The 249,742-nt window shown below is 42.9% G+C and overlaps 3 protein-coding genes and 1 non-coding gene across 4 annotated transcripts; 1 reads left to right on the plus strand and 3 right to left on the minus strand.

The window, feature by feature from the left end:
- Positions 1 to 3,227: 3,227 nt before the first annotated feature.
- LOC118685121 (protein eva-1 homolog C-like) lies at positions 3,228 to 207,919 on the minus strand. Its single transcript, XM_036380534.2, has 8 exons — positions 207,820 to 207,919; positions 151,485 to 151,699; positions 141,126 to 141,249; positions 123,880 to 124,032; positions 109,625 to 109,768; positions 15,725 to 15,889; positions 11,790 to 11,981; positions 3,228 to 4,685 (listed from the first exon to the last, which is right to left on the minus strand). The coding sequence occupies exons 1-8, from the start codon at positions 207,917 to 207,919 to the stop codon at positions 4,315 to 4,317; spliced, it is 1,464 nt and encodes a 487-aa protein (XP_036236427.1). The 3' UTR covers positions 3,228 to 4,314.
- Positions 83,836 to 83,907, minus strand: TRNAC-GCA (transfer RNA cysteine (anticodon GCA)). The gene has a single exon. It is a non-coding gene; the product is annotated as a tRNA-Cys (tRNA).
- Positions 207,920 to 221,633: 13,714 nt separating the features above from the next.
- On the plus strand, positions 221,634 to 226,462 carry MRPL19 (mitochondrial ribosomal protein L19). Its single transcript, XM_036380355.2, has 6 exons — positions 221,634 to 221,711; positions 221,923 to 222,034; positions 223,651 to 223,769; positions 224,312 to 224,446; positions 225,193 to 225,374; positions 226,127 to 226,462. Exons 1-6 carry the CDS (start codon positions 221,654 to 221,656, stop codon positions 226,340 to 226,342), a joined length of 822 nt encoding a protein of 273 aa, XP_036236248.1. The 5' UTR covers positions 221,634 to 221,653; the 3' UTR covers positions 226,343 to 226,462.
- Positions 226,463 to 226,870: 408 nt separating this feature from the next.
- Positions 226,871 to 244,087, minus strand: GCFC2 (GC-rich sequence DNA-binding factor 2). The gene is given in 19 exon segments (XM_036380354.2): positions 226,871 to 227,937; positions 228,263 to 228,387; positions 228,729 to 228,875; positions 229,545 to 229,611; positions 229,789 to 229,865; positions 231,017 to 231,138; positions 231,449 to 231,599; positions 232,007 to 232,206; positions 232,941 to 233,021; positions 233,024 to 233,052; positions 234,270 to 234,348; positions 235,623 to 235,746; positions 236,224 to 236,410; positions 238,137 to 238,252; positions 239,164 to 239,243; positions 240,191 to 240,418; positions 240,917 to 241,078; positions 242,477 to 242,584; positions 243,715 to 244,087. Coding segments are annotated over 19 exon segments (2,565 nt in total). The 5' UTR covers positions 244,082 to 244,087; the 3' UTR covers positions 226,871 to 227,822.
- Between the last annotated feature and the right edge of the window lie 5,655 nt (positions 244,088 to 249,742).

Below are 249,742 nucleotides of genomic sequence, written 5' to 3' on the forward strand. Positions count from 1 at the left end.
TGAGTGTACAAGCAAAGGCAAGCAACAATGGGAGTTATTTTTTTGGGGTATCTAAGGACAGTAGAAATTCAGATCAGATTATTAAAACTTCACTGTGAAAAAACCTCCACAATGATTCTGAGCAGAAGGATTTCTGGGCCAGTCTTAGATGATTAATTGCTTGTGACACCTCCAGAAACTTGAGATGCTCCATGCAGCACAAAAGGAAATTCAGATTCCCTGCAGCACCACAGGCATATGCTGTACATCCTGGCAGCACCATGGCTCAGGGAGCTCATTTTATTTGTGTAGCCCCTGGGGTGCTGGGAAGAATGGCAGGCAAGGGGTTAAGTAGTGGCACCATGGTTTCTGGAGGGGAAAGCCATGCCTCATTAACCAGCTGGAATTCATTGAGGGTATGAACACCAGGGTGGACATGGGAAAGGCAGCAAACACCACATTACTGTGATTTTCAGGGTACATTGAACACAGGTCCTCATAGGAGGTCAGTGCCCATGGCCGGATGGTGGCAGAGAAGTCAGGAGCCATGGGAAGAGAGTGGGACACAAGGGTGGGGGTCTGGCTGGAGCAACCTTCACTCTGCCACCTCTCCATGCACAGCCATGGCTTCTGTAACCATTTGCCCCACCAGACAGGAGGACAATGAACGTGCAGTTGAGGCTCTGAAAACCTGACTCATCTCTTCCATGTGTTCCCATCTTCTCCCAGGAGTGCAACCCTCAGATTTCTAGCCCATCATACTCATTCACTAAGCTAACATGGTACAACTGCATGGCTCTGTGGTTACTAATCCAAGTATCCTGCAGCTCCAAAGGGTTGTGAAAGAGTTCAGCACAAGCACTTCACTGCTCAAGGCTCACCTGCCCCAAGCCTTGGGTCCAGCAGACAGCATGTGGACAGCAGGTGCAATGCTGCTCCTTTAAATATAATGTCATGTGTTTCTCACTACGATCAAGTCCAGGATTGCTCTGTTATCCCCATTATAAAATTCTACAGTTAAACTGAGGCACAAAAACAAGATCCACATGGAAAATGAATTCAGCATCTCTTTACCCAAAATGTAAATTAGGAACTTCATTCAGAAAAGAGGAAAAATTTATTTCAACTCCTTTATCTGTCCTGGTGAATTTGAAGAGTGTTATTCTGGAAATAATATTTTATTTTAATGTAAAAAATTAATTAAGCATGCAAGGAGGAGAGCAGAGCTATGCATAACCTCCTACAAGAGGGATTCACAGTAGGCTTGTAGAAAAGCAATTGTTCTCTGTTCCCTGGCTCTATGAGTGATTTAATGTTCACATGGCACATTGAGCACAACAATGAAGGTGGAAACCAAACAAGTCCAAACCTCCGTGTGCTTAAGAAATTCTTTTGCAGGGTAAGAAATACAGATTTGACCCCACCCCCAGTGAATCCAGCTCTTCCATATTCCAGGAGACTGATTTTGCTCCATTGCTGGAGCTAAAGACAAACCATCAAACTCTTGCCCCATGAATTTTGGCTGTTTTGTTCCCCAGACAAACTATTGAGAACTTCTGATAGAAACTGAGAAATAGTTACCCAATGACTTAAAGTCTTTTCCATAGCTCCAAGGATTGCAGTTTTTCTTTTTTTTTTAGTCAAAGTTTTCTTAGAAGTGCAAGTCCCTGACACAAAATAGGAGCTAGAAAGTATGTGAAGGTATTGCTCATGGAGTGAAGACAGTGAGACTACTTGTATTACATTTTTTTACCTAGGGCAAGGCTATGATGGGTTTGTCTGCTCAACCCTGCTCCTTTTTATTTCAAACTTCATCTGGAAGATTTACAGCAGCACTAGCAATGCTAAGGGAAGACTGTTCATCCATTTGCAACTCAAGTTTGGCTGTGATTTACATTTGAAGCAGATATTTTAATCCCACAGTTGCATATCAGGTATACTTAGATTTACCACAGTTGTTCTTTCCTCTGGTCAAACAAAAAGTCATTTGGGAAAATCATACACATAAATCCATTAATTTATAACATTTTCAAAATCAGTTTTGCGAGCTATGTCCCAGGACAGAGCATTCTAAATCTGAAAACATGCTGTCCTTGAATCACCAGGGTTGAGGAACTGTGTCATTGTAGGGGAAAACACACGGCCAACAGAACTGACCCCGTTGACCTCACCCTGTCTTTGCTCCTCAACAGCCTCATCAGAATGTGTTCAATATTCCAGCTAAAGCACCTGGCTTGGGACCTGCCTCCTGCTTTATTTCTACATATTAGATGCAAAAATCATATTCCATTCCAACACTGAGCCTTTTCATTCAAATCTTCACAGGACCAGACCAAATAATCACTCCACAGGGCTCAAATTGCCTTCCCAGGTGAAGCCACCTCTGACCAGCCAGCCTGACCTCAGACAGTGCCAGTGCCACCAGCTGCAGGTACTCAGCTTTGCTCTCACCCTGCAAGAGCCACGAGGAGTATTTAGGGTACTCCCAACCACTTTTCCTCATTAAGGGAAAAGCCCCAGTGATCCCAAAGAGTGCCAGGAAGGCCCCAGGTGCCAGGGGTTTGTCCCACCATGCAGCTGTTTGGCACAGCACACCATCCCTCATAACATCCTGTCATCTTGTGGGCAGGTCCACCCATTTCCACCTCTCCTTAAAGCTTGGGAAAAGCTCTGGGTAGTTAGAGCTTTTGATCTTTATTTTCCTTGCAAACCCTTAAGATTCTGGAACTAATATTTCCATGCCTAAATGACAGAGGAGCAGACCCCACAGCCATGCAGGCTACAGCAGAGCCATGCAGATGTGAGAAACACCAAGTTCTTCAGCTGAGGTGATGTGAACTGCTGCTTGGGGAGTGAAGAGGGTGGTGACATCCCATTAAAAACTCCAGGGTAAGACTGAAGAAGCACTAAAACATTTAAAACATTGCACCTTTTCTTCCACACTTTTTTTTTTCCAGTTCATTTAACATTTGCTTCTGGCCCAGGTATGATGTGAGTGTGGGGACAGACTCAAAGCATCATGATATCACGTTGAGGTGACCCCTTGAGTACACAACACGTTGCTCAGCTCTCCTGCCCATGTGCACCACACAAGTTGACAGATGGGCCGCAGCTGAAAAAAAAGGTGCTGCCAGTTCCCCGCATGCAGAAAACATCAGCCTTGATTGCTTGCAGAGGTGTGCCACTCTTCCAGAGTTCTCCCTCAAGCAACACCTATGCCAAAAGTGAGGATGCAAATTCAATTGTATTGAAGGAAACCAGAGTTTATTTAGCATTTATTACCCATTTTGTTGTCAGACATGGCTTCTTCTGCGTTGGTTTTCCTCTGGTAAACACAGAATTTTTTTAAATTTTATTTTTTTAATAAAATATATAAAACATTGTGCATTGCTATCCATAGGAAAACTGTAGTTTAACAACAACAACAACAACAACAAAAAGAATAAGGCACATTCCTGTGCAGCATCTTCAAATATATATATATATATATTTAAAACAAAAAGAAAACCTTTTTCAACCTCTTTGAGGTTGTTAACTTCTTACTAGTGACTGACACATCTCTTATATTACCAGAATTTCACTGTTGGAGATGGGTTGGGTTGTGTTTGACAGGGGCCAGCAGGGAGAGCAGACTCAAAAAAATAATAGGATTTTATCCCTGAGGTGTCAGTAAAAAAATTAACTGTTCCCATTGAAAAGGAAGATGAAAAGACAGCCATAAATAACTGAACACGCTATGGCAAACATCCAAGCACCGAGATGATTTCACGATGGAAGAATCCCCCTCCCTCCCATCCCCCAGTACTTAACAAGTCCTATTTGCTGTTGGGTTGTAATTAGGTTAATCTCATGGCTTCTGAAGTCACAAGACAATCGGTCAGGATGCACCTCCCCCAAATCATCTTTCCAGAGTTGTCATTTTGTTCACAATTCTCCCGCAGTCCTCAGGAAAGGGAAACCAAAAAATCCTAAATGAAGACCAGATCCTGGAGAGCCTCCTTGTCCAGCCAAGAAAGGAGCACTCACACCAGGATGTGCCCAATGCCACATCCCACACGGGAGAGCTGCCATAGTCTCCTCCCTGCCTGCTGCTCGGAAATGAAGTTGGCAAGTTGGCACTCACTTCTTTGAAACCAGAAAGTGTCCAGGAAGAGGGGTGATACCAACATGTCAGGGAGAGATCTGGGGAATCATCACGGCTGTCCATCCACGCACTCCAGGTGGCACACCTGATGGGGAAAGGGGAGATGCCTGTGTTGTATTGTCCCCTCCCTCTCCTCCCCGAGGTGTGGGGCAGCCCCGGGGAGCAGGGCAGGAGCACGGAGCCCCCATGGCTCAGTAGTAGCGGTTGAGGCTCCTGGTGCCGGGAATGTCGGGCTGCCCGTTCATCCAGATCTCGCGGATGATGCGCTCCCGCTCCTCCAGCCGCTGCGCCCGCTCCAGCTCCTCCGCCGAGGTGAACACGTTCATGTTCAAAGTCCTCTCGAACCTGCGGTGCCTGCGGGCGGACAGGTCCGACGTGGTGTCCGAGTCGTCGTCACTGTCGCTGCTGTCGCTGTCGCTCTCCCGCTCCCGGGGAGGTTTTTTGGAGGAGGAGCGCTTGCAGTCCGTCCGGCAGGACACCCGGAGCACCAGGGCCAGCAGGGTCAGCACGAGTCCAATGCACACTCCGGACACGAAATACAGCGCAGCCCGCTCGGGGTTTTCTGCAGGGAGAAGGGAAATGATGGAGGAAAAGAACCCTTTAAAGAGCAGAACACACGCGGCCCCTCCGTGCACACACCACAACACTTTCTGGAGGGGCCGAGTTTCCAATGGCTGCTTTTACTTCCATGCCCTCCTCTCTCCTCCCCCCAGGGCAATCAGGAATTTAAACCCTGGATTTGCTGCCAAGGCATTTGCCCACATGGAGAATGTGGGTTTGCTGCAGTTGTGTTTTGGAGTTGTCTGGAAAGGAAGGGAGCAGCCCCCAGAATTAAATCTGATTCCCACAGGGTTGCTGCACAGCCAGCTGCCGGTAAGTGCATCTTACTGTCGCATCCTCTGCCTGCACACCAGGCATAAGGATGATTGCAAAACTTTATGTGCCCTGTGCTGTGGCCCAGCTGAAATGGAAGGCTTGGCAGCATGGCAAAAATGCACATTATTTATTCATAGACTTCATTTGCTTATCTAAGGCAAGAGTGCTGGCTCCCTGCCCAGACCACCAAAATATCTACCTGTGCTCCACAGGCAGAACTGGAGTCAGTGCACCAACAGGATGAGTCCTGCACAACCACATTTCTGAGGTGATATAATGAGACTCCAAAGGATCCACAATGCCTTTCAAACTAGGTCATCTTGTTTATGTACCACCTCCTTAATTTTTTTTTAGCTTTTTTTTTGGTTCATGGGACTACTTAGATGTGTAATTATGATAAATGGTGTTACTGCCATTCCCCTGGGCTGAATCATCCTGGTTTATTGGTGCACTAAATGAGTAAAGGTGAACTGAGCAGAAGTGTCAAGGCCAGCTCTACTCTGCAGTGTCTGCTGAGTCTCTTGAGCTCAAGGATGGAGTCAGTTCCTCAGATGAGTTTTACTCCCTTGAATCCAGAGATGGATCTGTAACATCTTCTGCCAGCTGAGACCCTGACATTTGACCCCAAAAGATCTCTGTAGCTAAAAGGCTTCACTTCTCTGCACTGTGCTTTTAGAAGTGCCCTTTCCAGCCAATCTCCTAAAACAAAGTTTGTCAAAGGTGAACTGGAAACTATTTGGAGATGTTCAAAACTCGAGGGAAAGACCCTGCTCTAATTTCAAAGCTGGCTCTAAGTTAGAAGTTAGCCATGCTCTGACCAGGGGATTGGACCTGGTGACCTGCAGAGGCCTCTTCCAATCTAAATTATTCTTTGACTACATGGTCAGAGCCCAAACACTGGCTTGTGCTGTTCTAAGCAGCCTGTAGTTCCGGGCCTGTAGGTGCTCATGGAGCAGTTAAAGAGATTAAATGCCTTTGTGCTCTTCACTTCTCTTCCAAATGAATCTCAGAGGTGACTGATGAGCCAAAGTGGAAGAAGATGTCAAGACAGTCTGAAAATTGGCTAATAAATCATTAGACTGATCCAAGAGTGGTTGGTGTGGATGACATGGGGAAAAAATCAGGCTGAAGACAGGACAAAGAAAGATAAGGAAAGTGCAGCAGATAAGTCAAAAAAAAAAGAAAAGGGTGGACCAACCTCCTGCAAACTTAGCTGTAATGCAAAGAACAAGCAGGACACTGAACTGAATGTGCCAGTGGGCCCATGACAGAGGGTTAGAACTGATGGCCTTCAGGTCTTCGGATGGTCTGTAAGGTCTCTTCCAACCAAATATTCTACAAAATGCAGCAGTAGTTGGAAGGTCAAGTAAGACCAAAGCCACAGGCTTTAAACTAAGATATTTTGACAAAAGCAAGACAGCAAAATTCCAAAGGTAAAAAAGATACTAGAGCAGGCATGGAGAATGTGCCAATGGCCCTTGCAGCAGCCTGGCTGAGTGGAATCCTGCCTCCATTGGAAGCAATGGCTACTCTGAATGCAAGGGTCAAGACTCAAATTAAAACTGCAGCCTCCTTTGTGCAGTAGGAGGAAAAAGCAAAAGATGCTGCTGTCCATCCAGTCCTATGTAAACAGTAAAGAAAAAACAAACAGGAAAAGCAGAGTCCCTACCTGATAACACTTTTACCTCTATGTGCAATTTAACTGAGGACAGTAATCACCCAGCTCCCCTTGCGGGCAGCCCTAAGAAGGGCTCTGGGACCACCTGGATCATGGGAGTGTGAGCAAATGAGCAGAACTGGGGTGTTTGTCCTGGAAGGCACTGGGTGCAGTCTGCCTTGGCTCTGCCTGGCTGAGAGGATGCCATGAGCACTTCCCTGAGCACCAGTCCTGCACACACATGGGCTTGATTTGGTTGCATTAGTTCCACTGCTCACTCCTTTAGAGCAACTCATTAAAAAAACATAGATTGGAGCCTGAGACACAGACACATGTGGATTCTCTGCCCCCAATTTTGCCCTTGTCTTGCCTTTCCTTTCTCCTCCACACTCCTTTTTTCATGCTACTGTATCCAGTACATGAGCAATTTTACCTCCATTGCTCCTTATGCAACCATTTTTCTTCCCCTGCCTGTGCTCGTCCGTTCAGCCCTTCACGCAGTGCAAGAGCTGTAATCGAACTTTTGGGCTCCAGTGGCATTTATGAGCTCCTACAGCTACTCTGTCAACATCTGAGACACTGAGTGGACTTTCTCACAGAGATGTAACCCTGTGTTCAGCTGCAGTCTTGACATTTATCGTACATACAATCCACTTGCACAGCAGCATCTCTTTTTTTTCTTTCACAGCAGAAAGAGCAACTTAAGCTAAAAACCACAGGCTCTGCTTTTTCTCACTTAAAGTAGCCAAGTCAGCAATAGCCTAGCTTTGGGGGTTTGATGGCTGATTGGTGATTTTGAGAGCCTAACCCACTACATGTTCTACTTGTAAAGACCAAAACCAGGCACCTTCTTCAGCAAATGGATGCTCAGCAGATTCCAAAAGATTGAAGGTGGCCCAGATTCATCACATCAACAGCGAAGCTTCTCAAAACACTCATTATACTGGGAAAAAAGTTCTTTTAATGTGTATTGGCATGAGTATCAGGAGTTAGCACAATTTTGATATGCATTCTTGTGTGCTTATGTGTGTTTACACTCATTAAAACATAGATTTTGACCACTGAAGCTTTTTCTTCCAATGCTGTAGATGACATCTCCCAGCTTCTAGCAGAACCCAGTTTCTGCCAATCTCTTTGGCTGGGGCTACATTTTTCCTTCCTTGTATTTCTCTCTCTGGAGTGGAAGGATTGATAAAAATGTCACTGATTTAACCCTAAAATTAGTCCATGCAGACAAAAGATATATGCTCTACATAACCCTCTACACAAAAGCCACTATTTTCTAGGTACTCAAACTGGACAAAAAATTAAAAACACATTTTATTTTATTTTTCCAACCAAACCAGCAGCAATTATGGAGCTTGTTTCCTGAGGTCTAGCAATCTGCTGGGAGCATCAGCCCAGACTGCCATTAATTCCCCAGGAAATGCCCCAGGCCAAGGCTGTTATTGCTATTATAATAAATTGTTTCAATAAATAAAAAACAATCTAGGCATTAACACTGCTGGCTTCCTGTAATGGCTTCATGCATTCTGTGGGGAGGAAAATTTCAGAGGGCCCCCAGTAAAAGGTTCAGCACTAAGCATGGCCAGACAAACAGTAGGAGCAATATCTTCTAGGGAATTTGCAGTCAGCCCCACAGGCTGCTGAAATCCCCTGACAGAACAGAGGAAGCTCTCCAGGAGCCCCTTATTAATAAGGCTCAGGCCAACCAGTCTAAAATTTGGAATTATCTCCCCTGGGCTGTATTTTGGAAGGCCCTTGTTAATAACTTGGCAGCAAAGCTTTGCTTATGAAAGAAGAATAAAACAGGAATTTGTGGAGGTCTCCCTCCAACTGCTTCATCCTAAATGTAGTGTCAAAAACTGGATAAGTCTCCTGTCCAAAAGGAGGCACTGGAAGAGCTCTGATACATTTTGAATGTTTAATATTTATATAATCATGAGGGACATTTCTGGTCTGGATAGTCTGTGACTGCAAGGGCAGTTCCAGCTGTCACTGAGACTGGTGAAGACTTTCCAAACATTCAGGAACAGGACCACAACAAATTACAGGTCTGAGGTTTGTAGGCAGAGATAGCCTCTAATTAAAAACCTAATTTTATAAAGAAAATCAGCTTTCAAATAAAGAGTGTCTCTGAGTCTTTTGCAAGACTAAGCTCTAAATAATATTTATCTGTTGGATCAGCTACTAATTTCATTCCTCATTGACATTATTCACACTTTCTCCCTGTTTCTGAAGAAATAGGTTCTGGAATTTGTGATGAGACTGACACCTAACCGGCTCTGATACTTAACCATGACAGCTGCAAATCAGGACTCTTTTGCTTCCTGCTGTGATTTTTACTATTCAGCTGTCCATAGGAAGATTCCCAGCTCTTATGTGGGAATATCAGTCCAAAAGATGGTGGAAATGAGCACAGAGGCTTTTGCTAATACTGGCACTTCTCTGTGCACTGTAAGATTCTGCATGTGTGAGTGACTGAGTCTGCACACTCTTCACCTGCAGCTGCCCACCCAAAAACTGCCATTTTGTGCACAAAATTTGAACACTGTTGAGCACAGAAGGGATTCCACTATTTGTGGATGCTCTCCCCACGCTAAAAAACACCCTGCTGCCAGGAGAGAGGAAAGGCAATAGAGAGGATCATCCTTTCAAGCCTGCACTTCACCCATGAAATAGCAAAAACCCACAGCTTCATTTCCCTGCAGTGGATCTGAGAGTACCCACCACCCTCTGCCCCAAGAGAAAAAACACTTTTTTATATTGCCCCTGCCTATTTACAATTTTCTTTTGCAAACTCCTATTCTGAGACAGCTCATCAGCACAGGAAAGCCCTGAATGCAGCACTTTCAGTCTGCAGAGAGCACCTGAGGGATGTTGTCAGTGTCATGGAACAGAGCAGCTCTTGCACTGCTGTTTCTCTTTGGCACCAGACTGTGGTCAGGAGCAGTGGGAAGATGTGTGACCCAGAACCAGCCCTCCCTGGCTGCTCAATACCTTGACTTTCCTGAGCCACTATAATGGATCTTCTATGGACATCAGCTGTGGCTTGAGCTGCCTTCAGGGCCCCAAACTCAGGGAGGCACAAAAAAAAAAAATTCAACTGCTTTGCTGTTCAAAAAATGCATTATGAAGAAGGATGGCTTAGCAGTGCTCTAGTTTTATGTAAATTATATTTGTGTCTTGTGACACAGTTTGTCTTTGAAGTCATAAGCTAAAACATCTCCATACTCACATATAACAAAATAAATCATGACAAATCCATCATTTCAACTAAAAGCAGAGGCTAAATTACATGCAGCAGATAAAGATGGTTTAGGACATCTGCTGTATCAATCCACGGGTCAGTCATCAAATATTTTTATAATAAATAACAAACTGGACATATATGTCACTGAGACTGAAACCCATCTAACAGCCATGGTGAGGAACATGGGAACCAGCTGATCCTTAAGGGCTCTTCCAACTAAAACATTCTATGGTTCCATGATACATATTGGAAAACATAAGTCCTGAACTCAGCATATGAAACCAAAGTCTTGAGATCTGAGTTTACCTATTTGACATCCAGTGGACGTGAACACCACGCAAGGAAACCATGCGAAGACAGGGCAGACAAATCCCAGAGCAACAGGACAGTTAAAGCTGTTTGTGCTGCAGTAAAATCTGGAGGCTCCTGCCAAGGCTGACACCTTGTGACAGGGATGAATCAACACTTTGTGCCCCAGAACCAACATAGAGTCAAAGAGCTCTGCTATGGTCAGTGGAAGCAAAGTCCATGGAGCATTGTCAGCAGCCCTGAATCACAGTTCCAAATATCCTGGACCATTAATCCTACAGCTTTCTCTGCCCATTACTGTTCAGATGGGGAACACAATATTAACAGCATTTTGTTTTATAGTAGGGATGGGAAGGTAGGTATTCTCATGTTAAAACTGGTAGCTGTAGGTAAGGGGGAAGAAGTGGATAGACAGAAGACTCCTTTAAAGCCTGTTTGTTAACTTTTCCTTGGAGATACCCATGCAAGAAAACAAATCTATCCTACTCAGCTATCTTCTGTGAAGAACTCTACTAATTCCATTTAATCTGCCTGACTCTGAGGGCTGTCATGAAAAAATGCATCCTGATGACAGCACTGGATGTGTAGAAGAGCAGAAATTTGTATGACCTTTCATGGTCCTTTTAGAAGAATCCTTTACTAAATAATATGCAGAAACACTCTTATTAATCTACTCAGTGGTTCCAAAGTGCAAAGCCCAAGTTAGCTGCTTCAAATCCAAATACTTGGATTAGCAGCATGGGGGCATCTCAGCAAGAGCAAGAGCATGGCAGCAAGAATGCACACTGTTTAATGAATTAGCAAGACTGAATGAGCTGGCAGACATGAAAAAGCAGCTCACAAATTCTGGAGATTTAGTTAATATGGCCTTGAACACTTCCAGGAATGGGGCAGCCACAACCTCTCTGGGCCACCTGTGCCAGTGTCTCACCATCCTCACAGTAAAGAATTTCTTTCTAATATCTAATCTAAACCCATTCTCTTTCAGTTTAAAGGCATTCCCCCTGGTTCTGTCACTTTTCATTCACCTTTTAACGTGAATTTTTTTAGAAGACTGCTCCCCCGTTACTTGAAAGATACACGTGGGTGGAAGATAAACTGTGATCCAAGGAAATCTCACTCTAAAGTAGATTTAAATGTACAATTAAGTAGACTCTCAAGTTACTTCATCTTCACACTTCTACTGAAGATAAGCCAAATTCTCTTAAGCAGTGTAAAGATTTGAGTGCTGCTTATTTTCCAAATTACAGGACAACAAACTTGCCTCCCTAATGAGCCAGGCTTTGATCTCCAGGAAAATGAAGCATTAGGAATAATACCACATGTAAGATTACATTGTGTTTAACTGCAGATGAGAGCAGAGCCAGTGGAAAGCAGTGCACAATAAACTCAGTTATACACTGCCTGCTAGAGCTGCCCCGGTCAGCCTTCCAAGGGAGAATTCGCTGAGAGAAGAATGAAATACACAAACAGTTCAGAGAGGCAGATTTATCCCCGGGTACCTGTGAAAGGAGGGTCTACAAAAAGCTTGCAGGAGCTCAGGGAGGTGTGAGGCACCAGGCAAACAGTACCTGTGATGAAGGCATAGGCTGCCAGGATGTTGCTGAGCAGGGCCATCTCTGTGCTGACGCCCACGGGCTCCATGCTGCTGCTGCTGCTGCTGCTGCTGCTGAGCCCCGGAGGTTCTGTCTCATCCACAGGGAGCAGGAGTGGAGTGTTGTCTACAGGGTAGAAAGTGGCTGACCTCCCCTTCTTCTTCTCTGCTTTGACACAGAAAGGGAATGAGGAATGAGGAATGTAGAACGTGACCCAGCCCGACCTCGCTTTATCCCCAGGTCAGCATCTGTGTTCAGAAATTTGGAGCTGCTCGACAGGGAGCCACCCAAATTTGCCCCTTTTTGGGGGGTAACTAAACCTTCTCAAGCAGCTTCAGCTGAGCACATACCTCCTCTGCATCCAGGCATCTTCATCTCTCCCCCATCTCCTGCTCTTTCATGTCACCGCTTAAACACACCCACCTATGCTACAGCAAATATATAATCAGGTTTCTTTTCTCTTATGTAAATCAAAGGAGCTTTTATCAACAGTGGGTTCAGCTAAGCTTGTAAGGATGACTGGAAAACACAGGCAGGGCCCACAACCCTCTGCTGCTGTGGTGCTGTAGTGATCCATCCACAGCTGGCAAACAGACGTGCTTTCTCTCCAACCTTGGTGGGGAAGGGCAGACCTGAGTTTATGACTTCCTTCAGAAGCCTGCTCGTATTGTGTTTCACCCAGACACCATTTCCGCTCTGGAGAGGTGAGTGAACATGGGTTAATGATTTGATTTTATTTGTTGAGGACTAGAGCTAAGGAGGCAGTTCATTCCAGGAGGCTCAAAGAGACCCTTTCAGACCTTATCAGCTCGCTGTTGAGGGCTCCCCACACCTTGATCTGCAGGAAGACACCCCCACTACTCACAGAAGAGTAATTGTTTTCAACACAGGAAAAAGTCAATGCACAGGATCCAGTTCCATCATCCATGTGAGTTTTTAACTGTAGCTATTATAGATTTCCAGGCTCCCTTCTCTGGGTGTCTAGCTCTGGCCAAAAGCAAGCACCACTCTGTAAAATCACAGACTTGCACCTGGCTTCTGCTTATCTGCAGGTATTAAATTCAGGACACTGCCAGCTCCATCTCCAATGATGCCATCAGTGCCATGCAGCAAAGGCATTCTGTCAGGAGTGGTGATGTGAGATGGTCTCTGTTCCTTGGCTGCTTGATCCATCTCCTTTCCCTGCAAACCCAGCAGAGTGAGACATCACCTTCAGCTTCCTGCTGTGGGTGCCAGGAAGCAGCTCAGCCCAAGGAAGCAGTAACAGAAAGTGAGGGGTGTCAAAGAGAACAGGTAATACTGGATGGAGAGGGACTGAGGGCAGGAATGTGTGTGCAGTGATGCCAACTCCTGATCTGCCTGGAGGAGAACCAGCGGGGATGGATGTCCAGGTGTCACTGTGAGGGATCAGCCCCAAGGAATGTGGGCACAGCTGCACCTCTGCCACTGCATAGCTGCATGGCCTTGGGAAAGCCAAATGTTCAAGGTTACCACGGTGTTAATGACTGGACTCCAAGCAAAATGTTTAAACATGAGTGCTTGGGTGTCATATCCCAAAGAGTAAGATATCCCAAAAGCCTCTTGCTTTAGGAGAATAGAGGTTACTGCAGACCCCTTGTGCAAAATGGACACAGAAGGTCCAAGGGCACATTTGGCAGGAAATCAATAGCAACATTTCACAATATTTTTTAGTTCAGAATTTTTTAAAATTCACATTAACATGCCCTCTAATATATCCTTTATCCTCCCTGTCTGGTAAATCTGCCTGTACAAGTGTTCGAATTTTTCCCTACTGCTGTTCCAAGGAAATCCAGAGATGCATGGTAAATATTTAACTTCCAAAAACTGAACCTAAAACTTGGATATTTCAGAGCATCTCAAGTAGCACCATGGATCTAAACTAAGGCAAGAGAATCCTGCTATTAGTTGATGGATAGCAGAGAGTCATTCAGCTCTCCCCACAGCAAACACTTGAAGCTCAATGTATTTGCTCATACAAAAACATCTAAGACACCCCAGGGTCAGGAGGACATCCATGCAGAGTTGGCAGGTATGAGAAGGGATGGAGGGGAAATGCCCACCCTTCTAGAAGCCAGATGAACACCCCAGGTGATCACAAATGACACATTTGTATGGGGGTAACTGAATCCTGCCCGAGATGTCTCTGACTGAGGTCTGGCTCTGAGCTAGTTAATGTAAGATCCCTTCACAATTGAGGAAAATGAAGGGCACCACCAGGAAATAATCTCATCCATATTTCCTATGTCAGAGGGACACCACTCTGTTGGGTGTGGAGCAGCCCTTGTAAACCATGTGCCACAGCAGTGTCTTCAGGAGGCAGAGTAAGGGATAACTCCTCTCGAGATGTGAGGTATAAGAAGAATCCCTTTTTTTTTTTTTTTCTCCTAACTTGTCAAATGAACAGATGCAATCAAACATGTTTTTAAATTAATAGTGGCCTGCATACCCTAAACTCCAGCAAAGAGCACCACAAAACCACAGAACTGCACAGAACTGGTTTTATCATTGGCAGGATTGTACAAGCACAGACACAGAAGGCAGAAAATGACTGGACTTATGCAGGAAGGAAAAAACAAACGCACACAATTTCTCAAGGGCCATGTGTTACTACACTATGGGGTTCCCTGGTCTGCCATTCCTTTAAGGATCATGCTAAAAGATATTCCCTTTCCTCCCTGCTGGCTTTGGAGACTTTTCAATGCCTAATCAGCTCACTACTACTGGTTTTCTCCTTACCACCCTTTCTTAGCTGTTGCCAGTTACCTGAATGATTTCTCTGTGAGTTTACACCAAAGCTGAACAAAATTCTTTCAGCCAGCAGTAAATTTGCCCAACACCACAGTATAAGCACAGGAGAGGTTATTCATGATACCAGGGCTGACGTTAGCAAATAGTTTTAACAAAAGAAATAAAACAGGAAGGGAGATTACAGAAATTTTCAAGTATTTTGTTATTTTTGAAACATTCTTCTAGGCTTTAATTTCAAAATGACATCTTTGTTTAAAAGTGGTGCATATTTTGAAAGTGAATGAATAAACTATGTGAAAACTAAACAAAAGGTGTCATTAGTACAAGTTAAAATGTTTAGATGAGTGAAATGAGTTCAGGATATTTTTCCTTGCTTAAAAGAATCTCCAGGATCACAATATTTATTTGGAGCTAACTTAAAACTCTTTTCCTTGACAGTTTTTCAGTAAGACCTCCAAACTGACAAACCTGTTATTGCCAGTTCTTGTTTATTTTTGAATTGACTATCCAAGCTGTAGATTAACTTTGCCAGAAGTGTAGACAAAGACAAGCTCTGCCCATACCCACCCTCAAGCTGAATCTCTGGGAGCACAGACTGGGATTTTCAGTAGTGTCATAAACCATCTCCTGCATATTGGGAAACAACACAAAACCACAGAGGAATCCAACACGTGCTCACCTGTTCTTTTCCTTTATTCATACACCACCCCTTCCTCCTACTCACCTATCCCTAGAGATGGCTAAGATCTGACTTCATTCATATCTTTTCACTTTGCATTTTATGAAAATAGCATTGTGTTTCAAAGCTCAGTTGAAAACTTCTCTGTCCCATGAGGCAGATCTACTGTCTCTTCCCTGTTGTTTTTTTTTATTTTTCCTTTGCCACTAGACAGGTCTGGAAAGTATTTCTGTGATGAGTTTGAACAGGCATGGCCATGACTGCTATCCCAAGAAACCCAGTGTTTCTTGAACAGTTTCACTTCAGCCCATTGCTGGTCACACCTTGAAGCTGTCACAACCCTTTCTGACTGTGACATGGATGGGATTTAGGAGCAATACAGAAATCCAGAAAAGAGGAGATGGGAAGAAACAGTTAACACAACACCCTTAGGTTTGGCCAACATGACAATGGTCACAGCTACCTGGGAGAGCTGGCTCTATGTTGGAAGGAGAGACATCCGAAAGGAGCACACCGTCCTCTATAACATTGGGGTCAAACACTCTTGGCTGCAGTGGAAAATGTGACTTCTGATGCCCTTGTTGATTGGTTGGTCCTGCCTGAGTTTCATGCAGAAGCTTCTTGGGAACTGAAAGAGAGGAGCAAGAAGAGCACAGTTGTTAGAGTGAGTTATTTCAGCTGGTCAGAATAAGAATTGTCACGTCATGCTACAGGCTCAGCTGATAGTTAATTATACCACGGGCAGCCCAAACAGACACTGATTTTCCACTATGATGAATGCTCTCCAAATGCCAGCACAGAGACATTCAATGAGAGAATGCTGGAAACCATAAAGCAATTAAGATACAGTTTATTTACAATTAAGCCTTGAGACTAGGCTAAGGATCAGATTCAGATGTTCTATTTAGACACTCATCTCAGAAACTGAAACAGAGGTTAGTAAGCCAGGCTTTGGCCTCAGTTCTAGGCTTCAAAGCACTCCAGTTAGAGCTCTCTGCTCCTACCATGACAGCAGGCTGGACAGGATGCCCTATAGCAATGGGAGCTATAGCTATGCCTGAAATCCTGCCTCTCTCAGCCATCAAGCTGCTGGCTCAAGACTGAACATCAGAAGTTTTTGTCCACTTCAGATTCACAAAACCGAACTCTAGAGGACGCTGTTCATGTAAAATCATAAAGCTTAAACAATCCACCACAAAAATAAGTTCCTGCTGTAAGAAACCCTCCCCACTCTGTGAGATCCAAAATACACTGTTTCCCCTTGAGTTGTAGGTTGTAAGATGGGAAAGGCCCATTCCCACCATCCCAAGGAACATGAAGACTCAGCTAACCCCTACTGCTCTCTGTTTTGTCAGCCACAGCATGAGCAATATGCAGGTGGAATGATGCATTAATATTTGACATCTCTGGTCTCTTCTTTGGACCAAAGCATGCCCTAATAACAGGAGTGTTTTCTCCTCCTTACTGGCCAGTTCTTCAGCTGTATAACCAGGTAAAGAAATCAAAGCTGGTGTAGCTATCTCAGTGTACACCCACTGAAGGTGAATCCACACAGTGAATTCACTAATTTCCCCTGTAGGACAAAGAATGGAGCTGAACCAGTTCTCTTCCTCAGCCACAGCCAACACCTCAGGCTATTTCAGAGCAAAGTGCTTCTCCATACAAAGAGAAGAAATATGTATACAGGTCATTCTCTTCAGAAAGTAGAGGAATTGAGTGACGAAAGACAAAAATAAATTAAAATTTCCGCAGGAGAAAGATTTACTTTTCCTGTCAGTGACTATACATTAATGCCTAGCAGACAACCAAGACTTTAGGGTTCTTTAGACACAGACTGTTGAGCACTAGGCACAAGTTCAGAAGACTCACACGAGCTTCAAGAGAAGATTTCTAGGATGCCCATTTCCCCTTTCTCCAAGTCTAAGGCCACCTTCCTCTCTCATTTCAAGCAGGCTTCCCCCTCTTAGTGCCTCAGTTTCCCGAGGGCTCCACTTGGGATCATGCTATCTCTCATCTCCACCCTCACAGGGGCGTGAAGAAATACAATTAAAAATGCAAAGCACTTTGAGATGCTTGGCAGAAGCTTGAAGGAGAACTTGGAAAGAGGGCAACTCTGGATCAGAAAGGAAATTCCTGCCTGCCCCCTGCAGCTAATCAGCTGCCAGACTGGAACAGGAGATTTAATCGCATCCATTAAATTTGCCTGCATCACCCACCACATTACTGGTGGGTGAAGTGATCCAACCACTTTGTTTACATTATGTTTGACTTACTGTCTTTGCTGAGGCAAAGAAAATTGTAACTAGATTTACAGACTGACCTCCTGTATTAGGCTGCCAGGACATCAGCACTGAAGGTCTTGCATTATTTAAGAGTCATGCTAGGTCAAGAAACACACAGAAAACCCCTCAGCTTCTGAATATCAAAGAGCTGGCACAGAGGTTTCTAGTGAAACCTGAACTGGCAACAGTTGGAAGGCAGCAAAAAAACACATCCCCTGATAGGAACCAGACAGGAATGAGGGGGATACCTGTGCCAGGGAAATATCAGAAAGTCTGGAGAGGGGGTGAGTAGAACAGAGATTATCCTGCAAACCACAACCAGGGAGAACTGCAGCTCTGGGTGATGAATTTGAGGCATCCAAAAGGAGGCAGAGCGCATAGGGCTCAGCACCCTCCAAAAATAAAGAGTCCTATTGCTGTATCTCAGACTCAGGACGTGATAAGTATTTAAAAGACACAGGACATTTTCCTTTATAAACTTTTCACCCAAACTACATCCCAAAAACCTGTTGATAGGCATCCAGTGAAGAAAATGAAGCAAAAAGCTTTCATGTTTCAGACTTACTCTTCTTCATAAATATCTCTTTTACCTCTCAGCATTCACGACCATCTCCAGGGCACAAGACAGGCTGGATGAACCTGCATCTTTCATAGAAAAAGTGACACTACCCAACACTTAAACATTTGAGTGAAGCAGGGGAAAGAAACACCATCATCTCTGGGTGCTCCTAAGCACGCCCAGAGAACTGAGATATGGCTTTTCCATCTTGGCATCTGTGCCACCACCACCTGAATGCTACCTACAGGACCAGGGGAGGAGCCAGGTAAAGCAAACTACTGCAAAATCAGTCAGCAACTGGTCAACAGTATCCCAAGGAAGAGCAGAGATGGAGAAGTATTCAAGGAGAAGCATTGATAGAGAGTATTATTGTCACAGCACCTTATGGAGTAGGGCTGTGCTGTTACCTCTTTGGGGTGGCTGAGGACATAAGAACACTATCAGGTAGTCATTTGGTGCCTTACAACAGAGGTGGCTGTGAGATTCCCAAAAGCAGGCACGTGCTTAACACCTGTGACTAGCACACACTTTGGTACTTTGGAAAATTCCAAGAGGTGCTTTTCTTCACATCGGCAAGTAAATACCTCTAAAACTCTGGAAGCAACTTAGAGCAGCACAGGATGTCTACAGCACACAAACTTGGATTTTTCCACTTCAAGGGATCATTTTTCTCTGTGGACTCCATGAACATCTCGAGTACACTTTGCCAGGAAAGGCCCATCTTTGCAATGAGTACACAGAGAGATGGCACGCAGCAATTCTGCTCTTTTTCTAGTTTATATGATGCTCAGCCGATACACAGCTTTCTTTTGATTTAGAAAGACTGTGAAATGGAAAGCATTTCTCAAGTGTAAAATACCTCACAATTTCCAGTTAGCTCCTGTGTGGCAGCCAACTCCACAAGAAAGATTAAACATCTGGTTCCTTTGAAATGCCCTCCTTAAATTCTCCGGAGAGGAGTGCATCTGACACAAAGCATGGCATGAGTTGAAGAAAAGTGTCAAGGAAAGTTATTTATTATTAAAAACATCAGAAAAGAAGTACCAAGGATTTTAGTCTTATCTCAATATTAAGCACAGAAATCCTGGCAGGGAAGGGTTGGCACTTGTCCTGCTCCATGCAATCGAGCAGAGAAGTTAAAGCAACTCAGTCAGCAGAATGAGTGATGGATCAAGAGGGGAAGAAACAGCTTCAATAAAAGTGTTCACACATCTCATAGTCAGGAACCCTGCACTTAAAAATGCACATGAGAAATGAGCTTGGATCATCTGCAAGAGAGGAGATGAGTCGCTCTGGGGACCTCTAAGGACTTTCAGTCTCTCAGGGGGTAGTAGTCAGTGTTGAAATGTGGGTATTTATCCAAATTATAAAACTCTATAGCAACTTGGGCTGAGCATCTGAGAAGCACAGGCAGAGCTGTAACTTTTTAGATGGCAAGCCTTGCTCAGCCACGCACCCTGGGGTTCAACTCAAACATCACCACATAGATTCCATGCCAGCCAGGACTTGATCTGGAGACAAAGTGTCACCATCTTTGTGACACTCCATGAAGGTACCTGCAGAAGTTGGTTCTAGGTTATAAATCTGCAATTCTTTTGGATCAGCAGGTTCATTCCTCTTCCATTACGGGCTTTCAAGTCTTTACATAACCCCTCTGTGTCTGCTTTAAAAGCAATCCCAGCTCCCACTGCTCATCTGTCTGAATCAACATCATGCTAGCAATAATTTATACCAGTTCCCAACCCAAGAGCTGCCTTACCCATTTGCAATGAATTAATGGCACCCATCTCACAATAAAACATCTCCTCTGCTGCCTGGCAGCCTCCCCACACTGCAGAAACAGAGGTGAAGGAAAATCAAAGCCAGAGTGTGCTCTCATGGGCAGAGCAGATCCATCAGAGTCGGCAGGAGCAGCCAGCAGGACAGTGTGAAAAGGCACATGCTGGTGCTGCTGACAGTATCCTTATTTGTACTCGGTGGAGACGCCTTCTGCTGGAATTTTCACACAAGCAGTTTCTTGTGTGGCCAGAAAAGCCAGGGCTAATGAAAAGAAAAAGTTACTGTGTCTACAAGCAGCAACATTCTGAACTGCAGTGCTAAGAGATGGAAAAAGCCAGTCAATACCTCTCCACTGTTCATTAAGGGCAGAGAAACTCAGACTGGTTTGGGTTGGGAGGGACCTTAAAGACCATCTTATTCCAAGTCCCCTCTCCTGGGCAGGGACACCTTCACCAAGCCCAGGTTGTTCCAAGCCTCGTCCAACCTGGCCTTGGACACTTACAGGGATGGGGCAGCCACAGCAACTCTGAGCAACCTGTGCCAGTGCCTCATCACCCTCACAATCAAGAATTTCTTCCTGATACCCAGTCTAAACCTACTCTTTTTCAGTTTAAAGCCATTCCTCCTTGGCCTGCCATTACATGCCCATGTTCCTCCTCAGGTTTCTTGCAGGCCCTCTTCAGGTATGAAAAGACCATAATGAGATAATTTGCTGGGTTTCCTATGTTGATCTCTCTAGTTTTAAACACTCCAGTCCTGGGGGTTCAACCAGTTGCCACAATATATTATTTTCAGAGAAATACTGCTCTTTCTGTGTAATTATTTTCCAGGGTTGCTGAGTGTTTCAATTTAAACACATATATTACTCCCCTAATCCAAACAGTTGATGCTATAGTCCCCATATTTTATGGATGGGGAATTGGCTCAGGGACAAAGTTTTGAAAGTGTTTAAATATCAAAATTATTTGTCCAATCTCACAGAGGGAGTCTGTGCCAAAGAAAGGAAACAAGCTCAGCCTTGCACTGAAACCATTCCCTCTTTTTGCTAATTTGATCATTTGGTGTTTTCTGATGCTTGTTCTGTCCTAAACAGGCTTAAAGACTTCCACTCCCAGGAAGCAATTATCCCCTGACCTCCATCTTCACTGGATATACACATCAGTCAGCTGGAGGGGATCAATGAAAGCTCAGTGTTTAAAACGCACAGACAAGGGGCTTGTCATTTTCCAGTCCTCTGCTCTATATTCTCTTGTGCATTTGCTCTCAAAGCTCAGCATGATTAAAGCAAATCTGCAGGACCTTCAGCAAACTCTCCTGAGCATGCTTGAAGCAGAGTGCAGTTTGAACAAAAACATTACTCCCTCACCAAGGAAAATTACAACCAAGCCTTTTATCTGGGCACGTTGGGGCCAGGAACTGTTGGTGCTCAACATATTTTTAAAATAATAATAATAAAAAAATACTCCTGTGAGTAAACACCCAATATAAACTACTGCATGCTTTTAGAGGTAGCATCTCTGAAGTATTCTTTTTTGAGACTTAAGAATTCACAGAATTCAGCCTGAAATAGGATCATTCATGACTCCAAGTTGTTATAAGAAAGCAATTCCTTAGTACACATGTACATGGCTCTGTCAAACTGCAGAACTAACAGTGGGTTTTATGCAGTAAAACTTAAATTCACTAAGCAGTCAGTCAACAATACCTATTAAAATAATGGATTTTGGCTGTGCCAGACCATAAAGTATCACAGAACAGTCAGAGAGCAAGAAGGAAAAATCCCTTACAAGAGAAGGCTCTGTGCCTGGTGACAACAGTAACACCACTGTGGAGCTGGAAACACAGGGGTGGGAAGATGATAATTTGGTTAACAAAAATAAATTGAGGCACAGCCTACCCCCTTGGTTTTATCCCAAGGGCCTCAGACATGGCCAAGGAACAAGTTGAAACCTTTTCCAGCTATCCATGCTACATCTAGCTCAGGGCCTCACATGGAAAGAGGTTTTGCCTCTTCTCATGATCACATCTGTTGTGTCAGACATCCAAAGCCTACCTTCAAGTCCTGCCCGCCACCAGACATCCTGGATTTTTGGTCAGATAGGAGTACAATCACCTGATAGGAGATCATCAGGTCCTGCAGCTCTCAAATGTCTCCATGAGCCTTGGAAAAGGCTGAGCACCCTTGACATCCCCTCTGTACCTTGGCTGCAAAGGTATGTCATACCATCCCATATTTTATTTAGAGTGAAGGTACAATACCATTTAAACAGGAGGTGTAAATTGTCCCAGGAGACACCATGAGACATGAAGGGACTTTCTGCAACAGACCATAAGTCTGAAAGTTGGGATTTGATCAACAAACTGCCAAGAAAAGTGTTCACTATCATAAAAAACACCCCAAACACCAGATGAGAGATTTAACAAATGCAAGTGGTCCAAACCTCAGCTTCCATCTCCTTCAGTTATTTTGAAAAAAAGTTTTTTTCACTCAGCATGGATATGGGCTGCAATCCTGAAACTGAATGCAAAGCCTAAGAGCAAGAAGGAGTTCCTCAGCCTGCTGCAGCCGTGTTTCCACTCCATGGTGTTCCAAACCACCAATAACAAGGAAGTGACTCATGCCAATTACAGTAAGGCCACTTCCAAGCACCATGCAGAAAGCAAGGAGACTGACTGGGAAACGAGCTCTGTCACAATCAAAGCCACCTACACCTCCCCGAGCCCGCAGCCTGCACCAGGGCCCTCCCCCCAGACTCTGCCCAAAGCAGGAATCTCTCTGTTCTGCTGGTGATTTGGGAGTGGTGGGAAGTGGTACAAGCTGGGATGTCTAACACAACCCATAAAAACTTTCAGATCACTCTGCCAAGACTCCTCTTGAGACAGCCCAGATGCTTTGCCTTTTACTGTATCTCCCAGCAGCAGCCTGCTAGAGAAGTGTTGTGCAATAAGAATATAAATATAATACAGACAACCCTTTCTCTTATTTGCCCTCCACAGAAAAGGACATGCTTATCCTTTCCTCATGCAGCTGCAATCAGAGAAGCAATTTCCAAAGTGGAAGCAATTGCAGTCCAGGAACAAAGGCTGTGGAACACAAATTAACTCAATCTCACCACTGCTTCCAGTGAAATCTCTCACAGGTGAAAGGCTCAGTGATGTCAGAGGCTTTGGGAGATGAAGGAGATTTAGGAAACGCTTAACATCCAACTGAGACTCCATGGGGAAGAGACAAACAGGAGCACCACCCCTCCCAGGCTCTCCTCCTCCTGCACAGGGCAACAGATCACTTTTCTCTGACTCCTCTGACTTCTGCCTGCCCAGAAATGCAATAACGTTATTAGAAGATCCAATTCACCTAATCTGGGAACTCAACCCATGCCCTGTAGATACCTAAGGAAGAAGTCCTCCTTAAATAAGCTATGCTCCTAAGCTCCTTGTATCATCAACAGTGAATGGTGGGTGCCTTTGAAAGCCTCCAGGGAAGATTCTGTCTACTTAAATTTAGGAGCCCAATTAGGGATAGTTAATGAATCATAATGTTACCTTTGGATTTATTCTCCTGAGTATATCTGAGTTGAAATCTTACTAACTGCCTCACATCTTTTACTCAGATATTTTTCTGCTATCTTGAACTTTCCAAATCTGAACTTGAAGCTATAAAACACCTTAATTTCTATCCAGTGATGCATGTGCTCGATCTGTCCACAGGCAGTTTTCCTACTGCTTTCACAGCCATGAAAGTCGGTTGTTCTTCTTTCATCATCTGAAATGTAATAACAGAATATGAAGCATCTATTGCCAGCAACTCATAAATCTCCTGCTTGATGTGGCTTTTGGTCTCCAAAGGGCACAGGGGAAAGCATCGCATGCGCCAGTCTGCTCCCTACATGTTCTATTTGGAAAGAAAAATGGATCAAAAGGAAGAAAGCCTTGTAAGAGATACCTGCAGATACAAAGAGTTACTTTCATCTGGTAAATTTCTGCCTGCTCCCAAAGTCAGGAGAGTTCTGCATTTTCACAAGATAACGCATCTTGAGAAGGATGAGACTCAAGCTGATTCTTGTCCAAATTCCAGCATGCTCAGCTACATCCCACCATGGCATCTTGCTGGTAGTACAGCTGCATCTCATCTCCACGAGGCCCAGAAGAATCAGACTAACAAGGAAGTCAGGCTCATTCTGCCAGTCTATTTCCCCTCTTTGGGCTGCATTTGTTACATACTTTCATTGGTACTTTGCAAACCAGCCCTGGCTTTCTTAGGCATTTAGGGAATATTGTTTGTTGGTTTCTTCAGAGAGACTTATTACAAACTGGAATTTTATGCAATGCTCTGAATATATCCACTCCACTTTGGATCAGAGTTTCACCAATTTTTGGACTTGGACACACTCCTATTTCTTTTCATCATCTTCACTCATTTTAGTCAAACATTTAACGTTGCAAGACTTTAGCTGAGTTGGTCAGAGCCTGGTGCTAAAAATGCCAAGGTTGTGCCATTCACTTAAGAGCTGGACTTGGTGATCCTTGTGGGTCCCTTCCAACCCAGAGTACGGGGATTCCTCTTATAATACAGAACTGGTTTGACATTTAGGCTATAGGGCTTGGCAGAAATTCTTTTGTGCTGCTTATCTATTTTTCAGGAAATGTGTGGCACAATATGTGGCTCCCAGGAGAACACTGACAGAGCAGTGAGTATTGTGTGTTCAAGTGTGGCTGATCCAGAGTCAGGGTATTGCTCATGTGAGGAATTGCTCACCAGTAAGGGAGAGTCTCTGTACTCAGGATGCCAGCCCTTACCCAAGTGGTTCCAGCCCTGCAAGTTATCAGGAACTAGCTGAGTCACAGCAACCAATTCTGTAAAACCTGGGCCAAAAGACACTCCCTTAAATTTCAGTGAAAGGTGTACACAAATACTGTCAGGGAAAGTGGCCCTTGGAGATCTTCATGACTGTGTACCCAGAAGCAGTGTTTGGGTGAGCATTATGTATCACTGTGAGTCACTTAAATGAGAGCCAGGACAAGAATATCCAAGATAAAGTAGGGAGAAAGGGATGGAGTAAAGGGCCAGAGGTCCTGAAACCCTCTAGAGCTGATGGGAAGCCATGCCAGCCTCCATCAAGCACAGGAGAGGAGCAGCCAGGAAGCAGAACCCAGGCAGGAAAGGAAGGTACCAGGGAAAATAACATCTACAACTACATTGCACTGCCCAAATATTTTAATAAAGAAGCCTCATGCTTCAGCATTTGAGCCAACAATTAGCCTGGTATGATCCAATCGTTATATTCCAAGAATTAGGAATATAATTTGTCCTCCAAGGCTACTGACCAAGATAGATATTTAGGGGATTTTCTGTGCCTGGCTCTGTAGCAATGTCACCCACCCTATAGTCCACTGAGCACTGATGACCTCTGAGACACCAGAAGAGCAATCCAGAAAAGAAACTTAGTTCAAAGAGAAACCACAACCAGCACATGTTTGGAAGTTCCCCCATGTTTTGTCTCAGCGTCTGCTGGCAGGCACAGATTGGAGATTCTTCCATCTGTTCTCCTTGCATAAGTAAATTGTTGGTAATTACGGCAGCAAAACTATGCTGTGTACAAAAATATTTTCTTTCTATCTACGTGCTACTAACCCAAAAGTGTGTGCTAGTTCTTTATCAGTTCATCACCTTCTCCTCTCTGCAATCAAACAGCAGAGAACTAAGCAAGGGGCTAGAAGTTTCTCCCAAAAAGAGCAGTGTCTTGATAGCAGGAGATGAGGAATGTCATCAGAAAGCAGCTGGTAACCTCTGCCATTAAAGGCAGTGACTTATTCTGGTCACATGTTTGACTTAGTGTGGCAATTCTCAGGGTCCCATGAAATGCCTAAACTGGAAACCCTGCACAGGGAAAGGTTATCAATTGCATTGGAATAAAGATTAGGAGTGAATAAAACTGTGTAAGGCAGCTACAGGACTAAATGCCCTTCAATTATACACAGATGAATGCAGATCAGTATTTACTGAATGAAAACACAGCTTAGTTTGAGACCCAAAACTCAGTGTGGGGATCACTGGCTCCTCAGTGGTTCAGCACTTGGCTTATAGAAACCAGGCTACACTAACAAACTTGAAATCCAAGGATCTGTGAACAAAGTGGCAAAACTGTTTTCAATATAAATCCTTCCATTCACATGGTTATAACCTGTGAGACATCCCCCTTTGGGGCTGAGATTTCCTGAGCACAGTGGAAAGTTTGAGGAAAAACCCTATAGATGTTTTTTAATTATGAGTATTAAGCCTCTCCTGTTTTTTCAAAGTACATTTACAGGCAGAACCTCTCTGACACACAGCATCAGCTTTAAATAATCTGGCTTGGAGACTGTGAAAAGTTCTTTGCATGGTTTATGTATTTTATTTTATTTATTTTTCTGGTAGAAAAACACGTAGCATGCATCATCTTGCTTCCATGCATAGCCCAAGGGAGCAGTAAGGACTGCAAGCCCAAATCTTACTACAATTGCTACTGAGTAACTGCCAGTTTTGTGAAACAGCAAATTACAGTCACTTTCCTGACCCCACATAAAAGCAAATACACACCATGGAAAACAATGCCAGGGTTTTGTTACAGCCCAGTGAGGATGTTCCTGAGCACCTACCCCACGCTCTTATGCAACTTGCCCTGCAGCTACAGTCTGGGAGCACTGGGAAGAAACTGTGGGAATACTCAGTACTGGATTCTTGTGGCAGCTTTCCAGTACTTAATAGTGGGTTGGTTTTTTTTAAGAGAACACAAGGTTTTTTAAAGCTAAGTGTTTGTTTCTATTAGGTTTCATGATATGTTCAGCAGGGACATTTCTTGCACACCAGTCTGTTCTTTCCCACTCTCCACACATGTTATTAAGATTCATTTATATGAATATCTTAAATGATACCTGGATTCACACCACCTAATTGAAGGTATTTTACTGGGATGGGAGGGGGTTAATTTGTCTCTCCATCAGTTGTTCAGATAGGCTGACTAATCCCTCAGTTTAACCCCTTCTGGTAAATACCTGCATTAGTGCACGTAAAGCTTGGCAAGACTGAGCTGCAAGCTTGCACATTATGTATGAATATACATTCAGGACATTGCTGGGCAAAAAGCTTCTCTCATTTATTCCAAAGTTAACAGAAGTAAACAATCCTGAATCAAATCCTGCCCATCTATTAGTACAGAAATTATTCCAGGACTGCCTGGGTCTCCCTTGAGACCTCTCTAACAGGCTGACAGGTCTCTGAGGACCCTGGCTACCTGCAATACTTGATTTACCAGGTTGCCACTGCAGCCAAGCCCCACGGATCATTCTGGGAAGGTCAGCAACGCTCCTCTGCTGGTGGCCTTTGCTAAGCACTGCCCAGTTTCTGCCTGTTTGGATAGAAAGGCCCATCCACTGGCATTGCTCCCCTCTCAAAATTACTAAATTCAATCAGTTAAAACACGTAAATGGAGACACATCTTATCCTGCCATGTGTTTGAAAGTGTTTCTTATCACATATTCCAAAGGAAATGCAGGTTGCTAACTCAGCCAAGGAACTCCATACTGTGGAACCTCTATTTTTAGGCTTCCTTTTTGGGACTCTTAGAAAAAACATGACTTTAACACATACCTTTGCTGCTAGCAACTTGAACCCAGGGCAGAGCCTTTATCTGGCATGCACTCAGTTTAAGGTGCCACTTCTTTCAAGTGGAATATAATGCTCTGTACTGCAGTATTTGTTCCCTCCACTGGATATCTTGAGCCCACCAACCCTGATATCTCATCATCAGATAAAAGGATTAATCCAGCACAAAGAGGCTGTGAGCACCTTTTGAACAAGTAAACCTTTAACAAACAAATTTCCTGTAGAGGGAGATAGACAGGGATGGTTTATGAGACCCTGTAAACAGCAGAGAAACTCATAAATACAGTTCTTCAAAGTACCTCTGTCCCATGCTGGGATGACCCCACCTCATACCACAGGAGCCACTGCCCATCTCTGTAAAGGGACATGCTGCAGGATTGGCTCAGCTCACAAATTGGAGCTGCCAAAGGAAAACTAATCCCTATCAATGCAACTGCACAGGATAAAATCTACCTCACAACCTGCTTGGGTTACAGTGACAAGATGTTATTAATTGCAATTCCAATAACCATCCACATTACCTAAAATCTGAAGTAATCCACCTTAATTACCTTAACTCTAATAACTGCATGGGATCATAACAGCTAGAGGAGAAGAACAGTTGTTAACTTGTTGACTGCCAGATGCAGACTGCTGATAGGAGATATATCAAATATTATAGTATTAAAACTGACCTCAGCTTGGCAGGAGAAGGCTGTGATTCATGCCCATAACTCCTGGGCACAGGGGGAATACAACAAATAATTGAACGAGGATCAAAGCATTGGCTGTTTCAGTGGAATAAGACAGGAGATTAATCTCATTTACACTCAGGTAAACCTCCTTCCTAATTTTCTCCTAGTTCAGCAAGAACTGCAGCAAGTCCACTCTACAAGTCTGTTATATCACTGCCTTGTTTAGACCTCTGCCATTCCATTAAAATCAATGTTACAGTAGAGGGTGAGAACTGGATCACTATTCTGGCTGGTCTGGGCTTTCCACCTTTGAGTTGATTCAGACTTTTCTCTGTGATAAAATAAAGAACCTATCTTAAAAATCTGTATTTTTAAAAAAATCTTGCATCAAAGCTATTTTTTTTCACCCTTGGGCAAATAACTCATTTCCAATTACGCTCCAGGTAATGGAAAATCTAAGACAAATAGAGTTGAAAGTGAGGCTCATTGTGAAAGTGACACACTAATTACAAACACTATATGGAGAAGAAATGGCATCTTTGTGCTTGTACAGCAGCTGGTGAAAGGAACTGCCTGCCCATTTCCCAACAGCAACCCAAACTCTGGAGGCACCCAAGAATCAGTTTGCAGACAAGTTTCACAGAGCTGGAAATCGAAATCCATCTTTAGGCTGGTCTCCCTACAGCAGGATGATAAAATGAGTGAAATGGCTGGGACATTATTCAAACTCAGGCATCTAATGGGACATATAAGCAGTAACTCTGATCTCTCACTTGTTTCCCAGGCTCTTCCAAGGGGAATTATAGCAGTTTGCACTGCAGGGTCTTGCACCAAGCTTCATGCAGCTCATACCACTCTGTAAATCTGCTGTCACAGGACTGAAAGGACACTGATGAGATGAATGGTCAGATGACTCTTCAAATAATCATAAAATGGTTTGGCTTGGAAGGGACCTTTAAAGATCACCTAATGCAAACCCCTGGAATGAGCATGGACATGTACCTGACCTCGAAGACCCAGCCTCCCTGTTTCCTTGCAGGCCAAGCAGGCAGTGAAGTGGTTGGTGCTGCTTGTTATGCATGAAGACAATGTCCACTCTCAGATTTTGTATTTCCCCAGACCGTCTTCAGAGGCAGAAAATATTCTGCCTCAGTGGTATCTTGATGTCATCTGAAGATGTGTTTTCTTAGCTTCTCCTGAAAAGTCAGAGACTAAATACCCAATACCTACAATTATCTACAGTTAACACACACCTGGCTGAGGAGGAAGGGGGATGCTGTGATCTGAAAAGGACTCCACACATAGGAGTGATGTCTCTACTCACATCAGCAGACCCTGGCCCTCAAGCAAAGGGTGCCTGAAATCATCCCACAATCACAGAAGCATCAAGATTGGAAAGGACTTTCGAGATGAATTAGTCCAACCATCAACCCAGCCCCACCATAATCACCCCTAAAACATATCCACATCCAGACACCTCTTGAACACTTCCAGAGAGTGATTCCACCACCTCCCTGGGCAACTTATTCCAATGCCCAACTGTCTTTCAGTGAATTTATTTTTTTTCTAATATCTAATCCAAACCTCCCCTGGCGCAACTGAAAGTCATTTCTTCTTGTCCTTTCACTTGAGACATGGTAGAAAAGACTGGCCCTCACCTGGCTACAACCTCCTTTCAGGAAGTTGCAGGGAGCAGTGAGGTCCTCTCTGAGCTTTCACATTAAGCACCCCCAGCTCTCTCAGCCACTCCTCATAAGAAGTTTTCTAGACCCTTCACCAGCTTGATTGCCATAAACAATGAGGAAACCTGGGAAGGAAAATGTGTGTGGTCCTTCCAGCATTCTGTTTAGACCTGTGAAGATTTTGTGATAGATAAAATAAGGATCACTTTATCCTTGAAACTGTTTACAACGACACAAAGAGCATTAACTTCCACTCTTATACGTTCTAGAAGAGGTAAACTGTGGTTGCTGTGATGCAAGAAAATTAAACACACCATTCACCTGGTACAGTGTGGCCTTTGTGTCATTAAACTGTCTTCACACTCAAAACAAGGTGACTCCATCCAAAATGCGTGCTGGGAACAGCATGTGTTCCCTGCTGACTTCTAAGCCACGTCCAGACTATGCAACATAAAAGGTCATTTCTGTAACTCAGCAGGAAGTCCAGTGTCATGGATCATAGAATTATGGAATCATAAATGGCTTGGGCTGAAACAAACCCTAAAGACACCTAGTTCCAAGCCCCTGTCATGGCAGGGATGCCACCCATTAGATCAAGTTGCCAGGGCACCACCAGCCTCACCAAGGTGTCAAGAGCTGGGCTTTGGCACAATTTTGTTCATCAGTAGAGAAGTGCTCAGTGAAGTCCAGAGGTCAAACACAAAGACTAAGCAGCTGCCCAAGCCTGGGAGGTCACTGCTGCTCCTCAGGGCTCAGAGCATGTGGGGCATCACATCACAGGTCTGTGGCAGCACAACGGACAAAGGACCCAGTGATGACCTGGAGATGTGTCAGGCCAAGCAAAGAGCTGAATTTGCTGCCTGTCCACAGCAAAGAAAGCTGGAAGAGCCCTGTGGGACTGTACCCAGACACAGGGCCGTGACACTTACTCAGCTCAGGGATGTTATCAGCTGTGTGTTATCTGAATGGACAGCCCTTTAGAAACACTGAATGCTGAACTGCTCCACAGGCAAAGAACATGGCTGAAAAAATTTGGACTCGTCTGAACTGTCCCTGCACATGTTCCAGCCACATCTGTGGCAAAAATACTGATTGTGTACAGAGGTGCCTGCTCCAACAGCCCATCTGTGCTGCACCATCTGCCCTCATGGAGCAGGACACATCCCTTCCACTTGTCAGAGCTCCATGGAGAGCAGCTCTCAGCCTCCTCCAAGGATGAAGGGATTGAACTCAGCCAACCCAAGCTGAACACTCTTACCAAACCAATTTTATCAAACCACTTTGTTAGCACAGCATAGAGCTGCCACTGCCCAGAAACAGGAAGGAAATGCATTACCACATCTTTCCCTAATGTCCTCTTGTCCTGTTAAACACAAGGAACACAAAGGTTTTGTTAGAGAGTTCAGCAGGCTCGTGTGATTGCAAAAGGATTTCATACTGGACATCTCATCCATCAAGGACACCAGCAGGGTTTAAGGGAAAGATGGTGGGATAAAATCATCTCCTGGGTCAAATTCAACTCATAAATGTTGTTCCTTTTCATGCCAAAGGGAAGTCTTTGACTTTTAATCTTTCCATATCTCAGTTAAATGATGCAAATGACAGAGAACTAAAATAGATGATAGATGTGCAGCTAAACCTCCCCCATGTTCTTGGGTCCCCAAGATTTCTCTTGTAAATGCCACTACAACCACTCTGTAAACTACAGTGGAACTTATTCTTAAGCCATGCTTGTATCAATCATTTGATTTAATGAGCAAAGATTGCTTCCCATTAGTGTTTTTTTCCTGTGATAGAGCAAACTGTAGAGATAAAAGATAACATCCTTTCTCATACTCTCAGCCCACAAACATTTCCATCTAGACAAGGCTTCAGAGCCACACTTGGACACAATGAACCATGACTGCATTTTTCCAAAAATGTGATGTTATGGTCAGATATTAAAAATCCTCTTCCTTCTCAGTTTGACTGAGTTTAAATAAAAGTCCATTTGCTGATGGAGCTCCCTCAGGCAACACTTTGAGCTCTTGAAAGAAGAATGCCCTGCCTAAAGAGGGTAGATTTAGATTGGACACTAGGAAGAAATCCTTAACTGTGAGGGTGATGAAGCCCTGGCACAGATTGCCCAGAGAAGTTTTTGATGTCCTGTCCCTGGAAGTGCTCAAGACCAGGCTGGACAGGGTTTGGAGAACCTGGGATAGTGGAAGGTGTCCCTGCCTAGGGCAGGGGGTTGGAATGAGATGATCTTTAAAGTCCCTTCCAATACAAACCACTTTATGATTCTATGATGCAATGAAGTTTTTATCTCTTACAGACATGTTGTGCATTTATTTATTTTCTTGTACTTCTATTGTTATTTATCAAGTGTTTTTCAGCACAGAAGACCCTGTTTGTACTCTCAATAAAAAATTTAAAAAAAACAAAAGAGAGGAAACAGTTCCTAGAGAAATAAGTCCCGGTCAGCACTGAGCATGTGGAGCAGACATAGAGCTCTAGCAAGGTGATTACCCACAGACACAACAAACTGTATCCTCCCACTTCCAAAACAGGCAGAGATTACAAGAACTGCAGCTCTCCTGAGACAGAAGCCTTCCACCCAAGCTAAATACAGGTACAGCTTACCATGGCTGTGCTCCCAGGCCTGGCTCCAACTCTTGAGAGCACAAACTCCTCTTAGAATAAATTATTAATGGAAGTCTTGCAAAGACACCTTGACAAAAAGCTCCATAGGATGTCTTATGCTGGCTTCTGCTACTGTTGGCACATGAACACAGATGGACATAAGCCACCATGAAAAATGGACTGTCAGGAGAGGGATTAAAAGCTGGCTGTGGCATTAGTCCTGACCCAGCCTTCTTCTCTGTTCTGTTCTCCAGCATTAGCACTAATGGGAGCAAAGAGCTGTAAAAATACTGCTGATAAATGTGAGCCTTAATCAAACTAAGCACTTTAAATTATTTAATTAGGAATAATTTTATTTTTACAAATATAGGGAAAATACAAAATAGTTGAGCCCTTCTACATCCATAGGGTAGAAGTGACCACTGTGGCATTTGAACAGAGTTTGCTGAGGTTTCTGATTGCCAGTGATGCCCAGACGATTTTTGCCTTTTCTTTTCTACACCTTTTATATAACTTCTATGTATCCTCAGTATTCTTAGCATGCATACTTGTAGTTCCTTAAGTCTGATAACTTAGCATAGCCCTAGTATTTGGTGAGGCCAGGAGACCAAACATCCTAAAGGCCTTGTAGTAGGAGGCCAGAAAACCTATGCTGCCTTGGGAAACCAAAGTGCTCTCTAGAACATATCCTGTAAACGAGAGATTTGGCTCATCCAGGGGGAATTCCTCAGATGGGGGAATATCACACCATTCCTCCAGGCCTCCCATTTGGGGCATCCTTGTTAGATATGCTAATTTGCAGGGTCTATAAATTGTATACACAAGCTATTGTGTGTGTGCATTGCAGCACATCTCACCGGGCAAAGTGGTGCACCATAAGGATCCTTGTTAAAACACTGAGGTAAAAACCCCTTATCCTTTACCCCCTTATCCCTTACCTGTGTCTGGCTCTCGATTTTCTAAGACCAGGAAAAGGCATCACCAGGCCAGAGTGAGCCAGACCGCATCCTGGCCTCTTGGGAGGAATGTTTGGATACAGGAATTGCTCTTTTCCCCAGGACACAACCAGTCAGGCATCAACACACTGGGATTCAAGCACTACAGAGATGTCAGTCAAAAATATGCCAAAAAGGCACAAGATTATGTTTGAGTGATGAATTAAGTGAAATGAATGTGCTACCCTTGTTTCAGCAGTCAGCAGGAAAAATCACAATTACCAACAACTCTAAGGGAAGACTTGTTGGCTGTCATGGTTTGAATACCAAACACATAATGAATGTCCCCTCTCCCCTGGGATGGCATGGCTCTCGTAGCCAGACATGGTCCTTCCAAAGCAAGCTTGTGACAGGGAGGTGATGTGTGAAGCTGACATGGCTGAGACTGTGTGATTTCTGCTGACAACCAGTGCATATCCACCCCAGGCTACAGGACTGTCAGCTCCACAGCCTTCACTAGTCCCCATTTGTAAATCAAATGCTGAATGTTATAAACTGTTAGAGACTGGTCCTGTGTGGCTGCCTGCAACAGACTCAGAGAGTGTAGCAAAGAATACAAGCCAGTGACCCAAAAAAACTCAAGTAAATTTGATTTGTATATTAAATTAGAAGATTCATTCCAGTGCCATAGATGCACTACCACCAAATCTGACTGAATGTATCCTCTGTCAAGAAGAAAACATTTCCTTTTAAAGTCTTCAGACAGCCTTGGACCATAGCTGACAATTACCAACTGTTTCTCCTCAAAAATGAACCCAACCAAAACATCTCCCAAATACATGGTACATTGAATCTACAGGCACGTTCCCCCCAGGCACCAGGTCTTAGAGGTGCACTGGCTCATACCACAAGTGCTGTCAGCTCTCAGAGCAACCGCAAAAGATGGGGTTAGAGCTGGTACCCCACCTGTCTGGGTGCTCCCAGCTGAGAGTCTGGATACCCAGCCAAAGCCTTTGGAACACAGCACAGAGCTTTGTCATGAGTTTAGATGAAGGTTTAAACACTGGATTTCTGGTGTGAGTCAATGCTGCATCAGCACAGGCTTCAGCTGAGTGACATGCTGTTCTGCCAGGATGGAACTCCAGCACATCATACAGAGCTCAGCTGCAGGGCCTTCCCAGCACTGAGCTCCCTGGTGTGCTGGCACTGCTGCTGTAGGTCCTCCTTGCAAACTAAGGAGGCCCAGGGCATTGGTCCAAGCACAGCAAATGATCATTTGTACTCTTTAAATGTTCAAACAGTGCTCAACAGCAACTTGGTCCATGCCAGCGAGCACTCTCCCCAGTCACAGCTGGCCATCGACTGGATCATTGCCCTCAGGCAGTTGGGATACGTGTGACTGCCCTGTTTTGAAGGAAAAACATCTGGCTAGATGTCAGTCCTGCTGTGCCACTCACCCCTAGGACAAGAGAAGCTTTGCTACATTTTATTTCATAGGACAAGTGCAGTCCCTGTGCTCTGAGCAGTGCCCATCCATCACCATTCATTAACAGCTAACTCCAGGAGTTTTGGTAAGGAGTAAGACCCCCAGCACAGATGCTCATACCTTCCCATTTGCACAAGAGAGAGCACACCACAGCCTGAGCTGATTTAAATTGTCCTGAGAAATCTGGCAGGCGCTCCAGTGCTGTAGAGTGAAGCCAGCTGGAACATAAGGCTTTCCACTCCACACTCTGCACCCAGCCAAAAATCACATGTGGGTAGCGTCACCAAAAACCAAACACCTTCTCCTGTCCTGCCTCAAGTTCTGTGTGAAAACAAACGTTCGCCTTCACGGCTGGAAAACTCATATTTCAAGGTAGAGTTTTGTGCTTCAGGAAAAAACATCCCAAAGTGAAAGAGCAGCATTAGCTTTGGCACTGCTGAGGAGAAGTCCACGGAGAGTTCGACTGGCAAACAGTCAGAGGAAAGCAGAGCAAATCCTGGCCCTCTGAACAGCACACCGCGTGGGTTTGGGAAAGTCACTAGTTCAGCCTGAGGCAATTGTAAATTAGAGCTGAGTGTCACAGAGAAGCAGGGCTGGAAATGAGTTTGCTGGGCCATCTAGTCTACCCTTCTAGACCTGTAGCAGGATCCCATCTAGCTTGCTTTTAAAGACCCTCAGTGATGTGTAGACACAGTGACAACCATTCAGACTTTTTCAGAACATCTCTCTTTTCAGCTCTATAACATTTTTTTGAATATAGAGCTCGAATATATTGAGCTCCTTTGCTACACTTTATGCTCTTATACGGGGTGCAGAGGTTCAGGGACATCACACCATAACTAATATGATCCAGTGAAGCCAAATTTATTATTCCTAAAAAGACTCTATTTATAATATGTCTCTACTGTCTACACATCTCTAGCTAATGATTGGTTAATCCTAGCTGTTCACGCATCTAAATTAGAATGCTGATTGGATCATCCAATTTTTTCACGCGTCTTGCTGTGATTGTTTGGCCCACCCATGGCTCACTTTCCCAAGCTTGCTGACAAACTTGCTGAGTCCTGATGACTCTTCTTCTAGTATCTTTTTCAAGACCTCATTTCTGAATATGTCCATAATTCATTGTTTGTGAGCGTGTCTACTGTCCATTATTACAAGCAGGCTGGATTGTGCATCGGCTGAATATGGCTATTGTCTTACAAAAACTCCTCAACCTGCAAAATGCCTTCAACGCTCTTAGCCTCCCATGCAAGGTGATCAATAGGCCATCTCCACATCTCTGCCACAGCCTTTAATGTGTCTGAAAACTCCTTACCTACTCTCTTCCCAGACTTCTAATTTTAGATTAAATAACTGCAAACTGGGATTCATTTTACAAATGTACCCAAAGGCAAAAACAAGACTGATGTTCTCCCTGGAACCACATAAACACAGTTTAAGGGGGTTTCTCCTCCAAAATGTTTATAATTGACAGAAAATCAAGGGAAGATGAAGGCAAAAAGGTCAAAGTCCATGATTCCTATTTTAAAGGTAGGAACTTGGTACAGAGAGACATATGTTTAGTCTTTTTGAGAACTCCCATAGCTGCAAAGGAGTTTACAGAGGGCTTAATATCTAACCAAATTATTGCATTTGAAAATGGGGTTATTTCTGCTTCTACTGAGCTGCTAGACAAACTATTTTGAATTACAGCTTGAAGATGTGTATGAATGTTCGTGACAGATCTGGGAAACACAAACCAGATCCTCCAAGAGCCCCTCCAAAGCCCTAATCTCAAAACCATTCTTCCTTGTGGGTGAAGCAGAGATGATTAATGGCATTTTTCAAAGCTCTCCAAAGATCATATTTTTTCTACGGGAGCTTGAGACAAAATGATCATTACTTGCCTGACACTTACATGCAAGGCAAACCCTAACAATGAATACAAGTTGAAAAGATTCTGCATATAGGATTTAATGTACATGCAAATTACCTTCAGGTAGAAACATTAATAATTGTCCGAATGGTAAAATTTGGAATTTTCCAAAAAGGCCTTCTGAGTTTGTACATGCATTCCTTATTGTCCAATTTCTTCACTGAGCAATCTCCATTTGAATTCTTTTTTTTTGGACGTTAGCACACACATAAATTCCCTGATTGTTGTCATTTTATGCTTTAGCAACATTTTACATGCCCTGGACTGCCATGGTTTCAAATTCAAATAACTCACACAGGAGAGGCAAGTATAATTCCAGCATATCCACAGAATACCAGACTGTTTATGCCAATCTGGAGCAATATTAGAATTTATTAGACCCTGAATATATTGTAATAAATGTAAAGTTAATTCTAATGAACAACAACAAAATAGCAAACCAGTAACAAAAACAAAACAAAAAAACAGGGAACAGAATGCTTCTAAATAAACATAAATACTACATAGTTGATTTTGTGGTGGGGTAGGAAGTTGCATGTGAGGATGGAGTTAGACAAACAACTTGATGAAAAAATCTGGTCCTAAAAGAACCTCAGGGGAAGCAATAAATCTTGAATTGTTCAGATATGAAATATCCAAATAGAAAATCTGTTGCTGGTCATTAGCCACAGGGTGTGCTTGGGTTGATGACCTCAGCCTGCTCGTGCCCACACAACTGCGGCAGCAAACCATCAGGCAGCAGAGCAGGAGGAGAGTTAAATCCTACCCAAAGGATGGAGTTTTGCCTCACTGAAAGGGTGGTCAGGCACTGGAACAGGCTACCCATGGAGATGGCAAAATCATTCCTGGAAGTGTTAAAAAAGGTGTGCATATGGCACTCAGAGATATGGTTTAGTGGTGAACACAGTGGTGCTGGTTTAACAGATCTCAGGGGTCTTTCCCAATTTTAATGATTTTATGATTCTTGCAGTCCTTTTGCTTTAACTTGAAAAAAAAGATGAATGAAGACACAGAGATGAGTTTGTTGTGTTGATGCCTTAAGATTTTAGCCTTTATATTTTTCAAATCCTGTGCTGCATTAGTGCATAACTGTAAACTTCATATAAAGTGTTAACTACTGTCTTCCCACTTTGGTCAGACAAAGCAATTCCTCTGGGCCTGGAACCCAAGGACATCCTACAGCCTCAGGCTCCAAAAAGCATAAACAAAAGTGAATTGGGAGGAGCAAACTGGGGGAATATGACTTCATAACATGAAGCTGTAATTGGAGAATTAACCCCTGATATGCAAATAGACAAAATTTATATCTATCTGAAAAACTCATGACCATCATCCATATTGGGTGTAGCCCCTCTCAGAGGCTTCTGACTGCCCAAGGTGTATCTATTGAAGGCCTTTAATAAACACCCACTTTATTCTCTTAACTTTGTCCAGCCTCTGTTCTAGGTAGCCACTCCAAGGCATCAATGTGATTCAAGACCTGAAAAAATGCTTAATGCAGGAAAATGAAAAGAGAATGCTGTTTACTGTATCAGCATGGAGTCTGTGAAAGATCCCTTGATGTATGAAGAGAAGGAAACTGCCAGCTTCCAGTGAACATATCAGTCATAGCACAGTCCCCAAATTATGGAAACACTGCAGGTCTTAAACAGTCAGGATCACTAATCTTTACTATCACTGCCACAGGTGCCTTGTCCTTCTTATGGGTTCTCCAGACAAGGTCTAAACCCCAAGATGGGATGTGTTTATTGTACTGAGATTAGTATAAAGGTGCATGGATAAGATGTAATTCGATTTGTATGTATTACATCATGTTGGATGATCCCACGGTTTCTTCTGGCTTTTAAACTCCACAAATGAGCCCATGACCTTTATAAAGCACTGGATGTACTGGAGAAGATATTTAAATGTATGTGTAATGAGTTTCCCATTATGCTAAAGCATGCATCTTCAACTCTGCTTCTAACATCACTTAACCTCATGTTTTTCCAAACATGAACTATAGTCCTGTACTTTCAGCTTCTGCATTACTATTGCTATTTTTGTGCACACACAGATAGTGTTTCCTGTGATCTCAGCACCATCAGACTACTTTCTTTTCTGCTAGAATTGTCTGGTCCCCTCCCAGCTCTTCCCCTCATTCTCATGTAGCCAACACTCTTTCTTCTCCTGCTCCCCAGAGCTTGTTCCACCCTACTGTCCCTAAAGAATTCCCCAAATTAGACATCACCTCTTAAACTCTCTGTCTTGCTTTGGGCCAGTCCTCCAGGAACCATCCTTCTCCCAGTACACTTAGGGATGACCCCTCCTTAGCTTTTAATCCTCTCTCTTTTCCCACCCAGACCTCCCAGACAGATAATTTAGGGCATTTTGCACCAGTTGTGCTGTATCCATGTCCATGTGTAAAGTGGTAGCTGAATATGACTGTAGGGTAAGAGTTCAAAGCTCTTTAATTGTGGTTCAAACAAAAACATTTAATTTAAAACCAGACTGGGCCAAAGCTAAAGGCTGAGGTTTTCACTATGCAGAGAGAAAGGCTATATAACCATCTCAGCATTTGTCCTGTTTCCCAACATCCTATATGCTGCCTGCTGCAAATCCCTGAGCGACCCAGTCTGCCCTGCAGCTGATCCAGCTTTGAGCAGGAGGTAGGACCAGAGCCCTTCAGGGCTCCCTCCCAACCTGAATTACCATATGGCAAGTGATCCCATGATCCTATTTCATTGCCTGTTTGTGATGGAATTTTGCCTGCAGCCACTTGCAAGAATCAGGGTTTATTTTACCTGGTTTGGCTCTGGGTTTGTTTCTGTTCCAACACTGTGGATCACGTGCTTGGGGGATGAAAAATAAATTAGCAAAAAGGCAGGAAGGTCTACCTGACCAGGTATAGCATTTAAAGTAGGCAATGGACTCTTATGCATAGTTCTTTCTCCAAGATGAGCTAATAAAACCCTCTAACCTAAATAAATAAATGCATTTTGCATGTGTTTATTTCATGTTGATGCTCATTTCTCACATTCCTGACTCCTGAAGGCTACTTAAAACCCTCCTGCACTTTCATCTGCCCCATGGAGACAATGCGTAAGTCAGTGTGTCTCACCCTGCCACCTCTGAAAGCTGTCCTGAGGCCCCTCAGACCCAGAGCCCTGTTTGTTCACTGCCCTGTTGTTTCCCTTCTTGCAGAGTGAATGGTTAATGGCAATCACATGTGAGAGGGGGTGTGTAATCTCCCCCCCAGCTCAGGCCTGCCTGGGATTTATCACCCTCCACTTCCTGGCACTCGAGGCAGCCCAACATCTGGTAGTGACTAGTGCCCCATTTTGGCCTCTTTCCTTTTCTGAGAGCACTGAGAGAAGGGGCAAACCACCCCACACTGTGCTGGGACAGGGTTTGAGTCTTCCCAAAAGCAAGTGGGGAGCAACTTTCAGCAATGTGCAGCTACAAAACACGGTCTGTTTAATTCCTGTTTACGGCTTTATATGACCAGACTCTGCTTGATGTCCTGCTGACACTCAAGATGTGGTTTGCAAAGCACTCAGGAATGGCTTGTTAAGGAAAACTTATTTTTATCCTCTTCACCTTTAAAAATTTGAGGAGCTTCCCAGCCTGCTTTCACAGCATGCAGATGGCTTGGAAAATAACAACCTACATGGTAGAGGGTTAGATTAGAGTGCCCATTTTCACTGTCCAACTCAGACATCCTAATTATCATGAAATCTAAATTCAAGATGATGATGAGCAATTCAGAGAATTGCCAGAGGCTTAGGGCTTGGCTCATAACATCATTAACAGCAAAAAACAATCACTGATTCTATGCTGGAAACCTGTAACAAGCAGACCTTATAATTGCCAATCAATCAGAAGTGTGAAAAAATCAACCCTTAATCAACATCATGGAGCTGGTAAATCTTGAGGGTGGGACAGTTCCTGTTGGAGCTGCTAAGGACATTTCAGAAAGTTTTTTAATTGGCAATGATCAACATGAGGACTTAAGAGAGACCTGTCTGGGAACTTTCAGAAGTATCATCTGGAAAAAAAACAAATATCCCAATACATTTCCACCCTGCTCCATGATGTAATTACCCTGGTAGTTCATATGCTTCATTAAAGGTGCTTGTGTGACAGAGCAGGTGCTGGTTCATAGGCCCATTTCAGGACCATTACTGCACAAAGCCAGAAGAAAAGCAGTTTCATCCCTAGTCTGGAGACCTGAAATGGCCTCTCAAGGCAAGAACTGACAGACAATGCTGACAGCTCCAGTACAAGAAATGACAGCCTGGGAACAGCAGGCCAGTGACTGAGGGTACCTTTAACACACCTGAACTCCAAACAGAAACCACTCTTCTGATGAAATGTTTCTCACTGAGGTATTCTTTGTAGCTCAGGGAGAGTTATTCTCTGTTTCACATTTTGACTTTGAATGCTTCCCCAGACCACCCTCCTGACCTGACAGAAACACTTCAGAACAACAAGCCTGAAATCCAAGTAACAGAACAAGAAGCAATGGGCAGAAACTGATGCCCAGGAAGTTCCACAGGGATATGAAGAATTTCTATCCTGTGCAGTGACCAAGCACTGGAACAGGTTGCTCCTGGCTTACTGGAGATATTAGAGACCCATCAGGACATGATGACCAACCCTCTGAGGTCCCTTCCAACTTGATCCTGTGATTCTATGATATCTACAAAAGAGAGTTGCAAAGAAATCTGGTGTATAAAACAAACTAAAAACCACTCAAGGTATGTTAACAGGAGTCCAAATCATAGAATCATATAATGGTTTGGGTTGGAAGAGACCTTAAAGATCACCTAAATCCAAGCCCCCTGACATGGGGGCTGAGATGGCTCAAAGCCCCATCTAACCTTACCTCAAACACTTCCAATGATGGGGCATTCACATCTTCTCTGGACAACCAGGTCCAGTGTATCATCACCCTCATAAGAGATTTTTTTTTCTTATACCTAACCCCATCTACCCTCTTTCAGCTTAAAACCATTTTCCCTTGTCCTGTCCATGGACCTTGGAAAAAACTCTTCTCCTGTTTTTAACATTGCAAGTCCACATTGCTGGCTTACATCCAGTTTTCATCCCCACATCTTTCTCCACAGGGCTGCTCTCAATCCCTTCACCCTCTCTCTAGTCATTAATGATACTGGAGATTACGCAGGTGTGGGACCTGGAACTTGGCCTTGCTGAAGTTCATGGAGACTGCCAAGGTCCCTTTGGATGGCACCCCTTCCCTCAAGCTCATCAGCTGCATTGCTCATCTTGGTATCATCCACTGGCTGACAAAAACCAGGCACAATGTCCAACATGTCTGGTGTGGGACTGTGTGGTGACCAATGGCTTTTAGCAAGAAGAAATGCTTCTGCTAATCAGTATTTGCATCATTCAAAGTACCAAATGTTAGCTCCATTACAGAACGGATAGAAACCCGGGTTGAGACTAAGCATACAGAAATGTCAGGCTTCATTTTTGTCTTGACTTTTTAATGTTAATAATTAATGTGAACTGGTCCAATATCAGGCTTTATCCAATATCAGTCTAAGATTAAAGGTTAGTTTAAACTAGATGATGAAATCCCCTATGTCACTAACAGGTGGAGGCAATTCACCTTCCCTAGGCAATTCAACCCATCCTGCAACAGGTGCTATTGATTCTTGGCCTGATTGATTCTTTGAAGTCACCTACCCTTCTCCATCACCTAGAAAAGTAAGTGTTCACCAAAAGAGTAAAGCCAATTGAGAGTCTACTGTTACCAGTAAGAAGGGGCTTAACTTACCCTCAACTCTGTCCTGATTTTCACTCCTTCTGTGATTTTCACTCCTTCTGATTCCCTCCCTTTGCCTACTTCTAGCTATCCCCACACCCACACTTGATCTCTTCCCCTGCCCAGTCAAAAGTAGGCTGGTTTTACTTGCAAATCCAAGCAGTCACTTTTTTGCCTTTTTAATTTTCTACCATTTCAGTGAATTGAATGAGCCAATTTAGCAAACAGTGTGCAGGAGCAATCAGCCAGGTTTGTCCTGCTTTTGTGCTCAAGAGTTCGTAATTAGCACCAGTCATGGCATGAAGACATGTGTAAGCATCCTTGTACATTCAGCTGCTCACAGAATAAATTTAATGAGTCAAAAATCCAAACAACAAACTTGTCTTTCTCTTCCTCCACACCATAAATTAGATATCAATGAAAAAAAAAAAATTATTTTGAAGACAAATCCATGGCTCACAAAGTGCTAAGCCTCAATCACAAAAGAGCCTTTGTCCAAACAAATTCAGCCACATGTGAGTGGTCGTGAAACTCACCTATGTGCAAGTATTAGCATCTGGACTTAGAAACAAACCTGGCAGAAGCACAAGGGGAAGGAAACCCTGCAAATAAATGAAAATGTTATTGAACTATTCTGTGCCTTTACGTACAATGCAAGAGTTCTGCAGCCTCTATGTCTCTGCTTATAAATAAGACAGGTCAAGGCTCATTCTCTGACCCCCAGGGCAACAGGCACAGCACAGATTGTGTCCATATGGCTAAACTTTCTCCCTTACACCCTCCCACATGGTATGGCTTCATTCTTATTGCTCACAGGGAAGAGCCATGCTGGCTCCCAAACCATGTGTGGATGAAGGTTATGTCGCAGGGGGCAAAGCCAGGGCAAAGAGCACAGGAACAATTAAACCATTTGGATGATGCTTGAACCCACACCTTGGACCTGTGCAGTTTGCTGATATGGATGCAGCCAGTGAGAGCGGTCAGAAACACAGGCAAAAAGTTTGTGTCTGTATTTTTAATGAATCGTTTGATCAGAAGTGAGCTAAAGTCAGAATCTGTGATGCAAACAACATAGAAAGAAAATTAATTTTTATTCCTCTTCTAGCTAATGCACTTGTACTATAAAAAAATCCTAACAGCAAATTCCTACTGAGCACCTATATTTATATGCAGTATCATAGAACTGCAGAATCATAGAATGGTTTGGGTTGGAAGGGACCTTAAAGATCATCGCATTCCAATCCCCTTTCCATGGGCAGAGATGCCATTCACTAGACCAGGTCACTCAGGGCACCATCAAACCTGGACTTGAACAATTCCAGGGATGTGGCATTCACAACCTCTCTGGGCATCCTGTTACAGTGTCTCACTGTGATATGAGTACAGAAATTCTTCCTGACATCTAATCTAAACCTGCTCTCTTTCAGTTTAAAACCATCATCCCTTGTCCTGTCACTGTCTGCATGTATAAAAGGTCCCTCTTCTCCTTTTCATAACCCCCTTTAGGGCACTGGAAGGATGCAATGAGTTTTCCCCAAAGCTTTTACATCTCCAGGCTGAACAACTCCAGCTCTCTCAGCCTGTCTTTGTAGGGAAGGTGCTGCTCTGATACCTTTGTGTCCCTTCTCTGGACCCACTCCAACAGGTCCACCACTTTCTTGTGCTGAGGACCCCAGACCTGGATGCAGTACTCTAGGGTGGAATTCATAATAAATTCTTCCTGGCTGTTTCTCATTTATTATTGTTGGTAAGTATCTGATTCTTATGTTTTAATCTAGAAAAATGTCTTTGCAAACCAGGACTTGCCAATTCTGCAAGTAAAATCTATTTTCCAGGCAAAGGCTGGCTGCTGACTTCCAACTGTGCAGCTCTTCAGAAAGGTGTGGGAACACCAACACTCATTCTAGACAGTATTTCCCTGTCTTGGGAAAGGTGTTTTGGAGAGGGAAAAATTCATGTGCCTCTAGTAGGAAAGTCAGTGAAATGTTCTGAAAGATGCACTGTCTGCCTTGCAGCATCAAATGCTGTGTGGTCTTGAGAGCTGTGCTGCTGCTCAGAAAATGAGGAGGAAAAATGAACAGTAGCCTTCAGAGTGCCCACTGTGTGTTCTAGCATCTCATTTATGGTCTGCCTTCACCAGAGGATTAATTTACTGCTAATCTGAACCTTCCCTATTCAGAGGCTCCACATCAGCAGTGCTCTGGAAAGAACAGTGTCTCTCAGGACCTTCTCATAATCAAACTACAGAAGCACAGTGTATTCTTAAGGCAGGAATCAAACTAGCTGGAAAAGTGTTTATGTAGTTATCAAGGATTCATTTCTCACAGTGAAAGGATACATCAAGCAGGGTTTTGCAGAGGTCAGTCCTAGATCCAGTTCTAATGAAAATATTTTCATTTTCCTGAACACAGAGTACCTGGATGAATACCAGGATGCTGGAATATAGATAATGTTTATTACATTTTCAGATGATACCACACTAGGAAGGACTCCAATAAAATGAGAGGGAGAGGATTCAAACGTGATCTTGAGAGACTGGAGATACAGGCAAGTCCAAGATACCAAAATCAGCCAGGAACATTCCTCAAGGAAGATACAGGATGAAAATCAGCTTTCTGCATAGCTGTCCTGCAGATCAGAATGGTGAACAACAACCAGTGATGTCAAGTGGCTGATGGACCTCAGACCAGAAGATCTAAACCCTTTTCTTTTGCTCAGCAGTAGGAAGATCTCAGCTAGAGTCCTCTGCCTGGTCTGGTGCTCTGGAATGCAATCATGGAGCTCCATGAGAGACTCCAGAGGAAAGAGAAAGAACAATCACAAATTTTAGGCAGCACTGATACTGTCACTACAACAGCAGGAGACTGAGGAGGAACCTGGGAGACATAAAAACAGCCTTCAAAAATACAGAGGTTGCTAGATAGCAGAAAGAAAAAATCTGTTTTCTGTACTCATTTGGACATGTGACAAGTCATGGGCTAAGAAGTTACATCAGGAAAACCTTGATTACTCACTAGGAAAACACTTCTAATGGAAAGGAAAGCAAAGCATGGATGCGCATTGCCAGAAGAGTCTCCCCTGACTGAATGTCTGGCAGGAGTGGTCAGTGTCCACCCTGCTTGGTGACTAATAAGCTTCTAAGAGGAGCTCACAGTGCTCACTTAATGACTCAGGAGTGAGCACTTTCCTCTCCACATGAACCAGAAGATGCTGACAAAGCCCACCTGCATCAGCAGTCTTTAACTGTCTGCTGATCATAGACACAGTACTATTAAAATCATTATTGGTTTCCCAGTCACTTTCCCCAGATCTCCAGAGCCTTCCAGACTTAATCCAGACTAATTCAGTCAAAGTTGTTTGCTTGAACATCAAATCCCTTTACCTGGATGTGACAACTGGGTTTGGTCACCTCAGTTTCAGGTGGCAATGCCAAAGTCTGTAATAAGTCACTGGGGTGTCATGTTCCCAGCTGACCAGGAGCTCTTCCCAAACCATGATTTGGGAATAGGAGCTTCCACAATGCAGCATTTCTAAAATCATCACCTAAGTGTTGCAGAGAGACAAAGCCTGAAATAACTGAGCATTCAGGGAGTGACCAGCAGTGACCTGATTCTGGCAGCCAGTGGTGTTGTTCTAGCAGAGGATGTTGCTTGACACCTAACCCAAATAAATACATCATCCTGGCAAAACAAGCAGAAAAGAAGAGAGGCAGACAAGGTGGCCTTTTTCTGTAGACACCACAACTGACAGAGGAGAGCTCCAGAGCTGTGACCACTGGCATAAAGGATTTTGTTGGTGTTATATCAGCTCTAGCAAAGACAAAGCCCTAAGGTTGGGCTCTGCCTGCTTTTTCTTTGCCCTCATTTTATTTCTCACCCTGGGAGTACCACTGGAGGTAGGATTCGTGACACAGCAAGCAGGCTGTGGATTTCACTTCAGGGAGAAGGAAAGTGCTTAACACTAACAAAATGAGTCACAAAAAAAATACTGATTTCCTGCCCAAGCACCTCACTAAATTCCTTCACACCTAGGCTTACTTTGACATCTAAGGCTGGCATCCTCTGCACATGCCTGGAAATGCCACTGGCTCAGATACTCGCTCCTGAAGGACTCATCTTCTCCAGCAGGATCTTGTCACAGTGACAGCCCCAGCTTTGGAGCAAAGCCCAGCAGTCACAGCCACTCTCCATCAAACAAGTGCACATAAAAGCCACCTTCTGCAACACTGCCAGTGGAGCTCAGGGGACAAGGGCTGCACTTCCAAACCTCACCTCAGCCTCAGGAGGGCTTGATAATTTCCACATCCTGAAGGGAGCAGAGAGCCCTGCTGAAGGAGTTGCCTTCTCCTCCTGGGGAAGGTCAGCTCTGCACAGCCCTGAGCCCCAAAGGCACAGGGCAGAGCCTTGCTGCGAAGGTTCATCACCACATGGGTGGATTTGATTTTGGCAACTCCAGTGAGGATGGGCTGTGTCCCTGACAGCAGCCACAGTGATACACAGTGCTGCCCTTCTCTTAGTAACAAGAGCCTGGCCATCCTGGTCATCCCATGTGAGTAAATATGAGGAACTGTTCCTTGCTTCAGACATCAGCCACACAAGGCACACAACTACTCGGTCCGTCCAGTGGGCCTTGATCAGGGAGGCAGAAAAATTGCTGGCAGCATGGAATTTGGCTCCTGCAGCCTTCAAGATGGGATTGGGAGAATGGGTGTGTGGTCCCAATTGCTGGCTCATGCACACAAGCACCTAAGAGCTCATGCGGGTCAGGATTTACACCTCTCCTGGCCTCAGTCCTGCATTCAGCACCTCTGTGGGGCACTGAGGGCTGACATCAAGATTTTCAGGGACAGTGAGTGGGACCCATACATTGCCCTCACAGACAGGTACAGCCTTTTCCATTGCAATCACCACAAGAGGAAACAAGTGAAACCATGTCCATGTTCTTTCCAACCTCCTTAGTGAAGGTTTCTAGTTGGAGGAGTTCTCATAGCAAGAATCCAAAAGCATCCTGAGGAAAGAGGAACTACAGCTCCTACAGCCCCATCATGCTCTCAGGACTGTATCTTGATTTCACTGGCCCCCACTACAGCGTTTTTATGGTTTTCTTGCTTTCCTTTCTGCTCTTTTTCATGGTCCCCCTGAGTTTCAATCAAAGTTGCATTTCTCTGCTTCTTCCCCCCCCCCCCCAGCCCCTTGCATTCCTGGAAGGAAAACAAGGACAGGACGGAGCTGCCTGGCTGTAAAAAGCTGTTCTTACAATGAAAGCAGTGATTTCCAATAAAAGTTGAACAGCCTGGCTGCACTGCCTGTGCGCTGCTTCCCTGCTTTAGGGCACATCTGCAAAGATAGAGCAACCTCAGATGGGTGACATAAATAATACAGAATCATTCTTAATAATCAAGCAACGTCAGCCTTGCCAAAAAAGTAGCCAATACACCCAATCCAACGACTGCACACTTATAAATATGTTGATCTCCAGAGCCACCCTTCCCCCAGCTTATGACTGAGCCAATCCCAAGCTTGATTTTTCTTTTAGTTGGGTTGTTTATTGCCAAATTCCAAAACAAAACTAAGCAAAACACATACACACAAAAAAGTCACTTTTCAAACATGATTTACGAAGTGTCTCTAAGTAAATGCATGCATCACACATAAGAACACCCAGGGCTAGGGTTCCAGCTGCACGGGAAGAGCAGCAGCAGGAACTCTCACTGCATAATAAACTACCTGAGCAAGCCCTTTGCTTTGCCTGTGAAGGCTTGGGGACAGATCTTCAGGGAGAGGCATAACTGCAGCACTTCCTTACCTTCCTTCAAGCTGTGAAATTATGTCTTTTTTGTTTCACTCTGAAAAGCTCCTTTTATACAAGAAAGGCAACTATCAGCCTTCAGTCAGTTCACACTACACCATTCCTGCATGTCCACATAGTTTAACATCCCTAACTTTAAGCCTTTACCAGCATCTCTTCCGTCATAGAAGAGAAAGGCTGCCTAATTTTATTTTAAAGGAGGAAAAGCACATTAATCTTCAGCCCATCTTTGGTTAACAGCAGTGCTGTGTACTCTGTCCCAAAGCACTGTCCAAGATACTCTCACAGCTATTGGCAGAGCAGAGGCTCTTATATCACTCTTGTAAACTCAGTATGTCAGCCACTGAGCTGCAAAACAGGGTTTTCAGCAAGGACAGAGGTCATTTGCTGTAACTTTCATGCTCTGAGTGGCCAAATTGAGCAAAACATTATGAAGCCCATGACACACCCCGTGGTAGTTCCTGGTCCAACAAAGGTGTTGTGGCAAAGTGTTGGAGACCTGCAGCCCTTGCTCAAGAGGTCTGTGCTCTGTGCTTTACCCTGGCTCCTGCTCTCCTCCCCAGGCCTGTGGAAGTTCAGATATTTTTATCCATTTACCATGAGTGAAGGAATGTCTTTTCCAAAGTTACCTCATTCCTGAGGGCAGCTCTGCCAAGACAAACAGGTCCTAAGTGTGATTGCTCCAACTGCAGCCAGGGGAGAGAGCTCACACCACAGTAATGTGCATGCTCAAGTCCTAAGTACTTGGAATTATTAGTATTTATGGTGCATGAAATTACATTCCTCACTTCCTCACCTGGCCACACAGATAGGAGGGGGAGGCAGTTTCAGATCCTTCCTGCCCTTACGTGGCTGAGCACTTCTGAAAGCAAAGGGGCAGCCCTGAGAGCCCCAAGACAGATGAACAGTGGGATTTATCATGGGATGTTCTCTGGACTGGGGCCTTTTCAGGAATACATGCCAAAAGGAAAGCCAGAGGCCAATAGCAACTCAGTTTCTCACCTGGGGAACTCTGTTCTACCCCAGGCTTGTTTTGTTAATCACACACTCACCTCCATATGCCTTTACTCTCATCTCGTTACGGCCATCCCAAAAGCATACAGCAATTAACACCCTCCAGAGCAAAGGGACCAAGAAGTCAGTGAAAAACCCCTATGGAAAACTATTGTGCCTCAAACACCAACTAATTAATTCTCAGAAACACCGTAAATGTTTTAAAAGCAGCATAGCATTTACCTCTCACAAGTGAGAAAGCGGAACTATGGAACTTAATTGACTTGCCTGTGGCCACCAAGGCAAATCTGTGTCGAGGTAAAAAGCCAGCAAAGTTGCTTCCTCACTCTGCCCACACTGCTGTGTGATCACAGGGCTGAGAACAGGACTGCTCTGCTTCTGAGGGCTTTCAGCAAACCCCTTCAAGATGTTCAGACACAACTTTACCTGCAGATACCACATAATGATGGCAACTACTTGGAATTCTGGGCTTATGCACTCCAGCTGTGCCAAGTGGGCAGATTTAGATATTAAAAACTCCAGCTATCTACCACTTTATCTGTTTTTTAAAAAATCTAGCCGCACCCCCAGAAATATAAGAACAGCTAGCTCAGTGCACAGAGTGATAATTCTCATGTTATCCACCACTAGCAGGAGATACCTGTTCCATAGGGAATTAGTAAACAAATAGGCTTAAGATGGGGAAAATATTGATATGCAGTCCCTCCCTGCTTTATCCATTTTGGACACTGCCTCAGAATCACCAAGCAGCCTTCAGCCACAGCCTAAGAGCTGCTCTGCACTGCCCAGGTTGTTGCACTGTGAGCATTCGCTGGCTTTTCATTAACAAAAATTGTAATCCAGGTGATGATGGGCAAAGAGACAACATCCACCCCTCAGCAGGGACACGAGTTGCTCATGGTGGGCCTCGTGCACAGCATTTATCATCCTCTCAGCAGTGACAAACTCAGGAACAACAACAACAACAACAGCCAAAAGGCTTAATCCCTTTCCAGGGAGTTCTTGTCTGTAAAATCCTCCTTATGAAAGACAGATGTGAACCTGCCAGTCCAGTCAGATGCAGAAAACCCTGGTAAATGCAGGAATGAACATTCTCACACACAAAATTGGCAAGGAATAATAGGGAGATTCAAACAATGAAAGAAGTAAATCATTTCAATATGACAGGCTGGATTTGAGAACAATTTCAGGGCCGTGGACGTAGAAATCAAAGATCGTCATCTCTGGCAATCCCAAAGGAAAACAATCCTTTCCTTTCCCCAGAAAGTAAAGTTAGAAGTGAAGGTGAAGCAAATTGAGACTAAGGAAGGGAATGATCCCGATCCAGCAAGGCACATTGCAATTATCAAGGCACACACATTATTGATGATATAATTTAAAGCAGAGATCAAATTCTACAAAGCAAGGAAAAGAAAAAAAAAATAGTAAAGGAATTCTATGAGCAGCAGGAAACCTCAGCACTGACAGGGCTTTGCTGAGCATTACACAAACCATACAGCACAAACTGCACCTGAGAGAGGACCTTTCCTATTGCACAAGTGTTCAAACTCCCTGCCAGACTGTGAGTGTGATTTCGCTCTGCTTTTCATTAGCCAAGATCAAGATCCAGCATCTAATGAAAACTCTAAGTCTCTCTAACCAGCAGGAATAAGAGAGATGCCAGCTGAATTTCCTGGATTAAGACAAAACAACAGGAAAGCTTGGGAGGTCTGAGTTTTATCTTGGACTCCTGGCAGCAAAGTAGGACAGCACCACATCTGCTTCCTGCATCAAAGATAATGCCCAAGCCCACTTTTAGGGTGATGTGAACAGCACCTTCCCAAACTAAAAAAAATCACCATTGCTCAGAAATCCAGAGCACCCAGGTAAAACCAAGGAGGTGACAAGAGGCAGCTCAACCAAGCTCAGCCCATTGCTGGACATCACAATACGGGCACACCAACCCTGCGGATCACTCACTCATGGGGGGAAACCCCACTCTCAGAAATGCCTGTTTGGGGGGTGACCTGAAAAGCCCGAAAAATGCACCAGGATGGAGAACTCCAGTCCCAAAGCAATGGTATCTTCTTCCACCAAATGTCCCATTCCTGCTTACCACCACTCCAGAGATAGGAGATACAGGTTGTATTGATTCTCAGCCTCCATGTCTTGCCTTTTTTTTAAACAATTTGAAACCATGTCCCAGTTCTGCCCTCAAACAGATTATTAGTTCAATTATTTTCTTGTTTCTTTCATTCATGTTATAGTGTTCCCAAACTTTCTAACCAAAATAATAGCAATTGATTTAGAAATCTTGATTTGTAGGTGACTAAGGTCCATTCAACCTCTCTGACCTGCAAGCTAACGAGTTTTGACTTCACAATACATGTGGTAAATCTGGAGCAGATTTTAGGGAGGGATATTGTGATTAAGAAAGCAGAAATATGTATAGCATTGTTTGCTATTCTTCTACCACCTCAAAATCATTTTGGAGTTACGTAGCATTTCTACACTTGTATTCTTTGCATCAATTTTCATGTCTGGGGATGTAACACTTTTTCAGTCTTCCAGTTGATTTTCTCCCCAGAAAGATGACAAACCTTCTTTGCAAGCTGCGGGGATGTCCTCACAAGTTTCTAATCATGAGGGTTTCTGCTGTGGGTCACTGCAAGTGACAATTTGAACTATGCAAGTCCTGTCCCGATACAAGACGAGCTGCTGCTGCTTGGGACATGGCCACTGCTCAGCAGAGCACAAACACCCTGTGCCTTCCTGGGAAAAGCAAGAGGGAATGCCATTTGTGCAGCATGTGAAACATTAGGTAAAGCTGGGGGATTTACAGCTGAAGAAGAGATGGTGATTCCAGCACCATCAGCTTGGCCATCAGTGCAGTACTGACTCCTGCAATGACCCCCGCAGCTCTTCCTTAATGCTCTCTTCCTTCTTTAACCCCTATGAATTCCCTGGTGAGAAAAAAATCCAGGAATTGGCTTGCTGAAACAATAGAGGCTCTACTGCAAATTGCCTTTTTTCAGGGTTTTTTCTTTGTTTGTTTGCTTGTTGTTTGTTTTTTAATAAGGATGGTAAAAGATTGGCACAGGTTGCCCAGAAATGTGGTAGATGCCCCATCCCCAGAAACATTCAAAGTCAGGTTGGACAGGACTCTGAGTAACCTGGTCTAGCAGAAGATGTCCCTGCTTATTGCAGACAGCTTGGACATCATGACCTTTAAGTTCCCTTTCAATGCAAACTATCCTTTAATTCTATGACTCTGTTCCAAAAACAATACCTGTTCTCACCCTTCCACCCAGGGGGGTCCCACACACCTGCAGGCTGCCATAGCTAAAAGGAAAGCACAGGTACCTTCACATAATTTCTCTCTTTTCATAGTTCTTGTTCACCTGCTCCCAGTTTCCCATATTTATCACTGTAAAGTCAAGTTGCATATTTGAAAATATATATCAACTGTCTGACATTTAAAAATCTATTTACAGTACTTTTCTTCCCATTACCTTGTTTACTTTACAACTTTGATTTTATTGAAATGCCATTTTGGAATATTGATTTCACTTGAGTTGCAAATAAAAATGGGCTTTCTTGGAGAAAATTAAATATATATTTCATATGCAACAGACAGGAAAATCTCTCTGAGTCACTCTTGCATAGAGAAATAATTGGCCTATTTAAGAGGGTTGTGTAATGTTGTGTAACTCAAGAGACTGAGGGCTAAATGCTGGTGTACTGGGAAAATTGGGGGTTTAAAACCTGCTTACAGTCCAGCATCATCAGACCCATTTATTCAGTTTGTATTTCCACTTGTTACTGTCCCAACAAGGAAGATCTCTGCAGCAAAACTTGGCATTGGACTCATTCTGTTCTCTACTGCAGCTATCAGCTGCTCTGCAGCTCTCTCTATAAAGCTTTCAGTAAAAGGTGGGTGAGCAGGAATGGGGAAGGTACGTGACATTGGCTCCTTCTGTACATAAACAATTTGCCAGTAACACTTTGTCCATGAGATGTGTGAAAAATGGCACAGCTGACAGGGATATGCAAACAGAGCAGCTCATGCTGGGGCCAGGTACTCTATTTGCTGCTTAATCTCTCCTTCTAAGCAATAGAGTTAAACAAAAAAAAAAATTGTCAGAGACTAGCTTTGTCTTTACTGGGAAAATGTATTAATAGAGTATGGTTGATAGAGTTGTAAATCAAGTTAAGTAAAGCAACCCCTGCATTTGAGGAGGAAGAAAAAAGTGTCATTACAAAGGATGTGCTCATTGTAGGGCTGTGAACAGCCACTAGAGATGGATCCACCTTTCTACCAGAGGGAACTCCTAAAATCCTCTGTGATGTGGTCCAAGTGCCTTCCCACCCCAAATGGAGGTTTATTAGGAGCTAAACCTTGCATATCAATCCTTGCCCTACCACAGGGGAGAGTGTCCATGGATTCAAAGGACAGACCTTTGCAAGCCCTTCATATATTGAGCATTCCCATGCAGATTTTTGCTTAAGAAAAAAACAAACATTCATGAGAACTGTTACAGAAAGAATCAGACCTTGGAAACCTAAAGGGAAGAATTTCAGACTCAGGAGAGTCTTCTACATCAAAGAAAATGGGACAATTGGAAATGCAGAAGCAACCCAAACTTGCCACAAAGGGGTCTCGGCAACTTGCTGCAAAGCTGACAGACATCTGCATTCCCTTGTGCTCCTCCTGTGCTTAACAACAAAATAAATCAATAGCTGTACTTATCTGTGTCCTGAAAGAACAGCCACATCATGTGGCAAGTCCCCCAAGATGTCAGGACTGAAACTGGGCCCCAGAGAGCCCAAAAGGGCACAACACAGGCTGAAGAACCAGCAGTCCCTTTCATCCCCCAAGCAGAGCTCATCCATGGGGTGCCAGGCTGCGGTGACAGAATGGCTTCAGGGGAGCCAACCTGCTCCCAGGCAGCTCAGCAGAGCTCCACTCACAGCTGCAGGGGAGGCTCCCAGGGCTGGGATGGCATGTGCTAGGATAGCATACCCCTGCAGGACCTCATGGATTTACATCTGGCCCCTACAGCAGGTGGGCTGGAGCCTCCAGCCAAATCTCCAGCTCAATGTCTTATTAATGCAAATCCCTACATAACCCTCCTAACTCATTGTGGCAGGTGCCATTTGCTGCTCACAAGAGAGGCAACAGAAGCTTCTGGGTAGGAGGGTCCCCTAGATAGAAAACTTGGTGGTAATGAGTGCTGTCTGACTGTTTCAAAAGAATATATATTACCAATGGACCAAACACCAAGACGAGAAAAATTCTGAAAATTTTGATGCAGTTATTAATCTTCGAATCATTTAGGTTGGAAAAGACCTCTAAGTTCATCAAGTCCAACCATTAACCCAGCATGGCTCTGCCCACCATTAAATCAGTCCCAAAGTGACACATCTATACATTTTGAACACTTCCAGGGAGTGATTCCATCACTTCCCTAGGCAATCTGTTCCAATGCCTGACCTCACTTTTTCCCTCATATTCAACCCAAACCTTATGTGGTGCAACCTGAGGCCATTTCCTTGTTTCCTGGGAGAAGAGACTGACTCCCACCTGTCTACAGCCTCCTTTCAGGCAGGTAAAGTCACCACTTAACTTATCAACAGCTACCAGAAAGACATGCAAGACAATTTCCCTTTTACAATTCCAATAGTAAACAATGTCCAATAGCCAAAGTTGCCTTTGAAGTGACAGACAGGATGTGCACATGAATCTCAATGTATACAACAGAAGGATCAGGGAACAGGTAGCCTACACTGCAGATACTTGCTTTGACAACGCTGTCATTGCACTGCTTGCACTGCCTCCTAATCCATCTGCAGGAAACCTTCAAATACAAAAAGTTATTAAATCCAGAAACAATAAATTATCTACAAGGAAAAGGGAGAAGAAGCAGCTCCTTTAATCTCCCAATAAAGAAGCAAAGGAAATTGCATCATCCCCAGATGGGAGAGCAGTGTGGCTGGCCAGGCAGACAGAGGGATCACTGCGTTGGCATCAGTGACACTGCTTGCACAGACACAGACAGACAGACAGCTCTAGAGGAGAGGGCTGAAGGGAAGGCCTAGATCCAGCTCCCTCCTGGCCATCTAAGATTCTTGATACAATCTTTGCATCTGGTTACTCTTTCTCGTAAAGAGCACATCAATTCCCCAGCCCTAATGCACGGGGGGAGTGAACTTTGCTGCTCAGACACATTTCTGATGCGGTTCTCAAACAATGTGGGAAATAAAAGTTGTAGTTCTCTTTGAGCAAGTGTAAAACCTACCAACTACAAAGAGAAACCTAGCTGAAAAAGCTACACTTGTCTTAATTTTCAGAGGAATGTAAAAAGAAATGAGAAACAGATTTTGACTGAGGTTTGTTTTTTGTTTTAGCAGAAATTTTTTAGGGTTTTTTTTTCTGATCCATTATCTCATCGGTAGCAACACAGTTTATTTTCTGGCCTCCTTCCACAAGCTCTCTGGGTCAGATAGAGGTATTTGTTTTAAAGTAATAAATATGGTTGTTAACCAAAAAGAGGCAGATGTTTATCCCCAGAATGTTCCCTACACGTTCTCAACCCCCTTTCACCGAGATTATTTCTTGTCTAAATTAAGTGCATTTAAAAACCTGTCTGAAGCAACTACTCCAGAGGCCAAAAATTACTGTTCCTTAGTGGAGAATGATATCTTGTGGACTTCATTCCTTCTGGTCATGCCCCTCACTGTTTACACCTCCCCAGAGGAGAGTAAATGTTGACAAATTAGAGAAGCACCATTTCAGACTTGGTCTCAGAATCACAGAATGAGTTGGGCTGGAAGAGACCACAGTGATTCATCTGGTCCAACTCCCTGCTCAAGCAGGGTCAACCCAGAGCACAGGGCACAGGATTGTGTCCAGATGGGTCTGGAATACCTCCAGTGAGGGAGACTTCACACCCTCTCTGGACTCTTTCTGTTCCAATGCTTGGTTACTGCACAGAAAAGTTCTTCCTCGCATTCAGGTGGAACTTCCTGGGCATCAGCTTCTGCTTCTTGTCCTATTGCTTGTCACCACCAAGCAGAGCTTGGCTCCATCCTCTGACACTCTCTCTTCATATACTTATATGCACTTATAAGTCTTTCCTTCTTAGTGCCAGGAAAGAGGTTTTTCTATGGCTCAGCCCCTCTGAAAACTTAATGTATGGAGACCCTTACAGCATTAGCCTTGACCCAGTTGTAGAGACTGTCCAAAAAAACAAAAAAGGAAAAAAAAAAAGTGCAGAAATCTAGAAGTCAGGTTCACAGCTGACTAAATCAAGGCAGATTAATCTGCCATTGCCTGAGATCTAGTAACAGCCAGTTACTACAGAGCCACTGAAAAGCAGCAACTATTGCTTGTCTGAGCCCTTCAAAGCCCTGATATTCCATCTGCTTATGCTCCATCAGTCATCCAAACTGAGCTTTGTGCTCACTGGGGACCATCCTAAAGCTCTGACAGCTGAGGTGTTGCTGCTCACTCATACAAGATCCAGTTTAAGGCAGCAGCTCCTCATCTTGCCTAAACTGGACATTCCCAAGGATCTGATGGAAAGCTGGGTGCAAGATGAAAGCTGAAAGCTGATGATATCTAACCCCAGAGAAGCAGAATAGACATCAAAAGCACTGACAGGCAGCTCCAGATTTCAGCAGACTTCAGCATCTACCTATCAGCCTGAGTGACTCAACCAGGAAGAAATTGACTCAAAGAACCACAGAAGGGGCAAAAACATTTTAATATAGAGGCAGGCACATTTTTCAGCTAAAAGAAAAACCTCCCCCTCCATTGGGATTTGCCTTGGTAAACACAACTCAACCAAATCGCCCGGCCAGCCCCTCACCCCACATCCAGCCAACACTCAGAGCCAGTCCCCTCTGCTCACTCCTGCAGGACGCTCTGCAGCTCCCCTCCTCTGAAGTTTGCTTACATTACTGCCTCCCTTTGCTGACATTGGCAGCTTTCTCAAGCCTTTGCATAACTATTTTTTCTTGGATGTACTTAATCTATCTTATTTTTATCCCATCTGTGAGAAAGAGCGGCTGCAGCTCAAACCGATCTGCTCTGGCAGCGCCGCCAGCCCTGCAGATCCCATGGCCCCCTCGCCAGGCTGCTGCAATGATTTCTGCTTATCTGGTGCTGCTCTTGGGCACTCACCCATGTCCTGTCCCAAACGCACCAGGAATGTGCAAGTCCTCCTAAAGGCCTCTTTCAAGGTGAATTAACTGAGCCTCATGCATGCAATATTGCTGAGCGTGGACTTTCAGACTTTTCTTTTTCCATATAAAGTTTTAAATGGGTTTAGACTGCAGATTTTCCTGAGGGATCTCATGTGTTCTGCATACACAGGTCCTGCAAATGAAGTTGGATGGACTCCCTGGGAGAATCTACTACAGCTCAGGGGGTTCCCAGCAAGGATACAGGGACTACTAATGTCACATGTGCTGCTTCAGAGGGAAACAGGGCCAAGGGGAGAGACAGTAACAGCTTTACCCAGGTCAGCTGCTGGCAGTGGTGGAAATACCACTGCTAAGGATAGTACCACTTGAAAAGTAGGGGTGGTTGTGGTTGCCATGGGATTTAAGCCAAGGTAAGTCTGTGGCTGCTGTTATGCAGGAAGATGGGCTGAATGGTCTCACTAGTCCTTTTTGACCTTTTACTGAGGTACCTAAACAGCTGGGTTTGCCTACTTTGTGAGATGGTGTCCAGAAGGACGTGAGATGTACTTTGTGAGATGGTGGCCTGTGATGGGTGCTACACCCTGGACCTTGCTGGCTTGCCAAATACTGGAAAATTCTCCAGGGTGCAAGGAATCATACAACCATTTAAGCTGGAAGAGACCCTCCAGATCATCAAGTCCAGCCATTAACCCAGCACTGCCAAGCCCACCACTAAACCATATCCCTCAGAGCCACATCTACATGTCTCTTAAAAATCTCTCCAGGGATGGTCACCCCACCACTGCCCTGGGCAGCCTGATCCAATGATTGACAACTCTCTCTTTGAAGAAATTCTTCCTCATATCAAATCTAAACTGCCCTTTGTGCAACTTGATGTCTTTTCCCCTTGTCGTCTCACTTGTTTCCTGGGAGAAGAGATCAACCCCCACATGGCTCCTGTCAGGGAGTTGTAGAGAGACAAGAAAATGAGGCTGTTTCTCTCCTTCTGCCACCCAAGGTAGCACTGCATTGGTAGTAAGCTTATGGTTTGGAATCATGAGCAATATGTCATTGTCACAACGAGATCTGCAAAACCACTTCAAGCAACAGTTTGTAAATCCATTTGGGTTTCTAGGTCCAAACACTTGTAAATCCATTCCCACCAGCTGGGAATACATGGCTTAGTGACTATCTGACAAATCTCCAGTTATACAGGAAGGCATAAAGACACCATCCTTTTTTAAATCAATATTTTTAATCAAAATTTCCTGAAGTAAATGAGCAAAACAAAGATTTTTATAAAAGAACCTACCTAAGTACTTAACTCTCCATTGTCCCCACTTCTGAATAAAGGAGCAGGACACAAAATGGTCTTTTTATTAACAAGGACCGACAGGTCAAATTATACTCTTCTATCACTCCACCATCTTATTTTAAAAAATCTATATCCCACCTTGCACAACATTAGAAAATTATTTTTATTTGTACATAATTTGGTAAACTTTGACTATTTACCTCTTTACTTTTGTTTCCCCCGTTTTTCTTCACTAGCTCACTGGCCAGCATAGAAATGTACAGGGATGGGTCTTCTTTTTTTGTTTGCAGAATGCCTCGGACTTAGGGATTAATTAATTCAAAAGACCAGAGTACGTGGAGTTCTTGGGGAGAGGGATGTAATTACTGCATTTGAAGTTCTCCAGGAAGAATGTTAAAGTGGCAATTTTTTGGAGTTAATGTCTTTTCCTGCTGCTCATTCTGGCTGGAGGCATCCTCCTGTCTTTCCTGACTAGGATCCATCCATTCCTTACTGAAACACAGGAGATGCCTCCTGTGAGATTGGGTGGGGAAGAAGCTGTGGCCCACAGGTGAAGGAGGGAAACACAAAAGAACCTGGAGTGCTCATTTTCCTAAGGATTTCACTTAATCAAATCATCACCAAACTGCAAGCCATTTCTAACCACTAATTACTCACTGCCTGGAAACTATTTTGAACAAATGTAAATGTACAAAATTTGGTTGATGATAGCCTTGAAATGTAGATCCTGGGAGGCCTGTGAACTTTAACAACTGTGGAGAAACAAAACCAGAGTTTCTTTTCATAACTTTGATCCTGTTCTAGGGGCAATGCACAGGCACACGTAACGGATCTTTCCTTCCTCTCTGTTTTCTTGCCAAGGATGGTCTTTGGAAACAGCACTGGAGCTGCTCCATACCATTTATCCTCCAGAATGTATCAGATGTTTAAATAAATGCATGCTAGAACTTTTCTACAGTGCGTCCTGGTAAACTGCAGCCATGAAGAGCCTACATTCAGACTGAAGGGGCCAAAAAAAGCTCAGTTGAAGTCAAACAGAACAATTCCACCTCATCCTACAGCACCAGACTCTGCATGATGATGTAACAGATTAAACACTTAGAAGAACTAATGACGGATCACAGGTGTTACCTCACAAACACTGCAGCCTCCCTTAGCACTGACTCCTTCTCCTTCTCCTTCGAGCCTCACAAGAATGACTTGTCTGGGTATTGCACCACAGCAGTGCCACAGCTGAATCAACGAGCCAGGCATGCACCAAGGGGAAACAACCCCTCAGACACCCTCGAGTAATCCATGGTCCAGTGGAAAACAAAGGTAGAACTAATTCCCCTAAAAGCCACGGAGATTTTATTTTAAGTTTTCCCATACTGAGTTTTTAATCTGAATGTCCTTATGGCCCTCTGCAGATTGAAATCATCAGGTTGTTTTCTGTAGACCCAAGTTCAAACCCTTGTGGAGGTTCACATTTTCCATGTAGCCATTTAGTCCCTACAGTCTCCATCACAAAATTTCTGCTCAAAAGCAAGACCCAAAGCTCAGGATTTCAATGAAAGAGAGGATGGAAGCACTGATGCAGCTCCTCAGCTGCCTACCTTGTGACCAGGTCTTGAAATTATAATTGTCCAGAAATAAAGTTTATGCAGATTCAGAAGATAAGCAGGACAAAACCATGACACAGGCAAGCTGCATCCATTTATCAGTAAAGCAAAAACAAATACAGATGAAACCACAGATTTTCTTCCTGAGCTTCTGTTTGGAATCTGCTTTTTCTTCCAGGGTCAACAAAACCTCCTGTTTCAAGCTTTTGCATATATGCTTTAAGAATTAGCATGCAGTGAGATCTCACTGCAGACAGCACGTGTTTTCTCAAGCAACATATGAAACAAAAAGTCATGGGGGTTTTTTCCACCCTTTCCTCCTTATTAACACTAGCAATCACATAGAGCTTTTCAGTTCTCCAGGGTACCACAAGCAAGAAGGAATGAAACCTCTGACAGAGGGCTTTGAGGTAGCACCTCCACTTCGCAATTGGATAAGATGATCTTCCTCATGTCATAGATGTTGGACTGGGGGAGGTCACGGGCTTCCTTGCTCTTCCATCTGCACTTGGGCTCCTCCTCAGGTCCATAGTGGTCCTGTGTGGCAGATTGGGTCCCAAGAAACCACTGAGACAGGGATATAATTTAGGGTGCTTGTGTCAAGCTGTGCTTTTTTGAAATAACTGTAGGCTGTCTAGGAGACATGAAAAGTCAACATAGGAGGTTTCATGTCCGCTTCACGAGCTTGCTTCTCTTTAGTAGGTGGTTTTCCTCATGTCTTTGCCTGCATTACTGTATTTCACAAAAAATACCTACCTTCCTCCCTAGGTCAAGTTTTCTGTTGCTGGTTGCTGTAGGCTTTCCCTTCATCTCTGAGCTGATTCACACTATGTGATCTCTGCCATGAGGGGAAAAAATCAAAGGCGAAAAAAGCTCTAGTGGTCTTTATGTAGTAATGAGTTCTGTAGTAATGAACATTTCAGGTTCCAGAACTTTATCATCTATGCTATTAAACACATTTCTCACAAGGTTTGTTCTTGAGTATTAGAACAGGCTGCTGAGGGAATTGGTGGAATTTGCCAGTCCCTGAAGTATCCAAAAAGGGTGTAGATGTGGCACTAAGGGACATGGATAAGTGGTGAACACAGTAGTGTTCGGTTAATGGTTGGACTCAATGAAACTAGAGGTCTTTTCCAGCCCTGTGCTTCCATGATCTGTGATTTTAGTCCAAGCCACCAGATAAGGCTCAGGAACCTGCATATGTCAAGTGCATGAACCACTGGAGCCCTCAATGTCTTCAGGCACAGGTTCTTCAACCTTCCTAAAATTTTCCTCCAACATCCATTGTGGCCACCAGGCATCAGCACTTTGTCCTAAGCACCTGTCTCAGAGGGTGAGACAATAATTTAGTTATTCATCTCCCAACAAAAGTTTGCAACACAAACTCACTTCAGAGTTGGGAACCTATTTGTCTGATTCTGGAGTCAATACAATTTACACTTGCTTTAAGGACATTTTATATGCTCAGGAGGGGGTGAAAGTAGCTTAATGTACCTGACAATTGGTTCCACAAAATCTCTACCTATCCTGTAACAGCTATTGTCACACAAAACGGGAACAGCAAATGTTTCAGAGAACAAACCATACCAGTTCAGGGCAAATGGGTGCAGAGACTTTATCATTGTTGCAGTGCCAGGAAAATGAACAAATTTGCCCTCTGGGTTGAAGCTAAAGAACAAAATTCTTGAGCCCTGCCTAAAATCACATGGGTCTGTTTGGCTCGTCTGATGTTGTTCCATGGTGATTCACAAGCATTGCTCTGCCTTGCTGTGTGATGCTTGGCAGCCAGCTGCACAGTCAGAGCTGTGCTGAGAGCAAACAAGGGCCCTGGTGCATACTTTTTTTTTTCTTGCAAGAAAGCTCCTGCCTCAGAGACAACTCTAGAAAACTACAGGCAAGGTCTGGACAGAATCAGCAAGTATTTAGTGTTGTTGGAAAATAAAGCCAGATTGCACAGCCTGATAGCCACGTGATCCCCTTCTAACATGCATCATTTCTCTTAGTAACAGCAGGCAGTGCCTTACACACGGCTTTGCAAATAATGATTAAGGTCAAGAATACTTCCCCAGATTGTAGCCTGCCCTTTGCACCTGCAAAACCTGAGTTATGGAAAGTTGACTTGAGGCCACATTTAATAAAAGCCTTACCCGCATGTCACAATAGTGAACCTGCAGCCATCCCACACAGCAGCATGACCTGGAGCACCTATTTTAAGCATTGAGGCATTCAGCAGAGTCAGAGGAGTCAGGAGCACTGGATTTCTGAGGAGTGACTCAGAACCTGTACTGTACATGTAGGGTCCAAGGAGACAGGGGGTCTGGGAAGGGCAAATAGGTGTTCCCTTGTGTGCCCAGTGAGGAGCTGCTGAGAGCCAGCCAGCTAGAACACCAGGGATGTATCTGAACAGGCACCTGCCTCCTGGCTTGCTCCTCTCAGAAGTTGGCTGACATGGCACAGAAGCATTTCCTAAATATCAGCTGGAATTTCTCACAAGTGGTGCATGAGATATTCACCACCTGGCCTAGTACCCTCCTGAAGGACAGGTGATGCAGAGCCATGCAGGGAAGCACAGCCTGAGGGTGGAGGTCGACTAAAATATGGCCAAGGTGTACTTCTGTCTCTCTGGGAAGGGTTTGTGCTGCAGTGATGCTGTCCTTCCATGAAACTCGTGTTTTGAAGCAGTTTGTCAGGAGGCATTAGCATGCCTGGCAGGTTTGCCTAGCTTGGGCTTCTTCAAATAAGGAAATGAAGGGAACGAAGGGAATTCCCAATTTTGCATGTTTAAACAGCAAGACTGAAAGCTATTTAGGATCCTGCTGACTGTATCTCAGATCTTGCAGGCTCAGTGCTGTTCAAGCCTCCTTAGCAGGCTGAAGAGCACCCTTCTGACTTCTGAATTGCAGCAGAGGAAGAAAACACTTACAGAGCTCTCTAAGAAAAAAAGGGAGGCCTTCAAGAAAAAAAAAAGGACTGACCTCTGACAATTGATCACTCTCTGCTTCCACCTCCTTCTTGTGGGACAGAGGTAAGGGATCTTCCCTACACTTTGGGCACATCTTTACCCCTTCATTCCTGTGCACACCTGGCACCACACACTGCTGTGACATTCATGGCTCCCAGGAGAGCTTTTCGTACTTGCTCTGCCATCCAAATCCACTAAATACGCTTGAATCTAATTGTAACCATTGTATCAAGCAGAGGGAAAGAATTAAGAAACTACAGCTTACTATGCGCCAACTATTCTAAAAATCAGATCATTGTGGATAATAAACAGTGAGAAACAACAAAACAGGAGTCAGAGGAATTGGAGTCTTTAATGGTCACTGATGTAGTAAATCAGCACTGCAGTTTAACACAGACAAATGTAGTGTAAAGTAATATATCTGAGGGAAAGGACTGGACTTGAAAGCACATATTTAAATGTGACATTCATGCAGTACCCTAGCCAGGAAAATAGGCTGATTTCATTAAAGAAAAATAAATCTCTGAAGACTATACAGTCCATGGATACTTCAATAAAAAAGAAGGGGAAAAAAAAGTAGTCCAAGCATAGTTTAGGCTATGTCAGAGGAGAATCACAGTGACTAGTAAAATAAAAGGAGCGCAAGATAGATTTTATTAAGTTAGTGAAAAAAGCCTGGATGGGAAACTCCAAAAGACTGTCTTACAGGTAGTGTGAGAAGTACCAGTGAGGATTATAGGTCAGATTCAGCTGCTGTCTCCATCCTTAGCACTGGGTCTGAAGAAAACTCAAATTTTGTTAGTAAGCTCCCAGGATATATTTAAGATAGCACTTGCATATTTAAATTATGGCAACTTCAGATGTTCTCAGCTTGTCACTGCACCAGCCCCTATGGAAACAACTCCAACTTTAAGGACAGGCAAAGAGAAGAGAGCAGAGAGTAGTGGTCTTTCTATCGCCAATGGTCAGTGAAGGAGGAGAACGCTGAATTATCGTGCTCACAGAGGGAATCAGAGGCCAGATCTGTGTTCTTTTCATAACCACAGAACACTTCTGAGAACTCTCCCAGGTGCAGGTACACAGACATATTCACTCCAGTGAAAACCAGCCTCTCCGTGGTGTGGCAGGGGACAGACTGCCCTGTGCTCCTAAGGTTAAGAGCAAACTAACTCTGGCCAAGGACACTGGAGGGAAACGCCTTGTTTTTAGGAAAGCTGTGGTTCTGCATGGGTGCAAATGGCCTGTGATGCACTCAGAGACCCAGTGAACTTCTGGAAACTTCCTTCAGGAAGATGAGGTCCAAACAGCTTGAGCTGTGATTTCCACCAATGGCTTTGTGGAAATCAGGTATCTCAGAGTGAGCACCACAATGCTGTCCTTCCTCAGAAGCTAGATTTATTCTCAGCAGAGAAAGAAAACCTCTCACAGTTGCCAGATTAAGCTGATCAAGAACTAACAAGAACTGGAGGAGCAACAGGAGTGGCCTCCTCCACTCTGCCTCCAGAGAAAAATCTGGCTTTTATTACAAAATTCCAGCCTGGAGCTTCCTCCCACAGGATAGACCAAGGAGGCCCAGACTTGTATGAATTAACCAAAAATAACACTTCCAGGGAGGGAGAGGATGATTGAGGGAATTGCTGATGGGATACAGAGGCCTCTCACCTCCTTCTCACCAGTTCAAGTCCAGAGTCAGGAGGAAGGAGAAAAAGCCTCTGACTTTGAGAAGTTTGTTGCCTTTAGCTGATTTACTGGGAAGCAAGTGACTGCCACAACCACCATCATGTCAGGTAGCCCCAAGCCAGTGGACAGAAGACCAAAAACTGTCCTTCCCATTGCCACAATAATTCATTTTAAAGAGCTGTGGGTTGCATGTGGCAAGGCTCAGATTGACAGTGAGCTCCAGGCTCCACCAGCAAATACGTTTAAAAATAGTCAAAGCAAACAGGATTCTGTTTGGGGAGGGAAGGAGCCAGGCACCTTTTTGGCTGTGTTTGGCCAGCAGCAGGGATATGGCCTGGTTAATCCTGATCATCTCCACTACACATCCTCATTGCTATGGCAATGTCCCATAAACAGAGCAGGGATCAGCAGCTCCCTGGAGCAAGGAGGCAGCACTGTCCTCAGGTAGTGGCACTGCATTAGAAGAAGGAAAACAAGAAATTTGTGCAGGCGAGCTGAAGACTCACTAGAGCGTGTAAATGTTACCTAAATTTGTGCATCAGCATTTAAATACCGCGAGATCTGGAGCTGGAGCTGAGCAAGAGCAAAGCAGATGAACACAGAGTGTCTGATTCAGCCTGGGGAGATGGGGAAGCACAGGGAGCTGGGAAGCACCCACAAACTGGGCCAAGGCGACCCCAAATGCTGCTGCTGTTCCCCAGGAGAAGATGAGAGAAACTGAAGCAGATGGCAGCCAACATGCTGGTGGGCAGCACAGAATCCTCAGAGCAACCTCAGGCAGGACAGGGAGCACCACACCAAGCTCAAGCACTGAAGCAGGAAAAAGCAGCTCAGAGAAAAGGACCACCAGCACCACAAGAAGCCACCAGTGATGGGAGATCTCTCCTGGGGATCTCAGTGGCCATCATGGGTTTGTGGAGCTGCAGAGGGGTCTGGCTCAGGGAGGAGAAGTCACAGAGACCTGATGTTAAAAAGCAGGCTTGCCCTGCCCTTGCGCAAGATGAGAAAGGGGGAAGGGAAGCACATACCCACCCCACCTTCTTGCAGAGTCTTCACACCCTGTGGCCTCTTAGAACTGCAGTGGAGTGGCTGTCGAGAGAGGCTTTACTCACAGTAGTACTTTGGTGAGGTAATCTAAGACAACAGGATTAAACTGAAAGAGACAATTTATGTTGTGCAACAGGAAATATTTCCAGACAGTAAAGTCTGTTGGGCTCCAGAGCACTTTCCCAAGGTAAGCAGCAGAACAGGAATGGCCATCCCCTGGCTCATCTGTCAAGGCTACATGAACACTGTGTGGTGTGGAGAGCACGCTCACACAAGGAGAGAGACAGGGACCCTGAGTTTGCTGCTGTTACAGCATTCTGTGTAAAAATAGGGACCCAGCTTTTGCTCATGCACAGAACAGATTTCTATTGACAAAAGCAAAAGCTGAGATGTAGGGCAAGTAAGAAAGAAAAAAAAAGTCAGAAAAGTCTTGGTGGTACTTTAGACCCTTCAGTTCCCATCATGATCTCACCCTGAGTGGGTTTTCTCTTGTTTTGCTTTCTTCTTTGCAAGTGTCAGAAAAATATTAAGGGACTGGTATTAAGGGACTGATTTTTACCTGCTCTCCACTGCTGTAAATCAAAAATAACATCACTGGAATCAGCAGGGTGATCTCAGCTTAAAATGAACAGGGTTAACATTTAAATCCAAAAAAAATTAAGGATGAAATTATGTTCACCTCCCTGACACAGAGGTAAAGTTTTGGGACAGTTTAGAAAGGCACTCCCAAAAACTTCACTGGAGACTGAGGTTCATCTCTTAACAGCTGTATATATGGGTGCATTTCCAAAGGCCTTGAGGTCATATCCCCCCTTCAAGTACCCAAAGCAGCCCCTGAAGCTCAGTCAGCCCCCTAGTCACCTTGCACAGGCAATGATTCCATTCACCTCAGAGCTGACTTGCCTGTTGAACCCCTGTGAAAATGCCAGTCTGTCACCCCGTTTCCTTTCACACACAGAATACAGAGCACATCTCCAGGTAAATGCTGTTTCCTGGGCTCCTAGGAGGTGCTGAGAGCAACTCCTGCTACAGTTTCTCTCCTCCCTCTGTTACATGAGCTCATTACTCAATTTTGGCTATGTGTGTCTCTGCTAGTAAACTAACCCCTGCCAGAGCCCATTCTTCAGCCCTGAAGCCAATTGGCACAGCCTGACGCCTACATAGTATTAAACTCTCTTATACTCTGAAACAAGGTGACTACATCCAAACTGCCTTTGGAGTGTCCTGGCCCTTCCTGAACTCCAGCAACACCCAGAAGTTGTCTCAGATCAAGCCCTGTGTGTAGCACAGATCCTCAGGACCACCTCACTAGTACATGTATAAGCCTGTTGTGAGAATACTGAAAGTGAATACTTTTTGTTAAATCTTCCAGTAGCACAACACCCAGAAAGAGTCTGGGAGACTGGAAGACCCAAAAAAGGATTTCCTACTCAACTCAATTAAAAAAAAAAAAAAGCCTTTCATGGAAGAGCTGTGAAAGAAACTTTGAGCTTTTACCTAGAAACTGGCTCCAGGCAAAGCTGTCAGTAAATGTCTCCTGGGTCCCCTATTGCTTATGGCAGCAAGACAAGGGGTGCCAAGGCTGGACAGGGGGCTTGAACTTTCCCCAGCCATGTGAGGAGATATGCCTTGGCTGGGGGCAGGGGAGAGTGACTGAAGTGCTCAGAGTGAGCCCAAAGCCCCTTTCCTACATACCCATCTTGTACCTTTTTCCACCACTTTCTCATTAGGGAAGGAGGGACAGAGAGAACTCTACTGCCAAACCAGCATAAAATGAGGGAGCTGAGAAAGCAACATGAATCAAGCAGTGACTGGGAGGTAAACACACCGTACACAACGCCTGGGGATCATTTCTCCTGGGGCCAACTCCAAGGCTTTTATTGCCCCACTTACAATTAGCTGGTAAATATTGTACATAAAATTGACCTTTCTAAATGCTGCTGGGTAGCTGGAGGTGTTGGGAGCTGATCCTGCCTGTGAAGACCTGGGGTTGTGCAGCACCGACTCTATCTGCCGGTGTGCAATGCTCTGCAAGCGCTTTTCTCCCTCGCTTAATGACACACTGAGATTTACTGCCCTGTGTCAGTGAGTTCAAGAAAGCCTTTTAACTCTGGAAGCTCCGGGAACCGGCTCCAGCACATGCTTCGGGATTTATCTGTCACTTTGTTATGCCTTATTTGTCCAAGAAACAGTCAAGACTGAACGAGTCAGGAATGACAGAAATAGTACATGAAGTCACAGTTGCTCCACTTTAAAGCACAAGCATTTGTGTCGTTTTCGTACCAAATATACGTGTGTTCAGCGAGCAAATAAGGCAATGGCAGAGGAAAGGCAACACAAGCAGGATTTTACAGATGCCAGTTGAGTCGTGCCCGCTCCTCCAAGCGAGGGTAACACAGATTTCCACATGTATCAGCTATTTCTGCTCAGAAAAGCAGTCCTCGGGACTGGACACACTCACAAACCCCGTGAACGCTACCGCAAGCCAGCCCTGGGAAAACCTGTGAGCACTAAACTGAAGCTGAAAGACAAACACGTAAGAGAAAAGGCTGAGCAGCCCCTGCTCTTTGCCTCACCTCCTCTCGCTGCCTGCCCGGCTTCCGAACATCCCCGTGCCGCTCTCCCCCTCTGTTCAACAGCCCTTTTTCCGTCACTCACATCAAGCCACCAGCCCAACAGCACCAATGCCAGCCCTCACAGCTGACCTGCTCTACGGAGTGAGACGCACGGGGCTCCTGTCCCCTCCCCACCCCGCCGCAGCCCCTCGCCCACCCAAACACCCAGCGCCGGCATCCCCGGCCCCTCGCTCCCCATCTCCTGCACGGACAGCAGGAGCGGGCGAAGTTTGCGGGAGAAGGATGGGTTTGCTCTCACCGCCTCCGGTTCCCAGCAGCCTGGGACGCACCGCGAGCTGCCTGGAGAGAAGAAAGTTGCTCCAGCGTTCGGCTTCTTGGCGCTCCTGGCAGCGGGCTGGGAGCTGAGCCCGTGGCGACAGCAGGAGCAGGAATGCGGCTTGACAGGCGGGAGCGTGAGGTGTGCCCAGCGCTGTCACATCCTCCCCAAAAGCCACCGGCCAGGAGGGAGGGAGGGAGGGAGGGCGGACGCCCTGCGCGTCTGCGGGAGGGCTGGAGCGCGGAGCGAGTGTCGGGGAGGGCAGCAACAGGAAATGACACAGAAACTTCACCAGGCTCCAATCCAAACTTGGCCCCTGACATGAAAGAGAGGGGAGGCAACTGGGGGCGACTGGGGGGGAAGAGAAATTTTTCGCCCTCGTTAACGAGCGTAAAAATCTGCTGACTGGGAAAAAAAAAATCACTGTGACAAGTTTTATTAAAGCAAGGAATGAAGGGGGTAGGGGCGGGATTCCCATCAGAGTTTATTTACTTGAGCAGGAGTGGTGCGATGATGTTAGACACGAAGAGCAAAATGCCATTTTCAGCAGTTTCCTGGCTTTTCCAAGCTCTCGGATGCTCCAGCGTGTGCCTGAGGGCAGCAGGCAGGAGCGAGGTCCCCCCCGCATCCTGAGCGGCAGCTGCTGCCCCAGGAGCCGCTCCGAAATGCGGCACTGCCAGCAGCTCCCAGGACAGGGGGGCGGGCCGGGCTCCTGGGGCTGTGCCCAGCCCGGACAGGAGCACACGGCCCGGGACAGGACAAGGGACAGCCCAGGCACCCGCGAGATGCGCCAGTGGCACGACTCACAGAGGCAGAAAATCACACTGTGCGGTCAAACCTTTGCTTGGATAGATGCAAGAAACTGCCTTTACTGAATAAAACTGGATGGATACTTCAGAATCATATAAAGTCATTAGGATTTTATGTCCCATGAGCATATACCTCAAGGTATTTCATACCTCTGGTCTTTGAATTCTGAAGTCAGAAGGCTGAAAAAAAGAGTATTAGTAGGAAAAAAAATCACAGAATAATCACTCCAGTGTAGTGATTACTAATCAAGATACAGTAAAACTTTGTAATGGAAGGATGTCACCATGGAATGGAATGTTGCAATGGAGATGTTGCCAAGTCCAAGTAACAACATGCTCACCACTAAACCATATCCCCAACTGTCACACCTACACCCTACACATTTTCGGAACATTTCTGAAGATGGTGACTCCACCATGTCCCTGACCAACCTGTTCCAGTGCTTGACCAGCCTTCCAGTGAAGAAATTTTTCCTGATATCCAAGCCAATGGATTTTCTAATAGCATCATTCCTAATCTATTTGGATTATTTTCCTAATATCCACTCTAACCTTCCAGCAAGGGAAACCCTCTGAACACCTCTCTACATGGTGGGTGCAAGGGCACAGCAGCTATTGAACTTGGTTGCAGATTTAAAGTATCCTTTAAACTTAAAATGTGCCCTTCTCAGTCAGCCCAGACCTAGCCTGACTCTGGGCTCTCTGCAAATCCCACCTGGCCTTGCAGTAGGCAGTGCCATAAACTCTTTGACAGGAGCCCATGGGACTTTCTAAGGGGTCCTCATCTTCCTGATTTGGTTCCTACACACTGCTGAAAGGTGGATGAGATGCCCACACAACCAGGTCACTGTAGATTGAACAGAAGGTCAAATGTTGTTTGGAAGTAGTTGTATCACTCCTCATCCTACTGAAAGATGTCCTACCAGATATAGTAAACCACAGGGACAGTTGGAACCCAGGTCTAAGCTCAGATTTAACTCTTTCCTGGAAAGCAAATATAAACATAGCCATTCTACCTACAAATATGAAAGTGGTGAGAGATTTTTTTTCCTAAAAATTGACCTTCCTCAGGCTAAGGATGGCCTCACTGAGACATCTCCATTTACCAATCAGTTTTATAAGAATATAATATTCCCACTAAAACAAGAATATTTAAATATTCCTATTTAATAGGAATATTTCAAGGCCAGGTGAGATCACTCATTTGATCATTTCCATCACCTGGCCTGATCACCTGCATAGCTGAGGCCACAGAATGGTGTGGTGTCCCAAAGCAACACCTGACTCATTACAAAATCATGGCACATCATGCAAGGACACATCCCCCCCAAATCAGAGGCTTTCAGGGAAGGACAATCCACCCCAGATAAGTTATTTCAGTGGCTATCACCCTGTCAAGAAGAAGGGCTGCCTTTCTGATTTGCATTTGTCTCACTCTCCACCCTCAACCCTGGCCATCACTCACCAGTCTCTCCAGGAAGCTGCAGATCAGGCATGGACAGAGAAGGCTGAGCCCACCAAGGTACAGCCCATCCTCAGTTTACCCCCAGAACAGCAGGAATATTTCAAGCCTAGGTATAGCTGGGGACCCTCCAATATTTTGGTTGAAAGCAGCCAAGCCATGCAGCTCTGAGTGGAAACTGGAGCCTGCTGCTCCCTCTCCCTGCAAGCTCAGCTTTACAAAACCACAGACAAGTCATCTCATAACCTTGTCCTGAATAAATAAAAATAGCTGAGCTTTTTTAGTCTCTCACGGTAAGGCAGATTTATGGACAAACCACAAACTGTGCCTGTCACTCTTTCAAGATCCATTTCCATTGCATTAAAGTTCTTTTTCAAATGTGCCTACCAGACCTGGATGTGGTATTACCTCACCTATACTGTAAATTTTTAACAGACTTGGACTCCTATCCAGTTGCTCCATCAGATGCATCCCTCTCTTTGCTGTGCCTTTGTGAATGCAGTAGCGACCTACCAAGCTGAATTAGGGATTTATTGTTATAGTATCATTTTACTCCAAACTTCAACCTTAAACACAAAACACTTTCAGATTTGGCATTTATACAGTGTTCAACATATGCTTTGATCCAAACAAGGGCTTTGACCTGCCTAACCCTTGGTGTATTTCTTTCGCTCCTGTGAATGACTTGAGCACAATCATACGGTATCGGTTGTCACTTCCCTAATGAGAGGTTATTTTCAATTAATCAAAGAAATATAAACAGAGCCTTGTATCAAGTTTAAATAAGCTCAGAATAGTCCTGCCCTTAAAACAGATGTCTAAAGCTGTGTTTCCTTTCAGATCAGAGCTAGTGCACTGTCAAGAAGAGATCTTGCAGATCTGTTTGCTCAACCAGCTCAAAAAACCAAGTATGAGCTCAAAATCCTGACACAGTCCAGTGTGGCCCATTGAATTCAGTGAATTGGGCAGCCCATGATGCAGATTAGGGTAACCAGGCCAAAATCAGATTTGTGAGGTCTTTACAGATTAGAGAGAACAGCAGAAGGGAATTAGATAGCACCACATTATTTCAAAGTAAGGCTAGCCCTGCATCAAGCCCAGCACACCATAGCTGCTTCCCCATGGTTCTGATCATGAAGAGGTCAAATAACAAAATGAGAAGAGGAAGAGATTAGCTAAACAGGGTCAGGGCTGGTCTTTGGTCCCAGGGCCAGCAGGCACAGCCTCATGTACAGGGGGGCTAAATGCCCTTAACCTCCAAAAAAGAATGGCCCCATGCAGACTTCCTGTTGGGAACAATCTCTGGGTCATGCTACTGGTCAAGCTACGCCAGAGACTTGGCACCCCACCCTGGGATAAACAGGGACCATGATAATATTTAACACCATAAAAGTTTTCCAGTGGCAGGGCCCCGGTGCTGTTTAATTAACTTAACCAGTAAACTAAATATAGCTAATTTCAGAATGACATGACTTTTTCTTCATCCTGAAGCCTTGGGTAAATAGAGCCTTGCCCTGTGAGTCTCAGACCTTTCCACACAGATTTAACATCCTTATTTTTTGTATTTAAGACACTGGTTTTAGTCTGTAAGCTCTCCAAGGTAAGGAGCACATCTAGTCCTAAAGCTTGGTCCTTGCTTGTCATTCAAAAAAACAGTGTTTTAATCCATGGGGTGGGATGTACCTGCACTGTGCTTAGCCAGCTCAAGGGTAGATCTGAGCTAAATATCTGTAGTGACCCTCTCTAATTAATAGAGACTGGTCCTTGTGGAAGATAATTTGTTTTGTCCAAACACAGTTTAACACAGGTGAGATGAATCCCCTCTGGAGCTGACCCTCCTGCACCAGGGATTATTAGCCTAGCTAATTATTGCAATCTCTGAACCTAATTTTCTGTGTCTACCAAGGGGGTCAAAAATAAAACGTGTTTACCTGTTGGAGCAAAACATGGATTATTTCATATCTATCAAATAAATATTATAATAGTGTTGTCATGACTTTTGATGGCAGAAACAAGTCATCTTCTGTAGCCTCTAAATGAGGTAAACTCTGATTAGGCCATTAAGTTTTCATGCAGTTACCACTGGAGCCCAAGATGTACTAAAGTACATCTTCTCAGCAGGGATCCACTGTGGATTACAGGGTGTCAAGGGTGGGGGAAAGCCATCATGTATTTTATTAAGTGACTGTCCTGAGAGTAATAAATTACTTTTCAAAAGGAATTCATCTGAGAGAGCTTCCTGTGCTTGTTTTTGTTGTACATATACATATATATCATTAAATATCTCTGCACTAGGTGCCATTTTCTCTTGCTAAAAATACTCACTATAATCAGTCAGCTTTTCTGAAAGTGTGTTCTGATAATCTGAGCTCATTCACAAATAGCACCTGCAGCAACACCCAGTTGAGGTAGGGAACACATTTGAGAGTATTCACTCAGCAACTTGTTTCCTTGAAAATGAACATCACATTTACATTCTACCAAGGAATAAGAGCAGAGAAGGGAAATAGCTTGTTGCAGATGGATAGGTTTTGCCTGTTTATTTGTGAGGACGTGCAGCATGCAACTACTGAAATTCTAGCATGGAACTTATGCATTTGGCTGCTATATAGAGGGAATTTATAAGGGTTTTCTTTTACTAGTTTGTCTTTGTTTTTCTTGCTTTTATTTCTTTTTTATTTTTTCAGTCCAAATGGCATCATGGTCTCTGGTGGAAACCAGTGGGACCTGTGGCTGAAGGACCTGCACAACCCTGGATAAGGATAAAGGAGGAGAACCAATCATTTTTTATCCTTTTGGAAGATCTATAACTAAAACCACAACATGAACCACGTGCCAAAATACTGGGTTTATTAACTATACTCTCACCTGGGGAAACTATTTCTGTTGAAAGAGTACTTTAAACTGCTTACAGCAGCAGGATTAAAGTGTGGTGAATTCAAACAGAAGGAATAGTCTTATATAACTGGTTTTTTCCTTCAGTAACTTTAATTTCATTCTAGATTGTCTGAATCTCACAAGAAAAAATATAATGCATCAGAGATGTATTCTGGCTTTTGCAGTTTTCATATGTTAACATTAGATTATCTGCCATTTTATAAAAAAAAAAAAAGAATAATTTCCATACATATCTGCTCCTTCCCATGCTATTTTTGGCATTTATGAAGCCATCTACATAAACTTTAGGGGCAAATGACCTTTAAAAACTAATGAAGATCTGTAACATTTATGTAACATAACATCCTATGTATTTTACAAAAAGAGAAAAGCTGGTTTCTTCTTCTCCCCTCTCCCTGTTCCCCCTACCCTCAAACAGATAGGAATTGTTCCTCTCAAGTCTGTCTCTCTCCAGAAAAATCTGACCTACAAATGGCTTTCTCATAACTCAGCAGACTAGTTTAGTCCTCATATGGATTTATCATTAACCACATAAGCACATGTTGTCCATTTTGCCCAACCTAATGAATGTGCTATAAATAAAACTCTAAAAGCAGGTTTCACCATTCTTATCCAAGCTGTTGCTGCAACTCCTTGTAACTCCCAAACCCACTTACATTAGAAACATTAATCACATTATTATAATTCAAAGCATCAGCTCTCTACAGCTGAAACTCCCTAGCACTTGACTTTGGCTAGACCTCTAACCTCAACTTATCACTTTCAGGCGTACTCCACATTTTCTGCTCCAATCTGTCACTGATGTAGGAAAGACGTGGGAAGTTGCTTTCAGAAGGTATTTTTAACCTAGGAGTGTCTCATTAAAAAGAGAGCTTAGTATAGAAACTCTGAAACAAAACCTTTCCCACTTCACTAAGCACAGCAACCTGAAAGTACCAGAGGGGTATTTCACACTCATGTCATTTTAAAAACCAAAGCAACATAAAGAAAAAGGAAGTTCTCGTGGAAAAGAAACTGTTGAGTGTAATTCCTATCTACCCCACAAATATTTTATATGATCATAGGATTATCTGTAGAGCTTTGTATTTTCCATCTAGAATGAAGGAGGCTGAATCAAACCATCCATTATTCTGACTTGCCTGCTCATTCATTAGGAGTGTATTTGTACAGTTTGTGTTGTTTCTACTTATTTCAGCTGACAGCATGGAGATCATATTCCATCTTGACCAAAGGTTTTAAAAGGCAAGAGAAACAAAAGATTAATCTTAGGATATTATTTTTAAGCCTCATGTGCTTTAGTCTGGAAATAGAAAGACAAAGATAAAACTCCCAGAAGGACAGCCACAGCTAATGAGAGCCTGAGAGGAAATGATCACAGATTCTTAGTTCTTCTGATGGATGTCCTTCTAGCCTTATTAATCAGAACTTCATGATGCCGATAAATCACCAAAGTACGATAACAGATGAAGGTGAGTTTGGATGTAAAATGATCCATGGTGAAGGATTACAATAAAGGAGGAAAAGGAGGGGGAGCGCAATACAGTTTTATAAACTGCATCCTCAGCTTGTAAGGACTTGTAGATAATAAATATCATTCCTTTTCCACATTATCTAGGAGATTAAGAATGTTTCTTGATGTATAACTGCTGGGAAGCCTCTGTAGCACCTTCTCCAGTTACCAGGAGGTTTATATTACATCAATTGCTTTAATTTTCCATCAATTATGATTTAATTTACAAAGAGGAACTTTAAAGTACCTTTCTTCCTTTAACCTCTTTTTGAGGAAGTAGGCTCCAGAGGCTGGAAAGGAGAATGCAGAACATTGAGGGTTTTGATCTTGCAAGATTTGTCAGATCCTGCTTTGAGATTCCTGCAAGTTTTCTGGTATGACCTTATCCTGCTTGAATGATCCTATGTCACAGAGGTGTCAGCAAGGTCTCCACGCCTCCAATCACTCTAGATACAGAGTTGTTGGTTTCCATATTCAGTAAAACCCACAAAAATCAATCCACATGTGTCACAGTTTGTGGTTTTCAAGGAAAGCATTTCCCAGAGCACTTAAGAAATAAATAAATGCATTTGAGATGCTATTACTGATGAATCAGTTCCACTCCCTGCTTTCTACCAGTGTTTTTTATGCTGTAGAATACAGCCCTGGCCATCTGAAGCAAACCAAAGCGATGCTTATGTCCTGCAAATTCAAAATAAAAGGTTATTAAAATGAGGTAGCTTGCCAATTAAGGTAAAATTTGCCTTAAGCCATGAGAGCCAGAGGTATAACAGACACCTAAGAAAGAGAGGACAGAAGTGTACTGAATGCCTTTGAGGATGCTCCCAAATGAAATACAAATTTGGATGCTGCCCTGTAGCTTTTATCTGGTTTGTGTCACAACACGAAGAGATCTCCAAGCTGATGCCCCACCAAGCTTTGCTAAGCCATGCTGCAGGACAGCACTTGGTAGGGACATGAACCAGCTTGGTCCAGATGCAGTGAAATTATGGCAGGGACATCATCTGCTGAACTGCTGGACCCCGTCCAGAGGCACATCAGCTTGGAGGTTCCATGGGTGTCAGTCCTACCCTGTGTGGAGCCAGTCCAAACATGTCCATACCATACTCTATTCTGTATTCTCTAGGAATATAAACAGGGATGTAGGGAATTTAAACAGGGATACAATCGAGTTTCATGGCACTTCTCAGAGCTTCCCTGGCTGGGAAGACAGCTGAGGTGTCTCTGACACCATCTGCTCAAAACTCCCAATTCCAGGTTGCAGCAGCTCACAGAGAGATGGAAAAACTGGGAAGTCAGAGGGAGAGCTTTTGAAGTGATTAGATGTCCCTGAAGAAAATAAGGCGATTTTGTCCCTGTAATGCCTGCTTTTTACCCCCTGGAATAGTGAGGACAGCATTTCTGTTATCTCTCTTTTGCCAACATTTCTGCATGCTGCTGTTTAATGGGAAGTACTGAAAACACACATGAATGGACACTGAATTACAGAATATCACTTCAGGCTTTCTAAGCCATCACGAGCATGAACAGGAGACAAGTACATGTGAATATAAATTCTAAGCTGAGATGTGTCATTTTACCCATATAGAAAGTGGAGAAGAGAGAAAATTAAGAACAAAAGACAATGAGGAAAGAAAAGAGAGGGGGGGAAAGCCCTATATATAGGCTTTAGCATCTGAGAAAAACCAAGCAGAATACCTGGTGCCCAGTGCTGCAGTCTGAGGTCTGCTGTGTATGGATGCATAAGTCTGTGGCATGGAAATGAGTCAGAATTTCTGTCCCAGGGAACACACTCCACTGGTACAGTCTAAACTCCTCTCAGGGAGGTTATGTTGGACTTACAGATTTGATTCTTGCCACATGATTCTTGCCAGATGTCTGGTCATAGACAATTGATCACCAGCAAATTATTTTAAAATAGACTTCAACTGAGACACATCACTTCCACCTCGAGAGCACTTAATTCTTAAAATTCAAATAATTGACTGCTTGAAATCAGCAAAAGGCTATCCTTGAATTACAATTTCATGCTGCAAAGCCTCTGTTCTTGAAATACGAAGGCAGCTCAAAGAAATCAAGGGGTATCCAGGCCCTCTTTCCACTACTCTTGAATGAAGTATGGTATGGATTTCTAGACCTGGATTTAGGCCTGGAAGCACATCTGGAGGGTATCTATTCCCTGGATATGTTAGATTTGTGCTGCATTAAAGAAATCATGGCTTCCACGAACATAAATGATGAAGAAAATTCCTGGCCTGAAACTAAATATTGCTTTATATTATGTCACATTGAAACTGACTCCTGCAGAGATGATGACACCACAGCCATGAAACGTCAGCTGCAGAGCCTTGGACTGCTGTAGCAATGCTCCTGTGAAGGCAACTGATTGAAACTCCACCATCCTGAGCTAAGGCATCAACTCTTCCCATCCCACACAGTGACACCTATCAAACAGGAGTCATCTCACTGCAATATTCACCTTATCTGCTGGAGAGGAGGAACTGAGCACAAGAAAATGAGGAGTCTTTGGCCACAGAGAACAAGACAAAGAACAAACACAGCCCTTCTCAGCAATCTCACCTAACTGGAGTTGGAGATAAAACACTGCTGGAAAAAACCTTCTTCCTGGCATCGCATTTGTTAAGTTGAATGGCTAAAAAACCCTTTAAAATTGGATGTGGAGCTACTCTGGCCACAGGAACAGCCCTGTCTCCAGCAGCAGCACTGCTGCTAGGGAGCATTACATAAACCAGTTCATGTTAGGTCACAAGCAGAAGACAGGCAGAGGCAGAAACACTCCAGCAGGCATTATTTTTCCACAGCACAGCCAAAAGCAGGCAAATATTTAAGAGCAGTAAAATGCCACTGTGTTTGCAGACACCATTTATTAATAACAGGATGGATTTTCAGTCAGTTTGTACCTCAGATACCAACATCATCTTTGCTGCACTAAGTTGATGAAAGTGACATAAATTTTCAATGAACAATTATTTAAATCAAGGTGCAAAACTGACTGGGCAACCTGCAAAATTCTCCATGCTCTTGATTCCAAAGATCTGTTCCCAAATCCAAATCCATCCAGTAAATACTTAGCCATGAGTGTGTCCCATGTGCTATAGAAGAAAACAGGAGATCAAGGATCCTGTTCTTGAAAATTGAAAAGGTAGGGACAGACAGAGGAGTGATTAAATCCTTCCTTCTCTTGCATTGCATTGCTGATGCTTTCTCATTTTAATAGAGGTTATAGAAAGTGCAGATTGTGACCCAAGGGGCTCAGCAGGAGAATTTTTACTTCCTTGTGGTGGTTTGACCGGAAATGTGTTTTTAGGGATGCTGTGTTTTTGGCCAATGGATATTCAGACTTTAATATTGGCATTTAACCTGGCCATTGGGACATGGACACGCCTCTGAGAACACGGGGTTAAAAGCAGAGCTCTCCCCTGGGAGGGTTCTCTTGGGTTTCCGGCGGGAAAGAGTTCGGGTCTCTGCCCCGGCCCAGCTGCTGGCTGGGCAGGGGGAGGGGAAAGCCATGTGGCCGAGAGAGGTAGGCCTGAGCCCCGGGGTGGAAGGGTGGAAGAGAGGGAGAGGGAGACACCGGGAGCCATCGGGCAGCCCCCCTGAGAGACACAGAGAGAGAGAGAAAGAGAGAGCCGCTGCCTGGGACTGTAACCTTGAAGCTTGATAAACATGGGCCTGCGCCGGCAGCACGGCTGGGACGGAGAAGACGGGGGGGGTTCAGCCGGCCGCTTGTAGGAGCTTTTAACCCCTTTTTGGAGAATGAGAACTTTACAGAACATTGACCTTTCCTAGAAGATAGAGTGGAAGATGAGGAAGGAAATGGGCCAGTGTGAGAGAGGTCTGGGCGAGAGATAGTAGAAGAATAGAGAAGAATCCTAGTGGGAAGAGATGATGGAGTGGCTTTTGCTGGACTCTTTTTGTATAGCCATGGACAGAACCATGACATTCCTACAGGACAAGAACAGGGGTTCCTAAACCAGGATGGATCCTGAGTCCCAAACTGGAAATGATCATAGACCTGGATGTGCAAAGGGAAACTGTACTGTGGTCGCAAAAACGGTTTCAAAAATAGGAACCTTTGGGAATTGCTGATCTTAAGGAGTTTTATTTAGATGCCTATAGATGCCTATAATCATGTCATGTTAAGTTTTAATTGTTTTCAATATCTCAGAGTTGCATTTCTACCCTCAGGAAGGTGACAAATTTGAGCAAGGGGCTTACCATGTAAGGAAGCTGACAGAAATGGGAAAAAAAAAAAAAGAAAAAGAAAAAAAAAACACCTGGACAAATAAAACAAAACACATCTGACCTCGCTGAAGCCTATAAATTTTGCCCCAATTTGTTATCAGTGTGTATCAAAACTGGCCATTGCAAAGAAGCACAGTCATATTCTGTGAGAAATAACACAAATCTCTTCATTTATAATGCAGCTCTTCTTGGGTTTTAGCCATTAATCATTGGCGCATCTGCATACCCAGAACTCAGCTTTGCCAACATGTTCCACACTCTGAGCTAAGATTCCTGAATCAAATATTCCCCCTTCCTAATTTATACCATAGTAACACTTCAACCTGAAATCCCCAGTGCCTCAGAGAAGGAAGGTTTCCTTCCAACAGGCAGTAGTTGAGCTGACAGGGAATGCTGATGGTAAGCTCCCATCTCCTACTATTTTTGAGTAATGTCTGTCATGTTAGGCTAGAGAGATGGATATATCCATGGGACAGGTATGGGCACAGAGATATTTGATACAAGAAACTCATCTGGCTGAGAGCATCATGGCACAGCAAATCCCTCCTCCACTGTCTATTCCAGCTTCCTGAAGAACTCTGGAAATCTGTGCCTGTATATTTGTGATCTGCATTTAGGACATCTCCAAGACTTAGTCAAGGACCAGAAGAAGACAATGGTTAACAACTATGATCTTCTGGATCAATGGGAAACGAAAAAAGGGTCTTATCAAAATGGTGGAATGAATTCCTATAGGAACTGCAGACTACTTCAAATCCCATTCCCTTTCACTAAAGATACATGGTTCAATTCTTTTGCATCTGTTATGTGAAATAAAAGTGCAGCTACTGCTCTTAAAAAAACAATAAAAAATGTTTCTATAAATATATTACCAACCCAAGAAGGGTCAAGAATCTCCATCCTTTACTGGAAGCAGAGGAGAACATAATGACAAAGAATGAGGAAAAGGCAGAGGTATTTGCAAGGAGGTTATAGCAAGCTGGGATGAGTCTCTTCTCCCAGGTAACAAGTGATAGGACAGGAGAAAATGGCTTCAAGTTGCACCAGTGGAGGTTTAGATTGAATATTAGGAAAATTGTCTTCACTGAAAGGGTTGTCAAGCACGGGAAGAGGCTGCCCAGGGCAGCGGTGGAGTCTCCATCCCTGGAGATATTTGCAAGATGTGATGTGGCTTTGAGGGACATGGTTTAGTGGTGGGCTTGGCAGTGCTGGGTTAATGGCTGGACTTAATGACCTGAAAGGTCTTTTCCAACATTAATGTTGCTGTGATTCTAAAAGATGTAAGAGGATACACATTTCATAAAAGTCAAACTGCCTTAAAATCCTAAGAAAATAATACGCTGCACTTCAAACACTCTTCCCCAGAGGAGAGGTTATAAAAATAATAGTTGAAAGATGTATGATCATTTTGACTAATGCACTACCAGAAGATGTTCCCATGCTCATCTGGTGGGTGCAGGAAAAGAATGGAAAATAACATAGTTGGGTTCAGACCAGGTCAGGTGATCTTCCCGAAGATTGCTCCTGTCTCTTTTCTCAAGAAGCACATACCCAAGAGATTCTGTATGCAAACAGCTACTCAGAAGGGAGCATGATACAATAATAAAAACCAACAGACACATTTAGAATAGTATTAAAAATTAAAATCCCTTAGTGAAATCCAGTAGCTGCTTGCTATGTATGTGTCCAACTCACTGCAACACAATGCTTCCCTGAAACTTGAGGAATATTTTAGGAGATAAATAAGTGGATGCTCTCCATACACCACACACATTAGAAAGGGATAATTAGGCCTGTCATCCTGGGCTTGTCTGCAGCACATCAATCACAGGCAAAATCCCAGAACATCCTGACAGGGCTCAACAAATAAATAATTAATATACATTAACAACGTGTAATGGAAAAGGAGTCTTATTAATTAATCCAGTCTCATGTTTTGATCAGGCTACAAATGAGCTTGATAAAAGTAATAGCGTTGAGGCAATGGGCTTTTGAAGAGCACCAAATTTGAATTCTTGAGTAATATACTGTGCTGGTTTAAAATAAACATAGTACAGTGTAGATTAATTGGAGACCAGCTGATAGCTTTCCAAATTAAATAATAAATGGCAAATGTTCACTCAGCAAGTGAACTTTCAGGCCCCTATAGATGTTATCTTACCAGGTGCTATTTAGTGTTTTCATTGCTGACACAGAAGAAAAGGTTAGATTATTATTTAGTAAGTTTGTGGAATACAGAGGACAATAAAGCAAAACAATCCAGAGAGGAATTCAGTAAACTGAACACAAGCCAACAGTATGAATTTCAGTAAAGTCCTGAATGTAAGATTAAACAGTGGAGAACTTGCTTCTCAGGCATGAGAAAGGAGGCCAGAAGCAAATTGGAAAAAGCCTAGAAAGTGATAGAATCTAAGTGGTGTAACATAGACATCTTCAGCAGCATAATGCATGCACTAGAGATGTAATACCAAGTAGAAGAAGCAAAGAAATGCTACAACAACCCAAATTGGCATTGGTGCAACTGCTGCTGCTATTCAGAGCCTATTCTAAAGGCTGCAGGTACTGAGGAACAAAAAATAATTGAGGGAAAAGACACAAGAATGAATTAAGAAATGGGAAATCTCATTATGGAGAAAGACATGAAAAGATTTACCACTTTAATTTTACAAAGAAAAGGCTGAGAGGTTTCTTAATCACAGACTATAAGTATTCAAAGAGAGAACTGGAATTAGCTAACAAAGTTCCTTCAACCTTAAAAGATCTCATAGTGGCCAGCAGGTAGAAGTTAAATCTAGACATTCAGAACAGATATAAATCTGGTATCTTTGACAATTTTGTGGGATACTTAAAGTCAGTGGGAATCTTCAAACCAACTTCTTTTAATTTTCACTCCAGTTCAAACAGCAATTAATTTAGGGAGGTCGTATGGCCTCTTGGCCTCAGTAATTTATCAGTTAAGTGACAGGGCTTCAAATGCTTCTGTGGGAGGTTATTTTACAACATAATAAATGTCATCTTTGGGAAAAGTTTCATGGGATTCTGCATTTGTCTTTAATACACTACTAATGGAGTAACCGATTCCCTTGTTTTCTCTTCTCATCAAAGCACAATTAAAATAATGATCTTTCAGCAGATAATAACACCTTTTCTAATACTTGTAAAGAATAATCAGAGAATGAATCAAGCAATTAATTCTTAGTCCTTAGTCATCCCTCCCACTCAAGACCCAAACCAATGTTCACTTAAGCACAGGAATATGTGAGGAATGTTTCCTTCAGCCAAGCACTAGAGAAAAAGAGGGAAATTTGGCATTTTTGACCCTAAGATTGCCGTATCTGTACCCAAACCAGAAGACTATGCAGAGAAAATGGAGATTCTTGCAGGGGTAGAAATAAATGTGCTCCTGTGGTTAACACTCACTCCTTCTCTCCATCTTTACTTGCTTTTTGGCTGTGGCTTGTCCCTTTGGTTGCTCATGCTTTAACTTCCTTCATAATCTCGATCCTGCTACTCAGTGTCTAAACACCATGTCTATTTCCTTAAAACCACAAAAATCATAAAATCATAAGAATTGTTAGGGTTGGAAGAGACTCTAAAGATCCTCTCATTTCAATCCCCTGCCATGGACAGGGACATCTTTCACTAGGCAAGGTTGCTCCAAGCCCTATCCAGCCTGGCCTTGAACACTTCCAGAGATGGGGCATCCACAGCTTCTCTGGAGAACCTGTTCCAGTTCCTCACCACGCACACAATAAAGAGTTGTTTTTCTAATATCTGCCTAAAAAGAAGCACCTAAGGGGGCACCTGGAGTTGAACCAGGGACCTCTTGATCTGCAGTCAAATGCTCTACCACTGAGCTATACCCCCTTCCTGGGAAGTACTGCTTTGTAAATGAAACCCATTAGGACATTCTCTGCCCCAGGGACTTCATAATATGAATATGAGCCAGCCTTGCAGAACTGGTCCAGCACAGACAACCTCACTGCATTTCTTCCTGAGCCTTGTATAAGACACACACAGGGGTGTAGGACTTCTGGGGTAGCTCAGCAATGTCTTATGAACAAATAAAAACTGAAGCTTACAGCTTGTGCTGGACAGTACCAGGCAATGAATTGCAAAATTATGGGAAAATTGCTCTGCGTTCCCTTTAACTCCTTCCCTGCACTTCTTTCCAGATATGCAACAGGCTTACCTGTCCAGCTCCTTTGCCCAGATGTGCACAGCAAGGCCAGCTGCATTGCCCATCCCTTTTCTCAGCCAGCACCATGCCCTTGTCCCCTCAGCAGGGTAGCTGAACACCCACAATCAGAAGTAACAGTGGCCTGATGACTCCAGGGACTGAATCCCCATCTCAAAGCAATGGTGATAATTCCCAAAGGACAGTCCTGAAGTTCAGCTTTCACTGAGTAATTCCCAGGTCTCTGGAAACAGGCTGGAGAACAGTAAATTTAGTAAGGAAACAGAGATCCTATAGGTCCCTATTGCATCACCAGCCCTCTGTCTGAAATATTTATTAGTATCAAGATTCTTGCTGGAATCACAATATGTGTTCAAACACCAGGGCAGTGAAACAGCATGTCCATGGGGTCAGCCAGGAGGCTCTGGTTTGGAGAATCCAATGCAAGAAAAGTCAGACAAACACTAAATAAATAAATAAATGGGAGAGGCTGAAGCCTAATAGAAACTAAGAGAATTTGTTTGCTCTAAATGGTGGACCACATGGACTGAGATTTCTGTAGAAAGCACCTACAGACAGGTACATTCACTGGGACTTTGGGTAAGGTCTCCAGACTGAACTTTTTGGCACCATTTGCTGTGATTTTGATTCATCCAAAGTTTGCCACATCAAAAATTATTAGTATGAGGGCTTTGGAAAGGATGATCTCTCCAAGATGAGCACCATCCCACAATGAGCTACCATAGCCAACCCTCCTTCCAAGCCATAAACAGGGATCTTAAACAAAAGCAGTCTAACATTGTTCCCTTCTGTTCCCCTGAGGTATCTTCCACCAAGTCTTGGCATTTATTCATTGCTATGTGTTTCTGGTGCCTCCAGCCTGTTTTCAGTCTGCTTTATAATCCTCATCTCCAGTCAATTTAAATTAAATTTTCAGCTCAGTCTTCATGAAACAATACATTAATTGCCTCAGTACACGAATAGACATCTTATTTACACAGATTAAATGACCATATTTTTTTCATCTACTTGGCCTGCAGTTGGATCTTGGCCTAAGTGATTAAGTTTTGTCTGGATTTCCTTCCTACAAATCAATGTGTGTGTCATCCATGTTCCTTTTCAATGGTGAAGTCAACATGTGTAGAGGGGCAGCATACTTCCTACATGCTACTAAAGGAATCAAACTAATAACTAAGTGTGCTCTGAGTCACACAGAAAATTCAATAAACTCTTCTTCACCAGGGATGAGGTTTGCTTTAACTGCTTACAGATTTACTTTGTTTAGTCTTTTCTCCAGTATTCTATGACAACAAAATTCACCCCCTCTTTTTTCCATCATTTACATTCCATTTTGGCAACTCTCTTGAGGGTTCACTAATATACATATGGCTCCATGTGAATGCATGGCACAGCAAATTCTTCTTCCTTCCTTATTTAGACTCCTTCACTAGACATGGAAGCCAAATTTATCGGATAGTTACTAACTCTTTTAGTGACTGCTGCTCATTTGTAAAGATCAATACAACATATTCTCCTCTGTCCTCTGGTTCTCATTTGATTCTTCTGGTTTTCAGAGACAACTTTGTGAGCCAGCTCCTTGACTAATTGCATGACAAACACAGCAGGCAGATTTGGTTTCCGAAGTTTCATTTCTAAGATTTTCCTGTTTCCCATATCCCTAAAAATTTGCCCCTTTCCTGATGCATTCAGTTAATGTTAGTCTCAGGAGATAGCACAGAGATTCAGTAAATCCAGCACTACTGACTTCAAGTTCTTATTCTGTGGGGCCTCCTAATGCTGTTAGACAGTTTGAGGTCTAAAATGGGATGAAAGGAGACAAGGCGAGGTAAATATGTCACTTCCACTCACGGCACTCTATGGATGTTCCCCAACTTGGTGAAAGTCAGCTAACCCATTAGAAGTCCAGTAAGGTATATTGGCATGTGAAAAAGTTTCTGTCTGTAGTGCCTACAGACACCCTTTGCACAGATCAGAACTCCTTTTCCCCCATGGACATGGGGTCACCCCAGTACAAGAACAAGATTCTGTATCAGCTTCATGTCTAAACTCTTTATTTCTTTGTGTCATTCCACTAAACATAAATACAAATTTCCATCACCGGTCATGAAATAGCTGTTTCAACAGAGTTCTGGAAGTTTGAAGACACACACACCCCAAAAAACAACCAAACATCTGAGCAGCAAAACTATGTAAATTGGACAAAATGAAGAGTCCTCTACGTGGGCCCTGCTCTTTCAAAGCACAAACATTTCCAAAAACTAATGCAGAAAGAAGCTTGTTCCAGCTGCTGTGTGACTCAGACTGGCATAAGGAACTGGCCAGGACAGTTCTGGGACAGCAAAGTGGGGAGAAAATAAAGGCCAAGTACTGCCTCGGTTCAGAAGATGTGAAACTTTCAAGTAACTGAACACCAGACTGTTGAACATCCCTGGCTCCCACCAGTTCCAACATTCTGCAGCACACACAGGCCAGTGAAGCACAAGCAGTGGCCTATCAAAGTCAGGACTGTGTCTATAATGTTTCCATCTGAAGCGTCTAATACTTCCACCTCATCACTTACACGGGTTCTGAACAGAGATGTGAACAAAGCTGAAGACACAGTGAAGATCTCCAAAATGGCCAGTTCTTTAGGAGCTTCAGGCCTGGGCTGTGGGTCATAAGGAAGGATCTCCGGGAGACACAGTTGTGGAGTACAGCAATGATTGTTTGATGAGATCAGAAAAGCAAGGCAAAAAAGATCAAAATGGACTAAATAAGTCTCTTGGTATCAGCATCTGTGACTCGCTTGCTATCAGCATTGTGACATTGCATTAGTTTCTCCTGTTGTCTTGCCTAAGACTTATTGAAATGAGAGCAGCACATCTCAGACAATTTGTTGAAATCACTTCAAGTCTCTGAGTGATGTTAATAATTAGTGACCAAGGGTAGAGTGCAGTGAGGTGAATGGCAGATGAATGGCATATAACAGCATCCACCTTCATGGAGAACTTTTATCTGAGCACTTCCACTGATTCTGAATATATCTCATCACATCCTACTCTTTATCTTACTTACCTTCATCACTCTTCTGCAAAGTATCCTCATATTTTATTTTTTAAATGCAGAGATGAACAAATGAGGGAGTAATTGACCTGTCTAAGGTCACCCAGGCCTGTCCAGGCTTCCCCGACTGGTTCAGACAGAGACTTCACTTGCACTTTTGAAACTGCAGACAAATCTTATGGGTACTTGGTCCTTAAGGATGTGCTCGGAGCTCTGTTGCTCCCTCCCCTCACGACACCAGCACTGCAAAATCTGTCATGAGCTGGCAGAACAGTTAAGGGTATAAGTACCAGTGTCAGACCTTGGGAAGGTTCTTCAGGTTTGGTGCATGTGCTCTAGGAGCTGCCAAATTTAGAGAGACTCAAGAAGATTTTTGTAGAAGTATTCACCGAGACAGCCTGTCTCCACTTGTCTATCAATAATGCTCAAGTGTCAACACTTCCAGGCTTGGATCTGAAGATGCCCTCACCTGCTATAGGTTTGCTAATGGCCATTATCTGGTTCATAAATGGGGAAAGTCAGGCACAAAACAATAAAACAATTCTTCTGCAGTAACTCAGATCAGAGCTGGAATATTAAAAAAAAAAAAGAAAAAATAAAAATTGAAATCCTGGCTCAAGTATCCTGTATTATCTACAGAGTGATTGAACTGCTCCTCTCAGAGTTTTCTCTGTCATTCCTTTTCCATCACTCCCACTTCTCTCCCATTGCCAACCACATCTCTCATTGCCAGTTTCCTTCCTGGAGTCTTTTCCAACATTCTTACCCCAGTAATGATCCCTTCCTCCCAGTTCTGCTTCTTTGCTGCAGGTCTTTCCAAACACCATTGCATCAGGCCTTCTCCCTGAGACCAGAGTCACCTCTCTGGAGGGGAATGTGCAGCTGTTGGTGGCTGGAAAGCAGCCATAGGGCCCCCACTCCCCCCCAGCTATGCTGCAGGAGGATGCTGAGTGATGGTGTCAGCAAAGAGCAGTAAGAGGCCTTGGCTGCCTGTTCAATACCTGAAAGCAGCCCCTACTCACTGGAAAATGGATCTGAAGGGGGAAGGTTGCTTCCCCTGGCCTCAACCAAAGAATATTTCATCCAGCGTGAAGGAGATGTTGACAGAAGGGTCTGTGTCATCACAGATGAGGTATTTTGGCTGGTAGAGATGTGCCTCCAACAGTCACCTCCACTCCAGCAAGAGGCAGGACACTATCAGAAGCTCCTGCTTGCCCACAGCCAGAGGTGAATGCACAGTGTTCCAGTCTGCTCATAAAAAGGGCTGTCAGGGAGGGCAGAGGGAGGGCACAAGCAGGACAGCCAGCTCCTCTGGAGCTGTTATGTGTAAGGAGTCAGGGTTAGACATGGCTTTAATTAGGGCATTGCTGCTTTGATTTGAGAACACAGGGTTTTGAAAGCATACAGGTTTCATGTTAAGTTCTTTTTGAACTCAGGAGAAAGGGTTGGACTTGCTATTTGTGAGCATCTCACTGATCTACTCCTTGGGTCTATCAATCCATGGTGTCTTCCTCCAGTGCGTGTCTCCCAAGATATACTTCATCAGTTCAACCCAACTACACACAATTTGCTCTCAGAACACACAATGGCCAAATAAAGGGACTAGTATGGCGTGCAGCCACAACAAGGGGTTTGAGCAGAGCACAGGTATACTCTCCAGGCCTGCCTTCCCAAGCAATGTGTCTCCAAGTGATGAAATGCAATGATATCAAATATCATGACAGAAAGCGCAAATATATAAAACATGAGGGTGCCTCTTAAAAATAAATGTTGCTCCGTGATCTTTTTCCCAGGAGAAGGAAGTTTCCAGAGTGCTGGCTCTCTGCGTGTGGTATCACATATTGCATGGCCTGTTCCCTATAAGCTCTCAACATATGCTACGAATCTGCCTCTGCACTACAAGTATTCTAAATCAGATGCTTATGCCTTCTTCTGATCTTTTGCAGTCACACGTACATACACTGGATTTTGCCACAGGCTATCCATCATTCCTCCCTTCCCAGCATCTGAAATGCATGACTCGCAATTTGGTTTTATGTGTGTTTTACTGTAGTTTCCATATAATCACACAGGAAACTTTAATTCTCACCTTATGAGCCCAAGTCTGCAGTTCTAATCCTTGTCTCTCACAAGTATCATGACTGAATGTCTGATTTCCAACAGTCTGTATTTCCCACAAATGAAGGAAAAATCAAATTCAATTGCAATCAGAGCCTTGCTTCTCACAATCAGTTGTTTACCCACATCATTTTTCACCTTCTATCCCAAAGTAACATCTAAAGCCCTTGGGCATTGCCACCTTCTGCCTCTGAGTTTTCTCATTTCAGTTGTGGGCTAAGCACAGTGGTGCTGCATGAGGTGGACATTTTCCATCACCACAGGACAGACAGCTCTGCTAAGGCATCCATCACCCTCTAATGACCCAGATTTCCTGCAGGCATCAAGGGGAAGCTGCCTCATCCACTGCAGACCTGTCATGTCTCAAGACTGTGACTTGCCCGCCCCTCATTCCTCCCTCTCCTTCCTTTCTACTCATTCATCAGGAATTCACCATGCCCATCCCAGACTGGAAGTGGCAGGCACAGCTGGTTGGCATCATCCACCTTTCAGCTGCCTCTTTTAAAGGTCATAAAAAGGAAAAGGGGCTGTAGGTCACCCCAGCCCCCAGCTTACCCCAACCCCTTACCAGCTGCACAAACCCTCCTGCCTCAAGGGCTGACATAATTTGGCACAGCACTCACCAGAGCAGTGCTGTCTGTACAAGTGCATGTCCAATACCTCACCAAGGAATCCTGATCCCAGAAGGGCTCACCCACCACCCTCTGACATCATGCTGTATGTGTCTCATCCCCTGCAATGACACACTTCTGTTTATGGTCAGGGAATGTCACTCTTCCAGGAGGGCATACCCCAGGCAGAGGGAGATTTCTAGCGCAAATTTGTTCTTGTTGGTTGGGTGAAAGAAGATGGAGGACTTTTTAGCTCTCTGGAAAGGGGCTAAGTGAGAAGGGTTGACAGAGAAGTGGTCTGGTAAGATGCCTGCCCTGTGCATGAAGCAGATGGCACAGACACATCAGAGAAGCCCTATAAACAACCAGTTAAGCTTCAGTCACAAGCCCTTTCATCTGCTTCAAATATAGGCTCTACCACCTTCCAGCTGGGGCTGGAAAACATCAGGTCTGCTCTGCCTGCAGGGCTTTGTGAGTTTGTATGTTCTGAACTCCTGCCAGGAGTAACTTTGGTGCTGGAGGGATCAATGTTGGGCCCTGTGCAATGCATCCATAATGCAGTGACTTATGCATGGAGGAGGGAAGCTGGGGAAATTCCCTCCCACTATAAACTATTTCTTGGCTCTTTGCATTAGTTGTCAGCCCTTGGGAGTATATTTTCCTCTGTTCCCATTTTTCTGTGGTCTGCATTATCATTTGCTAAATATTAGCGTGTGCTATTTATCATGAGGTCCACAACCCCTGTCCACTCCAGGGAGTTTGCAACTAAGTCACAGCAATAAATTTTCTGATATTCTATGGGCTTTACAGTGCTAAGAGGCACACAGCTGAAATCATTATCTCAGAGCCTTCATCCTCTAATCTTCCAGCGAAACACTCATCACCAAAGGCAGGGAGGATGCACACGAACACAGGTTGTTTATACTCACAGCAGATTCAGACTCAGGCTCCAAGTCCGGTTACTAATAATGATGATTACTGCAGCTCCTCTGGTTTTATGACGTGTTTGAAAGGCTCAGGGAAACCACATTATCTGGAACTCTCTTTCAACAGCATGTTAGGTTCACAGGATCTGCTGGGCTAGCAAAGGAAAGGGTGTGTTTATGGACTGGGAATCTGTTATAATAATATCATGGTAACCAAAATGAGCACCATGGTCTACAAGTCTACAATTACTGCTATGTTTATTGCAGAACAGAGTCACCCAAGACCTGACTCAAAACCTGTTGACTCCACTGGAAGTACTTTGCAGCAGGTCCTAGGAGCCACTTGGACAAGACATCATCTCTTACTGACTTTTTCTGCCCACTGTGTTTAGGGAGTTTGAACTTTCTCCCTGCAAGAGCTGTTATCTAAGAAGGGATTCAAACTTTGACTAGAAAGGTTACTTCAATATCTCCATATTTCTGATCCCAAAGCCCCTTTCAGAGTCATTTTTGGTTAATGACTAGAAATGTTCCAGCTTCTCTTGGCAATAGGATCTGATCCTAAGAACCTTCAAAGAAAACCAGAGTTCAGACTGAACTGGTAATATTTAATAAAGATTTGGAGGGGTAATTAAAGAAATAAATTAAATGCTACTAGAAGGTACATGTCCAAAAGAAACACTGGTCTGAGAAGTCTGTATTTTTCAAAGTTATCAAATTAGCCCAGTTTAGTTTCCACTGCCTGTCTAAATAATGATGGATGTTGTCTAATCTCTTTTCCTTCCAAGGAGGCTGAGGAATCATGGACAAGGTCATTAGTGTGAGAGAAGAGGCATTCTCCGTCTCTGAATATCCCAAACAGAGGTGCATGGAACAGCTGCTCCTTTCTCAGAGAGGGAGAACAGCAAAAGGAGAAGAGGAAACTTGAGCAGCCAAGTGGCCGTGTCCTGTGGACAGAAGGAACAACTAGCATTAGCTGGTTTTGCTTTGCCAACCTTATGGCAACAAAAATGAGAGAAAGAACTGGACAAAAATATTTGATAACAGCCTAAGAACAAAAAATGGGGCAGCATCCTCTGCAGTGGCAGGGCACAGCCCTCACCTCTGCTCCTCTCTTGCTCTCTAACTATGATGGGAGCCAAGTTCAGGGTTCACTGGTCATTCCTTGGCCAATGCCAGACTCACTCTCCAGCTCACAGGGCAGTCTCAATATTTCCCCCATATTTTTTGCAGCTCCATAGCCTTTTCTGACAGTAAAGCTGTGTTGATCTGTAGCAGGGATGTTTTTTAGCATGCCAGGATAATGAATGTCATAGCCTGTTATCCCAGAAAGACTGAAGAATAAACAAAGAGGGACAGGAAGAATAAAGATGAATAAAACTCCTTGATCTGAACTTTAAATCCAGGAGATATATATATATATATATATATATATATATATATATATATATATATATATATATATATATATATATATATATATATATAAAAACTAAAGGGTTCAAGCACTGGCTTGGAATTGTACACATATTGTAACTCATAAAATTTCCAGAGGAATTTTGGTCTGTTCTCTGCCATGGAATGGTGCAGGGGACAGCACAGCTTTTCACTGCAGCTAGTTTGCATATAGAGATTTCCTCTGTTCAGACATGAGCTATGCCTTGCCACTTGCCCTTAGGGCCAGGGAACATTTTAATTGTACAATTGTAGCCCATGGGGATTCTCTCCAAAACACAGTTAAATCTCCAATCTGGCTGCCCAGTATCAGGGATGCCTGGCAGGTGATAGCTGCCTCCTTGATGTATTCAGACTCATTCCCTGCCCCCTCTGTTGCTTGGGAGACACCAAGTGCACAGGAGATGCTGGGAGCTGCAGGTTGGGGAACTCACCCTGGCACAGGGATTTCCCACCAGTAGGCACCAAACCAACGCCAGTAACTCCCAGGACACCTCCATGGGGCAGGGACAGTGGAGTGGCCAAGCATGGCATGCTGCAAGACTGGCTGATGGTGCTGATGGCTTTGGAGCCAGCTGGAGAAGGCCCTAATCAGGCTGTGTTGTCTTTTGCCAAGATTAGGACTGGGTAGATCCTGGTATAGCCTCACAAACCACTGGACCTAGTTGGAAGCTGCATGCACCAAATGCTCTGCTTAGAATGGAGAGTTTCCCTGTGTTTCTGGAGGTGTTCACCTCATTGCAGGGGCCTGGTCCCTTCTCCAGGTGACACAGGTTGTCCAAGCAAGCAGTTCCTTGCAGGCTTGGCTGCAGCATATCCTTCCAGCCAGGCAGAACCTCCCCTGCAGAGCTGGGCACACAGGATGGCTGGGCAGCCAGGAAGCAGGAGGGTTTGGAAGTGGCGTGAGCCCAGCTGCTTCCATGAGGACAAACATCACACAGAGCTGGTGAAACTGGATCTGCAGGAGCATTCTGCCTGATACAGTGCATAAACACACCAGGAGCTTTGACTGTGGGATAAACTGCTATCCTTGTGCTGGTTCAAGGCATTTCTGGTTGAGAATTCTCATGTTTTCAATGTTACAAACTCTAGCCCTAACAGCAAACTCCTGCTTCTGAGTTGGGTAAGCTTCCACTGAAACAAAAGACTGGGAAAGGTTTTCTTTTTTCATGAACTGGGAAAAGGAAATGCATTTCAGAAGGACATGGATTCCTTTGATGTCCCACAACAGAAAAGAGAATCTTTGCTTTTCTGCGCTGTAAGAAGGACATCATTGCCATGTCCATTTTTGGGATTCACTGTTTTCAAAGATGGGTAAAAACAAGAAATAAATAGCAACATGCCTCTCTCCTGCATTCTTGTGTCCTTCACAGGAACAGCTGCCAGAGCAAGGAAACTATATTAAGACCACTGCATCCTTCAAAGATAAACTCTTCCCAAGGTTTCATCTTTGCACAGTGACAAGAAGCTGGGAAGTGAAAATGTAACTGTCCACATGGGCATTCCGTGTGTGAGAACCCATTATTGTCAGCACTGATCCAAGAATAATCCAGCTGGTCCAATACCCATGATCCAGTTAAATATGACTGCTGAGTGCTTTTGAACAGCCTTAGGCTGAAGCATCAAAGACAGATTGTGCAAATATTAGGCAGGATCTATAAATAAACCAAATTGTCTAAAATATCACTTTATGAGTATATATGGGCTACTGAGCTCTATGTATCTAGTCAGTACAAAAACAAATTTCCTTGGCTACAGCAAGAGCTGCGAAACCTCTAGACAGTTACATTCAGAATCATAATGAAAACCTGAATCCCATCCTGCAAAATATGGTTCAAACCCACTGAAGACTAAGAACTCTTCAGAAGAGATGTTATTTACACAAAGCAGATATTATTTAACTATGCACTAATTTTCTACTTGTCTGGTAATAAGATGTGAAACTGTCAAAGACTAATATGTTTAAAAAAAGAGAGATTATTTGAAGCAATTTAGTAAAATTGTAATCAACAATGTGCTTGAAGATAATTTAGACATCATGAGGTTTGAAGACAGGAAAGTAATGAGAAATAATTATTGAAAATAGACAATTTTCTACAAAACATATTCAAGATAAGAACTATCTGGCATAACTTCAGATGTCAACAATGAAGATATTCACATCTGGTCCAGTCACCATGGGTTCCTTTAAAAATGAGAGAGAAACAAGCACTTGTAAGGGGTACCTGAGATATCTACTTGAAAATGAGATGAGCTGCAACCTAGAAATGCCTTTTTCTTTTCATATACTGACTACAAAGGGAGGCCAAGGTATCTAGTCCATATGTATCTGATTATACCATAGACAGCTACATCTGGTCAGCATTAGAGCGTGTTTAATAACACACCTATTTGCAAATGCATTCCTATTCAGATCAATATGTCTGTGCACTCAGTACTCCAGCCTTCTACTTAGACTCCAGGTTGCTAGTCCAAACCTTAGTCTTGAACTTCAAAGTGGGTTGGACCCAGCTACACTGAGAACTACAACTTGCTAAGTAAGGTCCCTCAGGAAAACCCAATTCTCCAAGCCAGGATGAGACCCCTGAGACACAGAAACACAGAAATCCCTTCAGGAAGCCTGCAGAAGAGCACTTACAGAGAAACAGGGATCATTAAAAGTCCCTCTACACAGGAAAATATTCTTGCCATAACCAAAATGTCAATGCTAATGGTTAAATATATTTTCTTGAATAAAATCTGCCCAAGACTTCAGGAAAAACATGAATGAAGAGCAGTCAGAAAGTAAAGCAGTTTGTATGATCCTGGGTTCAACAGCCCCACACATGTAAAGAGCTGGTGAACCTTTGCACAGCCTGGGACAGGTAAATAATTTTTTGCACTAGTCTGGCTTGAGAGTCCAAAAGCCTGGCTCAGCCATGAGTGTGTCGGCATCCCGGGTGTGGGGTGCAGTTTCTTGGCCAGCTGCAAAAAGAAGGTAACTCAGTCAGCCAGCCAGATCCATAAAGCAGCAGCTCACACTGTTATTAGAGGCCTGCCTCCCCATCTGGAAATTAAATGCAAACATATGCATAGGCCTAAGTGTTGCTTAAGAGAAAATCACTACCCTGACAACGCTGAACAGGACAGGGAGAAAAGAAAAACAGAAAGTACAAACCAGTATCTATGCCTTCCCCATTTAATTTTCTGTACTGTCAGAGGAACCCTCATATCTAATTCAGCACAACTTAAAGGACAAAGAATTATGAGGTGAGGAAGGAAAGTAAATCCATTTGTTTGTTAGTACTGTAACAAGCTAAGAAATATCTGACAGAAAATTTACTTTACATGTGCTCCAACTCCAATTTTCTGGGTGGTTCAATCCTCCCAAAATGGCCACAGCATTGCACCAACATCCTATACTTCATTCTTCATTGATACTCAAAGCATCTGCAGAAGGTTTTGATCATCTCTAATAGCACAGAGGAGAAAATTTGCCTTTCCTCCTTATGGGAATCAGATACAGCTTTCACACAGCAGAAGTCAGACCCTTTGATCAATATGTAGCATGTTTAAAAACGTGTGTTAGTATGTAATCCTGAGTTATATCCCTAGTGATTTTTTTCACTGGGGAAAACGTAAAGAGGAGAATTTATTGGTTCCTTTTCATAGTAATAAAAATAACAATAAGAAACAATAACAAAAAAGAAACAATAACAATAAGAAACAATAACAAAAAAGTGAGATAAATGTGAGACTGTCATTGAATTAATGACTGAGTGAATGATCATGACAGCAATGGACATGTGAGGCAGGAGCTTAACACCCAATCATTCTGAAGCTTCATGTCAATAAAGTTCACCAGCAACTGTAGGCACTGAAAGCCGAGACTCCTCACATCTGTGTGATCATGTCTGCACTCGATGCATAAACCAAAACACCAGGGAGGTGGGGAGGCTGCAGCTCTCTCTGCCAGATGCTGAGCAAACAGCCCCAGGGTGTAACCACACCAGGCAGGAGGAAGCACAGTGACTGCCCAAGGAGCTGATGATTGATCAGGGTTAAGCAGAAAACCTCTTGCCCTTAGGCCAGCACCCCTCCACTGGGCCATGCTGGCTACCATGCCTGGGGAAGAGATGTAGTAGAGGGTTGCCCTTTTGTAAGCTGTTATTTTCTTTCTAATTTTTCATGGACCCTTTTAAAAAAGGCATTTCTTGTCCATTCCAAGAAGGGGTTTGTTGTTTTTTTTTTTTTTTTCTTCTAAAGAAAATACTTTGAGAATTTCATCAAAGTTTGAAGCAAATACATATGATCTGAGACTAAATAGTGCAATCCTCATTTACAGGTTGGTCCTTGGTACACACTCCTGGGTCCCTGCAAGCTATGAGCTTATCCAGGCTGGGGCAACTTTTGACCCAAAGCAGGTTTGTTGGACTCCAAATGAAGCTGCATACCAGTTTTCTGCCTCTCCCTGAGGCTTTGGCTTGAACCAAAATGGAGTGACACCCATTAACAAAGAGACCTCCAAGACTCTGCCCTCCCACCCTTGCTCCTTCCCCTCCAGGCACAGACGCCAAGGTCCATCTGCTGGGATTAACCAGCTTCAGAGTCTTTGCAGGCAGCTGTGAGATGGCTTTCAAAGATAAGAGATGGCCCAGGGTGGGCTCAAGGGTAAGGAATTTAGTAAAATATCTGTGGAAGGGATCTAGTAGGATTTGCTTCCTTGTTTATATTATGCAGTATCGGTCATCCTTAAGACTCCAGGCCTGTGTGTCAGTAAAGCTGGAAACACAACCAGCCAGCAAAGGATCCTGATACTGCTCCTCAGGATCCTGTCCTCCCCATGCAGAAATGCTTCCCTCCTCTGACATTCAGAAACTCCTGCATTTTTTGGCTCATTTCACCTAAACAAGAAATAATAAGTGAAATACTGAGCAGCAGGATACTTGGGACTGAAACTGCAGAGAGTCAGCTTTTCTTTTTTCTTTTCCCAGGTAATGGTGCTGCTGCTGCCCAATGCTGAAACACAAGTCATGGCTAATATATGGCAAAGAGATTGTAAGTCTCTGCTGGCCCCCAGGGAGAAAATAATCATAAGCCGTCTCAGTGTTTGTTAAAAGATACAGGTAATTGTGGAAAAAAACAACAAAAAGACAATTGAGTGGCTGGGCAGGTTGATTTATGAGAGAAGATTAAAGGAGCTGAACATGAATGGCTTAGCTAAACAGTGACTAAAACAGGACATGAAAAGTAGCCCCTGTCAACAGTATTTGAAGTGTCTCTCTGAAGGGGCATTAACTGTTTGGGTGTGGATATTTTGAATAAATGGAGGTCTTGAAAAGGAGGTCGGAAATGCAAGTGCCAGATGAATGTTAAGGAAAGTTTCCTGAAGAACAAAACTTCCATGGCAAACTCCTCCCCATTCTAAGGTGGGATGCCCCCAAAAAAGTCATCTGTGCTGAGCAGACATGACCGAAGGAACTTCTGGGAGGTGTGGATAGAGGATGGAGGATGCCTCACTGGCATCCCCATCTCTAAGCACCAGGGCAGAGACAACCAGACAGCATGACAATAAAAGCCGATTCCAAAACTTCCCTACAAACAGAAGATAAAATACCCATACCTTGGGCTTCAGAGATCAAGCAGAAAAGGAAGAAAATGTCCAAAGTGAGGAGAAAGAGTGATTCTCTGGAGTTCTCTTATAGTACTGAAGGATGATGTAGGGCTGGGTTTTAACACAGGTAGTGACAAGACTCATAAATGTCAGTCTCTACACTCTGCCATTATTTGGCCTCTCCCAAACCAAGAACCTGAACTAGAATAAGGGAAATTATTTTTAGTAACACTAAAGAGACCCAGGTTGGTCATCATTCAGCTGTTATAAATCACATAATTCACACAAGGCACAGCACCCTCCTCTCTGCCTAGTCCACACAGGACTAGTGGTTTGACCATGGAGAGCCACACCTCAGGTTCAAAACAGCAGTGAATTAGAAATTAACTTGCCATATCCTACTGCTTTCTTTTCTTTCATGTAATCAAAGACTGGGCAGCAAACACTGCATGGTGAGAATTCCACCTGGAGAACAAAGTATGTATCTACTCATCTAACAATGAATATACTTTGAATATATATATTGCACAGAATATACATTGGTAAGAGAGTTGGCAGTTCTTTGGTTCATCTGCCATGACACAACCCCTGTGTAAATGTTCTCCACACCCAAAATGAGACTACCACTTTCTCCCAAAGTTTGGCTGGCCCTGCCGGTGTAACATCACCCACAGCAGGAAATGCTTCTTAGGGACTGAGTACATTGCACAACAATCCTTGCTGATTCTTGTAGCTGTGGTAACATTCATTAGTGAACTTCCCAGCAATTAAATTACACATTTGATCATAGAATGATTTAGCTTGGAAAAGGCTGTAAGATTGACTTCAACCATTAACCCAGACAAGTTCACCAGTAAACCACATCCCTCAAATGTACCCATGCCCATGTAGCTCTCAACAATGGGCTATAGACACCCCTGAGTGCCTATTATATTGATTTTCTATTACAGAAACAGCTCACAAACCTCCATTGTACCAAGACACCACTACAGAGGTCACATATATTTGCATCTTTGGTAACTTTCAAAAAACTGCTATTTTTTATTCTTCTCGCTGTCCTGGTCTTCTAATTCTCTTTTCATGGTCAGGAACAAATTTTCCAAATTTTCATTTTCAAAATCCCAGAAGATTTCCTATTTGTTTCACAATAAAGTGGAGAGAGGGCAGTAGAAACCAGCAGGGCAGTGGTAGGTGCACAGCAGACAAATGTGCATGTGCTGGCAGTAGGGCACAGGCCATGAATCCTTCTATAAAGGGTGGAAGGAAATGTCATTGTCTTGATACATTTTAAAAAAGAGAAGGCAAATATACATAAATGCAAATATATCTTAATTGGTCATGGTGTCAAATGCTCCCTTTACATTTAATCTAATGTGTGTTTCACTGAGCTGTCAGCAATCTCCACTAGCCTCCAGGCACTAATGAGTGAGCATCAAGGTGTCAGTGCTTCTGGCATTAACCTCAATTAGGAGGAGTTAGGGTGATCACTGAATCAAGGGTCAGCCATTCATTGCTGACACATTCCTCTGGCTGCAGCTTGCAGTCTCCTGCTTCAAAAGGGCTGGCAGACTGGCTGCCAAACTCCTCACCAGTAAAAAAGTCTCATACCTGCCAACATTACAGTTAATTACTATATTTGAAATCTGCACAGGTCTTAGCAGTCATGGAGACACAAGAGTAACCCTATTTATGAGGCTATTCAATGTGGTTCCCAGGTAAAAAAAAATAACCTGTGGTATTAAAATTATAAATATCTACCACTTACTCATGGTCAGAATTTTAAAGCACCATTAAAGGCATCGATATGACAAAGAATAGAACGTCTCTAGAGCAGGGTTAAGCTTACAGGGAAAAAAAATCACCACAGAAACAATATAACTTTAATTCTGCTCCACTTCTCTCTCTCCAGAGTTTCTGAAAGATTTCCTTTAGACATATGACATTCAGATGTCATCTTGCACAATCATTCTCAGGTAGAACTGCTTTTCTGGGGTGAAATCATGGGTGGATAATGAGTCATTTTGAGACTGCACCCCTCCTATTCAAGCATGGAGATCTCAAGAGAGCCAGGCAGAACCCTCCAGATCCACCCCAGGCCTGAAATCTACTCTCTAGATGGCAGATTGCTGTTCAGCTTCAAGGACTCGGGCATATTTATGCCAGAGGAAATCATTCCATGAGAAAATCTATTTAGTAACCTCAAAGTTGTGTCAGCCACCATAAAACCTTGGTTACATTACAGTTTAGCATTACAGTTATTACAGTGGAAACTACAGGTCCATTATAAAACATTTCTTAAATTTCTAAATTTATAAAATATATTAATAATACCAGAATGAAAAACTAAAGTCCCACCTGCCTCCTTCTTATCACCACTTCACTACAATTGACTGACCCTTCTTCCCTGCTGTCTTCCCCTGTGACTTTTAGGCCACAGGCCTTACCAAATGAAACAAAACAAATTAAAACATTTGAAACACAGAGATAAAAGGATTAAAGGTCTCAGGTGCACACACCTCATGAACAACGGAGCTCAGGGGTTGCAGAGTAATTTAGCTAACTCTTTATGGGACTCTTTCTCCCAGAGTTGAAGGACCACAGCAGGCTTGAAAACCTTCCCTAATTGTAAGGTAGCACTTGTTTTACAGCTCATTCTGCTTAAGCTCATCATAAAAAGTGTCCTTTGAACTCCCTCTCTGCTTCCTCCAGACCCATCTTCTTTCCTCCCCATTCCCAAGGCAATGATCTTTATCTCCAAGACTCCATTTCTTCTCTGCAGGAATCAAAGGGGTTTCAAGCCTTTCCCTTGAGGTGACAGCATTACCTGTTCCTCCTCCACCTGAGATGCAGAGCTCTGCTTCCTCAGAATATTCATTTATCCTAATCTGCATCAGACACAGGCTCATTCTGCCCTGGTAATGAAGAGTTGCTGTGTCTGGGCCAGCCAGGCCAGGCGTGTTCGGACTTTCCTGGGTTGATTCATATCAAGCTACAGCGAGCTGTGCAGCAAGAAAAGACAAACAGGAGCAGCACAATGACAGTTTTCAATTACCTGATTTACCAACATTCATCTTAAAACTAATGAGGCTGTTTGTGTCAAGTTTCACATCCCAGTGCAATCACTACTGTTAAACATAAACAGCTCTTTGTCCCTGTAGCATGTTCCTCCTTGGTGCAGGATGGCAGAGCTGCTGTGGCCTGTTATGAGCAGGTACCTCCAAGCCCATTAGTAAAACATGTGCCCCACTCACTTCAGCACTGGCAAGCAAAAGAGATGGCATCTTGCCTTTACCCTCAGGTAATCCGTGAACTCCAACAGATCCATGCCACGAATCCAGATTATGAGTCTTGCTGACTGAGGGGTTTCCTCTTTGCTTTTCACTGAGATGCAGGAAACTGCATCCACAAAAATTGTTAAGTCATCACCAAAGGTGATAAAATCACAGCCTCAGAAGTCAGAAAACATCAGCCTTGATCTATCTGGTCACCTATCATGGTGCAGTTTTTAGTTACGCTGCCACAGCTTTTTTAACAGGGTCTGTTGAAGTATGAGTAATTCTGAATGTGAGGTCTAAGTTTCTGAAAAGAAAACAAGTTCTTTGCTTTTTCTTCACCTGGATGGAAACATGCAGAAGGAGGAGGGTCAACAAATCCATTTGTTTGCAGAACCTGGTAACAAATGTTACATCACCAGGGAACATCTACTCTGCCCCCTCTGCCATACCACCAGATGCATTCCTTGACAGTTTAGAACAAATCTGACCTTGAGAACAAAAGTCCAAAAGAACAATCAGCCACTCAAAGAAGTCAGCAAATATATTGATCCCATCCTAACTCCTGGAAACATTTAGGGAATTAAAAAAGATAAAATGCAGAAAATTGACCTCAGTCCCATTCAAAACCAGTTAATAGGAAAACCCCTCTCCAAACCTACATGTAGAGATTGATATAACTATGAGCTGAGGTGCGAGAGACCAAGCTGCTGTTTGAGAACTTTTTCAGCATTAACACTCATGGCTAGAGGTAATTTCTCAAGAACTTAAATAAACATTATGTTCTTCTCTTACCTGGATGAATCTTTAAGAGTTGGAGATCTGTCAAAGAGTGGGAGTGGAAACCAATAAATAAGGACTAGAATGGTATTAGAATGGAAAACAGTGGTATTATCATTACATAGAAATTATAATTTTGACCAAAAAAACATTTGCATAAGAACACGGTGGCTGAAAGCATCTAACCAGGTCATGAATCCATGGAATCACTGAATGGTTTGGGTAGGAAAGGATCTCAAAGTTCATCTAGTTCCAACCCACCCCCGCCATGGGTAGGGACATCTTCTACCAGAGCAGGCTGCTCAAAGCCCTATCCAACTTGGCTTTGAACACTTCCAGGGGTGAATGGATGTAGATGTAGACGTCTGCATTGTAGAGGTTCTACATGTAAGATAACTATACTCCAGCTAAGCACCAGGAACCCCATTTACAGTCAGTACAGGAGAACTGTCACTTCAAATATGCAGTTCATCTCTTTCAGGCACTTACTTTAGGATGAGATGATTTGTGCCTCAAAAGCAGCTGCTTCTCCACATTATCTGTAAAAGGAGTTTTTCTCAGAAGGTGATGTACACACTATAAATCTCTATGCCTTATATGTCTACACTTGGTCAAATGAATCCCACTTCATGAATATTTCAATATTTGTAGTCATTACATGAAAATTGGATAGCTTTTTTAAAATACTCTATAGCTTGAAGAGAAGCATAGGCTTGATACAAAAATTGCTTGACAAACCTCTATTAACTTAGGAAAATATGACAAAGGATTTGAATAGATGTCCTAAACTATATCTGAACTCAGTGTCTTGACAATGAAAGTAGCCACATGGAATTATATCATATCATTATTCTGTTCTTTATTTATTTGGTAGGTCAAACCTATGTGGCCATGCATTTCAAATCTACATGTCTGTGAGTTCTGTTTCACAGCATTATACAAGAAACCCAGTTAAACAAACATTATCAGACATTATACATTCAGTGGAACATCCCTAGAGGTAGATTGCCTAAAATGTTTATTTGTTTGTAAACAGAAATTTTATTTCAACTTTGGAAGAAAGAAAGTCTGCATTACACATTCTGTGTGTCTTTCCCTAGCAAGACCCTGCCTGCATTGCCCTGTTTCAAAGGGGTGTAAAAGGCTTTTGTTTTTTTCTTGGAAGTCTGGAATTGCTCCTTTTCTATTTTATGTAGGTCTTGGAATTGAGTTTTATAGCAACAGAAAGCGCTTTTTGCAGTGATAAAAATACATTTTCTACATTCATGAATTCATAAATTTTAAGAGGAAAAGGAACCATTACATTCATCCAGCCTGAGGCATTGATAGATTTACTGCACAGGAGCTAATGGACCAGAGCACAGTCCCTTTGAGATGACAGGAGAGAATTTGTGCAGCTTTTTTCCTTTCCTCCTCATCATCATCATGAGGGCAACCACCTCAGAGCTGCCTTGTTCAACAAAGACCCTGCCTCTAGTCCAGCTTGAAAGAACATTTCTCTAAACACATTTTAGAGAAAGCCAGGCTGCTTTCCCAAGCACTCAGAGAAAGCAAAGGTCAACACCCCCCCATTGCCCCAGAGCACCTCAGCCACCTCTCCTTGACCCCATCTGGTCTCCCAGCAGCACCAGACACCCCAAAGCAACAGTAGCTGCTGCTCCTGTGCTCAGGCTTTGTTCTTTACCTGCACAATTCTCTCGTTGGGATGTGCAGCACTTGGCCCCTGGGACTCAGCTTATTGCCTCATAAAGCAGGATGGCAGGATTATTAATGTGGCAGAACTGCAGGGTTTTCTAAGCAATTTATGAGTTACCATGGCAGTTCATTAGCTCTCAGCCCAATGACCCCTTCCTGGCAAGCATGAATCAAGCAGGAGGCACGTACACATCTAAATGTAAGACAGATATTCACATCAAAAACACATCCAAGGCCATATTTCCTCCATTTTGTTCAGCACATGTCCAACTGCAGCACTAAAAAGTCACCAGTTATCAGGACTGATAACCAACCCACTGAAGCACATCTAGACACAAAGAAATTCACAATCCCCCTTCTTTTATTTTCTTTTATTCTCATCAAACCGTTTCTGATGGATGCCTGCATTTAAAGAACAGCAGGTCCTTAGCAGAGGGTTTATATTTGCAGCCTGCATGGAATGCACAGGGAGGCAGGTCTGGCAGTGGGGACAGTGGGCTCTCTGAATGGCTCCCTTGACTTTCAGAATAAGGTTTCACTTTACACACAGACAGGTCCCTCATCCCCACTCAAGGAAGAATTTGAGAAAATATTTAACTTTCATGGTAATTATCCGTAGGTCCTAAAATAAAGCACACACTTCAACGCTTCCTTGAGTCCAAGTGGCACTGTGTGTGTGAAAAAATTCCACAGGTTTTAATGCAGTGCTCAGTTAGGACTTCAGCACAGGCAAAAAAAAACCTAATCTAGCAAACTAGAGAGGAAAGAGATAGAGAGAATTAAAGAGTGACTTTGAAGTTAATAACTGGACAATTAAGAAAATGAAAAGATTGTGAGCACAGTAAGTTTTATCAGTAAGTACAAAACCACTACCAAGCTACTCACAGTTATTACAAAAAATTACAATGTTTTATACAGAGACAAAAGAAGAAGTTTGGGGGAAGAGGAAACAAGGAGAGAAAGACTTCTAGTAAGTCTTTATTGTACTATTTTTCTCACTTGCATAATTGCTTTTTTATTTTCTTTTCCACTCTAAGGGTATTTTAAAGAAAAGGCAGAACTAAAATTTTTACATTTGCCTCTATTACAGCTGCCACACTCAGAGCTCAACCTCACCAGGCCTTATGTGCTTCCCAGAATGAACTTGTCTTTTTCTTTTGAAAAAGTAATTAATGTATTTATTAGTGCAGGAATGGGACCCACATACTGGAAAATCCCACCTTCCATACCATTTCATTAGCTAAATGTGGCTTTGGGCCAAATATTTGTATTTCAGCTCCTGCCAAGGTTCAGGTTTGGAATGTTTTTATGTTGGAGGTTTTTTCATCTGTTTCCTTGGCTGGGCTAATGGGACCCTAATGCACATGAGAGATCTCTATCACACCATGCTGCTGGGTGCTTGTTTGCTTCAATCATCTCATACATACACACAAACTGGTGGCATTTCCCTCTCAGCTAGGTGATGCCAACAGACCTTGAGCCCACAGTGCAAAGGGATATAATTTGATATGGAGATCTGCTGACTTGAGCCATTCCCACTGGCTGAAGTAATTACAACCAATATTTTTAAAATATACAGCTGGGCAAGAAGTTAGATGACACCTTTATTTAAGAACAGATTCATCTGGCAAAATTGTGTGTATCTGGCAGGAATTTTCATGTCCAATAAAACATGGAAGCTGGAGGAATGAACCTTCAAGAAATATGGATATAGCTTAAAGAAAGCAAAGTTCTTGCCTCATCCATTTACCTCTTGGAGATCTGGAATAGGGCCCAGGTCCTTCTGTCAGGCTAGAGAAGAACAGTGGACACGATGACCTGAGAGACCCTACAGATGTTCTCCTGCCAGGACTGGGAGATAAGACACCTCACCAGCTCTTCACTAGGCCTTGGTCTACATAAACACTACCAATCTCTCACAGGGTCCATCTCAGCTGTGATTTCTGCTAACAGCTCATGAGCTTTTCATTATTATTACCTTTTGTCACCTCATAAATTACTCAGCAGACTTTTTTTCATTAGTTGCTATGAGAAGAAGAAATATTGGTCTCCTTCCAGTCCTTCCCATGCTTTAGCACCAGAAGCCAAGCTCAGCTGCTCTGTCCCTATAGATACTGAAGTTCCTCACAAAGGAAATGTCTGCATAAAGACTCTCCCATCCACAGCCACCGCCATCACAGTTCTTGCTCTCACCAACTCTTCTGAAGCAGCTCAGCAGGTCAGCAGCACTGGCCAAGGACACAGGGCAGTTTTTCTCACAGGTAAGACCAGTGACACATGGCAGGACATCTCTACCCCAGTTGGGCAGGCAGGGAGTGACAGAGAGGAGCAGGCTGACTGCACTGCCTGACCTCAGAGAGTAATGGGGTGTAGTGGTTTGACAGGAAATGTGTTTTTTGGGATGCTGTGTTTTTGGCCAATGGATATTCAGACTTTAATATTGGCATTTAACCTGGCCATTGAGACATGGACACGCCTCTGAGAACACAGGGTTAAAAGCAGAGCTCTCCCCTGGGAGGGTCCTCTTGGGTTTCCGGTGGGAAAGAGTTCGGGTCTCTCCCCCGGCCCAGCTGCTGGCTGGGCAGGGGGAGGGGAAAGCCATGAGGCCGAGAGAAGTAGGCCTGAGCCCGAGAGTAGAAGGGTAGAAGAGAGAGAGAGAGACCGGGAGCCATCGGGCAGCCCCCCCTGAGAGACACAGAGAGAGAGAGAGAAAGAGAGCTGCTGCCTGAGACTGTAACCTTGAAGCTTGATAAACATGGGCCTGTGCCGGCAGCACGGCTGAGAGGAGAAGAAAGGGGGGTTCAGCCGGCCGCTTGTAGGAGCTTTTAACCCCTTTTTGGAGAATGAGAACTTTACAGAACATTGACCTTTCCTAGAAGATAGAGTAGAAGATGAAGAAAGAAATGGGCCAGTGTGAGAGAGGTCTGGGCGAGCGAGAGATAGTAGAAGAATAGAGAAGAAGTGGAAAGAGATGATGGAGTGGCTTTTGCTGGACTCTTTTTGTACAGCTATAGACAGACCCATGTTCCTTGTGATACAGAAACTGCATTCTAGGGGGAGGCAATAGCCTCAGAACCAAGAGGGTTCAGTGTTGATGCCCCTCGGCCCCAGAGGGTGAAAATATGGAGGGGACAGGTGTCCCAAAAGAGAGATAGACAGACCCATGTTCCTTGTGATACAGAGACTGCTCAGTGTTGATGCCCCTCGGCCCCAGAGGGTGAAAAAATATAAGAAAGACAAGTGTCCCAAAAGAGAGATTGTGAGGACAGGTGTCCCAAAGGAGAGACTGTGCCTTTTTTAGATCAGGACAGAGCATCCTTAAAAGACAACCTTAGAAGCAGTTCTGGTCCGTGTTCAGTAGTGAGAGCACTGGACATGAAAAAGAAGAAGTCACGATGACAGATGTTCTCCGGGCAGTGCCACGAGTGACACAGAAACACACGAGGCTTCAGCTGTGTTTCCAAGAGAAGCCCATGGCACAAGAAAGACTCCTCTCCTCTTGATGAACTGAAGATTGATTGTCTAAAAAGTGGTGCTAGACTGAGAGTTAGTGATTTGAAGAACCAAATGTATTGTGTTAGAAATTTAGTGGGGGGAGGAGGAAATGCACTTGTGAAGTTTTCATTTTCCCTGTGTGTGTGCTCCTTTTTATCTGTAGTTGTAGAGTAGTTAATGAAGTTCTAGTTCTTTTTCCCTAAGTAAGAGCCTGCTTTACTTATTCCTGGTCACATCTCACAGCAGAAACCAGAGAGAAAGTATCTTCATGGGGGCACTGGCATTGTGCCAGTGTCAAACCATGACATGGGGTCACTTACTTGAAGCAGCAGCAAAAAGCATTGAAGTGATGCTTGGAGAAACCCATTTGTACACCCATCACATTTCCCAAGTATGCCAGGGTCACTGCATCTTTCACAGATCTCCAGACAACAACAGCAAGAGACAACATGTTTCCAAGTGCAAGAGGTGGGAAACAGGGATATGTATTGAGATACAGGCAACAGGGAAGTGCAGTCATGCCCATTTATCCCAGCCTGTCCCCTTTCACTCCCTCAGTTTTGGTGAAAGTAGGAGAGCACTATGCCAGGAGCCATAATGTGTACAGCTTTAAGGAAACCTGAAACAAAGACAGCCAGCAGGAGGTTTTCTACACTGATATCATTCTCTAGGTCATGAGAATACCAAAATGTTTGGTTTTATCATTTCTTCTAAAAGAATTCCAGGACTTAGTTCTGTCTGGCACAAGCACATGAAACTGGAATTTGATTTCTTGTTTATTTCATTTTCACATGTTGAAGGACTTTGCTATTTGAGGCGAGAAATATGTGTCTGTTGATCACAAAATCCAGTTCAGAGACATGTCTGAGATCATGGTTTTGAAAAGGAGCCATGGCCACCTTCAAAGGATGAGGCAGATTTTACTCACAGAAAAGCAAAACATGCCATTTTGTGCTCTCAAGTGTGACTCATTTCCTGATGCAGTTAGGCTTGGACTAGAGAGTTAAGGTCAGATTAAGAGATCATTAGTGCTTTTTATAGTGGACTTTGAGACCAGGACCACAATTCTAGAATAAGGCCCTGGAGGCCTTTGAAGGAGAAATCCTCTTGGAAATACATCATGGGGCTCTGTTTGTTTTCCCTGGATTTTTGAGGGATGGAGCTCCTGTTTTGACTTCTACATTGCCTTTGTTTCTGTCAAATCCCCATGAGGATAAGCTTCTCCCCAGCCTTTTTATGAGAAAAGTGATATTAAAACATCACCTTCCTGACTAGAAATCTCATAGGGCTTTGCAAGGATAGCTTTGCTACTTCTTGCTGCATCACTTCAAGCAAAACCCAAACTTCCTGCCAAATGAAACAACAGCCAGACAAGCTGAGAGCCTGATGCTCCTACATCAATGTCTCTGCTCCTCAGGGTGCTGCACAGCCACCATGCTGTAGCCACTACACAAAATGTTACAGTGACTGCATCTCAAATGCTTTCTGTCACACTCAGCGTGCTGCAGTTACACACAGAGTGACCCACAGACCCTTTGCTGTCTTAGGGCACAGACAGCTTCTCTTTCACTACATGAGCCACTGTCTGCTCAGCACATTCAGTACAGCACCAAAATTTGCACTTCCAGATGGATACAGAAAGGAACACTGAGAGAGAGAGACTGAGCTGATCCTAGTGACAACTATGTAAGCAAAACCCTGAAGGAAATATTTTAAGATATGTCAGCTACAAATGACCAAAATGTCATCACAGTATGAAGACAGATGTTGTTTTTTATACTACAGAGCTCAGACAGGAACAATTTTTCCTCTGTTGCAAAATAAGATGACTAGTCAGGTAACAGCAGAGTGTCTGCTCAATGTTATGACCTAAGCTCCCAACTGAGAGCAAACTGTTTATTTTTTGTTTAATAATAGTATTTTGTTAAAAAAATTGTTGCAATGTTTACCTGAGGATTTTGGGAGTGATTTTCTACTAACGCAGTGAATGAGTATGGTTTAGTAATCACCTGATTCTATGGTACAAAATGAAATAAATGCAGAATAAAGTAATAAGGATCCTACTGATAACCACAGCTTTGCTGCAGGATGCCAACATTCAGTGTGTAAATGTCCACTGAGCAGATTGACTTCACTGCCAGATCTTCCTGCCTTGAAGAAGCAGATGAATGGGTTAATAAATATAATTTCCACATTTTTTGCTTTTTCTATAGAGCCAATGAGTACAAAAAGTGACAGAATTAAACTACTCTGGTGATCCAAAGCTTTTCCTTGTCAACCAAATATGAATCACCAGGAGCCAACTGGAAGTTCAACAACTTTTTGCATCTCTTATTCTCCACACACCACTGCTCAACAAACATAGAGCCCAGTGAGAGTTAGAGAATTTTGTAACTTACCACAGGTGTAGATGACATTAAGATGCTTTTGGATGCCTGGGTAACAAGGATCTCCAAATTCATAGGTGCTGGCATATATGCTGCAGCTTCTTTTCCCATGACAACGCTTGATCATGAGCTGCAGAGCAGTAGCTGACTGACACTCTAAAAGGGAAAAACAATACCTATCTGTGAATATTTGTCCATTCACAACAGAAATTGCCTAAAAATAATTTACCAGTTGCAGACTGTGAGAGTACATACAAGATTTCCATGTTTAAAAGTCTTTATGTTTACATGAGAAAGTGCATCTGACTCTAACACACCTCTAATAAATTGAAAGAATATTGAATAATCACACATCCATACAAAGAAGGCTGAGAATAAAAGATGTTTCATCTTTGTAACAACCACAAGAGGTGTCTCAAATCCCCCTCTCTGACCCCTCTTGAATACAAAGGTGATCAGTGTCTCTGCTCTTTGATGTTACATTTCTAAATCTAATGAAAATTAGTATGAGGTGTAATAATTATAACATTATCATCTACCATGTAAGCAGAAATATTGTTTTAATCACATTCATTCTATGCAAGTAGAAACATTTTTCATATTAGAAATTTAGAATATGGGAAGTTCCAAAATTGTTTTCCCATATATTTTTCTCTACCAGGTGGTTTTGCCTGTTTTCTTACCTAGGGTGAGAACAATTTGCACAGATAAAGTCCTGAGCTTTAAGGTGCAAGACTGACAGTTTGCTTTCACTGTCTAGCCAGAACCAAGATGAGGGGGAAACTTGCAAGGAGACATTTCTTCAACATCAAATCATTGCTAAAAGGAACAGGACAGCTACAGAGAATGGAATACAAACTGCTTTTGGTCACTAATTAGGAGGAAGGGAAATTAAAAATGGACCTCAAAAGGTACTGAATGCTAGAACCAGCATAAAAATAAAAGCCATGAGAGACACGGGAAAGCCACTGAAAACCAAGCCTACAGGGTAACATGCCTTTTTTCTCAAATCAAAGGCAGCATTTTATTTCACATGCTGCAAATGACAAAAGAAGAAGGCTCTATGTGAACATTTTCATACTGAATGACCCAAACTTCCTTAGGGGATTTCTGATCCAATGAGTGTCAGAGGTTTCAGTGGAAACATCTGGCATGCAGCAATCCTGATTCATTGTCTTTTTGCAAATGTCCAACTAGAGAAACTCAGCAAATCTAAATGCTGCAGAGGATTTCTTGGAGGGTGCCTATTCTTTTTATTTGTTATTGTTCTCACACATAATAGAGAACATCCCACAGCTGTCTGCTTAGGGGCCTTGCCCTCTGGCACAGGAGCATACTGTATCCATGGGGAATTACATATTGCTGGTCCTGTGAGAGTCCCAACAAGGCTTTTGCATCCAGCATCCCCAGAGATGGGCAGCCTTTGGGACCTTCCTCATTTAGGAATATGTATGCACTAAACTACAGACTCTGCTCTCCACCTTAACAGATCAAATTGACTCTTCAGGTGCCAAAGCTGTAGATTCATCAGACTGAAAATGCTTCTAGGAGTTTTATTTGTCATACACTCTCACACTAACATTCACAGCTTTTTTAGCCTTCACTAGTCATGTCCTGGTATTGACGGCCTCCTTCCTCCCAAGCAGTTCTGAACAGGCCATGGTCTCCACCCAAACTGACATTATCAGCAGCATCTGTATCAGGAAACCAAAGAGGGCTAAATTATGGACACACCTTTACCCCCTATGTTTAAGTGATACCCTATACCTCAGAATGATCTTGCCAGCTAGCATTACTCCAAACAGGTAATACAGCCTGAGATATAACAGGGCTAGTGCTAATAGTCAATTTGCAGAAGGCCCCCACTGTATTTTTGGGGCTTTGAACGACTTGGTCTAGTGGCAGGTGCTCCTGCCCATGGTAGGGGGATTGGAACAAGATAATCTTTAAGAACCCTTCCAACTCAAACCATTCCAGAATTCTATGAGCTTCTGGACTGCCTGGGAGAGTTATCTCGGCCAAGACAAGAAGCCATGGACCATGCTGCAGTTTCACAGTACAGATCTACTTCCAGTACCTGTGACACTGATACTACTCAATTACCAGTACACATATAACCCCAGACACCCAAGTTCTTTGGGCACAAACCAGGCCACCATAGTCACAAACACCCTTAGTGAAGTCCTCAACTCTCCAACTCCCAGGCTGCTCCAGCTCAAGCTGCACCAGCCACAATGAGCAGAAGAGTAGAAGGAGCTCTCTATGCTTCAATTACAGCTGAAGATGAAAGTCCCTCACATAGAAAATAGGGCATCAAGATTGTAAAAGGCTCTTTGACATGGACTTTTTGCAAACCATAGCATGAAAAAATATATTTGGGGAAAACATCACCTGCTGGGACTGCAGCACATAAACCATCCCATAATTTAGCTGAAAGCAATATCTGGATCCTATCCACTCCAACCTCCTGCCCAAAGAACAGCCAGCTTTGATGTTACATCAGGTTGCTCAGGAATTCGCCCAGGCAAGTTTTGAAAATCTCCACAGAGAAATATTTCCCAAACTCCTTGGACACTTGATCCGGGGCTAAGCCCCTCTCCAGGTGAATAATTTTTTCATTGTGTATAATCAGGTTTCTATTGGTGCAACTCATGTTCATTGCTTTTGGTGTTCAACTGCTGTTTCCTTCTGTGTGTTCCCAAAAAGAATCTTCTGTAGAACCACCTATTCCTTAGTAAAAAACAGAAATAATATCCCACCCAAAGCTTTCTCGTCTGAAAACTGAACAACCCTGTATCCCTCAGTATTCCCCCATATGCTATATGCTCCAAGCCCCTGACAGGTTGGTGGAGCTCCATTGGACTTGCTCCTGTTTTCCAACATCTCTTCTTACCTGGAGAACCCCAAACCAGACACTTCAGTGTTCTAGTTAAGCTGTAACAAGTCCTGCCCAATTTGGTACCACCTACAAACCCTGTCCCAGGTCATTACTGAAGATTTCAAGCAATCTCTGACTGCTTTTTTAAGTGGCTGCCAGTGTGACTTCAATATAGCACAGTGGAGGTTTCTTGTAGTGCTCCATTTCCTTGGCTCTTGCTGCAAACAGACACAATTTAGGAATGTCTTACTGTTTTCCCTCACCTCCAGACCCAATGAACACCAGAATCTGGTGAATGCAGAAGTGGCAGAAAGTCATCTGAGGTATCCATGTTACAAGATCCAGCTAAACTCTACTGGAGCAACAGTGTCCCACATGGTAAATTCAAATACTCTTCCCATTTTCCCCATGGAAAGACCTGAGCCATTCTCATGGAAACAGTCATATTTTTCTAGCCCTGAAAAAACAGAAATGCAGTCTAGGCACAAATTCTGACCAAGTGTTCACTTCAAAGACTTCCTTTTGCTCACAACAGGGAATTTTCCCTGGTTTTGCCTCCATACAATTTCTATGCAAAAGTGCCTAGTACATTCCCATAAGGGCCAGGGCAAGCAGCTTTCAGTGTTTTGAGGGAGGACTACACCAACGCTGAAATTAGCTTTGTCTCCCATCTTGAATTTCTTTGTCTGTCAGCACGTTCATCTTCCACATAACATATTGAACTGGAAAATGTAAGAGCAGCAATCACAACCTCCAAATGGGACCATTTTCCATACACACTTCAAAGGGTTTCTGACAAGGAGTTCATTTAGCTGCTTGCCAAAATGTCGTATTCAAGCATCTTTATTCCCTCACTAATGGGCACTGAAGATGTCAATAGTACATCTGAGAGGTGGCTGAATGATAGATGAGACTACAGCACCTTCATAAATCACAGTCACCACCATGGCATTTGGAGCTCTAGAAGGGACAACATGGTATTTTCTTTTACCCCTGTGTCTTGGGCTTATAAAAACAGTGAATTCAATCTTGTTAGATGTTATGAAGTGCACATAGGTAATTTAAGTTCCAAATGTAGATAAATCCTTGGGGAGATCATTGCAGTGAAAGCTCCAATTATATTAATACCTCTTCAGAAGGTGATTTTAGGTCAGAAATCTTCACCTCCAGGTGCCCATCCTCAGAGCTCAGACAGGCAAGAAAACAGAGGGGTTTTATCCATAAATCATGCATTTATCCTGCCAAAAAGATGCGGGGAAGCCAAGCCCAGCAATGTGGTGCAGCAGAGTTGGGCTGTGGTCCCCTTCAGTGGGTCAAATTCATTTTTTCCAGGTCTTCAGAAGTGGGAGACTAGACATGGCACTTATTGTACCAGATGTCATGCTCAGTCAGGACAGTTGGATTAGATGATCTTAAGGTCTTTTCCAACCTTAATGATTTTATATTCCACAATCTCCTTTCTTCTGCTGCTTGTTTGCTTGCTAAATGCAAATTCCAAATGTTTTATGAAATACCACCCTGGCACCAGTAACAAACAAGTGACTCCATGTGTCAGAGATGTGGGAAGGATGCTCACAAACGCCAACACCGTATCACTAAGTCTGAGGTAAGCACTGCTAAGCAGAGCCAGGCCCCTGTCGAGAACCTCCTAAAGCCAAAAAAGCTCAAATCCCATGATACAGCAATAAAAACTGCTTTAAGACCTCATAGATGATAGAGAGCCCTCTAGGAGAGGTTGGGCCAGAGTTACCCTTGGCTTTCATTAGTCTTGGATTGCTTGAGTACACTGCCAGAGAGCACATACTTATCCTGGCTATGTGAAACTTTCACATGTGAAAGCGTTTAAAAGTATCATCTGTGCTTTTCAAACATGGCATTTTCAGCTAAAACTGGGGCTGTGGGGGAGTGGGATCAGCTCACTTTATTCTCTTTACCTCTGGCCCCAATTTCTAGAAGTTGCACATCCCTCCAGCCTTGCTCCTGGTGCAAGGTGAATTCCCTTTCCCAGGATCACTTCACAAATGCAGACCACTGGCCAGTAGGATTTCACAACCATCTAAGTCCTCGGTGGGTAATTCACCTTACCAGTAATTCACCTTACTTACGCCATCAGCCCAGCCTCTGTCAGGGTAAAAACCCAAACCAGGGCAACAGAGATGATGGAGGATTTTACCAGGCTCAGCTTGCAGACCATGTTGGCTTTAAAACTGGAATTGGTCTTGGTGATGTAATGTCCATATCATCAAGCTCACCACAATGAATGGATTTTAGTCAGTCTAAGGCTGCTTCCCAGCATGAATATTTCTTTATTCATGGTAAAAAAATAAAATAAAATAAACTGGAGCCAATGCCTATTAATCATATCCTTAATTTTGGTTACTCCCTGTTACTTGTTTTTCTCCAGTAAGGGTGATACATCCAAATCTGAAATCCGAGCCATGCTTTGCTGCTTTGATTGCAAAACCTATCTGGGTTTGAAAGAATGTTTCCAAACTCTTTAATTTTTGCATTTTGGTAACTCTTAAATGCTCTATTGGAGATTGGAGCCTCTTCCAAGGCAGCAGCCATCACAGATGGATTCACAAACAGATTTAAACCCCGAGTTTTGAGAAGGGTGACTAATCCCACAGTGAAGTTGGGCATATTGCAGATGTTCAAGAACATCTGTTTATCTGTTCATGATCAGACTCACCTGTCACAGCCCTGCTGAACCTGCAAAGGTGGGTTCCTGCACAAATGAGACAGGCTGTCCAGAGCAAGTAGGACCACACACAGCTGGTCAGGTGAATCTGTTAGCATGCTGTGAAGCTGCCAGGCAGGAGTTTACCACGGGCTGTCCATGGAGCTGGAGAGGCAGCAGTACATGGAGCTAAACCCAATATTAACATGCACACACTTTAAAAAGAAAGAAAACTGGAGCCTGAGAAAAAACTCCACCCACTCATAAGTGGATGAGTCAGACTCTTGAGTCTGTGAATTTTCAAGAAAAATGGGGCACTCATATTACTTTTTTCAGCCAAGAAAATATAAGACCTTGAGGTGTCAAAAGGACCAAATGGTTGGCCACAATTAAAGACCTCAGAAAGGGGATTACTGCCTTAAAATACTATTTCCAGCAGTACACAGGAAGTAAATGTTTAGGAACTGGAACAGGACTCGTGGTAGCCGATCAAGAGACAAATTCTGTGGGATGCTTTGGCTCAGTGTAAAGGCATCAGGAGCAGACCCAAATCTCAAAATTAAATCATCAGCAGAACCTTAGCTTTCCTTGCTGTCTTTTGAGGAGCAGGTGAAAGGATCAACTTAAGATAAATTTTCCTGTAAGGGATGTAATTTACAAACAATTGACAGCTTGAGGAGGACACTCCTCAAGCAGAGGACAGGATTTTCCCCTAAAACAGCCAGCCTGACTTCCTGCTCGAGAACAAAAGAGGAAAGGTTACTTGCTGGGAGCTATGAATGCGAGAGGACAGAATGAAAGATGGAAGGAGTCAGTTAACTAAGACGAGAGAAATTTCGTTCCTGCAAAGAAAGCTGACAGATGTCTGAATCAGTGTTGTGGTTATCCACTTATCTGCCAAAAGAGAAAGCAAATTTCAATAGAATGGCAGGAAGGACACAAGCAGGAAGTAACTCCAACCTTTCAGGTGAGGCAACTGCCTAAATTCCTTCATGTTTTACCTAGGAGTGACTGCCTCAATCTGAAAAAGAACCTCCTTCATAAGTAGGGGGGAAGGAAGCTCTCCTGGTTTTGGGCAGTTTCTCATCCATTCTAAAGATGTTCCATTAGCTCTGGTTGATACAAACATCAGCTCCTTCACAGAGGGGCAGCTGCTAGAGGTGCCTAAGCCTCAGCTTCAGCCAAAAATTAGCCATCCAGCAGCCTGTGAAGGATGTCTTCACTGAATATCAATGAGCCAGTCTGCACTCTGTGCAGTACATCAAACCCCAGGCATTTTCGACTAAGCCCATACCCATTAAGTTTAATGTTCTCTTTAAAAGCCAGTGCAGAAGACTGTTAATAAAGATGGATTTTGTCCACTTTCTCTCTCATTTAGCAGCCTGGGGAATTAATTTCTTTATCAGTGTAAAGTTGTCAGTTTCAGTTGGGGGCAACTGAAATACAGCGGATTTCTCTTCCCTGCCATGGCACACAAGTCTCAATAGAGAACAAAAGAAGTGAGTTGGGTCTAGATCCACAAGACAAGAGGGAGAAAACCAAACTTTAAATATTTAAGTATCCTTAAGACCAAACAATGTGAAGTTCAGCCAATAGAAACCAAAAACTGCCCTTAAACAAAAAAGGTACAGAAGCAGAAGTGTATTTACATAAACAGAAGAAGCTCAGGAGCAGGAACCCAAAACAATTAAAAGGTGAAGTTCCTTGCTGGCATTTGTAGAATGATAAATGGTCATCATCATATTACAAATAGCAGCAGAGAATTTCACATTGATACAGCTATATATAGAACATATGACTTGCACAATGTCACTGAACAGGCTAGAAAGGAAATCTATATCCAAACATTAGAAGGATATGCAGAGAACGCCAACTTTACATTAAAAAAGTATGTTTTACAGAAAGAGAGAGAAAAATTAGTCACTATACAGTTCATAAAACTTTGGAAACTTCAGCAGTAGGTCAGAAAAGAGAAAATTATCTCAAAAGAAACCTATCACATTTACAGACTGCAACTGAAGGATCGATTACAGATTTAATTACATATCCTATAGTTACATTTAGAAACACTTGGTTTAGTAATGTGAACTTAAATCATCTTATCACCCGTGGATCTGGAACCAGAAATCACATAAAATATACGAGCCCCCAGTTTTGCAGGGAGTGATTCAGAGTTTGTAAAGTTGATCAAATTATTATCATTTCTCGGGTTTAGGGGCTGAAGTGAGAATCCAAGGACAGCTTCAAACGTGGCTCCAAGTCTCAGAGAACAAAAAAGATTTGCTGTGGCAAATCACTTAAACAGTTAAATTTTATTGTTTAATTTGCAGCAGAGTAGATCGTGGGCTGTAAGACATTCAAGAAAAGAAGCAAAGAAGGTAACAGTTTTAGCATCACTCAGAAGATATCAGAATAAAGAGATAGTGCTTTCAATGTATCTACTCTCTGTGAAGTCCTTGAGTTCATTTCTCCTTCCTATTCATTATAGCCCAAAAAAAGTCTTTTATTCAACACGGGGATATTCAACAAGTGCCTAGACCTAGTCTGAAGCAAGGTCTGAACTTCACAAGCTGCAGGACTGGCCCATTTTCTAAAGAGATTACCCAGCTAACACAGCCTGCAAGTCACTTCTTGCCCTTGGTCCCTAAAATAAAGCATGGCATGCCTGCAAACTCCCAGGTTTCACATTACCTTTGTTTCTCAGGCTCTCACTGTGGCAATTTTGCAATATTCTTGAGTGACATCTGAATTAGTTTAAGAGGAACTTTATCAGTTTTGAACAAGTTACACTGGTTTTCATTCAAAGCAACTCCATGGAAACCAACTGAGATGCTACACATTTAAATCTCTTGAACTTTGCCCTTTTATTGTTAGGATTGTATTTTGGGGCTGCTTTTAACTAACAGTTGGGCAATAAGCAACTTTTATAATATCAGCCACTAAAGAAGTTGATATTACTGACACAAATACTTTACTTCTTCAAATACCATCACAGAGCCTGCTAGTGCTATTTCAATTACTAGTTTCAGATTTTTTAATTACAATCACTCTGTGGGGTCATACTCTACTGTAAACAGCATTTCAAAACCAACTCGAACCTTGGTTTAGAGAAAGATCTTGTCCAGACTCACATTTTGAATGTACTTTTTAATTATTTTTTTAAAATAGCTATTGTGTGCATATAAAAACAATTTCATATAAATCATTTTTATGGCTCTATGGAATCCAACAATAGTTGGAGTCTTCTAGAAACAGCTGTAAAGTGATTTTAATTACCTCCTGCTGTTTTGAAACAAAAAGTGAAACACATAAAGTATCTAAAATTGAACAACTTTCTGAAAGCAGGCTTTGTCCCACTTTAACTCAGCATTCTAAATGGGAACTGCATTTCAATTTAAATTTAACAAGGTATGATATGTGAATTAAAAAGCAACTGATATTTATTTAGCCTTCAGATTTGGATACTTATGGGTTTTATTACATACAAACAGATTGGCCTCTAAAAACATGTTCTTAATTATGAGCTATACACATAATAAAGTAGTTTCTGCCCTGAATATAAATGAAGCATACACAGAGTCACACCTACAGCAGGGGTGCTTTGGAAGCCTGGTGTGCTCCATAGAGAGGAATGGCAGGCTCTGAGCCCCCCAGCTGCTGCTCATCCCACAGACCCAGCACTGCAGCTGCTTTAAAGGCCAGACAGGGAAACCAGGATGAAGCACAAGAGTCTTTCAGCCACTTGGATCTGCTGAAGGTCAGCTGTGCTACATAGCATTGTCTGGCCATCACAGATTTCTGTGGATATCCCATTCCTTCCTGCAGTCCCAGCCATCCTCTGCTTCCCCCAGTAGTGTCAGGGGTTGCTACTCCTCATTGTCCAGCTCAACACTTTTAAGCATTTGACTTAAGACTAAGATTAGAGCACAGCCACAACCTTGTCCTGATGGAAACAGGATAGAAAATGGTCATAGATGGTAAAGCAGAAGAGAGCCAGAAATGCACAGCTGGAGGGGCAGCAGTCTCTTAAAGCCAGCTCTTCTGCTGGCAGGAACATGTACCCTGGAATAGAATGGAGTTTTTACTGCATGTAATTCATATTCATTCACATGCTAGATCTGGTCACAGATAAACAAACTAGAACGATCCATTATTTATATGATGTAATAAATATTTATATGAGGACTCTGCTTCAAGTCTTATATACATCTACATTAAGAGAGGGAAATCAAAACAAACTGGGTTGGATCACCTTCTGTCACTGCATTAGAATGAAAAATGCCAGGGAATGAGCACCTAAAGCACGGGCTTATTTGCTGAACTCCTTCCTGTGCTCTTCCATTATCAGATCCCATGAGTCAGAGAGTGCCACTGACCATCTGAGCTTCCTCAGGGATTTGTAAACACATTCATTTTTCCCCTTTACAGGGGCACAGGAGACAACTTGTATGTTAAGTGACAAGGATGTTTCAGTCTCAGCAGCCTCAGATTAATCCACACCCCAGGACCCAGAGCAAGGCTGAGGAGCCAGGGTTCCCACGATCTTGCTGTGACTCCAAAACCAAGCCCAGATTCCTTCTACCCAGGATGAGCCCTTAAATTGCTTTGGGCTTTTTGTATACATGATGGAGAAAGACAGGGTACTTGAGAAGGAGTCCTGGATCCTGTGTCAGAAGTCAGCTGAACACGTCCATCTCACTCCCTGTGGTTCAGGGGGAGAGACACTAAAAATGAATAATGTGAACGAGTCAGGTGTCCTGAACATGAGCAAAGATATTCCTGCACTAAGCAACAAAAAGGTTAATCATTTTACATCAAGATCTTCCTCCTCAGCCTCCTAATTAGATCACTACCTTGCACTCAGACACATGTAGAAAAAGGCCATTTTTTAAATTACTTCTCTCAGAATAAACAAGCCACTTGGAGATGCAGGCAGAGGCAGCTGTAAACAGCAGGAAAAGGGGGCAAAGGGCTCACTTGGCTGAGGGATATTAATGGTTCATTGCTTGTAAATAGCCCTTTCCCCAGAGACCTCTCCATGCTCTGTGTATGCTCACTGCACATGCTGGCAGGAAAGTGGAGGCTTTATTAAGAGAGTTACAAATAAGGTCAAATTCTTTTAGGAGCTTTTCAGAGTTCCCAAGGCATTCAAGGAGGGCTCCAGCTGTTTGCAGGGGTTTCCCATTACGGACAGAGATGCAAGTTTCAGCATGCTTCCAGTTAAAAGAGGATCCTGACAGATTTTCACTTTAACATGACAGCAGTAAGATGGAGTTCTCCACCATAACTTTCTCCTCATACATGCTAAGAACATTCACATAGACATTATACAAAGAGAAAGCCTGTGTCTGGCCTGGCATGGCATGTCAAGGGTGACTTGGGGATCTTTCATCACCCAAAAAGCAGCACAGCAATAGCTGGGTTAAAATGTCTGCAACACCAGGATACCTCAGAAACCAGCTGAGCACCTAATGCAGAATCCAGGAAATTCAGGTAGTATACTTCAACACTTCCATAGGAGTACAAGGCAGAAACAACACAATGAATTGGTTTACCTTACATATGCAATGCTCTATTAGGTCAACTCTCCTGCCCATCTTAGACCTCAGTTCTTTAAAATCCTCACCTGTAGAAGCTGTATATTTCTAAATTCAATACAAAATGTGCATTTTGTCCACAGAAAGAAAAATGGAACCAAATTTTCTGAACTGCTTTTCATTAGGAGAGGAAGAACAGATAATCTTCACTGCTTTTGAGGCAAGTAGGACTTCTTCACTCATCAAGTAGCTCAGGCTGCATGGATAAAAATAATCACTGCAAACTTGTGCAGGTCCTACTTCCAGCAAAATGCCCTTTGCTAAGGTTCAGACTTGACACAAATCATCACACCCATGAAATTCAAACAAAATAAATCTCCCATGTACAGAACATAGCTGGGTTCTGCCTTACAGGAACTGGATGTTGCTGCAAAGTCTGACTCATACAGTCATGTTTGTAAGATCAGCTTGTTGTGAATGTCTGGGATCAAAGTCTGCCACGGAGGAGCCCTCCCCACATTGCAGGGCTGTGGAAACGTGCAGGGAAATGTTCTCCAGCTAGCAGAAGCTTTGATTTATAAATTTTGATGTTTCCACCTGCTCCTGAAGGAATAGAGCTGCCTGCTGGGCTAGGCAGGCCTGTTAGAAGAGCAGTTCTGAAGCAAGCTGGGGGACCCTGAGTGCTGCTCCCACAATCACTCCTGGCAGCTGGGAGCACAACCTGCTCTTGTCCCTGGAGACAGGAATGGGGGGGTTGCAGGGTGCCATGGGGAAGCACAGTGTGAATGTGATTTTTGCTGATTTGGGTTGGAGGAGGATCCTACACCAGTTTCTCCTGTGGGACCAAGAGAAGTGCAAACTACAGCCAGAGCTCACCTTCCCATTCCTGCAGCACTGGAGCTCTGCCCCACTGGGTCAGCTCACACAGGCAGATGAAGGGAAGGCTGTGATAAGCAGAGACTGACTCATGCCAAGGGGATCCCTGAGCTGTAGCTGAGGAAACCTAAACAAACACTCCCAAACATGACTGGGATTTAAGGGCTGGAGCATGGTGAATTGGCAATGACCATCTGCTCACCTCCAATTTTCTTTTAGTTAAGCTCACCCTGCCCCCACAATTCGCTCAGGATTTCATCATTCAAGGAAACATCAACAGCCATAGTCTGTCTTTCACCCCACACACACAGAGCCCAAGTGGCGGGCAAGGCCTGTGGAAGTCACTGCTCCATGGTGAGTTCCTCACATCTCCTCCCCAGCCCTGCAGGGCATGCAGCCAGCAGACATTCCAGACCCCTTCCCACCCTCCCTTTGCTCTTATGGATAGGACATACCAACTCCCACAGCACCCCAGGAGCACCAGATTCACTTAAGATACTTGAGACCCCAGCAATTCCAAACATGTGGATATTTGCCCCTGTACAACAACTTTGTCATTTTTAGCATCTGTTCACAGCTTAAAACCTTGAGCTGGTTTTTTAGTGTAAAGTTTCCTCAGCATTCCCACCCCTGACTTGGCATTACACTGAGCCTGCTCATGTAAGTAATTTCATTTAGGAGCTGACATTTGAGGAAGGCCCTGCCTCATCCCAGCAGCAGACCGAGTGCTGCACTCTAGGATCTGACACCTCATTTCCTTGGGCAAACATCCCAATTTGTAGAGCTCACAAGCCCAGTTTGAGAACACCAGGGCATACAGGTGCTAGAGATCATATGGCACATGCAGCCCTGCTGTCAGACCCCACTGCTTGTTGTCCCTGTTTGTGCCTGCTGTCCCATTTTCTGGTCCCTCATACCCTGCTCTCAGCCAGTACCAGTTTCATGATTTTGCAGCTGGGAAAAGAAGAATAAAACTTTACCCTTTGTGGCTTCACATAGAGTTTTGTTTCATGCTGGCATTGAAGAGTGGGTCCCTGTGCTGGTGCCTTGTCACTGGCAAGTGCCTGTTCCTGCCCTCTCAGCAAGGACAACACGATGGGGTGCTCAGGTCTACTCCAGAAACCCATCCTGTTTTACTGACTTGGCAAGTTCTCACCCAGCAGCCCAATCACCACAGCACCCAGGGCACAGACAGCCCACCCCAAAGACCACAGCAAAGAGGTCCAGGCTAACCTGCCACACACATCTGTTTTGGCTTCTGGCAACTGAGGGACTTCAGGAGCACATCCAGGAACACTGGTCACCTCAGGAGACCCTGCACAACTCAGCTGTGCTACAAGTGCTCAGATTTGCACAGCCACACAAGCAAGACACTCACCACGCTGCACAAATAACCTGACTGGCCTCATTCCACCTGTGGGTTTCTACTGACACCCATCATCTGAATATCATATTGCTCACTTGACATGCTTCCATTTGAATAGCATTTAACTCCTTAAGGGCACTGGATCAGCAGCTGTGAAGCCAAAGATCCTCAGATATAGCTGAATAGATCCCAGCACAGGCAATAGCAGCAGATCAAGGTTCCCTGCGCAGTCTCCTCTGAAGCCTTTCCCTCTCTGGAGGCAATTCCTTTGGGAAACCTGTTAATTCCCTCTCAGCTCTGCAAAGAATTTTGACAAATACTGAGCACAGGATTTTGTACTGTGACTGTTGCTTTCTCTGCCACAGCCTAAAATATTCAAAGTCATTTCACATCAGCTCAAGTTCCAGTGAATGTTCTTCAATTATTTATCTTTAACTCATGACTGTAAGAGACCCTGATAGTCTGAGAGTAAAGAAGATATTTGAAGGTACTGTAAGCCAACCATAATATGATGAAACTTAACAACTTGCTTTTTGAATTTGCTTTAACTTCAGTAAAAGTTTAAATGCAATGTCAAGGCTTCAGTGGCTGCAGATGGTACATGACATCCCCAGATAATATGTTCCTCCAAATTACAGGCAGAGGCTCAGTGGATGAACCACCACAAAGACAGAAGATTGAACAATAAATTCAAGCACCTTCAATCATACAATCAGTGAATCTGTGAAAAGCCTGTGGCCTGGGAACTCAGCTAGGACAAATAGTTGCACCTCATTTGGTGCTCATGATGAAGCTCACTGATGGTTGACAAGGTACCACACATCAGGAGCACCACCATGGCAGGTTGCACCTCCCAGTCCTGCTTTTCTGACCAGGGTCTGTGCCAGCTCTGCCCACATCAGTGTGTCATCAAGCCATTCCCCTGCTTACCAATCATGGGCATCCCTAGGTTTTGGTATGGGCACTCCAGGCTGCCTCCTTGTGTCCTCCCAAAGACAGCAGAGTAAATGGCTATCACCATGCTCTTCTTACAGCTCAGCCTCAGCTTGTCATCTTCACAGGCTACTTTACTCTTGTATTCATCTGGAAGCAAACAAACACTTCATTACTCAGCTGATCCAGGGTGGGCTCAGGGATACACCTCAGCTCCCAGCACAGCCCCAGCCTCAGCACAGCCTCAGCCTCAGCACTGCATTTGCTACAGGAGCATTGATCTCTCCCATTACACATTCCCTCTGTGGCATTATTAACAGATTTAAAAATGTATTTTAACCCAGCACATGTCAGTTCTTTTAAATAGCCTATGTTTGCGTTTTACAGACAGATAAGTGAAGAGGCATGGCATTTGAGTGTTTTCTACATGGTAATATGGAAAGGGAAGGTAAAAGCCCATCTTTAGGAACCTATCTCATCCATGAAGCAGCCCTTTATGTGCCAGACATTTATTCTATATCACAGCAGCTCAAATGCAAACATAATCATGCTCCATGACTTGTTTTTCACAGCAGTTCTTCCATGACAGATCCAATAGAAGTTATACTATATTTAATAATTATGGAAGTTATACTAAATTTAATAATTTCAGAAGCTGCTCCTGCCTGTTGCAAACACAGATATGCAGAAGCTTGTCCCCAAATCCTTCTTGAAATGGGCACTCTTGCTCTTGTAAAGCTGGTACACACAGAACAATCACTCAGTTTACATCTTTCAAGGACACTGGATGGTCATTTCATAAGAAATCACATGTCATTCCCTTGTCTTTATTATTTGGTTTATGGGAACCTCTAGAGGTCCCAACCTAGAACAGGCCCTTCCCATGTGTGCCTGCCAATATACCACAGAAAACAAAAACTATTTTGAAAAGCTGAGTTTTTAAAGCAAGACACTTACACATATGAAAGAAAGAGGCTAAGATAATGCAAGTGGCATAAAGGGACTATAAGAACTGAAGTGGCTTGTCTATGGACACCGCAGGCAACTCAGGACACAGACTGGAATATAACTTCAACTTCCCCAGCCTCTGTAGAGTGACCTTCCACTTCCTTGTGTTATTTACCATTTGAAATGTAGCCACAACAGCATCCAGATTGCTAAATGGGAAGGCTTTGTGCCCATGGTAAAATCCCAGGCATGAGCAGTCATTTCCTCTTGAATGCTTCCACTTGTACCAGGTCAAAGTGGGGCCATAGAGCACATGAGCATCATCCAGTGCCTGGAGATGCCCCTGGCCCTGCATCACTTACTGGCATAGACATGATTTTTGTCCTTCCCTTACACAGTTCTCTGTGTGTAATATCACACACATATATATCTATCTATATATCTATCTATATGTAAATAAATAAATAATAAATATATATACGTAAATATATATATATAATATATATATATGAGAACTTATGCAAAGTTCATATGCATAAAACTACTCAGCAACTGAGAACACTAGCTAATAATTTGTTTATAAGTTAATACTTAAGTCTTTAGACCATGGCATTCAGCACTTAATGTGACATTTTTTACTGTATTGTAACTCTTGGTTCAGGAATCATTTTTGCTTATTAGAGATCAAGGGTGATCTTTCCAAGCTGAGTCATAGAATTTAGGTTGGAGAACTTTTCAGGAGGTCATCTGGTTAAATCCATGTTCAAAGAAGGGCTAATTTCTACCTTAGATTAGATTTTTTCAGAAGAAACTGTATGGAGAAAACATGTATTATACCAAAACAGAGGCATACTGATTTAAAAGAAACATCTGAGAACAAAATGACTTTTCATGCTCAGCTTGAAAATTCCTGCTTGAAGCCAAAAAATACCCTCCTCAAAACAGCCAATTACCTGAGATCGATGAGAGTATCGACTGGAATGTGAAAACCCTGTTCTGAACCTTCAGTCCAGCTGAGAAGCTTAACCTTGGACCCTATTCCAGTACATCATTTTTCTTCACACTTTGCAGCCTTTTTACAAAAATCTCTGAACATTTCTAGTTTTTATCCTGCTGCAGAGAAACTTTCAAACCTCTAAAATATTTAGTGAATGTGAAAACACTTTCTGATCCACCTCTCTAGATGAAGCAATTAAGGCCTCACTCTTTCATGGGAGAGTCTGTGCAAAGAGCAGACATCCCTCAGCAGCAGCTACAGGTATAAACCCACAACCACTGAGTGTACGAAACAGTGGCTGGAATCAGAAATAGAAGTTTGCACCTTCAAAGTAAAGAGACAGAAACCTCATACACCTGTGAAGAATTAATGGTGGACTTGATAGTGTCAGGTTAATTGTTGGACTTGATGATTTTAGAGGGCTTTTCTAATCCAAATAGTTCTATTATTCTATGTCCATTTTATCTATGTAGGTATTTCATCCAAAATCACCATGAAAGCATCTGAAAGGTATACTGAAAACACCAAGGGGTTTTCATCTTCACCTATGATTGTCTCCCACAGGAATTTCATTTCTTCTGTGAGGAAAATTAAATAAAAGCTTTAACCTTCCTATACAGTAGAAAACTTAGCAGAGTATAATAAAACTTTATCCATTTAACAGAATTTATTTTTTCCTTAGAGAAAAAACATGGATTCAAGCTAAAAGCAGAAAGACACAAACTCTCCAATAAGACAAGTTATACGTAATTTATGTTAAACCACTGTCCCAGAAAAGAATACTTATGTCTGGCTGAAGTGGTTGAAAAATGAAATAGGTAATTAAGTTTAGAAAAATAATCATTTTTAAGTCTCTGATGAGAGGGTCCACTGTGAGTGTCTCATTTCTTACAGGCACTAACTCAATTTTCTCTCTCAATTTGGTTATTACTAGCTACATCTCCCAATTAACAGTATAACTGCTTAACCACCCATCCTATGGTCTCATTTAAGGTCGTTAGAATATTTATTAAAGTCTGCTGACTATTCAAAGTCAAGGCTTGTCATTTGGAAACTTGCCTGGGATTTAAAAACAGAGAATATTTCATTGAGCACAGTAAACACTGGGATGGACAGACATTCACACCTTTGCTGAAGATCTGTCCAGCAGTCATGAGACCATAAACAACAACTTGCTCCAGTTCCTAAAGGGGCTACAAGAGAGCTGGAGAGGGACTTTTCACAAGGACGTGTATGAAGGGACAAGGGGGAATGGCCTTAAGATGGAGGAAGGCAGGTTTATGTTGGATGTTAGGAAAAAATTATTTACTGTGAGGGACTGGAACTGAGAAGCTGTGCCTGTCCCATCCCTGGAAGTGCTCAAGTCCAGGCTGGATAGGCCTGTGAGCAACCTGGGATAGTGGAAGGTGTCTCTGATAATAGCAAGTGAGTTGGAACTAGATGGTCTTTAAAGTCCTTTCCAACCCAAACTGTTCTATGATTCCATGATTCTATGAACAACAAAACACTGCCTCTCACACTCACAGCTCTTATCCTCACAGCCACTCTGGGAAGTCATGTTCAGGCTTATGGGGAAAGCTGCCTGATGGAAAGCTCAAGAAATCAGGCTGGGGAGGTGAAGCCGAGTGTAGAATCCTTGGAAACAAGGAATGTGGGTGATGTGTTCCTGGCACACTGCAGTGTGGAATAAGAGGGTTGTGCCACCTGAAACATGTATCACCTCCCAGTCACTGAATTCTGTCCCAGGAAACACCTCCTGGAGCTGCCAGTCCAAAGGCTCTGGCTGAGTCCTGACTGGCTAGGGTTGCATTTGCCTGGGCAGGCACAGAAAGAAGACACTGCTTTGTTAAAAGGGAAAAAAGAAAGCATGAAATGCACAGTAGCATTTCAGTCTCCCAAAAGATTTTAAGCTTGACCACTGGAAAACAGGGCATCTCAGTGTTTCTGGGCAACCTGATAGAAATCTGCATAAACACACAGGTAGGAAGTGATGCAATGGAGGACACAAGTCCCTGACAGTATTTTGTACTTCATAGCATTGTCACCTCCATTTTAGCCAGGATGAACCCAAGTCAGACACTCACGGCTCCCAGGCACTGGATGACAGTAAGGATTGATATTTAAAAAATACAGAGCTAAGCATCATCCATATATTTACTGGTACTTAACCCCATGATATCCTCACATAAATATTGAAAAGAAGCAAGGCAGCGTAAGTGACATAAGAGAGCTGGGACTGGGAACAAAAATGCATTTTTCTCTCTCACTCTCCTAAGCAGAACTGGCCTCCTACAGATCACTCACAATCTGGTCCTAAGCCTGCTCTAACTGTTACAGTCTGGATATAATTCAGGCCAAATGCAAACATTTGTATTAGTGGGTTTCATGTTTCACCCTGAAAAATTAAACACGCTTAAATGGCCTCGGAAAGGTGGCAGTGATATTCAGCAAATGGCTTACTCCACTCTAATCCCCCATGCAGTCATTTGTAGGGCAACAGAGATTTACCATGATTAAGATATTTGCTAAGGATAATATCCCTTTTATTACCGCCTGGTTTCAGAGACACTGGCTTAAATATAACTCGGTAGAGAGAACCCAAGGAGGGAACAGCTGCAGGCTTTTCTAGACATGTTTTTAAAGGTCATTATATGACACAATTGTAACTTATCTCAGACAATTACAGGAAAACAATTATAAATGTTTCTAATAGAAAAATGGTCTCTCTCAAACAGTAAAGTCAATAAGAAGACCTTTAGTAATTATTGGATGTGTACAATAATATTAACCTGTATGACCATTAGCAATTACATTTAGCCAGTATCTTAAGAATGATTTCCCTTTTGGCTCACAAGAATTTTCTGAATTATCTTGATTTGGAATCTCAAAACAAAATGTCAATTGCCTCAATCTCTGTGAGACCTTAGACACAAAAGCTCCTAAAGATATTTTGCTTCTAACAAAATGATGAAATGCATCAATGCCAGAGGTTCACCTTGCCTAAAATTATAATTTTGAACAGAACTTGTGGAAAACATTATGAAATTTGCTATTCCAAGTATGCATACTTCACTTAATCAGTGCATAATAGCTGACCCTATTTCCCAGATCAAAGAGCTGGAAATACATGTAAAGAGAAATCTGTTTTCTTCACAAAATCCTAAAGGATTTAAATCTTAGAATTGAGCATCTGAGCAAAGTGAATTTGTAGGAAACAGAGATGCTTTTCCCCAATTCTTTATCAGGTCAGGATTGTTTCCCATAGAAGACTTTCTTATATAGGTTATAACTGTTAAATTAACATGACTGCACCCAAAGTGTCACTTCAGAACCAAACTGGACATCATCTTAGCCAGTAATTTCTCTGTAACCCAATTTTTGCCTCACTCACATTCATCGCAGCTTTGTTATATGTTCCTCTTCATGCCACCCAAAAGAAAGAACACTTTTTGCCTTGAAACTCATAACTCTTCATTATATGGATGTAGCTATTTGTGACCATTCCACCATCACCTAATTCCCTTCAGCTGACAAATAGCTACATTTAACTACTGGATGGTGGTTTGTGCTGGTCTGTGAAAAAGAACATAGGGAGAACTCTCTTCCAGCCACTCTCTCCACAAGTAATGGTGGGCACACCTCCAATGCTTGATGTCACTCTTCCCTCCTCCAGCTCCTACTGCACCTGTCAGGCATGGATTGATTTTAAAGTGGAACAGCTGAGATGCACAAGTGGAATACACAACCTTTTAGCCACCAGTTAAATTTCAACAAATTTTTATGGACACTGGAAACCATCCCCAAATAATAAAGATGGCGATAAAGCATGTGGTGAGATTTTGGTGATTTCAGCACATGCCTGGGCAGAATACTTACATTGCAAAGCCACCACATCAATTTTTTTGTGTCAGCCTAAAGAGAGAAGCCAAAGTAAGGGTTAACCATGGAAATTTGAACTTTTTACTGTGGACATTGTCACTCCAGACCATAATTCACTGAGTCACTGAGAACAGAAAGCACCTCTGAGAATGTCTGGGCCAACCCCCATGTTCAGACCAGAGTAAACTGGAGCAGCAGGTGGCTGAGGGCCATATCCATTCAAGCTTTTAACATTTGCAAGGACTGAGACTTCACAACTTCCTTGGGCAAGTTGTTCCAGCAATCCTGTTAGTCATGTGAGAGATGAGTATAGTGAGAACCTGCTTACATCTCTTCCATGAGAAGTGGAAAAATGAGTTTCAAGACAGTAAACCTATTAAAAACTAGGACAAACACCTTTAAGCAGCATCTTGAATAAGAGTGCTGTGCACAGGACTGCCCATGAACAACTCATCCTGGAGATACCAATCCAGTGCCCTTCCTAGTAACCTGTGACCCTGTTTTTATATTTTCTTTTTCTCCACAATCAGCTAATTTCCAGGAACTTTTGTAAAACATAGAGAATAATTTTAGGGTTAAGTAGAACTAAGTCCATCCCAAAACTAAAATAAGGGAGTGCATCTCAAGCAGTGAGAGAAAAAGTGCCTTCAACAGCATTCACTGCTACTACACCCCTGCAGAGAAGAAAAAATTGTATTAAAGAGTATTTTCCAGTCAATGCACCACTTCAAATCTTTTCCCCATGCTTCTATTCCTATGTTATATATTTACTTATTTTTCATTTGAAGAAAGCATTTATTATTCTAGTATTTCATCCTCTTTTGAGCTTTGAAAGACATAAGCAGGTTCTGGCCTTCAAGACCCTGAATGTAAATCATAGATTCACAGGTTCATAAAATGGTTTGGCTTGGAAGGCACCTTAAAGATCATCCCATTCCAACTCTCTGCCATGGGCAGGGACACCTTCCACTATCCCAGTTTGCTCCAAGCTCCATCCAACCTGGCCTTGGACACTTCCAGGAATGGGGCAGCCACAGCTTCTCTGGGCAACCTGTGCCAGTGTCTCGACACACTCAGTGTGAAGGATTTTCTCCTAATATCCAATCTGAATTTACCCTCCTTTAAAGAGTAGACTCAAATTAGATCTGTGGTTTAAAGCCATTCCCCCTCATCTTTTCAGGGGACAGTCAACAAAGGTCAGAAGTTTCTCCCAATGACAAAAAGCCTACATTTAGACCAGTTCACATTGCTATGGCTCCCTTCTTTTCTGTTTTCTTCTAAATTTACTTATGATATGCACTTCATATCCTGACTTCCAGAGCTTCCTCCAATTCCATGCGACCCTGCTACTAATGAGAACTTTCTGTTCATATCAGGATTTGAATAAATCCATATCAATCCAGTCAGCATTCCCTTAGGCAGGGCTGGATGGAGAAAACCTTTCCAGGACAAAAAAGTCTCCAGAGTCCTGGAGTACAGCCCTCACTACCACTCCCCCACAAGCATTTTACTGTGGGCTACCAGGTGACTCTTTCATTTCAAAGGAATCTAAAAAGGATTTTACCTTTATTTGGAGCATTAAAAAAAGTCAGTGTCACAAAATCATATATTTGCATACAGATATCTTTTAACATTATTTCAGTTCAATTTTCCCTTGAGAAAATTTTTGTGAAGATGGTCTCATATAATTTTTAAGAACTGAAGTTCACCACCCTCGGCAGCCTGGCGTGCACCACTTACTTCTACAGGAGATAATCTGAAATTCTGAAAGATACAATTCAGATGACAGTCCAAAATTATATTAAACAGGCAGCCTGCCAACTTCAAAAGTACCCTGAAAACTCAAGAGTGCCAAGTTTTGGAGGTCTGAAACCCTTTTGACAAGTAAGAAGATTGTTCTTTGCAAACGACCTTGTCAGATTCCCTTAAAATTACACTCCTGATGCACCTATCCAATTTGCAGTGTTTAAAAGGCACCTCTCCCCACTGTCACTTTCATTAGTCTGAAGTAGCTGTCCTTTTATATTCTGCTGTGAAAAGGCTGGCCGTGCTGCAAATTAACTGCTACACTTCATTTCCAAAGCAGAGTTCAGATGCACCTAGTTGCACTTTCCTGTTGGACAAAGAGAGGTATATGTTTATCTAAGGAGGGGAAAAAAAAGGAAAAAATCAGAATATGTGCACTAGACTATGAGGTAGGAGTTAAAAATAACACCTGGGAGCCCAGGACAAATTTAATTTTCTTCCTATTTCTTCCATTACTGAAATTGGGCTGATTTTCTGAAGCAGCTCTGGCTTACTGGTGCTCTGCTGCCTAAGCCTCTGCTTCACCATTTGTTAGTTCTGCTTCCAAAGACCTGCTGGCCAAAGTTCAGTGAGATTTGACAGAAACATCGAGATGACAAATGTAGTGAAGTCCCTGTACATTTTTAAGAGCTGGTAGCCAATTTCAGAAGAGAGCCAAACCAGTGCCAAAGCTGGTTGTATTCATTGCACTGTCCCACCAGTCAACCAGCATGGATTTATGACCTGTAAAGCAGCCAATTAATAAACTGTAAACTGTAAACTTGGCCAGCTATCATGGACTTAAATCAGGACTACCAACATTATAGGAGGCAACATGGGAAGCACAGCCAAAATTTTGTACTCCAATGAAAAGATGAGAGAGATGCAATAAGGGAAAGTAGCTTAAAGATACATAAGGAAAAATACTTAATTAGCACCACTGCTCACAGCAGTTTTGCTCTGCTCTTCCAGTGATTATATAAATCTGGAGTAATGCTGCTAAAGTCATTATTGAAATAGCTGAAAGGGAGAACTTAGTCTTATATCATTAAAATAGTCTTCTCCAGACGTTAAAATAATGGTGATAATAATTCTGACACAGGAACATTAAAAGGACACCTGATTGATATTTTTACATATAACCCACTGAGTTGCCTAGAGAATACAATATGGGAAAATGAGGTCTACTAGATTAAAAGCCAATTCACTACTGTCCTAAATAATTAACTACACAGTATTCCCTCAATGGCTTTGTCTAGAAAGGAAAAAAGAATGTAGCTGAGAGAAATACAGTAACCAAATTTCCAAAATTCATCATGGACGCTTTAGAGGTCGCAGTTCACAGATACATGAATAGGTGACAACCTCCAGTGCCTTTGAAGTAGTCAGAAAAATCAGTGTGCAAGTTAGAAGAGCTTGATACACCATTAGTATGATAAAACATTCAAACTATCAGGAGATACTTGTTTTAAAAAATATGTAGTCAATTTGCAAACCAAGTGTAGGACAGATATTGAAAAAATAATGAGGAAATGCACAGTAATGGAAAGAGTTTATAACCATGACAATACCCCAGAGATTTACTCTTCTCTGCCTTTTTTCTTCTGCTTTTTTTTTTTTTGCCTCTTTTTTTTTTCCCCTAAAAGACATTTATTTGAGGAGAACAATTGGTCCATATTTTCAGTCTTGAATTAGTCCATATATAGGACATCCTGCAGGAGTGCTGTATAAATTTACTACTCTGTTCTGTGAGTCCTACACTCACAGGTTAATCTGTGGAGTAATACAACAGACCCAAACTTCCACAGAAGTTAACTTTTGCAGCATCGCAGTTTGCTTTTAAGAATATGGTTTCTGGAGCAAGTTGTTCATCTCAGCTCTTCACCAGTGCACCAGAAAATTCTGAAATCTGTCATTCAGAGCTTGCAAACCTCTACCATTGTAGAACTCTGCTGGGATATAGACTTATGGCCTCTGTTTTCACAACTTGGTTTCCTTGTGTTCCAGTTAATCACTCCAACACTCCTGGATCTTCTGAGAAGACTCCCTGATCACTTTGCCCCTGCCAGCAGCCAATGCCATTTCTGACACCTGCAGGACCAGCCACCACACAGCCTCTGCCCTCAGCACAGAAAGGCACCACGGGTGCCACAGTGCCCAAGGATGGGCTGGATCTCCTGAGGAACACGGGGAGCTCCTCCTGGCACTGCTGTGGACTCACCTATCCCAGCACTGAAAGTCTAACCCTTCCTTTTCCTCCACTTAAAATTCATGGCTTAGAAAAGGGTATTGTTATCCCTGGTTTGTGGGGGTTTTTTTCCCCAACCCACAGAAAACTTAAATGACAATGGACAAAGAGGATCTGTAAAGTCACAGCTCAGAAATTTCTACAATTTAGGCAGATTTCAGAATTTGTCTTTTTTAGTGGTTCACATCTGGACACTGGAGACCTGATCTAGCAAAGGGAATCCTTATATCTACATAGTAGGAAACACCATGGTTTTCACTGCCTCCTTATTATGGGGCCTGACTATTACGTTTGAAAGCAAAATGGGATTTATTTTTTTTTTTTTACTTTCCAAGGTCCAGCAGCAGTTTCATTCTCTGCAGGAGCAGGAAATTATGATTATAATAAAAATACTGTAATATAATTACATTAGTGATAATATAATATTTCCATTTATTACATTAGTTAATATATTGTATTAATATTGCAATCATATTTATAATTAAACTGACAACAATCTCTGCATTTGCTGACACTGGAATCACATATTCCTGTTAATCCTCCTTCTGGCAGTCAAGTGATTAATGTGCTACAGAGATAGGGCTATTTGACAGCTCCTGAAAATCTCTGTGCATCAACAGCTTAAAACAGTATTAATCATTAGCATTAGCATTTCTCTGGCCACAATTGTGGGCTGATAGATCTGACCTCTGTTATTTACACCATTCCTTTATTTACACCTTTTCATCACCACAGCAGTTGCTGCCTGAGGTTTTATTGCCCTTATAAATTTCCACTCCCTGCATCACCTTAACAGTTTTGAAATAATACAGATAAGCAAGAGAGAGCTGGTGAATGCAGGAAGCAAAAGGCTCTTTCTGTTGCCTCAGTGGCTGGGCCAGGGGGATGTGCCCATTAAACATCCCCAACTCCGTCATGCTGCTTTGGGAAGCCTGGCCCACCAAAAAGCAATGCAGCAAACAATACAGTGAACTTCTCTTGCCACCAATAAAACTGTCTGATGAAGGAGATTAATGCTTTTCTGAAAGGGTTGATGACCACTGAATTACCAATCTATTCCAGCACCAGAATCAATCACCAGCATTAAAGCAACCAGGAATACATTTAGGTCCTTCTTTGGTCTCATCTTAAACTTCCACAAAACCTCTATACTTTCTATAGCCTTCTGCTCTCCTCACAGCATTTTACAAATTCTGTCTAGGGAATGCAAGCCTTGAAGATGTGTGATGAGATGTGGCTTTTCAGGCTGTGTTCACTGAATTTAACAGAAAAGATGCAATACCCAGCCAAGCAAAGCCAAAGGCAAAGAAGACACAAGATTCAATACTGAAGGAATGGGCTGTAGGAAAATTAAAAGTTGAAGAAGAGGCACTCACTGCAAGCTTAGGTGGTCCTTCCAAAATGTCCTTTCTATACTTTTCAGCCAATTCAGCTGAAATCTGATGAGCAGACCTGACCATTTCACCAAAAGACATGAAATCACAACATGGAACAGGACTCTTCACTGTTCTTTGATAGCTGGAATGGCTCTGGCAACACTGATGCCATTCTGCTGTTTGCCCTGGCAAAAAAACTTGCACATCTTCACCATAAGGCAGACACTTCTGGGATACAGAATGGCAGTGCTGTCACTGTATGATAGAGAGCAGAATTTTGAAGATGACACTTTTATCAGAAGGTGATCTAAATGGGATTAATTCCTAATTGTTTTTTAAATTCATTTGCTTTCTAGTTAAAGCTACCTAGGGCTGTTAAGAAAAATAAAGTTGTCTGAGTAAGATTTTGGTAAGGACTTCAGGATGGTCATTCCCATGTTTGAAAAACAGTCATTGACTTTTCACAAGAATTAACTGGGCTTCTTACATTTGTATCTTACATTTTGTGAAATCTATGGTGAAGAGAATTAAAGCCTGCTCTCCTCAAAACATGTGTCCAGTTGGTTCTCAGCTCAAAGGTTTTCCAGTAAATCAAAGCTACAGGTTCCAAACCAGGACAAAGGGACCTCCCTCACCCCCTTTCCTCCTCCTAACTCCTCACAAACTTTTGGCACTTCACCCTTTGCCAGCAAACGTTTCCTTCCAGATACTTTTCTCAGAGCCTTGATGTTCCTTTCCCAAATAAGTTTTTGTATTGTTACAGAGGGATTTGAGCTGAAATTGGAGCCTAGGCTCCACAATCCAGTCTTTCTGAAACTTCAAAGGCTTCAGGCTTACATTTGTGAATAGAACGTAGAGGAGCAAAGTTTGGATTTACACTTTGTTACATGACTGGGATGATTAGTACAGAGGAGCTTCATAGTCACCATCCTTCAATTATCACATCAGCTGCTTCACTCAGCATTTTAAAATGAAAGAAAAATAATTTTAAAAAATGGCTGTAGACTATCCCTCCCAGAATCCTTGAAGTCATAAGCTAAAGTAGTAACTGCCAAAGAGAAATGTGGGAAAATATCACTGTAGCATTTTATGGGAAGCTACAGCTTTAGGCTCTTCAGAGCTGAGAAGGAATCATTCCATCCAGGACAGTATGGCAATGGCAAAGAAGGACACAAAAGAAAGGCACTACGTGGAGATCTCATGAGTAAGTCAAATAAATAAGGTAGAAGCCATCTCCTTTCTCGACAGCACTGCCTGAAATGGCCACTCAGACAACACATCTCACCCTAAGTATTCCCTCTGCAGAGCAGGACAAACATTTATGTCCCTATTTTGTTCAGGAGCATTGACACTTTTGAAACAGCAAAGCCAAAAAATAATCAAACAACCAAAAAGCCATAATGGGCAAAGAGCTGCTGTGCAGGGGCAGATGGATCTCTGCTGGTGCAATAGCCCAGAGCAGCAACCAAACCAAATAAAATCACCTGCAGTGGTATTGCTGGGATGCAGAGAGGTGAAGTTATTTCTTCAGCATGACTTGGGCAGCTCCATAGATCCTGTTCCCAGCCAGGATTAGATCACACAGCCCCTCCAGAAAGTCTGGCACACGGAGCAAATATTTCCTAGCTTACAATAACACACAATCTTACACAGTTCTCTGTCTCTGAAGTGAGGGGGATGAACAAACACTGAATTGTTTGAATAATATTGGTGAATCCAGATTTCAGTTAGAGGGAATTCATGTTAGTCCAATTAAATAGTATGTCAATTCCCTCTAATTATCTGTTCCTGCAGCCCACCCGGTAATTACACTTAATGGGTCTAAATCAAATCAGCATGTTACCTGGGAAATAATTGGATTTATGTGCTATTTTTTAATGATCCTGAAAGGTACCCTGGAGATTTAAGTCCCCTGTGTGTTCAGGGCTTGATCCTAGGCTTCAATGCACTTTGGATGTGGATCTCAGGATACATTGGCCCTGATAAATTGAATGTGCCCATTCCCTGGCACCAAGGCCCACTGTTGTAGGACCAAATTTCATTCACCATTCTCATCAACTTTTTTAGCTTCTAAAACAAGGTGCCCATACCCAGACTTCCCACTGGAAACCATCTCTGGCCAGTGCTAAATTCCAAACTAAACCTACACTAGGAGAGAACAATTCCAGGTTTCAGTGCTGCAGCAGCACATGGCCACCCTGAGCTGCAGGGAGCCTGCAGGGGCTCTGCTGAGACTGTGGACAGCAGGAGATTTGCAGAGGCACCTCCAAGGGAAGAAGCACAAGTTGTGCTCTGCTGAGACCTGTACTGTGCCTCTGACCATCCCCCCAAAGGGTGGCACACATTAGGAACTAAGACACACATGATATAGAAAAAGAAAATAAACCATAATAAATCAATAACCAATAAATCATTGAGGTTGGAAGAGACCAAGATCATAGAGTCCAAGCTTTGATCAAACACCACCACGTCAGCTGAAAATAAATCTAAGCTTCTCTACACTTTGACGGACCTTGGCCCTCAAGACACTTGGTAGTTGTAAGTAAATCCCCCTTTCCCCAAACTGAGACAGAACAGAGTATTTTATTGATCATTTCTGATCTCCTTACACATCCTAAACTTTTAAAAGTACGCACATATATTTATTTATTTACAGGCACAGAGAATTTACTGGACTGCCAAACTCCTGACACTTAAAAGCAGGTTCCTTGCACATATCTGAGTCCTGTACATGCAAGATGAGTGCCCATTAGATCCCAGGTCCATCTATTGGATCCTAGGAGACCATGAATAGCACAAGGCTTCCAAAAAACACACAAGCAAATTCCTTTCTCACTGCTTCTAGTTAAGCATGCACTTCTCTGAATTATTTATTTTAATTTCTAGAGGAGGTGAGCTGCAACACCTCTGCACAAGTTTTCCCTGCATCCAGCAAGAGCAGTCTGTGAGGGATGAGTACAGGAGACATCCCCTCATTGCTCTGCCCCCCAGAGCCCCATCACCTGAAAAATCTTTGTCTTTCAGTTTCAGCTTGATTTACTGTCCTCCATCTCCTTGAAATTCTGCCCAAAAATAGCACCTTGCCTTGTGCATGAACCTCACAGAGCACCGAGCATCGGAACCACTCGATTTCAAACGCAGGGGAATGTCAGGGAGACAAAGCTGCAGTGACAGTAGCTCGAGGGGATGACTCCACCATCTCTTAATCCCTCAGCAAAGGTACAAGCAAATGCCACAACCTTCAGTTTTGCTTTCTTTCAAGGAAGTCTTTCTCTTTGGACAACTACCTCTGATCAGAGGCCTTCTGAGGCTTCAGCATGACTCTGGCAATGGAGGAGCTTGGGTATCCTTATTTTATATTAAAGATGTCCTGTCCAAACTCTGCAGGCCACTTCCCAAAGTGCCTCTAACACCTGTATGCCAGAAAATTCACACTCATTTTACCTAGTAGGTGCTTAACCAAAACATCTACTTCAGAGACATGATCATAACAGGCTCCCTCAATAAGCAACAAAAAGAAATAGATATCAATATCAATTCAAGACAATTCAGACCTTAAATAGCTTCTTATTAAAGTATTTCTCTTATGTCTGCTGTTAAGAAAGACAAATTTAGAAACATAACACAAAAGATTATATTTGTCTTTTGGTAAATTTATGATCAAATTCTGTGCCAGGCAGTGAGCTCTTCACAAGGACTCTGATTACAACTCTGTGTGCTCACACTTTCTGGAACAGCTCAAAACTTCATAGGACCACAGTCTTGGGGTTCAGTTCTTAAGCATATATTTACTTACAGCTCATAAACAATACACAAATGGTCAATAACCCAAAAAGCCCACCAAAATTTCTCTATTGTCCTGTATTTCGCATTTTATGAATGCATCATTCCTCAGTCCCCTCATTAGCCTTCTCCCTATAGATAGGTGGAAAGGCTTATTGAACTCACAACAGCACTAGATACTGTTTGTGAGACTCAAAATTAACATTTTGAATCACCAGGGAAAGGCTGACTATGACCTGGTATCACTGGGCTAATTCTCACATATTTCAAACATTGTTAGTAATCTAGTGGGCTCCGATTAAAAGTTTGCCCAATCACTAAGAAACAATAATTTCTGTCAGATTATCCTGTTTCACTCTGCAAAATTTGAGCTGCCTGAAAAAGGTCTGGGGGAAATATTTTCAAGCAGCTTCCCCTGCTCTCTTTCAGGAAAATCATCTACTCTACACACTGACAAACTCCTTCTTTACTACTATATCTGTAATTAGCAGAGAATGCCAAGCCATAAATATTAATGCACAGAAGGGTTCTGAAGTACCTTCAGAAGTTCAGCTCAGGCCTCAATAGTCACATTTTTCAAGTGAGCTTTGATACAACCACTGCAGGTTCAGGAGGACTTGTGAGAACACCCTTGTCAAAGAGATGCATTTCTCGCCCAACAAGAGATGTTACAATCACCCACGAAAATCCCACAACAAATGTAAGTGCTTCATTACCTACTTCTGATTTGAATTCCACACAGATCTGGCCAGACCCCCTCACTTCATTAACACAGGTCTCTGCCTGCTGAGGCAAAAAGTCTTCTTCTGTGCTGCTGCTGGCAGTCTGAATGTTTCTGCTTTTGTTTTAAACCTTTTCTGAAGTCAGATCTGTTTTTCTCTCCTGTGAAAACTTTCCAGTTTTTTGTTTCTTCCCCAAAAATACTGCTGCTGTGATGCTGGGGCCATGTTTGTAAGGTCATCTAAAAATCTTGAGGCTGGTCTGAAATGCCATGTCCAGATTAATTGCCATAACCAGTTAATTCATAGAATCATTGAGGTTGTACAACATCTCTAAGATCACCAAGTCCTATTAATTCAGCACTGCCAAGTCCACTGCTAAACCATGTCCCTAAGCACCACATCTACACACTTTTGAATACTTCCAACCACAGTGATTCCACCACTTCCCTTGGAAGAGTGGAACAAGGCAGCTTGCTCCAATGCTTGACCACTGTTTCAGTAAAGAGATTTTTCCAGTTTTTAGAACCTACCTAAACCTCCCCTGGTGCATCCTGAGGCCATTTTTTCTTGTCATATAATTTGTTACATGGAAGAAGAGGCTGACCCCCACCTTGGTACAACCTCCTTTCAGGTGGTTGTAGAGTGATAAGGTCCTTCCTGAGCCTCCTTTTTCTACGCCAAATGCCCCCAGCTCCCTCAGATGCTCCTCATCAGACCTGTGCTTAAATAGAAATGGGTCCTGCTCTCAAGCTGACATCAGTGGGCACAGTTTGTCCACATCAAACCTGATCAGTTTCCAAAACAATGTATCTGCTTCCAAAGCCCTGATGGAGAATGGTGTCTAGGCCGTGCTAACTCCCCTGCTGGGCCAGGAATTGGCCAAGAAGGCGTTGGTTGTCCTGAGCCAAAGCTGCTCTGGGCTCACTCCTCTGCAGCACACATGACTGCACCCCAGTATACAGCCCCATTTAATTTAAAAACAGCTAATGAGATCATGCAAAACACAGGGTAATATTTCCCAGCCTGATCTGGGAGCAATTAAAAGTTCGCTTTTGGCATGGTGTGGGCAGGTGAGGTTCCTGTCACACCACCACCAGGGCCTGCTGAGGCACCCAGCTCTGAGGGCCAGGCAAGGAGCTCCCACTGCCCCTGGAGCAGCCAGCAGAGATGGGACAAGTCCCTCTACCCACCAGACAGGAAGGCAGCAGCAGGACGGAACAGGAGGAGCCCACCCACTACTGACACCATGAGCTGAACACTGGCAAAGGCTGGCACTGGCACCTGCAGAAACTCGGGCTGCTGGCAAGCAGGAAGGAGGCAGAGCAGGAGCATCCCAGCAAGGCAGCAAGTGAGGGGCGAAAGGGAAATGCTCCACACTGGGAGTTGTCTTACACTGAAAATAGAGGTGGAAAGGAACAAGTCCTAGAAGGGCTCTCTGGTGAGTATTAAGTATGAAAATGCTTTGGTCTCAACAGAGCAAAGAGATTTGATAGAGAAATACTTACTTGGCCTGCACTTGTACCAGACGAGGAGGTACTTGCCGGTCCCGGGGCAGGGGTCCGTCCCAAAGAGCCGGCTGTTGACAAGGAACTGGCAGCTCCGCCTGTCCTGGCACTCATCCAGCATCTTCTGCAGCCGGGGATGGGCACCAGAAACAGAGAAACAAAAGCACTTCAGTGTCCCCGCTAAAGGGAACATCAAACAGACACAACCTGCAGAGAGGGAAGGCCATCCTTGCCTCCACAACCAGCCCTGGCAGGAGGCAGGTGATGGTGTCCAACACAGCGGGTGCCACAGGAGCCACGGACCCAGTGCTCCTTGCACTGTTTGGAGAGCAGGTTTTCATCCCCTTGTATGGGTGCAAAAGGAAGGATTTGCACTGGGATGGTCAGATATTTTGAAACACTTGCATGCCATTTAATCATAATACAAGACAGTACAATCCCAGGAAAAGCAGCTTTGAGGACATGGATCCACCTTGACAGTTAAAAGTAAAGACTTGAACTCTGCCACCACCAAACTGCTTTAGATTTCTCTGGAGATACACAATTTCAAGACAGCTCTTGTCTCAGTTATATAAAAGCTGGTAAATACATAGATATAAATTGCTGGTATTCCAATAATTAGTAGTTGTGGTAGGAACACTGTTATACAGCCAATTTAGACAGTTTTTAATAGGGCTCATTCCTCTTCTCCCATGATTATTACATTCATTTAGCTAAACTCAGAAAGGGACTGTGAGTCAGGGGCTTCTCCCACTACTGGCATTTTGGGTCCTACCCCCTTTTCTGCTTTTCCTCTAGCACTTGCTCCCCACTCCCCCATTCACAACACTCACAAAAACTCCATCTCAGAATCCTCAGGGGCAAGACATTCTGTCTCCTGCTAGAAAATAGCTTCATTAAGGAAGATTAATGATTTCTTTTAACCCTGTGATCCTCTAAAGCAGTGGTAGGGGGGGAGAATATTATTGAGTGGGGCAGTAATTAAGTTTTAAATTCAGCTGGATGGCTAGGGTGGTATTTATGTACTCCTGTAGAGCCCCTAAAGCACTAAAATTACCATAATGTTTGCCTGACACATATGAACCTGTCAGAGCATTTTGAGACCACAGAGCGAGGTAATCCACCAGCCTCGTTAAGTCCCTGTGATACAGAGCTGTGAATTCCAGCCCCAAAACAATTAATTTCACTTGCAAGGAGGCACTGGAAAATCCTTCCTCAGAAATTCCCTTAGGCTCCCCTGGTCTCTTTTGTCTTCTCTCTGTTCACTTTTCTTATACCTACCTCGATATTTGGGCTTTCCCACAATCTTCTCCCTGTGCCATTAACATAAAGGCTGTTCCTGCTCAACCATGTGCCACCCAAACCAATTTTCTCTCTGCTTCAGTGAGTACTTTCTATTTTTGAGTTCTTCCTGAATGTAATATATAGAATCTTTAGCATTATAACTCTGAATGTCATGCTTTGAACAACAGCTGTTCCAGTTTCAAGTGCAATTTGAAGCTGCCTCATTTGCAGTTGCTCATAACTTCCTACAGCTTTCACCTTTTGGGCTGACACATGCAAGAATTCATGCCTGCCTCAAGTCTGACCTTTATTTTAAAGTTCAAACCAAAACAATCCAGGCCTTTTCTAGCAGGCAGAGAACATATGCTGTTGTTTTCCACTTACAAAGGTAATAAAATGCAGGCATTTCATTTAAAAATACAGGATTTAGGATGGTGAGGTGAACACTGAAGGAGGTGCCTGGGAGCGTTAGCCCCAGCTTGACCATCACATTAAAATGCATAGAAAGAGCATATTCTTTCCTCTAGGCTCATAAGGGTTGGCTGCTCACTCAGCATGTGAAATTTAATTTAATGCAAAATCCAGTGAGTTGCAAAGGAATTTAAGCAATGGTTCCAGCACAGATAACTCTTTTCATCTCAAAAAAGCAAAGAAAAACTGAAACCATTCTGAAGGGCTACACATATTGAAAGAAATTTTCTCCAAATCATTGTGCACCTGAAAAGATTTTCTGGTACTGACAGCCACACTTATATACAAGTAAAACTAAGAATATTGAGCAAGGGAAAAGAAGCAGGATCCCAAATGTTTCCTTTCCCTCTAGGGAAGCTTTCTCTCCTCAAAGGCATCAGACGGGTTTTGAACTACAAACCTGTTCACAGCAGACAGGTGGGCATTTCAAGAACCTTCAGCATTGTGTCATGGGTGCTGTTAAAACCAGTTGGAAAACCTCCCTGGGTTTCAGCAAGACTGAGTTAGGCCAACAAGAAAGCAAGTTTGAAAACCTCAGCTGAGATACTTCTGCAGCACTTGTTCATCTGTCCTCAGGCTCAGCATCAGGAACAAAGACAACAATTCACTGACCTCAGAGAACCATGGACATGGGAAGCCTTCAGGCAGTGCCACTTTGTCTTGGCTCTGCTCTAACTTTTGGCAGCTCCTGCTTATTCCTTGTACTCCACATAAGTGAAACCTCCTGAGTTTACTTCCTGTGGTATGCAAAGGATGGAGGGCAGCAAAAAACAAAGCCTTAGGGAGAAATTTGTAACTAAATTAAGGAGCAAAAGTCATCCCTACCATTGTGAGAGCACAGAAAAAAGTGAAGTTTCCTTGAGTCTCAATATGCCATTTAGTAATTTGTTATAGTGTTTAGCTACAGTTCCAATTTAATTTGACAATAGCCATGACTGAAAAGTTTCATGGGGGGAAAGAAATCAATATTTCCTTTTCATTAATGTAACTCTATTTTACCTCCCCCAAAGGACAACATTTTTTCCTGAAAATCTAAAAAAATCATTAAGATTTCTGGTTTCTTGTACACAGTTTGAGTAATGTCTCATGCATAATGAAACATATCCATAAGAAGTAAAATAAAAAAATATATATGTTCATCATGTATATATTTCCTGAAATATATCAGGAAAAAATGCAGGGAAAAATACCTCTCATTGACAGTGCATTTTCTTGATTAAAAATAAAAAAAAATGTTGTTACACCAGTCTTAATGTTAACTTAAAAACTTGCACATATAACTTTTACCTATCCTTGCATGCACAGAAATTTTCTTTCCCACTGCTTTCATCAGTATGCTGGTACATATACCAGCATCTCAAACACTGTGCAGAACATGTGTGACCAGATGATCCCCCAAAGGTACAGCTCCCTGCAGGTCCAGAGGTTCTGGTGTTTACCAGAAGCCAAGACCTTGACTTTCTGGCCTTACTCTCAAAATTCATACATCTAGGCAGTATCAGAGCTCTGGCAGATGTCAGATGTTTTTTCTGAAGCATTTGCAGATGATCAGGTAGACTGACACCAGGAAGGTTGGGAGTTCACTTGGTAGTGAGGGAATATCTTGAGCTCACATGGTTTTTGCTCAATCAATGGAAAAATGTAGGCAATTAATTCTATGTTTTCCTTGTTATTCTGGTTGTAACTGTCAGCTGAAAAGGTGGGAAAACACAACCACAAAACCAGCCAGAAAGAGGCCCACAAACAATCTGGACTTGCACAGGAACAGCAATAGGCCCACAGAACTGTCCCTGACTGGGAAGTACAACCAGCTCCTAATGTCTCCAAGTCTGGTGTATCCCTGACTAAAGCCAAATAAAGTCATCTCAGTTTAGATTATACTATAACAATCACTCCAACTGAGGAAGGTGGAGGAGGAATTCAGGAATTCCTGTCTGGCATGAAAGGGGAGGGAAGACACATTAATTGCACTGTGCCATTTTATAATTGCGTTGCAGTGGTAAATCAGGCCTGAGGGCTGACAGCCAGTGCTCAGGAGGGAAGCTGTGGCTGTTTAAACCCATTCCACTCCCTGGTTCATGACTGAGCTAAGAAGCTGCAAGATTTAGAGGAGATAAGAGAGCAAGAAAAGTGAATTCAAGTAAAACAAACACTAATCTAACCCCTGTGATTTATGCCCTGGATTAATCTCCCTGCAGCGACTGGGTCTTAAAGCAAGGGCAGCCTCAAGCTCAAAATCATGTCTTTCAAGTAGCCACTGCAGATGAAACAGCATTCTCGTGCTCATTTTGTTGTGCTCATTAGCTAAGTAATTGCTTGTGCTCATTAGATAACAACCTTTTAAATGAGGAGCTGGATGTGAGCTCTGCAAGGAGGCCATCCTCAGCCATTCCCAGGGGTGTGCTCGTTTTTAGCCTGTCTCTTCAAATCACTCTTCAAGAAGTGCTTCCCCTGCACACTTAAAATAAACCACAACTGAGCTTAACACCCAAGGCAATTAAACTTATCTCAGTTCTTGGTCCCTTGGAGCAGTTCAGAGATTCAACACACTGAGGGTGAAACTTTGGGCCCATAGAAGCCAATGGTGAAACTCAAAGGGAACGAGGGCTTTATCACAGGGCTGCTCCCTGTGCAGCCTCCATCTTCAAAGGACCATAAGGATGACTGCAGGGCATATCAGTCATGCATGAAATTACACAGAGGAGCCCTACTAAATAATTGCCCAAATTGTGTGTTGCTGAGGAGAGTAACTCACAGAGCAAGCTGCATGAATGTATCAGAGCCATGTGCAGTCAAATGAAGATGCACATAGCTTTGTATTAAGACATTTATGCAAGAAGATACCAGTAATTTTAAGTATTTTTAGGTCAAATTCAGTCCAGGCATGGACATTATGGTGGAGTTACACCGACACTTATATTGGTGCACCTTCAGAATTCTTGTAATGGAAAGAAGTAAATACAATAAACAAGGCAGCATGAACTCTCCCTACAGCACAGTGCATTCATAATGTCTTCATGTCACATTTCATTCGAATTTTTATACTCTTTTATGTACCCTTGAACACTGGTAATACATTAAAACATGCTATAAACTTAGTGCTTTCAAGTTGAAAACTTATTTACAGGTCCTGTTTCTGAATACTGAACATTCATCTCCATTCATGCAAATTACTGAAGTCCATGGAGGAAGATTTTCCAAGAATAAGAAACAGGGAAGCACAGACTACATAAGGAAGTGAAATCCATGCTGATGAGGTGCAGGTGACCTGCCTATGGCTTCATTGAGCCACCTTCCCAGCCTGCTCCACTAGAAACTAGTTCAGCTTTGCCCAAATTACTGCATTCCATCTGTGCATCACTTGAAGAGGAGATCAAGGCCCTGAATCTTGATCTTTAGCAGGTTTTAGTGCTCTACTATCTCTTATCACTCTCCCATGGATCTTGCAGTGCTCAAAGCAGAGTCAGCAGGAGGGAACTATGCCCACATGTTTGGAGATTCACAAAAACATACCAGACTGTGAAATAAAGGACTGAAAACTGGGCATGCATTCCTTGTCACCAGCTCTGCTATGGGGGTAGTAGATGCCAGCAGGACAGTAGAGCAGACAGCAGTGGGCTGGGATGTTAAAACACCAGCAGGATTCACCAGTGCTCCTCTGGCAGGGCCTTGAAAGAGCCCAGAAACAGCAATTCACAAAGAGCAGCAACATGTTCACCAAATAGAAGGGCCTGATAAAAGCTGCATTACAAATATCACCTAATTACCATTACCTACATTTCCTAACAGTAGGAAACTTAATCTGTATGCAGGGTCAACTTCAAAGGGAGAGGAGGTCTAAGCTGAAGAAATACAAAAGGATGCATAACCAAAAGTCATGGGATTAAAGAAAGGGAAAGCTTAAAACACAAAGTGGAAAAAAAAAAGCCCTGGGAGCAAACCATTACACTGTCAAGCAGGGTCTTAGTGGCAATGATGGAAGCCCCATGACTTGGAAAGTTTAAATTTAGAGTAAACAAAGCATTAGGAGGCTTACACCCTGGGGAGCAGTCCTGCCTCATCAGGGAGACAGGCTGCACTGGCCACCTCTGCCTCCAGTGCCTCTTCTCCTGCAGGACATAATCACTCTGCTCTGATGAGCTACTTCAGTCATGCCAAAGATTTCACAGACACAGCAATTTAGAGATTGTCTGTGACCTCTGCATCCAACAGTTCTACTTGCAAATAACTAGCTGGAGGAGCCACTTGCCAGAGAGTTCTATTTCAGCTTAGGCAAGATTCATGAATGAAACAGCATTGGTTCTGTGATTTTAACTGCAATTTTGGCAGTGCAGAAAACTCTTCTGGACCCTGAGCTCACTGCTCACCATCCTCTGCAAGGTAATTAATGTGGTCTGAAAAAGAGTTTCCCACGCTGCTCTTTAGTTCACTGACATTTTTTAGACTGAAACCTTCCTTGTCCAAAATGCCTAGAAACTGTGGAGTTCTAATATTCAATATAACAATGGGTTCTCCTCCCAGTGGTACTGATGACCATTATTCTTCCTTTCTACCAATTTCTTCCTTCTTTCCCCCTGACCATCATCATCTTCTAGATGTTCAAAGTCATGAGAAAGGGCCCTTTTCTATTCTTGTTGAGGCCGCTTAGGGCTGTGACATCAGTGGGACCATGCAATATCGGTGACTGGACATGTCAGGAGCCATTGTCCTTGGCCTGCCAAGAAAGCTGGGGCAGTTGGGAATGTTTCCTTTTAGTTGGTATTTTACCTTTAATCCAGAATAACTGGGGAAAACAAAATCCACTTTGGAAACAGCAACACCAGCCCTCTCTTCTTGTGATCAACAGCTGGCCTGTGCTTTGAGAGCCATTTCTGGAAAGTTTGTCTCATCTTTCCATCAGCAAAGAGGTAGCTCCTTTTTGCTTCCTTTTTTTTTTGTTTGTTTGGTTTTTGGGTGTTTTTTTGTTTGTTTGTTTGTTTGTTTTTTGTTTTTTTGGTTTTTTTGTTTTGGTTTTGGTTGTTTTTTTTTTTTGGTTTGTTTCACAGAAACCTTCTTGGTGGATGAAAATAAAAAAAAAAGGGGGAGGAAGAGTTCAGGGAATCCTGGGCTCAGCATGCAAGGAATCTGCTCCTTTTTGCAGGGCTGCTGAAGCAACAGCAGGAGACAGGTGGCAGCAAAGGTGTCCTGTCTCTCACCCAAAGGACAAAAGGAAATACCACATCAGCAGCACTAGTGATCCTTGTCACCAAGGACTGCTTGTCCTGGAGAGTGTTGAAAGAGACCCAGGGCACAGGCCATGCCCACAGGCCCTCCCTAGCTTAGCTAGTCTTTCTAAGGACAGTTGGGATTCAGCTCCAGAGCACCTTCTAAGCACAGCTCCTCTTGGGAAAACAAGTGACATGGCAAAATATTGCCCTTGGAAGAGCATCTATCTGCTGATTTTAGTACCTGTGCAAATGAAGAGATAAGTTAGCCCTCAATGTCTTTGGTAAATATCAGGGGGCAGAAGCACAACAAATTAAGTGGCTCTCCAGGGTTTTCTGTTTTCCTTACAAATAAGCTGTGGTTTTATTTTCTGCCAATTTATCAAAATGAGAAAATTGCAGATAATCAGCTATAAAGTGTAATATAGTTTTCTGGTAATAAGCAATAATTTTAGCCAACCATTACACATTCTTCCATACAAACCTCAAGTGTTTCATTGTTGAAAACAAGTGGCATCAGAAATACTGATCCAGAATTCAGCCTTCCAGTACATAAAGGGGGCTTACAAGAGGCTTACAAGAAGAGAGTGGAGTCATACAACAAGGGGGAAAAGCCTTGAGGTGAAGAAGGGTAAATTTAGATTAGATACTAAGAAATTCTTTACTCAGAGTGTGGTGAGGCATTGGAACAGACTTCCCAGTTCTGGCTGTCCCATCCCTGGAAGTGTTCAAGGCCAGATTGGATGAGGCTTTGGGCAACCTGATCTGGTAGAAGGTGTCCCTGCGCATGGCAGGGGGTTAGAACAAGACAATCTTTAGGATCCCTTCCAACTCAGACCATTCTATGAATCTGTGATGATTCTATGAATGTCCAAATTCTTTGTGCATTTGGAAAGCTCCTACTGAATCTGACATTACAGTGTTAGAACAACAGAAATGTGTAGTCTGGGGTCACTGGGTCACTGCCCTAATGTCTCATACACACTCTCCCAGGTGGTCTGCAAACAAAACAAGTGACTAAAGCAAGGAATCCTGGCAGCCAATCCCTTAAAGCTGAATTAGTAGTGGTTCTCTCAGTGTAATCAACTTCTTCTTTTCCCTTTTTAACATAGAAACAATATCTGAACTGGACATTTACAGTGGAGAGAGATTGTAAAAGGGAGTTTACATGCACAGCTAGTGTTTGCAGAGCACAGTTAATAAATGCTGCTCACTCCCTCCAGACCACTCTCCAGAGAAGCAGCAAATTTATACAGTCATGGGTTTGATTAGACACAGTGATTTTATATACTTAGTTATGAAGGGTTTGGTTTGGCTGACTTTTTCAATTACTGACAAGCAGAATATACACACAATTGGTCCTGCCTGTAGCAGCCATATATCTGAGTTGCAAAACCACAAAAATACACACAATTTCCTTGTCTACAGCTTTCCAATTTTCCTACACACATGCATTTCCTACCAGTGAGCTGCAGGCAGCTTGCCATTCAGCTTGTGGAGTTCCTGGCTTACCCCTCAGAGAGGCCTCACCCCCTCCAGTACTGAGAGAGAAGATGAGATTCATCTCTGGCATTTGGACTCATCCTACCCTGGGCAACCACAAGACAGGAAGAATCAAAGCCACATCTGGAGGCACCAAAGAGGCTGTGAGTCTCCTCCAAAGAGGCTCAGGAACTTGCCAAAGGTCTCCCAAGAAATTTGTGGCAGAAGAGAGAATGTCAACTGCTTTCCCAGCACATGTGCATCCCCCAAAATGGGTTAATAAAAGTGTTTTGGTCACAGTCATGTAAGAAATGTACTGCACAAGGGATCTGCTGCAGGACTACCTACAGGGAACACAATTCTCACTCTGATAAACAAGGATTGGGAATTACAAGCCACCTAAGTATTGAAGGCAAAGTATTGAAGGCAAAGCTAATGGGGAACAGGTCTGAGGACATAAAAAGCTAAGAGAGGCAGGTAAGGATTTATTTTCAATCCCTCCTACACATAAAATCATGAAATGGAAACCCTAGGGTAATATCTTCCCTCTTCTCAAGTTCTTCCAGATGCCTTAAGTGGGCCATTCACCCACAAGGGTTCAGGTGATGCTCATAGCTATCAATCACCTTGGTAAATGAAATGTTGCAAGTAAATTTTTCAGTAAATCAATAAAAGAAGGGAAGGCTAGCCTCTGCCAAAGCTTTCTCTCTGTGTTCTCCCACCCTAAACAACACAACTGCCTGTTTCGTTATGAACTTTTGTTATCATATCTGGGAAAACCTTCCACTGATAAGGACCACATCCTCCCATACTACAGCCCAGTCCTTCGCTGAGCAGTGGTAGTGTCAGGAAGGCAACTTCAAATTTGTCAGCTTAAGGGTTACACTACAGCCAAACACCAACCTTGTGCAAATTCTTGAGAACTTACCACTGGCATTTGGAAGCCAAAGCACTCACATCAACTTTTTAAAAAATGCTGTAAATGTCTTTTAAAAACCCTGGATGCAAGAGGGAGAAGTGATGTGGAAAACGCTGGCCTTTAGCCAAATTATAAAAGAAATTACTCACTAACCCTGTAGGTTCATTAATCTAGTCTGCTATAATTTTTTATTATGAGTTATTATTGATTCTAAGCCATAAACACACTGGATGACTGAGAGCTTTGCCCAAAAGTTTTCACAGTCCCAAATCTGGCACTTGGAAAAACTTGTGCTTGCTCCAATACCCAGGAGCAGACCCTATTCATCTCAAAACATCAGCCAACTCATGTTTCTAATTTTAGTTGCTCCTACTGACAGTTGAGTAACACTGGCACCTTCCAAGTAATCCTTTGATTTGCTGACGTCACACGTGCTCTTGGGACAATACACAGAGACAACTTTCCCTACACAGATGGTCAGAGCTGATTAACTACTGGGGGATGTTACGAGTTAAGTGATGTATGACCACTTACAGTGGCCTAAGAGCCAAATGAGTCACAAAAAGCAAAGCCAAGGATTCTTTTTGGGTTTCAAGTTACCAAAGTAAAAGCCTCTTGAAATAGTATCTAAAGTAAAAAGAATGCTACAGCAATTTCTGAATGTGTTGAAAAAGCTAGTAATTGGGAAGGAAAACTATAAAAATAATGCTCTTCAACCCAGTCAAACATAATGCAGTCCTGAAGTGTAATTCTCCTTCAACCACATTCCTGAACTGTTACTGACTAGAGTTGCAGGAAAACTAAGAAATTCACTATCAAAATCTAATTCAGTCCTGTCTAAACTACAAGGATGAATTATCCACTAATCTGTGTGAGATATCAAAGCTCCCATGCTGGGTAGCCCTGCTTAAGGCAGGTCTGTGCTGCACCAACACTGAGAGCAGCTGCCTGACCAAGGAAAGGTGAAGTTCAAAATTAAGAAATGCATTTTAACAATACCTGAAGAGAAGTGCCAACTGAGCAGGCAACATCTTCTTTAATTAAAGTTGCATAGGAGTGGGGATAGCGAGAAGGACACAGCTGATGACTTGGTACAATTCGGCCATAAAAAGAAGACTGGATGCTGATGGTGGTTCTGTGGGGACATCTCAGGGACACATATTCTCCATCACAGGCATGGTCAGTGTAATTCTTTAGTACCTGTGATATGTAACCTGCAAAAAATACAACAAAAACCATCATTAGGGAAAAGTAGTTAACAATTAGTTGATTTACAGCAGTGCAGCCAACAAATACAAAATAATAGGAAATTTATTACTCATCTCACAAAGGTGCAAAGGAGAGATACGATGACAGGGACATTAGGTACACTTTTGATTTGACCTTCAGCCATGTTTCATATCCTTAGTGGAAAGAACATTTGGATGCTCTAACTCTTAGTTGAATCACACAACTTATTTACATCAGCATATCTGTCAAGTTTACAGGAAATGCTGAGCCAGACTCATCATTTAGACTCAATCTAGATGCCACATGAAATTTTTGGCCCCCCAATACAAGACAGATTTGAATAAACTGGAGTGAGTACAGAAAGCCACCAAAAAGGCTGGAAGCTGGAGCACTTTCCCTGTAAGAAGTGGTTTCTTCAGCCTGGAGAAGAGACATTTTGGGGGGGAAAATAACAGCAGCCTGCCAGTATCTACTCTGAGGTTATCAAAGAGATGGAGCCAGGCTCTTCACAGTAGGAGAATGAGAAATAACTGGCACAATGAGAAACAGGAGAGTTTTAGACCAGATATATGCAGCAACTCCTTCAGAGAGCAGTGAAGCCATGGAGCAGCTTTCCCAGAGAAGCCATGCAGCCTACATTATTGGAAGTTCCCAAGACATTACTGGCTAAAGCCCTGAGCCACCTGGTCTGACATTCTAGAGCAGTAGGTTAGACTAGAGAACAGAAGTCCCTTCCAACATCACTTCTCCTATAAACTAATGATCATGGGCAAAAAGGCCCAAATGCAGAGTCACTAAGGGGAAGGTTGAGGTACAACTGCTTGTATGAGGTCCTATTTCATCCTGGCACATCAGTCCCATCTCTGATCTCCTTTCACATTATACCATTTTAATTCTTCTGGCTGCACCTTCTGTCCTAGACCTTTGACACTTCCTCAGAGCTTTACTTTCTCTCTCATTTTGAACAGTCACAATATTTTTAGAAGAAAAGCACTGCACAAAACCAAATCTCTCCTTGTTTCTTAGAGGATTATGTTATCCACTATAATGCAGTTGTTGACAAGAATGAAGCAGGGGGACAAAGTCTCATTAAAATCACACTGAGTCAAAAGGGCTGATTACAGTCAGGTTGCCATGGGAGCTCCCTAACAATCCTGGCTTTGCCACACTCAGGGAAGCCTCCTGGTTGCTGATACAGAGACATCCATCCATACAGGGAACCCTAGAGCATGCCCCATGTCAGTGTCAGCCATGGCTCCATTCAACCCCACAGACCTCTCAGCAATGGGTTTGAAAGTCCCCTTCCCACTACTGCCACCAACACAAGCCTACAAGCAGCCACCCCACAATGCCTGTCCCTATATTCCTCTTCCTCTGTGGAGGAAGACAAAGAGAGGACATGGTGGGATGGCTGCTGCTATACTCTTAAGAGATACAGTAGAAAAAAAATTCAGAGCAATTAAAAGAAACAATCCCTGGACAAATTCCTAAGAGGGAAGATAAAACTTGTTTTTTCAAAAAAAAGACTATTCTCTTGGTGATCCATAATCACAGAATGACTCAGGTTCTTACCTTTGCAAGACATATAGTCCAGCCTTCTGTTCCAAGCAGGGCCAATTTAGTCCAGCTTTCCCAGTTCTGAACCCAAGGGTGGAGCCTCCACAACCTCTCTGAGCACCCTGTGCCAAAGCCTAACAGCTGTCACAGTGAAACCTTTCAGAGAGAAGACTGCTTCCATTTTGTCTATACCTTTAGGTACTTTAAAACAATAATTAAATCCCACTTTCCTAATTTTTTACTTCCCACATGCAGACCTTTTACTGGGAATAGCTCTTCTTCCATGCCAACACCAAAACCTAGCTCATGAGTGCTGTGAAAGACCACCAGCCTCAACAAATTTCAAGGTGTTTAAAACAACTACGATTACTGGTTTTAGAGAAAACCAACACACAGTAATTTAGCATCATTGCTCAGCTGCCACTGTGGAGGCTGGATTCTCTGATTTCTCTAAATTTTAGCCTGTAGTTCTTACTTAACAGTTCCGTTGCTGCAGTGCCTCGAGGTGTGTGCCAAATAAATATTTACTCAAATCAGCATATTAATTTCCAAGTCCCAACGGCAGCTTTTGCTCATAAGAAAAAAGCTGAGACACAGCCTCAGTTATCAGAGTGAGTGACAGGGCTGCATCAGATCAGCAAAAAACACAACTTAATTTAGTGCCTTTATTTCACTTGTTCAAGGAGGCACTCTGGGACAAAATTAACTACTGGGGTGGACCTGCTTTCCCAGCTGGTAGAATACATGCCCTGGGGGTGCTGCACACCTAGTCCTGAATTCGTTCAGCTCTCTCCCTCAAAAGTAGGGCAACTATGCAGGATGGCCATCAGGGCAGGCAAACCACAAACAGAATCAGAATACAGCACAAAATACTGAAATGCATTTCCATGCTGTTAGTCCAGTGCATTAGGACTTTTCCCCGAGGCCACCCTATTAAGGAGCCAGAGAAATACAACCAAAGTGCAGTCAGGACTCTGCTGTCTCCTCTGAATATTCAACTACTCTGTCAGAACAGCCTCCTACAGCATGCCTTTCATATTGCCAATTCAGAATCAGGAGGGTTTCAGCCCCTGCAATTAGTGCAGATCACTTGTTGAAACAGCTCCTTCCTCTCATCTTCCATCAGCAATCTCAAAATAACTTGAGTTCACTCAAGCTCAAGATATTGATGGAATTGAATGCTTTGATGGTGATTGACTCATAATACACAAAGCACAATGTCTGAAACATCTGGCACTACCACTGTCAGAGAGAAGAGACTGGATTAGGCATGGGCATGGGCATGGAGGAGATAATGTTCTTCAAAGTGCAAAAGGAAGAGGCTGTAGAGAATTATTGCTTTTTTTTTCTCTTTAGGTGTGTCAGATTTGTACTAATTCACTGGTAGTTCTTTTGAAAGTGTTGGCATTTCATTACTCATTGATTCATTGTTCAGTAACCCAAAATCTGAATTCTTTTCAGGACACTTGTTGAATTTTCAATAACAAGTCTCCAAGTAAGCTTTTATACCCTTACATGTGGTACCAGGGAGGGAACTACTGGGACTCTCTTTGCTGAATGAAATACTTAAACATGAAGCCAATGGCAGGTGATTGAGGACTTTAATGGCACTTGTATACCAGGGTAAGACAATGTTAGAGCAGGTGGCAATGAGCTTTTTTTTTTTGAGCTTTTCTTAAAAAATATTAATTTCATTTGAAAACATGTAAAAAGCAACAAAGAAATCTAAATAATTAAGCCCATTAAACCTTTTTGAAATGCTTCATGTTTTGAAAACCTGGGATAAGAAAAATAATCTCAAAAGGTTTTTGGGAATGTTAACACTTTTCTTTTCTTAAGGATTGTGTCAAGGATGTGGAATCTTTGATGGTGGGTTTTCATACTCCCCAGTTAAATCAATGTATAGAGCGACAGAGTTAAACATCTCCTCAATTCAAAAAAAAACAGTGTCACCACCAAAGCAGGGATTTACATTCTGGAGACAGAATAAACAACCAAAAGAAATGCATCATGAAATGATTGATCATTTTTCCCTCAAAAAAGAAGGAAATGTTCCCTTCAAACACCACTTGCAATTTATTTTTCCAAAGTGTGGGGTTTGCCGGCTATCAGTCACCAGCAATTATTTTACACTACTCACCAAACACAATGCTTAATCCTGACTGTAACTTTATCCCCCCAGTAATGTCAGCTCCCAAGAATCATTTGAACCATTGCCTCTCCAGGAAACTGTTGATCAGTTCCCATCTAACAGTCAGTTCTAAATCCTAACACATATGGAGGAAGAGAAACATAACAGCTTCATACAGAATATCACCATTTTACAGGAACTTTAAATCTAAACATCCTTCTTTATTACTCTCATGGAGCTACAGCCCTTCCTTTTTGAAACCAACGCAGCTGACGGAGCAGTTCACAAAAGCACAGATGGCATAGGAGCTTCCACCCCATCCAGAAGTAGGAAAATACAGCCTCCAGTACATAAAGGGGCTTAACAACAAGTCCAGCGAGGGGCATTTCACAGGGGCACAAAGTGAGAGGACAAGACAGAATGGGTTTAAACTAGAAAATTCTCCTCTTAGGAAGAAATTCTTTACTGTGAGGGTGGTGAGGCCCTGGCACAGGTTGCCCAGAAAAGCTGTGGCTGCCCCATCTCTGGAAGTGTTCAAGACCAGGTTGGACAGAGCTTGGAGCAAGCTGGGATAATGGAAGGTGCCCCTGCACAAGGCAGGGGATTGGAATGAAATGGTCTTTAAGGTCCTTTTCCAGCCCAAACTGTTCTATGATTCCATGAGTCTATGAGTCTGTAACTGTTCTTTGATAACAGCAGAGCACACAAACATTCACTCATGTACCCCAATTAACCATGGCTGTCTAAAACCAGCAAGTTCTCTTCTCCGGCTTCCACTAAAACCAGCTCTAGTTTTTCTTGACAAGGCACATAGCAACTCACCAGCTCACCAATCCTCAGAACAGAGATTTCATCTTTCACCAGGGAACATCCCTGTAGGAATGTGCTGGAAGAATAGAGAAAATCACAATAGAACTAACTCTTTTTACAGTTTGGATGTGATCCAAAACTTTTAATAAATTACAAGAAAATTCAAAGGATCCTAATGGTTAATGAATTACTACATATAATTAAAGCCAGAGCTTCATAAACATCTGCATCGAGCTACATCCAAGCTATTGTAATGTCTTCTTAAAATATCCCATTTTGAGCTCTTGTGGTTACAAATACAGGAGTACATACATATCATAGAGACAAATCAACCTCATAAAAAAGGACTTTATACTTAGAAATAAGTGATTTACCAATCACTGAAACACATGGAGTCACTGCAATTAACTGCTAGTGAATAAAGTATTCCCTTGTTGCTGCTTGACACAGATTCTTTATTTATAATCCTCTTATTTTCCAAATCCATATTGTTTTTTCAGTATCTGCTGCCATTTTCTTCTAATTTCCTCAGCTTCCTTGCAGATGTTATAGAGACACTGAATGTGTCACAGAACTTTTTTCCAGGAGATACCTTAATCAGATTTTCTGGAGTTCAGACAACCCCTAAACCACACTGGTCTTCAGGCAGGCTGTGGAGTGGAGAATTTCAGCTTTTTCCTTTATGGGCAGAGCACTGATCCTTGTAACATCTCACAGAAACAGAGCTGAGCCAGGGGAGTTGAGTGACAGCCACGAGGATGGGCCAACAGGGCTGAAATGTGACCTCAGGCCAGGCTTGAAGCCAGAGCAGGGACTCAATGAGTGCATTTCATACCAGGCATTACTGATAATCCTGTGGTGGTGGCAGCAAAAGCAGCTCTCTCAAATCACAGAGCAGCCCAGGTACAGACAAGTAGGGTTTGTTTTGCTTTGTTACTAATGCTGGAGATTGAAAGTGCTATTACAATCCTTCTACAGAGAGATTTGCTTTCAGTTCAGCTACTCCCCAAGCCTTTCACCTTTCAGATACCATACAACTCTGAACAAACCTGAACATCTTGTAAGCATATTAAGGAAAATATTTTTATTTTAAGTCAACAGTTCCCTGCCCACTATCTGATCTTCTGTACCTCAGCTACAGTTCCAAGCAGCATCCAGTGTTAATTCAGAAAAATGGTTTTGAAAGAAGAGTGAACTTAGAACTGCAGCTGAGTGCCAGCTAAAGTCTAAACAAGGTAAGGTTTTGTAAATGCTGATGGGTATTTCATAGCAGGTTTGTGTAGGGATGAGAAAGTACTGGAAGTTAGATTGGTGAAGGCTAGGGGTGGCAGGAATAAAAACACTGTCATTTTCAATTCTGCAGGCTTGAATACAACACAGATACTATTGAGGATTACTAATTATTCCCTTAAATTCTCTAACTCTAAACTTCTACAAAATTCAATAAAACACTACAGCTTTTACACAGACAGTTGGAATTACTCTGGAGAATTAAAAAGCAACTCCAACTGCAAGTATTTTTGGTCTACAACTTTGAACAATCAGTCTAAAAATTCAATACCAAAAATCATTTTTTTTTGCTATTTGAATTATCATCTTTGATGATTTTCTTTGACTGTCCCATAAGTCCATATTTTCTTGAGAGCTTACTTTTTTCCTAAAACAAGTTTTTTAAGCCTTTACACCTATGGAGATTTATTTTTCCTGAAATTCTATGTTTTGAAAAAACAAATGGACAGAGTTTAAAAAATTATCTTTTTTTTTAATGTTTGAATATTTATCCTGGAAGGGCCTCCTGCAGGTCACCCAGCCCAGACCGCTGCTTGGAGCAGGGTCAACACCAAAATGAAATCAGGCTGCTCAGCACCTTGTTCAGCCCTGAGCAAGGGCTGCCAACAGGGATTCCCCAGCCTCTGAGGCACCTCTGCCAGGGCTTCACCTCCCTTGTCATTCAAATTTTTCCATTTTTTTTTTTTCAAATAAGTGCTCATAATTTCTCCTGCCACAATTCATGTTTCTTGCCTCCTGCCTTGTTAGTTTGCTGCTCTGAGAGGAGCCCAGCTTTGGTTTATGTATAGCCATTTTCAGGAAGCAAAAGGAAGCATCTGGATACTGCTTAGCTTTCTCTTCTCCACCATCCCTTCTATGCCATGTGCTTCAGGTTCAAAGTATCCTCTGGCCCTCCACTGGACTCCCTCCATTTGTCAGTGTTTCTCCTAGAATTTGCACCAGTATCATGGCTGGTGACTCAAGGTGCTGTCCACCCACTTCCTTTGGATTTCAGGAATTTCTCAAAAAACTTTTGTTTGCTGAGCTGTATGGTTGCAGGCAGCCACAATTTTGCAAGAAATTTGACAGTACAGAGAATTTGGTTGGAAGGCAGTGCACAAGGACTTCACTAGCCTTGCAACCCTCTCTCCAGCTACTCCTTCCTGCTCCCTTGTTTCAGATCTAAGCCTCTTCCAGTGATTTGTGTGCATGTGATGTATGGAGCTGACAGCAGCCATAGCTGGAGCAAGGTCAGTGTCCATGGATGTGTCCTGCCAGCCACTGGAGCAAGAGATGGAGTGCTCAGTGTGTAGGTACATCTGTGGCCACTGCTGGCTGTCAAGCTGGGTTGGCTGGCAAGTAGAATAAAAGCTTTAGGAGGCAGGTATGAAAGCAGCCACAAGTCAAATACTGCCAAGGCCAGAGAGGCTTTGAGTTGTCTACAGGAGGTCCAGGACAGCTACGGCAAGACCAGGAGTCAACAAAGCCTCTCTGCATGCTCCCATCTGTGTGAGGTGACTGGGGACCACAGACCTGAGTGGACACTCTAGGGCCACATCAAATGTATTTATTTTACATTTCCTACTAACAGGCTTTCATCCTGCTCAGCTGGACAGGGGAACAGGATGAGGCCACTGGTGCTGTTTGTGTTTGTGTGGAAGCCAAGTGTTCCTGCCTGAATCCAGTGGCCTGACCCAGCCCTGCTCTGTCAGGAGCAGCTGCTCAGCACCACAGCTGCCTGCACCCGGGGACACAGGGCTCTTGTTTCTCTGCCTCTATCAGGCTGCCAGATTTGGCAACTCCTAACCCTTCCCACTCAAAATTCCATGTGTGTGTACATGTGGGTATGTGTATTTATGAAAAATATATTTACATGTAGACATATGCACACACATGTGTATTAAAAAAACCAAGCAACTTTGCAGAATATTTTACCTAATTTAAGTTGCAGAAGAACCTGAACCTCACTACAATTGAGGAGTTCATTTTTTGCAGTACTATATTTCTTATAACACTTTGTTAGAATAATGTCATAACTTCATAAATATTAATATATTATATAAGTAATATGGTAGTGTTACAGCATTATAAATATTAATGTCTTGCTTTAATTGAAAAAAGGATAACTTGCAGTGGTATGTATTATGTGTCAAATACATAAATTATATTGCATATAGTGCAATCAAATTTATAAAATACATCTTATAGCATATCCAGGTCGTCTTGGGAAGCCTTATGGGGTTTGTTCAGCACTCAGAGAATGAGTGCTGTGATTTTGAGAGAGATTTAGACTATACTTCCAACAGTCCCCAAAGGTCAATTCCATACACTGTGACAAGCTGGGCACTATTTCATTCCAGAGATACAGCTGCAGTAAGGCTTAAGGTCATTGCTTTACAGCTGAGGGAACTGCATGGGTGATACTTCCTGAGCAGCTTCAGCTGGCTCTTTATCCTTGGCTCCCAACCAAGTCCTTTCCAAAACACAGTCATCCCACACATAAATCACAGCACTGCTCACTCTGGCCTTGCCATTGCATTCTAAGTAGCAATAAAGAACTTAACACCACCACGGCCATGCAGCTCTTCTAAATTAAGTTATAACAGATTTATTTTATTCAAAAGACAGTTTTATCTAGGTGGTTTATATACAAGAGATTTTTAACAGCAAAACTACAGTGATATAATTAATCTGCCATAATTATACCCATATAACACTTCATGATACATGCATAACTACCAATGCACCTTTCCTCATGTATTAAAGTCTCATTGGTGTTCATTTGGACTTACATTTTCCTACTAAAGTCCTTTTGATCCCACCCCTTCAGGTGATAAATTCTTATGAAAAATTCAACCTTGAAAATCAACATCATTACAAAATTAAAAACAATCCCAAAGCTTGGTGTCTTTCAGCAGCCAGGTTTAAGAGCTCAAACAGGATCTGTCCCCATACTCAGCCTGTCCTTGAAGCATCACTATGTCTTAGGGCAAGAGACTGATAACTGTTCTGCACCTTCTGGTCCAGACACTAAAATTCCTGAAATCAAATTTGTGTCATTTGGCAGCTCGATCTCCATCAAATCCCTTCTTGGGCCCTCAGCTGTGTCAGAAGTGAATGCTGGCAAGCACAGAGCCTGTCAGCAGCCCCTGATGCCCCTTATGCACAATGAATGCACCTTTTTTTTATCTCTAGTATTTAGGAAGCAAGGGATTTACCAGTTCACCACACACCAAAGAAAATTTTATCCCAAATCTACTCTGGAAATAGGAAATATTTGGCATTTGTCATGAAAGCAGGTAGTGTTTATCTCTATTAAGGTCTGTAACAGCTCCTTCATGTCCCCACACAGTGTGACAGTGAGAAACAGAACAGATTTTACCCAAACCCAGGCTGTCACCATTGCAAACACAGAGGGCAGGGGTTTTTTTTTTGCACCAGAACATGCAGTAAGGGAACTATAAATCAGCCATTCTATAACTGTGAGCCTCAGCAGAGCTACAGCAGAAGATGTGCCTAAAATCAGCCTGGCCTTTGCTCAGAGCTTTACTGGGAGTGACAGGGAAGTATCCTGCTACCACCCAAATTAAAAGAAATCTTTTGCACAGCATATCACACTGGGACAAAGAAAGTGGTTATTTGACCACACAAGTGACAGACAAGACTTTATGCACACTGACCAATCCTTTAAACAAATCAAGAATTCAGCCATGACAATCTGACAAGGGCTAAGAAACACCAACACTGAATAAACAGGTTTCTGCCCATTCAGAAGAAATTATTCTGACAAGACTGTGAGTACAGGGCAATGGCAGATTTATTTAGACTGGGGCAAGTGGCAGGAGGGAAGGCAAAAGTGCATAACCCCATGGGAGCTGCTGCTAAAGCCATCACAAGCAGATATGACTGCTTTGCACACAGTGCCAGGAGCCAGCTCTGGGGCTCTCTGAGTGACCACACATCCCTGAAAAATGTAGATTTCAACTGGCAGGTGAAAATGTTGAACAATTCTTGTGATCCCAGAGAGCAAATCTGAAATCCTGTTACCTCGCATGAAATAATAGAGTGTGACTTACATGTGCAAATACCAACTTGGCAGAGAAGAGTTTTCCTACAGAAAAACTTTCCAATCAGGTTGTAGTCTCCCCCACTGTTTTTAAAAAGTAGTTCAGCACTGCAATGGTCATTCTTATTAGACTCTTTTTTGCCTTGCAAACTAAAATTCAAGGCCTCTCTCATTTGTTGCTGTGCAATGATAAGTAAGGTTGGCAATCTCCACAGCTCAGAGAGGTCAAATCACTGGATTGCTTTCTCACCTGGCAAATTTTCCAGTGAAAAAGCAGAAAATTTTAGAGGATAATGAAAAATCACAGCCTATGTTGGGAAGGGTAGGTACTGCTCATAGTCATATTGCATGAGCTCTGCTGAGACACTGCAGAAAACCCACACTGGTGATTTCCCTCCAGAATAGAGACCTCGTGCTTAATTCTCCCAGAACTCACCTCCCAGGACAATCCAAAAGTTAGGCAAAAGCTTGTTTCCAGCACTGAGATTTTCACATCTCCCTTTTCCTTCTGCTTTACATTCCATATTTTATTTATTTATTCTTATTGAAAGTAGATTTGTCAAATTTAATGAAAGCAACAGCTCCGAAACAAACTTGCATCCTTTTCCCCAGGACCTGCAGTAAGAGCTATGATGCTGCCCTCTGCATGACCTTTGCCTGTGAAATGCATATTTCTCTTTGCTTTGGCCAGGCCTTGGCAGCTTTATGAACCTCAAGAGAGGAAAGAAAATGAGTAGAGACTGAGACAAGATAGAAGAGGCTAAACAGTCAAAGGATAAAGCAGAGTAAGGGAAAAAGAAGGAAATGAAAAAGGGAAAATGAAAGAAGACAGAGGTTAGAATAGACATATAAAATCTCTTTCTCATTTTTCAGTTAGAAGGGTGGTCTCAGGAGTTCATCCTGACAGCAAGAATCAGCTGGAAGGATTGTGGAGATTGGGTCACTTGAAACTGGAGGAACAGAGAGCAGCCTTAAAATAGTAAAAAGGAGAAAAGATAAAGATTTTGAGTGAGAGTATCCATTTGTAAGTGACCTGTCTTTATGTCCTCATGTGATCTCTTATTTCCAAATCATACCTGCTTGCAAAAAGGAAAAAAAAAAATCCAGGGAAAAATGGGATCTCCGAGAGGCTATAAAAAGAGGGGGGTAAAAAAAATGAAGATCAAAAGTAGATTTGCATAAGTCTCTCCTGATTTCTTATGTGCTCTGTCTCTGATGACCTGGCTACAAACCTCAAGTACTGTCTTAACAGGACACAACCAGGCAAAACTGCCAGATCAGCATCTGCTGTTTAAGCCATTGACTTTAGCCAAGAGGGAATTTATTATTCACCAGCAACTGGACAACTTTAAGCCATGATAAATGTAGTCAGGATAGCAGGAATGATGATGTCACAGGTAAATTGCTCTTTTATTGTTTGATATAAACAATACTATCAATAGACAGGCATCTTGAGCATCACCAGTCCAAGCTGTAACACTGCCCAGGCAGCCTGAAGTCACCTAACCTCAAGTTACACATGTTCCTCCTGGAAAAGACAGGAAATTAGCACTGGGGAGTAAAGGCAGGACTGTCTCTGTACCTTGGGCTGAAGATCAAGTATTAATGCAGGAGTTTCCTTTCTACCTGCTAAACAAGCTTTACCTTCCTGGTGCTCAAGTAGAAAGCTTTGAGAAACCTGGTCTAGTGGAAGGTGTCTGTGCTCATGGCAGGGGGTTGGAATGAGAGGGTCTCTAAGTTTCCTTTCAACCCAAACCATTCTCTGATCCTGTGATCAAAAATGGTCACCTCTGTCTGGAAGCCACAGGACCAGATGGAGTTCCCAGTACACTTCATCTGGTATCAGTTTCACCTGCACCTCAGTTTTCCAAATGTCAGCTGAGGATGATCCTACAGCTATATTCATGGGAAGACCAGGAAAAAAAAAAATAAGGGCTTGTGAATGTGAAGTAGCAGGGGTCACAGAAAGCCTGGGGATAAAGAGATATAAATGCAGGCTGATTTTTATTCAGGACCACTCAGTAGCACTTCAGGATGTGACAAAGGGCATGAAAGGATACACAAAGAGAGGGAACTGCTTAGTCTGGAATATAAGTTAATAATAATGATAAAGACATCTGACTAACAGAGAAAAGACAGAACAGCCCCATTCTACCACATCACCCAAATCAGCTCCTTAAAGGCAATAAGAGAGAACACAAAAGGTATTTCTCCCCACCTTTTACCGAAGCCATTCCCCATATTTGCAACTTCTTTCAAGGACAGAAATAATATTTGGCTTCCTTGGCAACAAAGAACAAAGGGACAATGGAAAGCTGACAGTGGAATTTATGAACCCCAGTGCTGCAGTCACCCCTTGGATAGGGACAGCACTCGGGCAGGGCAGACAGGCCCCAGCCAAACAGCAGCTAGAAAAGCTTTTTGGCTAAAAGCTATTTGTGCTGCTTTGACACAGAGCAGTTGTTTTGACTAATAGATTAGAGGAAGGGATTTCTTTAGCAGAGTAGCACTTTGATGGGTTCTTTGCCTCACAGCTGTAACAGCTACATCCACAGTGCACATTTTCCTTGTACTTATTGTATTCCAGGCCCAAACAGCTTCAGGGGCAGCTGCTGGAAAAGTCAGTGAGGATTGTGCTCATATATGTACAGTGTTACAGCTAAAGGCTGGGATTAAACTGCAAGACCTGGGAGCATTTCTGAGTTGCTGCATCTGAGTGCATGTCCCAGCTGTATCCCAACCCCATGCTGGATTCAGACACATCATCCCTCCCCAGAAAAAGTGATTTGTTTTTTTGGGGTTTTGTTTGTTTGGGTTTTTTTCTCTTCAGACACCTTAGATTGAAGAATATTCCCTCCTACATTATCCTGGTTTAGGTCAGGACAGGCACCTGCACCCAGGTTTTCTGCTGTTGAGGTAAATGTTATGTTTTCTAACATTAAGGAACACCTCTGAACCTGTGCATGGCATCTGCATACTTGCAGATGACACAGAACAGGAAGAAGCAGTTGAGAAACCAGATGGTTGTTCCATCATTCAGAGGGAATTCTGACAGTCTGCCGAAATGAGCAAACAGGAATCTCATTAATTTTAACTAAAGGGAAATCTCAAGACTGCTCATAGGGAGGAATATCCCTGTGCACCATGTTGGGGAACAACAGGCTGAAAAGCAGCTTGGTAGAAAAGAACCAGGGTGTTCTGGCAGATGCCAAGGTGACCATGAGCCAGTAATGGGCCCTCACAGCAAAGCCAGCCTTTGGGAGGAGCATCAGCAGTAGGTCAGGAGAGGAAAGCCTGCCCCTCAGCACTGGCGAGAGCCAGCTGCAGTGTTGTGCCCAGTTCTGAGTTCCCCTGCACAAAAAAGGAACTGACACACTGGTATGAGTCCATCAAAGGGACACAAAGCTCAAGGGATGGAGCATCTGTTACATAACGAGAGGCTGAGAAAGCTGGGACTGCTTAGACTGGGCAAGAGAAGGTTCAGGGGGATCTCATCAATGTCTACAAATAACTGATGGGACAGGGAGTAAAGAACACAGAGCCAGATTGGTATTCTCACTGGTATCCAGTGAATGAACAAGAAGCTGTGGGAACAAAATCAAATGCAGGATATTCCATTTAAACATGTATGTGTAATTGTGAGAGTGATCTAACTCTGGAGTGGGTTGTCCAGAGACATTGTGGAGTCCCCAAGCTTCCAGATATTCAAAATCCAACTAGACAGAGCCCTGAACAACCTGCTGTGGGTGACCCTGCTCTAAGCAGATAGGCTGGACAAGATGATCTAGATGTCTTTTTTAACTAAATAATTTTATGATTCTGTGATTTTCTAGCCTCAGTCATTCTGTGATATAATCACTTCTCAGGATGCATTGACAAGCCCCAGTCTCCTTTAAAACAGCTTGGAAATAAACAACTTTATTCAGAGTAGAAATTCTGTTTGTTATGACCCCAGGTGCATTTCAGCATCATCTCAGCTCTGCTCACACAGAGATGCCTATTAGTTATACTTGAATTGTCCTGCAACAGAAGGGAAGCAAGAAAAGGCCCTCCCAGGTACATCTCCTGCACAAACAGCATCACTGACCTTTATAAACAATGTTATCACTCAAGCAAACTGCTGCTCCAGACAATGGAAATGGCACTTGGCACTCTGACTGCTGAGTAAGCACTGTAACAATACCACTTTTCAGGATTTGTTTAGTCTTCACATCTGTGTTTATTAATTAGGTTTATTCTGATGCAAACATGGAGAGAGCTACAGGAACAATTTTAGATAACGAAATCTGAAAAATTTGTTATGAGTTTTACATAATGACTTAGCATCCAGATATTTCACAACCAACAGCATTCCCTTGTAGCCTGCTTGACTACTCCTCCTGAAGTTCTGTCTCCGAATCTCAACAAATGCCTTCCTGGATCACCACAAGCAATCTCTCAGCAAAATGGAGAAAAATCAGGCAGGCATTCCTGTAATGTCTCATGCTAAAGCACACACCTAGCCCAGGTCTGAAGTGTCACACAGTGAAAATTCTGCCAAGTTTACTGCAGGTACTGAAGTTTAGTCAAAAATCCCAAATAAAAGACAATGTAAGTAAAACAAAGGAACATATGATAGGAGTCTTGGAGTAGTCAAAATTCTGTGAAAATATAAAAAACAATACTCATTAATAACAGAGGAAAAAAACCTAGGAATTGTTAGGAAGGAATAGAAGGCAATGCAGAAAGCACCATGGTGTCACTGCGTAACCATTCCATATTCATACCCAGAAGAGTGTCTACATTGCTAGATCCACGTCCCATCCCTCTCCCCACTCAGAAATCATGCAGAGAATTCAGAGACATTTAAGAGAAAGGTGTTAAACTGCAACTAACCCTCCTCTACCTGGAAGACAGGCAACTGGGAGGTGAGAGACCACACAGAAAGTGGAAGTGAGGAAGGGAGATGAAGGGATTGAAAGTGCTGTTTCTTTCAATTTAAATGAAAAAGGTTGATTAAACACAAGGGGGGATTTTCTTACCACCTGAGAAGCTGAACTGTGGCATTTGTTGCCACCGCCCTTCTGCTGATCTCAAATATTCACAAGGACCAAAACCACTAAAACATCCATGAATGGAAAAAAACCCCAGCAAGAACCAATGAGTTCACATACAGCTCTTGATTTATGAAGTCCTTGAGCTGTGAGGCTGGTCAGACACTAGAACAGAGTGATTATGACGTTCCTTCAGTTCAGGCTGGTACAGCTGCTCTTGCATGATGTAAGAATGCATCCATCTCTGCAGTGCCTGTACAGAGAGCCCAGGATCTTAGATATAGAAATCTGCATGGTAGACTCAGAAGTAAGGACAGAGAAACCCCAAGCCTACTTGCACTGAGTTTTGCTCTCAAGCTACCCAAAATATCAGAATGTAAAAGAGTAATAATAATAATAATAATAATAATAATAATAATAATAATAACAGCAATTCTCTGGAAATAAGCTGGAGCATACTAGTTAGCTTTTAGTACAGCAGAAAAGTCAATAGGCCTCTATTATTAGCAGATAAATAAATACTGGAAAGGGACATCATTGTCACAGTCCCATGAAGCCTGGACTTTGCAGAGCACTTCAGAATCAGGTTAATAATAGTTAAGTCAGTTAATAATAGGTTTATTAACTGAGTCCATCAATTTGATTACAGTATCTGTCCCTGTTTCTGTAGCCTGGAGTTGTGGTACTGAGGTGGATTGTATTAAGCAGAGTTAATGACAAAAGAGGGGAAAATGTGAAACAGGAGAACGCTGGAGAGCATGGAGATGAAAGACACACAGGAAGACACTGGAATAATGGACAAGCATTTATGTTGTGATCAGCTAATGCACAGAGATTAGCATGCAAGGCATTTTCTGAAGAAAAAAAATAACGTCCTGTCAGCCACAAAGTGATGTACAAAAGACAAAACAGCCAAATGTCTAGGAAGCTGTAACTCCATCTTCCTTCCACTGCCTCTCACCCTTGAGGTGGGAGGGGGGTTAGCCAGGAGAAAGGTCAGGGGATGAAAACAACAGTGGGGAATTGGCAGAATGCCTCGGGTTCTGTGGAGCAGAACTGTCCCTCCCAGAGGATAAACCAAGGGCACAAATCTTGGGTTTCCACAAACTGCACCATAACAAGGAGAGAAACTTCTTGGATACAATTTCAGTATAGACATTACTTTCTGTGCATTGAGAAACAACAGAACTGCTATATCTTGGCTAAGCTGTAGGGAAAAGCACCAAAAACCTTCTATATATTGTTTATAAAGTCATAGGGGTCAAGCAGAATTATTCTCCAAAGAAAAACAGAGCATTTAGGTGGGAAGGAAACCTTCCTCAGGACTGCAAAGAGTAGGACAGCAAGGAATAATTGCCAAACACAAATTAACAATTCCAAAAAGCAGCTTTTAGAGCTTAGTGACTCTAAGATCTCACAAGACTGAAATAATTCCTCCCAGCAGCTCTTGTTCCCCACAGGAAAAGGAAAAAGTGGTAGGTTACTGGGATACATCCCATCTGGGAACAACAGCTAAAAGAGATTGATCTGCTGCTCAGAGCCTCACATACAGCTCTGTGATCCAGGGATTTCCAAAACCAACAGTAATACAAAGAGCCTTTCAACAACCTGTCCAGCCCAGGCAGAAAGGCTGGTTGGAAGAGTTTTAAAGTCTGTTTCTTTCTATTACAGCACTAGACCTAACACAAGTGCAATTGAATTGTTCTTCATTCAGGCTTGAGCCAGCCTGGCTATCAAGATGTTTTTCAGATGAGGCAGAAGGGGACAGGGTTATAAATACTTGGAGCAACTCTCAGCATAGCTCACATGCAGACAGGGCATATGGCTATTATCAGGTTCTCATGGTCACTCCAACCCTTCACCTAGTTCTCAATCAAAATATCAAAGGAAGATTGAAGGACACAGTCTTCCCAAAAAGGGCTGGAGGTAGCTGATCCCTGGCAATCCTTCCAAAGGTAGAAGGAAGGCTTGTGTGAGCTGGAAGCTTTTAAGTGCTTAATATGCCCATCACTGAGAAGGGTAATATTGAGTCAAAGCCAGTTTGATGTTTTCAGGTGACTTGGAGCTTTAAAAACAAAAAAAAATACTCATATTTTAGCAGCACATCACACTCCTCAAAATCACATCTGAGAACGTTTCAGTCACCAGGTGAAACATCCACTCATCTGAAAACTGGAGTAAATGCAGGAAATAGGAATTTACCCAGTTCTAATGTCGGTGATACAAAGGTTAGCCATTTCTGCCTTCCCTATTTGGAATACTGAACAAATTTACCACTACAATACCCATAAAACATCCTCCTTCAAACCCAAACTCCCACACCAGTGAGCAGAGGAGAGCATACCTGCTCTGCCCTGCTCGCACCTGACTCAGCACCCACGGCTACAGGAGCAGATCTAAGCTGAGACAGACTGTGTAAGGACATTATCTTGCAGGCATCAACCTCATAATAGGGCATTTAAATTTACATCAAAATCTGGACTATCACTGTTTGCATCTTTTTAAAGTCAACAATGAGAAGCAGTCACCTCCCAAGAACGATTTGTGAGCTATCCCAGATCCTTTTGCCATGAATTTGTATAATCTCTGTTCTTGGTGTTGCTCAAAACCTAGCTGAACAAGACCTTGAGCAACTTCAAAACCTCTGTGGTTACAGCTTTGTTCCAGCTCCAGGAAAGCACTTAGAGACACTAATGTGCTGAAATCCTCCTCACTTCAGCAGCCAAGGGACTGATGATTCCTATCTCCCCAGCACTCACGGAAATCCCAGTCAGACAGAGATGCTGAAAAACTGAAGGGAGTTCACCAAGAGGACCACCAAGATGATTAGAGGGCTGGAGCACATAACACAGAGGGGTAATGAAAGTATGTTTGTTTAGTCTGGGAAAGATTAAGGGCAGGACCTGACTGCAGATTGCACTTCCTAATGGGGTTGGTTATTGAAGAGAAAGCCAGATCCTTCCCAGAAGTGCACAGACAGAGGACAAGATGCAAAGGTCAGAAGTTACAACAAGGGAAAAGCCAACCAAGCTAAATTTTTCAGCACCAGAGTGGTTAAGTCCTGGAACAGGTTGCCCAGAGAGCCTGTGGAAGCCACATCCTTGGGATATTTTCAGCGTATATTGGGCAAGATCACACCCCCCTAACACATCTTTGAGGTGCACCTTGCTTTAAGTGGGAGCATGAACTACAAGACCTCCAGTGGTCCCTTCCACCCTAAATCCATTGATTATTCTCTGATTGAATTCCAATCCCTTAAAAGTGTTTAATTCTCTCAAACAGGCATAACCATATGGTAAGCAGCTCTCCACAGGACAGGTATGATTTCCTGAGTCAGGGAGCTGTTTCTTTACCTCCTCTTTCCCCCAAAAAATTTAATCAAAGTTCCTCTTGCCAAAAGATAGAATGTTTTGTTAAATGTGTTTTGAATAATTGGAAGAATAAAAACTTGTAATAGTAGACTAATTTCTCCATCTCCTGCTTATCTTCAGGCAGCTCCTAAGATTTCCATAATTATCATTGTCTGCTCTGTTGGACTACTGAGAATTAGTTATAATCTACAAGCCTTAAAATTGTATTTCATACTGCACATTGCATTTCTGTGAGGGAGGAAGCATTGAGCATGTTAGGAATCAGCCCAATGCCAACAATAGGAGCTTTTGTACCAGGGAATGGCATTTTGCCTGGGAATGGGCCAGAACAACAAATTGATATGACAGGCTTTGCCTGCTGTGGAGGTATTAAATCTCAGCTGATAGTGGAACTATCACCTTTCTCTGAAAAGCACTATGATCTGAGCTATGCTGTCCCTGAACATAAAATGTAAATGACCCATGGACACAAGGGGAGGCTGGTGTAAGCCCTATTCAGCCTGGAGGCCGGGAAGGTCATTTCCTAGACAGCTCCTAAAATTCAGCATAACAATATCCAACTCTCCCAGTCCCAGACAAGTGAGTCTCTGGAGCAGTGAAGCACAGAGAATTCGATTCAGGAGCACAGGTCCTCTCACAAAGCCTTTCTTTGCACATCAGTACACTCAAGTCAGCTCCCTCATTAAAGCCAGGGTCCCTCACCTTAGGGCTATCAACTTCTACCAATGCAACTTTGCAGAAAGGTAAGGGCTGGTAGATTTAGCTAAAGAAGCAAAAGCCAGTAAAATAGAAAGTCCTCAAGGATAGCTGAGCCAGTGTCACATGAGTGCATCTCTTCTCCCTCAGATGAGCTATTTGGATTAGTTGAGGCTCTGGAAACATCCTAAGGCTCACTCATTGACCATGAGACAGCTCAGCAACCAGGGGTGTCAGTGGCTATCTCAGCACAAAAACAACTTTTCCTCTGCAAGCAAGGTGGGGGAATGCATTTGGCACTGCATTGGCCATGTTGCAATCTAGGACTTCATGCTCACTTTAGGTTAGGGAGAAGCATTTTTTAGGCATTTGTACAGCATCTCTAAAACTAGCACTGCAGTCCTGGTCAGGCAGGGTCAACTATCAAATATTGCCAATCTACTGAGCTATGTAGGAGCAGCATCACCCCAGGGTCACTCTGCCATCTGTGGAGATGGAAGGGCACTTCAGCAGGGCATTTCAGCCAGCCTGGGGTTCAAGTTGGCCTCCTGTCCCTCCACAGATCCCAGAGTGTGCCCAGGACACATACATTCCTGACACAGACATTGTCTTTAAATACAGGAGTGAGCAGGTTACTTCTGCCAGTGCTGTTTAAGCCTTTGACAGGTGTGAATTCATCTAAAGATAAGAAACATCATCTTTTTCATGTCTGAGTAACAGCTTCACAAATCTGAGCCATGACTGTTTTAGATCCTACCCAGATATTCCCAAGCAGCTGGATCTAGGACTGATCTAGGATTTAGCTTGGGACAAGCCACCATGACCCTGCTCCTCAGAGCTGCATGTGCTGAACTGGGGTGAGACTTAAGCTCATAGAGGAGGAGAAGCAATTACCAAACAACTCTGCCACAAGGCCTGGATGAAGCTTCAGAATTGTATCAGACCCCTGACACTTCATCAGAAGTGCACAATGAAAAGGAGATGGAAGTATCTTGGGATTTTAAAAGAAAAAAAAAAAGGGAGAAAGGGGTGGGGAAGAATACCAGCAACACTGTAAAAATGCACATTCCATGTTCATTTATCTCCTAACTCCTTGTCCTAATCCTTTTTCAGGAGGAAAGTCATAGAAGCTAATTAGTCCAAAGGTTTATGAAGGAAATAAGTAAAGCAGACAGCAGAAAGAGACTACTCTTTAAATCTGTGGTGATAACAAGGAAAGTTTCCCTCAGCATTAGACTGTAAATTTCCTACCACCAACCTCTCTCCATTTTATTGCTGAGACCAGCAAGTTTCTTAGAGTCCTTGGTTACAATGCAGAAAAACATAATTAGCACACAGACTGCCTTTAATTACCATGTCTATTCAAAGAAAGGTGCTCACCTATCAAGCTGTCATAATAAATAACTGGCCTTTTCCCCTTAGTCCAGGTGTGCTCCACCTGATCCCTGTGGCAGAGAAAGAAGGTAGAGGAAGTGAGGGCAGCACCTGTAAAACTCAGAGTCTTTCATCCAGTCCTTTCCCAGGACTGAAAACTGGAACAGCAGAGGTGAGAACTAAGAGGTAAAAGAAGGATGTGAGGAGACAAGGAAATCTGACCCATTTGTTTGCAAAAAGAAAAGTGTAGGTTTCATCAGCAATATCCACTCCAGGCAAAGGACAGGAACATCTAATTTTCCCTCAAATCTTTCTCTTCCCCCCTCCCTGTGAAGCTGAAGAGAATTCCTCGCTGAGATTTCCACCTTTTTTAACTCCCATACATGCCTGAGACACACAGCCCATGAATTACAACTCAGACAGGCCAACTCAGTGCCCTGACTACTGGGTCATCAAGAGCACAAAGATCTGATCTGGGCAGTCAGGCTCTGGTTCCTTACATGGACAACACAGAGAAGCAGAACCCATGACTCAGATGATCAGAAACAAGTACCAAATGTATCAGTTATGGGAAATTTTCTTCACTGGCTAAATAAAGCAGCAATGACAAGTTATCCCAGAGCATCCCCTCAAATCCACCACTGTCAGTCAGCAAAGCAGAAGGGGCAGTGAGAGTTTTTCAGAGAAGGTTGTCTCCTAGAAAATGGCCAGCTTGCAGGAGGGGCAAGCAACGAGGTTTATAGCAATAACAGAGGGGAGAAGATTTGTGCCTGCAACACCAGAGCTCTTCTTCCAGTTTGTTTTGTACATTAATAACCCACAGAAAGGGGTTTGTGGCTTCAGAGATTCACTGTCCTTGAATTACATCACATCAGGTACAACACTTAAAGGCTTTAAAAAAAAAGCAGCCTAAAAGCAGCACTGGTCTTTTTGGAAGCTCTTACCAATAAGGGAGCCTCACAAAGACTCTTAGGAAGGGGGATTTGCAGGGGATTAGGATTAAGCCAGTTTCAGTTACTGAAAAGTGAACTTCTGCCCAGGGAATTAGGGTTGGGATAGCTAATTATTTGGCTTTCTTTTGCTTGTATCTTTCAGTACCAAACATTAGAGAGTGCTAGGGAGACAGAGAAAGGAAGCCAGACCTTCTGCAGTCAACAGGGCCACACACTGCCTGAATGAACATAATGTGATGGGGAAAAGAAATCCTCAGAGAATGTCCCCACATAGCCCTCTGGGCAAGAATTCCAATGGGCAGGGTCACTCCCAGGGCAGGAACACTTTGAGGCTGAGGAAGAAGTGAAGATGAACCTCCATCACTTTCTCTGGAGATGTGCACAGGGTCCCTTGAACAGGAGAGCACAAGGGACACTGTCAATTGTGACACAGCTCACTCCACACCCCATCACACTTACTGCTGCTATGCTAAGGGAAATGTGAGGATGCAACCTTCATAAAACATGAATGTGCCAAGAATGGGCCACTGTCTAGTGGAGAAAAGGATAGACTGGGTTTTTGGGGCTCCAGCCATGTCACTGAACTAATTTGTGATGTTCTTGAAGTCTTCCTTTGCTTCATGTAACTTCCCATTCGATCCTCTCCCATTATGCCCCAGATATTGCTTCTGAAAGTCTCACAGGTGCTCCTACAGCACCTCTTTTGCCTCCAGTATTAGAATACCAATACCTCAGCACCAAAATTAATAATTTTCAAATCCACTCTCTGCTGCAGCTGCCTTACAGTCTGCAGCACAAAGAACACACGCCCACAGGAAGACTAACACTTAGATTCTGAAAACTGTTAGGCAGGTTTTGGAGAATCCATGAGCTAGGGGAGTCACACAGAGAAATCCAGTCTCTCACAATCCACCCAGTCTCTGCAGGAGAGCTGTATCAGGCATTGTCTTCTGTGCAAAGGTGTTATGGTAATGAAAAAATAAATTTGAAGTTCAATTCCCAAGTTCAACAAAAAAAAAGTCTCCTGATTTCAATAAACTTCCTCTGCTTTTCTGTGCAGAGGAAGTTTAACAGCTGCCCACTGTTTGTTTTTGATTTTCTCACTTGCAAGACTTTATTTCAAAATCCCAAAGATGGTCTCTCTTCTGCTGTAGGGAAAAAGGGGCCATTTAGTTGAAATTAACCAAAGAGAAATTAATTTCACTCATGTAAAACAGCTTATCATGACAAAGTGAAAGCTTATGCCAGAAAGGTATCTAACCTCATAAACCACAAGCCTCTAACAAGGGAAGAATCAAGAGACTTTTATAATCCAGCTCTTTGCAAGAACAGCCACTGGAGTACATCAGGCCCCCTGGGAGAACAAAACCACAGCAGAGCAGTTTGAGGAGCTAAAACTTAACAGAATTATTCCCTTCCAGAGCCTTATACATACTGATTGCTGGGGTAGTCAGAGCCTGATCAAGTGTTATGATCAAGAACGGGCATCATTCCTGACATTGGACTGCGATTTCAGCCAGAACCTAGTGCTATTAGGTCATTTAGGGCTAAATCCAGGCAAATATTTTATGTATTTGACCCTCAACTCAGACAAGATATACTGCTTCTGAAAACGTGAGCATGCACTCACTCCTGTCTTGGTTGACCAGGTCTTTGGTCTATGCAGATCTGAGGCATTAAATCACCATCTCTGCCATGATGAGCAAGGGGAACTCTTCAGCTTCTGCCTCCCAAAGAGGGGTCTGTGCAGATGTACCTCTTACCTGTGTCAGTCTGAGAAAGGCCATGCAAGACACCAGCACCTTAATTCTACAAGAGTCAAACTAACGCCCCACACCACACAAAGGTCTGACCTTCTAATCATCTCCTTCATGCTAATACTATTCATAATTTTACAACAACAACGACAACAACAAAGATTAGGAGCTCAGCTCCAGAAGCTGCTCTTTGGCAATTTTCCATGGCCAAATATAACTGCACTGCAGCATCTTCTTCCTTGCAGATTTCACACTAACATCATCTGACTGATGGCACTCGGTCTCACACATGCCAGGATACCTCTGGTGTTCCATTTTCCCTCTCTGCTTTCCACAGAGAAGAGCTCAAGCCTGCCTGAGGAGACTGTGGAACTGTGTCAAGAATGAGGAAGAAGGGAGAAAGTAGGATTTTATCAGACAAATCTACAAATCTCCTAAGCACCTGCTGCCATGATTAGACATAGAGCAAGCATGAGGCTGTTTCAGTCTTCTGCTAATTAGAAGTGTAGTCCAAACTGGGATATGAAACAGGGAAAATGCCAGCAGCTTATATGCTGATCATTCATTTTTTGTATGAAGAGGAAAGCCAGCACATCTGTCTTGCTTATCATACCACCCAGGTAAATCCTCCTGACTGAATATCAGCAGTCCTTCCCCACACTGGCCTCCTCCAGCATTTGTTCCCACCTCCAGGCTCTGTGCTTTGTCTAGTAGACAGCAGGTGAGATAGGCTGTGTGGTCCCATAGAGCAAAGTAATCTTTAGCCCAAACTTGCCTGCTTAATCCTTCTGCTTAAGAAAAAGAAATAATTCAGCTTTCAGCCTGATTTACATGGGTGCTTAGAGGCATCTTGGTTCAGAAAGCAGCAGCTCAAGTGCCCCTGGCAAGCAGGGCAAGAGATGTGCTTCACCTAAGTGCCCCAAAAGAGAGGATCTGGGGGAGGCACTCACATGCAGCCTTCAGCTGTTCTCTTGTTTCACCACAGCCTTCCACGTGGGCACCACAGCAGCTGAGTGGAGGGCACATGCAAAACGTGGGGATATTTTAAATTAGGTGTGCCTACTTGCATAGCTGCGGGCTGAATGAACTAGAACCCTTTAAAAAAAACCCCAAAGTTACTTCTGTGTGTAAGAATCCAAAGAAAAATGCAATATTTCCACGCTTCCAAACTTGTTTTCATTATGGTTTCATTTGATGGGGATGTTTCCTGATTTCCAAAGCAAGGTGCTAGGGTAGCTACAGCCTTAGAACAGCTGACAAGGAAATCCCTGGGCTGTCCTGTATGGGATAGGTCCTTGTCCATGAATTCTCTATCTCAGGTAACTGCAGTCAGAGGCCACTGTGGGGAGGGACTGCTGATATTCAGTCAGGAGGATTTACCTGGGTGGTATGATAAGCAAGACAGAGTCATTTATATTGGAAAAGACCTCCAAGATCATCAAGCCCAACCTTTGAGCAATCACCACCTTGTCAAACAGACCATAGCTCTAAGTGCCATGTCCAGGTCATTTCTTGAACATGGTGAAGATCAGGTAATATCTCATACACCAAAGGGATGTTTCACAGGATAGAAGAGCTTCAAATGGGGGATTCAAAAAGAAATTGACCCTATAAATTGGGCCTTCAGGCACTTGTATATGGCTCTTCCAGCTTCAAGGCAAGCATACAAAGAGAATGCTTAATCTAGAAAAAGCATAAAGGCAAAGAGCTAGCAGCTCTGATTGTGAAAAAGTTAAAGGATCTTCAAAGCCAAAAGCCTCAAAACATTTCATGACGTACAGGTTTGTTCTCTGTCCCTCCCATCCAAGAGGTCTCAACATCCCAAATCCCCATGTTGCCTTTGAAATACCAGCCTTAATTTACATGAGCCACTGTTCTCCATACATCAAATTAAGTCAAGATAATTAACTGAAGAACAGCAAATAAATACCTGCTTAGATTAATATTGTTCTCTTTCTCATACAGAGAGGCCAAGTTAGCCCAACATGAATGATCCCATCTATCACTAACAAGTTGTTCCACATTTACTGAAGACTTGATCATGGGTGACTAAGTGGCTTGTTTGAAACTGGGATGGCATTGATTTGTAAGTGGAGGAAAGATCAGAGATCCCATTAGTATTCCCCCTGCCTGGCTGCAGTGATTCCCAACCATAAAGGAAGGGGGATTTTCTCTGTGTTTTTTCACTTCCCTGTCACAACAAGAGTTTTAACTAGACTTCAAGTAATGTTTGGATGCAAAACAGATGTCACTTCCTCCTCACATCCCCCTGAAGGAATTCAGTGCTGTTTTCATGTGTGCTGTCTCCCAGGATCCTGGGGATATCCAATTTCCCATTCAAACACAGGCAATAGAAAAAGCTGAAAGGCAGATTTTTGTGGATTTCTCTTCTGTCCCATGCCTGAACCTGTAACATGAATGAGGCTTTTGGTAGCTTTGTCCTTCCTTTTTAATAACTAGTTCATTTACCTCTTACAAAAGCCAGTCTTTCCTCATTGCAACCTCCTAATAAGATTCCTCCCACATCACCAAAGCCCAGTTGTGCCCAGAAACTGAGTTATTCAGGAAACAAAAAGTTTGGATAACAGAGCTGCTGGCATTCAATGCCACTGCACCCCACCCCACACAGCTCAGGCTCTTCAGCTGGTAGAGATCCTCTTCCACACTTCCAGAGTAGCAGGACTGGCTGAACAGCCACATAATTTCCCTCCCTGCACAGTTTACATCTTTGGGAAAGAGAAATCTCTTAGGTGAGAAACTAAAATTCTGCTGAGCCAATAGGCCATTCCACCTCATGCAATCACTACATGCTCTTGTCAAAAGTCCCTCTCCACCTCTTTTGTAGCTTCTTTAGGTACTGAAAGCTGCTTCAAGGTCTCCTCAAAGCCTTCTTTCCATGAGGCTGAACAGACCCAACTCATTCAGCCTGTCCCCACAGCAGAGCTGCTGCCTCTGATCCCCTCATGGCCTCCTCTGGACTCATTCAAGAGCTCCACATCCCTCCTGTGTTGGGAGCCCCAGAGCTGGATGCAGCACTGCTCATGGGGTGTCACAAGAGCAGAGCAGAGGGGCAGAAACCTCTCCCTTGACTTGCTGCCCACTCTGCTTCTGATGCAGCCCAGGACACGTTTGGCTTTCTGGGCTGTGAGTGCACTTTGGCAGGTCACATTTGAGCTTTTCATCCACCAGCACTCAAAATCCTTGTCCCCAAGGTTGCTCTCAATCCATTCTCCACCCAGCTTGTATTTGTGCTTGGGATTACCCTGATCCAGGTGCAGGACTTGCACTTGGCCTTGCTGAACTCATGAGGTTCCCACAGTCCCACCTCTCAGGCCTGTCCAGGCCCCTCAGGATGGCATCCCTTCCCTCCAGCGTGTCACCTGCACCACACAGCTCAGTGTCACCAGCAAACCTGCTGAGGGTGCCTCAGTCCCACTGTTCAAGTTATTGACAGAATGTTAAAAAGTGGCAATCCCAATACCAGCCCTGAGGAATCACACTTGCCACTGGTCTCCACTTGGATATTCAGCTATTTTCCATAACTCTTTGAGTGCCACCATCCAGACTGTTTTTAATCCATTCAGCAGTCCATCTGTCAAATCCATGTCTTTCCAGTTTGGAGACAAGGATGTCACATGGGACAGTGTCAAATGCTTTGCACAAGTCCAGGTAGATTGCATCAGTTGTGCTTCCCTTGTCCACCTCTGCTGTAACCCCATTACAGAGGGTCACCAAATTTGTCATCCATGATTTCCCTGTAGTGAAATCCCATCTTTTGAAAAATATTGATTTCCCCCTTCTGTCCCAGGCTCCCTCTCAAGCCACAGAGGTTGTTATGAGCAGCAGCTGAAAACCTGCACCTTTGGGGTTTTTTTTAATGAGTGTTTCCCCCTTTATTTTCTTAAGGAAAGTTGCCTCCTTTTCCACATCCAGATGCACTAAATAAAGAAAATTGAGGGATTTATTACCCCTATAAGTGCAGAGTCTAATTCACTCTTACCATCTGATTCAGAACAGACAATAGAGGCAGAGAGGAAGAGGAGAGACACAGAGAGATGAAATTACTTAGGGAGTTCACATTGCAATTCAGTGAAAGTAACAGGGAACAGAAGCCCAGCCTTGTGCCCTCCTGATACTGCTCTACTCATCAAACCATTAGACCATGAAATCTCCATTTTTTCATGGCTGAGAAGAATTTGAGGGCTCTAAGCAGTAATAATAGGAATAATCCATTTGAGTATCCTAATTACAAACTTTGATTTGGGCCTCTTACTGCAACAGTATAGCTGTGCCAGGTCACAGTGTTTCTGACACTGTGTCACACACAGACATTAGTACTAACAAGCTCACTTCAGCCCACTTCCATCAGCTCTGATGTGTTCTTACACCAAAAAATGAGTCAAAAGGATGAGAGCAGCATTTGGCTACTCAGCATTTTGGCTGCTTTGAATTTGGCTGTTCTGTGCAGTCCTGACAGCTTTGTAATAAACACAGCAAATGTTTTGGAAAGGCAGGCAGGACTTAGTGCTTGTTTCCTTGATCTGGGACTGTTTGATTTCCATTTATCACACTCACACAAAGCAAGGTGTGTAGTCAATGCAGGGCAGGGAGAAGACTTCAAAGCAAATTCCTCTCCACAAGGGAGTGTGGAGTCCCCTCAGAAAGGAGCTGTTCCACTTGTCAGGCCAATTAGTGGCAGCTCCACTGCTCTGGTGGGAGAAGTGGGAGAGACGGTCTGCTGGGGTGAGGAATGAAACCCCTCCATGATTCTTTGAATCACCCCTGGAATATCCTGGGAAAATATGCATGCAGCAACATCTATTTCCTCAGACACCCCATGTGAGGAGGCTGCCAAGAAACACTGGGCTCATAGAAAGCCCAGTTCATGACTCTGCATTGACAAGCAGTGAGGGACCTCCTCTAGAATTTGCCATGGAAAATCAGGGAGAAAGGCAATGCACTTCAACTGCTTTTACAGACCCCCAAGCCTTTGACAGTTCTCCCTAGTAATAAACAATGAGGATCAGCAATTCTCAAGGAGCCAAGCACCCGCACCTCAATCAGAAATCTTATGAGGAGCAGCTGAGGGAGCTGGGGGGGCTCAGCCTGGAAATAAAGGAGGCTCAGGAGGGTCCTTATTGCTCTGTACAATTACCTGGAAGGAGCTCGTCTGTGTGGTAGGGGTTGATCTCTCCCACCAGGTAACAATGACACGATGAGAGGAAATGGATGGCTTCAAGTTGTGGCAGGGGAGGTTTAGATTGGATATTAGAAAAATTTATTTCACAGAAAAGGTTGTAAAGTATTGGAACAGGTTGCCCAGGGAAGTGCTAGAGTCACCACCCATCCCTGAAAGCATTCCAAAAAATGTGTGGATATGGCACCTGAAAACATGGTTTATTGGTGAACATGATGGCACTGCTGGGTTGATGTTTGGACTTGATGGTCTGAATGTTCTTTTCCAACCTCTAGCAATTTTATTATTCTAGAAGGAGCAAAGCAAACCAATTTCTTGCCAACCATTAAAACAGCTGAATTTAAGCTGGTGCTTGCAAACACTCCACAGAACTAAGAATGGCAGCTATGAGGACCACTGACTCTCTGGAAACACTGGTCCAAAATTTGTGTGGCACCAAGTTATTTCTTAAACAGTCTGGCCCCATGAATACGTGATACTTGGGATATTTCCTCACCAAGCTGCCCTTAGATCATGACAGAAGGACCAGAGGAACTGTTCCTTCTTCCAGAAAGGACATGATCCCTGAGCTCCTGAAGAGAGCAACGTGTTAGTGATTGTTAACATGATATCATCTGTGTGCACACCCTTACCCAAGGGCAGCCTTGGTGCTTTATTTGAGGCTGTCCACAGAACTTAACCCTCTGCAATGGCAGCACCAGTGGAGCTGGTGATGTTAGAGGCAGCCCCAAGATCATTCGAAATTTTAGGTTGTGTTCAAGGCCTTGCTTATCTCACAACTTTTTATTTCTGCCCATCTATCCTACTTGCCTTTGCTGTAATTCCATAACACTGATACTGCCTGGAGATCTCCCTAACAGGCAGCTCCTGCAGTTACGGAGTTGCAGCACAGAAGCTCCTCCTCCAGCTGCCACACCATGCAGGCACCTGTGGGTGTACACGGGCCCCACCAGAGACTCCATAATCCTCACCTGGCTGATTTCCTACCCTCTTTGGGCTTCACATATTTGCAATATGACAATAAAGGATGCCCTGATCACCTATTTTTCTTGCACAGCCTCAAAAGTAATGAGTGGTGGATGCCATTCTCTTGCCCTGAGACAACTGACATGGCCTGGCCTTGGCTATGTGGTTAAAGCCTTGTAGCCTTCAAAGCAGCTCTCTGGGCCTGTGTGCCCATCCTTAACTCCAGAAACTGGACTCAAACTGTTTAGGAAAGTGCCAAGTGTCTGACAGTATGAGAGACCATCAAAAAACCTCGGCACTATGGTCATGATCCATGATTTCATCTATAAATCACAAGGGAAAACCAGAGAGAGGATACAGCCAATACCAAAACTGTGACTTAGCAGGAACTTCTCAGGAGCACTTCAGTTGTTTTTGTACTTCATGCAGAGTCTAAAAGTGACTGGAGGATATCAATGCCCAAAATCTATGGCAAATAATAAAATCCAGGAAGAATTATGGCTTATAAAAACAGAACTCAGCACTCCAAAATATCACCTGCACACAAAAGCATTCCCACGTTGTCAGAAAATAACTTTAAAGAACAGTGATATTGCACTCACTAAAGCAGGTTCCACTGTCTGAAGGTATATCTTAATTTCTGCGTTATTCATTGTCAGAAAAAGAGCTCTGAATATTTCCAACAGTGTGAAGCTGTCTGTTAATTTGATTTTATCCCCTAGATGGAATATTATTGGGGTAGATGTTTGGTCTGAACTCATAAAAACATATTCAGGGCTCCAGCTGAGTATATGTGAACATTTCTGCCTGCACAAGCAACAGCTATTTTTCAGGCTGAACTGCCATCTTTCATAATCTTCACTATTGATTTTAGTGATGGTTAAAAAACTCCTAAAGCACTTAAAAATTCACTGTAACCAAAGGCCCTTACCTGTCTTAGATCATTTAAAATAAAAAGAAATTTAAAAACATGACTGTGCACTTTGTTATTGATTTTTCTTTTTTTATCACTTTTCCTTTTTTTAAAGCTTTGTTTTCTTAATTTAAATTTGTCACCTTATTTAAAATTTTCAAATTAAAAAATGAGGGTGGAGAAAAACTCATAGAAAAAAAAAGAAACTTGTAGAACCCATTTTCCTTTTTATTTAAATAAAAACTGTGTCTGTTCCTTGGCTTTATGTTTTACAATGAGATGTTTTTCCACCCCCACAATAATAATTAACACTTTTGAGTAGTCATTTGCTAGACAGCTCTGAAATATTTGGCTGGTCTGTTGTGGCCAAGGTGAAGTCATAGTCCCTCTCAAGAAGCAAACCTTTGCATTAACCCATTTGCAAAGTCCAGCACTGAACAGTCTGGATTTCTCTCCATCAAACCTCTTCCCAGGAACTGCTGAGCTGCATTTGTGCCCAGCCAGCTGTCCCTTAGGAAGCAGAGCCCCTTCCAGGCAAAGCTTTCCCAAAGGCCAGGGAGGCACTTCCAGGCCGGAGGGAGGAGAAGCAGCCGGGGCAGGGGAACAGCAGGAGCTCTGCTGCCCATGGGTTCCCCTCTTTCAGGGCTTTCCTTTGAAAGCTGTCAGAGCCAAATGCGAGTGGCCTATTCAAGTTCCAAATGCAGAGGGTCTCTTTGGCATGACTATTTTTAATCAGTAAAGAGCAAATCTTAGCACTGTGTGCAACCCAATTACGGAGGTTTCAAAGCCAAGCACAGCCATTAAGGCTGTTTAGCCAGACCTCCACTGTAACACAGGCCTGAGGTGTTCACATGGCAAACCTTTCACTGAGGCTCAGTAACTTCAAAAAGAAGCATTCATGAAGCAAACCCTTGAGCTTCAGATTGAAAAGCTCCAAACAAGCAAAAAATCTGTGGCAAATCTTCATAAGCTACACTAACAGTTAATTACTCTCCTTGTTAAATGCTCATGTATTGTTTCCAGTGAGCAGTACTCACAACTGGATACAGGCCCAGGCACTCTGTAGCTGAGGTAAATTGGTGTATTTTAGTCCTCTCAGTTTCTTTCCCTACACTTCTGGAATACAAAATGAGATCCACTCATGGTAATTGAGCTGTTGACAAGTCTTCCCAGCCAGGGACATAGAATTAGTGTTGCTAACCTTCATAATTTAAATTACAAACCCAACAGTAATTGGTGTTTTTCTTGGAGCTCCATCTCCTGGAGACAGGTGATTATGGGAGAACCCTTATTTTACTTACTTTTAAAGTACATTTTAGACACTGTGGAAAAATCTAAAAGTGCTTTGAATAACCCCATTAGATGTATGGGTACAACCACAGACAGATTGAATTTATTCTAACTTTACTTATTTCTCAATAAAGTAATTATTATTGCTCTAGCAGATGTCATGATTTGCTGTCATTGAATGTTTGGAGGAGAGAAACTGCAGTTATACCCAAGACAAGTAAAGGCTGAGAATATCAAAAGAACCAGAAAGCTCTTCTTCTGGGGCTGAGAAAATAAGAGGTGACCATGAGTTTTGAGACTTGGGACAGTCACCACTGGCAGAAATGACACAGGCACCAAAGGAGCACTGCTGGTAGCTCTGAGAGATTGAGCATCTCATCACTGGAAACATCCAAAGACTGCTTTGCCAAAGGAAATCTTCTCTAGCCAAGAAAGTCTACAAAAATTCTTCCCTGAGAAGGCCCTGGTGGGGCCCTGGCACAGGCTGCCCAGAGAAGCTGTGTATACCTCATCCCTGACAGTGCTCAAGGCCAGGCTGGAAGGGATCTGAGCAACCTCATCTAGTGGAAGGTGTCCCTGCCCTTGACAGAGGGCTTGGAAATAAATTATCTTTAAGGTTCCTTCCCACCCAAACTATTCTGTGCTTCTATAGCTCTATGCAATTTCAGCTGAGATGCAGAAAATTCAGTATGCTCCTGATCTGAGATTGTCCAGGTAGATGCACATCCTGCATATTAAAAAGTCCTGATAATAAAAAGCAAATGTTGACACAAGACATGCAAGTTCTACACAGCAGCTGAGAAATGATGATTCCTATAAACTATTGCTGCTACTACTTAATTATGATTCATTAATTGAAGAAGATTTGTGTTACTCTATGATTTGAATTTATTATTTTATTTGAATCAGTAAGTTTAACAGAAGACAGCAGAGATCTGATTGAAGCTTCCATATAGGCTAGTCCATGTGGATTCTGAAAACCAAGACAAACATCTTTTACAACACAAGGTGACCTCCATGGTTTAATAAAAGGCAGCACCAAGTAAGCAGCAAGAGCATACAGGATGTTCAGCTTTCACATTCCTCAAGTGTTTTTCTTCTTCTGAATCTGCACTGTCAATGTTTGTCTCCCAGTTCAATTTGCCTCAAGGGTAATATCACAGTCCTCAGGTTCCCGTGATGCACAGGGTTAAGTCAGGCCAATTCAATCTGTCTCCCACTGAGCTCAGACAAACAGCCCAGCCCAGGTAGGGGGGACCCCACTGCTCTGAGAATGACTCCACACTATTAGTAGCAGTTGACACCCTCTTCTGTCAATAAAGTGACATTTTCTACTGTCTGCTGTAAGCATGGAAGGTGCTTTCTCTGGGAATTCAGCCTCCCCTGCTCAGTAGGAGAAAAAAATCTTTGCTCACATTATAGCAAATTTCTGCATTATTTTTGACTATTCAATGAAAATTTCTATTCACTCAAGGCTTGATAAACAGATTATTTCCTGAATTAGTGCTCTGCAGAAGACCATTTGACAGATTAGCTCTTCCTTAGATGTGGTCCCAGGAGACAACTTCGGCGGTCTCCTCTGAGTAAATGCTGATTTTCAGCACTGTAAATGCTTCACCCTTTTTGCTTGTATTTGCTTTCAGTGTGTGGCAGGCAGAAGATAATCCCACAGCTGAGATGTGGTGCATAATCTCACCATGTTTTTATGTGATTTTCCCATTTACCTCTGTGATGTACAAAGTCCCACCTTACCTGCTCAAGCCTCATCATTCCCAGAAAATTTTCCCAAGTCTTCACTCAGGTGAAATCCCCTTGAAAACCCTTGATATTCAGGTAGCACATACCTGAATAACAAGATCTATATAAAAGGTTTAATTGTCTTAATTTATTAACTCTGATTGCCCTTTATCTCAAAATACAGTGCAGGGGAAAAATAACTAACTTCCACCTATGCTGCTTCTTCAGCAATGGCATCAAATAAGAGTCTGCCATAAATCTCTAAATTACAAGCACAATTTAAAAACACCAGTTAATCCTTTTGGAAATTGAAAAATAAGTTAAATATTAACTTTATACTTATATGTTTTAAAAGTTTATGCTCCTTTGGCTTTTTGTTTCAAAAGTGATTTTTGTGAAAACAAGAAATGTATTCAAATAAAAAATTCCAATTTGATTTGGCCGAAGCACTGCTCTGTTTTATGTAAAATTATATAAATAATTGATTTAGTTATTATGTATGTAATTATATTTATATATTGATAGATTTATATATAACAAATGTATATATATTTTTTTTAAATCCAGATACACAACAAAATTTAAGATTTCCCAAGAGTCATTAAATATTTGAGTCTCAATCTCCTTTCCAATGGCAATGGACAGCATAAGTACCTCAAAACAGAGAGGGATAAGTGAGGAATCCAGAACTGCTTTCCAAGGTAGAGTAAAAAGAATGCATCCTCCTCCTAGAACTGTCAGATGGTATCAGCTTCTGGCTACATCTGCAAATGGGAAATGATAGTGCAGAATGACAATCCCTGGCTGCACTTGATCAAGATGGCATTTTCAGCAGTGACAGCTGAAAACACCGTGGGATTGATGGGAAAGGCAACCTTCCCAAAGGCATGTGCAGAGGCATTAGGCACCTGTTTGCTTTATTGACAGGGCGGGCTTTGTTTCACAAGAATAGCAGGCATGTTTCATCTTCATGTCAAAAGCCACTGTGGCATTAAAGGGTAGAGAGTTACCTCAGGAACAAAACTACAGTCTTTAATCATCCCCATCTCCATTGTCTTCGTCACTGGAGCTGGATTCACTAACTTCACCCCTGTGTTCTTCCTCTCCACTTCCACCGCGCTGACTTTGGAAGGTCGGGGACTCCAGGCCTCATTCTAAAGCTGGTAATTACAGAACTGGCAACACCAACAGACTCTCAGAGTTCCAGGTCAAGTAACACCAGAGAATAAGAAGGAGATATTAATTATAGAGAGTGGATAATTGCTTCCTTAGCAGCTAATCCTCCCATTTATCCACCCAAAAGGTCAGATACAGAAACCCAACACCCTTTCAAAGTACAGTGAATAATCTGTCCTTGTGGCCCTACGCCAGAACTCTTGGCTATGCCTTAATCTGGACTACTCAGGGGCAAAGAGTCTGTGTCAGCATTTAAAGAAAATGTAAACACTCATATTTCTTCCTGGCCACCAGAAATAGGCACCTTAAAACAATCAGGAACAGGCATAAATGCAATTCATCACAGCCCGTTTCTGTTGTTTAGCCAAGACAAGCAATATCTCAGTGTCTCATTATGCAAAGACAAGGCAAAACACAAAGGCTGCCAGTCTGTCTCCACATAAACTGGTGTGAGGCACAACTGTGTTTAAATAAAGATCTGCTGGCTGGGGCATTAATTTCCTATAATGAATCCTATTGATCAACCACCTTGGATGTACAATGTGCAGAAAGTCACAGCAAGGTCTTTCAGGCAAAATATTCCTGGTCTTTCACAACTCTCCGAGGAACCCAGAGCCAACATCACACAAGCAGACTTGCCCCACTATCTCTAGCTCTCACCTCCAAACCGTGCTCCACTTTATTCCATGCACAGACCTCACATGGCAGGCAGAGGGACAGCAAGCCACATAGTGGGGAAAAAAGCATAGGGCCAGGAAACAGCTGGAAATCTGCTCTCTACTGTGATCCCTTCCACACATTTCTCTTATCCCAACTGCTGAACAAGACCACACTTCTGAATTAATATAAAATTAAACCCATCAAAATCATTTTTAACAACTTTGAACACACAGAGGAAGTTCTTGTATTACAATGCTCAGCATTTTGAATCACAAAAGCCATAAAGTCAGATTTCCTTTTTGGTAAGATTAGACTCCCACAGCAAAGTTTTGTTCCATTCCTTATGCCAAAGCCAAACCATCCCATGACTTTAAGACCCAGATTTAACACAATATTTGGCTCTCCAGTCCTGCTTGGAATCCTTACTTCCCACCAAAACACAACCAAGAAACCAGGAGTTTAAGCAAGAGCTAAAATGCTACTTGGTTAAGATCCAACTTAAGTCTTAGTTCTTCACAGTCTGTTTAGAGGAATTGATTTCTGGAGCTGCATCTTGCTCCTTGCTCTCCATTAAAGCAACAATAACAAAACTGAATGTGGTAGAAGCATCCCAGGTAGGGAGGCATCTTTGCAGAGCAGTATTTTCGCACAAGAAACCACCTCAGACCAGGGCAGAGCAAGGCAATTTTGCTTTATTTCCTGCAATACCTAGACAACTCAAATAACCCTCAATACATTTTGATACAAAATTGGAGAAACAAAGCAATGGGGCTCACACTAAAGAGCTGAGTGAATGCATCAGGCAGACAAAATTATGTTCTCCCTAACATTTTTTAAATGATGTTATACAATTTATTTCATTTCTTGTTGACAAGTCTTTTTTTTTCTTTCTTGATGGTACCTTTTGCTCCCACACAGATCGGAATATCAATTTATTACAGGAACACAGAAATTTTCGCTTTTGATATTTAATATCAGCAGTTCATTTGGCTCACATGGACAGTATTCTAAGGTCATATTTCCCAGTCTCTGCTCTGCTTGCTACTCCAAAAGTGACTCTGAAGAGCTGGGGAAAGCCAGTGCCTCAGCAGCAGCTGAGATACAGGCAGAGATACAGCCTGTACTTCCCTCTTTAGTTACACCTCTGCTGCCTTGGAAAGAAAGAGCAGGAGGAAAATTTCACAGCCTCAGATCTGGGCAGAATTTTATCTTCCCTTCAACACAGGAATCCCCATAGAATCAAATTCTGTAAATAATAAATCCAGGTCAGTTTTCAGCTACAATCTTATGGCAAAAAATTCCACTACCTGAAAAGTGCCAACTTTGTGTTTGAGCTACATGTTTAAGGAGTTCCCCCTGGTTTTAGACTTTTAAAAACTCCTTCCTTCACCCTACTTGTGAGTCAGTCTCTGCCTGCAACATTCATGAGAGAAAAGCCTTTGTTTTCTTTCCTGTGAGGAAAATGCCTGCCATACAGTGGGCACTACCACGCCTGCTAAGTTGGCACTTTGTGATGTTTTTCCACTCCAACAGCTCCCTGAAAGCCATCAGCTGCAAAGCAAGCTACAGAGGCTGCCAATTAATTTACTGGGCTATTAATCAATGTATTCTATACTGGTACCTTTCAAACAGAAAGAAGCTATGCAGACCAGAGCAGAGGTGCCATGCTTGGCTGAGCTGTACTTACTTCAGCTTCTTCTAAGGGTAGAAAGGAAGAGGAGAGTTTGGAAAGCAGCTGGGAGGGCTCCAGTAGATGCATGGTGCTACATTAAAATCAGATGGTTGAAGCTACTTTCCTGCTTCCTCTCCTATGATGGAAACATCCAATTCACTCCAGAAATTGCCAGTTCTTACTGTGGTTAGTTGAAGAGGTGCCCAACCTTTGGCTAGGGCAAGTCAAACAGGCTGCTTATTCCAAACAGCTTTATTACAATGTGAGCACAAGCCAGATGGAGGACAGGACAAGAAAATCATACCTGAACCCAAATATCTACATTTCTGTCCTGTATATACAAGTGACAGAAGCATTTTGTATCAAATGACACTTGGACAAGTGCTCATCAGGTGACATGGGATCAAAAGAGTCCCTCTGTAAGACTCCCACAGGTCACAATAACAGTTAATAGTTCAGGTGGCCAGAAGCTATTCCCTGTCCACACATTTAGTGGACTCAGGAAAGATGATGTCTGGGAGCAGAGAAGGTCAATTTTTCTGGCAGAGACCTCCACTGCAGGAAATTCAGGACACATCAAAATGTCTGCATCAAGGGAAATATAGGTTGGATATTAGGAGAAATATTTTACAGAAAGGGTGACAGAGTTGTGGAATGGCCTGCCCTGGGAGGTGGTGGAGTCACCATCCCTGGATGTGTTTAAAAAAAGACTGGATGTGGCACTCAGTGCCATGGCTTAGCTGAGGTGTTAGGGCATGGGTTGGACTCAATGATCTTTAAGGTCTCTTCTTTAATTGTTTTGTGAATTCTGTCTGCCCTCCTAACCACAGGTCCCCAGACACACAGCATACATACATCTTACTTCCAGCCAAACCATTGGGGCTGGCAAAACTTTGCTCCAGGTCACTGGGCTGGCAGAGAGGTGTGGGAACCCTCCTCTGCCCAGGTGAGCATCACCCTGAGCCGTGCTCAGGCTGTGGGGCACAGGGCTGGGCACAGAGGTGACCTGCTTCAGGCACATGCCAGCAACCACCACCACCCAGACACAAACCATCCCTTCTGCAAGGGATCCATAGCTGAACCATCCCAGGACCACCAATGGAGTGCTCATGGGGGCTAACTCCAGTTAATGTTTATGTAGGGTTTAAGCTGACCACTTCCTTCCAGGCTTTTACTACCAGCCCCATCTGAATTTCCACTGTTCATTGACACAAGGGTTACCAGAGAGAGGAGCATTGAATGTCTCCAAGCCCACTTACCCTCCACCTCACAAGGTACAGGGGTGGGTCCTGTATAAACAGGTTTTTTGTTTGAGGGAGCCTGACAGAGCAGAGCCTGACCTTTCCCCTTTGGGGGAACAGCAGTCTTCAATCAAACCTAGCTGAGGGTTGGGGCTATTCTCCCTTCTTGAGGGTCAGGGTGATGCTTGAACTTTCCTTGCCTCGGCTTCCCCACCCACCCCATCAATCTCCCCTCTGCCCTGTAGGACATCTGGGGCCACTCTGATTTACAACAGCCTCCCCAGGGCTGCATCTTGATGGCGACTCTCCCTGACACTGAGTGCCTCTGCTCACTGGAGTGCCTGGCAGTCACGTCCTCTGAGCACCAGAATCCACACCCTTTGCAGAAGGAAGAAATCTCTTGCCAAATTAATGTTTTCCACATTAAATTCTACATGGCTTACTCTTAGGAAGGCATTAGGTTAGAAATGGCTAGGCTGTATGTATTGTGTCAAAGTGCTGCTGTGTGCATGGCATTTATAGGTTAAAAAATGTGTTGATTTTTACTAATGATAATGTAAATAGGACTCAAGATGGGGGCTAAGAAACTCCAGCCCTTATTGCTCTTTGAGGATGGAAAGGATGCAGCTATGTTTAACCTGAGGCACTCTCAGGTTGTACACAGATCATTATTACTGCCATTAGACCCACATATGTCCATTTGCTGAAGATCCAGCCCCTAGAACATTCATAATACCAAACACACTTAACCAGTGTGAAAAATTCCTCCTTTTCCTACTGCCAGGAAATACAGGTGCTGACTGGCTGTGTCCCAGTTACAAGTACATTTTTCAATAAGGCTTCTTATCATAAATATACTTTTCATTATTTCACAGCCAGATTAAGCCTGGCCATTGCTATAGAGACTAAGAGCTCTTATCAGACTGTTCCAAGTTAGGGCACTCCTCAGTAGAACTGTTGTAATGGCCCAGAGCCCAGAACAAGCTTTTTGCTGTGCTGGATGCTCACTAAAAGAAAAGAGCACTGTGGTGTTGCCAGGTGAAGTGGCCAGAGTGTGTAATTTGAGTTCCTCAGCTTTTGTTTTAGGCAATACAGCCAAGCTTGGCAAAGACTACTTATTGGTTTTTTCCTGGAAAAATACAGGTGAGGGTAGGTGACAGAGGTAAGGAATGAGTATTTGTGTTGAGTGTGGAGCAAAGTGGGAAGGAGAAGGGCTCCATCTACCTTCTTCCTACCTACCTGTGGGTATCTCTTGGGCCACAGCCCTGCAGAGACTCAGGATGGAAAGTGCCTCAGCATGTGCTGATGCTTCTGTTTGTACTTAGAACACAAAAATGAGTGGAAATTAAAGCAGACACTGGGTTCTTTGTGAAAGCAAAATCTGGTGACAGTATCTCAGGTTGGGCGAAGCCAAAGCAGAGATGTTCCTGTCTCAGAGCTCACTCTTGAAAACTATAGGTTTTTTTCTTCTCTATTCTTTCATCCCCCAAACCTCTATCTCTTGCTTACTTCCATAAGGATGAAAAGACTAATGTCAGAAAATGAAGGACTGAGCCCAAAGCATTGTGCTGAAAGCCTACAATCTCATCCCCAAAAGAAGTATTGGTATTTCTAAATCTAAAATCTTACATATTTGTGGATAAGGGGACACCATTAACACAACTTTCCCCACAGAGATATTTAAATTATCAACCTCTTCTAAAAGAATGAGATGTCAGGATTATTTCTTCTAGCTCAGCCACTAATCATCCAAGCACATCGATATAATGCCAGTGCCTCATTAACTTTTGCTGGAGGACTGTCTCTTACTGCCCAAAACTGGTCTATAAGGCAAAAAAAAAAAGATAAAATAAAATACAGCAGGCATGGATGGATCCCACAAGTCCCCACTCAGCTGAGAAATTACAGGTTTTTTTGCTCAGAGAAATCACATGCCAACTCTTGCTACAGCTTTTGTTCTTCAAAGCTACTTTTGGCTCTCCTTCCTCCCAAATTAGTGGAACCACTATGCCAGGCCATCTGGCACATCAAAATCCATCTTCACGTTTCTTTATCCAGCCCACTGACCCTAGTTATCCTCCCACTGACTAATGAGATTAGCCCATCACCTCCTAATTGCAGCAGTTACACCTTGTCTGCTTTACAATGACCAAGAAAACAAATCCCCAGGTTGTTTCGGAGTGAATGAATGTCATTCTGTTCTTTAAACAAGCACAGCATTTCTAAGAATAGGGGATGGCACATACATCAAAACAATCAAAACATCCTTAGGATGGAAAGTGAAAAATAGAAAACCCAAATACACTCATCTCAAACCACTGAGGCTAGCGAGGCTCTTTGGGCTTGTTTAGCTCCATCAAAGCAGTACAGGGAGTTTTATCTGGTGTTCCTCAGGGTAAGGGAGCAACTGCAAGGCTAATGCAGCCCAGACATTCCTTGTAAGGACACTGACAGAGGGTGGTATTCCAGTTCACACCTCACACCCCTAATAGGAAGTTTCCTGAAAAGAAAATCCTAAAAAGACAGTCAGAAGGAACCAGCAACCATGGATGGGATGCCAATAATCTCTATAAGTAGCCGTAATATAAGTCAGATGATGCATCCCCTAGAAGTCCAAAGCAACAACTTAGGTGAGATGAAGGTCTCTGGGACAGCCAAGGAAAACGGAATTCCACTGCTAATGGTACAATCTGTGCTTCAGTTTCTTCAGCTAAAAAATAGTGCTATTGGTATTTATCTCTACATTCATTCTTCATGAATGATCAATGATCTCTGTGAGTTCCACTTCATAGATTTATTTAATGTGCTTGAACATGTTAGCTGGAGATCTGATGGAAATTCAGGACTAGAGGAAGAAGTAGGAAGGAAAATTAGAACTTTCAAGTAAAGCTAGAACATTTAGTAAAGTCACAAACAAAAAAGCACCTGGCCCGTCTTGCCTTGGAGGCACACCAAGCCCCTAAGGTGTTTCATTTGCAGCCTTGCCTTATATTATTGCAAGTTTTAAAGTTTCCAGAGCAATCCTAAAAGCCTCATTAACACCAATAATTATTTATCAGTGAAGTACTAGTATGATCAGGCCATCAGATTGATAAAAAAACATCCTTCCTCAGAGTGTTGAAAATACAGCAAGCTCTGCTTGTGCCGGGGCAGCAGGAAGCCTGGGTCCTCCCCTCACATAGCCAGGCAAGATTAAGATGGAGAAGAGTCTGGGAGACTAAATTTTCACCTCTGTCTGACAATTTTGTGCATCTTCACTCTCTGTTTAAACACACCATCAGACAGACATTTCCCACCACATTTCTGTGATAATTGTTCCTTCCCCATGCCTAATGTCCAAGAAAACTTCATGCCCTCATTGCACATCTCACAGGGGCTGGAGCACAGATGAGTTCTCTTATCAAATGAGCCAGACACCATCTACATGTCAGCTTCTCCACAATGCAAATCAGACTCTTTGTCACCAGTGGGAAAAACCCTAAATGAAGTGATTGCCCCTACTCCTTCAGAGCAGAAGAGGGTGTTGACCTCCCTCCTGCTCCACCACCACCAGCCCAGGTGTTGAGGAAAAGGCGTGATCTCTCTCCCCATCCATCAGTGCTGTTGTAGTGCCAATGACACACAGCTGGGACAGAGGCAGCTCTGATGTTCTTCAGAAAACTATACCAGGAATTGGGCCACAAAGGCCCTGAAACAAGGGACGAGGCATCTGGCCAGCCTCCCTCCCCATGCAGCATTCTCTAGCTTTGGCCAGCAGAGACAGAAATGCAGCTCTGCACTAATCCACCAATATTGACAAGGCTGAGGAGGGCTTTATAAGGCAATTCCACATCCAACAGGCATGGATACAAGGGTAATACCTTCTCACCCAGAGTACTACAGCATCCTGCAGCCCTCTCTAACCCTACAGAAGAAAAGTGGTTATCAACCAACAGAAAAGTTTTGCAAAAAGGAACAAGTCTGAGTTTAAACAGAATTCTGAAATCTTAGAATCACAGAATAATTTGGGTTTGAAGGGATCTTCAAAGACCACCTAGTCAAACTCCCCCAAACATTTTTCACCAGAGCAGATTGCCTAAAGCCCTCTCCATCATAATCTTGAACAGGGATGGGGGCACACACAGCTTCTCCAGGCAACCTGTTCCAATGTCTCACTACACTGATCATAAAAAATTTCTCTCTTATGTCTAATCTAAACATTTCAGTTTAAAACCACTACCTCTTGTCCTGTCACTGCAGGTCTTGGCAAAAACTCTCTCTCTGTCTTTAAGTCCCCTACAACTACTGAAAGGCTGTGACAAGGTGTCCCCTAGGGATCAGGGTGGGTCAGGCTGATTTAGTCCTTAATAAGACAAAAATAAAGTTTGAACCAAAATAATTCTGATACTGTACTGGAGAGCAGAAGAGGGTGGACACAGCTGCAGTGGTGAAAAAAAGTAGTAGAAGAGTTTAATGCTCTACCACCTCCACCAGAAATGCCTGGGGACAACAGAAAAGGTAGCACAGCCCATCATCAGGCCAAGCTGACAAGAAAATGCTCCCACCAGCCACATCTGCCTGGCATAGGCAGGCAGCCACCATCAGTCTGAGAGGTTTTCTCAGCCCCCAAACTATTTAGAAGTCACCACAATTCAGGTAACTGTGGAATATGGGCTCCAAGAAAACCAGCAAAAACTCAAGCTACAGTGAAAGACATATGGAGACAATTAGGAATCATGTAATGAAAAGGGACAGGCATGAAAACAGAGGCAGAGTCCCACAGATCTCAAGCTCTCACAGTGAGCTTCAGGGCTGTGTCTGCAGGGACAGGAGTTTTGTGACAGTCTCTTTAATCACAGGCTCCTCTCACACTTGAATCAGGCTTGGGGCTGCAGCCTCAGACTTCAGGACACCCAAGGATTGTGGCTCCAAGTGACTTGATGATATTTCATTTCACTGCATGTGATTTCTTTCCCACACGCCTCATTCCCCTTTGTGCACATAAAGGATGGAAACTTTGGCAAAAAGACTGAGAGAAATTCAGGGTGGGCATTAGTTACTATTTTTGACAGCCCTTAAACAATATATGAAAAGGGAGTAGTTTGGGGTTTTTTGCTTTATTTTTGGTGGAGGTTTTTTTGCTGTGATTTGTTGTCCCTGAGCTGCAGCTTAGAGGGGGAAAACAGAAGACAATGTCCCATCTGATGCCTCCCTGATGGAGTGACAGAGGCTGGCTCTGCCAGAGCACTGCAGAAGTTGTGCTTTTGGGAGAGTATTGTTTTTATTTCAGGAGAAAAAAAAAGAGGAAATGAGCAATCCCAGAAGGAAAGGGTCTGAATGCTTCCTCAGGCTGCATCACGGAGAAAAGAGATTGCTATTGTCAAAGGGTGTTTCATTGTTCTGATCTTTCTGAGAAATCTCAAAATAAATCCAGAAATGTAACAAGAGCAGAAAACAGAGCTGTTTCTGTTTGCAGTCTGGCTGGTGAGACACAGACTACAGCTTAGCAGTGCTAGTTAACCTGGTTAACCCTTGTTCTTGAAAATCACACTTAATAAGAATAATATAAAAAAAAAAAAAAAAAAACAAACAAACACTTTGTACCCATTTGTACCCATCAGGAGTGGGCATATAGAGAAGCCAACTTTCCCTCATGTTAATAGGCCCACTGATTTTTAGTGAATTACTCACCAAGTCAGGACTCTCCTCCACTTCAGCATCAGCCCCCTGGCCAATCAATAGCAAATAGTTACTACAATAACAGATCAGGCTCATTTTTCCATTGGTGCCAATTTCAAATATCACACTCACAGTCTGCCCTCCTTGCCAGATTGCTTCAAGCACAAACTTCCATCCAGGAATCAAGCTCCTGGCAATACCTCCAAGATCAGAAAAGTAGGATCTAAGAGAGATGTAAGGGCATAAGGATTTCCTTAAGGATCAGAAAATGGCTTTTAACCCAGGAAGCAGTGGGATTTACCCCTCTTAGCATCCTTAGCAAGGCTCCATCTCATGGGAACAGCTGTAATCAGCCAGGGCTGCACCTCTAATCTCCCAGAGCTAAGGACCCTTAGCAAAAGGAAAAATTGTTGATAAGATAGATAGATAGATAGATAGATAGATAGATAGATAGATAGATAGATAGATAGATAGATAGACAGACTAGATAGAGTTCCACTCACTAGAGTTAGTGGATCCCAGCACAGCACCGCCAGAGCTCAGCACTGCTCCTGAGCCACAACATCTGCCCAGGAGGCTGCTGTAGGCACAGCCATGCTGCTCTCTTGCTGGCACTGGTGTCCAGAGCCAGCTCAGGACTGACAGTCCCACCTCCTTGATAAAGCAGCTTGGACATGGCTGCAAACAATCCCTCAGGAGTCAAAACTGGCATGAAGAAGGACAGACAGAACAAACACAGGTCAGAGGTGAAAAGGTTTGTCTTTCTTTGTCCCCAAAAAAGAGTTTCCTGTGTTCAGATGTTGGGGAGGCTGGTGTGAATAGATTCAGATTTTCTGATGGGTAGATGACAGCAGTGCTGAGAGGCAGAAAAGGATCATCTTCCTCACAGGTCAAAGCAGTGACAATTGGCCTTTAATCTTCAATACCCTGTAACAGGCAACTTAATCAGTCTTGTACTCCCATGACTTAAATCAAGATAAACATTTTAAAAACACCTTATCATTCCTATTCTGATACCATGCTGACCAATCAGCTTGTTTTCCACCCTCAGCAGGCTTTGCTTGAGCAGAAATAATCACCCTCAGCTCCATCACACAGATGCAGGAGCGCTGGGAAAATACACAGGAGGCTGAGTGAACAAAAGGCACTTCAGGCCTGCTGGGGTCAGAATGTGTATCTGTATGGGAGGTTGGACTCATCACTAATCCAGCTCTGTTTCTAATGAGATTGGTTCCCATTACAGCAAAAGGAGATCTATGGCTTAATTTACCAAGGGGACCATTGTCACAGAGCTTAGGGAAGCAAAATAATCTTATCAGTTTGAACTTGAACCTTGCCCTCCAATTATATGGACAATGTTTATGAAAAGAGAGATAAAGAGATTTTCATTTATCCAGCAAGAAGAATTGATTGTCTGACACCAAGCATTGAGTTTCCTGCAGCTGCTGATAGACCTTTACAGTCCAGCCCCTGGGCTGTACCATTGCCAAATGCACTAACTACTATCTGTGCATAGTAACTCTGCACCAAACCCAGGGCAAATGGCACCAAACACATTAATACTCCAACTTATTGGTACAGCAGTCTCTGCTCCTGTAGTAAAGCCAAAGTGAAAGCCTGGGGCTGTCAGCTAAAGACAAGCAAATCCAAATCAGAAAAATGCTTCACCCCCTCTTGCTGAACATCTCTCTGCATCCCTCTCCAACCTATCAGCTCCCCTTGGCTGCTATAGAGGCCATCCTCTTCTGGGAGTGCTGCATCCCCCACACTGCAGCTAAAACAAAGAACATTATGGCAAATAACAGCCAAGCTTCTTCTATTCTTTTTCCCATACAACCCATTCCATCCAAGTTGTTTAGCTGAACAAAACCCCAGCTCTCTCCTTTATTGTGAGGCCAACAATGCAGGAGCATGTGAGCACAGCGTGGGTCACAGATGTGCGCGCTCCGGCACCACCGCAAGCCACAGCCTCGCCACACTCACTTTTACAAGGCTGGAACCTCTTTCAGCTGGAATTCAGATGAGCACATAAACCAGGAAGCAAAGGGTGTTAACACAACAGAAGTGGCCCCTGCACAAAGGATACATGAAGAGAGGGGCATGCTTTGGAAACAGTCAGATCAACAACCTCGGTTTCCAAGGGGTTACCCACACAATAAAAATCCAGAGAGAAATAAACTCAACAAATCCCAGAGGATCTATTTTTAGCAATATCACTTGCACTGCAGGATCTTTATTTGTGCCTTTGAATAGACACACAAACTTTTTTTTTCTTCTTTTATGGAGGAACAGAAGCAAGCAAAAAAAAAAAAAACTATTTGGAGGGGGAAATGTCTTCAAAACTCATTTTAAAAGATCTTTTAGAATGTGTTTCAAGGACTGACCCCAGATTTGTAACTCAATTTTAAGAACTCTTATCTCATCCTAAAAGTACCCTCAAAGGATGACTGCTCTAGGGAAAAAAAAAAATAGAGGAAAAAGAAAAAAAGGAAACCTCAACCAAAACTATGCAAAACAAGACCCTTCTCACAACTGCACTTTATGGCTCAGATCATATCAGCCAGCTGAAGGTTTCCTATAATATCAACCTCTAGCTCATATTACACATAAAATACAGGTGTAATGTTGCCCTTTCCTTAGTGTACTGTGTCTGGCTGTGATGGAGTTAATTTTTTGTAGCAGTTTGTACAGTGCTGTGCTTTGGATCCACAGCCAAAACATTACTGATGATATATTAATGTTTTAGCTATTGCTGAAGAGCTTTTGCACTGCATCAGCACCTTGTCTGTCCCTCACTCTGCCCTCCCAGCAAATAGATTATAGGGTGCACAAGATTTTGGGAGGGATACAGCCAGGCAGGTGACCCCAGCCAAGCAAAGAGATCTCCCATGCCATGTAGTGTCATGTTCAGCAATAAAACAGAGTGGAGTGGGGTAAATCAGCTTAGAGCAAAAACTGACTGAGCATCAGTCTGCCTGTGGGAAGCAGTGGTGATGCCTTTGCATCACTTATTTTGCTTTTTTTTTTTTTTTTATTTCATCCACTTCTCTTTCACTATTTTTTATGTCATTCCATGAGTTTTGTTGCTTTTAGTCTTCCCTCTTCCCCTGTCCTACTTGGAGGTAGGAAGTGGAGGCAAGCAAGCAGCTGGGCAGTGCTTGGCTGCCTACAAGTGTTAACCCACAACACTCAGTTCTGTGCACTTGACTTGGCAACTGAAATGTCCATTTTAACCTGTGCCATCCATTTGCACACAGATAACATAATATTGGAGAAGGAACTGTGTACTGAGTACATTTCTTCCTGTTTACCACAGCTTAAGAGAATAGATAAGGGGCTGCTCCTGGAGAAGAAGGTGGATACTAAACAATCTCTGAAATATTGGGCAGTTTGAGCTCCTGATGCCAATCTCTCTGCGTTGGATCCTTATGTGTGCAATGCAGGTAACATTCCAGACTCCTTCCAGAAGGGTAAGTACATCCCTGTAAGTACATCCCTCACAACAAGCAGAATAGTGTTTAAATAACATAATAGGATTTAAATACCATTAAACATACAGGAAATAAGGCCCCAGGGCTATAAAGAACAGAAGAATAAAGAAAGCAATTTTAAGGCCACTGTTCCGTGCCCTGGACAACATAGGAATCCCAAGGAATTAGAGAAAAAGAATGTTCTCATTAGAGAGTAACCTAAACACCCAAAGGGCTGGACTCAAGCAGTTAAGACTACCTTAATTTTAACATTTCTTAACTTCCAAATGTTTGATTGAATAATAATACTGTTATTCAAATGTTTCACACAAAAGCTAACCTTCTTCCAAACCGAACGGCAGAATTTTGTCCCATAGCATCCTGTGGGCACCCAGGGCCACAGCAGCACTGCATGTACAGGCCCCACACAGACCACAGAGGGAGGAGATTTCCCAAAGACTGAGGCCCAAAACAATAATCCATAACCCAGCCACAGGAGCTCAAGTTACCACCTATCACTTTAATTGCACCAAGTGTCTGCACTCTTGGCCCACCACAACTTTTAGGAAGAGCGTGTGAGCCAAAAGCCTTTGCATAATACAGCAAACATGGGAAACTAATGTCAGGAATTGCACCTGCTGTAGAGCACCCTTAATTTCAACACCAGCCACAGTATGATACAGAAATCACAGAGGAAACATTAGCAGAAAATCCCCACACTGCTGTGTTTGTTTTCATATTTACTAATGGGAGTAAAAGCCCACTTTAAACCCTTGAGGCTGATACAACACATGTTGATAATATCATAGCAGCAAAACCACAGGCATCTGATAGCAGATGAAAATAAAATAACACATGCACACTGGGGGTCTCAGAGTAGGTGGTCTGAATGGCCCCTTCTTGAGAAGCAACACCATCAGGTACCCAGTTTGTCAAGGATTTTGTCTATTTCACCTGAAGTCAGCTCCCTCTCACACCCTGAGGATTCTGATTCTTTTATGGGCTGCTGGGGGAGTGAAAAAATCCCTCTTCTGGCAAACAGTGTATTGATATCAGGTCAAAAGTTGGTGCACAAAAGTACACAGTGAAGTTTTTTGATTGTAAATGGCTGAGGAATCTCTTCTAGGTCTCTAGGCCTTCTCTAAATATAACATTAGAAAAAAAGAAAATATATTTTTAAATCTTTCTTCCTCTTTGTTAAGAATGTGAGATACTTTGCCAACAGGGAGCTGGATGTGAGCTCCCCTGCCTGCCACAACTAAAGTGCTTGGACAACATCTACTGCAAATTCCTCAGCAGCACCTACATGCATCTGTTCATTCAAACACACTTCTGACACCTGAGCTCTCAGAGGGTTTGGCCAAACTGCAGCTCACACACACACTGCTCCATCTTCATGCAAGAATCCAGATGGATCCAAGAGGGATTATTGAACAGCAAGCCTCAGCATCCAAAGGAGCCCCAATAACACTGACACCACAATTCAAGAGCACAGAGTATATCTGAAAAGACTCAGCCAAGATTTATTTTCCTGTGCAACCCAGAACTACCAACTCATCATTGTCTCTCTGATGTGAGAAGAGACACACTGAGCTCCAGGCAGCCAGGCACTGCACACACTGAAAGAGGAGACATTCACAGTTTTAATTACTACAAATGAGTTCATACCCTCAGTCAGTGAGCTGAGCCAGGCATATTTGGATTAGCCCAAACCCAGGCTGAAAGAGTCACAATTCACCATCCATCCTTGGGCAAAAGAAGCAGAAAAGTAAATAAATAATAATAACAGGTAACCCAAGCAGCTCTCTTAAGCATGTTCCTAATTATTACTCCTACACTAGTTTTAATCTGCAAGAAGATGAGTTGGGATTAACTTCTGTGCTTCTGTTCATTCTGCACAGCTCTTGGCAAGCCAGCAAAGCTGCCTCATAGCTGAGCAGATTTTGGCCCATGGCTGCCTTTTGGAAAGAACACAAAAATCCCAGACAGCAGCAATGCTGGATCAATGAGGCACAGCACTGGCAAGGACACAAGGAGCCTTGTAGTATTGTACCAAAACATCCTGACCAAAAAATCCCCTCAACCACTTTGAGGGGCACATTGGCTCTCTTCCTGCAGGCAGTCACATGCCTTTCAAGGGACACAATCTGTGAAACTCTTGGGTACCTGTATAAAGAAATTACAAGAGTACAAAAAACCAAAACAAAATGGGTAGCTGCTTTAAATGGTCCGTCCCCCCACCCCCAGGGATTGGGATTGCTATTTTGGAATAGAAAACAGAAAGTTCAATCTCTACCTGCACAAACATGCCAAGCACAAGCAGCCAGTCTCAAATAAGACATGTAAACAGCCCTGGTGTTGGCCAACTAAATCACTGCACACCCACCTAAACACAGCCCAGGCCAATCTTCAGCTCTGAACACTGAGCCCTTTGGGAGATCAGGCTGTGTTTAAATTAGCATCAACAAAGGATCAGCACAGTGCCAAGCATAAATACACAGTTTTTCTCCTCCTGCAGAGACTAAGCTTATTCTCCCCATCCCCCAGATGAAATTGTGAGTTTAGCTTCTAAGTATCTCAGTCGAAAAAAGAATGTCAAAATTCTCACTTTTTTATTTTTAGTTGACCAAACTAAAAATATAAAATTTGTGGCATATAAAATCTGCTTTCACAGTGCCTTAAGTCAGGGAAAAATTTTACCTGAGGATATAAACAGTTGCTTTCTTTAATTCTGCAGCATTTGTATCCCTGATAACACACAGACATAGGAAGAATGCTGCAAGGACCATTTCCTCAAATTGTCTGTGCATCTAGTGGGATACTGGGATACTCTGAAGTTATTAAAACTACCACAGCAGATTATTTTTTTCCTTTTTTTGTTACTACTAGTTAAATAAAGTCTTCCTGGTACTAACAAAATTCTTCATCATTTTCTAGGCTCCTGCAATTAGTAGATACAATATAAATATTGCCAGTCATCACCCAGATGTTGGGATCCCTGAGGTCCCTTGGCTCCTGCTGCCAGCTGTGATGGCCAAACCAGAGGATTTCCACATCACAGGAGCCAGATGCACACACATGGCTCTTGAGCATGGAGTCACTGCCTACATGAGGTTTCACAGAGACCCCTCATGAGACATCCTGGCACCCACAGCAGCCCCATCCATCCCTCCCAGACTGTGTCTCCTTTCCCTGGCTCCACAAACACCAGCCAGCAGCTGTGTTTTTGCAGCAGTAACAGCAGTGCCCCTGGTGACTGCCCAGGACTACAAACATAAGGAATTGGAAGCACGTGTTTGTCATCCTGCAGCTCAATTTGCTCCCCTCAGCTGTCAGTAAAAGTAAATGCTGAATATTTTTACAATCAGCAGGCACAGAGTCCTCCCTCACAGCATTTTCATCACAACTGTTGGGAAAGCCACAGTGTTTTCTGGAGCATGCCTCCATACAGAGGTGGACAGAAACCTGTATCATTGCTTAAAATGGTATTTGGTGTGGATAACATGGTTTTGTTGATAACATGAAGCTGCATCCCTGCTGATAAACCAGAACAACTCTCTCAGGCATGCAAATAGCCCCAGCCTCTATGCTGATTCTTTTCCTGCTCTCCCAAGAGCAGCAGATCTGGCACTTGATACCCACCCAAACTCCTACTGATTTCTTCCTCCAACATCTCCCAGCTCTCTGAGGTCTTTAGACTCTTTTCCACTGGCAAACAGACATATGTGACACAAACCCCAGCTACAGCTTCCCCCTGTGAGAAGCCCTCAGCCATGGCTCCCAGACACGGTCATCCCCTCTTCAGCTCCCACCCCATGCAGCCGCATCTCCAGAACGTTATCAGAAGAAGCCAAGTGGTTTTAAAGCAGCTTTGATGAGGTTTTGGATTTTGTCAGCTCTGCAAAGGAGAATTTCTCTGCCCCAGCACAGGCAGTTTGCCTTCAGTAAGACAAACTGCAGCCCAGGCAGCTGGGATGGATGGATGGATGGATGGATGGATGGATGGATGGATGGATGGATGGATGGATGGATGGATGGATGGATGGATGGGGTAGCACATTCAGCCTCCAGCTGAAGAGGAAAAGATCACCTGGGGCAGGGACCTCTCTATGCAGCAACCTGAGGTCCATCCTACCTCATCACTCGGAGCCCTTCCCTAAGACAAGGTATGGAGGTGGCCTGGACATGGCCCAGGCTTTAAGCAAAGCCTAAAGTATGTCTGCTTGCCCTTGAGGTCAAAAACTCAACCCTCATTACTGAATTAAAATTTATTTTCCAGTGTGGCTGCCTTTCTCTTGAAAATTCCCTCTTTTACAGCCTGAAACCTTCAACACATGGAAATCCTGGATCCCCCTTGACACCATGGACCCATTCAGGGCTATTAGGCATTCAGAACCTGTTAGCATGTAGATTTTGATGATAATTTGGTGAATGGAGTTGTCAAACAAATTGCCTTTATTATGGACTGATTAAATGCAATCAGGGAGAAGTGCCTTTCCCCTCCCCAACTCCAACCCTCATCACTCAAACAAACACACTGAGCCAATTAGCAGGGAGGTGGCAAGAGCAGCTTTCACTTGAAACCTGATATTCTTGGGGAAAAGGAAAAAAAAACAACCAATCACCACCACCAATAATAATAACAACAGCAACAAAAATTTTTATGCTTTCAAAACCAAGATGGGCCCCCAGGGAGAGGTTCCAAAAGCTACCCAGGGCTCACCTGCAGGGTGTGGATGGGAGTTACCTGTGTTCATCTGGCTCAATGCCACATCAGCTCCCTTAAGCAAAGTGCTGCTCACATCCAGCTTGTGCCAAAATCTAATGCAAAGAACATAAACATTAAAGCAGGCCCAAGGGGAGCAGCATACCAGGGCTGGTTTTTCTTTCAGCTGGGTTCTCCTGTGTCAAAAAAAGGCACTTGCTCCCAGCCAAGCTGTTTCCATGCCTAGAAACCTAAGTTTTTGGATTAGGTGCTTGCAGTGGATTCTCTGATGTCTGTAAATGCTTGAGTTCACAACCCTTTCTGCAGTAGTGGAGGTACCTGTCTGCACTAACATGAAACTTGTGGCAATCCCATAGATCCGATGCCACCACACTCCTGCCCAACATGCCTGAAATCAGCTAATGAATGGGAAAATCCTTGAGGAGAATCAGAGCATGGCAGGATAACAACACTAATTCCTTGCAGGTATGCAGCTGGAAATTAAATGGTCACCTTGGCAGCACTGGGCAGAGCAAAATTCAAAATGTGTTTGCATGACTTAGCTTCCGAGACAGGAACATCTTGGCTGAGCAGAGAGAGCACACAGGATATGAGCAATAGCTGTTGACTTAGCTTTCAATGCCTGCATTTAAAGTTAGCACCAAAGCCTAATTTTGGCCCCATTTTCATTAACTTTGTCCCTCTGAGGAGCAAGGCCTGTGCAGTGCACATGGATCACTGCCTCCCAGAGCCCATGCAGAGGAGCTATGGCACAGCTTCCCCTGGCAGGGCCAAGGGTATTGCTCTGTCTTAGACTCTCACTAAAATTAGAAAGGGACTAAAACAAAGGTCAAGTTTTATCAAACAGCAAGGATTTTGGAGAATTCATTGCTGCTGCAGAGATTAGCACCAGAGGTTTATGGTTAATGTACAGAGATTCAAAAGATCAGATTCTAACCCCACACCTCATCACAGTCCTCAAGTATCACCTTTAACATTAGGGGAAAGTGACACATCAAGACAGCAGGTTCTAAGTCTTCAAACAGTCCTGAGCACAAGAACAGATCACAGAATGAGATTAAACCAAGAGTCCATTCTAAAAGCAGCCACAGAGAAAAAGTCCAGGTCTTCTTAAGAAGTGGCTGCAAAGTGCCTGATAAGTCCACTTTCTCCCTCAGGATCTGCTTCCTACCCCCACACCCTGCTACAAACATCAATGTTTAAAGAACTATTAAAGAAAACAACTTCAAAACTCTTCACATAGTTCAAATACTTCACTTAAAAGGAATTTGAATTCTTACATCTCAGATTGCACCAGTCCCCAGCAGGACACGCACTGCTCATGTTCACGTTGTGGCATTTGAGCTGTTCAAACAGGAGGGATATGGAGTGTGCTGTGTGCTCAGGGATTAGAAATCCCCACCAGCTCTGCTTGTGCTCTCTTGTGAGAGCTGAGACTCAATTAACCACATGTCTGACCACCTTCTCAGGGTGTGCCTTGCCATGACCTGCATAAAAATCAAATCTTCCTGCAGCTGAGAGACACATCCCTTGAAGACCCCGGCAGTGGAGAGTACTGGGAGCAGTGGGATGTGGTTGGGTTTGAAATCCTTGGTAAGTCTTTTATCCAGCCCTATTGTAGAGCTGCAGCATGAGAGTCAGGTCAGTGCTGCTGACTTATGATCTCTTAGAGCTCAAGACTGGTTATCCCTGAGCTTTTCCCTCCAGGGCTGAATCCAAAAACTCTGGCCCCCACCACACAACCATGACCTATTACAAACAGCAGCACCTCCTGGTAATGCTGGGTGAAACCAAGCTGAGAAGCCAGAGTGGTTTTGCTGCTATACAAGGTCTACAGGACTGAGTTTTAAGCCCCCATTCTTCCCCAAAGAGCATCAGCTGCTGTCTCTGGACAGTAGTGCTATTCATTTGCAAGCTGGAAAAGCCTCTACATCCCAAAGAGCTGTGTCATCTCTCTGCAGCACCAACTGCTGCAGAAAACTCTGAGGGATCGCAGCAAGCCTTACATTCCGTAGCAGTAATACCCAATACAAATCCACTCATCTCCCTGGGGTGCAGACAATTTATGTTTTGGATGCACCACTTCTAGGTGGGATGGCATACATGTAAAGCTATAAATTGTCCCCAAAGATTTTTACCTGCTCAATTCCAGTCATGCCAGAGAAGAATTCAGAACATGCTGAAGTATAGAAAAGTGTATAACACGCCAGAAACAATTACAGTCAAATAATATTAGAAGGATGTCCTCCTTGCATTCCTTAAGCCAGCTGACAATTCACTCATAGGGATAACAGTGAGAAACAAGATGCTCCATCAGGTAGGAAGAGTTACCTGGGCTGCTGCTCCTTCAGAGAGGCACACGGTGCAAAACCTCATGCATTGGAGGGAATGCAAATGTGCTGGGAAAGCATAAGGTGTGATTTGGGAAATGCTGTACTTTTCCCTACCCCCTATCATCTTGTGGGTATTCAGCTCCTGAGCTTACAAAACTACATTTGAGCTGCTACACACTGGGTACAGCCCTTTCCTGCAGCAAATCATGTTTCCTGTCCTGCAAGGTACAGTCAGTCCAACGAGACTGGGGACATTTGCCAAGCCTGCTATCAGGAAACATAGGTTGGACCTGGCAGAAGGTTTCAACAGTTATGGAAACTCATGGGAGGTTGTGCTGCTGGGATTACAGACCCTGCTTCAGAGTACAGTCTTGCCACAAACATATGCAGAGATACCAGCCACCCCTCTTCTCCCAAAGCATGACAGTTCAGTTGGATGCTACAGAAAACATTATTTTGTTATCAGCAACTTTCTTATCCATTTTTAAAAGAACAGCATCTGGTCCTCCTGCCAGCAGCACTGAAGCCTATCTAATTTCCTTCCACTGTTGCAGCTATGTTGTACAAACATGATGTAAAGCACCTTTGCCCTGGGACACCTGGACACATTTTAACACTTAGCAATTTGGCCTGGCTGGGAAAACTTTATCTACATTTCAGAAAGACAACTCCTTTCCCCATTGCAGCTTTTGCTCCCATCATGCCTAGTCCATGCACCCCTTCTGAATCAACTTGCTTGCAAGCAGGAGCACAGAGAAAGCTCAGTGCCAAGAAAAGGATAAAAGCACACAAGAAACAGGGAAATGCCTCAGTCCTTTCCATTCAGAGGCAGATCTGCCTTGAATGGGAGCCCCCAGGACTGATGTGCCCCCAAAAGAGACTGAATCACAGGCAAGCCAGCCCCCTTCAATTCACATTAAGACTTCCAGCACCATACATATTCTTTCCCCCACCCTCCACCACAAGCTCCTCCTTTCTAACACAAATTTCTCACAGCACACAGACACATGCACTCCCAGGCAGTGAGCAGCAGTGCTGGGATGTGTTGAAACCCAAGTCCAGTGAGGTTCAACCCTTGCAAATGACTCTTTTTCATCAGCAAACTATAATTGGCAGCTCTTATCCATGACAAGAGTTTTGCAAAACACCCCTAAAGAGTATGCCAGGCTAGTTATTCACACTAAGACCCAAAATTAGAACCAATATCCTAAAAGAAAAGTGGCCCTCACTGGGCACTCCCAAGCAAACTGATCAGCCCTGCTGAAGCTGCAAAATGAAATCTGTTGTTTTCTCAGATCCACATGCACATCCAGAAAGAACAGAAGCAGAAACATAATTTTAAATCAACTAGTGCAGCTATAAAGTTATAAAACTTACATGGGGCTCCAGACTTTGAAAGTACTGGGTATTTACCTGCTGTGTACAACTCCAAACAAGTGCTATCAACATTTTTAGATTCAGAAGATATTATTAAATGAGACTTTTTCTTGCAGTTTAAGAGAACACAGGTTCAGAATATAATTTGTTCTGTGCATGCACCTCCTTTATCTCAGCTCAAGGGGCTTTTGCAACAACCAGGAGCTGTATATTAAGATGAGGGAATCTGGCGCACTACAAAATAATTCAGACTTGCTATGTTAGCTTTAATTTACGCCCTAAACCATCCCAGTCTCCTAATCCACCTCTTTTCACTCCTGTGAGAAACACAGCACAAAACCTGCTAAAAACTTACACAGGTTAATACCATTCCTGCTACAAACTTACAAAAGTTAACACTATTGTTTCTCTTGTTCCCAAAGTTAGTCAGACTAACTCTTTTGAAATAGGTCTGCTAATTATTGAGAAAGGCTTTTAAGAAACTCAAAATCCTCTTACGGAAGACACTTCTCATCTTTGGCTTATTTTTAAAAGATTAAAATTACTTCCCACATAACTATCCCAGATCTGCTCACATCCCCTTTCCCCGAGCTGCTCCTGAGCACTGGGATAAGAGCCCCCATGCACGAGCAGCACACGGAGGGATAGGAGGGATCGGAGCTTCTCCCTACCTGAGAAGTCTGCAGAAGTCTTGGCAAAGTTGCTGAAAGCTGTCAAGCACATGAGTCCTAGGAGGAAGGTGGAGGTGGGCAGCACATCTGGGCAGCACATCCTTAGGTGTCCTCACAGCTTGTTTTCTTCCCGAGGAAAGGAAAGCGGTTCCTGTCCCTGCCCAGCACTCCTCATTGCCCGGAGAGCAGCGTTAGTCCCATTGCTGGGAAGGCTCGCAGCCAGCGGCGGGGAAGGAAAAGCACTCGGCGCACACAACACACACACACACACACACACACACACACACACATCCCTGGGAGTGAATGAATCCCGGCTGACGAATGAGACAGACCTACCTGAGCCTTGGCGGAGTTCCCAGGGTCCTAAAAGGCACCTCTTCACATCTTTGCCCAAATGTGCTGCAGACTTGTGCAGCTGTCCAGCTGTGGCACTGCAAGCTGCTGGGGGGGCAGTCGGGGAAAGGGGTGCCCCGAGGGGCTGGGTTGGAGGAGCCCAGCTATTGTTGGATTAGATATGCAGGGCTCTTGTCTCTCTGGCACAGACAGACAGAAGGATGAGCAGAGTTTTCAAAGCAGGGAGCCCAAAGCAAAGCATCTGAATTCACATGGATTTCTGCTCTGACAGGTATTTGTATATGCTGCTGAAATCAGTGTGAGCAGCAGTGTCCTGCCAGACTGGTGACAGGAAAATTCTGTGTCCCCTCTTGAGAGTGATCCCACAGTGGAGAGACTTTGCACAGGCCCAGGGATCAAACCCTCCTGGATCTCATTGCAGGACTGGGACTAGTGTCAGCCACATATCCAAAACTCTCTTATCTTTTGACAGCAGAAAGCCATGCCAGTCTCCCCTAACCCACTGGACTCCTCTATCCTCCATCAAACTCAACAGAGGGTTTTTCAGCAGATCCAGACCTGTGGTTTTCATAGAATTGTGGAATGGTTTGGGTTGGAACAGAGTTTATAGATCATCTAACTCCAGCCTTTCTACTATGGGCAGGGACACCTTCCACTAGACCAAGTTGCTCTTAAGAGAACACAGGCTCAGAATATAATTTTTTATATTCTGTTCTATTCCCATCCAACCTGGCCTTGAGACCCAGGAGTCCTGGCTCCTTCCTTAGCAATTACTTTAACTTCCTAGCATGGCTTTAAATGCTCACTGAGCACTGCTCACCCTGTGGAGTCAAATGAAGGCTCCACCTCACCTGGAATCACATCCAGTATTTGATCCTGCCTGATTTTCATCCATATCCTGGCAGCATCAAGTTAGTCATGTTAATTTGAAAGAGCTGAGAACTGGGGACACAGATAGATGGGTACAGGAAGGAGATCCTAGGCTTTGGTCACCAGCTTTAGCTGCAGCTCAGGCATATGTTTGCATGTAAATAATGGCCATATCCCACATATCCAGGCTAGGGCAGGAGCTGAGTGTTGGTGCAGAGAGAGGAGGATGTATTTCACAGGCAAAGCCAGCACCAGCAATTTAGCAGCCTGTGTAACCATACATTCAAACTAAGGAGCTGCACTGTGTGGGCTGCCAAGGGTGGCAGCCACAGGGCCAGGCTCACACACAACTGCTGAACAAAGCTGCAGCACCTATCCAGCAAAAACAACCTCACTGGAGACATCCAAGGAAAACCACAAGTGGTTTTTACTCCTCTGTCCTGTTCATCCACAAGAAATTAAGTGGAGCTCTCCAAAAACATTGATTTTAGAGCTAAAAACAAGTATAAGAAACTTCAGCGCAAAGGGCTCCAAGGTTTTTTCAGAGTTGACTGAACTTGTAAAGTGTTTCTTACTCTGAAATTTCTAACAATGTTTCAGCTGTTCTCAGATGAATATCAGACTGGCTGCCTGATTACATGTGAAAGACATTTTCAAGAGTGCTGCCATGAATACCAGAGTAATTTTTTCCACCAGAAGTCTGTCCTGGGATGGTCTGTGTACTAGAAGCAGACCCCAAAGGGAGCTGTAAGTCCCGTGGCCCTGTTTGTCTTCTGCCCATATGCCAATTGCTCAGGTTCCAAGCAGCCACCCAGAGGAGAGCAGAGTGGTAAATCTGGAGTTCGAGCTCAAATCCTGTCCATGACCACAGGAACAAGAGGCTGTTCTGGCCTGGTCTGCACCTAAGCACCTCCTTCCCACAACACCTCTTCACACCCTGAGGGTCCCCGTGAAGCTGCAGATGAGTCTCCTCAAGGACAGTGGTGGCTCTGGGCTGCCCTAACAGCACAGACACAGCCTGAGATCCAACGGGCTCTGTAAAATCCAGCCCCAGTCCCTGCTCTCTGCAGACAATTCTGCCCCCTTACTTTTTTTTTTGCAGAGGGCTGCTTAAGCAAGATAAAAAACCAGGAGCTTCTACAGGCTGCCTTGCTCTTTATTTCACCTGATACTTTAATCCCACCTGCCAAACCCCTCTGACCCATATTTTTCCAGGGCAGACCTAAGTTTTAAAGGGAAAATACCAGGAGATTTGACTCCTGGCATCTATGTATAATTCTTGTCTCATCTAGTTCTGCTACCCTTGCCAAGAGGAAGATTCACCACTGCTGTTTTACAGGCATGAGATAACCATACCCATTACCAGATTATCAGTCAAAGCTCCTTATGAGCAAGACAAAGAAACAATAGGACCCCTGGAAATTTAGCAGCCTCTGGAAAAGGGAAGCACTATTTGCTGAAAAGAGCCCACCCTGTTAGCAGGTGTTGATTTTACTGATTAAAGGGTAATTAGGTTTGGCTGACTCAGTCTATGGGGAAGAAAAAAAAACTTCTGGTGACAAAGGGCTTAAGGCTAAACACGGGCAGTGTGCTTGAGCAGCCCTTAAGGTTAATGTGAAAAAAGCCAAACCAAAGGGGAGGGTGTTGTCCTCTGAGGGCTTTTTTTAAAGTAAGTCTGTACAGATGCCTTCCAAAAGGAAGAAGAAAGCAACTCTTGCCAAAAAGAACAAGAAAAAAAAAAAAAAAGAAGAAAAGAAACATTGGCCTTTGAGAAACAGACAATTCAGTTAAAGTCCATCTCCATAATGCCCTTATTCCCTGGGGCATGTGGGAACATCAGCTGTGTTTGCAAGGCAAAGAGGCCACCTGTCCCAGCACAGCACAGATAAAGGATGTCTGTCATGGGCAGTCTCATGGGGTAAACATGAATCAAGGCAACACCAAAATGGAACTTTACTTTTAGGAGTAACAGCCCTTGAAATCCATCCATGCCTTCAAATACGTCCTGGGGATAGGTAATAACACATATAATGATATACATTCTCTTGCATCCCTTGCTCCCAAAGCCACCCAGAAGTGGGAATAGGCCAGTACTGATGCAGTCCAGCATTACATCTTAGCTTGGAGGAATGATATTTGCTCTCTTTCCCTCCACAGGTTAACTGTGGAGAAGTCTCACTAAGTCTAAGATGCTTAACAACTGTACCCCAGTCCTCCTTTTAGACTATGTTACTTAAGTGCATTTTTCTCTCCTCCCATGCTCCTCTCTTGTAGATCCTCTCCTTCTCCTACTGCACATAAAACTGTAATATCTGAAACATGCATGTAAATTCCCAAAGTACAGTTAAGTACAGCTGCAAGTGGGGAAATTGAGGCAGTGAGAAAGAAAGTAATTTGTCATTCAGTTTTGTGACCCCAACATTATCCAGTTCATAAATAGTAATCAGGAATGGACCCAGTTAGGATGATTCCAAGTTTAATGCTGTTTGTGCTGATCTTGCTTCCTTTCAGGGCTGATTTTTGGTAATGTTTTCCTATTTTTTACTGACCTGGCACCATTAACCTCTTCCTTTCTGATTAAACCATCAACAGCCAAAGGCTGGTCAGTAGAAGAGCTGGACTAGGAATAGAACTCAGCTAGAGAACCAGTTGTAGGACTGAAGTCCTGTTTGTTTACACAGTCACATGCAGATTTATTAGTACAAAATTTTCTAAAACTACTCTTTCTTTCTAACCCTACTAACATTACTCACTTCTTACTGTTTTTTTCCATAAAGTCTCAAAGCACTCTCCAAAAGGCCTTGTTGCATTCTGCCATTTCACACATGGACAAAGAACAGTCATATGTTTAAGGTCAATACTTTTTCAACGTCAGCCAGGGGAAATTGACAGAGATAAGAAAATATTAAATACTTTTTAAGTCCAGCCAGAGCTCTTTCCACTTGGCCATATTCCTTCTAAATGAATGTAAATTAATAACAAAATATATGTGCATTTATACGTACAGAAAGAAATGTAAACTGGGTGGTCAGAGCTTCAATATAAAATAGCAAAGTTTCCCAGCAGAGTACAGCTCTTTGTTTCCTTTTTTTCTCAATCTTTCCCCTAAGAGTGTATTATGGAAACAGATGGGGTTACTCATGGAAGTAAGCACTGTTTGCTTTCATCAATTTGAAGGCAGAGGACTTCACATAATGCAGTTTTGCAATACAACACCAAGTATCTCACAAGTAAAATCCATATTCAATGCTAAACAACAGCTGTGCAGAATATTCAAACTCAAAAGCCTTTGAAGTTTTCACATTTTGTGTCACTCAATCACTTCAATTTACAAAACGAACATAAAACCTGGAGGACTTTGCTCCATACTGGGAAAGGTTTCAAGTGGGGGTCATGCTTCAACCAAATTCTGTGTAGTGTAAAAGCCTCAAGTGATGCACTTATCCCACTGAAACATTGGGAAACTGAACAAAGTGGTGCAAAATCCTCCAATGCATGAAAATGTAAAAAGTAAAATATTTGAAGACTACAAAGTGATCCACAAAAAAGCTGAAAACTTTCTCCTCATGCCTGACCAAGTAACTGGTGTTGAAACCTCTCTCAGTTCTCTTTATTCTAATAATTCCATGGTCTGTGTCAGAGGGTGCTGTGTAATCTGGTGACTTTTCTGGGAGCAGCATATCCAGTTGGGTTTAGTTGGTATCTTGTGCACAGGATGTTCCTGGGTTAATATTCACTGTATTAGAACTACAGGAATCTGGACTCATCTTGATCTTTGTACTACACTGCAAGTCACATAAAGGTTTAAAGAGACAAGTTTCACTGAGACCTTCAGGATCTACACTGTCTTCTGATATCTGTAGAGTGAAACTGTTCTCCACTTGACCTGACTCATAAGTCCTCTTCTAACAGGTTTTCTGGGTAGATTTCTCCATTAATTGGATGGTGGTGGGTACTGGCTTTACTGTTTTCCACCCCTATCTTTCCATTAGTATGTTCAATATCTCTCTGGGAGGGCTTCTTAGATGAGAGGCTGAATTTGACACCTGAGGATACCTATCTCTGACCTCCTTGGTCTTGGCTTTGAAGAGCAGAAACATCCCAGCTGGTTCAATGTGAGCAGCAGTATGTTTTTCCTATTATCTCACCTATGGTAATCAAGGGAGAATTGTCTCAATCCTACAGCTATGTAGGCATGAGTCACTTCAGGTTACAGATCCCTTTTAATCTGGAACTCCACTAGGTTCTTCCCTGTTGTTTTTCCTGTTTTACTATCAACCCTCACAAATAATTTACATTGTCCCTAATTTCCACAGGAACCAGAATTGTTTCTCAGATTAACTTGTTTAGAAGTTCTCTGCCTGTCCTGTGGAAGTAACATGCTATTATGTTATTTGATTTAAAAAAGGAATAACCTCAACATTCATTCTTAAAATGATAGCATGGGCATTTATCACAAACTCTGTACTCCACTCTGAGGGCAGGCAGTAGATTGTAGGACAACAAGAGAATCCTTCAGCATTCCCCAGGTTCTTTTGTCCTCATGGGCATACATCCTCTACACACAGCCCATCCTCATGGAAACTACTGTTATAACTTACACTGAAAAAGCCATTTTTGTTGCCAGAGACCTTTCCCACAAAAAAGACTGTTTCCAAACATTGTCATGAAGTCTTTTCATAAAATCCACTTCTATATTAATAGTCTGAACCACATAAGGGTCTGAACACCGGCACTGCCACTCACATTTTGGACTAGTCCTTGGCTCACTTTTGATCCAGGCCACCTGGATCAAACAATCCAGAACATTTCTGAGCATGGCTTGGAAGTTGGCAGGAGCTTTGGCCATTCCCAATAGGCAGGAAGGAATCGTGGCTTGGAGTTTAATAGCGTGACCACAAACAGATGATGTGCTCTAAGAGACCCAAGAGTGTTTCAGGAATTTGTAATATCCTTGATAAAGACACAGTGGCATGGGCTGAGAACTGAAAAAATAACCCCGGAGCAGACTGTCTGCCAATGCTCAGCATCTTCTCTTTCTGCTACTCTGGCAAGCCTGATCACAGCTGCCCAGGAATGACAGGGCATCCTGCAGTCTCCTGACTCCAGCACAGCTACAGCCCAGGTTGCCATGAGTTTGTGCTCCACCTATTTACAGTCATCAGCAGGACAGACCATTCCTTCAGGAGCATTCAGCATGGACTGTGCTTAAGCTGGATCTGGAGAAGTCAATGAAAAAATCTTATTGGGCTCCCTGGTTCCAACATAACTCGGACAGATCAGCTTTCACCTCAGATTTATCATTGCCTCCGGAGCAGAGGGTGTTTCCCTTGGTTTTGGACAGATAGCAAATTACACAAAAAACCTCTGGCTCACAGATCACAAACTGGTAAAAAATCAAAGGGAATCAGAGGAAATGCTTTTCTGCTGAATGGGGATAATTAATCCCAAGTGTAATTTCACTGGCATCAGTGCAAATTCAACAATGGACTACATCTACCATTTGCAAGAAGAACAGGTTTGTGTTCTCCTTTCACATGCACTTAAATATACATTTTCCTTTCCTCTTTTAAATCTTTTCCATTTGAGAGGGCTGTTTCAAGAGTAACCATATGCTTTCACATGCATTTTAGTACTCAGGCCAAAAATATCACCAGGTATTTTCTTTCACAGTGGTCCCAAGAGACTATCCAGTGACAAAGTCCAGGTGTGCTGGGCAGTACAGCACTGGACTATGTCATCTAAAACAACCCCAGGAATTTACAAGGGCATTGAAGTCCAAGACAGTCAAATCTCCACACTCTGTAGCCACAACACTATCATTAGTTAACTTGGTTCTAGGGCAAGAGATGCTTCTCATTGCAGAAAGCTCATACTGAAATTTGGCTGCAGTCATTGTCTCTGGGCACCTGGCCCACACATCACTGATACCTAATGTGGTAACACTACTCATCAGACCAGCTAGAAAGGATGCAGAGGAAGGAAGGAAACTTTACAGGTTTTTACAGCTATTTTACGTGAGATTTGAAAATGTCAGAGTTCACTAGGCTGGGCATTGCCTGGACTGACAGCAGTGTTATGTGCAGAGCTGCGTGTGTATGGGCATAGCTTAGTGGGTGCATGCATCCAGAGACTACATAAAATAAGTATATAAAATGGCTTTTCTAACACAAGTAACTTGCCTCAGAAACACCTCAGCAGAGGCAAAAAGAGACTAGAGCCCACTTAGATTCCAAAATATTTTCAGTTTTTGCTGGACTATCCCCTTGTGAAGACTGACAAGCCAGCATCACCCTCCCAGCCTTACCCTGCCCAACACTGGCGCTGTGCTCTGCCCTGTCCTGCACTTATCCTCTGGGTGCTGTTTCATGCACAGCCCTTCCCTGGTCATTCTCAATCTCAGGTATTGCTGCCCATGGAGAATCTCTTACATTTATTACTACACTGCAGGTAATTTCTTGCTTCACTTGCTAACCCCATCTTGGACATGCATAACTAATCAAATTCCCTTTTTCTTTCCCACAGGGAAAGGTAAACCAGTTTTTTTTTTCCATTCACTGAATCTATCCCAACACAGCATCCCATCTCATCTCCACCTAATGCTCATTCTGTAAAATGAACCTTCTGATAGAGGAAGAGCAGCTTCCTTCTGGTAGAGGAAGAGCAGCTTTGTCCATTAAAAGGAGTCTGATTTGAGGCAGTTTGGTTTTCACCGAAAGAAGATTGCCACAAATGGTGCTGTGAACAACTAGGAGAGCTGAGAGTTTCTTCAACTGGTTTAGGAAGCCAGTGTCCAGAGCTGCTCCTTCTGTGGTGGAAGAGGCAGAGACTCAAAGCTTGTAAAGCCCAGTTCTCAGGTGAAAGCCCTGCTGTGAGTCCAGAGGGAAGCAAAGTGAGACATAAGACAAGGCAGCAGTTTCTCTCTCCCACCTATTTTCACACAATAGAACTGCATACAGCTGAGCCAGTGCATTGGAAAATAACATTATGATTTCTTAAGGGCTTTTGCTAAACAAAAGATATAAAAGACATTTTCTCTTCAGGTTAGTCACTAGTCATTCAAAAATGAAGAGCAGAAGTTGATTGGCTTTGTTAAAAATAATGAGAAGCCACGACTTTGAGCAATATGATCATAAATTTTTCACTTGCTTTTCCTCCTGCATACAGAGGTTGAGATAATAGATATAATTTACTATGACAAACCACCAGCATTAATGTGTTAATCAAGAAAAACAAATGGTTCCCCCTGAAATCTCCTGCCCACCTAGAGAGAGTAATGGGGTTATAAACAGAGAAAGAACAAATATTGACTCTATGAAATGTAAAGGTACCTGGGAGTTCACCCATCAGTCTTTCGATTACACTTGCCTTTCAAGATAAATGGGATTTCTTTAATAATTCATTTCAATTGGGTTTTTAAGCATCTCAGGAAACAGGAGGTCTTTTTAGGTTCCCAACTGTTTCTGAAGGACAGGACTTCCAATTTCTGGAATGAGATAGATGCTCCCAACACAAGACATGTCTTCCAGTTTGAGATAAGTACTGAAGGAGCTGCCTGGACTCATCAACGAGTTATTTATTTAATGGTGTTCCTGGGGCAGCTTTCTGTAAAATGGCTCTGGAACTTGGCCTCCATCACTCAGACTATAGAAGCTTGGAGGCAAGGACACCTCTTGGCATCTTGCCCCATAGAGGACTCAAGAAGTCCAAGGAGACTTTAAGAATTTACTGCCTAAGGGAAAGACCTGTGGCATCATTTACTGAACTTAACCTTGCTTTGTCACACACTCTTCATAACTCTGCAAACTCATAACATCTCACTCTTTTAACCTCTAAGCAATTATATACCTTCTACACAGTTTATTGGATTATTGGAGTAATTTCAACATTGTCTTCCATATTAGACACAATTCCTCTTTAAAATTTCTTACTAAATCAGAAAATTAGTAGAATCAAGTGTTTTATAAATGCTGAAGTCAGCCAGTTCCCTTCCGTAACCTGTAAGGGTGCCACGCATCCCATAGGAAACAGAATTCTGAGTGGGGGCATAATCAAGAGGAGTGGGGACATAATCAAGAGCATAAGACAAGAAAAACAACAAATCCACACAGCTCAAATTCTCAATGATCTTAAAACATCACAGATTCCAAGAGGAATTTAAAGACACTTCTGACTCTGAACACAGAGTCAGTAACTACTGAGGCACTGGCAAAGCTACCAACAAACCAGACCACATTTCATACATCCCCTGCACCCTGACAGAAATCACTGGCACACATTTTTTTTCCTTTCCCATACAGGTTATACAATAACAATTTACCCTCCAGGGCTGGAATGCAACAAAGGGAAAAGGAAATGGAAGAGCATGGGTGTGCATGAACATGGCAGTGATGTGCCACGGAAGCCATGCCTGCTGCCAGAGGCCCTCTGGAAGCCTCAGGCTCAGAGGAGCAGATGTGAGCACTTTCCCAGCACTGCACAGAGGGGAGAGCAGGCACTGGCCTGGCAGGGTTAACTGTGTGTGGCTCCAGCAGGATGCACGCTCCAAAACAACCCAGGCTCCAAAACAACTGAGGCCCGGGGCTGTTTTGACAGAAGGAGCGGAAGATTTTCCAGTCCATCGCTTTCCTGAGCTCAGTGCTGGGATGCTGTGTCAGAAGAACAGCTCTCCCTCTCCTCTTTGCTTGCTCTACAGTAAGGAAAAAATGTAATTGTGGATGCTTGATGGCCACCTTAATGAGCAGCTGCTCTATCCAGAAGGGTCTGGCACCTGACGTCATTTTAAGCAACATTTTGGGATTTCTTTGATTATTTTCAGCTAGGTCGAATCACCTTAAGTTAACCAATAATTCATGTCTTATTAAAGGGAATCTTCCAGAAAGACTAGAACTTACATCAGATTGTTTCAAGGTTCTAATAAAATCCACTATACTCAAACCTTTCCAGAGTAGTTTATAGGGCTGCTTTGGTACCTGGGATAAACAGGACACAGAGGAATCCAGGCATGGCCTGTGTCTCTGCTCGCACAGGTTTGCAAGAGAGCCTGAAGGATTCAGATACCTCTGGACAGGTCTGAAAGGAGATATGTCTGCTCCACCAGCCACTGCTGGGGCTACAGCAGCTATGAATAGCTTGACAGGTTGAAATGGGTGTAATTTAGCTAGAAGATGAGGTGGAGAGACGCTCCATGAGCCAGTCCCATTTCTTTTGTAATCTGGGGACATCCAGCTGCCTCTTCTCAACTCCTAAGGGACAACAGACCAGATCTCCAGAGCAGCTTAGCCCCTCACAGATACCTCTTTTTCTTTAGAGACACAGTAATAATAACAGCAGGTGTCACCACTTTTGGCTGTGTTTCCTACAAAAAGACATCCATGTTCCCTTGGGCAACATGAAAACTCACTCCCTTCTTCACACCCTCTGACAGGCCATAGACAGCTGTGCAGGGGCTGCTGCAACGTGGCTTCAGGTGTTCAGAAGAAATCTCTGGGATCTCAGCCTGCAATGCAGACTGTTTTGGAAGGTGATACTGACAGCCCTGATCCTGGTGGTGCTGGGACTGAAGCACTGCATTCCTGGGGACATGAGCAGGTTAAATCCAGGTAAGCAGGTCAGCTCAGGCCAGTACAATCTGTTGGGCATCTCCACACCAAAAATGTGCACCCCTCCTTTACCTTGCAAATGCAGCATATGGTCAGAGAAGGTCTGTTCTTCAGCCTTTGTTACAACAAAGCTGAGTTGAAGCAAAGAAATCAAAAATTAATGGCTCAGAGTGACAAAGAATGTGGGGAGCAAAACACAAGGTCTCCTTCCTCCTTAAACATTGGCCTTTTTTCCTCTAATGAGCAGGACCATCGTTCAGTGAAATCTTCAGCAAGGAAGTGAAAAGAGGGATCTCTTTACTGCTGACCTGGGAGAGAATCTCTTGACATTATTGATACATAATGGGAGGGAGACACTGAAATGCTGATGTCAAAAGAGATTTGGGTTTGAAATAGGCTGGAGGTGGAAGTTTGTCCAGCTGGATAACTGAGGGTGTTTAGGGTGACTGCAAGCAGTGCTGAACTGCCATGTTCAGTTTTGAAACAAATACTTCAAGAAGGGTGTTGAAATTAGGGAGGAGACTTCAAGGACACTAACATGAAGGATGGCATTCAATGGAAGATCTTGGTCACATTCTAATTCCACAGATGAGAGAGGATCAGACTAAGCACTATTTACTACCTGTCCTCCTTTTCTTCCCAAAGAAACTCAGATTTGATTAGTAAGGAACCATAAGTGAGCGTCCCCAGGATTGGACAGGAGGGACTAGAAATAAGTTTAACTCAGTCAGAATTAATTCAGAGAAGTACCAAAGTCTGTTTAATCACAGAATAAGCTGAGTTGGAAGGGACCCTCAAGGATCATCAAGCCTGAGAGCATCATCCAAACACTTCTTAGACTCTGTCAGGCTTGGTGCTGTGACCGCTTCCCTGGGGAAGATCGTGTTCCAGTGCCAAGCACCCTCTGGGTGAAAAACATTTTTCTAATATCCAGCCCAAACTTTGCCTGACACAGCTTCAGGCCATTCCCTCAAGTCCTGTCACTGGTCACCACAGAGAAGAGATCATCCTCTGCCTCTCCTCTCTCCTCACCAGAAGTTGTAACTGCAGTGAGGTCTCCCCTCAGTCTCTTCTCCAGGCTGCACAAGCCAAGTGCCCTCAGCCACTCCTCATGTGGCCTCCCCTCAAGGCCCTTCACCATCTTCATTGCCCTCCTTGTTATATCACACCTGAGAACAGTGATGCCTTTCATTTATGAGCCTCACCCTATCCCAGTGATAGTAAAGTGATCCATATTCTCATAGATTTTGTTATACAGTCAAGAAGAGTAGGGAGGCAGCCCTTCTCCTACTCTGTCTGATATGACAGAATGAAGAAACTCAAGGGGAGTGTCTTGCCCCTGCATTTCAAACTCAAGGAAACTGTTCCTGAAAAAAAGAGACTCAACAACACATGTTCCAGTGTCTCGATGCCAGGGTGCCTCAACAACCCACACGGGAATTGGGAAATACACAGGGGCAAGTTACTGGGCCCTGTAGGGCACCTCAAGGGAAGTTCCCTGAGCTCAGGGCAGTTCCAGCCTACCAAAGTGGTTTTGTTAGCCTGCAATCCACAGTGGTCAGTCAGGGAGTTAAAAGTGGCTCCCTGACACTGAAACATCCAATTCTCTTCCATAAAGACAGTTGTGAGCTACAAACCTGTAACTTCCCAAGTCATAGCCCACACATCTCCTTACAGCTATTTTGTTATCTCCTCAATCATCATTAAGGTATTGGAATTACCTCTACATGATAATTCCTCACCCCCTGAAAAATATTATGCTGCCTTTTTAATAATGCTCACATAACGGATAAGAACATTTAAAAAAAGAAAAGATTAAACTTGAGGAGTGTGTGCTCACTACGGGCGATTTTTTTTGTATTTTAAGGGTCAGAGTGCCCTCTTCTGGACCATCCATGTCCTGCTGATTAACTCGCTGTTAACCAGATTACAGAACCTGTGACTTGTGTTCTGCACACCTTATCGTCTGCTGAAGCACAGTTAAGGAGCCAAGCACCAGATCACAAAGTAGGAAATTATTCGTGTTAATGAGGGGGCTTGGGCAGTTATCTGCAAATAATAAAAGGGTTGGGGGAACATCACAGATAACATGATGGATCTAATTAGTTCATGGGGTCAGGGATATTTTGAAGTGAATCTCTGCAAAGTTTAAACTGTGGGGTGTTATTTATAGACCTGCATTTACAATTCACCTTCCTCCTGTCTCTGTAGGCACTAATTGAATCCAGACTGATGGCCAAGGAAACCCAACTGACACAAGCAGTACTTTTGCATATAATAATTTCTAAACTAATCTTGGTGAAAAGCACTGGGACTGCAGGATATCTGAATTATGGACAGAATGGCCTCCAACAAAATTTTTAGTTGAGTGCTTTTATCATGAAAACACACAGAAGTGTGTTCCTGGAAAACACACCATCACTTTCATATGGCAAAGCCAGAATTCATAACCTCTGGTGAATTCATAACCTCTGTGATGTCCAAGGAGCTCCTACAATGTGCCTGTGCTGAGTTGTGATGATGCCGGGGATGCACTGGGAGCTCCAGCTCCGCATCCCAGGGACAGCCCCTGCCGCTCTCCCCTGCTCTGGGGCCTCCTGCCACACCCTGAGGGATGGAGGTGAAAGGGGCCGCTTTGTTCCCCTTCATCCTCAAATCACAGAACGGGTTGGGATTTAATGTCCCTTCCAGCCCCTGCCTGGGGCAGGGACACCTCCCACTAAACCAGCCCCTTCCAACCCGGCCTGGAACGCTTCCAGGGATGAGAAGCCCACAGCTTCTCCGGGCAGCCCGTCCCACAGCCTCGCCACCCTCACAGTCCCTCCCGGTATCCCACCCAAACCTGCTCCAGAGCGCCTCACCGCCCTCACAGCGAGGAATTCCCTCCCGGTATCTCACCCAAACCTGCTCCAGTTTGGCTCCGCCCCGTGAGGCGGTGCCGCCTCCGCGCTCCGTCCCGCCGCGCTTTGTCCCCCCGCGCTCGCCGTAGCGGCCGCGCCGCAGCCGCCATGGCGGCCGCCTGTGGGAGGCTGGTGCCGAGGGGTGCTGCCATCGCCCTGCCCGGCCGTGAGCACCGCCCGGGCCCTCACCCTCACCCCGGAGCCTTCCCCGGGCCTCCCCGGGCCCCGCGCCTTCCTCCTGCCCTCCCTGGCCCACAGAGCGGGGGGGGAGGAGGCTCCTGGCCTGGCGGGCGGGTTGTGGTGCCATGCCCTGCTTTAGTGGGGAGAGGTTAAACTTGAAATCACGAGTGTTTTAAACACTCTGTTGTATTTTACAGGGTGTTTTTCTTTATCGGGATATCGAGTGAGCAGCGATGGAAAGACACCGAAATTCCAGCCGCCTCCGAAGCCCGTCATTATCGACAGGAAGACGAAGAAGGAGGAGAGCAGGTGAGGGTGTCGCACTGCTCACCTGGGCTGGTACAGCCTCACCTGGGCCGTGCTCGGGCTCTCACTGTGTGAGCACTCACTTAAAGAATCAAGGAATTACTATAACAAAAATGAAAAAACCCAACACGGTTTGTAAAATTCTAGCAAAGACATTTGAGTTGGAATATGCTCAAAACACCTTAAAACACTGTTTCTGGAGTTTCTGAAAGCCATGAAACATGAAAAAAAAAAAACATAGAGCAGTAAATACTTTTGCAAATTTCGGGTTAATGTGGGAGATCATGTCTGTTAAAGGCATGTTTTTGTGACAGGGACACAGGTCCTGTGTCTGCCTTTGCCTTGGACTTCAGTGCTGGTTGTGCATCACTGGTTGTGACAGGGACCTGATATCTCTGGTAGCCTTCATGAGATGCCTCATTCTGGGTACTTTTGATGTCACCTCAGCCCATTTCATGGAATCACAGAATGGTTTGGGTTGGAAGGGACCTAAAGATCATCTCATTCCAACCCCCCCCTGCCATGGGCAGGGACACCTCCCACTAGAGCAGCTTGCTCCAAGTCCCATCCAGCCTCTTCATGAACACTTCCAGGATTGGGGCATCCACAACCTCCCTGGGTTTTAAACCAAATTTGCCCTACTTTAAGTGACCCAGTGGTTCAAAGTGCAGTGCTGTGTCTGGAAGAAGAGTGGTAGCACTGTATTATTCATCTGCCCCCTCCAAAACCTCACTTTGAAGATCATGAGGAGGTTTGGTGTTGTTTGCTGCCTGTGGGTAGCAGCACCAGCCAGAACCTCTGCTGCCCCCACAGCCCCATAAAGTTTGTAGGGCAGATTTGCATTTGTCCTCCTCTCTTTTGGGCACTTCTCTCCTGGCCAGATCCAGGACTTTTAAGATGCATCTGTACAACTGAATTAAGTTTACCTTCATCTGTCTGCTCTGAGGGCAGGTGGTCTTGCCATCCAAACCTGAGTAAGCACATCCAAATATCTCATGGAAATGGTTCTCAGCTGTAGCCAATCCATGTCAGGAAATATGCACTCAGCTCAACAGTCAATAACTGAGGTCCAGGCCATGGAGAAATTCTTTGGCATGGTGTAATTTTTTAGTAGCAAAAAATAGTTTTACCAGTCTATTTAAGCTTCTGTAACACAGAAGGACATTTATGTGGTGTGTCCTGTAGAATCAGTTTGTGAAAACTGTAATAGATTCTTCCATATCTGTTATTAAAGTCAACAAATAGTAAGAGTTTTGTCATGGTGATTACAATTAAACCATGAAATAACCTGTTTCTAAGCTGTGACAGCACTAATTGAACTGGCCTCTTTCAGTCAGCTCCTCTGAGACCAACATGTATTACTGGTTTGGGAAAAAATCTGTTTAAAAGAACAACAAAAAAGCCACATAAAAACCCAAAACCAACATCAAAACCACACAAAAAATCCTTTTAGATAACAAAGCCAATAATTAAATAAAATTGGTGACTTCAGAGACTGCAGTTCATATCTCTGAAAAGGCAACAGCTGGTAATTCTTAGGCCAAATACTTAGAATTGTCTCATAGTTTTTATGCAAATGCTTTTGTTTCATACTTCTAAAAGTCTGGCTTTTCTTACAGGTTCCTGAGCCCTGAATTTATACCTCCCAGAGGGAGAAAAGATCCTCTTAAATACTATATAGAAAGAAAGGATATGATACAGAGAAGAAAAGTTTTCAACATCCCAGAATTCTATGTTGGTCAGTGTCAGCACTAAAACTTTTGTAATTCTGTCAGTATTTTATATTGTGTGGGGTGTGGTCATATGTAGAATAGCACAAAACATAAAGTCTCAGGTGTGTTAGATCAACTGGATGTGTTTCTATATGTAACACTTTGTATTTTAATCTCACATTTGTATCCTGATTAACTAAAAGAGTAATCCTAATGTGTTCCTTATGTGGGTATTTTTCAGTCCTGAGCATATGGTTTACCAGTAGAGCTAAGGAAAAAAAAATACATTAGATTAATTATATTCAATTTGGATTGAGAAGAGCAAAAAAAAAAAAAAAAAAGATGAAGAAAGTTTGCAGTTAACCTGCAGTATCAGGCTATATTAATTCAGGTCACCTTAGCAGCTTTTTCTGTTTCTGGTAGTTTTTATGAGAAGCAAAAGTATTTTCAAAATGCACCTGAATCGTTGCACTTTGCCTGATTCTTCCCACATTTTGGCACACATTAACTGTTTATTTACGTATTAAATGAACATATTAACTATTAATTCTAATCCATTTTCTGGTAGGCAGTATACTGGCTGTGACGACTGCGAATCCCCTGGCCAGTGACAAATCCAGCCGCTTTGTGGGGATCTGCATCCAGAGGGGAGGGACAGGGCTCGGCGCCACCTTTGTCCTCCGCAATGTCATAGAAGACCAAGGTGGGGCTTCAGCTGTGGTAATTGTGCTGCAAATGTTCAGCAAAAAATGAGTATGTTGTAGAAGTTTAGTCTGTGGGGAGGAAAACAGCAGATTGAAGTGTAAGTATGAGTCTGCCTGTTAGTATACTGTGCAAGTTTAAAACTGTGTACACAGAAATGCTGATGTGCTCTGTACTTGAAGGTATGGAATTGCACAGTAATTTTCAGACATTTTGTGAAGGTTGTGCTTATGTCTGAGCCTGGGTTGTGTGTTACCATGTAAATACCAGCCCAGTTTGAGCACTGTGTGTTTTCATAAACTAGGGATGTAGGTGTGAACTGTTTTAATAAGCAGCAGATTAGAAGAGTTTTATCACAGGTTCATATTCTGGATTATGACAAAATCAGGGACAGTGCAAATAGTGGAGTTCTGAGAGCAAATATGAAAAGGGTGGGTGTCTCCTCGGACACACTACACCTACACTGAGATGTGTAACTAACACCCACTGTAACCAAAAGGAAATGAAATTGAAAACCCAAGCTCATCTTCCTTAAATTCGAGCCATTGAAGTCTCTTCTACAGAATGGTTTCATAGATTTGATTTACAAAGAAATGTGCAGACACAGTGCACAAGTACAATCACAACTGCACACAGCACTGTAGTGCTCTGAGTAGTAAACAGCAGTTTGCAATGATACAGAAATGTGTAACTGAAGCAACACTGCTCCTGAATTTGGTCCATTAAACCAGGCTTTCTGTCTCTAAGGGGTTGAAATCTGTTACGAACTGTACAGCCCTCGCATCCAGGCCATCGAGGTGCTGAAGCTGGAGAAGAGGCTGGATGAGAACCTGATGTACCTGCGGGACGCCCTCCCCGAGTACAGCACTGTCGATGTCAATATGAAACCTGTGCCTCGCATGGACAATGAGGAAATCCCTGTGAACAAGGTAGGAGCCACGTGTGTCAGGGGCAAAGCACAGGATTGTTTACAGCTTCCATTATGACTGTTATCCTGGCAGGCTGGAGCAGCTCTTTGCTCTACATCAGTTACCAGGGTGACAAAAGTAGATAAAATCAGGCAAGTCTTTGTGCCATTTCTATAATGAAAGAATGGTGAGAATGTAAACACCTACCATCCTCTGGAGTTCATTTTGAAGACACACAAAGAGGAGCAGCTTCTACATTCCTCTGTAGAACTGTGCAGAAGGGAAAGCTTTTCTTACAGGAATGTTTTTGTTAATGTAGTTACTGATTCAGGAGTGCTTGGTGTCAGGAAACAAGGTAAGAAAGATAGAAGAGTCACCTAAAATCTGCATCTCTGGGAAGATCCAGAAACCATCAGACCCTGCCAGAGTGTTGTGTAGAAACTCAGTATGGTAATTCCCCCCTTTCCCTCTCATGCTACTTTTCTTTTTTTCTTAATAAGGAGTAAAACTAGAAAAGATGAGTTAGCTTCAGTTTATGTTTCTGTGATAAATCAAGACAGAGTTAATTAAAAAGTTTTACAAGATACTACTATAACAATGATAGTATCATAATAGTTTCTAAACAACACACTGACAGATTGGTCCGTTTTCTCTTACTTTCCTCCTGTTAGAGCAGGAGTTGTCACTTTTGCTAAGATCACAATCAAAAATCTACTTTCTTAGTACCTTTTTATTGTTATGGGGTTTTAAAAATTTTTAATCTTTCATTCTAGGTGCAGGTACGAATGAAACCTAAACCATGGTCAAAACGGTGGGAAAGACCCAAATACAATATAAAGGGAATCAAGTTTGAGCTACCAGAACATAAAATGCAAGCAGCACAGAAGTGGAGCCAGCCATGGCTGGAGTTTGACATGCTGAGAGAATATGATACTTCAAAAATAGAGGAAAAGATTCGGAAAGAACTGAGTGAAGAACTTGAAAAATAATGGGTTTTTGTGGTCTAGAATTCCTGAGAAAATTAATATTTTTAGTTTACTGTATGAATGATCAGTTGTCAAGTTTTGTATATACATGGGTAAAGCAACAATAAAGTTAACCTTTCCAGATTTCGGCATGAACAGATTTCTGTGGCTTAAGTGTCCACTGCCCTCTCAATGCCTACAAGTCATTACAAGGAATCTTTCTTCCAGGAACAAACATCTACAGAGCTAAATTGTGACAGAACATCAATCACATTTTTGTCATAGCACAAGGCTGGTGCTAGAGACAAGCTGGGATGAGGCAAAGCAGAACAAGAGAAAAGCAATGAGATCATGAGCTTGTGGTGATTGCTGATCAGCAGTTGCATTTTTGTTGGCATTCTGAGAGGAAAAACAGCAGAAACTGATTATTAGAAAGTAGCATCTGCAACATAAATCCTGAAGCTACTGTAAGTTAGTGGAGCTGGAGGAGCTTCTTTTCATACGACTTAATAACATTTTGTCACATGTTAAAGAATTGAGCTGTAAGAGTCATTACCAAAGTAAAATATTTTATTTTCAAAAAAACCCCAAATTATTTTTAATCTTTTGTCTGTAATACTGATCAAACCTATTTACAATTGAAATATTTTACAAAAATATATTTTTAACTTAAAAAAATATAAAAAGAAGGCATAAGGATTAAGTCTACAAGATTTAAATTCTATTCCCAGAAGATTTTGGAGAAATAGTCACAAACATAGATTCTGTGATGCATTACAGTTTTTACAATGACACATCCCTGTTATTCTGTAACAATATTCATTGCAAATATACAAAATTACAAAACATTAGCAATAATATCCTAATAAGGATATGAAGAAGTAAAGCTCTGTAGAGCTTACTGGGAAGCAAAGGGAGATTTCTAGAACTGCAGTTACTAGAAAGTAACTTGTTCTGTTCTCATCATCACAGTGTCTGTGATGACAATCCTGATTCCTTACCTGCACACTGACCCCCCCCTTGTTTCTGTATCAGGGGCATCATGAATCCTTGTTCAGCCGAGGAATGGCTGAACAATAACCCCACCAAAAATCACTGTGGACCACAAGTCAGAAAAGCTCAGTGACTGCTGAGTCAGAATGGCATTTGGCAATTAATACTGAAAATAACCTCTCCAGTTGCCTACTGGCTAGCAGTGATGAAGTTCACAGGCACTTTCTGTTTGCAGGATTCCATCCAAGAAGGATACAGCACTAAAGCACTGTCACACATTTAAGAATGCCTGAACCATTGCTTTGACAACTGCAACTTCTAAATATTCCATAATCTAGGAGTAGATGGCCGTAAAAGACATTTTGAACAAACACCTCATGTATTTAATACCAAGAAAGTGATTACCACTACCTCTGAGCAGGCAGGATCAACTAATTAAATTTCATATTAGAACTGGTTTACTGTGCATAGCAGGCTTGTTCCAGTAATGTAAACATTCCTTCAAAGGTTTCTATTTCCCAATCATTGCTTTAAGGTGTTCAAGTTTATGCTCTTCAATGAAGTCTTCTACAATATGCAAAGCTCCAATTTTCACCAGCAGGAGAAGAACTTCTTTTGTTTCATCACTATTTAAGAATAATAAAAAAAAAATTTAAAAATATAGCAGCACTTTTATTGACCTGTGTAAACTACAATTTTTGTTTCCTGATCTTGGCTACCGTGATCATTAACAGCACCCAACATCAACCACCTCAAACTCTCACAGTAAACAAGGACTGCTCAAGTGCTCCTTCACATTAGACTCCGTCTTTTCTTTTATATATATATATATATACATGACATGAGCATACTTTAAAGTGTCAAATATATGGTATTTAAGGAATTTTTTTAAATTTTAACACAAAGTATTTGGGGAAGCACTTGAATGTCAAGGACAGCCTCATCCATTACCTGTGATTGTCCTTGTGTAGTGCACGGGCACATTGCAGCAAGTGCTGGCTGAAGTTCAGTAATTCAGGGAGAGTTGATCCACCCTTGAGATCTTGGAACCATCTTTCTGGGAGGCATGCAACCACCTGTTAACAGAGTATTTGGAAAAAGTTTAACAAGCATTTCAATATAACCAAGTCACATCATTTCTGACAGGAACCTTCTGGCAGGTTCAGTCATTATTACTGTGTTTTTTCCTTCAAACCAATATTGATTATCTCTCTAAGTAGTTATGCTTAAGAACCTACAGACCAGTATTTGCTCTAAAATGCTCTTATGCAGCAAGGTTGCTAAAAAAAAATAAAATAAAATTTTAAATGTTTACATTTTCTTTTTTTTAAATATTCCATTTTCAGTTTTGACCCCTCTTCATAAAAAACAAAAGGCTTTGAGCATACACCCTCTTCCACTGATTGTTATCTTTTACCTTATCACACTTCTTGATGTTATCTGGCCCTAGTGGTGTGTTGAGGATGTTCAGCAGAAGATAACGATTCAGCAGCTTGCTCAGGCCCAAATCACGGAGCTTGTCTTCCTGGACAATCCCATCCCAAAGAACAACGTTGGAGAGCAGCTGCAGGTAATGAAGAAACAAAGAATCTGTAGAGCTGCTGGCTCTAAGTGTGCCAAAACTCTTACAAGTTTAATTAAAAAAAAAACCATAGAAAGGTAATATGTGCATCCAATGCAAGTACAGTAAATAACCTAATTAATTTTACAAGTGGATCTCTCTGTATGTATAGATACACCTGTATATGTCTATACATGACCTCCCAAGGGTGGGAAGAAAATTTTACCCTGCTAGGGGGTTTAACAATTTGCTAAGTACAGAAGGCAAGTAAGAAAACTGTCAGAGAAGCAAAGACAGAAGTGAAAAAGTTACATCAACTGCTCAGGACAAGACTACACACAGTCCCTCATGACATGATGATGCTACAGTTTGTGGCATCACAAAGGTTTTTTTGTAGTTCATATCAGTATTATTAGGCACTGAGGGTTTTTTCTGTTGCCTCTATCACTATAAATCCTTACAACTGTAATTTCTGAGTGTGGTGTAAGGCTGTGTTTGTGAAGGGAAAACACCTTGAGGTTAAGCTACCTGAAAGTTAACTACTCTGAGCCAAGGAGGAGGACAGGCAACATGAATAGCAGAAAACTGAAATATGGTCTGGGATGTTAATGTTTCCAGTGAAATGAATTTCAGAGAGGACAAACAAAACAAATACAGCCCTATTTTCTCTACCTTAACAGCTGACCAAAATCGTCTCTCTTGAAACTTGGAACGTACTGATGACTTGTCTTCCACAGTGCTGGTCATGGGAAGAAAAAGTCAAAATAAAGATTATTTTTGCTGGATTTAAAAGGAGATAAACAGACATCTGATCTCTCAGACATGGATGCGTACAATATTTCATTTACATCTGTAGGGGAGAAAGGTAGAGGAACTAAAAAAATACAAACTGAAGAGAGTCAGAGGGTTAGCTTACCTTTTAGGATACAGAGGAATAAAGACATCTTCCTCTACAGATTTCTTCATTCTTAGGACAACCGTGTTCATCAAATCCTATTAAAAAAGAATTATTAATGTGTCCTCAGAAGAAAGACTTCATATTCCATTTGTAACAACCTCAAAGGTTATTTAGTTCTTCCAGAGGTCTGATATCTTAGAGATAAGTGCAGCTGCCATTTGAATATAACACACATTGAGACCCTGAATAAAAAATAGAAACAGCAGACAAATCACAGCTGTAATTATCTATAGGCTTAGCCTAGAGGGTTTTGCTATATCCCTAAGCTATATCCCTAGGTGAGGCCTGTTTTTACACATTAATCTGCAAGGCAGCAAGAAAACTGTACAGATTAAAATCAAAGCAAGTTATACACATGGGATCTCCACTAAAAGATGTTAAATTTTATGTAAAGAAAAATCACCATAGCTAGATAGCATGCATTTTTGAGCAACATGTTTTCAGGTGCCATAGATTGCCACCTAGCTTTTTTTTTTAAGCCTATTTATTTAAGTTCTTGCTAAGATCAGTTGTATCACTTGACTTTAAGCCATGGTTTCAAAACAGCAGACTTTGGAAGGCATAAACATTTTCTTTAAAATATTTCTTTTCATACTCGGGGCCCAAACATCCATCCCATTTCACCACTTAATCCATCCCATTTTCACTAGATAAACTTCCTGATTTACATCAGAATAAACCCAGAATCAGGCTAAGAAGGGCTTCCTAGAGTGACTGTGTATATAAAAGTAATTATTAAAGGATTGCTAGGATTACATAGTAGTTTTCCTCCTCACCAATTAACCAACCTTTGGGGATTCTCAAGTTTTAAAATTTTAGGCCTACTTTATAAATAAAAGCTTAAGGGATGCACCACTGAAGCATTACTAGCATATAAAGCTCAAATTTGAAAAGATAATTAAATGCAAATCATTGTTATTGCAGTGAAGGAAGATTAGATCTAAAACAGATTCTGGATAGATACAGGCAGAATTTTTTAACTGACAGCAGCTGATTTCTGCCTCATCATCTTCAGCAAGGAGAGCATCAATGAGCTGGAAGTTTTAACTGCTCAATCATCTAAGTGGCAAAACAAAAAAGTAATCAGAACCAAACAGCTTCAGGAGAATGTTCTCAGTGCCCACAGGAGCACACACAGAAGTACACAGTGGGTGAAGTTCCCCTTTCTCGGTACCACAGCTTTTACCTCTCTTGCTCGGCTGGACTCATTTTTGGCAAGGATTTGTTTCCCAAAGATGTTATTGCAAAGCTGTACGAGGTTCTTTGTCTGTGAAGTAGATAAAGGATCCCACACACTCTTCACAAGTGCTGAAAAAAACCAGGAATTTATTTCATTCATAATATGCAAGTTACTTATCTGCCCTAGTTTCAAGCCATTACAATGTAACAAAGGTAAACATATAAAAAGCTCAGCCTCCCCCAATAATTTTGAAGAGGCCACCTCAGCCGCACTCTGTGGAACTACACAATCATTACATCTTGGAGCCACTCTGTGGAACTACACAATCATTGCATCTTGGAGCACTGGGATATCACCCACATTATTTGATATTATCATTTTTATTTAAGGTTTGATTGCGTAGCTGCAGTGAACGCTTTCAGTACAATCTTATCATACCTGTAATTTTGGGAAGAACAGTTTTTTCAATCACTCTAGGCAAAACTTCTTTATCATGATCATCATCTCTTTTTGATTCAGATATATTTTCTGCATCACCAAATTCTTCTATAGCTCTGAACCAGGGCATCTCTTCTAACTCTGTAAAATTCTGCTGAAAGATGAATCCTGTTAGTTGTTCAGCTGTCAGCATTAACAGAAAAGCTCAATCCAGCAACACCCAAATTCCCACTTAATTTCAGCTTCATCCTCATCACTGAATGGGCCAAAACAGCAAAACTAGTTTAAAAGCTGCAATTTAATGGGTAGGATTCTTCAAGTGTCTTCAAAGAACCCAGGAGAACTGTTTTTACAGGAGGTGTAAAAGGAGCTGGAGGTAAAAGGAAAGGGGAAATTTAAGAATATTCCAAAATATGCTTCAGTTTTGGAGACAACACAGTAGCTTTCTTAATTTCTAATTCACTGTGCTAGGTATAGGAAAAAAAATCATTCTTCATATTAATACATCATACACACACAGACACAATTTTTAACAAAAATGTCAGCTGATGCACCTACCTCAAGAGGATTCCAACTTATTAAATGAACTCTGATCAATGGGTTTAATAGCTTAGGCAGGCAGAAACTGATGTAAGCATCACAGTAAGAGTCAGGAAACTTCTCTTTCCATTCCTGGAATTTCAACAGGATTTTTCTGATGTCACAAAAATCTGCGTGGACATCTTCAAAGATTTTCCTACTATCCTCTAAAACATTATCTATGGATAATATTCATTGGGAATAAAAAGAAACAATCACAGAACTTATTGAGGCATAAGCTGAAGGGTTTATGCATCTATAGGACATAAGAGATATTTTTATGAGAATTGCATTTGTTATTTATCTTTGACACACCTGACATTGAAATGGTTTAAAAGCAGCTCCCACAAAAACTCAGTTGTACAGAAAAATAGTGTCAGAAGACCAAGGAAAGACATGACCTTTTTCACAGATTTATATAACCACTGTATTTCAAACTTCGTTCCAGAATGATAAAATTTCAGGCATGAAAATCCCTTCTGCTGTTACGTTAAGAAAAGTTATTATACCTTTCTCTCCTCCTCTTCATCCATTCACTCAAGATAATTAAAACACTGTAAGCAACCTTTAATTCACACTCCAGCTTCAGGAAATAAATTGACTGTACAAAACATGTTGCAGCACTGCACTGAGTACTGCCAGATCAGCTCTGGCAGAATCTGACACAGCTAACCTCTAGTTAAAAAAGCCATGTAGAGTGCTGCCACCACAGGAAATCTACAACCATTCATTCATTCCTCCTAAGTCATTAGTCAGAACTGCCTGGGTGCATTTTTTTCTACAGTGTGCAAATACAAACATGGAACTCAAATGAAATATTCCTCTACTTTTCCCTAAAAAAAAAAACCAAACCATTAAAGAAATATCAACAAGAGATCTTGTTCTAGGACATGACATTAGGCCTGTCACCAACCTTTGCTCTTCTGGAACTCGTCCTCCTCTGTGGGAGTCAGCTCCTCATCACTGGACAAGCCCTCGTGGTGATCTCTTCTCCTGAGTGCTCCCTCGCCTGCCTCCTGCAAGCCCTGCATTTGGGAATGAACTCAGATGAGTTATCCTCTCCTGTGTCTGCAGGAGACAGCTTAAAAAAATAATCCAACTTCAAAAAATGTACTTAAAACAAGTCGTGAGAACAACAGCCTGAGGAGAGGCAATGGGGGAGCAACAGTGACTACAGAACCGAAAGAACTCCTAAACTGTGGAAAAATGAGGGGATTTGGAAACTGACATCCAAGAGCTTAGAGCAACATCTCTGACCTCCCCCATGAGCCCTGCAATAACCTTCCCTTAACCTCATCACCACTGATGAGGCTAACAACTCATCCCACCTGAGCATCTGGTGGTTCAACCAGATCCTGTCTGACAGTTTAATGTGTATTTACTGAGCTCTCAGACTGTCCTGCCAGTCCTGGACCACTTGTTCAACAACCCACAGGAAAAAGGTGATAGCACCCATGTGCCAGTGGGGTTCCAAAAACTATTGCCATGGCATCAAGAGAAACAGACTGCAAAGTCAATGGCTTGAATTTCTACCACAGGAAAATGATAAATAATATGGAAGTGATATTACATAAATACTTTTAAACAGTTATTCACATCCATTACCATTAAAAGTTAACTGCTTTGAGAGGAAGTTATTATTATTATTATTATACCACTTTTCCTCCAGTAAAATTTCAAGGTACTTGCTGCTTCAAAGTATAGTTATGACTTGAGGTACCAACTATAAAATTTTCAAAGCTCCCAATAATATGAAAAAAAAAATTGGTACCAATCTGTGAACACTAACATCCAAAATGTAGCATCTGTCTGACCTACACTGATAGCAGACCTAGGGCTACAGGTTGATTTGTTTCACTCACCATTGCCTCTCCAGCAGAAACAATTCTGCCCAATTTTGCTATTTATACATAATACAGAAATGTATTTCTGTAGAAATTAATAATATTATTAATTAAAATAGGAAGAAAAAAGCTCCCCTCATAATTTTGTCTCACTTAAGACTTTTTAGTTTAAAATATCCAGCTCTATTAGCATTCAGGTTCAAATCAATATGAAGAGAATGACATTATAGCATAGATGGCTTCCATGTACTTCAAGTTTTGGAAAGCAAATACTGAAATATTTTTAGAGTAATCTCATTTAGTAATCCTACAGGTTTACATTCATGACTGCAGGAATGACAGGAAGTCAGTGCACAGCACATTTATCAGAATTGAGTGCACCTCTGTGTAAGAGTTACCTTCGATGCTCACACATTTCCAGGACCTGTGTCTTCTCATCACCTCCCAATTTGCTTTTCACTGGTTTGTCATTCCCACCTATACGACAGAAACAGCCAAAAATAAAGTGGTACATTTTTAAAGTTCCTGTTATATTTTCAAACAGGAAAAAAAAGAATCTCCTTCTATTGTTTTGAAGTTGTTGTTTTTTTTTTAATTTGGAAAATAGCCAACAAAAGAACAAACCTAATCAAAAGTCTAACAGTACCCAGAGTAAGTCAGAGTGAATTGCTTGTAGCCTTAATAACTGGCTGATGTGCAAAACATGGCAAAGAGAAAGTGTGTACTACTACTGAAGTACTATCATGTAAGAAAAAACAGCCTTTCCACTATATTAAATACAACTAGGAACATAAAAAACAATGCTATGTGCTGCTAAACATGCAACTACAGTCTCATTTGTAATGAGCTGGAGGTAAAATCATTTTAATAGCAATTCTTACTGTGGCATTACTCTTTTCTCCTTACACCTACTGTCAGTTGGCCACTCCATTTTACAAAACCATCTTGGCTGCTACTTTCTCTCATCAGCAGTTTATCCCCTCAAGTGAGAAGACTGAACCCATATGATTTAGTATTTACCAGGATCCAGTGCATCTGCCCTCCATCTGTTCCCAGCAGCTCCAAGCAGATTGCTCTCAGCTTTGCCTGAACAGTTTTAAAGGGTTTTGGAGGTCTGGTTTGTTTGGGTTTTTTAAATAGCAGCAGCTAGAGATTCGCACAGCATGTAAACAATACCTTAGCGAGGAAAGAAAATATGAGCTGAGAAAACTGTACTAATTTTTCCTACAGTGACTGAAACACAGTTTTCTTTTAGATAAAACCCTTACACAGAGTAGCTTCTCACTTCATATTCTGCCGCATTGGTGTCACCTCCTGGTTTGAAATCCCCAATCTGGGCACATACATAGCCTTACAGACACCCTCAGGTAAAAGTGATGTTGCCAATTACACACTCAGCTTTTTCAGGTATTCACAGAATTCAGTAATAAGCAAGCTTTCTCCAACTTGAAACCTACTGGAAAACTGACTCCCATTTTTCTTTTTAAATATTGATGGGAAATTGAACAATTAAAAATTGACAAGGTACTTGGTCACCTCATATTCAGAGAAATTAAGCCAGAGAAAAACAGTGTCATGGGCATTACTGAGGCAAGAATTTCAAATGAGGTACAGTAGAAACACACCTACTGACAATGGGAAGGGGAAAGGGGATCAAAGGTGAAAATTAAAATCTTAAACCAGGAATTAACTGTATTTCTGCTCAAAGACAGAAATTACTTTCTCACTGAAAATTTGAACTTTGTACTAACTTGTCAGATGCTGAATATAAGCAGATTCATTTTTCAGCTCCTCCTGCCTTCGCTTCGATACTCTCACGGCTCGTTGCTGCAGAAGGGCATGCACAGCCCATTCCAGCTCATTAATGTCCTTCAGCTGCAATACAGCAAACACCAATCAGGCTTTCAATCAGTTTAAATCTCACAAGAATGAGCAAAAACCAACTTCCATGGGGTTTTTGTATGGCTGTGAAATTAAAACAGAAGTATCATAGACTGACAAGTAAGTTCCTGGTCATGGGAGTTTTCAGGCTGAAAACACAAACTGTATGCCAGTTACACATCAAGGACTAAGACTTCATACAAAAGGGTTCACCAGGACACCACTGGTGTCCCTTGTTTTATTGCAGTTTGCTTTTGAGGCACCAGCCACTGAAGAAAATGTATTCCCTAACTAACATTTTTTCTCTTTAAAGTTACTTGAAAAAATACACAACTGCAAAGTGACACAAAATTAAATTAAAATTAAATTTGATTCTGATAGAACTGATTTTTAACTGGGTGGTATCTCTCATTTTTCACTGACAGAATACACCTTTATCATCTTTAAAAAAGAAAAAAAAAATATACATACTTTTTCATTCAAACAGTTTATCAAGTTTTCTACATATGTTTTCATGGTTCTGTAGAATTTATAATTCATAGCTGCATCTGAAGACTTCTCCAGCTCCTGGACAGACATCTTTGAGCTCTCAATATCCTCCATATATTTTTCATACTCTCTCTGGTGGGCACGGTGCACATCCTGTAAGGATGTTATCCTGAAAGAGAGAAACCCAGACAATCAGAACTATTGCCAATTTAACAACTGATGCACTCCAAAACATTTCTCCCATTATAACCACATACAAAATCTTTGCCTGTGCTAATAATAGCACTTGCATTTGACCTGAGCAGCACTGAAAGATTTACTCATGCCAACATTTACAGGGTAGGGACAAACATCACACTTTGGCAACCCAAATGTCATTCATATGGTGCTGGTTTTGAAAGCACCACAGGTATTTAATCTGTACTCCTCAATATACCACACTTCCCAAAAATATAAAAGCCAAAATTACATGGTATCACATTATTAAATAGATTCTACCCAAAGTAATCTGGTAAAAACTACAACTCACATCAGCATGTCCATACCAGTTAATGAAAGCTGTATGGACAGAAGTACCTGTAAGCATTCACTATGTGTTCACTATTAAATACAAACCAACTGACAACTCTTACTATTGTGTGATAAACACCAAAAACTTCTGTCAACACCTGTCTCTAGCAGACAGGTAGCATACAAACATTTACATATATTACAACTCTGCTTCCTCTCTTTTTTACCCCTTCCCTCCTTACATATCCCAAGTATTTGCTCAGTTTGAGCAGGTCTGTAACAGAATCAAAGCACAGACTACAATTTATTTCACTTCCCTGAACTAAACACTTTCCAAAGAAAACAGATGAACTAAGCTATTGTGTTCTACTGTGCTACATATTATAAATAAAAAAATATTAATTTATTTCAGCACTTAATATGTTAAAAACATCTACAAACAAAACAGGTTTGTACCTACACCAAACAGGTTCCTCCTCCCCTTCCTGCTGTTTCCCAGAAAAATTTCCCACTCTTGACAGCTGTATTCTCATGCTTTCTTATTTGACTCTGTACATAACTCTGTACATCAATTCCTTTCAGGTGATTAAGAAAGCATACAGTTCCACAAAAATATTTAGTCCAACTTAGTTTCACTTCTCTAAACAAATGCAGCAATGATGGTCTGTACAAAGTAAAGATTACAAAGAGCTTGGTGCAAGCTCACAGCAGAATTTATGTCTCACTTGTATTAAGTTACTTGTCTAAACTTATCTGAACAGCTGCTTCCCAGTGCTGGGAGGGATGACAGGGGATGGCTTACCTTGGGATGCCTGACCCAGCTGTCCTTCCCACACACCCTCTAGGAGGTTCCCATGTCCACTTCAGCTGCCCACACAGCAGCTGAGCTGCTCAAAAGAAGTCACAGCCTGGCACACAACTAAAGAAAAAGATCCAGGCATGTTCTGAACAGGCTGTAAAGAACTTCGGCTGCTTTAGGAAATATTTTTGCAGCTGGTATAAGAACTACCAGAAGAACTACTAAAAGAAGGAGGATTGGGAGTGCCAGCTCTACCTGCCCCCAGAGAAGTTCTGCTTGCTGGGCAAATGTAACATCAAGCCAAGGCTCCTGTCAAGAACCACCAGTAACCATAAAAAGCTGTTGCCAAATAAAAAATTTACTTTCTAAAGTTCAAGTTGACAGAAACACTCTTGGAAAGTCCAAATGCTCCCCTGAAACAAAGTATTGCCACATAAAGTAAAAAATTTGTAGCACTCCATTAGACATCATTACACTTGGTAACAACCCAAACAAAGCTCAACACTCTGGAAAAAAGAGTAAGACTTCAAAGCTGTTGCCTCATTCTGTGACAAAAACTCAGACAACTAGTAAGTTAAGGCGTTACCTTTCAGTCAGTCTCTTCTTCACAATTTCCAAATTCACAGGTGGTAGAGAAACAGAGGTATCAAACTTGGGTTTGGTTGGCTGATATTTACGCACAGAGGCGTCATCACAAATTTCCTACAAAAATTAAGTGTCAATTTTTAATACACCATTTACACAATTTCTCCCTTTGCAACTCTACAGATCATCAAGACATACCATTTGAATACTAAACATCCAATACAAAGCTATATATTTCAACCACAAAAAAATCTAGACAAAACCCAATCAACTCAAGCATTAAATCCATAACTAACAAGGTCTACAGCTATAAATTGCTGCTGTTTCCTGAAGAGTAGAATTAACTTTTCCATAAGCAAGTGGAGTATGAGGACCTAAGATCATACTGGATTTGAACACGGTCTCAATAGGATGTAACTTTCTCTCATTCCTCTACTCCCCAAATTGGAAAAATTTCTACAACTATCAATACTGACTTCAATAAAGAGCTGGTTATTCAAATACTCCTAAGTCTGATCCAGAGCAAGTGATCCAAGCCAGCATATCAGAATATAGTTAGTTTTTGCCAATTACTTACTGAGAAAAAGACAGCATTCTGCTGAACTGTGAAGAGAGCTCCCAGATTGCCACTCAACAGAAATTCAGCAGAATAAAACAATAATTTTTGCTTTGCAACTTTGCAACATTTGTATCACTTGCATACTCTTGCTTTCAAGATCCCTTGCACAGCAGCAAAAAAATCAGAGTTCAGAATTTTCTTCTCTGCTTCTTGTGATCTCTAATCACAACAGGTATCTGCCTCTGGGGCTGACACCACCACACTGCTTCTCAACGCGCAGACAGAGATTACAGATTTTCATTGTCATCTTCCCATATTTCTAATCATCTTTCCCTGAAGAATCAGGGAATAACTTCCTAAGACCCTCCCTAACAAGAGGGCAGAACAGAGACACAACAGTATTCCAGACAATCTCTCTTGCCTATAAGCAAAAAGCAACTTCCAATGGTTAGGAAAGCATGTGTGTCACCTGAGAGAGCTTAACAGCTTTCTTTATTTGCTGCTCTTCCCACTTGGCTTCATCGTCACTTGATGCATCACCCAGAGACACTGGAAGGTAAAACAACTGTTATTAGATCTAACTACACCCTTTAGTTTTTCCCTTCCATCTAAAGCAACATGGGTCTCCCAGCCAATACTGAGAAGTGATACACACAAAAAACAGCAGATGAAAAACCTGCAGATGGAGGACTGCAAAACTGAAAGGCAAGAAAGGCTTGGAAAAGGCTACTGGGATTTGTAGGATTCACACCAACGTTAATTCCCCCAACTGTTTCTCAAGCAACTACTACTGTAGTAGGAGGCACATAAACATCTTGTTTTTATTTCTCAAAACAAAGTTTACACGCATAATACATGTAAACAAGAGTGTAAGTATAGACCAAGACATGACACCCTTGAGCATTCCAGAACATACACTCAACTACAGATACAAAAAGATCTCGTTAGCATTAACCTGAATGGCAGATTCTGCTCATAGATATGCATACCTTATAGCCCTTATTCAAATACTTAAGTAAACCTGTGCTTCATAACACTATAAGCAGCTCTAAGGGAATAAAAACAATGGAAAAGCCAATTATGTTTTGCATGCAGTAGGTTTGTTTACTTCTGAAGGGCTGGAATGCTGGTTTGTTTGTTTGTTTTCCATTTTTGAAATTTATGTCAGTGCAGGAAGAGCACTTAGAAGGCCAGACCAGAAGCAGGAGACAGGACTTAGAGTAACTTTATTCACAGTAAATGTGCCTCTTACAAGGCCTTTTTTTTGCAGTCAACAAGGCCAAAAATAATTTTGTAAACATTTCTCAAAGTATCCTGCACCACCACCAGTGAGACCTAAACCAGGCCTATGACCCATATAAATAAACCTCAAGTACCAACTGCACAGTCTTTTTCCAAGAGCCCTGAGGAGGCAAAGCCTCACTTCCTAACTGGACAAGTCCCATGTGGCTCCAGAGACTAAAGCAAAGCCTCTGGGAGAAACACCACAAACTCACCCATCTTATCCATCTCTTCAGTCATCCTCTGCCTAAGAGGTCTCATTTTAGGAGCAAAATCGAGATTCTTTGTTTCAGACTCATCTTCACTCTCCAAATCACTGCTTCCTCTTCTGTGAGGGACCTGAGGACTGTTTGAAACATCCAGGGCAAGATAATCAGCCTCTGCCCTGGCTAAGTGACGCTTCCTCCGAGCAGCCTCAACGTGAGCTGCACTGGGGATATTGCCTGCATCAAAGAGAGAGAAAATCTAAGAAAAGACTAAATGCAACACTCTGTATCTAATGCCAATCATCACAACTGTTCAGCACCACTGTACAACCCTGGATACAGAACACAAGATGGCTGCCATGTAGAATATGAGGAGATGAAAAAGTGGCTCTCAACCTCAAAGTGAGGTTTTATTTTCTCCTCATGAAGGGAATTGTGCATCACCAAAGAGGAATTTTCTGCTGCCTTTCTTCTATAACCAGAGCTCATAATTTCTGCTCCATTCCCAAAACTAGCACAGATAGACAACAAATGTTTGCAACTAAAAATGTGGGGGAACCCCTATTCTTCCAGAAGGGTAGCCCTGACTCAGGATAAACAGATGAACAGATGCCAATATTGTAGGTGGTTTAAGCTTAGTGGAACTCATCTCACCTAACCTGTCATGTCCTTCAAACACAAAATGTTCTAAAATAGCTTTCTTGGATAAAAAAAAAAAAAAGCTAGGGAACTAACCTGGTGATAAATCCTTCCCCCTCTGTGGAGAGCTGGATTCATTTTCAGAATCTGAGCTGTTGTAATCCTCATTGAGTGAAGAATAAGTTTCATCCTCATTGTCCTCATCCTCTTCATGAGTATCTTTGGTGTTGCCAACTCCAGGCTCCAACTGACAGATTTCTTCATTATAGGGGAAAAAAGTATGATCCATTATTTCAGTTTCAGCTGCTGGAATATGATGTGCCATAACTGGTTACCAGAAATTATTTACACCTTGCTGCAAAGACTGGTCACTTGTCTATCTCCACCTGTTCTCACCAAAACATGTCAAATTTTAACATTCCAAGAGAGTCACTTACAAGCCAATTCTTGTATTGAATAAAAGCATCTTTGATGATGCTTCCCACAGAAAGACTACGAGTCCTTCTGAGACACAGAGTGTATTTACATGCACAAAAGCAATGAGATCAGCTCTCAGATAACAACTAATTAATTCTGATTGCTCACAGCGTATTTGGATTCTTGACTTGAAAAACTGCATTTAGAAAGCAGTCTTAGTTAAACTATAAACATTTATATCTATCTTGTCTCCAGTTATTATCAAATACTTTAAAAATATTGATTTCTCTTCATCTGCCACTACACTTTCAGTAAATCATAAGATTACTGAACAACAGAATGTACCACCTTTTATAAGAACATGATATGATTTTATAAGTTACTAAGAAAATTTACTATCTCAGCTGAATCACAACCTCAAAGGGAATTATTGACCAATCTCAATCTAATTTACTTTTATCTAACATTAGCAAATATGGTATATCTGTGAATTAACAGAAGTGTCAAAAGGGGAATACATAAAGAGAACTTTTAGATGCATTTGTTTCTAAAACACACCAACTCCAAATATTCAAACAAGAGAGTTACCACAGAATGGTTTGGGTTGGAAGGCACCTTAAAGATCATCTAGTTCCAATTCCCCTTCCACTAGACCAGGTGCTCACAGCCCCATCCAACCTGGCCTGGAACACTTCCAGGGATGGGGAGCCCAGCCTCTCTGGGCAACTGACTGTATTTCAATGGAACTAGGGATACTACCAGAATAATCTAGGCTATTGACTGAATTCAATGAAAACATTTAAATGCTGTAAGAGCACACAAAGTAATAATGTTTGCATTAACTTTCATCAGACAAAATGCAACTAAGCTCACATTTTCCCTCAATGCCAATACTCAGATCAAACTGCAATCTGACAGCAAAAAGCAGTGGATACCTGGCCAATAGTTTGAAATGTATGATGCTGAGGTATAAACTTATCAAAACTTTGTTAACTTTGATGTAGCACATGTCTCTGCATAATCAGGTTTTCTCAAGAACAGCCTCCAAGTTCTGATAAACTTTTACCAAGGTCAAACTGAAAATAATTTCAGCACAAATACATCACAATTATAAACCTGTAAATTACAACTGCAAGTATAATTCTGCATTCAATTAACAAGCAAAAAACATCTAACAGCATTATTTTTACATCACTCTTCATGTATTTCATAAAATATTTAACTAAAAAAAGTACTTACTTTTATTTTCTTCAGCTTCTGTCTGCGCAGGCAGTAAGCTTTCCTTCTTTTTAATTCTAAAGGTTACTTCGTTGAAGGATGGCTTTTTAACTTTAAAAAACTCTTCACCTACCAGATAAAACAAAGTGATTCTGAGTAACATTCATAAAGCCAACAATATACACACATATATGTGTATGTACTGCATACAAATGTGCACGTAAACTCCATGTGTGCACAGCATAACTTCTGAATCACAGAATCAATTAGGTTGGAAAGGACCTCTGAGATCAAATCCAACCTATGACCAAACACCAACATGTCAACAAGGCCATGGCACTAAGGACTATCTATGTCCAGTCTTTCAGTTCTGGCTGGATCAATTCTGAATATTACAGTGGCTTTATCATTCATGATCTATCACCTCTTAGTAAAAGCTGCAGCTCAGCCTCCTCTACACAGCAACACTGCACTGCTGAAATGCAGGGTCTCTCTGCAGCTTGTGGCCACCAAGGTTGATGTCTTCTCATCAACCACAACAGTAACAGCCCAGAAGTGTCAGTTAAACATTCAAGTTTCATTTATTTAAGCTTGTTCAGTCATGGAACCACACAGTACTTGTTCTCTCTGGTTTTCTCCAACTGTAAGAAGATTTCAGATGTTTTCAGCCGAAAGAACGTGGACATACACAATTGCCAAAGTACTTTTCACAGAATCACAGAATTGTCAGGGTTGAAAGGGACCTCTGGAGATCCCCTTGGCCAACCCCTACCAGGGCGGGGTCACCTGGAACAGGTGAGACAGGAATGTGTCCAGGTGGGCTTGGAATGCCTCCAGAGAGGGAGACTGCACGCCCTCCCTCGGCAGCTGTTCCAGTGCTCTGCCACCTTTGATGTAAAAAAGTTCTTTCTCGTGTTGAGGTGGAACTTATTGTGTTTTAGCTTGTGGCCATTGCTCCTCATCCTGTTGCTGGGCATCACCGAACAGAGTCCGGCACCATTCTCTCGCACCCTCATTCGAGATATTTAGATGGACTGATGAGCCCAGCTCTCTGGCTTCTCCAGACTAACCAGGCCCAGCCCAGGTTTTAGTCCGGGTTTACCGTGCAAACCCTCCCGAGAGCCCTTCCCCTGACAGAGCACGGCTGGGTGTGTTTACAGAGACAGGCAGGAGGGGCTCGCTGAGGCGGCAGCCCTAGGCAGAGCCCCTCCGCTCCCGGGCCGTGCTCTGCGGCTCACACACACTCGATCCCTCCTCACCTTCCCGCTCCTCCTCGCCGCCGAAGCTCAGCAGCTCCTTCCCGGCTCGGCCCGACCCCGCTGCGGCCCCGGCTCGGCGCTGCCCCGGGCTCGCCCCGGCTCTGCGCGCCCGCCCTCGGCGGCTGCGGGCCGGCTCCTCCGCGGGCAGCGCCCGCTCCGCGCCGGGATCGCCCTCGGCCTCCGAGGGCTCCGCTTCCCGCTCCGAGGGCGAGCTGGCGCCCGAGTCCGGGGACGGGGCTGAGTCCGGGGACGGGGCTGCGGCCGGCTCCGGCTCTGGCTCCGGCTGTGGCTCCGGCTCGCCCTCGCTGCTGCCGCTGGAGGCTGCGCGCCGCCGGCCGCGGAAGTTGCGCGGGGGACGGCGGAACATCGCGACCGGGAATCGCTGCCGGAACCGCCGCGATCCCAACGTGGGACCCGGCGCGCACGCGCGGCGACTTCGGCGCGCCCCGCCCGCGGCTGGGCGGGAGCTTGGGCGGGACGGAGGGGCAGAAGGGAAAGGTGTAAAAAAATGTGAAAGGCGTTTTTTGGTGATTCATTGATGCCTAAAAATGTAACTTGTTGGGTAAACCGTGAGTCCTTCAGTGCAGGGGCTGCCGTGCTGGGTGGGTGCTCCCCCTCCTCTGCAGTACCATCGAAAGTTTGTGGACTTCTGGTATTATAAAATATAATTTATAAATAATATATGGTACGATATTATTTCAGTATGCAAAAGTTATATGGCGATAATTACTAATTAATATTGATAAACTTTTGTGATTGCTATGTATTGTGTAAGTGAATAGTAAATTGAAAGGTAATTGCTAATGCCTAACTACACGTAAATAAAATAGCTGTTTTAGAATTAGTACTAACATACACCACAAACAAATAAATACACTTTTTAAGGCCAGGTTGGAGGGAGCTCTGAGCAACCTGTTTAGTGGAAGGTGTCCCTGCCCATGGAAGGGACAAATGGAATTAGATGATCTTTAAGGTCCCTTCCAACACAAGCCGTTCTATGATTCTGCAATTATTATAAATATAAAACTGACTCTGTTGTTGTCAAAAAGTAATCACACATTTTTTTCCCTTTCCTCAGGCTGAGCTCACAGAAGGAGCAGGCAGGTGCCAGTGCTGGTGGAAGGGGAGGGGAACATATGGCTGGGAACAGAAGGAAGGTGGGAATGTGACAAGTGATGACAAATTGGTTTGCTTGGAGAGGAGTTGCACTGTAGCTTGTACCAGCCTTTGATTTCTGCCGTGCTGACTTGAGCTGTGTGTGATTTGCTCTGTGGAAAGAAAGTGCATCCCACTCCAAATGAAACCATGAATCCAGGCAGGGCAAGTCCTTCAAGTAAGCCTTTGTGTCCCAAGAGAAGCATCCAAGAATAGCAAACGTTTGAAGCGTTCTTGCTCAAATTGCTCCACCTTTCTGTTCTTCAGCTGTAATATGAGGATGCTAATATTAACTTGCCTCAGGAATCTTGTGAAGAAAAAGCTGCATTTGTGAAGTACCAGTTACAGTAAGAATAACATAAAAACCCAAGAGAAAATCAACTAAAATATATTTTTATTCAGTGCAGCTTCTGAATTATTATTAAATAAAACCCAAGGCTACTTAGTGAATAAGGAAGATTATAAAAACTTTAAGAATTCAGGAAACACAATTCATCTTGCAGCATTATTCATTTTCTGCACTGAAAAAGGGTGGGGGTCTGGTGGAAAAATAAAGTACTTATGTAAATGCTGAAATTAAACCTGTCCATGGATTTGTGTTTAAATTGACTTATTGCAGGCTCTGATTCAAAACTGCCTTATTGCTGTGGAATTGATATGGACTTCCATGGGTAGTTTCTCTGAGTGAAAGGTGGCGTCAAGAATGGTCTGGGGATGCACAGGTATCTTGAGTTGTTCCATTGCAACCTGGGCAAAGCAAAGTCTGCAGATGTACATTTACCTGGAATAATGCCCATAAGTTTCCTGTTTCTCATTTACCCCTCCATGACTGATGAAGGCTTCATCATGCCAAGCAAAGATGGGAGTTTTACCAGGAGCCTTTAATATCTTTGTAATAATGACAGAGCTTCTTTGCCTGGCTGTGTCTCTGTATTTAAGTGGGGTTTTTTTAATCTGATTTTAAATCCTGTCAGTCTTGTGAGCACTACTCAGGCAGGACTGAGCTGGCTCCTTGTTAGACAAAATGGGCCAGGACCTCAGCATGGCAGAAACAGGGGACACAACCCTTGTACTCTTTGTCTTTCCTGCAGGTTGAAACTGCCATGTTTGCAGTTGTCCCTCCAGTTAATTTGCTCACTAAATGCCAAGATACTGATCTAGGCAGTGGCATCCAGTCCATGATGATCCCAGTTCAGAAGAGGAAAAGCAAATTCAGCCTCAACAACGCAGCACAGTATTTCTTGGAAGGACTGCCAATGCTAAGTGCTGATGGATTTATCTTGTTAGGCAGTAAAAGCCCTTTTCCTGACACTGCTGACACAGAACAGAAGGAAAATTTTGCCTTAAACTATTTAGCCATGAAGGTTAAACTTAACAGACAGGTGAGGATTTATTGGTCATAAATATTAGAATCATTTGTTCTTAAGTGTTTTAGTGACTCTGCAGCCAAAATTCCTCTGGGAAATGAATTTTCAGAAAGACTTGGAGTAGATCAGTGAAGTAGATCAGCAAATTGTTATAGATTTCCCTTTCCAAAGCAAGAAGCAGGATAAAAGCAAGACAAACCTTGCATGAAAATTCAAGTGAAGCATTAATGGTTGATAGTATGATCTCTTTTCACACTCCATTGATTTCAGCTCTGGCTTGAACTCTGTTAAACTTTAATGTCAATGTAAGTTACAAAGTGACTTGCTCTGACAGACTTACCTCTGGTCAAAAACAACTTTCAACTGCAAAAAAAAAAAAACAAACCCTAAACCTAAGAGGTCAACTCTGTCTTGGGGAAAGACTGCAAAAATAACTCTAACCCCCTGAATGCAACAAGTTTGCCACTGATTCGAGGTACAGCACAACCTTATTAGTTGCAGCTGGTGGAAGAATTTGCCTTTGCTTCCGTTTTTCATGGAAAAGTCCTGCAGGATGTCAGGCAGATGGGGGCAGCAGCACCTCAAACTCTCAGCTTTACACCAGGCAAGCAAGAGCTACAGCCAGGGGAAATTTCTGTGTCCCATCAACACAGAGCTTTTGTGTAAACTTCCATAAGCCAGCTTAAAACCACAGTGATCTCTTTGCCCTTTCAATGAAACCCTGTTTTTATTAATTATGTTATTAATCATAAACTCACTTTACTGTTTTACACTGTTTTGCATATCTTTAGCATAGGACATACTTGTTTCATAGCATGCCTGCACCTTTCCAGAAATCTGTGAATCTGAAAAAATTTCCTTTTCACAGCAACTCACAAAACATTCTGAAATCTGAGACCATTTATTTCAAATTTTCCACAATATTTATGTTATTCATCCCTTAAAAGCAACGTGTAATTCCAGAGAACCTCACAAAATTCAGTATACGAGAGGTACACTACTCAAAAGTAGTACTGGTCCTCAGAACCCAACTGTATGTATGAAATAACAGGTTTTTAGCACCCAAAAGTGAAATATTTGGGGAAAAGAAACTCACATTTGCAAATGCAGTAGGGATCCCAGCCTATTGGGATCAGAGTGGCTTCTTGGCTTGCATCAAAACCTGAGCACAGACAAACAAACGTGTCTGAAATGAACCTGCAACTCTCTCTTACCGAGGTCTTATTTACTAATTGTGGCATCAGGATTGTAAAATTGCAACAAATAACCTTGCTTAACCCTATTACTCTGCTATTGTCAGCACTTGGCACTTGTGAAATTCCTGTGTGCTTGAGCGTTTCTGCCTGCCTGCACTGCAGCTAGGGATAGCAAGTAAAATCCTTGTGTCTGCTCAGCAGTTGGCAAAGTTTTATTTGCAATAATTCAGTCTGCATGAGTCAGCACTGCCTCCCTTCACAGCATGGTCTGGCCTGTCTGGAAAGCTGCTTTCTCTATGGTTACATAGATGTTCTGTAAATCTCAAAATAATTTCAGTGCAGTAGGCAAAGAAGCCTTTGCCACACTGAACAAATACAGTCCAGCTCCCCATCCCCTACTAAATAATATCAGTGCTTGGCAGGGAGCAAAGATGGGACATGAATATTTTATTTCATACAGCTATGAAGTAATAGAAAATCCTGCAAAATGAATACAGTAGCCATTTGTTATTTTGAAACCTATATGGGCTTCTGGTTCAGAAACCAAACCAACACCTCTAGAACTTCTATTTTTGATGCAGTGTGTGCTTTGTGCCTTCTACACCTTTTTGATAAATTGTTACTCAGAATCTATATCAGAAATGTTTGTTCTTGTTCTGTTAGGTGTGGAAAGCAAATATTAACCTGTCCTTTTGTTTATCCCATTCTGGTTTTTTGCCTCCATTTTTAAATAAAGATGTGGGTCAAAAGACAGTATCTAGCATTTACTCAAAAGGAGGAAAGCAATTGGCACTGCTGTAAATATGGAACCTCCAGCAGCACTGAGTGAGGGCTCATTGCTTATCTGTTTGCTGGAGAGAAAAAAGAGGAGGTAGAAAAGAAAATGTAGCATGAATAAGAGAGATGAATCTAATAAAGGGGTCAGAGCTGTCACTCATCAGGTAGGTGTGGCTGTTCCTTAGTAGTTCTTTATAGCTGGGACAACGAGCTGGACTCTCCAGATGAGGAAATGCCACTTACTAGGAAACAAAATTAAACAGGTCACTACAGGAGGAATGTGTGCAGGTCACTATTGAGCAATTACTGCTTTTTGACCACTCAGAAATAGTTGTCACTTTACGTCCTTTGACCAGTGCACAAAGCATGGCTTATTCTTGCAGTAACTGATTTCAGGTGTATATTTGGTCCTGGTTTAACTTTATGTATTTTAAACATACATTTACAGAAAGATGGCTGTCATCAAGCTTAGACACTGCCTGGTCAGAGGGCTTGCACAGGGAGAATAAAGCATTCACTTCTGGTGTGTTTTCCTGCAGCAGAGCAAAGAAAAAGAGCAATATTATGGGGTAAGCTAAGAGCAGAGAAGAAGTTATGTTACCTTTTGCCACTCAGTTCAGACTAAGCAATTTTATTCATGATTTTTTTTATGTCGGTGGAGATCTTTCCTTATTACTCTAAAGATAGGAAAATTGCTTCTAACAGGAAACTGAGACAGAGTACAGATAATGATCAACAAGTAAAGCCTTAATGTGAAAATTGAGTTGCTAGTAATAGGAATAGTTTCTCCATCATTATATCTTGTTAGGTTTTGCTGTTGTGTGTTGGTTTTGGCTCAGACATGACAAGGATATCATAGAACCATAGGATGGGTTGAGGTTGAGTTTGACCTTAAAGGTCATCTAGTTCATATCTCCCTGCCACAGACAGGGACACCTCCCACTAAAAGCCCAGGATAAAAAAAATGATACCATAACAATCCTAGAGGATGAAACATTGCTTAGAGTAAACCTTACTTCTTTTCTGCTCCTCCCACACTTTTCATCTTAATTAGTCTCCTCTGAGTAGCTGTTGTGCTGCAACCCTGCCCCTATGTCTAGAACAAGCCTCTATCTTATCATACCTTTGGTTTCTCCTCCTTTCAGCTCCCTTTTCTATTATCAGTTATTATTAAACAATTTCTCTTACTTTAATGGCTTTTTGGAACAAACTAAGTCGTTCCTGCAGTTTTAAGTTTCTTTATCTACTCCTTGCTAGAAGGGTACTGTCATCAGAAGGCACATGTATTTGACATCAGCCCCCAAAACTACAGGTCAAAGCTTGTAAAAAGCACTTTTTCCAAACCCTGAGATGCCCAAAGGCAGTATCTGCAACAGTGCCTGTAGAAACTCCACCTTCATAAAAGCAGTGCTTTTCTTTTGAACATGCTTCAAGCAGTAGTCAAACTCTGAGTGGAAACAAATGTCATTCTCCATTTTAAAGATGTAATACTAGTTTGTGCCTTAGACATTACTAATAAAACATCTCTGTAAG

Source organism: Molothrus ater, chromosome 3 (assembly GCF_012460135.2).
Source record: "Molothrus ater isolate BHLD 08-10-18 breed brown headed cowbird chromosome 3, BPBGC_Mater_1.1, whole genome shotgun sequence".
Classification (NCBI taxonomy): Eukaryota; Metazoa; Chordata; class Aves; order Passeriformes; family Icteridae; genus Molothrus; species Molothrus ater.

Bases quoted from the DNA above. Each gene is read 5' to 3' on its own strand.
- LOC118685121 (XM_036380534.2), bottom strand. From the start codon at position 207,919: ATGTGCTGCCCAGATGTGCTGCCCACCTCCACCTTCCTCCTAGGACTC. The intron at 124,033-141,125 runs GTAAGTATTTCT...GTTTGCTTCCAG, and splicing joins CTGGTACAAGTGCAGGCCAA to ATGAATACAAGAGTAAAGTA. The intron at 4,686-11,789 runs GTACTGTTTGCC...TTCTCCCTGCAG, and splicing joins AGCCTATGCCTTCATCACAG to AAAACCCCGAGCGGGCTGCG.
- MRPL19 (XM_036380355.2), top strand. From the start codon at position 221,654: ATGGCGGCCGCCTGTGGGAGGCTGGTGCCGAGGGGTGCTGCCATCGCC. The intron at 224,447-225,192 runs GTGGGGCTTCAG...TCTGTCTCTAAG, and splicing joins CAATGTCATAGAAGACCAAG to GGGTTGAAATCTGTTACGAA. The intron at 225,375-226,126 runs GTAGGAGCCACG...CTTTCATTCTAG, and splicing joins AGGAAATCCCTGTGAACAAG to GTGCAGGTACGAATGAAACC.